We start from the raw sequence: 277,201 nt of genomic DNA on the forward strand, positions 1-277,201 counted from the left end.
CTCTACGCCTCAGTTTCTCCGCTTGTAAAATGCAAACAATAGTACACCAGACAGGGGTCAGACGAGGATTCAGTGAGGTATTAACGTAAAGCTCTGGAAACACAGTGCACACCCTGTAAATAGCAGTTATGATTTGCTACGCTGTTATGCGGCCCCGCGTCAGGGCCTAGAGACGCCTGCGGTCTGCGCTCCTCACCTTCCCGCGCACCTGCACGCCGGGGTCGACCCCTCTCACTATTCCACTTGAGCGTACTGATGACTCCGTGGGGTTGCACAGAGACTGGGGCGGGGAGCAAAGGGTATGCGCAGTCGCAGAAGGGCTTGTAGTGGCGCCAGCCGGCCGCTGGGGGCGCTAGCCGCTGAGTTCGCTCCGCCCCGAGGGGTCAGGGGTCACGGGTCACCGGATGGCAGGAACAGGCCGCAAGTAGCGGAGATACTGGTTGCTGGGCTTATGGCGCCGGCGCAGCGCTGCCCTGTGTGCCGACAGACCTTTTTCTGTGGTCGCGGACACGTCTACAGCCGCAAGCACCAGCGGCAGCTGAAGGTGGCTTTGGAGCGGCTCCTGCCCCAGGTGCGGAGCGAGGCTGGAGGGAGCGGGGGATGCAGGGCAGTGCAGTGAGCGCCCGGGGGTTGTGATTTAGGGGTTCCCCCTCGGGGTCCTGCTTTGCCTCTCCCCCGCAGGTGGAGGCCGCCCGCAAGGCCGTCCGCGCCGCTCAGGTGGAGCGGTACGTGCCCGAGCACGAGCGCTGCTGCTGGTGCTTGTGCTGCAGCTGTGAGGTGCGGAAACACCTGAGCCACGGAAACCTGACGGTGCTGCACGGGGGTCTGCTGGAGCATCTGGCCAGGTGACCGCCGGGCTGGGAGCCGAGGGAGGACACTTTAGTGATTTGATCCGGGTGGATGGATTGAGTCTCTTTACAAGCATTGCCAGCCTTCGGGGGTAGGAGGCTTATAGCTGCCATGGTCTCAGTGATGTTAGTGGTCTAGCAGGGAGAGCCAGTTGGTCACTGCCCATCACCTCCCCTCAGATACTCACAATTTAATTGGAAGAAGGGAGACTGGAAATCTTGGAGACTGGTAACGGTATTCCTCTCTCAGCTTTGCCCAGGGCAGAAACCCAGATGTCAGTTTGCGTTAATTACCTAATGCTTAGATATTTAATATTTTACAATCTATAGCTGTGATTATTTATTCTCTCCATTCTCAGCCCAGAGCACAAGAAAGCGACCAACAAATTCTGGTGGGAGAACAAGGCTGAGGTCCAGATGAAAGAGAAGTTTCTGATCTCCCCCCAGGATTATGCAAGGTAAGTAAGTCCCAATATGAAAAATGAAGTAGCAGAGTGAATTCTCTAGATCTTTGTCAGGTATGGGAGCTTCCTGTATAAACTGGAAAGCTCAGTAGGGACTTTATAAAAGTATCTGCTGTCTTCAATACACTTATTATTTCAGGCACTATATTAGACACAAAACAAGTGTGACAGAGTTGATTTGCTATCCAGTATAGGATCGGATGACAGAGTTCTCGAGGTTTATAATCTAATTGGGGGGTGGGATTTAGCGAATAGAAAACAGTATATAATAAAAGTTGACTGTAGTCAACTACGTAAATGTGAGGCACAGAGAATACTAAAGTCCTTTAGGAATAGAAGAGGCTGTTTATAGTGTGCAGGATGCTGGTGCTCATCCAGTGCCCATGTTTGATAGTTTTGGACGCTATTTTAACTGCACTCTGGAGGGCCCTGAGAAACTGAAGTGCAGGAAGCTGGTCAGTACAGAGGGAGTGTGAGCCCTCAACTGCTTCAGGAAGAGAACACAAGCAGCCTCATTATGCCACTTTTAATTGGAACCATACTGAGATTATGGGGTATGGAACCCAAGAGGATCTCAGAGCCAAGAAGTTACAGAAAAATACATGATACCTGCTATTTCTATCTACTCTGTGGAGAATAATGAAGGGAGAAGAAGAAATGCTTAAATTCTACTACGTTGTCTTCCAATCTGTGGTTCAGAATGGGAGGAAATGGGAAACAAGACAAAAAACACTTACTCCTCACACCCTTACCTAAATCCCTATGATTTTTGGTGGGTAAATAAAGGGTAGTTAAGCAGAAAGTTACAGCTGAAAATTATGAGGATGGACTCTTCAAACTTACATGGAGTGATTTCTAGGATATTCTAAGTGAAAAAAGCAATGTATAAAAGAACATATATTATACTACCTTTTGTGTAAGAAAGAAATCAAGGATATATATACAAATGTGTATATATTGGCTTGTTTTTCGAAAAGGAACACATGGTGTTATAACACCAAGGTCAAGGGTTCAGATCCCTGTAATGACCGTCCACCAAAACAAAAAAGAACACATAGATAATCAAGAAACTAATGAAACTGATTACTTTTTTTTTTTTTTAAAGATGACTGGTAAGGGGATCTTAACCCTTGACTTGGTGTTGTCAGCACCACGCTCACCCAGTGAGCTAACTGGCCATCCCTATATGGGATCCGAACCTGCAGCCTTGGTGTTATCAGCACCACACTCTCCCGAGTGAGCCACGGGCCGGCCCTGAATCTGATTACTTATCAGTTAGTGTGACCCAATTAGTTTGACAGTGGAACAACACAGAGGTGACAAGAATAGAACTAAGATTTCTGCGCATACTTTCATTTATTTATTTATTTTTAGGGGTGGCTGGTAAGGAGATCCAAACCTTTGACTTTGGTGTTATCAGCACCTTGCTCTCCCAAGTGAGCTAACTGGCCAGCCCAGAGTCTACTTTTTAAATATAGTTTTGACTTTTTTTTTTTGGTCTTTTTCGTGACCGGCACTCAGCCAGTGAGTGCACCGGCCATTCCTATATAGGATCCGAACCCGCGGTGGGAGCGTCACCACACTCCCAGCGCAGCACTCTCCTGAGTGCGCCACGGGCTCGGCCCAAGTTTTGACTTTTTAACTTTGTAGATTGTCAAGCTCACACGTAAGGCAAGGCCAGACCAAGGCCAGAATGATTTGACCAGTAAAGATGTAAGGAGCCAGTTTTCTTTTGGATTTTTTTGTGGGCTTTTTTGGTGGCTGGCCAGTACAGGGATCCTAACCCTTGACCTTGGTGTTATTGGCACCACCTCTAACTAGACAGTTTATTACTTATATAGACAGTGAAGAGTAAGTCCAAACTGCCAAATTCCCAGATCCTTGTCCCACACACGAAAAAGGACTATACTGAAACAGAAAGGGATGACTGCAGTGAGATGAGGGATACCTTGTTGTTGGGGAGCCAAACCTAGACAGCAGCTAAGTGGTTTGTTTTGTTTTGCTAATTTATTTATTTTGGGGGGGGGGGGCTGGCTGGTATGGGGATCCAAATCCTTGACCTTGGTGTTATAAGGCTGTGCTCTAACCAACTGAGAAACTGGCCAGCCCAATTTATTTATTTTTAACTGACAATTTTGGGCCGGGGGGGGGGGCACGCAGCATAGTTGGCCACCATGGGGATCCAAACCCTGGACCCTTGGTGTTACAACACTGTACTCTAACTAACTGAGCTAACCAACCAGCCTGACAATTTTGGGGAGGGGTGTGGGTGGCTGGCTGGTATATTGACCTTTTTTTTTTAAGTTAAATTTTATATTCTCAACTGTAATCTGAGAGGAGGGGAGCAGAAACACCCATGCCACATCAGAACCTGGGAGCTGACAAGAAACTATCTCATGACAGCCTCCCAGGGGAGATAAGGCCAGTGGGAGATGGCCTCATAGCAGCTTCTTACGGGCCTTCCATCCTCTCCTGTTCCAGGAGTGTCACACAAGGTGTTCAGCCAAGACTCTAATAAGCTCTGGTTCAAGCCATTGCATGTATCAATATGTGCGAGGTGGCCAGGGCACCGTTGATAGTGGTATTGGAATTATTTGGAAACCTTTTTGTGTATTATATATAAAACAACTGTAAATATATTGATGTTGTTGGGAACCAGAGTTTTCACTATGACAGAGGAAGATAAATGTAAGGAGTGGAGGGATTTGAATATGGAGATACCACTGTGAATTAAGGGGAAAAAAAACTGTCCTCAGGAAAAGCTAGAAGCATAACACCTGTGTAGCAATAAGACCTTTGTTAACACTCAGCTCTTTGCTTCTAAACACAGTTTTCCAGTAAAAGGACCCAAGTCTCATTGGAGAACTGGTTTTCCGGTGTGTAGGAGAGAAAGTACTTGCTGAGCCTGGAATGTCTTGTGCTAGAAAGTGAGAAAGTACACAGATTAATGGAATCAGGTCCAGAGGATATAGGAGCCGGTTTGAAGGGGTTCTCACTAGCCAAATAATGATAGTAATAAATTGCAGTATAGCTTTATAACTACAGTGACCATATGGTTATAATCTAACAGCCAAGTTCTGTGTGACCTTGGGGTGGGGGACAGAGAAGCCATAAAGCACATTTTTGAGACAATGGGGGAAATTTGAGTATAGACTTTATGTCTGTATTCTATATAGACTGTGTCTGTACTCACTAGCCAAATATGGGACAATTTGAACAGCAAAAAGAGTAATTGAGGGGCCGAGCCCGTGGCGCACTCGGGAGAGTGCGGCGCTGGGAGCGCGGCCACGCTCCCCCCGCAGGTTCGGATCCTATATAGGACTGGCCGGTGCACTCAGCCGGTCACGAAAAAGACAAAAAAAAAAAAAAAAGAAGAGTAATTGATTTTCTTAAGTGTGGTAATGGTATCATGGTTGTATAGAATGTTCCTGTTCTTGGGACATACATGCTGAAATATTTAGGGTTAAATCTCATGACATCTAAAACTATTTTTGTTTTGGCAAAAAAAAAAAAAGTGTGTGTATACGTGTGTCTATGTATAAAAGAAAAGTGGAGCCAGCATGGCAGAATTTTAAGTGAATCTGGGTAAGAGGTACACAAGTGTTCAGTGTACTATTTTGTTTCTGTGAGTTTGAAATTTCTCAATTTTTTTCTATTGAAGAGCTTTCCACAGCTGGCAGTGGCTAAGGTTCTGGGCTGACTTTTCCGCTTTTCTTTTTAGATTCAAGAAATCCATGGTGAAAGGTTTGGATTCCTATGAGGAAAAAGAGGATGAGGTGATCAAAGAGGTTAGCTAAAGGAAAGGCCTCTGAAAGACCAGCCCCACGATCCTGAACCCATCTAAGCAGCCTCTCCCCCACAGATGGCAGCTCAGATCCACGAGGTGGAGCAGAACAGGCAGGAGTTGGTTCGATCCGTCTTAGAGGTTGGTTTCCCTCGGAGGATCCAGAACAGTATCCAAATCCACTGATCCCTGGCTTTCCCAGGTCCAGCATTTCACGAACCAGCTCTTCTAAGAGAACTCACGGACTCCATTCCTCACCTGCTTGGCTTGAATTCCCTTACCTCTCTGCCAGAGGGCAGGCCTAGTCAGTGGAGAAGATGTGGGCAGGAGTGGGGGAGAGGGAAGAGTTTGCAAGCTGGGCAGTACCCTCCATGTACTAAGTTGTTTCATTCCTATAATACCGGGGGTCTGGAGGTGGGGACATGGCCTAGGCAGGGTCTTAAGCATTCTAGACACATTTATTTTTCCTGAATCAAACTCAGCCTCAGGCAGTGCCAGACCCAGAAGAGGGCTCTTCAGCACCTGGAAGCTGGAAAGAGACAAACAGGTAAGATTGTAGGGAATCTCTTGTTGGCAGTTTGACATCTTAGAGCAATCTATAACCTTTGGCTGGGAAATGGGAACAAATCTAATCTTTGCCATCCTCATGGCTCAAGGACCTCATCTGCCAGCCTGACTCCTGTTTGCCTTTCAGCCGAGTCACTTCCAGCTCACAGCAGCCCTCATACTTGGACCTGCCACCAGCTCCAGAGCTTGACTGGATGGAGACAGGACAACCTCTGACATTCATTGGCCATCAGGTACAACGGAAAAGCAAGCCAGAAGAGGACCAATGTCCCCTCTGGTCCCAGAACACTTTCTTCTGTTTTTCTACGTATTCTCCTGACTATTCCTGTCTCCTCTGCAGGCTCCCGCTAACTATACTATTCCCTAGTGTTGTGTTCTAAGACATCTCTTCTCACCCTTCCTGTTAGTCTTATCCACGCCTGTTGCCACCACTGCCATTTAGGAGTGCCAACTCCTAAATCTTGCCCTCTTCAGAACTCATAGCTCCAGTTCAGTACAGGACATTAATTATTAACCAATGTCCCACAGGTATCTGAAACCAACCCCCACCACTCCTGTTTCCAGTCACTACAGATGCACCCTTTCATCTCCCATATCCTATTGATAAGTACATCTATCAATTTTACTTCCTGTCTGCCTCTATTCAGCCTTGAGACAATTTCTACTTCACCTATAGTGCTGCCCCAAATACAGAAAATCATCACACCTCCTGCCATCTCGTATTCTGTACTCCAGCCTGTGTTGTTCCCTGCTCTTACACATAATTGTCATTGCCTAAAATATGCTTTTGTTCCCTCATCACCTTGTGAAAGCTTACCTTCTTTCAGTCCTTAGCTCAGATGTCACTCCTTTTATAGAAGGCTTATCTGAACAGGACTCATCCCTAACAACATGTATGCTTTATGAAGGCAGGGTTTTGTTCATTCGCATGTAGTAGGCACTCTACTTTTGGACACCTCTACTATTAAGACCATGACCCTCTTGATGATAGGACTGTCTTTCAGTGACTTATGCTCTTAAGGTTTAACATCAACTGGGGTGCAGGATTAGCAATTGTGGCAGCAGTTTCAGCCACCTTTAAAGCTTGCTTTGTCTCTAGCTATGAGTATCCTATCATTTCTTAGCTTTCTTATCTAGGATTTTTTTTCCCCCCATTTCCAACTACAGGATATACCAGGAGTTGGTAACATCCACTCAGGTAAGGTCCAGGGCAGTGTTTCTAAAACCATTAACAGGCAATTTTTTTTAAGGCATAAAATTGACCAAGATAAAGCATGTATATCTGATAAAGGACTTCTATACAGAATATATCAAAAACTGTCAAAACTCAGTAAGAAAACCCAATAAAAGCTTATGAACAGATGTTCATCATTAGTCATTACAGAAATGCAAATTAAAACCATCAGGAGATACAACTATACACATAATATAAGAAGTATAATTAAAGACTGATTGTACAAAGTGTTTGGCAATTATGTGGAGGAACTGTGGAACCCTCATATACTGCTGGTGGGAATGTAAAATGGTACAACCACTGTGGAACAGTTCAGCATTCAACCACCATATGATCCAGCCATTCCATTCCTAGTATTTACCCACAGAATTTCTAGAAAGCCTGTCTATACAAATCTTCCTAGCAGCTTTATTTGTCGTAGCCCCAAACTGGAAACAATCCAAATGTCTATCAAAAGCTAAGTGGATAAATAATATTCAGCAATGAAGAAGGAGCTACTGATAATATGCACATCAGTCTCAAAGTAATTAGGATAAAGGCCAGACCCTCCCCACCAATTATATACTATTCCATTTATAGGAAATCCTAAAAAATGCAAACTAAAGTGATAGAAAGCATATCAGTGATGGCCTGGGACAAGCGAAGAGTATCAGGAGGGACAGGAAGAGGATTTTAATGGGGCACAAGGCTACCTGGGGGTGATGTTCAGGGTCTTGAATGTGATGGCTTCCCTCAAAAGGCACCAAATTCAAATATGGGCAGTTATATGTCTCAAAGCTATTAAAAAGAGTGCATCACATTTAAGGTATGTTGCTTTATTTGGTGGATATAGGGCTCTAACACTTAACCTTGGTGTTATCAGCACCACACACTAACCTAAACTGAGCTAACTGGCCAGCCCTGTTGCTTTAAATTAGTCTCAGGCTTTCAATTTTCCAAGCTCCAGAATTCCTGGTTTTTGCTTTTCAACAAAAGCAAACATTTCAACATTTCTAGTTCTCTATTAGGTGAAGTGAGCTCACCTAATAGCTAGTTCATGTTTCACATAGTCTGAAAGTTTTTTTTTAAAAAGGTGCCTTCATTTCTGCTTAATGGGTCTTCCTTTTCCAGGTGCCACACCTCCCTGGATGGTCCAAGATGATGAATACAGCCCTGGGAACCAACAAATAGGACCTTCCTATGAAGAATTTCTTAAAGAAAGTGAGTAAATTAATTCAAGAAGGGCAGAGGGTTCCTTAAGTTTTCACACTCAAAACTATTTCCCTGTCATCGCAGAGGAAAAACAGAAATTGAAGAAACTCCCCCCAGACCGAGTTGGGGCCAACTTTGATCACAGCTCCAGCACCAGTGTAGGCTGGCTGCCCTCTTTTGGCCGGGTCTGGAATAATGGGCGCCGCTGGCAGTCCAGGTATGGATCCAGTATCAGGACTCAACCTTCTACCTCTCTGGAATCTCACCCTTCATCTGTTAACCCTTCATTTCTTTTTAGGCATCAATTCAAAACTGAAGCTGCAGCAAGGAACAGAGAGCAGTCACATAAATAAAAAAGCTAATTATTTCCAGATACTCTTCCAACTACTATAAGTGTCAAAGCAAAGTCAACAGACCCATAACTACTATTATTCCTTCCACCAAATCCTTTGTAATGGCCTTTCTTAGGAAACAGACATACCCATTCATTTGACTTAATAAAGTTTTATTTTTCCAAACGTACAGTTGGTTGGACCTGTAAAAAAAAAAAAAAAAAAAAAAGTAAATGAAAAATGAGAACCACAGAGCCTTGTAATATGATATGCACTTCCTATGACATAAGCCCCTGGGTTCTTGGTTCACCTGTTCACGCATCTTCACCAGCAGCTGGGGCATCTCCACCCTTGGTATTCCTGGTGTAAATTACTTGAGCTCTGTGCTTTGAAACCAGTTTGATAAGTCCTAGGGAGAAAGGACAGGTTTTCACATAGTAGTAGTACAAGATGCTTAGCTTAACAAATGCTAGAAACTAGTAAGTTTCCTAACCCTTCCCAAAACAGAATTGCTTAATTTGAGACAGTTTGGTATAGTTCTTGGATGATCTATTTTTACTTTTAAATTAGTGGCCTATCATCTGCTGTTCACATAGTCACACTAGCGTTTTCCTATTACTTATAAGTCACTATTCCCATATTATAGCAGTCACTATAGTTAGCTTAATTTATACTCACTGCTAAAAATAGAATTAAAAGATAACACAAATCTCTCCATAAACTTTTTGAATATCCTGCATATGAAACTATAGTAATTAGACCCACTACTTGATTTTTAAATTTAATCCATCAATAAAAAAATTTTGCCATAAAGGTTTTTAATGTTTAACCATATTTCAAAAATAATCATGTTTCATCTGTAGTTCTATGCATTTACTCAGTTGAAACAAAGGATTCCTGGGCTTCACTTAACTGCCATTGAGATCCATGGCACAAAAATGACTGAGAACCCTGCTTTAGCGTCTATCCCAAGGATAAAGTATCAAAATTACAATACAAGTACTTCAAAAAGTTCGTAAAAGGACTCATATTCATTTCATTCTATTTTCCATGAAATTTTTGAAGTACCCTTGTTTTACTAACAGTCGATGGCTTTATTTTACTATGCCTTTTTTAAAAACTTCCAACTGCTTTCCCAGTTGGGAAGTGCTTTCCCAAAAGCACTTAAGCTAAATGTTTAAGATAAATTTAATCTGCAAAAGCCAGTATAAAATACTAGTACAAAATACCCCTTACCTTTACTAAGGAGCTCCTGAAGGGCTGCCCTGGCCAGGGAACCACGAATCTTCAGTCTCTCAGAGACCACAGCTGGGGTTATAAGTTTATAGTTGGGAACTTCCTTACAGAGTTTGTCATACGTAGCTTTGTCAAACAAGACTAGGTTATTGAGCTTATCCCGAACTTTGCCTTTGGACCACTTCTGCTCACAAAAACAAAAGGGAAAACTAGTCAGTACTCCTGGTAGAAGCACCCTTTCCCTCCCAAGCAACCTGTATCAGAGAAATCTCTTTCAAAGACAAATTATGTTGCAAAAATAAACGACACGTCTTTGGGGGTTTGAAATATGGGCCGAGCCCCACAGGATCCGTTAAGATAACATACGCTAGGCAATAGAGCAAATACTTTATACACACTTGTTTCATCTCCATGACCTTTCGTATGCACCACCTCAATTCTTCAATGGGGAAAAAGCATAAGTGGTGATGGGGAGCATAAAATCTAAAACCTACAAACTAAAGTACTGACTATAAACGGGACTATAAACGCTACAGGAGGGCGCTCCCAATCTCCCTTACTCTCAGAGGAGGAGCTCATTCCTACCTTCTTTTTGGCCTTGCCCCCAGATTTGTTCACTGGATCTTTGTCTTTCTTAGCCGACTTTCCTGCATCTTTCTTCTTCTTGTCGTCCTTGGGCGGCTGTGGGAGGAAAGCAGGAATGCTGCCAGGTCCTAAAGGAGTTCCAGGCACCCCTACTAGCGACCTCCCAAATCCCTCCCGAACTCCACTACCGGAGCACATGGGTGAAGCAATACCGTCGCCCGCCCGAGAGCCAGCCCTGCAGTCCAAGGAGCCCTCCCGTCCGATGCCGCCTCCACTGCGCCCTAACATCATCCCGCTCTTAGAACCCCGCCGGCTTCACACCCTGAAACTCACCATCGCGAAGCTCCGAGAGCACCTGTGACGACTGCAGCCTACCTAAGATGTCGGACAGAAAGGAAGCGCTGTTCACGAACAGGCTTAGAAACCTCCGCTGCGAGTACTTCCGGGGCAAGGGGCGGAGCTAACTCGAAGACGTTATATGGCGAAGCACTCGCTCACTAGCCGGAAGTGGGTTCAGGTGGCTCTTTTTCCTCAGGCTTCTCGCCCTGGACATGACCCTCAGGTTGTTGAACTTTGCTGTAGTCGTGAAGCAATTACATAGTGCTATTTTCTCGCACTGAAACACGGGAAATAACTGACCAGGTCCCGACTACTAACTTTAAGGCATTACTAAGGCCCAAGCGTATAACTCCAAGTGCGCAAGCGCCGCAGGTGATGGCGCGCTGGGGCTGGGAGGAGAGAGCCAGGGAGGGGGCGGCTCCTGTGACTGCGGTTCCGGGGTGAGGCCATTGGGAAGAGACGGAACCGGGTTTCTGAGCGGCGGCCGTGGCGGCGGCGGCAATGGCGATTTTTAGTGTGTATGTGGTGAACAAAGCTGGTGGCCTGATTTACCAGTTGGACAGCTACGCGCCGAGGTCTGAGGCTGAGAAGACTTTCAGTTATCCGTTGGATCTGCTGTTGAAGTTACACGACGAGCGTGTGCTGGTTGCTTTCGGCCAGCGGGACGGCATCCGGGGTGGGCTAGGCTCGGGCCCGGGGAGCGGGGCTCGGTGCTGAGCAGGTGGGCTGGTGGTGTGTAGTAGGTGCAGAAGTGGGGGGCGAGGGGATGGGATCGGGTCCTTGTCCCCTCGCCGGAATCCTGGGGTTGGACCTTCCCTGACTCTTAGCCTCACCTCCGCAGTGGGCCATGCAGTGCTGGCCATCAATGGCGTGGACGTGAACGGGAGATATACGGCGGACGGGAAAGAGGTGCTGGAGTATCTCGGTAATCCTGGTAATTATCCGGTGTCCATTCGATTTGGCCGGCCCCGCCTCACCTCCAATGAGAAGCTCATGCTGGCCTCCATGTTCCACTCGTAAGTCGCCCACCCTTGCTTCGTGCCTGTTGGCCTGCAACTTGGTTCTTAGGCTGTCTGGGTTAGTGTGGTTCTGTGGGCAGTCTTCTGAGCGGCGCTACTTACCTTTCTCTACCTTCTCTTAAACAGTCTATTCTTGTGTTACGAAAAGAACAACTGATCCAGTATGTCTAGGTTTTAGGTGATAGTGGCAGTGGCGTGATCATGCTTAAGGCAACTTCTCTGAGCTTTAGTTTCATTTTTTTTTTTTTTTTTTTTAAAGGTGACTAGTAAAGGGATCTCAACCCTTGGCTTGGTGTTGTCAGCACCACGCTCAGCCAGTGGACGAACCGGCCATCCCTATATAGGATCCGAACCCATGGCTTTGGTGTTATCAGCACCGCACTCCCGAGTAAGCCACGGGCCGGCCCTAGTTTCTTCATTTTTAATATAGGCCAATTGAAATAAATGATCTTGAAATATCTTTTCTTGCTGTCAACTATGGTATGAGATGTGCTGGCATAGGCCTAGTCACGAGCTAAGTAAGCGTGGCACATATGCCTACAGTGTTCACTTTACCCAAAGTTTTCAATGTAAAATGTTTTATAGAAAAGTATGTAATGTAAAATATATGTAGAGTTCAAATGAATTTAAAAGAAATTTTGAGGGCCGGCCCGTGGCTCACTCGGGAGAGTGCGGTGCTGATAGCACCAAGGCCCCGGGTTCGGATCCCATATAGGATTTTAAAAAAAAAAAAAAGAAAGAAATTTTGACGTTGCTGCCAGGCAGTTCACACCACCTCTCCTGACTGTCCCAGGCTGTATTGTGAACTCCTCAGCAGATGGAGTCACTTCAGTGGAAAAATGTAAGAAGCACTCCTCCCTTCCAGCATTGGGATGCATTCCCAACTTTGCCTCCTTTGCATATAGGCTCTTTGCCATCGGCTCCCAGCTGTCTCCTGAACAGGGAAGCTCAGGCATTGAGATGCTAGAGACAGACACATTCAAATTGCACTGCTTCCAGACACTGACAGGTATGCCTCTCCAGATAGGCCAGAGGGATGTGATGGGGCAGGTTGGGGCAAGGGATTGATTCAAGACAGCTTTAGTAAGCAAGGAGGGAGGTGGTGTCAGTTTTTCCTGGGACAATTATACAGACACATTTATTTGCTTATTTTGTGAATCCAAAGGCAATTTACTTTGAAGGTGATTTTTGTCCACATCATCCAGCATGCTGAACGTTGATTATCCTATATTCAAATAAATCTCAACTTAATGCTATCATGTACACATTTGGGAAAAGTGTAAGTGTTCCAAAATGAAATTTGAAAGCCAAATGGAAATGGCCTTTGGATTGCGAGTGACATTGCCTCACTTTCTCAATGTAGATTATTGAAAACTGCCTAAGTCTGTCTCCTGACTGGCGTGTTTCTGTTGAGGGACTCCAAGACTGGTAACAAATGGTAGAGCTGGAACTCAAAGCCTGGTGATATGATAAAGTCACTTCTCTGGTCTCATCATTGATTCAAAGTCTTGCATTTCCTGCATTATGTAGCAATAGGATAAACTAAAAATGGTCTTATGAAAGTTTTGCAAAATTAAAAGTGCTGTACAAATAAAGGGTGACATTTGCTGCATTATCTACCCTCTTGGCTTCTCTCCAGGGATCAAGTTTGTGGTGCTGGCAGATCCTAGGCAAGCTGGAATAGATTCTCTTCTCCGAAAGATTTATGAGATTTACTCAGACTTTGCCCTCAAGAATCCATTCTACTCCCTGGAAATGCCCATTAGGTAGGTGGTCTCACTCCCCAGTTTCTGATCAAAGTCTCCTTGCCCCTCCCTGTGTGGTCTGCCCAAAATCATTTGAAGTGTAATAGAATATTATTTATTTTATTTTATTTTTTTAAAAGATGACCAGTAAGGGGATCTTAACCCTTGACTTGGTGTTGTCAGCACCACGCTCAGCCAGTGAACGAACTGGCCATCCCTATATGGGATCCGAACCTGGGGCCTTGGTTTTATCAGCACCGCACTCTCCCGAGTGAGCCACGGGCTGGCCCAGAATATTACTTTTAAATAAGACAATAGTTTCCTTACCTGCTAGCTGCCAGAAATAAATAAGACAACAGTGACTAGCCCTTCCTTTTTCTTTTTTTGTTTAGCCATTTATTTTGAGAAACCAGAGACTTTCCTTGGGGTTCATGTCCTTCAATAAGTTTTTTTTTTTTTTTTAAAGATGACCGGTAAGGGGATCTGAACCCTTGGCTAGGTGTTGTCAACACCACGCTCAGCCAGTGAGCAAACCGGCCATCCCTATATGGGATCCGAACCCGTGGCCTTGGTGTTATCAGCACCGCACTCTCCCGAGTGAGTCACGGGCTGGTCCCCTTCAATAAGTTTTTCCACTGGCTCTGCCTTCAAAGTGGGAAGAGAGTCTCAGGCCTTACAGTCCTTTCTTATTTGTATCTCCTGGGTCTGGCTTAGGTGTGAGCTATTTGACCAGAATCTGAAACTAGCATTGGAGGTGGCAGAGAAGGCTGGGACTTTTGGACCTGGGTCATAGGCTGAACCTGCAGTGGACCCTCAAATTCTGAGAGATCCTGCAACAGGGGTCCTGCTGTTTCCACTCCGTTGGAGAGCCCAGCAGCCTTGTTAGTGCACTTGAAACTGGGAGAATGCTGAGCCTGATGACATGTACTGATCCTTGAGCCTTAATACCGTGCTCTCTTTCCTTCTGTATATATCATGGTCCTACTTCCCAACTGTATAGATATATTTATGAAGTATGTAGGCCCATACATACTGTAATAAACATTTTTTTGGTCTCAGTGTTTGTTATCCTAAATGATGATTTTTTGAGAAAGGCACAGGAGGGGAGACAAAAATGATAAGGGAGTTCTCGGAAGATGATATTATGTTCTAGTAGAAAACAAATATGTGTTCATTAAATAAATGAACATAAGACTGAATCATGAGCCTTGGATCTTGTCCTAGAATTGCTACTGATTTCCTGGAGTCCTAGGGGGAGGATGAGGATGATGATGGAACATTTATCCAGCACTTAACAGCCACGCTATACTGCTTTATCTCACTTAATCTTCACCCTAACTGCAGGGGGCACATTCTGCTACAGATGAGATTTAGCAAGGTACAAACTATGTGCCTCCAAGCTGGTTACTGTTAGCCTGAGTTTGAACCCAGGCTTTCTTTTTTTTTTTTTTTCTGGCACCAGTTGACGTTAAATTTGTCCTAAAGCCACGGAAGTGAAAACTATGATAAAACATTCTGCTTTCCTTTACAATCCCCGTAACACACACACACAAAAACTTTTTGTAGGACAAAAATTGTTTTGTACATGGGACGAAATAATATAAATTCAAAACTTACAGATAAGGGTTAGCTCTATCACACTCATCTTTTTTAAATGTTTATATGAGTATCCAGTTAAAACCAATAGGAATCACTCTTGAAACGTTATCTATGTGGATTTCCAAGTACACCAACAGACTGCATACTGTCTTGGAATGTCCTCAGAAGGCTCTGTCATTGATCAGGTAACAGAGTAAAAACCCCAAAGTCCTTTGTTTCAAATGGAAGAGGGAAAGACAGAGACAGAAGAACTATTCAAGCTTCGTCTTCTTTCCTTGTGGTTTGTGGTCTCCTCCTCTTCCTCTGCCTTCTCGGAAGCCCCCTTGCCCTCCAAAACCTCCCCGGCCTCTGCCACAGGCTTTCTGACCATACTATTAGTAAACCACTGTTAAACTGTTTCCATCCATCAAGTTATTTAACCTGCCCAAAACCCAATAGCTTCATCTCTAAAATGATCATTGGACTATATGGCGTGCAGTTGAAGGCAGAGGAGGCATGTATGTAAAGGAGTCTATCTCCACTTCAGCTTTTCCTTTCCTGGGAAATGAAGTCTCTCCCTTTTGGGGTGAAAAGAGCAGCTATTGACAGTACTTCCCAAGGAAAGCCGTCTCTGGCTTATATTACCTCTTTTGAAAGAATGAATCACTGGCAGTGTTTAGTATCAAATCGTTTTAATCTTCTATTAACAAGTCATCTCACCCTCCCACTCATACCCCCCTACTATACCCAGGGTACTGGTGAGAGAGATAGCCTCCTCTCTTCCCCTGGATTCTGAGGTATTGGCAATAGCGGTTGACCACTGCTCAGAAGCCTTGGGCAGAAGTCACAGGCCATTAGTGCCCTGGAGCTGCAGGGTAACCTCATCTTAGGTAAGGAATGGGAGAGGATGGGGACAGGACAAGGCCTAGTAGAGGATGAAGGGTACAGGAGATTCCCTGACTGCAGGAGTTTCTGTTTGTCTGAAGGCAGGAAATAGGAGCTAATGTAGTCCAAGAACAAAGGTTATCTTTTAAATAGAGCATAGGATGGGGAGCTGGGACTTCATTAGCCACTGACAACTTCCAGCACCACCTGAGCGAGGGAGAGGGTGCAGAAATGGAAAGTCAAAGGTTCAGTGCTAGCCAGAGCAGTCCCCTCCCTTTCTTTCCCCCACAGTGTGCAGGGGGAAGGCCACAGGTGGGAGGGTACTTCAGAGTCTGCACTCTCTTCACTCAGCCTTTTTGGGCACTTGGCCCATCTTGGTGCGGATGTTTCGTAGGAGGAAGAAGGCAGCTGTGCTGGCTGCACAAATCACTTCAGCCACCCAGAAGGCTGTGCTCCAACTGTAGTGCTTGGCAATGGTGCTGAAGGGCAGCCCAGCTAGAAAGCCGCCCACTGTCAGGAAGGAGGGGAAGATCCTGAGCCATTTGTGAGGCTACAGCAAGTGGGCTTGCTCCAGCCTCTAGCTGGCCTATGTACAAGGCACAAGAGGGGATAAGGTAGAGATTCCAGAAGATATCACTTACCATTGGCCATGAGTCCCACAATGGCATGGGAGGTGCCACACAAGTTGGGAGGGGCACTCTCGTTGGCTATGACTCCAAACAAGACAATGGGACCGTAAGAAGAGAAACCAAACACAGCTCCCAACACCAGGATCCAGAGCTGCAAGGACAGTGTGGAGTGGCATTCAGAATCAGAAAGCCTACCTACCTACCCCTGCCAGAGGTGCTTAGACCCCAGGAACAAACAGTTGTACAGTAGGATGGTAAGCGACCCTCCTCACCCCACTCCCCAATACAATTGACAGTACAAAGCTTCAGTAGTAGATGCCACACTGAGCTAACCCAATGATCTAGGTGGGCAGGGGAAAGAGGTACAGAAATAATTCCTGAGTTAGATGCTGTCTGTTCTCCGAATTTATGCAAACTGGACTGGTTAGGGGCAAGGCAGAAGGGGTAGGACAAAGGTGAGACAGACCAGGAGAGAAACCAGAGATATCTTTAAGGCACCTCATGCTCTGTAAAGCCTGTGAGTTCAGCAAGAGGGTGAAGAGCCGGAGTCCAGAAAGCAACACCCTAGAGGAGCATAGGGAAGAAAAGAAAACCAGGCCCAGAGTGAAGGAGGAAAATCAAAGTACAGAGGAGAGGAACTGAGGTACAAATAGAACTGAGAAGGGAGATCTGAGAAGCAGAGAAAGGGCTGGCCCAGGCTAGAGCCAGGGCAAGGGAAGCTGAGAGTCATTGGCCCTTGCTTTCTCTCCCTGTGCCCTGCTGTGACCAGGCCCTCCTTCTTTACCTTGGGGGAGTCACTGGTCACTGTCACCCGGAAGAGGTACATGGACAATGTCATGCCAGCCATCATGAACAGCAACAGGCCATGGCGTGGGTTCCCATAGATGGACAGCACTGCCTGTGGATACAGTCCCAGCAACATCAGGCCCTTGGAGCAGGGCAGAGAACCCCCACCCCTGGACTCTGTCACAGCAGGGACTCTGCTGGCAGGTTTGGCAATCCCATCACAATTCTTGGCTTGGGCAGCTCTGGGAGGCCCAGGGAACTGCTCATTATAAGGCCAAACTCCACAACATCCCTTCCTCCACCTTAGGGCAGGCTTGGGACACGTGGTGGGGAGCTGCACCCAGTCCACTGCCAACCCATTTTCCTGGGGCTGTGGAGAAGCCTACAGCTAGGCTAAAAGAAGCTCTCCTTGACATCAGTTAAAACCCTTTCCCTAAGAGCCTTTTCTCCACATCCCCAGGAGTAGCTTGGAATCATTCCCACTTCACCCAACCTAAACCAGTATATGCCAACCTGCCTGTGCCCTAGGACTCATCTCCCCAGTGCAGGTCCCAGCTATGCTGAAAAGTTTCAAAGGGACCCTCCTCTTACCTGTCCTTTCTGCCCACTCACCTTTGCCATGGCCCGGTCTGACAGGTAGCCAGCTGCAATGCTGCCTACAAGGCCCCCAACCTCCAGGGCACTCATGTAGGAACTACCTGCAGTGGGGAGTTGTCGTGGGAAGAGGGAAGGGAACGGTGGAAGGGTGTTACATTGTGGGGTTGTCCCACAATGGCTTAAACCCAGAGAAGTACAGGGTCCCCAAGGGTGATGCCATAGCTGCCTCAATAGTGCCCGGCCTCAGAGGAAGAAGAAAAATAAAAGGAAGCAGAGCCTGAACTTCCATCCCCTGCATTGGATCCTGCCCTGTCCCAACACTCCTCTTACCCACGAGGGCTGACTGTCCTTTCTCCTGGATAAGGAAAAACTGGCCCCAGTCAGTACAGCAGGTCTTTATTCCAAACACCACAAGGTAGCCAGTGGAGAGCACCCAGAGGTAGGGGGACAGCAGCAGCTCCGGTAGGGTACTCTCTTCCTTCAAGGAGGCTGGAGGTGGGAAGAGGCTAGGCCTCAGGCTCTGCTCTTGCTGCCCTGCCCCCACCCAAGACCCCACCATTCATTAACCAGCCGCAGGGGCAGAGTCCATCAGCACAGCCAGGATCAGCATGAAGGGTATCTCCTCACCCCACTGCTGCCTTTCCCCCACTTTGCTGCAAGCACTAATGAATGAGAGAGAATAGGATGACCAGGGTGGAGCGAGGAAGGCACCCAAGCCACTTAATACGCTTAGGATGCTATCCAGGATAGGCAAGTCTGGGCTGTTCTGTGGAAGGACCAGGGTATAACCATCATTGCACTTGTTAGCTCTGTCACTTATCTGGTACTTAACTATCCTTGGGATGGAGTTTTATTTACTCCCCACCCAACCTCCATCACCACCCCTTCCCCTACATCCACTGGCTAGGACAAGACAAGGCATACAGCTAGTCCTCAACAAAAATCTGCCAAATGAATGATGAATGAAGGTGCCCCACTTATCAGCTTGGATGGGGGCTCACCCTTCTTGCCCTTGGAGGGGGTGGGGTCCAGATTGTGGAGTCCAACATCAGCAGGTTCATTATGGATAAGCAGGAGACAGAGAAAGGAGACAAACACACACAGCACCCCAGACAGGGCCAGCGTGTTGCGCCAGCTGTAGCTCTGGGCGAGGATGGTTGCCAGGATAGGGCCCAGTCCTCCGGCCAAGTTCATGCTGGTTGACAGGATAGCCCACCAAGTGCCAAACTGAGATGGCTCAAACCACTGTGGGGCAAGAGGGACAGAGTAGGTGCCCAGTCTACAGCTACGTTGAGGGTGGCAGTCAGGTGGGGCATTCCCAGAAGCTCACATTACAGGGATGAGGGAGAGGGTGCTTCTATTTGGCAGTGCCAATTCCCTCATCTGCCACCTGATCCCACCACTCTCAGGCTCCTAAAATATCTTGACAAGCAATAGAAGCTGGCCAGGAACTCCTGAGGAACCTGCTGCAGGTTGGGATTAGAGGTGGTGGGTAAGAAGGGGTGCTCCTACATGTTCTTTAGGTATTGTCTATGCCAGTCCAAACAGGCTCTTTAGAAGCACTCACCTTCCGCAGTATCTTCCCACATGGGGGCCAGCCTAGCCCCTGTGCCAGGCCATTAAGGAACCAGAGAGCAGCGAAGACAGGTACTGTGGAGCTCCAGGAAAAGACTATGTTGACCAGGCCAACCAGGAGAAGCCCCGAAGAGAAGAGCCAGCAAGCACTTATCTGGTCAGAGAGCATCCCACTCACAAACTTGCTGATGGCATAGGCTGCTGACTGGCTGCTGGTGATGAGACCTGCAGGGGAGGGGAGCAGGGAGCACGACACCTGGGGGGTTAGGGGACAGGGCAGAGGCACAGGAGGGGTGGAGGAGGGCATGGGGTCAGGCGTATAGAGGTGCTGGGCAGGGTGAGACAGGTTCCTTCCTGGAGAAACAGGAGGAGCCTGCACTGCAATCCTGATACTCATTCATGGGGCCCTGCTACTCTGCTACCTCTCCTGCCTCACCATCAGCACTAGCCCCAGGCTGACCCATGACTTCTCAGCCTCTTGCAGAGTTCCAGCTATAGCTGTCAGGGGACAAGAAAGGAACAGGACATGGCAGTTCCCCTCCCTGGAGTTTGTATATGCCTGATTTCCCACCTCACCCTGGATGCCAACCCAATGCCGCTAGCAGTTCTGTTGCCCCACCTCAACACGGGGTGAAGGGCTGAGGATTGGAGTCAGGGACCTTGTTCTTGCCAAAGGGTAGCCTCCCAGGCTACATGAAGTCACTGTACCAACCTCCCAGTTCCCAGTGCTCACAATGGCAGTAGCCAGCAGTCACCCTGCACCCTTAGCATGTACCCACAGAGGCGTGGAAACCATGCTCAGAAGCCCCACAAACACACATAATAAACAGTGCCTCTGAGGGCACACATGGGTCACAGGCATATACGCACACACACACACACATACACCCACATAAGCAGCCCTCCTTAGCCCTTCACCCACACACACATACGTGAATCTCAGCAGCTCTTCATCCAGCACAGGCAGACCAGCCCCCAACCCCAGCTGTGCAGATACTCCGCACACACTACCCGCCTGTACACACCACATTGCTACAGACATGTAACACATACTGCTAGTTCTGTCCCCGGACCCACCACCTTGCCCTTCCAGTGCTCACCCAAGTCATCTTTGTCCAGAGGGATCTCTTCCACGAGGGACGGCATGACAAAGGAGAAGGTCTTCCGGTTGAAGTAGTACAGGCTGTAGCCCCCAAACATAGCTGAGAAGATCACGGTGCGATAATAGCCATAGCCTTGGGACGCCATGGTAGAAAAGAGCAGGCCCTACCGGCCAGGTGCCTCTGACCACAGCTCCTGCTTGCAGTGCTCTAAGCGTCCAGATCTGCTGAGTTGTTTTTTCTGCTCCCTCCTCCACCCGCCTCCCAGGCTCCCTTTATAGCCACCTTCTGGACAATCATTAAGCCTGGGGCAGCTCCTAGGGAACCCAGTGTCCTGAGGGAGACAAGAAAACAGGAGATAACTGAGAGCCAAACTGTGGGGGGTGGAGGGGCTCCCAGAGGGAGGCATGCCAGTAAGCCAGGCCAGCACCTTGTGTTCCCAGGATTTCTGTCTTTCCCTCTTCCAAGTCAGCCTGCCTGTGAAACCAGCTGTGAATAAAGGCTCACTCAACCTAATTACTTTCATCTGCACGAGCCCAGGGGAGGCAGGGGTGAGATGAGCAGAGCTGCCCTCTCTACTTACCCCTGCTCCCTCATCACCAAACTTTCTCATTCATTCATGAAAGGTTTATTGAGGGCTTACTGGTTGCCAGGCCCTGCACTAGGCACTAGGTTAGTTTCTACACACACTCTCTCAGTCACATACCCTACAAACCCACTTCCAAGCATTCTTTCTAGAGCTGATCTCACACCTGTGACTACCAATGCTTAGCACACAGTGGCGCCTGTTTCCTGGTAGTTGCAGAACTGTAATTAAGGGGGAATCCCCCCAGTTCTGACCCTACGGTGTCACACAGAAAGCCCCACTAAGGGCTGAGGTCCTGAGCTGCCTCTGGTTCCCCATAACCCTGCGACGTCAGTGTGGGCTTCCGTTTGGTTGGCTGGGGGCTGCAGGGTCCAACCTGAGGGACGCTGGCAGGGACCACAAGCAGAGGGACTGGACGGCCAGTGGGCAGGAAAGTGCACCGGCGGCCTTCGGGCGGCAGTGCCGAACCGCCCTGCTTCCCAGGGCCCCAGCAGCATGCCCCCGGCTTTTCCGCTCGGTTGGGAAAGCAATTGGAGCAGAAGGCGTAGGTGCAAGCAGAGCAGGCGACCGCACGTATTCTCCCGGAGGCCCCTCGCTCCTGGCCGTTGCTCAGCCTGGCAGGGCAGGGCCGGGCGGCGGGGAGGGGAATGAGGGGGGAGAGGCGACGGGCTCTCGGCACCTGCCCAGCCCCCGTGTCCTCAAGCCACCCAGGACACCCGTCTCTGGGGCTGGGAACTGCGGGCCGAGGGTGAGGAGCTGGAGAGGTGCGGAGACCGCAAGACTGGGGTGATATAAAGGAGGGTGCTGTGCTGGTGCCGGGCAGCGCCTCGGCGGCCCCCCAGCCCCAGGAACTGCTCCTCACCCCAGAAGGGGTAGCCACGCGAACAGCTCCGGGTTGTATCGGAAGTTCGCCAACAATGGGGCTCCAAGACCTGAGATTCCCCGTCCACCCCCGCCCTCAGGAGACGCCCCGACCCCGCACACCGCCCCTACCTGAATAGAAGCGGGAGCCCGAACAGCACTGGGCGGGCCGCAGGCACTGCGCATGCGCCGCGGGCGGGGGCGGGGCCTCCGCCTGCATCTTTGAGTGCCCGCGAACCGGGTCCAACCCCCGGGTTATAGACTTGATACGGCCGTTTACACTGCTCTTGGACGAGGACAGCGCCCCTTAGGGGCTAGGCGCAGTATATCTACTTCTTAACTGTGCATGCAACAAACCAATTTGTAGTGAGTGCCTCCCACTACCAAACACACACGAATACTAAGGTAATAATCATTTTTCCTGAGTTGCTCACAGGCTGGGAAAGGTCTTGTAAGAGAATAGTAGGTTCTGTAAGAATTTAATGCAGTCCTCAGTAAGTACAAGTGGAAAATTCAACTTGTGGTCAGACTGTTGGGGACAGAGACAAAGCAATATAGCCAGAGTGTTTAAAGGAGGGGTCTTGGGGTGAACCTCAAATTCTAATTCCAGACCCACAACATTCTAGCAGTGTGGCCTTGGGTAATCACTCTGAGCCCCAGTTTCTTGCTAACCTCATAGTTCGTTGTGAAGACTCAGATGATTTAGATAAGAGCTCAGAAATTTTAGATAAGTGTTTTCGACAGCAGTGGCTTTCTCTGATCCCACACGGGAGAATGGCTGAAAGAATTGTTAAGTGTTCCAAGATAGAGAGCAAAGATCTTTTAGACTAGGGAAGGTGGTCAGGGAAGGGAGGAGGTGGTGGAGGTTAGATAAGATGGGATAACAATGTGGCTGAACTTCATTAATTCAGCAGGTATAGACTGCGCTGGAGCCTAGTGTGTACGGGCAATTGCTTTCAGCAGGTAGATCAGAGGACCAGGAAACTGTTTCTTCAAAAGCAAACCAGAACAAAAAGTCTCTATTTTACCTGAGAGACGTGGGGAGCCATTGTGTTTTTTTCCCTCTTGCTTTTGCTTTTAAGGTTTAATATACACACAATAAAGTATAAAAAGTGCATAAATATTTTTTGTTTGTTTTTGTTGTGTTTTTGGTGTTGGTTTTTTGCAACTGGCAGGTATGGGGATCCAACCCTGAACTTTAGTGTCATCAGCACCACTCTCTAACCAACGGAGCTAACTGGCCAAACTTTGTAAACCTATGTGTACAGCTGGATGATTTTTTTTACATATGTTAATGACCCTGTAACCACTACCCAGATAAAGGTAACAGCGCCATTATTTTATTTTGGAAATTTTCAAACCTACAGAAAAGTTGTAAGAATAGTCTTCACCTCTCAACAAATGTTAACATGTTATCATGTTTACCTAATCTCTGTGTATAAATATACATAAATGTATTTATTGTCTAATCATGCAAAAATTTGTTGCAAACATCATGAAACTTTGCCTTTCTGTTTCAGCCTGTATTTTCCTAAGAACAAGGATATTCTCCTACACAATAACCACAATACAATGATCACACTCAAGAAATGTATTTGCTAGCATCCATATTTAAATGTCTTTAATTTTTCTAAAGATGTCCTTTAGAGCTTTTTTCTAAATTCAGAATCTCAAGATTATACAGTCTATGTAGTTACCATAACTCTTTACCCTCTTATAAAATGGTTTTAAAATCTTTCATAGGGCCGGCCCGTGGTTCACTTGGGAGAGTGCGGTGCTGATAACACCAAGGCCATGGGTTCGGATCCCTATATAGGGATGGCCGGTTGGCCCACTTGGGAGAGCGTGGTGCTGACAACACCAAGTCAAGGGTCAAGATCCCCTTACTGGTCATCTTTTGAAAAAAATAATAATAATAAAAATAAATAAATAAATAAAATCTTTCATGACTTTAATATTTTTCAAGAATTCAGGTCAGTTGTTTTGCAGAATGTCCCTCAATAGAGATCTGTCTGATTGTTTTTGCAGTGATAAGGATCGGATTAAGCAATTTTGGCAGAAATACTGTATAGGTGATAATGTGTCCTACTCAGTGCATCCATCAATAGGCGTGTGGTAAGTTTGATCATTTGGTTGAATGGTGTTCACTCAATTTCTACACTGTAAAGATACTTTTTCCCCTTCGGAACCAGTAACCTATGGGATAAAATACTTTGATACTGCATAAATATCCTGTTCCAACAATTTTTTACCCCAGGGTTTTAGCATCCATTGATGAGTCTTCCCTAAATCATTTATTAATATGGTATTTGCAAAATGGGGACTTTTCTCATTTTATCATTCCTTCTATATTTATTAATTGGCATCCTTCTGTAAAGAGCTTGTTTCCTTTACCCTTTCTCTTGAAAAAAGGTATCAGTGCAGATTCATGGATTTTTGTATTCAATGTATTTTAATCCATGCCTATCACTCAGCCACACATGTAAGGACAGAGACACTTGCCAAACGCCCTGAAAACATCCCAGAAATATAGTTTAATAGTTCTTCATCACGTGCAGTAACAATTTAGGTACAGTCCTCAACCTCCTTTCAGCCACAAGTCATGCTAGATTATTTCCCTGTCTTCTCCCATTTCCGTTTCCTCAAATAAGATATGGACTGTACAACCTATCTCAGGCTGGTCAGTTGGCTCAGTTGGTTAGAGCACAGCCTTATAACACCAAGGTCATGGCTTCAGATCCCCTTACTAGTCAGCTGGCAAAAAAAAGAAAAAAAGCATGACCTATTTCAACATGGCTATGGGGATTAAATGGCAAAACACTGTAAAGTACAACTGACCTGAATTCTTGAAAAATATTAAAGTCATGAAAGATTTTATTTATTTATTTATTTATTTATTTTATTTATTTATTTTTTCAAAAGATGACCAGTAAGGGGATCTTAACCCTTGACTTGGTGTTGTCAGCACCATGTTCTCCCAAGTGAGCCAACCGGCCATCCCTATATAGGGATCCAAACCCGTGGCCTTGGTGTTATGAGGACATAGCAGGGACTCAAACATTCATTTGTTTACTCCTTATTTCCCAAGAAAGTTAAGGAAAAGAAATGAGAAGATGACATTCTGAAAAAGCAAGGCAGGCTTTACTAAGGGATAATAAAAGCTAATGTAAATACATGTAGATCATGCTCCATGCCCAAAAATGAAGTTATGATTTTGATACTGTCAAGATGCCAATCTTTTCCAAATTCATTTGAAGTTTTAAAACAGTTACAATCAAAATCCCAATAGGGAAAAAAAAAAAAAAAAGCCCAATAGAATTTCTTGGAAACTGACAAAGTTATTTTAGAGATCGTCTAGAGGAATAAATAAGTATCATAGTAAGAAACTTGACCAAAAAGAAAAAAAAAAGAATAAAGAGAATTTCCACTGCCAAATATTAACAATTCCTTCTTTTTTTTTGGCAGCTGACCGGTATGGGGATCCAAACCTGTAACCCTGGTGTTATAAAGCTGTGTTCTAACCAACTGAGTTAACCCACTAGCTCTACAATGAGAATTTTTTTTGTTTTTCTAATTTTGTTTGGTTTTGGTGGCTGGCAGATATTGGGATTGAACCCTGGACATTGGCGTTCTCAGGACCACATTCTAAACAACTGAGCTACCCCACTAGCCCTTTTAACAATTCTAAGGTTATGGTAATTACAACTGTGTAGTTTGGAACTTAGCTAGGCTTTTAAAAGGAACAAGATGTACTAGAAACATACCATTGCACGTATGATTTTAACTGTGATAAAGAAGTCATACCAAACCAATGGGCGGGAATGAACTAATAAATGGTGTAAGAAAATTGTCTAGCTATTTAGAAAACAATCAATTTAGATCTATATTGCATACACACACAGAGAATAAATCCCAGATAGATTAAAGAATGCCATTTAAGAAAATAAAACCACTAAATTAGTCTGCGGATGAAGTACTTTCCAATCTTAAAAACAACTGAAGAAATTACCAAAGAAAAGCACAATAAATTTGACCACATTAAAAGATGATAATAATAATAAAGATAAGCTGTCTTCCAACCCCAACGCAAGCCTGGACTCAGAAATAGGAGGCAGAGTGGTGAACCTGTCAAATTATCATGAAAATATGGAGCATTCCTGGAAAACAGGATAGGGTCCTGGTGTTGGAATAGGGGTAGAGAGCAATGGAAGAATAATAGGGAACCATGCACTATGGATAGGACATAGGGCAGGAAAGAGTTAGGTCTGCTGCTCACTCTCTCTCAGCATTATCTTGGGCAGTCCACTGCTTGTTCAGTTACTACTTGACGGCAGAAAAAAGCAGCCAACTGAGTGTCAACAGGTTGGGGTTTAAGCTTTCAACATAGACAGGCAGACTGGCTAGGTCCTAGCATTTACTTTACTGCCTCAAAACCCAAAAAGCAAAGCAATTCTAAGTATGCTTTCCAAAACAGGAGCCATGCTAGGTTGGAGGATTTTTTTTTTTTTTGGCGGCTGGCTGGTACAGGGATCAGAACCCGTGACCTTGGTGTTATAACACTATGCAATAACCGACTGAGCTAATTGGCCAGTCCTACCTTGGAGGATTTTTTTCTTTTTGGAGGCTGTTAGAAGATTTTAACATCAGAAAAATATCTGCTTTATAGCTCATACCCTTCCTCCAACCACAAACCTAGTTCATCAGGAAGGGCACATGCTAGGACCTGAGCTTTAGCCCTTCTTCATAAGTCTATCAGGCAAGGTCAGAAATAGCCCCAGAGGAATATGAGCTCAAGAGGGGAAGGTCTAGACATCTCAGGAAAGAAATCATTATAAAATAAAGACAAAGTGAATGGCCTATAATGGACAAGGCAGCTTGGTGGGTGTAATGGATTAAATTATGTCCTCTGCAAACACACTGAAGCTTGAGTTGTGTTCCCCAAGTTTTATGTATTAGAAACTTGGCCCCCACTGTGACAGTTAAGAGGGTGGGAATTCCTATTATGGTAATAGAAAGGTGGATCCTCGAAGAGGTGATTAGATTGTAGGACCATGCCATAGCAAATGGATTAAAAATGGTGGTCAGGGAGGCTGGCCTGTGGCTCACTCAGGAGAGTGTGGTGCTGATAACACTAAGGCCACGGGTTCAGATCCCATATAGGGATGGCTGGTTAGCTCACTGGGTGAGCATGGTGCTGACAACACCAAGTCTAGGGTTAAGATCCCCCTTACTGGTCTTTAAAAAAAAAAGTGGTGGTCAGGGATGTGGTTCTGAGGGCTTTAGAAGAAGAGAGAGTCTGTCTCTCTCTCTTGCCTCTCTCTCTCTGCTCCGCCATTTCACAATGTGATACCCTGCCAGCACTGAAGTCACCACCAAAGAAAGCCTTCACGGGCCGGCCCATGGCTCACTCGGGAGAGTGCGGTGCTGATAACACCAAGGCCCCGGGTTCGGATCCCATATATGGATGGCTGGTTCGCTCACTGGCTGAGCGTGGTGCTGACAACACCAAGTCAAGGGTTAAGATCCCCTTACCGGTCATCTTTAAAAAAAAAAAACAAAAAAACAAAAAAACAAAGAAAGCCTTCACCAGATCTGTTCCCCGGACTTTGGACTTCCTGACTCTGAAACTGTAAGCATTGAATTTTGTTTTCTTATAAATCACCCTAGAGCCAGCCCATGGCTCACTTGGGAGAGTGCGGTGCTGATCACACCAATGCCACGGGTTCAGGTCCCTATATAGTGATGGCCGGTTGGCTCAATTGGGAGAGAATGGTGCTGACAACACCAAGTCAAGGGTTAAGATCCCCTTTCCGGTCATCTTTTAAATCAACACTTTTAAAATCAACACTTTTCAATAACAACTCAATGTAAAAGGATTAAATTCCCCACTCAAAAGGCACAGACTGACTGACTGGATTAAAAAGGTGGACCTAACTAAATGCTGCCTTCAAGAGACTCACCTCACCAATAAAGACACATATAGGCTAAGAGTGAAAGGATGGAAAAAGATATACCATGCAAATAGAAATGAAAAACAAGCCAGAGTAGCTATTCTTATATCTGATAAAATAGACTTTAAACTAAAAACCATAAAAAGAGATAAAGAGGGCCACTACGTAATGACAAAAGGATTCATCCATCAAGAAGACATAACAATCATAAATATATAAAACCCAATGTCAGAGCAGCCAGATTTATAAAGCAAACTCTATTAGACCTAAAGAAGGAGACAGACACTAATACCATAACAGCAGGAGACCTGAACACCCCACTATCAGTATTGGACAGATCATCTAGGCAAAGAATCAGCAGAGAAACACAAGATCTAAACAATACCCCAGACCAACTGGACTTGACAGATATCTACAGAACGTTCCATCCAAAAACCTCAGAATATTCATTCTTCTCATCAGCACATGGATCATTCTCCAGGATAGATCACATGTTAGGTCACTAATCAAGTCTCAACAAATTCAAAAAAATTTGGAATTATCCTATGTATTTTTTCAGATCACAATGGATTAAAATTAGAAATCAATAACAAACAAAATTCTGGAAACTATACAAACACATGGAAATTAAACAGCATTCTACTTAATGACATATGGGCCCAAGAAGAAATCAAACAGGAAATCAAAAAATTTATTGAAACTAGTGAAAATAATGATACATCATACCAAAACCTGTGGGATACTGCAAAAGCAGTACTAAGGGGGAAATTTATCGCATTAAATGCTTACTTCAAAAGAATGGAAAGATGGCAAGTGAACAACCTAATACTTCACCTTAAAGAACTAGAAAAACAAGAATAATACAAACCCAAATTTAGCAGACGGAAAGAAATCATTAAGATCAGAGCAGAACTTAATGAAATCGAAACCCAAAAAATGATACAAAAGATTGATGAATCAAAAAGTTGTTTTTTTGAAAAGATAAATAAAAGTAACAAACCATTAGCATGGCTAACTAAAAAAAGAAGAGAGAAGATCCAAATACCAAAAATTAGAAATGAAAAAGGTGATATTACGTTCTGATACCTCAGAAACACAAGAAATCATAAGTGACTACTATAAACAACTACATGCCAGTAAATTTGAAAATCTGGATTAAATGGATAAATTTCTGGACACACACAGACCACCAAAACTGAGCCAAGATGATGCAGAAAATCTGAACAGACCAATAACAATAAAAGAGATTGAAGCTGTCATCAGAAGGCTCCCAACAAAGGAAAGCCCAGGACTAGATGGGTTCACAGTAGAATTCTACCAAACATTCAAAGAGGAATTGACACCAATTCTCTACAAACTATTCCAAAAGATTGAAACAGAGGCAATTCTCCCAAGCTCATTCTGATCACCCTGATACCAATACCAGATAAACATACAACAACAAAAAAAGAAAACTACAGGACAATATCCTTGATGAATATAGATGCAAAAATCCTCAATAAAATACTAGCTAACAGAATACAGCAACACATATGCAAAATTATACACCATGATCAAGTGGGATTCATCCCAGGGATGCAAGGTTGGTTCAACATAATCAAATCAATAAATGTGATACACTATATCAATAAAATCAAACACAAGGACCATATGATCATCTCTATAGATGCTGAAAAAGCATTTGACAAAATTCAACACTTGTTCATGATAAAGACTCTCTACAAGTTAGGTATAGACAGAAAGTATCTCAACATAATTAAAGCCATATATGACAAACCCACTGCCAATATCATCCTGAATGGGGAAAAGCTGGAACTAGACAAGAATGCCCACTCTCACCACTCCTATTCAACATAGTGTTGGAAATACTAGCCAGAGCAATCAGAGGAGAGAAGGTAATAAAGGGCATTCAGATTTGAAAAGATGAAGTCAAACTGTCCCTGTTTGCAGATGACATGATCCTATATATCGAACAGCCTAAAGCCTCTACCAAAAAACTCTTGGAGTTGATAAATGATTTCAGCAAAGATTCAGGATACAAAATCAACACACAAAAATCAGTAGCATTTCTATTCTTCAATAGTGAACATGCAGAAAGAGAAATCAAGAAAGCTAGCCCATTTACAATAGCCACCAAAAAAATTAAATACTTATAAATAAAGTTAACAAAGGATGTGAATGGCCGGCCCATGGCTCACTTGGGAGAGTGTGGTGCTGATAACACCAAGGCTCCGGGTTCAGATCCCATATAGAGATGGCCAGTTAGCTCACTGGGTGAGCATGGTGCTGACAACACCAAGTCAAGGGTTAAGATCTCCTTACCAGTCATCTTTTAAAAAAAAAATTAAAAAAAAAAAAAGGATGTGAAAAATCTCTATAATGAGAACTACAAACCACTGCTGAGAGAAATTAAAGAGGACACAAGAAAATGGAAAGATACCCCATGCTCTTGAATTGGAAGAATCAACATTGTGAAAATGTCCATATTACCCAAAGTAATATACAAATTCAATGCAATCCCCATCAAAATTCCAATGACATTTTTCTCAGAAATTGGAAAAAACTATCCAGACATTTATATGGAATAACAAAGACCATGCATAGCCAAAGCAATTCTGAGCAAAAAAAATAATACTGGAGGCATAACACTACCTGATTTTAAACTATACTACAAAGCTATAATAACCAAAACAGCATGGAACTGGCATAAAAACAGACACACTGACCAATGTAATAGAATAGAGAATCCAGAAATCAACCCACACACCTTCAGCCATCTGATCCTTGACAAAGGAACCAAGCCTATACACTGGGGAAGAGACTGCCTCTTCAGCAAATGGTGCTGGGAGAACTGGATATCATTATGCAGGAGAATGAAACCAGACCTATATCTCTCACCATATACCAAAATCAACTCAAAACGGATTAAAGAATTAAATATACACCCTGAAACAATAAAACTTCTTAAAGAAAACATAGGAGAAACACTCCAGGAATTGGAACTGGGCACAGACTTCATGAATACGACCTCAAAAGCATGGGCAACCAAAGGAAAAATAAACAAATAGGATTATATCAAACTAAAAAGCTTCTGCACAGCAAAAGAAACAATCAACAGAGTAAAAAGACAACCAACAGAGAGGGAGAAAATATTTGCAAAATATACATCTGACAAAGGCCTAATATCCAGAATATACAAGGAACTCAAACAACTTTACAGCAAAAAAACAAATAACCCAATTAAAAAATGGGCAAATGAACTGAATAGGCACCTCTCAAGGGAAGATATACAAATGGCCAACAGACACATGAAAAAATGCTCAACATCACTCAGCACTCAGAAAATGCAAATCAAAACCACACTGAGTTACCATCTCATCCCAGTTAGGATGCCTAATATCCAAAAGACTGTGAATGATAAATGCTGGCGAGGTTGCGGAGAAAAAGGAACTCTCATACATTGTTGGTGGGACTGCAAAATGGTGCAGTCTCTATGGAAAATGGTATGGAGGTTCCTCAAACAATTGCAGATAGATCTACCATATGACCCAGGTATCCCACTGCTGGGAATATACCCAGAGGAATGGAAATCGTCAAGTTGAAGGTATACGTGTTCTCCAATGTTCGTTGCAGCACTATTTACAATAGCTAAGAGCTGGAACCAGCCCAAATGTCCATCATCAGATGAGTGGATAAGGAAACTGTGGTACATCTACACAATGGAATACTACTCTGCTATAAAAAAGAATGAAATACTGCCATTTGCAACAACATGGATGGACCTAGAGAAAATTATATTAAGTGAAACGAGTCAGGCACAGAAAGAGAAATACCACATGTTCTCACTTATTGGTGAGAGCTAAAAATAAATAAATACACAAATAAACTGGGGGGAAGGGAAGAAGACACAACAATCACAATTCCTTGAAGTTGATACGACAAGCGAACAGACATGAGGTTGTTGGGAGGGAGGGGGGAGGGGGGAGACGTTTCGGTAATGGGCCACAATAATCAACCACATTGTATATTGATAAAATAAAATTAAATTTTAAAAAAAGTTATGGAAAATAAATAAATAAATAAATAAATAAATAAATAAATAAATAAATAAATCACCCAGTTTCAAGTATTTTGTTATAAGCAACAGAAACAGACTAATACAGTGGGCCAAGGAATTAAAATCAACGTGTTAAAATCCTCAGAAAGATAAAAGGAGGATTCATGAAAATATGAAGAAAGTCATCAATGATGTTCTGCTTCTTTTTTTTTTTTTTTAAATGGGATTTTTTATTTGTCACTATTAAAAGTCTGAATTTTAAACAGATTCTTGGACTGGTGGTTCATATCCAACAGCTCGTTCAACTTTAGCACCTGTTTCATCTCCAGTAGCTTTTCCAGAACTTCTACCTTCACCATGAAGCTCCATGAGTTTTCCCAATTCAAACTTGGGCTTCTTCAGCATTTTTACTTTTCTAACAAAGACATCATGAAGAGGATAAATAGACTGGCGAGCCTTTTCTATGTCTTTTCCAATGCTGTCTGGAATCAATTTATTGACCACTTCTTTCAAGTCATTGTCTGCACCTCTCGGGTCATGATTTCCATCATCTTTTTCTGGATTTGGCGGACCTGTTGGTGCTGAGCATAAGAAGTCTTCCATATCTGATTGTTGCGCTTTTTAGTAAAACCAACACAGAAAAGACGAAGCAAATAACCATCTGTAGTCTTGACATCAACATGAGCTTCAATCATGGTCTGCCATTTTTTGACCATGGAACACATTTTGTCACGAGTAAGATCCATGCCATGGAAGTTAGTCAGGCAGTTTTTGCCTTGAACATCCTCAGTAATTAGCTTGAATTTTCTAAAAGCAACTTCATCATTCTGCAGATCAGCAAGGCTCACTTCAAACACACGACCTTTGAGGCCATCAGATGCGATTTTGGTTCCTTGAGTCCTGGTGACTAGTGTTTTTCCAATATTTCTTATATTGAACATAGCAGGCGCCTTCACATCATACCAATCTTTCTTAGAAAATGGATCAACCACTTTCTTCTTGGCTCCCTTTTTGCCGCCTTTAGTAAGGCGCTTGTTCTTGCCAACCGCCATGGTGCTGCTCAGAGAGCCAAAAGCGATGTTCTGCTTCTAATAATGTCAAATGACTAGCTTGTTTCAGACCAACCCTCCTGTCAATATAAATAGAAAAGCAGGTCAAAATACGAGTACTTCAGAAAGTTTGTGAAAAAATGGAATTGAAGAGGGCTGGCCCGTGGCTCACTCGGCAGAGTGCGGTGCTAATAACACCAAGGCCACGGGTTCGGATCCTATATAGGGATGGCCGGTGCACTCACTAGCTGAGTGCCGGTCACGAAAAAGACAAAAAAAAAAAAAAAAACAGCTCTGATCCAGGCCAGCCTCAGCTGGTGTGTCTGAGTCAGTTTGCCTGGTTGCTCATCTGAGTTGTCAGGTTGGCTGATCAAAGATAGATCCAAATGACAGAACCCCTCTGCTCCATGTGATCTTACATATTCTTGCAGAGTATCCTTGGTTCATTCTCATGACAAAGGTCTCAGAAAAAACTGAAGCATGCAAGCCTCCTGAGGCCTAGTTTTAGAAATGGTACAGCATTGCTTTTCTTGTCTTCTACCAGCCACAGCAAGCTACAAGACCAACCAAGATTCAAGGGATAGGGAAATAGACTCCGCCTCTTTTTTTTCTGGTGGCTGGCCAGTATGGGGATCTGAACACTTGACCTTGGTGTTATAACACCACACTCTAACTACCTGAGCTCACTGGCCAGCCAACTCCACTTCTTAATGGGAGGAATTGCAAAATCACATTGCAAAAGTTGTGGATAAAAAATTGCATCCATTTTTGCAATCAATCTTCCACAAGGGTCAAGATCTCAAAGTGAAGAGAAACTCGGGTGAGCCCAACATTTCGTGTTGTAGGGCATCACTAAGGCAAGTGCCACTTCAAAAGAAGTTGCTAAGAGGCAGAGAAACTCAGCAGAACTTTCAGAAGTCTCCCTGGACTAGGGGAACAAAAACTAGAGTTTAATGCCCACCCAGGAGGAGGTATCCTGAGAAACAGCCCAAGCATTAAGTCATGACCCCTGAGAGACTGTACCCTAGGAATTCGTATAAACATGAAATATACCAACCTTCACAAAGACTACAGTTCAATCAAATCAACTCAAACCCTGGAGGGAGGCAGTGGTTCTCAAAATGTGATCTTTGTACCCCAGGGGGTCTCTTTAGTGGGCCAGGGAGGTTAAAACTACCTTCTTAATAGTACTGAGACATAATTTTCCTGTGCAGCATGTTAACTTCTGCACTGATGGTGTAAAAGCAATGGAGGATTTAGCTGCTGGTCCCTTAGTATGAATCAAGGCAGTAGCATCAAAGCATATATGTGATCACTGCATTCTTCACCACCACATGCTCAAAGTTAAAAAAAAAAAAATCCAGTTTCATTTAAGACCGTCCTTGATGAAGCAAGAAAAATTATTAATTTTATTAATTCTCAACTCTTAAGTACATGACTTTTTAGTATTTTGTGGGATGAAATGTGAGGTATGCCTAAAGCACTTTTGCTGGTTGCCCCAAGAAAATGCACTTATGCGATTGAGCTGTGAAATGAACTAGCCTCTTCAATCACGGAACACCATTTTACTTGAAAGAACCCACTGAAAGACAAGCTATGGTTATCCAGACGTGTGTGTTTGTCAGGCATTTTCTCTAAAATGAGCAAAGTAATCCTGTTACTTCAAACAAAACAAAACAAAAACTGACAGCATTTGTTGCCAAAAATAAAATTTGACAGCTTTTCACTATTAACACTTTTCCAGTGAGAAAATAATGGTGATATTACCAAATATAACTTTTTTTGGTATTGTGTACTGAAATGCATTAACATTCGGAAGATCCGCAGAATTCAGTGAACCAACATTTTCCAAACGATCAATACATGATGTTAAAAAATCATGCATGGGAAAAATATCTGTTGGGGTTCAGAAAACGATACTCCCAAAACAAAGGACTCAGACGCACCCCAGAAGTAAAGTTTCTCTCTGACCTTCTTCTGCCCTCCTGTCTCACCCTTATTCTCTCCCGAGGCAAGCCATAGAAACTAGAATTCCTCTTCTCCAAAGCAGGTCATAGAAACCAGAACCCCTTTCCCCCAAAGCCAGCCATAAAGCCTAAAAATATTACTCTAACCTTCTTCCTGCCTTTCTGTGTAACAGCTGGCCATAAAGAAATAAGGTCCTTGGGCCGGCCCGTGGCTCACTCGGGAGAGTGCGGTGCTGATAACACCAAGGCCCCGGGTTCGGATCCCATATACAGATGGCCGGTTCGCTCACTGGCTGAGTGTGGTGCTGACAACACCAAGTCAAGGGTTAAGATCCCCTTACCGGTCATCTTTAAAAAAAAAAAAAAGAAAAGAAATTAAGATCCTCATTCCAGAGGGGGTCCTACTCCATGCTTGGGAGGAAGAAATGCTGCAACAAAGAAGCCAAGAAGGGCCAGCCCGTGGCTCACTTGGGAGAGTGTGGTGCTGATAACACCAAGGCCATGGGTTCAGATCCCTATATGGGGATGGCTGGTTAGCTCACTTGGGAGGGTGTGGTGCTGACAACAAACACTAAGTCAAGGGTTAAGATCCCCTTACCCGTCATCTTTTAAAAAAAAAAAAACAATGAGGCCAAGAAGAATCTGGACAGGCCTTGCTAGTTTTCCCCACTTAATCTATTTCCATTCGCTCATACCCGGCACAGCTGTCCCTGCTTCATTGAACCAAAGCATGTAACAAATGGACAGTTCTCCCTCTATCTTTGGGCCTTCATTCTGAAGGCTCCATTGTCACTTAAAACTATGATTAAATAAATGTGTATTAGTCTGTTTTATGTTGTTATAACAATTCCTGAGACTGGGTCATTTATAAAGATCAGAGGTTTATTTGGCTTACGGTTCTGGGACAGCTGCATCTGGCATGGGCCTCAGGCTGCTTATACTCATAGCGGAAAGCAGCAGGCAGCCAGTGGGTAAAAGCGGATCACATGGTGACAGGAAGCAAGAGAGAGAGAGGGGGGAGGTGCTAGGGTCTTTTAAACAACTGGCTCTTGTGGAAACAGAGGGAGAACTCACTCACTACTCCCACCCCCCAGGGAGAGCATTAATCCATTCATGAGGGATCCAACACCATGACTCAAACAGCTCCCAACACTGCCACATTGGGGATCAGATTTTCACATGAGTTCTGGGAGGACAATACATCCAAACACCATTGTTATGCTTTTCTTGTTTACCTGTCTTCTCTTGTTAACTCACATCATCCCTTTCCTCCCCACATATCCATTCAAAGTGCAAGACAGACTAATAGATTTTAACTTAATAGAATATTAAAAGTTAATTGAGTTGGTTTCAGATGTCACATTGCAACTAATATATATATATATATATATATATTTTTTTTAAAGATGACCGGTAAGGGGATCTCAACCCTTGGCTTGGTGTTGTCAGCACCACACTCAACCAGTGAGCCAACCGGCCATCCCTATATAGGATCCGAACCCGGGGCCTTGGTGTTCTCAGCACCACACTCTCCCGAGTGAGCCACGGGCCGGCCCTACAACTAATATTTAATAAGAAATACCACTTGTGTAGTTCAGTATAATATCAAAAAAGAATATTCACAAATATCTGAAAAGACTCTTAATCTTCTCTTTCCCAACCAATCTGTGTGAGGCTGAAGTTCTTCATATAATTCAGCCACAGCAACATATGCAACAGCATGAATGCAGAAGCAGATATCAGAATACAGGTGTCTTCTTTTAAGCCAGACATTAAAGAGATTTGCAAAAATGTAAAACAATGCCACTGTTCTCACAAATTTTTAAAATATAATTATTTTTCATAAAAATGTGTTTACACTGACATGTAGTAGTAGATTTATTAGTGTTACTTAATTTTATTTATTTATTTATTTATTTATTTATTTAAAAAGATGACCAGTAAGGGGATCTTAACCCTTGACTTGGTGTTGTCAGCACCACTCCCTCCCAAGTGAGCAAACCGGCCATCCCTATAAAGGGATCCGAACCTGTTGCCTTGGTTTTATCAACACCACACTCTCCCAAGTGAGCCATGGGCCGGCCCTTAGTGTTACTTTAAAAATGTAGTCATAAGTAAATTTTTAAAAATATTACTCAGTTTTAATCTTACAATATGAAAAATATCGATAGATATAAACCACATAGACAATGGCTCTTTGGAGTCCTAAATAACTTTTTTTAAAAAATAATTTTTAAGGGCCAGCCCGTGGCTCACTTGGGAGAGTGTGGTGCTGACCAACACCAAGGCCCCGGGTTCGGATCCTATATAGGGATGGCTGGTTAGCTCACTTGGGAGGGCGTGGTGCTGACAACACAAAGTGAAGGGTTAAGACCCCCTTACCAGTCATCTTTTTAAAAAATAATAATAATAAAAATAAAAAAATAAAAAATAAAAATTATTTTGGGGGCCGGCCCGTGGCTCACTCGGGAGAGTGTGGTGCTGATAACACCAAGGCCATGGGTTCAGATCCCATATAGGGATGGCCGGTTAGCTCACTGGGTGAGCGTGGTGCTGACAACACCAAGTCAAGGGTTAAGATCCACTTACCGGTCATCTTTTGAAAAAAAAATAATAATAAATAAATAAATAAATAAAAATTATTTTTAAGAAGGTAAAATGGTCCTAAAGTCACTGGATTGAGATGGTCTTCCCCTACCCTAACTGCTTGCCATGAGCAAAAGTAAGCTGTCTGAAGATGTTATCTAAAACCTGAAATTATCTCACAATTTTTTTTTTTTTTTTTGGTGGCTGGCTGGTGGCATAATTCTTAATACACCATGCTTGACACTCAGAAATAAACAAACAAATCAACAGACATTGAAAAAGACCATCAAGAAAAAAGTACCATCGGTCCAAATTAGGAGATGATAAAAACAAAAAGAAAAAAGTAGCAAATGGAAACATACCCAAAGGGGGCCCAGATGATGGAGTAATCAAACACAGATTTTAAAATAACTGTGATTAATATGTGTAAGAAATCAAATGACTAGTAGAAAACTGTAAACTATAAAAGACACCCTCTGTATATTCTAGAAAAAGTACAATAACTAAAAATAAGTTATAAAAATATTTTTTAAAAGTTGTAAAAGTATAAAGTACAATAACTAAAAATAAGAACTTAATGGATCAAACACAGATGAAGAAAGAATCAGAAAATAATTAAGTTCATTTTTGTCTAAAAAAGCAAGAGCCAAAAAATACTATATTTATAATTATGATGGTTAATTTATGTGTCAACTTGGAGGGCATTTTGGGTGAGATTAACATTTAAATTGGTGGATTAATATCCAGAATATATAAGGAACTCAAACAACTTTACAAGAAGAAAACAAGCAACCCAATTAAAAAATGGGCAAAAGAGCTAAGTAGGCATTTCTCTAAGGAAGATATACAAATGGCCAACAGACATATGAAAAAATGCTCAACATCACTCAGCATCCGGGAAATGCAAATCAAAACCACATTGAGATACCATGTAACCCCAGTTAGGATGGCTAAAATCCAAAAGACTATGAACGATAAATGCTGGCGAGGCTGCGGAGAAAAAGGAACTCTCATACATTGTTGGTGGGACTGCAAAATGGTGCAGCCTCTATGGAAAATGGTATGGAGGTTCCTTAAACAATTGCAAATAGATCTACCATACGACCCAGCCATCCCACTGTTGGGAATATACCCAGAGGAATGGAAATCATCAAGTCGAAGGTATACCTGTTCCCCAATGTTCATCGCAGCACTCTTTACAATAGCCAAGAGTTGGAATCAGCCCAAATGCCCATCATCAGATGAGTGGATACGGAAAATGTGGTACATCTACACAATGGAATACTACTCAGCTATAAAAACGAATGAAATACTGCCATTTGCAACAACATGGATGGACCTTGAGAGAATTATACTAAGTGAAACAAGTCAGGCACAGAAAGAGAAATACCACATGTTCTCACTTATTGGAGGGAGCTAAAAATTAATAAATAAATTCACACACACATACACACACACACACACACAAACCGGGGGGGGGGGGGGAGAAGATATAACAACCACAATTATTTGAAGTAGATACGACAAGCAAACAGAAAGGACATTGTTGGGGGGGAGGGGGGAGGGAAAAGGGAGGGAGGTTTTGGTGATGGGGAGCAATAATCAGCTACAATGTATATCGACAAAATAAAATTTAAAAAATAAATAAATAAATAATAAATAAAAAAAATAAATAAAAAATAAAAAAAAAACATTTAAATTGGTGAACTTTAGGTAAAGTACATTGTCCTTCATAATGTGATGGGTCTCGTCTAATCAGTCGAAGGCCTAAATAGAACAAAAAGACTGATCTATCCAAGCAAGTGGGAGTTCTCCAGCAGACTACCTTCAGACTTCATCAGCACCATTGGCTCTCCTGGGTCACCAGCCTAGCATCCCACACTACAGATTTTGGACTCGTCAGCCTCCGTAATTATGTGAGCCAATTCCTTATAATAAATTAATAAATCTCTCTCTCTCTGTGTATATATATGGAGATATGTATATACACACACATATATATACATCTCTCTCTCTCTCTCTCTAATGGAAACTAGGATATGGTTAAAAGACAATGAGTGGAACAAGTCTAACAGTCTATCACTGTAATGATAAAGGTAAATGGGTTAAATTCACTTATCAAAAACAAAACAAAGATTCTCAGAATGGTTAACAAAAATAAAACAGGGGCTGGCAGGTTAGCTCAGTTGGTTAGAGCTTGATATTATAACACCAGGGTCAAGGGTTTAGATCCCCATAACAGCCAGCCACCAAAAAAAAAATAAAACACAATCTCTTGATGCTCAAGCAAAAAACTGCTAACACTGATACTCCAGAGAAAGGAAGTGGATGGCTGGGAGATGGGAGAGGGAGGGTAGGAGAGAGATTTTCCCTTCACTTAAGTACCTTTCAAATTTTGAATGCATTATCTGTTCAATAGAAATAAAATAAAATCATACTCTGAAATAATGTATGGATCAAAGAAGAAATTATAAATAGGGGGGCTGGCCGGTGGGTCACTTGGGAGAGCATGGTGCCGATAACACCAAGGTGAAGGCTTCAGACCCCCATACCTGCCAGCTGCCAAAAAAAAAAGAAGAAGAAATCATAAATAACGTATTAAAAAACTTGTGAGCTACAGTAACAAGATACTTGGAGGAAAAAGTATCAACTTATATGCTATTGATATTAGAAAAGTAGCTGAAAACTAATACGCTAAGTGTTCAACTTAAGAATTTTTTAAAAAGAAGATCAATCCAAAGAAAGTAGAAAGAATCAAGGAACAGAAGTCAATGAAATAGTAAACAAACTGCAATGCAGTGTATCAGTGTCAGATGCTGAAAACTTAAAAATTGAAGGTTTTCTGAAAGTACGGATCAAGAAAAAAATAGAAAAATCACTGCTCTTCCCTGCAAAATTATATAGAATATATTGGTGTCCCCATTTATAATATGAAAATAACTAAATGTACAGCAAATTTTTAAAATAAGAATACTACATACACATTTTTAATATCTGAGATAATTCATATACCACAAAATTCACCATTTTAAAGTGTATAATTAAGTAGTTTTTAGTACATTCACAAGGCTGTGTGACCATCACGACTATCTAACTTGAGAACATTTTCATAGCCCCCCAAAGAAACCTTGTATCTGTTAGCGGTCATCCCCTATTCCCTCCTTTCTCCAGCCCTCAGCAATCACCAATCTATTTTGTCTCCATGGATCTGCCTATTTTGGACATTTTATATAAATGGATTCATAAAATAGGTGGCTTTTAGTGCTTGGCTTCTTTCACTTAGTATAATGGTTTCAAGGTTCATCCATGTTGTAGCACGTATAAGAACTTAGTTTTCTTTTATGGCTGAATATGATTCCATTGTATGGATATACCACATTTTGTTTATCCATTCGTCTGTTGATGGACACCAGTTGTTTCCACCTTTTGGCTGTTGTGAATAATGCTGCTATGAACTTTGTATACAAGTATGTGTTTGAGCTCCTGTTTTCAGTTCTTCTGGGTATATACCTAGGAGTGGAATTTCTGGGTCACATGGTAATTCTAAGTTTAACTTTTTGAGGAACAGTCAAACTCTGCCACAGCAGCTGTCCAGTTTACATTTCTATCACCAATATGCAAGAGTTCTGATTTCTCCACCATCTCTCCAACACTAGTTTTCCTTTTATTTATTTAAATTATAGCCATTCCAGTAAGTGTAATTACTATCTCATTGTGATTTTGGTTTGCCTTTCTAATTTTGATTTGCCTTTCTCTGATGGCTAATGAAGTTGAACATGCTTTCATGTGCTTATTGACCATTTGTATATCTTCTTTAGAGAAATGTCTATTCAAGTTCTTTGCTCTTTTTTTTTTTTTTTTTTTTTTTTGGTGGCTGGCTAGTATGGGGATATGAACCCTAGACCCTGGTGTTCATTTTTTAAAAATTAGGTTGTTTGTCTTTTTGCTGTTGAGCTGCATGTGTTCTTTACATATGCTGGATATTAAACCTTTATCAGTTATATGGTTTGCAAATATTTTCTTCCATTCTGTGGGTTGTCTTTTCACTCTTTTGATAGTGTCTTTTGAGGCACAGAAGTTTTTAATTTTGACCAAGTCCAATTTATCTATTTTTCTTTTCTCACTGTGCTTTTGGTATCATACCCGAATTCATGAAACCATTGCCAAATCCAGACCCCCCCTGTGTTTTCTTTCTTTCTTTTTTTTTTCTGTGACCGGTAAGAGGATCGCAACCCTTGGCTTGGTGTCATCCGCACCACACTCAGCCAGTGAGCACACCTGCCATCCCTATATAGGATCCAAACCCGTGGCCTCAGCGCTCCCAGCGCCACACTCTCCTGAGTGAGCCACAGGGTCGGCCCCACCCCTGTGTTTTCTATTAAGAGTTTTATAGTTTTGGCTCTTAAATTTAGATCTTTGATCAGTTTTGAATTAATTTTTGTGTGTGGTGTCAGGTAAGGGCCCAGCTTCATTCTTTTGCATGCGGATATCCAGTTTTTCCAGTACTATTTGTTGAAGAAACTGTTCTTTCCCTATAGAATGGTCTTGCACCCTTGTGAAACATCAGTTGACCATGTGTGTGAAGGTTTATTTCTGGGCTCTTAATTCCTTTCCATTGGTCTATATGGATATTGTATGCCAGTACCATACTGTTTTGATTACTGTAGCTTTGTAGTAAGCTTGTATTTTAGGGGCCGGCCTGTGGCTCACTCAGGAGAGTGTGGTGCTGATAACACCAAGGCCATGGGTTTGGATCCCATGTAGTGATGGCCAGTTTGCTCACTGGCTGAGCATGGTGCTGACAACACCAAGTCAAGGGTTAAGATCCCCTTACCGGTCATCTTTAAAAAAAAAGCTTGTATTTTAGGTTTTTTGTTTTGTTTTGTTTTGTAGTAAGTTTTTTTTTTTTTTTTTTTTTTTTTGTCTTTTTCGTGACCGGCACCCAGCCAGTGAGTGCACCAGCCATTCCTATATAGGATCTGAACCCGCAGCAGGAGCGTCGCCACGCTCCCAGCGCCGCACCCTCCCGAGTTCGCCACGGGCTCGGCCCTGTAGTAAGTTTTGAAATGGAAAAATATGAGTCCTTCTCCAACTTTGTTTTTTATTTTTATTTTTTTCTTCCTTTTTAAGGCTGCTGTGACTATTTGGGGTCCCTTAAATTTCAATATGAATTTTAGGATCAGATTATTAATTCTGCAAAGAAGCCTGCTGGGATTTTGATAGGTATTTCATTGAATCTCTAGATCAATTTGAGGAGTATTGTCATTTTAGTAATATTAAGTCTTCCAATCCATGTACATGGGATGTCTTTTCATTTATTTAGGTCTTCTTTAATGTCTTTCAGCAATGTTTTGTAGTTTTCAGTGCACAAATCTTGTGCTTCCATGGTTAAATTTTTTCCTAAGTATTTTAATCTTTTTGATGCTAAATAGAATTGTTTTCTTGATTTCATTTTTGGTCTGTATAGAAAAACAACTGATTTTTGTATATTGATTTTGTATTCTGCAACTTTGCTGAATTCGTTTATTAGTTCTGAAAGTTTTTTTGTAAATTCCTTAGGATTTCTACGTATAAGAACCAATCATATGTGAACAGAGATAGTTTTACTTTTTCCTTTCCAATTTGGATGACTTTATTTCTTTTTCTTGCCCAATTACTCTGGCTAGAACTTCTAGGACTATGTTGAATAGAAGAGATGAAAGCAAATATCATTGTCTTATTTCTTAACGTAGAGAAAAAGCTTTCAATCTTTATTATTATTTTTATTACTGAGTATGTTAGCTGTGAGTTTTTCATATATGACATCTACCATGTTGAAAAATTTTCCTTCTATTCTAGTTTAGTGCATGTGTGGGTGTGTGTTTTATCATGAAAGGGTGTTGGATATTGTCAAATGCTTTTTCTGCATTGAGATAATCATGTGTTGTTTTTTTTTCCCTTCATTTTAATAATGTAGTGTATTACATTGATTTTCATATGCTAAACCACCCTTGCATTCCCAGGATAAGTCTCACTTGGTCATGGTATCCTTTTAATATGCTGCTAAATTTGGTATGCTAGTATTTTTTTTTGAGGATTTTTGTCTCTTCATACATAAGCAATATTGGTCTATACTTTTCTATCTTGTAGTGTCTCTGGCTTTGTATCAGGGTAATGTTTGCCTCATAGTTAGGAAGTGTCCCCTTCTGTTCAATTTTTGGGAAGAGTTTGAAAAGGATTAATGTCAATTCTTTTTAAATATTTGGCAGAATTCACCAGTGAAGCCATCTGATCCTGGGTTTCTCTTTGTTGGGAGGTTTTTGATTACCGATTTGACCTTCATACTCCTTATAGGTCTATTGAGATTTTCTATTTTTCCTTGAGTCAGTTTTTGTAGTTTGTGTGTTTGTAGGAAGTTGTCTATTTTATCTAGGTTGTCTAATTTGTTGGCATATTAGGTTATCTAATTGGTATATTTTATTCACAGTATAAAACCCTTTTTGTTTTTATGAAGTTGATAGTAATGTCCCTTTTTTCATCTTTTTTTTTCCCTGCTGCTGGCCTGCATGGGGATCCGCATCCTTTAACTTGGTGTTACAAGCACAACACTCCAACCAAGTAAGCTAACCAGCCAGTCCTCCCTTTTTCTATTCTTTTTTCTTTTTGGTGGTTGGCAGGTCTCTTTCATTTCTGATTTTAGTAATTAGTGTCTTCTCTTTCTGTTTAATCAATCTAGCTAAAGATTTGTCAATTTCATCGGTCTTTTCTTTTTTCTTTTTTCTTTTTTTTTTTGGTTTTCTAACTTTATTTGACAATCAGCAGTTAGTTCTCATCCACATTGACTGCAGATTTTTGAAGGTGGTAACAGGTACATAAGTAACCAAAGTATAGAGCTTGTTTGGTGAATCTTCATCCTCGTTACGTTTTCTGGACAACCGCACACGGATACGGTAAGGGACATTCTTTATTCCTTTAGCCCAGACAGCTTTGTTGAGCCTGGTATCAATGCGCACATCTGGAGTCCCCATCTCCTTCATGGCAAATTTCCGGATCTCTTTGAGTGCCCGAGGAGCACGCTTCTTGAAACCCACTCCATGGATACGCTTGTGAATGTTGATGGTGTATTCTCGGGTCACCACCTCGTTGATGGCAGAACGGCCCTTCTTCTCGCCGCCCTTCTTTGCAGGAGCCATCTCTCTGTCGGGCCCAAGTTAGAAAGGAGGGGCGCGAGGGATTGTGGGAGAGGGTTCATTGGTCTTCTCAAGTAACTTTTTTTTTTCTATTGTCTATTTCATTTATCTCTGCTCTAATCTTAATTTCCTTCCTTCCATTACATTTGGGTTTAGTTTGCTTTTTTTTTTCTAGTTCCTTTAGATGTGGAGTTATATTATTTTTTAAATGTTGGCATTTACTGCTATAAATTTTCCTGTAAGCATTGTATTCACCAGATTCCGTAAGTTTTGCTATGATGTGTGTGTGATTAAGACTTTAGTAGATTTAGGTTTACAGCAAAATTGACCAGAAAGTACAGATTTCCCATATATCCCCTGCCTCCACGCACACAGCTTCCTCCACTCTCAACATCCCACACCAGGGTGGTGCACTTGTTATAATCGATGAACCTACACTGACACATCGTTATTGCCCAAAGTCTACAGTTTACATTAAGGTTCAGTTTTGGTGTTGCATGTTCTATGGGTTTTGACAAATGTGTAATGACATGTATCATACAGAACTTTCCATGTTTATGAAGTATAGGCTTACCAATTATAACAAATGTACCAATCTGAGAGAGACTGAGTACATGGGGGCAGGAGGTATATGAGAACTTAGTACTTCCTGCTCAATTCTGCTGTGAATCTAAAGCTGCTCTAAAAAATCATTGAAAAAAAACTTCCAGCTTCAGAACTTGTGTGACCTGTTCAACCTTCAGAGAAAAAAACTAAACTTCATGGTCATTAAATATTCAACTACCTACACATGTAAATGATTAATGAGAAGATCCTCTTTTGGTAAAATGTGGATGTATCTCAAATGATGAACGTGAATTAACTGTGGTACAAATGGTGAATCGCTAGCAACACATTCTTGTGGAAGAGTAGAAAGAGCAAGGGCTAATGGGTCAGAATTAATTTCAGATCCTAGCTGAAGCACTTAACACTCATTCCTTCGACCAATTACTGAACCTCAATGAACTGCCAACTTCTATTTGTAAAATGGGATTACCTTAAAGATGGATGTTACCTATAAATGCATGGGATGCAGGGGTCCAAATAATGTCAGGGGAAAAATAAAACCAAGATTTTGTTCCCATAAATTACATATACAAATCTCAACTAAGTCCAAAATTCCAAAATGTTAATTTTTTGGTGGTGGCGTTATAGCTAATTTTATTACTCAAACTTCTATTTCCTAAATTTTCTATACTAAACATGCATTATTTATGTTTGGGAAATACATATTTAAAAAAATCACAGCACAAAAAATGTAGAAAAGAATATTTTATTGAAACAGTTTCTCAATTAACAATGGAGCAAAGTACAATTTGACTCAAACCTGTCCATCCAGCCTCAACTGCTAATGAAAGAATTCAAAGAGTGGAAGGGATGGGGGTGGGGGGTAGGACCCTTAGGTCTCATCTCCGCCAATGTGGCAAAAAAAAAAAAAAAGACAAAAAGACAAAATGACTGACAACCAGGTTTGCCCTTGTTCTGGAGCTGGGGCGGCAGCCCTAGCTCCTGCAACAGACGGAATACTGGAGGACAGGCTCCCTAGGCTTTGCATCGTGGGTGAGGGGCCCCCATCCTAGCAGAGCAATGCATGTGAGGAAGGCCAGCCCCTGATGTACTTCCTTCACCCACAAGGCCTGTCTCAAAGTGTGAGGTGGCAGTTTTACATTCACACCTTGGTCTCTTCCTTCCCCCAGGGTCTTGGGATAGGGGCTCACAGTAGAAAGCACATTTTGGTCAGCCCAGGAGCTAATGAGGTGAGAGGAAGGCTCAAGCTGGGAGGACAGCAGGAGAGGGGACAGGTTGTCACAGGACCCTGGGGACCTGGCTACAGGGAAGATGCAGATTTTGACAGTGCTTGCAGGATGCTGGCATCCCATGCCAACCACTTCACACAGCGTTCCTAGGACCAACAGCCCACAGGTGGGAGATCTGGGGCTTTCAAACATCTCACTTCCTGGAGAGGCAGTGGATTCCCCTTTTCACTTTCTCGCTGCCTTCTCCGGCCACTAGGGGCAGTATATGTGGATAGGAATATTTCCAGATTTACTTCAGCCAGTCCAGATGGAAGGGCTTTGGGCAAGGGGCAGAGGACTCCCTGACTTGTGCCAGGAAGCCCAGGAAACCAGTGGGAAGAGGAGCAGATGGAGCGGGGGGTGTCCATGGGGCAGAGGGGCGGGATTTCAAAGGAAACAGATCTTGGAGGGAGAAAAGAGCATAGATAGGCACTCAGAAACCAAACCTGGTAACCAAGGCTCTATAGACACTGGCCCAAAAAGGATATTGATTTCATGGTGGAAGAAAGGAGGGAAAGAAGGATGGCCAGAGAAGTCTGGAAACTCTCCAATATCCCAGGACATCCTTCCCACTACCGGGTCTCAGTCCACCATTCTCTCACCTACCCACAAAAGAATTAAGACACAATAGTGATTTTTCCCAAATTTAGGGCCTGGATGGGTAGGGAACCAGGGGGTGGGACTGGGGAAAAAACAGTTTCAGTTTTTAACCACAGAGCTACTCCAGAAGGAACTGATGAGCTGTCCCTTCCCTCCCCTTCTCCACACCTCCAATCTCAGGTGAGAGAAAAGGAACTTGAGCCCCTGAAGGCAGGACCACCCCCTCCCCCGACCCTCAATGTTTAATAAATAGAGGTGGTAGGAGAAGGGGGTGGAGATGAATAGGGACATGTAAGGTGGGGGTTATAGTTCATCATTCTTCAAAGGTCGCTTCTGTCCTGTCGGTGGCTCCTTCTGTTCAGGTTCTGTGGGGAGTTGGGGAGAGCAGAGGAAGGGCAGCAGGTGAAACAGAGGTAAGTGGCTCTAGCACTCTGGAGATAACTGTCCCTCGGCCCCCATCAGGCTTCCCAGCACACCTCCAGCTCTGCCCTCACCTGCTCCAGGACCGCCTATCTCCAGAGGCTCGGTGTCTACTGGTTCAGATCCTGCTTTTTGGAAGGAATAGGTTAGTCTATGCAGAAAGGAGGAAGAGGCTAATGGAGGGGTTGGCAAACTTTTTCTGTAAGGAGCCAGCCAGTAAATACTTTACAATGTGTGGACCACATTTGATGTTTGCATCTTTTTTTTAAACAACGCTTTAAAAACATAAAGGCCACTCTCAGCTCCTGGGCCACCCAGAAACAGGCCTTATCTGCCAGTTTGCCTACCCCTGGACTAACGCAATGTCCATTTCTCAACCACAGTTTCCCCAACTCACCAGGCACTACTTTCTCAGGTTCTAAAATGGGCTTTGTATCTTCAGTCTGGCCTGGAGGGAAACCAGGAGTGAGATGTAGTCCCAGGAGGAAAAGGAGGCCTTCTCCCTGCCCACTAGAACCTGGAGACAGGCACCCTTTCCTCACCTGCTGGAAGGATGACCTTCTCCCCCTGGTCACTGGTACTGGCATTGAGGGGAGGCTCTGCCCGGGTCCCATTCTTGTCCTTGGGCCGGGGCCGGGGCTTAGCAAACTTGGCCTTATTGAGCAGATACTGCACCTCACGGTCCAAGGCCATCATCTTGGCCTCGATGTCTTTTGATAGCAACACAGGCTTCTCAGTGGCAGGAAGCTTGGCCTGCTCAGCCAGAGTTGCATTCTTCCAGGCCTGTGGGTGAGGCCAGGATAGGCTCAGAGTTAGCCGTGGATAGAGCAGAGGTCCCTATCTTAGATGGAATCATACCTCAACCAGCCTCAGGCTCTTCTCTGACTGCAAATCACTGCCACCCCTGATGTCAGCCCCACAGGGTGAGCAGACTCCTCCAAAGGACATTCAAGGCTCTCCACAAAGGAGTCCTAAACTATACGTTTTGGGCTTATGTCCTGTTCCTCTGGAGTGACTACAACTGAATGAACCCTGATTATTCCTTTCTTGCCTTTCCACTTCCTAGCTTGGGCTCAAAAAGAGTCCCCACCCTCCAAACAGCTCCTGCTTCAAATGACATGCCACTCTACCCATCCAAACCCTGGCCCATTTTCTGAGCCCAGCTTCTCACAGCACCTTTCTCTAACTTCACAAGGATGGGCTCTGTTGCTCTTCCAGTCCAATGACTCTTATGGCTATGACCCTTGCCTTGGACCAATCAAACGTGGGCTCCCATACTAACATCTTTTGCCTTCCCAATGAGATGCTAAGCCAGGAGGCAGAGGCTGCTGTGTCCATCTCCCCGCCTCTCAGGATGGTGCACGGTGGCAGCTATGTATCCAGTTAAGTATTTACACAGTGATTACCCAGGTCTCATTGATGACTTTCTCTAACGTGGTCATCTCCACCTCAGTGAAGATCTGGTCCATTTCGGGGATGAGCCGGGCTCCCCTGGAAGCCAGAGAGGAGACAATCAGCCCAGGAGGAAGAGGGGCCTTGGGTGGGCGTAACAGGAAGCTGACAGGAATGAGAGTCAGTGGCCTTGGCAGGATAGAATAAAGAGCACAGGGACCGCTCACTTGAGGAACATGCTGGAATGGTTGAGGAGGTTATCGAGGGCAGACAGCCGTTCCGGCCACTTCTTGCGCTCTTCCACCCGGAAAAACAGCCCTTGGCACAGCTTCCGCAGCTCAGCCAGCTTCTCCTTCAACATCTGATGGAGGCAGGATCGGGCAGAGGGGTTGAAGGGATGAGAGCAGAGTGTGAGCATCAGCCCAATGTCCTTCTTTACAGCCCTGCAGCCCAGCTCTCCTCATTGTCTCTGATCCCAGAGGAGGAAGAAGAGAGCTCCCGTGCCACCCGCCATGTCCTGGGAGGCCCCTCACCACTGTGGTGGCCCCAAAGCCCTCGTCCTCCAGCCAGATGGATGTGGTGCTGAGTTTCCGAGAGATCTCCTCCCGCTGTTCCTCAGTGGACACTTCCTGGTACTCAGCCTGGTACAGCTTGTCCTGGGAAGACACACAAACACATGTACGCAGTGAGCCTGAGGGCAAGGCTCACAGAGCCACCCCCCAATACAAGTTCCAGGGCAGGGACGCTGCCTCCTAGCCTACTGACCTGGGTCTCAAAGATGAAAGCTTCCAAGCTGTTGGCGGCTTTCTCCCGTTCCTGCTTCTCTAGGTCTCGGAGTGTCAGGTCTTGAAGTCTGTGCGACAAAGAGGCAGGGAAGAGGGAGAGGGCGGGTAGAACCTGGCCCTGGTCAAAGGGCTCTCTCCCTCCCACGGGTGCTATTCCACACCCTGCCCATCACACACACACACACACAGTCTTACTTCTGCACCGAACGAGCCATCTCATCCTCTAGCAAGTCAGGCAGGTCCAGAACCACCAGCTCTACCCCGATCTCCTCTACCATTCTCTGCTTCCGGGCAGGCTTCTGCTTCTTCTCTTCCTCTGTGGCTGGAGGGATGCCCTCGGGCCCGGCCTCCCCCTTCTCACTTGGCCTCTGGGTAGGAAGAGTAGGGTATGTCAGGAAAAGCCTACGCCATTCTACGTTCTTTTATTTTTTTTTTATAAAGATGACCAGTAAGGGGATCTTAACCCTTGACTTGGTGTTGTCAGCACCACACATTCCCAAGTGAGCTAACCGGCTATTCCTATAAGGGATCCGAACTCATGGCCTTCGTGTTGTCAGCACCACACTCTCCCGAGTGAGCCACGGGCCAGCCCCAAAGGCCATTCTACATTCTCCATGGGGCAAGGAACAAAGTAGGCATCCACTCCCTTCACCTCTGGGTCCACACCGGCCTTACTCTGCCCACAGCTCACCTGGGCCTCAGACTTGTCCCCGTTTTCTTTTTCTGCAACCTTTTCTCCCTCAGGGACTGCATCCCCCTTAGACTCAGAAGGTGGGGACTGAGAAGGATCCTCCATGGGAGCCTCAGCTTCCTCCTTGACCTCTGCTTGCTCCCCAGGCTCGTCCTTGCTCCCTTCAGCAGGGCTCTCCTCCTCCTCCTGGGAAATAATCACAGGCAACCCGCAGGTAACAATAACCAGCAGAACCCAAGGATAAGGCCTGGTCTCAGTCGTGCCAGATCCCTTTGGCTCTGCTTTGAAGGCATTTACCACTCAGGACACAGCTTGGGGGCAGACAGATGACAACTGTATGGCAATGGACACAGTGGGCAGTCTGGTGGGACAAAGGAGAGCGTGTGGAGATGGAAGAAACGGGCCTTGGGAGCTCTGGTACAGGGAACAGCTCAGAGTTGAGATGAATCTGGGGAGGGCATGGCTATCTCCCATGGGCTGACAGGGAAGGGGTGGCCCACTGAACCCCAGTTGGCTAGCATGGCACCCCACAGGCTGTGCTCCACACTCCCTTGGCTCCATCCTGAGCTTACCTGGACAGTATCAGTACCATTCTCTTTGGCATCTGGTGTGGTACCACCTCCAAACAGGCTGGAAATGGTGTTGCCAAGTTCTAGGGGAAAGAAAGCCCAAAGACTCAAAAGGGACCACAGCAGTGACTCCACCTCCTGTCCCAAAAGCAATGCCCTGTCCACCACCCCAGAATGCACACAAGTACATCCTCTCTCTCATTCACATGTGCATATGCTCATCTTACTGGTGAGAGTAGACTCCTCTTCTGGGCTGTCCTCCACCAATGTCTCAAATACAGACTCCACCTTAAAACACATTCAAAATGAAGAAGCACACACTAACCCACATCTTCTCTACAAACGTCCTGCCACAGTGGATGTCAGCACGTGCACTGCTACCCAACTTGTAGCTGTGCTGGCCTATTCTCTTGCCTGCCTGTTCTAAGGACTCCCGGATGGTCACCCCCCCACCCCCCCACCCTTTGATTATGAGTCCTTTGAGAACAGAATCATAGCACCTCTTTTCAACTCAGAGCCCCCCACTTTCCACTCAATAATTATATGGCCCATTATTTCCTAAAATATGTTCTAAAACATATTAACCTCCAGAACTGGTGTTCAAAAATGTGTTCAACCATTTTACGTTCCTTCTAAGAAACTTACAAGGCCAATAAGCATTTACAAGCTAAGAGGAGGCCTGCACCAGGTCTCTGGTTGACTGTTTGGAGCCAAGATTTACCTGACTCTAAAATCTTTTTGTTTTCATATTCTAACACCATATGGAACCTGCTCTGGAAAAGGCTTGGGGCTCTTGCCCTGCACATGGGGTCTCCTTTTGCTCTCACCCTGTCTAGAGTGAGCACACCACTCTCATCCAGGTTGAAGTGAGCCTTGATGCCCTTGGACTCATGGTCGGGATACTTCTTGAAGCTCTCACCCACACCTTTCAGCTTCACTGTGGTCAGATTCTGGGAGCCAAATACCCTGGGTGGGAAGGAAGAGGAGTTCAAGGAGACCCACTCAGCCTACCTCCAACTCAGCTTCCTGGCACGAGATGTCAGAGCCCTCCCCAAGGTCAGGAGAATGGAAGGAGAGTGATGGAAGCACTTGCTGAGCATTGCTTATAACCTAACCTAACTCCACTGTGCATTTCAGCCCTGCATGCCGCACATCCTCCCTCCCCTTCAATCCTCAGGTCATCTGGCAGCCACATCTCCCCCTCCCCAGAGCTCCCATCCTACCCCCCCCCCCCGCCCTCACCGAAGATCCTCAGGCCCCAGGAAGCCCAGGTCACCGTAGTTGATGTGAAAATTGAAATCATGGCTGTAGCGGTTAAAAGTGATGACTTTGCGTTGAGGGTAGGGCCCCATCCGGGAGAAGAGTACACGTTTATTGTGCTTCAGGCTACGAACCCCAGGCTCCTCCTCTACCTCCCTTGTGAACTCCACCTACACAGAAGGCAGAGAGAAGCCCCATTGGAGAACCAGAGCAGGTTCTGGGGTAAGGATGGGGATGAGAGAATATCCCTTGGCAGAAAGATAAAGGGACAGGTTAGAGCAGAAGGGGAGATCCCATGGTAAAAGGAGCTTGGCACCTTATGAGATAGGCTTACTCACCAGGATGGGGTAGACCACTGCATCTCGCACTACAAATGGCTTCACCTTGAAGGCTTTGCTGAGTGCAGCTGCCTGGTACACAGCCCCCATGGCGGCCGCTTCGTCTGCGTTGATGTTCTTCCCTAGCTCCTCCCTAGGACAGTCCCAAACTTCAGTACTGTTCATCCTGGAGCACCCAGCCAGGGTTCTGTCCCCTCAGCCCTGCCCCAGGCAGAACCAGGCCCCAGGCCCCAGCCCCCATACTCACTTGCCCACGGCCTTCAGCAGCACCTCCTGAACTTTGGGGACCCGAGTGGCCCCACCCACAAGGATGACCTGCTCAATCTCATCCTGTGGAGGGGGAAAGAATGTGAGGTGGGACAGCACGCAATTAACTCTACTCCTCAGTGCTGACTCTTCCCTTGATGTCCCATGTGTCTCCTACCCCCATGCCCCATCGGGCACACCCACCTCCCCCTACCCTCTCACCAAACTCATTTCAGCACTCTGGAGCGCCTGCTGTACAGGCCCAGGCACCCGCTCAAACAGGTCTGCACACAACTCCTCAAACTCCACTCGAGTCACTTTTGCCTTGAAGTCGACATCGTCCATCAGGCCCTCGATCTGGGGGAGGATGAGGAGTGTCAGGGAGTTCTTGCTCAAGTCCTGCTCTCTGGGTGGTCAGGACAGAAGCCAACGGAACAGGACTTTGGGAGGACGCCAGGGGGCATGGGCCATGCCAGGCACACGCAGCCCAGCTCCAAATGGCAGTCTCCTCCACCCTCAAGATGGGGCAAGTTTGCCCTCAACCAGCCACATGTGGGCACCTGTGCCATGTGGTCCGCATTGGCACTCAGGACGGTTTTGAGCCGATTAGCCTCGCGTAACAGCTTGGCCATGGCACGTGGGTTCTCCCGCACATCCTTTGCTCTCTGGCCTTTGTGCTGCTCATTGAACAGCTTAGCCAGGTGCTCACGCAGTCGGAGCTCCATCTCCAGGCCCCCCAGGGTACGGTCAAACCTGTTTGGGAACAGGAGCAAGGAAAAGTGTGAGGAACACAAAGTGTCCTTCCATCTGCACAGGAGCCTAACACTCATCTCCATCTGGCACAGGGTGGACTCACTCTGCCCTCAACTCCCCACAGCACAGCTGACACCCCACAGAGATAGTTCACCTATGCATTCATTCAACAGTACTTACTGAGCATCAACTATGTACCTGTCTCTGGGAATACAAATGTGGGGCGAGGGGGGGGATAGACAGGGTTCCTGCTGCCAAAGAGTTCATAATCTAGCAAATAACCACATACATGTGAAATTGTAAGCACCCTGTTTGTTATAAAGGGAGAAGTAGACAATACTAACAGAATACACGTGGGAAGTTTGAACTATTTAGGGATGTTCAGTTCAGAAAAGTTTCTTTGAAGAAGTGATGCTTGAACTGAAATCTGAAGAATGAATTGGAGTTAATTAGGTGAAAAGGAGAAGAATGAACATTCTAGACAGAAAGAACAGTAAAGACAGAATTGGGAGAGAGCACAGCAAGTTCCAAAGGAGGGCAAGTACTGCAAAGCTCCAAGAGCAAGAGGTTGGGGCCAGAGACAAGCCGTGGGAGGCAGAGCTGGGACAGGCACAGGTACAGTTCTGGAGCCACTGAAGGGTTTTAAAGGAAACAGGTTGCAATCAGCTTGATATTTTAAAAAGAAATTTCCGGCTGTAATACAAAGTAAGAACTGAAAGGAAACAACACTGGAAGTAGGGAGATCTGTTTTAACTCTGCAAGTAAAGGCCAACAGTAGCTTAGACTAGAGTGGTTATAGTAAGGACAGACAGAAAAAGAAACGAGACAATGAGAGTGTTGAGTTATTCAAGTGGAAATAACAAGACTGCAAAAAAATGATTGAATCTGGCCCCCCATAACACTGCCTGTAATTTTTTTTTTTTTAGCTGCTGGCCAGTTTGGGGATCTGAACCCTTGACCCTGGTATTGTAACAACGCACTCTAACCAAATGAGCTAACCAGCCAGCCCTGAATCTGACACCCTATAAATGGCTGCAGCCTCATGGATCTGCTTAGAATAAGTTCAGGAAGTTCTCTGCCTTTCAGTCTTCCCAAACTGTCTTCCCTTTCTTTCCAGCTTCCTCCAACTCTTTGTGAGTGGTCCCCCATGGTGACGGATGCATTAACCAGGACAGTATTCCTGAAGGGAGCGGGAAAGTGAAGCAGTTGCCCCTCCAAGAACAAACCCCTACCCAAGGTTCTTAACAAGAAGCCCTCCTCCCAGCACCCACTTACCCTACGCCCCGGATCTGCAGCTGTGGCTGCATGCCGGCTTCTTTAGTCTTCACAGTCTGGTAAGTCACGATGGTACAAACAGTGCTGCCTGAGCCCATGTCATAGAACATAATATTCTGCAGAGATATCAAGGCAACTGTCACAGGAACCTTACCAAACTCCACGGTGCCACCTTTTTGCCTCCAAGGGGCTGCTCGACTCTCAACATAAAGCTGAACAGCTCCAACAAGGGCTGAGAGAAGGCTATTGCTGCATTTTGCCAAGGGCTGGCCATGTAAACAAGATGCAAAATAGGCCAAATGGCCTTAATGCTCAGACTCAGCCACCCTGCAGGGAGGAGGCCTCCCTGGCTCACCTGGGCAGTGGTGTTGATATCTTTCCTGCGGAAGACACCATAGCTGAGGGCGGTGGCGGTGTTGTCATTGATGAGCTGCAGCACTTTGAGGCCAGCCATGCGAGCAGCCTGCAGCACTGCTCGGCGCTCAGCCTGGTTGAAGAAGGCTGGCACGGTGATTACTGCATCCTTGATGGGCTGCTCTACAGAGGACAACAGAACAGGATCCCACCAGCTCCATACCTTAGATGAGGGTTTCCAACCTTGGTACTACTGATATTTTGGGCCAGATAATTCTTTGTCGTGGGGGCTGTCCTGTGCACTGTGGGATATTATGTAGCATCCCTCACCTCTACCCACCAGATGCCAGTGGCATTTCCACAGTTGTGACAACCAAATATGTCTTCAGATATTACCAGATGTTTCCAATTGCCAAAATTGCTCCCGTTTGAGAATCACTGCTTTAAATCCTGGGGATTCTGGCCACCACTGGCCCCGCCTTGGCCACTCACCTGCAAAATCTTCAGCCAGGGATCGGGAGTAATTAAGAACCATGCCCAGTATTTCCTCAGGTGAGAACTGCAGCTGCCTGGGTGTGGGGAGGAGGGAGTAGTTGGAGGCAAAGGAAGCTAGGCATTAAGGCAGGACAATCATAAACACATGCCCATGAGAAGCCCAGCAAGGCTGGTGAGCCTGCCTTCCCCAACAGAACACTCACGGGCTGATCTGGAAGTACACAGTCTGCCTCTGTGGGTCAAAGCTTAGCTCGTGCTCTGGGAAACGGGCCCGGTAAAGGGTCACATGGGGGTTATCTGCTTGCTTCCCCAGGAGGTGCTGGAAGTAACGCAGGGTAGCCTTTGGATTCTTGATGGCCTGAGAGGAGGTAAAGAAACAGAGTGTTAGGCTCCCAACCCCACCATCACCTACCTCTTATACCAGAGATTGACAAGGAAATAGATTCTGGGGACTACATCTTATCTTCTCTTCTCTGCCCACCACTCTGGGAAGGGGGCCTGCTAGCTCACCATGCCTGCTGCACTGTCTCCAAAGAATCTTTCATTTTCTTTCAGGGTTACAGTCACTGGAGTTTTCCTCCGGGATTCCCTAAGGAAAAGAGATGTTGGGCCCAGGTGCCCGCAGCAGGGTGTGGACTCAGGAGCCTTGACACTCCACATACAATTAATCACTCAGACACCAAAGTCTGTTGTGGACACTCTGAAACACACACCCTCTTGGAGCCTAGACTCATTCCCCACCCTTGACACTGGGGCCACCCTTACTTGTTCAAGACAATTTCCATAGGCACTCCAGGTTTGACGATGGCCACCTTCATGGATTCGCTGCCCAGGTCCACAGACATCACTGCCAGCGTGTCTGAAGGAAAAACAGGTTTATCAAATAGCCTCCCTTCCCCTTCCTTCCTGAGGCCCCTCTAACCAACGCATACTACTTTCCACGGAGAAAGGAAGATAGCAAAAGACAAAGTACAAAGCTTGGGTCCTGCAACTCAAGAGGAGTCTAACCAGGAGCCTTACGCTCCCTCCACACCACGTCTCATTCATTCTTCTTTTGATCTCTCTGCTGGGGTACGTACCACTCAGCGCCAACAGATCGGCCAAGAGCACAGTCATCAAGGCCCAACAGGCTGGCCTCCTTGGCCTCTGCCTCCTGACTGTGGCTGCCATTGTGCTCCTGGAGGACGAGGAAAAAAAACACTTGTAACTGGATGCCCTGAGTGAAGGAGACAGAACCTCATCCCAAAGCAGAGAAGCTGTAAGATTAATACCTCCTCCATTTTCACCTAGGGCAGACCAGCCTACATCCCATTTCCTCTTCTCCCTCCTGATGAGTACCAACCACTCTCTAATCATCCCCAGAAGTGCCCATACAAAGGTCCAAGCGAAATAGCATGGGTCCTCGGCTCCACCACATCCCTAAACAGACGGTAGCAGGACCGGAGGAAGGACACCAGAGCCTTCCATCCACTGCACAGGCAGTAAATGCGCACCGTCTCACTGTGCCTGCTGTCAGACACCTAGGGTGCGGCCAGGGTTCCCCGCCCAGGCCTCAACTACCTCCTACACCTGAAGATCCCCCGCTGGCTGGGCCTGCACGGGAACTGGGAGGTGATGACGTCGGAGGTGGCTCGGATGGAAGAAGGGTCTGTCTCTTCCTCGGCATCCCTGCGGGTTGTCCCGCCCACTCCCCTTCCCCATTCCCGCTGCCCACACAGACGCTGTGCCGGAGCGGTAAGGTTTCTCCCCGGGCAGGTATCGAGTGCCCAGTGTTCACCTAATCCTCACCTGACGAAGGCGGCGGCTCCCGTTCCCGGAAACAGGTCCCGGCCCACCCTAGCGCGTAGGGGCGGCCCGGGGACCGAGCTGTGGGGCCCACGGAGGGGGTCCCAGTGCACCGGAGTCCGAGCGGCCCTCACTCCCGCTACCGACCCGCCCCCGGAGCTAGCACGCTGCCTCCCCTAGGAGGGGTGGCCGGCCCTCATCTCCATCCCCACCCTGCTACCTCTTGTCTCCGCTCCTGTGGCCCAGCGCTGGGACAAACGCGGCGCGGACGTACCCACGAGGCCGGCAGCGCCCCCCGACCCGCGCCCTTCACAACTCCCCACGGTTTGCAAACTGTTACCTTAAGCCAACAACCTCTCGGCGGCGTCTCGCGCACCAGCCGGCCCCGGACGCGGCGCGAGTTCATTGGCGCCTCCGCCGCCCGGCCCTCCGCCGCGCGCCCGGCCCCGCCCCCACCGCCCCGGCGCGCGCTCCCATTGGGCCACGTCCGAGGCCCGCCCCTCCTCCGTCTCCGGCCCCGCCCCGGAGGCGGCGGAGGGGCCAGTGCACCAGTTGGGGTGAAGCCACAGCTCATGCTCATGGCGGGATTGGACCGCGTCACCCGCCCGGCGCGTTTCACTCCCTTCTCCCCAGCGCTGCGGGACCTTTTCCGGCCTGGGTGCTGGGTGTTTCACTGCCGGGGCTCGGGAATGACCCCTTCTGGAGCAAGTCAGGCGCACGTTCAGTCCCGCACTCGGACCTCTTCTTCCGGTGACCTGGGTAGCTCCGTCGAGGAAAGGGAATGACGGGCATCCCTAACGCAGCCACGCGGAAGAGGCGCTAGCTTGCTGGTTGGCACGGAGCTGCACTAGGCTTTGGATAGACATCAGACAACGGCTGCGCTTCGAGCTTAGCCCACCTCCCCACCCCCGTTTCATTGAGGAAACTTAAAGTCATAAAAAAAGATGTTCGCTGCTGGGTGGAGATAACAGTGTATTAATGGCAGAACTTGGCCTGGACTCCTTAGCCTAAGCCCTATTTGTATGAGAAAGAATATTCCAAACTGTAAAGCGCCACACACAGTACACGTTTATCTCTAAGGTTATAATTGGTTGAGCATATGTGCACCACCTATTTCTGTTCCATTGAATCTTGTTCGCCTTCCCTTCAACTGCTCCTAAGAATTAAAGCACTTCACTACTTTCTGTGTTACTTTATAGCCCCGTAGAAATATGCGCAGTGCTTGGAAAGCGCACTTTTCTTAAATGTGAATGGAAATCCGTCTCCTATTTTCTCTCCCTCTAAATCGATGCCTGGTTTCCCTTCACAGAAGGCTCTCTTGAAGGCCCTAGCTGTCAAGGCCAGGGTTTTGTGAAGCCTGAGCTCATTTAAGGAACTCCGTCTCTTTCTCCACGTTTTTCATGATGCTTAGGTGAAGAGAGTAGTCAGCTGTAAAAGATAAACCTACTAGCAGTACCAGGAAGAGGTCCATCGTTCTTCGTTTTAAGAATAGTTTATTGTTCAAGTAACACAGAAATTGGTAGAAATAAAGAGAAATTCGCTTAAAATTTTAATAATTACACAAATAATACACAAATATAATCTTGGAAAAATTTATTCTAGATAAAGCTAAATTCCCTTGACCCCAACTGCAACCTCCCACTCTCTCCTCTGGAGCTAACTGCTATTAGTGGGTTGTGTAACCTTCCAGGCCTTCTCCTCTGCATTTACACAAATATACGTCTGTCTAGAAACATATAGCCTTTATCTTTTTTGAAACCATAGAATGTTATACAATTATATTATTTTCAATTTTTTTAAAACTAATAATAAATCATGGAGCATTTTTCATGTCAGTCAATGATTCACCTCATTATTATTTTACTGCTGTAGAACATTCTATAGCATGGGGTTTGCATAGCATGATGATGGACGTATAAGTTGTCAGTTCAATTCCACAGAAAAAGATTTTGTTTCTCAACAATTGACTCTACTTCTGGCCAACTATCTAGTTGATTCTTTCCATCTGTTTCAAACAGAGCATACATTTCAACATTTATTGGTCCTCTGTGATATGTGAGCGCTGTGCTACGGAGAAGTCACAATCTGTTGGGAAACAAATATGTTTGTGGTTTCATGCACTTATTAAATCCTATTGGATGACCATATATTGGAAGACATGAGAGTCGGTCCCCTGCTCCTAAGAGAGCTCTCACTTCCCGAAAATCCTTGGAGGGAACATGGCTTTTACTTTTCTATATTTTATTCTTTTTTTTTTTGTGGCTGACCGATAAAGGGATCCAAACCCTTGACCTTCGTGTTACAAGGCTGAGCTCTAACCAACTGAGTTAATTGGCCAGCCCTTTATTTTTATTTTTATTGGAGCATGGTTTTACTGCAGCTACAGTTCTCAACCTGGGTATCTGTCCCCCCCAGGAGGTGCAGCAGGTGCAAGGGCTCTGGGGAGTCACCTGTTTTGTTCTCTGACCAGACAGGAGAACAGTGTTTTACAAGAACAAGTGAAACGATAGTGTTTCACAAGTTATGCATCAATGGGAAAATTTTAATGTAAAAACCTGATTTAGATTGACCTAGTCAGGTGAATTCATTAGTTCTTATCCACAATAACATGTTAATGACATCCGAAGACTACATCCCTTCCCCAGCACTGAGCAGAAACCCAAGAGAAGAAAGGTGCTGTCTTGCAGTACATGTGCCAAACGGATGGAAGATTAAAATGAGCACATTGGAGGCCGGCCCCATGGCGCACTCGGGAGAGTGCAGCGCTTGGGAGCACAGCGATGCTCCCGCCGCGGGTTCGGATCCTATATAGGAATGGCCGGTGCACTCACTGGCTGAGTGCCGGTCACGAAAAAGACAAAAAAATAAAAAATAAAAAAATAAAAAATAAAATGAGCACATTGGTGTGAGGGCATGTGCACACATTATAAACCATGCAAATTACAAGATGGGCTGAGGGAAATATTGATCAGGGAGAACATCCTGGGCCAGGAGAATTTTTAAAAATTAGTTGTCACTCGGCTACCCCATTCTTAAGTTTATATATAAGAAATGCATACATATATTCACCAAGAAACTGTGGGAAACAGCTTTATTCATAACAGCCCCAAGTTAAAAACTACCCAAATTCCCCTAAACAGTTGATACATAAATTGTGGTAGAGTCACCCAATGGAATTCTATACAGCAATAAGAATGGATGGTCTACTCTTGCATGGGACAACTTAAATGAATTCCATAAACATAACATTCAGTGAGAGAAGCCAAGAGTACATACTGTATGATTTTGCTTACATAAAGATTAAAAGCAAGAAAAACTAATAGAAGTCAGGATGGTGCTTACCCTTGTGGTGAGGTAGTGTTTAGAAGAGGACCTAAGGCAGGCTTCTGGGGTGCTGGCAATGTCCTCATTGCTGGTTGCAATGGGGTGTCCACTTTGTGGAATTTCAACGGGCCATAGCATGTAGTGTTTCTGTATGTGTGTTATACTTCAATAAAAATTTTTAAAATTATTATTATTTTTGTGTGTGTGGCTGGCCAGTATGCGGATCCAAACTCCTAAACTTGATGTCACCAGCATCACACTCTCCCAAGTGAGTCACTGGCTAGCCCAAAATTATTTTTTCTTTGTTTTTTGTTTTTGGTGGCTGGCTGGTACAGGGGTTTGAACCCTTGACCTTGTTGTTATAACACTGTGCTGTAATCAAGTGAGTAACTGGTCAACCCAACAACGTTTTTAGAATTACAAAAGAAATATGTGGTTATTGAAGAAAACTGGAGGAACAACAACAAAAAGAAGAAAAAGTGCCCACAATTCCATGTTCAAGATTAAATCACATTTAGCATTACGATGTGTATCAATCTATGCATATTCTTTTTTTTTTTTTAGTGAAGTGGATGGTGTTGTTTTTCTTTTCTATTGAAGCATAATTGATTATACATATTTTGGGGGTACAGTGTTGACTATCATTATTTGTGTACAATATGTGATGATCAAATTATTATTAGCATATTTATTATTACAAATCATAATTATTATTATTTTTTTTTTGTCTTTTTCGTGACCGGTACTCGGCCAGTGAGTGCACTGGCCAGTCCTATATAGGATCCGAACCCGCGGCGGGAGCGTCACTGCGCTCCCAGCGCCACACTATCCCGAGTGCGCCACAGGCTCAGCCCTTTTTTTTTTTTTTTAAAAAAGATGACCGGTAAGGGGATCTTAACCCTTGACTTGGTGTTGTCAGCACCACGCTCACCCAGTGAGCAACCGGCCATCCCTATATGGGATCCAAACCCATGGCCTTGATGTTATCAGCACCACACTCTCCCGAGTGAGCCACGGGCCGGCCCCATAATTATTCTTCATGCCTCTTACCCAATTTCTCCCAACTCCCCTATATGCACACTTTAAATTTTAATGGAGATAAGATTTTATGACCACTACTCTTTTAACTTATTGAGAACATTTTCATATGCCAAATTATATTTTTCCTCTATTATATAGAGAAGTACAATAATTTATTTACCAAAATGACTATTTTTGATACTCAGGTTGTTTTCTTTCTTTTCCTTTTTGATATTATAAAACTGCGATAGACTCCTTTACTGATAAATCTTTATGCAAATCTATCCCATATAATATACTCAGGATAAATTCCTAGAATTGGAAATGCAGGCTTGAATTCCTGTTTTTAGGCATTTGATACATATTGCCAAATTGCCTTCCAGAAAGGTTTATCATTATATACTCTCCAACAGCAGTGAATGACATCTCTTGTATCGTTAATGACACTAGAATATTAATACATTTATAAAGTCTTGGTATTATGAATTCGAATAGGATACAGCAGGAGATGAAGAGAGTGGATTGGGAACATTTCCCAGCTTGCATTGAGACGGAAATTATTATGTCAAGAAGAGAAACAAGTACCGGCCAGGCACAAAAACCAACCAAACAAAAACAAAAAAACAGAAGAGAAACAAGACTTTTAAGATTCTTGAATTCTGTGACTTCATGGTCACATAGAACGATCAGTGAGACTTATGAACAAGTTTATATTTGTTCCAAAAAAGTAATTAAATTGAGCACTCAGAATACAGGGCTTTGGAGTTTGACAGTCCTGGGTTTGCCTGTGAACTTCACCATTTCTTACCTTGTGACTCTAGGAAAGTTATTTTTAGCTTTTCTGAGACTCAGTTTCTTCATCATTAAAAGTGGCATGCTGGTACGTGCCTCGCAGGGTTGGTGTAAAAAATAAAGGAGGTAGAGTACTCAGCACAGTGCTTGGGCCGTACTAAGCACCAGATATATACTAGTTAACGTCTTATTGGTTTTGTTATTAGTTTAGAGAAATAAGACTAAAAGATGGAGGCTATTGCAGTATTAATAGCATGGCTAAATGCTTTGCCATCTTAATGGAGAATTTACTTTCCCTTTTGTAGGCCAGATTTTCAGAGTCAATAATCAACCGATTGCTTCTTTCTCCCATTTCATGGTAGCTTTGGAGCCTTGGGATGTCTTGCAATGCAAGACCTCTGAGTTTAGGTTGACCTTACTCCTAAAGTGGAAACTGCTGCTAGACCTTTGGGTGGCTAAAAGAAAAAAAAAACAAAAAACCCAGACTTTTCAGTAGTCTAGAAAATAGTTTCTACCCAGACAGCTAGATAAGAGGGAAAAAATAAAATCAAATAAAACCTCATAGAAAATAAAAGCTTGCATCTAGAACAAGAAGTGTTCCTGTTTTGCTTCAGTAGATATGACATTGGCAGCAGTTTGCTGAAGGTGAAAAGAGAAGGCTTTGCAAGACAACTCTCCTGCATTCTTGCTTCTGAGTTGTGAACTCTCTAATTTCAAACTGAAGACTTGTACTGCTTCTTTATCTTTAGTCCCTTCAGAACTCAAGTTCTCAGTATGCAGAACCACAAGTATATTTGTACAAAGTCATTTTCTGTGTAGTTCATGTGCTTATCTTCCTTACTATACTGAAGTCCTTGGATTCAGACAAATGTAAGAAAAGACAAACCCTGGTGTATGTTCCAACAAGTGTAACCTAGCTTCACACCCAAGAAAACTGTCTAATTAGAGGTTAGGGGACTAAAGAACTCTTGTTTTATTTCCTGAGAACTTTGAAGTTTTTGCCCAGGGAGAGTCACTTTAACCTCTGTGTGACTCCATTTCTCATCAGGGATGAAGATTTCTTTTCAGCAGATGGTTGCTATGAAGACTCCATGAAAAGTGAAAGCTGTTAGATATAATTTGCTACATGAAATTAAGAGCTGGATACTGTCAGTCCTTTTTATGCCTGTCCCCTAGCGTGGTGGTTGAGGACCATGTTTTGTTCACTTATATTCTGGGCCTCTGATATAATTCCAGGAATAGGGAATGTTCAATATCTATTTGTCAAAAGGAGGAAAGGAAGAAAAGTAGTCCAAAGAGGTGCTGTGGGTCACTGTGGCATGCCTATCTCTGTCTTTGTATCCTCATCAATAAAAAGACCCAACAGGCACAGGTAGAGCCAATTCAGGCATCAGAGGAAGACTGGGAGCATATGATATTGGACAGTAGGGGGAGCACTCAAGTCAATAACAAAGATGCCACTTTATCTGTCATTCACATCTCTAGTTTCACATTGCTTCTTTTAACATATATTCTAAATAGTATTAGCAACTGACATGTTAACGTACAACCTAGAAATTCTGATGAGTAGTGTGGAATATGCTTAGTAGGTGAAAGAGGCCCATTTGTGCTTCTGCCCTTGAGCTGGGTTCCTGAAACAGCTCCAATACCTGTGTGACAAAGAGGAAAGGAAACTGAGCTGGAAGACAGGAAATCTGTGTACCTAGTGGTGGTTAGATAGTATCTTCCCGTCATTTATCTCTTCGGACAAATGGATGCTACCTGCCCTGTCAACCAAACTGAGGACGAGAGGGGACAAGAGGAGTGTCATCCACATTCATTCCTTCAACCAAACATGAAACATCTACCAGGCTCTGTTAGGCCTAGCTCATGGTAAACAAGACACAGCCCCTGTTCTCTGAGAACTCAGGCTGGTGGGAATAAAGAGTAAAATATTCTGAAAATAAAAAGTTGTGGAGGGGAGAGGTGTAAAAATAAACTTCACAAATACTAACCACACGACCATTTTGTGTACACGCATGCTATCTCAAAATGACTCTGTTACTCCCATACATAGTTCATTGTGGCACTCAGTAAATCTGTAGTTGTCCACGAAGACAGCTCCTGCTTGCACACAAAATTGAGTTAGCCAGAGTTGGGAGCAGAATGGAATATTTTAGACACTTGCTGTATTGCTAGGGCTAGGGCTCACAGACCCCTCAAGCCCATTGAACAGACTGGGTCACCAGACCCCTCACACGCAGGTCCACGCTAGGAAATTGGGAAAGATCCTGGGAGCCGTTGGCAGACAACACGAGCTCAGTCCTCAGCAGCAGCTTACAGCAGCCTCCAGCAACAGTGGCCGTGGCCTCCCAGAGGGCCCAGGGGGCCCTGGAAGCAACAGCTTCCAGCAGCAGTGGCGGCCTCCCCGTGGCACCCCCAGGGAACACCCTGGGGGCGGAGGGGAGCACCTGGGGATCAGAGCCACTGGTCTTTTATACTTAAGTCCATAACACAAGACACCTGGGCGCACATGCGCAATTACATTAGACAATAACCAAGAAACTCCTGGGCGCACGTGCATATTTACATCAAATGCTCAGCAAGATTCTTTTTTTTTTTTTTTTGTCTTTTTCGTGACCGGCACTCAGCCAGTGAGTGCACAGGCCATTCCTATATAGGATCCGAACCCACGGCGGTAGTGTCACCGAGCTCCCAGCGCTGCACTCTCCCGAGTGCGCCACGGGCTTGGCCCTCAGCAAGATTCTGAACATCTGAGGGGCTCTGACCATTTTCCTGTATCTTCCCTACACTTGCCATTTGTTAAATTGCTCGGTTCTCAAAGTGGTCATTTCCAAGGCTTTTGCTCTGTTCTGCTTCTGTCCCACACCCTACCACTATGGAAAGGGGGAGAAGGCCCAGGGTCTTGGGAGTTCCTGACCCATCATTATTTCCAAGTTTCCTTAAGAAACGTGTTTTAGGGCCGAGCCCGTGGCGCACTCGGGAGAGTGCGGCGCTGGGAGCGCGGCGACGCTCCCGCCGCGGGTTCGGATCCTATATAGGAATGGCCGGTGCACTCACTGGCTGGGTACCAGTCATGAAAAAGACAAAAAAAAAAAAAGAAACGTGTTTTATGGGTCTATTAGGTGCCACACCCTCTGACAGGGGAAGGTGAAAACGAACAGACACTGACTGTGGTTCACAGTCTGTGTCTGGTTACACACACAAACTTCTAATTTTATTTCCCCTCTCCTACAGCTGAAAAACCAGTTTCATGTATATTGTTTCATTTATGCCCCCAAACAGTCCTGTGAGATCAAAGCATAATTCATTTAGGCACAGCAGGTTACAATTCACAAAGCGTGTAACATTCCTTATCTTGATCCCTCAGTGCTCGCGCATTTTATAGAGGAGGAAACTGATGCTCAAAGAGGTGAGGCAGTTTAGCCAGCACAGTCACTGCGAGATCTGACAAATCCGCAAACCGAGGAGGAGGAGCAGTCCTCCGCGAAACCGACCGCGCACTGCCCCGCCCACTTCCCCAGCCGCCGGAAGCCATCACCACGACTCAACAGCGCCTGTGCGTCCAGGCTCCCGGAAGCTCCCGTCACGTGACCTGCCGGCTCAGCTCACGTGACTTCTCTCCGGGAGGCGGGGGCCCGTGGCCAAGATGGCGGCCTACCTGCAGTGGCGGCGCTTCGTTTTCTTCGACAAGGAACTGGTTAAGGAGCCGCTGGGCAATGATGGGGCCGCTCCTGGGGCCGCGCCAACCTCTGGATCCGCTGCTTCCAAGTTCCTTTGCCTCCCTCCTGGCATTACTGTCTGCGACTCAGGTCGAGGGAGCCTGGTCTTTGGAGATATCCTTCCTCTAGAGCTGTATCTTCCCTCCCCGGATCCCTGAAGAGATCCAGCTAGGATGGAATCTGTCCGTCAGAGGGGTTCGTGCTACGCTCCACTTTCCTTTAGTTGGGCGCCCAGAGCTTTTCTGTGGTCTGAGGGAAGAAAGAAGGAAGTCCATTCTCTAATTTGTCAACTAAGCAATCCTGGGCAAGTCTCTGTGCGCTTCAATTTGCTTATCTGAAAGAGGGATGTAAATGCCAATTTGACAAGGTTATTTTCAAATCAGTACAAAAAATGGATGCAAGTTGGCTTTAAAAGATAAGTATGGAAGATGTCATTATCTTCCCCTGCCCAATATTGCGGGCACGAAGATAAATAAGACTAAGGGTTTGTTGCTGTGCTCTTCATAGTGCTGCCACAGAACTCTGGTCCCTTTCACTCGTTTTAATAAAGGGAGTTCCATGAGATGATACATTGAAAAATCCTTGAAATTTTAGAAAAGCTATATGCATGTTAGCTATCTGGGTTCCGGTCTAAATATAAGTGTCTCTCCTTAAAAAGGAGACTCCTTGACTACCCTGCACATATGGAAGGCCAGATCTGGTTCTTGCCACGGTCCCTACAGCTTACATGCTTCCAGGCCTACAAACTGCGGGTGACACACCTGTACCAACTGAAGCAGCACAATATTCTGGCATCTGTTGGTGAGGATGAGGAGGGCATCAACCCCCTGGTGAGTCCCAGAAAGGAAACAGGAAAGATCCAGAAGCCTAGGAATTATTTTGTCGGAGAGTGACTAGCATTCACACTTCTGAGGTCTGTCCACAGGTAAAGATCTGGAACCTGGAGAAGAGAGATGGTGGCAATCCACTCTGCACTCGAATCTTCCCTGCCATCCCAGGAACAGAGCCCACTGTTGTGTCTTGTTTGACTGTCCATGAAAATCTCAACTTTATGGCCATTGGTAAGCAGGAAGAATACAAAGCTAATACTCCCAGATTCTTCATTGATTTTCTTCACAGTTGCTTCTGCAGCTCTTCTTTGTTTTCAAGAGACCAGTTTGTACTGAACTGAGGCCTTTGAGATACTAAGCTGTGAATGGAAAGGCATTTAATTTTATTCTTTGAAAGTGAGTTAGTGATCATCAATATTCAGGTTAACCATTAGAGAAGTTGGATATGAGGAGAAAGCTTGTCACTTCTAGGGTTTGATTGTTTTTTTTTTTTTTTTTTTTGGCAGCTGGCCGGTATGGGGAGCTTGTCAATTCTAATTAGTGTCTCAAATGGACTTCTTTCCCCTCTCCACTTCCTGATCTTTTGAACCTCACTGAAGTGCTATTTCCTGTTGTCCTCCAGGTTTCACAGATGGCAGCGTTACATTGAACAAAGGAGACATCACCCGGGACCGGCATAGCAAGACCCAGATTTTGCACAAAGGCAACTATCCTGTTACTGGACTGGCTTTTCGCCAAGCAGGAAAGACCACTCACTTGTTTGTTGTGACAACAGAGAATGTCCAGGTATGACCAAGGTCTCCACTCATAGAGGCAGGCAGGAAGAACTTGGGGTCAGGAACTGACAGGACAGGTAGAATTCTTCAAATTTTCATCATATAGCTTTGAATCATTTTCCTAGCTTAATATTTTATTTCTTCACTTAAAAGACTGGGAAGAGTTATAGTTGGGAAAAGAACTCTGAGGTTGTAGTAAAAAAATGTGAATTTTTTTTCCTAACATTTTTTTCGTGTGTGTGGTGGCAGGCCAGTATGGGGATCTGAACCTTCGACCTTGATGTTATAACACCACACTCTAACCAACTGCACTAACTGGCCAGCCCTCTAACTTGTTAAGTTACATTGGACAAGTTGCTTTTCTTCTCTGATTCCTGGTGCTCCTAATTTATAACAGCCTACTCTCTCAGGAGTAGTCTTTTGATAAAAAAGTGAAAGATTATTGCATTTCTCTTACTTGCAGAATTTCTGTACTAGGTATCAATAACATATACAGAAAAAGAAACTGTGGTCCCTCCTTATGTATTTAATAGATGGGTGAGGATTAATGGAGAAGGCAAGCAACCAAAAGAAAGTCTTATAATGCTAAGAGGGAAAAAAGATAGAGAGCCAGTATGGAGATGGGAATACTTTTGTGAAGGCTTAGGTACTACCTCCTCAAAGGGAGCCTATTAACCCATTTCTTACTTCTGGCAGTCCTATATAGTTTCTGGAAAGGACTACCCCCGTGTGGAGTTGGACACCCATGGTTGTGGCCTACGCTGCTCAGCCCTAAGTGACCCTTCTCAGGACCTGCAGTTCATTGTGGCCGGGGATGAGTGTGTCTACTTGTACCAACCTGATGAACGTGGGCCCTGCTTCGCCTTTGAGGGCCATAAGCTCATTGCCCACTGGTTTAGAGGCTACCTTGTCATTGTTTCCCGTGACCGGAAGGTTTCTCCCAAGTAAGGACTCCAGGGGAAGGGAAAGGGAGAGGGCTGGATTTGTTCCTCAGAATTAATCTGATTTGGGCCGAGCCCGTGGCGCACTCGGGAGAGTGCAGCGCTCCCGCTGCGTGTTCGGATCCTATATAGGAATGGCCAGTGCACTCACTGGCTGAGTGCCGTTCACGAAAAAGACAAAAAAAAAAAAAAAAAAGAATTAATCTGATTTTAAAATCCTAATTCCTGGATCCAGCCAATCTCCTACTTTGGTTTTTTTGGCAGCTGGACAGTATGGGGATCCAAATCCTTGACCTTGGTGTTATAATCTCCTGCTTTGGTTTTATGTAGATTGCACGTATGCCTAGACTTAGTTATAATGTTTTTATTGGAAAACATTTGTTTTTTGCTGCAAACGTTTGCTCAGTGGCCCTAGTATACTAGAATGCTCCAGGAAATTTGGACGTAGTATTGGTTTTTTCACTCTTTAGTCAAAATAAGTTGGGCAGAAGAACAAGGGGTTGAGTAGTGGAGAAACTGTGGTACTGGGAAATGCAGGATGTAGTTTTTTGTTTTTTTTGTTTGTTTTTTTTCCCAGTGTCACCTGAAAGGGGGAGGTGGGGTCTTTTTTTTTTTTTTTTTTTAAAGATGACTGGTAAGGGGATCTTAACCCTTGACTTGGTGTTGTTAGCACCACACTCTCCCAAGTGAGCGAATGGCCATCCCTATATAGGGATCCAAACCCGTGGCCTTGGTGTTACCAACACCACACTCTCCCAAGTGAGCCACAGGCTGGCCCTGAGATGGGGTCTTTTGCATGATGAAAGTACTCCCTGCTAGATGTTGGTTTGTTTTCATTCAGTACAAAGCACAGTGTCTTACATATATGAGGCATTGGATGATTATGTGTTAAATGAATGGATATCTGAACATATTTAATTTTCTAAATTGTTGCCTGGATTAATTATAGGTTCCTAAAGGATAATATCAGGTCTAAATGTTCTTTCTGAAAAAAAAAAAAGAAAAGAAAGAAAAAATGCATGGCAACCATCATAGGGAATAAAAAAAAATAAACGTTCTATTTCTGCAACTGCCAGCATGATGCTGCGTGTTATGGGATGAGCTGTTAGAGGAGAGAAAGAGGAGATTTGTTTGTAGTGGAATGGGCAGCACCAGAGTTGTTATGGGAAAGGTAATAAAGGGGAACTGAGACAGAGGTGGTCCAAATATCTGGTGCTTTTTCTTTTCTTTGCAGGTCAGAGTTCACCAGCAGGGACTCACAGACCTCTGACAAGCAGATTCTCAACATCTATGACCTGTGCAACAAGTTCATAGCATATAGTGCCGTCTTTGAGGATGTAGTGGATGTGCTTGCTGAGTGGGGCTCCCTGTACGTGCTGACACGGGATGGGCGGGTCCACGCACTGCAGGAGAAGGACACACAGACCAAACTGGAGGCAAGGCCACCAGGTTCCCAGACTTGGCCACAGGCACCTAGAAGCAGCTGCAGGAGTAGGCTCCCCAAGTCACCTCGACCAGGGTGTTTCCTTCCCTTTGGGTCACAACCTTACTCAGCTTCCTTAGGGTAAGATTACATGGTAAATGGCCTGAGATGAGGCTTTAGAGGGAAGTAATGGTCAGGAACCTGAGCCCACTCTCAGGGTTCACTTTGTTTTCAGAGACCCTTATGAGGTGAGGTGATGTCGGTATTGGTGGTGCCTGGGAGGTCTTGCTCCATTTAGGATCTAGGCAGATGGGAACTCCAGGACTGTCTGGCTTGTGTGTCGTGGCATATCTTGGGAAGGTTTTTTCTGAAGACTTTTTTACCAATTCTCTAATCTCTTTTGCCTTCTAGATGCTATTTAAGAAGAACCTATTTGAGATGGCTATTAATCTGGCCAAAAGCCAGCATCTGGACAGTGATGGGCTGGCTCAGATCTTCATGCAGTATGGAGACCATCTCTACAGCAAGGGCAACCATGATGGGGCTGTTCAGCAATATATCCGGTCAGTCTGAAGACATTTTGGGATACAGCTCTGAGTGCAAAGACAGGCAGCCAGACAGCTAAAACCCATGGCCGGGGTAGGGCTTGAACTACACCAGGAACTGTTTTTTTTCTTACAGGAAGTGTCAGGCCTCAAATAAGTACTTATTAGGAAGGGAATGTTTAGGGTCAAATATTACATGACCAGTATGCAATTGAGCCGGTGATTATCTCTTATTTTAAACTTTAGCTTGGCCTTTGTTAACATTCATTTTGACCTAGTTCTTTAAAGGAAAAAGGTATTCATCTCTTGCTTCCATATGTCCTTCCCTTGATACTAATCCTTGGAATTTTCTACCCTGAGAAGGGGTTTTAGAAATCTGTCTAGCCTCTTTTCCAACTTCTCTGAAATTCGTAATTTCAGCCAAAAGCCAGTACGCTGGAGCCTTGCTACTCAGTGTAGTCAACAGTCTAGAAGCACTGGTATTAACTGGGAGTATGTTAGAATCTCAGGCCCCACCCCAGAACTACTGAAACAGAATTTGCGTTTTAACAAGATCTGTAAGTGATTCTTATGCACGAGTTTGAGAAGTATGCTGATCCAGATGATATTTGATGCACTTGTCTCCCTAGAACCATTGGAAAGTTGGAGCCATCCTATGTGATCCGCAAGTTTCTTGATGCCCAGCGCATTCACAACCTGACTGCCTACCTGCAGACCCTGCACCGACAGTCCCTGGCCAATGCTGACCATACCACCCTGCTCCTCAATTGCTATACTAAGCTCAAGGACAGCTCGAAGCTGGAGGAGTTCATCAAGGTTCAGGGTGGTGTTGGCGGGGGATTCCTGGAAGGCCTCACTGAGCATGAGGTGGCTCCACCGTGGCTTGTCCTTCTTCAGCAGGACACGGAGAGGAAAGGGCTGACCGTATTTGTGGACCAACACCCTCTACTCTATAAATAAGGAAGAGGAGTAGCTGTTCCTGCTAGTTCTCTCCCCTCTTGTTTTATGATGCCAGAACTTCCTGTGGTATCTAAGCCCAGGGAACACTGCGGGGAAGCTCTTTATCCTCAGAGGAGACTCTCTAACAGTAGGGGTGGAGAAAGACCTCTGACTTTTGGTCAGAAACTCTGAGAGGCAGGCTAGCATAGTGTTTTCAAAGCATGGACTTTATGATCACCTTAGGAATGTCTTAATGTCAAATGTCCATTTCCTCTCCTTTCTTCAGCCACCTCTGTGTGAATGATTTTGTTTAATGTCTCCTTGGCAGACAAAGAGCGAAAGTGAAGTCCACTTTGATGTGGAGACAGCCATCAAGGTCCTCCGGCAGGCTGGCTACTACTCCCACGCCCTCTATCTGGCTGAGAACCATGCACATCACGAGTGGTACTTGAAGATCCAGCTAGAGGACATTAAGGTAGGGGAGACTCTCGACTCGGGCAGAGCCCTGTTCTTTTTTTTTTATAGTTTATTTTACTTCTCAATATACATTGTAGTTGATTTTCATGCCCCTTTACCCGTTCCTCTCCACCCCCTCCCCACCTACATCATATCTGTTCACTTGACTTAAAAAGTTCAAGGAATTTTTGTGGTTATTCTGTCTTCTTCCCCCACCCCCACTTTGTTTGCGTATTTATTTTTAGCTCCCACAAATAAGTGAGAACATGTAGTGTTTCTCTTTCTGTGCCTGACTTATTTCACTTAATATAATTTTCTCAAAGTCCATCCATGTTGTTGCGAATGGCAGTATTTCATTCTTTTTTATAGCAGAGTAGTATTCCATTGTGTAGATATACCACAGTTTCCTTATCCATTCATCTGATGATGGACATTTGGGCTGGTCCAGCCTTGGCTATTGTAAATAGAGCTGTAATAAACATTGGAGTACAGGTATCCCTTTGGCATGATGATTTCCATTCCTCTGGGTATATTCCCAACAGTGGAATAGCTGGGTCATATGGTAAATCTATCTGTGATTGTTTGAGGAACCTCCATACCATTTTCCTTAAAAGCTACACCATTTCGCAGCCCCACCAACAGTATGAGAGTTCCTTTTTCATGGCAACCTCTCCAGCACTTATCATTCTCAGTCTTTTGGATGTTAGCCATCCTAACTGGAGTGAGATGGTATCTCAAAGTGTTCTTGATTTGCATTTCCCAGATGCTGAGTGAGGTTGAGCATTTTTTCATGTGTCTGTTGGCCATTCGTATATCTTCCTTTGAGAAATGCCTATTCAGCTCCTTTGCCCATTTTTTAATTGGGTTATTTGGTTTTTTGCTGTAAAGTTGAGTTCCTTATATATTCTGGAAATTAATCCTTTGTCAAATGTATATTTTGCAAATATTTTCTCCCACTCTGTTGGTTGTCTTTTTACTCTGTTGATTGTTTCTTTTGCTGTGCAGAAGCTTTTTAGTTTGATATAATCCCATTTGTTTATTTTTCCTATAGTTGCCTGTGCTTTTTGGGTCCTATTCATGAAGTCTGTACCCACTCCTACTTCCTGGAGTGTTTCCCGTATGTTTTCTTTAAGGAGTTTTATTGTTTCAGATGTGTATTTAATTCTTTAATCCATTTTTAGTTGATTTTGGTATATGGTGAAAGGTATGGGTCTAGTTTCATTCTCCTACATATGAGTATCCAATTTTCCCAGCACCACTTGTTGAAAAGGCAATCTCTTCCCTAGTATGTAGATTTGCTGCCTTTGTCAAAGATCAGATGAGCCCTGTTCTTTTTTTTTTAAAGATGACTGGTAAGGGGATCTTAACCCTTGACTTGGTGTTATCAGCACCATGCTCAGCCAGTGAGCTAACTGGTCATCCCTATATAGGGATCCGAACCCGTGGCCTTGGTGTTATCAGCACCACACTCTCCCAAATGAGCCACAGGCTGGCCCTGAGCCCTGTTCTTTTTGAGGCCATCCCAGGAATGATGCTTCCTTGAGGGGTGACACAGGAATATGCAATACTGTAGAGAAAGATTGACCGTAGGGATAGTTGACTGGCCTTGTGATTTTTCCCCTATGTTTGCCCTTTACCTCTCCACAGAATTATCAGGAAGCCCTTCGGTACATTGGCAAGCTGCCTTTTGAACAGGCAGAGAGCAACATGAAGCGCTATGGCAAGATCCTCATGCACCACATACCAGAGCAGACAACACAGTTGCTGAAGGGACTTTGTACTGATTATCGGCCCAGCCTCGAAGGCCGAGGTGATAGGGAGGCTCCAGGCTGCAGGGTGAGGCCTCAGGAAGAACAGCTTTGGACAGGAGGGATCACCTTAGGAGCCCCCTGAGTAACAAGCGCACTCACTTGGCCTCCTCTCTCCTCCCTTGCCATCCCAGGCCAACTCGGAGGAGTTCATCCCCATCTTTGCCAACAACCCGCGAGAGCTGAAAGCCTTCCTAGAGCACATGAGTGAAGTGCAGCCAGATTCGCCCCAGGGCATCTATGACACACTCCTTGAGCTGCGACTGCAGAACTGGGCCCATGAAAAGGCTCCACACGTGAGTGAGGCCTGCCAGAGCTGCAGGAGGTGCTGGAGGAAAGATGGTTCTTGCTGTCTCCATTTTTCCGTCTTTTCAGCTGTCTTTTCATGTGTACCTTAGACCAGTAACACCTCACCCCTGGGGCTAAATGGTTCACAGTGAAGAGGAAATTGGACTGAGGTAGAGGGATAGTTCACCGGCCTTGTCCCAAGGGACCTTGTGATTTTTGCCTTATGTCCAGCAGCTCTATCCTCATTCCGTAGGTCAAAGAGAAGCTTCATGCAGAAGCCATCTCCCTGCTGAAGAGTGGCCGCTTCTGTGACGTCTTTGACAAGGCCCTGGTCTTGTGCCAGATGCACGACTTCCAGGATGGGGTCCTCTACCTCTATGAGCAGGGGAAGCTGTAAGAGTTTGAGGAATTTCAGGGAGAGGGGAGGGATCCAGGTAATCTTCCAGGGACAGCCACTGAGGCGTGCCCCTGCCCCGGCCCCAGATTTCAGCAGATCATGCACTACCACATGCAGCACGAGCAGTACCGGCAGGTGATTGCCGTGTGTGAACGCCATGGGGAGCAGGACCCCTCCCTGTGGGAGCAGGCCCTCAGCTACTTTGCCCGCAAGGAGGAGGACTGCAAGGAGTATGTGGCAGCTGTGCTCAAGCATATTGAGAACAAAAACCTCATGCCACCCCTGCTAGGTACTTGGGGGGACAGGGCGGGTGGGTGACAGGTTGCTGACAGTTGGGCTATATGGCAAGAGCCCTTCAGCTCTACCCAGAGGGTGCTGCTTTGTTCATTGTCTTGTTTCCTCTTGGATCCCAATCTCAGTGGTGCAGACCCTGGCCCACAACTCCACAGCTACCTTGTCTGTCATCAAGGACTACTTGGTCCAAAAACTGCAGAAACAGAGCCAACAGATTGCACAGGATGAGTTGCGGGTGCGGCGGTATCGAGAGGAGACGACCCGCATCCGCCAGGAGATCCAGGAGCTCAAGGCGAGGTACCTGGCGTCTGGATATGTGGAGGGCTCCAGGGGATAACTTCATTCTTCACAGGGTGCTGTTCAGTACTTTCCATAGAGGGTTGTATGAAGTGTTTTCATTCTTGAAGATGTGTTTTAATGGAGGAATTCCACAGAATGGTTTATTACATAGGTCATTACTGGGCTGTGGAGGATATTATCTTGTAGCAGATACTTTTCTTTTTGGATACATCTATATTTTACCCTTTCCAAACACACATCTAAGTTGTGGTTGGAAGCCATTCTGAAGGGAAAACTAGAAAATGCAGAAAGTCTATAATTTAGAATAATTTATAGTAGACATTAGTCCTACCTCTTAAGTCTCATCTGCCCTTAACATTGTAAAATATTTATTAGAGAACAACAGTTTCTTCATACCACAGATATTTACTAGTCCCTATTATGTCCCAAGTACTGTTCTGAACAACACAGACAAAAAGCCCTGTCTTCATGGAGTTTACCTTGTAGAGGGAGAGGCAAACAATAAACACATTAAATAGGCAAACTATTACAGTGTGTTAGATAGTGATAAGTTCTGAGAAAATCAATTAAGGAAGGGCAGTGGGGTTGGGAGTATGTGTTACAATTTTAGATAAGATGGTGAAGAAAACCTCACCAAAAGTGGCACCTCTGATTTCACACCTGAAAGAATTTAGTAGCAATTGTGAAAATGGAAAGAGAGAGACGACTACTCCCTTGGTTACTTGTACTTGCTGAGAGAATGCTGAAACTCTCTCCAGGGCTGTTGTCCTCATTTGACTCCCTCTAGGTGATAAGATGAGCAGGGCAGGGACCTGCTCTTCACTCCAGCTGCCTTTTCTCTTCACTTGGCTCTTGGCCCTGCTCTTACTCTTTGCCACTCATTTTCTGGTTTTCCTTGCGTGTAGTCCAAAGATTTTCCAGAAGACTAAGTGCAGCATCTGTAACAGTGCCTTGGAGTTGCCCTCAGTCCACTTCCTATGTGGCCACTCCTTCCACCAGCACTGCTTTGAGAGTTATTCGGAAAGTGATGCTGACTGCCCTACTTGCCTCCCTGAAAACCGGAAGGTCATGGATATGATCCGGGCCCAGGAACAGAAAAGAGATCTGCATGATCAGTTCCAGCACCAGGTGGGGATGAGTGGGCTAGATGGGGCAGGGGACTCCCACCGGTGTCACAGAATCACCAAAGCACTGGAGGGTTTATTTCCTTTGCTCCTCATTTAGGAAGCAAGTACTTCAGTTCTGATTCTTACTTCCCTCCTCTTCCCCTGCAGCTCAAGTGCTCCAATGACAGCTTCTCTGTGATTGCTGACTACTTTGGCCGAGGTGTTTTCAACAAATTGACTCTGCTAACCGACCCTCCCACAGGCAGACTGACACCCAGCCTGGAGGCTGGGCTGCAGCGGGACCTGCTTATGCACTCCAGGAGGGGCACCTAAACAGTTTGTGGGAAGGCATGTGATAGTGGAGGCACAGGACAGACATGGGGGACTGAGATGCGAGCTGTTGCACAGGAGGGAGGCAGGCAGATATGCCAAGGCACCACTCTGATCTTATGTCATAGCCCTCAGGACTAAATGAGGACTTTCTTTTCTTGCCTCCTCCTTTAGCCAGCCCACTGTCCCTCCTATTGACTAGCAGTGTAGATCATTCCAGACCAGTGGGGGAAGGTACCTCAGCAACCTCTGAGTGTGGACAATAGCTGCTTTATTCTCTATCCAAGAGCACCAGCCTGTGCTTGGGTCCTTGCTCTCAGAGTCTATAAATAAAATGATTTGGTTGAAGGATTTTTTCAGGGGACTTCCTGGTGATTCTTAACTGTGCATAGTGTACTTTCTTCCCTCTGCTCTCCTAAAGTTTCACTTCCCTTCCTACAGAGTTCCTTGTTGACTTAACTTCATCCCAGCAATGGGCATCTAATAGAGTTTAATTTACTGAAGAAGCTCTGCGAAATACCTAGTGACTGAACTCCGAGAGCAGCCTGGACTGAAGCACGCAAAACAGCTCTTGCTCTTTAGTCTTGCTTATCTCTGGCTCTTGTTTGGGTGAAATATTCCAGCAGGAGGTAGATTCTGGTAGTGAGCCTTGGGCTTAGCCTACCTTCATAAAGGGTAGGTTGTCTAGCTGTACCCAGTACCAGATGATAAACAGGATAAAAAGGCTTTTATTGAAACACTTTTTCCTCTTTGAAGTTGTCAGCTAACATTTATATTGCTGGGTGTTCCTGAGTAATTTGGGTTACACTACCTGTTAGAAAATTGCTGCTATGGTGTTTAATTGAAGGAAGTAACCTGGACATTGTATTTTAGGTAGTATTTAGAAAAGGCAGTATTGTAGCTGCCATGAGTAGACTTTGGATCAGGTGACCTGAGTGTGAATACTAGCTGTGCAGTTCAACCTAGGGTAACTCTTACCTTCTCTGAACCTCATCTGTTCATTAGAGATTATACCATCTACCTTGTACTGCTATTATGAAGGCCTCAGGAACAAATGGGTGTCTCATGCTTTGTACAGTGGTTAGCATATGGGTGCTCAATTCATGATTATTAGTAATGTTACCGGGAAAAGCACTTTTCTACTAACAATAATGTATTGGTGCTCCCACTTCACAGTTATGCGGGTACTTCAAAAAGTTCATGGAAAAATGGAATTAAAATACTATGAATCCTTCCATGAACTTTTTGAAGACCCTTCATATTTGTCTTTAGGCATGACCTTTAATTTCTCTGAACCAGTTTCCTCATTTTAAAAATAGAAATGCTGCCTATTAATACCAAAGTCAAGGGTTTGGATACCCGGATCTGCCAGCCACCAAAACAAACAAACAAAACTGCCTACTTCAAGGTTGTAGCAAAGTGAATTTGAACAGAACAAAGGAAGAGCTGCTTAAGCTGCACTAATTGCTTGTGCCACAACTAGGAAGATGAAGCTGTAGAATTCTGGATGAAGGCTTTCTGGAGTAGCCCTCTTATTTACAGATGATGAATCCAGCCCAGGAGTCACGGTAACTTGCTGAAGTACCCTTTACTTCTAACCCGGCATTTCAGAGTTAATACAGCCTCCTTTTCCTCTTGGGCATGGCTAACTCGGGCTTAATTGACTATTTCTTTGGGTGGCTGTAGGATACTGCAAAGACAGTTGACTGTAGGTAAATCTGGGAAGCACATCTTTGCCACTGACCTGGCTCAGAAAGAGGTGGTAGGCCTGGGTCTCAAACAAAAGACTCCTCTGGGGCAAACCGGGACCCACCCTCGGGAACCTACCATCCGGAAGATCCTGGTGGAGCCCAGGTCGCAGCAGCAGGGTATGATCTGTTCTGTTGCAATCTAATTCCCGCCCAGAAGTATGTGCCTCCTCGCCGAGGGAGGCGCCGGAAGTGACGCAGGGCCCTTCGCAGATCCGAGAGTCGGAGGCTGTAGGACGAGCTCAGACCCCACGTGCTCTTGGTACCTGCCGGCCGGAGGCTCAGGCCTCGGGGCCTCGAGGGAGCCCAGCGGCACCCCCGGCCTACTTCCCGAGTGGAGCCATGTCTGGCAACGGCAACGCGGCTGCTACGGCGGTGAGTCCTGAGCCGGTGACCCGCACGTTTCGGTCTGTAGATGAGCCGTGTAACGATTGGCCGCAGGTTGCCATCCTCCGTTGTCTATTGGTCGGAATGGCTATCCTTTTTTTTTTTTTTTTTTGTGGTCTGAGTAGTTTTTAAAGGGCCAGTAGCTAGATTGAGCTTCGGAAAGAGAGGGGATATCAATGAGCGGTGGGGGCCGGGTTAAGAGTGAAAGGGCAGGCTTCAACGGAAACCCCATCCCTAGGGGGGATTCCCGCCAGGCCTGGGATGCACGGCTCTAGGTTTAGTGACCCAGCCAGGGAAAGTTCGTCTACACAGACGGGATCCTTTCACACGAGACGGGGCCGAGGCGGATACGGATGCTGCCACCTTGGGAAGAAATTCCACTTCTGACTGAGATAGGAGAGCAGACTCCAACTCTCCGGACTGCACACAAATATCTTGGAAATGCGCCTTCTCTCTTTTTCTGTTACAACGGTCACCCAGCCCCAGCCTGCTCTCAAAGTCCCCAGCGGAGGCACATCACAGAGTTACTACCGTGGGCGGGGTGCACCCTGGGGCCTTCCTATTCCTAGCCTGCCCAGCTCTGGGCTTGTGCGCACGCAAACCAGAGGCAGTGGAGGCTGCTCCCAGCCTCAGATAAGAAAGAGATGGGGCAGCTGCTTATCTGCCCCTGTCCAGCCTGCTGGTGAAGAGTGGAATTGTTTGTTCTTGCACTGGTAGGAACATTTGGATTCTCACTCCAGCTCTGTGCCCATCATTAGCTGTGTGAACCTGGGCAAATTACTTCACCCCTCAGAGCCAGCCTTTGCTTCTGTAATGATCACAGAGGGTCCCGCCCTGTCTTCCTGATAGGATTGTTGTGAAGACAGAAGTATGTAAAATAATACCTCTAGCATATACGTGCTCAATAAATACTTTTTTTGGTTTTTTAAAAATACTTTTTTTGGAAGCTTGGCTGGTAGGGGGATCTCAACCCCTGACCTTGTTTGTTTGTTTGTTTGTTTGCTTGTAAATGGCCAGTATTGGACCGGAACCGTGACCTTGGTGTTACATGGCTGTGCTCTAACCAAGTGAGCTGATTGGCCAGCCTGAACCTGTGACCTTGCTGTTACCAGCACCACACTCTCCCAACTGAGCTAAACGAAATACTTATTTTTTAATGGAAATTTTTGACTTGAATAAGCTGTGCAGATGCAGTGAACTTAAGGGATTGTTTGAATCTAGCAGTTCTGGGCCCTTAGATTTCTTTCTGTGGGCTCCCTGTGGCCCAGAATTTTAGTAGCCAAGTTTAGTATTTAAGCCTAGCCTAATTTGCGAAGGATCCCCCAGGGTTGATTCATTGAAGGAACAATCATGTGGAGTAGACTCAAGTCCAAGAACAGCAAGCTGTCACCTTTAGCAACAGAGGCCCCAAATGTCTGGCTGCAAAAGAACTCCATAGGGCTAGCCAGTTAGTCAGTTGGTTGGAGCATAGTGTTTTAACACCAAGGTCAAGGTCAAGGGTTCTGTTCCTCACACCAGTCAGCCACCAAAAAAAAAAAAAAAAGAACTCCATAGGATGAAGACCCCAGAGTAGGAAAAGTTGACAGTATCTACAGTGGCTACTGTCTGATGTAGAAAGAAACAGGACCTCTGTCTTAGACTGAAGAACCCAGTTCTACCTACTTAGGATGGAACACCTTTGTCCAAGGTACCCCAGCAGGAGGAAGAGGCATGTCCCTTTGAGTTGTTGGCTTGGGCTCTGACATCTCCATATTTACTTGTTGCTGAAACCAGAGGCAGCACTCTAGGTGAATGAACATTAGGCAGCCCGGCCTTGTAGTGAGAGGCAGAAGAAACTTGAATCCAAACCTCTTTATTTTATAGGTGAACAAACAGGTCCTGATGAGGTGATGTGCTGAAGATCATCCAGCCAAGAGCTGAGCAGGATTGTACATCAGATGTGTTTGCCCCAGTCCTTTATAAATTCATTCTAGCTAGAGTAAGGGACCCTTAGTATGCCAGCTGTGGGACACCTCTTGGCATCTGGGTGGCACTGAAGTTTTCTCAAGTGCCTTAATCTGTTGTAGATAGTGAAACCTGCCCTCCAACGACTCAGCAAAAGTTCCCCTCTGTGGCCGCAACTGCCCTGCCCCTGCTGGCTACGGGCCCCACCCTCCCTGTGGCCAGGCTGATGGGCCTTATCTCTTTAACCCACCTGACTGTGTGCAGCATTTTCACTGAGAACTGCCTTGGCCAGGGTGGGCTTTGGGGCTCAGTGTCCTGGTTACTATAGCAGCAGCAACACCAGGTCCTACTATTGCTTCCTTCTTGTCTCTGCTTCTCTAAATCCCTGAGGAGAGCAGAAGGTATTGAGGAAGGTAAAGGGACCAGTTTTGGAGTATTTCTCCACTTGGAGGCTCAGCTTGCTGCAAGCCAGGGGCTGAGGTTCCTTTCTTCCAAGCCAGTGATTCTGGTTCTTGGATAAGGTGTTAAAGAATACAAGGAACAGAGGGAACTGTGACCTGGGGACTTTTTCTGCAGGAAGAAAACAGCCCAGAGATGAGAGTGATTCGTGTGGGTACCCGCAAGAGCCAGGTGAGTGTAGATACGGGGGTAGATGAGGTTTGTCTGGAGAATTTTGGTACTCACAGTATCACAAGTTGAGGGGCCCAGAGGGTTGGTTCCCAGCATGAAGGAAATAGACTAGCTGGGCGTTAAATTCCATGGGGAATGACAGATTGCATTCTGTGAGGAGAGAGTCCCTGAGCTGGGGAAGTTGTTGGGGTACAGAGGACTCCCAGGCCAGGCCCCTCTCATTCCCAGGTGAGAATTCCAATCTCTTCAGGATCTCCCTGACCCTATGAAGATCCGAGCCTGGGGCAGTGGTCAGGGAAGGGCAGGACTAATCCGAATCTCTGCCCTCAGCTGGCTCGCATACAGACTGACAGTGTGGTGGCAGCGCTGAAAACCTTATACCCTGGCCTGCAGTTTGAAATCAGTGAGTTTTTTGGAAAGGAATGGAAACTAATGGGAAGCCAGTACTTCTGGAGGGGAGAACACAGTGTTTCTGGCTTTGCCTATGACTGAAGCCTGGTCTCACTGCCTCTAAGAATGCCTCTTGGCTGCTCACAGTGCAGGGGGCTCTTTCGTTCTCTGGATACCTCCAGCTTTGACCATGTGGGCTAGCCTGGCATTTAACATCTTATGCTTTGTCTTTTTATCAGTGTGTCTGATCTTCCTGTTAGATCTTATATTTCCAGAGGGCAGGGACTGGGGCTTATGTGCCCCTCTCCCCACCATGAATCCTAACACATCGCTGGGCTTAGTAAATGCTGGACTGTATAAGTAATGATTAATGAGCACCTGATTGATTGACTTTCTCCTCAGTTGCTATGTCCACCACAGGGGACAAGATTCTTGATACTGCACTCTCTAAGGTAATTATATTTCCCCCTAATCCTTGTCCCCTCTCATCTTTCCTTCCCTCAAGAGATTTACTCTGACGCTCTTTCTTGCCCGGCAGATTGGAGAGAAGAGTCTGTTCACCAAGGAGCTGGAACATGCACTGGAGAAGAATGAGTAAGTGAAGACAGGACAGCATGGCACCCTCCTGGTCTCTTGATGGGATCCCAGTGTGCTCCAGACCTGCATATCAGCTAGGCTGCTAGGCTTAACCCCTTAAATAGGCTGGAGGGGGCTCATAGGTGGGTTTTTTCAGGCTTCAGAGAAGGAGAATGTTCTTTCTGAGCTATCTGGCTGCGTGGAGTGCAAAATTGGCTGGGGGAGTGGAGTAGAGGGAGGGTGGGAGGAGAGCAGGTCTCAGGATCCCGAGGTCTTGGAAAATCCTGCCTCCTGAACCATCCTCGGCTCCACCACTGAAGTAGAGGCAGAGTGGGTAGAGAAGGCGTGGGGTGGGGGCAAGGCTGGCTGCTGGGACCCCTTCTCCTTGCCCCCCTCTCCCATCTCTCTAGAGTAGACCTGGTTGTTCACTCCCTGAAGGACCTGCCCACCATGCTTCCTCCTGGCTTCACCATTGGAGCCATCTGCAAGTAAGAGTCCTGCAAGGAAGGGGGTCTGGAGAGGGGGTAGGTATCATGTGAACCTTGGCTTTTCCCTTTGGGACTTGGCCCTCTGCCTCGAGGGCTGTTTTCCCTGGCCTGAGGAGTGTGGCAGAAAGCTCAGAAAATGCCAGCCAGTTGGCTATTGAGAGAGAATGGAGGTGACCTGAACTGAAATCTCCCTCATTTTGTTACCCCTCCACCCCCAGGCGGGAGAACCCCTATGATGCTGTTGTCTTTCACCCAAAATTTGTTGGGAAGACCTTAGAAACCTTGCCAGAGAAGAGGTGAGTGGGGCCTGCATAGGTACCTTAGTGGGATGTGCACAGAGGAGGGAGATGAGAGGAGGAGGAAAGGAACAGTGGCTGCCTCATGCTCCTTCTCACTTTAAACCCTCTCTCTGAGCAGTGTGGTGGGAACCAGCTCCCTGCGGAGAGCAGCCCAGCTGCAGAGAAAGTTCCCACATCTGGAGTTCAAGAGTATTGTATCCTTTTAGAAGAGGGAGGGGGCAGCATCTAAGGAGGAAGACAAGCTCTAGAGGACCATGAGTGCTGAGAGTGGAGAGGTTCCCAGAGCCAGTGGCCCATGGGGTCAGTGGGCTGCCTGTCCTTCTATCCATCCGTTCACAATCCTTTAATATTTTCTTAGCCGCAGGCAAGTGCCTGGCACTGGCATTGATAATACAGGGTAATACTGAATGGTGATTGCTTCTTAGGGGGGATAAGGGGTGCTTCCATTTTATTTTATATGCTACTGTATTGTGCTGTGTTTTGTTTGTTTGTTTGTTTGTGGTGGCCAGTATGGGGATCTGAACTTTTGACCTTGGTGTTTTAATACTGTGTTCTAGGCCAACTGAGCTAAGCGGCCAGCTGGCTACTATATTATTTTTATTTTCAAAATGAATATTAGTACGTTTTATAAAACTAATTTAAAAAATATCATATGCAAAGCGCTCCAATGGGTGAAGTAGGGAATTCTCTGGAAGTTTCTATTCAGAATACCTAAATACCAACTTGGGGGTCAGGGAAAGCTTCTCAGAGGTCTTGTAGCCTTGGACGAATTATTAACCTGTATCATTTTCTTCACCTGTAAAGTGGGGATAATAATACCTACTTCATAGAGTTGTGAAATTGGAATGAGTTGACATATGGAAAGCACTTTTGAATGGTGTCTGGCATGTAGTAAGTATGATGTAAGTGTTAGCTGTTATCATTAAGCTGAGAACCGGAAGATGGGAAGTTAGCCAGAGAGGGAAAGACAGACTCAGGCAGAGGCAACAGCATGAAGCTCCAGATTGCCCAACACTCGTAGTCCTTAGCATCGCTCCACAGCGGGGAAACCTCAACACCCGGCTTCGGAAGCTGGACGAGCAGCAGGAGTTCAGTGCCATCATCCTGGCTGCAGCAGGCCTACAGCGCATGGGCTGGCAGAACCGGGTGGGGCAGGTAGGGGCTGCCCTTGTCCTCTTCTCTGTTAATCTGCCATCTCTTGCTTGCCTGCCATCTCTTGCGTACCTGCATTCTCTTCTTGACCACCCCACCTCTAATACTACAAGCTGGAAATGAGTCCCAGAGTCCCAGGCGGGGAAGATTGGGAATCAGAGGCCAGACTGCTACTTGTGCCTACCCAGGCTTTCTAGATACTACAGAAGCTGCATCTCCACTCTTCTGACTGCCTGTTCTGCCTCCACAGATTTTGCACCCTGAAGAATGCATGTATGCTGTGGGCCAGGTATGCTTGACCAGGGAAGCCGCATGGTGATGTACCCCCTCCCTTTGTTCTCAGCTAAGAAACTGGTCTCACAATCTTCTGCCTGTGCTTCTCCCAGAAAGAAATTCTCAGGGAGGGGCAGGCCTGGGGATGCTACTGGCTCAAAAGGTCCTGGGGAGCAGGTGGAGTAGGGTGGGGAGATCAGGCCTGATACCCTAGACTTTTTCCATCAGGGAGCCCTAGGAGTGGAAGTCCGAGCCAAGGACCAGGACATCTTGGATCTGGTGGGTGTGTTGCATGATCCTGAGACTCTGCTTCGCTGCATCGCTGAAAGAGCCTTCCTGAGGCACCTGGTAGGGCCTGTGCTCCACTTGTGGGGGGGTGGAGACTTGCGGAGCTGGGAAGGGAGTGGGGAGATTTCTCAAATGAATGAATGTAGTGATAATTCATTCTTGTTGAATGTTGTGTATGGATAGGACCCATGTCTGGGCCCCCAGCTGCCTTTTCAGTTATGTCCTCCGAACTACATCTAAAGGCTTGTTCGTGGGGTGGCGTTAAGGGCCCTTGGAACTCACAGGAACTTTTTTCTTATTGCAGGAAGGAGGCTGCAGTGTGCCAGTAGCTGTGCATACAGCTATGAAGGATGGGCAAGTAAGCGGGAAAAAATGGGTGGGAGGGCAGGACTGTGGCATTTCTCTCTGTACCTCCCAGTTTCTAAGCAGTCCCTTCTCAGAATATGCTGAAGCAAGTTTTCTTTCCCAGCTGTACCTTACTGGAGGAGTCTGGAGTCTAGATGGCTCAGATAGCATACAAGAGACCATGCAAGCGACCATCCATGTCCCTGCCCAGGTACCAAGACTGGAGGGTGAAGGAGGGAGTAATTAGAGTGCATGTAATCTTCCCTTTTGTTCTCACAAAGTCCCACCTCCTTCCCTCACACAGCATGATGATGGCCCTGAGGATGATCCACAACTGGTAGGCATCACTGCCCGGAACATTCCACGAGGAGCCCAATTGGCTGCGGAGAACCTGGGCATCAGCCTAGCCACCTTGTTGTTGAGCAAAGGAGCCAAGCACATCCTGGATGTTGCACGGCAGCTTAATGATGCCCACTAACTGGTCTGTGGGGCACAGGTGCCTGGGTTGCCGCTGTCCAGTGCCCACATCCCAGACCACAGTGCCCCACTTTCACTGCTAACTGGGGAGTGATAACCTCAGGAGACTGAACTGCAGGGTCCAAGACTTACAGGGATTTGTCTCACCTTGGGGCCTTGGGGGCTGCCTTGCCTCTTCAGTGGGTGTGGGCTTCGTCTCTTTAAAGTCCAAGCCATGGCCTTTGAATGTAACCAACTATAGTAATAAACCAGCTCTGAAGGTGGTCTTTTGCTTTTTTGGTGGGGTTGGGGAAAAATAAAAACAGAAACCCCTTTAATCCTTACTTCTGAGGCTAGGACCTCTGTCCAAAGTTCTCCTGAAACATCCTTAGAATTTCTGCCTCGACAGTCGTTTTAAACATAAATTGTCTCCCAGGCAGCACCAAGAAAGCAAGAGAGAGCCATAATCTTTAAAATCTGGCTGTCCCTTTTCCAGTTAACAGTAGCCTCTATTTATATTACAGTCCCCCCCACCCTCTTACCTCAGGAAAGTATATAAAATCAATCCCACAGTTCTTGCAAAATGAAAACAAAGACTTCATCTTAAAAAACAATCCTTTAATAAACAAAATTAGTCCATTTGAAACTCCCCAGTACCTAAGGTTCTAATCTTGGATGGGTTAGCTGCAAAATTCCAGTTCAGAAGCTCAGTCCAGACAGAGATTAACCGACTTGTGCTGGCATCTAGGTGCTTGGATTGCTGAATTGAGTCGCTGAAAGGGAAATGGGGCGGAGTGAGTAGGCCTCGCTGCCAGTCTGTTTCAGCAAACACAACTCCTGTCCACACAGTCAGCTGCGAAGGCAAACTGGAGGCCGTTGCCCTCCCCCAAATTTCTTCCTAGGGGGCAGTCATCTCTGGAGGAAAGATGTTCAGATTACAAACCGTTTTGTCCGGGCCACCTCACACAGGCCTGTGAATGAAGGTGGAGGGAGAGCTGATGAGAAAGGCCTGGGATGTGGCAGCAAAGGGGGCACCAGACCAGAACTGATCAATTGCTCTCCCGCCAAAGCCTGGAAATCAACAGTCACGTCTGCAAAGTCCTGGGCTAAGCACCAAGCCGGAGAAGTGACATGCGACCGGCCTACAGCTGCTGAGGGACTCACCTCCAGGGCTGGCCGCCTCAGCACTACGTCAGAGCCGAAAACCAAGTCTCCGGAAGATGCTGCGGCCTCCCTGCAGCCCACCAGCAATCCTGAGGATGGGGCGGCTGAGTCACGAGACGCCAGGCAGGCAGGTGCGCTCCAGCTTCCCCCGAGCCGCGCCTCACGGCCCCTGGGTCGCGAACGAACACCCCCGAGGACGGTGGGTCACCCGCCCCTCCTCCCGGCGAAGACGGGGCCAAACCCAGGTTCGCCACGGCCCCGACCCGAGACCGACGCGGCAGGCCGTGCGGGGGCGGGGGTGGGGAGCGCGGGGGCGGGAGGCCTCCGGATAGCGGTGGGGCGCGAGGGGAGGGGGGCCGCGGCGGTCCCCGGTCCCGCGGCCCGACGCGGCTCAGCTCTTTCCGTGAGAGCGGTGGTGGCCCTTAAAAGGGCCTTTGTGATGGCACGGGGAGGGCTGGGCGGCCGGGAGCGGCCTGCGGAGGCGCGGGCACCCCTCAGTACTCCTGAGAGGCCTGCGTGGCCTTCTTGCCGCCGGCCGGCGCCTTCGGCCCCACGGTGGCGCTGGTCTTCTTGGGCAGCAGGACGGCCTGGATGTTGGGCAGGACGCCCCCCTGGGCGATCGTCACGCCGCCCAGTAGCTTGTTGAGCTCCTCGTCGTTGCGGATGGCCAGCTGCAGATGGCGCGGGATGATCCGCGTCTTCTTGTTGTCGCGGGCCGCGTTGCCCGCCAGCTCCAGGATCTCGGCGGTGAGGTACTCGAGCACCGCCGCCAGGTACACCGGCGCGCCGGCGCCGACCCGCTCCGCGTAGTGGCCCTTCCGTAGCAGCCGGTGCACGCGGCCTACGGGAAACTGGAGGCCGGCGCGCGACGAGCGCGACTTAGCCTTGGCGCGGGCCTTGCCGCCGGTCTTGCCGCGGCCCGACATGTTGCGCGAGGTAGAAAGGCGAAGAGCAACGCCTCCAACAGACACCAAACAGACGCCCGCCGCAGTCCAACTGCTGCCGCGCTCGCAACTGGGCAGCCCTTATAAGCCCCTCAGGGCACACCTCCATGTCCTCCTGATTGGCCCTTTTCTCTAATACCCGCCCCCGGTTGGTTGCAGTTAACCCTTCGGGGTCGCGCCTCCGCTAAGGGAGCGCGCCCGCCGATTGGTCAAATTTGAAAACCTTTTGCCCGGGGAAAGAGCGGAGGAGGAGTGGTGGCACGCAGAGTGCCAACTACCCCCCGGTTGTAGCCAATCTGTGGAAAGCGCGCGAAATTTAAACGCTACAGCCGGAGACCAGAACCGGAAGCCAAAAGAGGTGGAGTCTGAAGCCGCTTAGGCATCCTCTGTGAAATCGGTGCCGGCCCAGGATTTTTATTTATTTAAAAAAAATTTTTTTTTCTTTAAAGATGACGGGTAAGGGGATCTTAACCCTTGGCTTGGTGTTATCAGCACCACGCTCAGCCAGTGAGCTAACAGGCCATCCCTATATAGGATCCGAACCCGTTATCAGCACCACACTCTCCCGAATGAAGCACGGGCCGGGCCGGCCCTCCGGCCCAGGATTTTTAAAGGAAAGGGGTCAAAACTACAACTACCTCTGCCTCCCCTTCCAGGTCTGGTCGCTCCCCACTCCCTCCTCCTATGTGGCAGAGAGAGAGTGAAAAAGGGAGGAAATGGGACCCCCTGAGAGTTCAATCCCATGCCAGAAAACAACTTGAATCGTATGGCCCTCCATACCACCTGAAGTATAAGGATTTCAAAATTTATTCAATATGTTCTGTCTGGTCTTAGTTCTGTTCACTTCTTGCTAGAAGGGGTCAGATGGGACAGAGAGATAGGCATCCTCTTGGAGGAGGTACCCTCCCCAACCCTCCCAATCTACCCCAAAATGTCCGTATAGGACATATACCTACAGGAACAACAAGAAAAAGACAACACTTTATTGTCACCATTGGGAGCACCTGGCCCCCAGTCTGCTCTTACTAATCAGAAAACTTAATTTATAGTTAAATATCAAGTTATCTTCAAGCCTGTGTCCCTATCCCTAGCCCAGGTTCTATCCCAAGGCCCAACATATTCCTTGAGAGTGAGAACTCTGAAAGTTGAGTTGTGAACTGCATAAAAGCTAATGTATCCCACCACAGGAGGCTGCATAGATGGAATGGAGAGGGACAGAATGGCAAGGTGAAGAAAGCCGTAGGCAAAGTCCAATCAATACTCATTAGAGGGCAAGAAAGGCTCCAAATGCCAATAATCTCAGGAGAAGAGAAATGCTGAGAATATTTGGAGGAGAATGAAGGGAGGCAGAGGCCTGGACCAGGAGGCAGTCATGGTCCAGACAGAGGTCGGCCTGAGTCAGAAACCCTCAAAACTGTGAGGTAAAGGGCAGTGATCAGGTGACTCAGACATCATAGAAGAGTCGAACAAGCTGGTACCGAATGGAGAAGGTGACAGCACTGCTCAGGATCTGCAAGGAGAAATGGACTGGATTAAGAACCATGGTGAAAGGGAGACAAGGAGGTGTAAACCCCATCCCCAACCTCACCTGCAGCAGCAGCAGGAGCAATGTGAGGTTTCTCTCATGTATGGGCCCAAAGACTTTAAGTAGCATGTTGATGAGTGTCATGTTGTTACACTCTGTGAAGGCACCATCCTCATTCTCACTCTGGCGCACTGTCACTAGCCGGAGGCTCTCTGCTACCTGGAGGGGCGAGAGGTGGAGAGAACTTCAGCTAATACCTATGTTTCAAGAATGGGGATCTGTTTAATGCTTCCAAGCTCCCCTTGGATCTGATGCAGACCTAAGTTCCCCATTCCCTGTGTTCAGGATGGTGGCCTGGGGCCTTACTTACTTGTTACCCTGTTACCTTTAGAATAAAGGTGCCCAAGAAAGAGAGGCTCTTGGTCTTGAACTTGGAATAGCTCATCTCCAGTTTGCCTGTCTTGGTATTGAGTCTGTAGGGGTAAGACAGCTTCATGTGACTGGGCCACTACTCAGAGAACTCTGTGGTTCATTAATAGGAAGAGCACTGAACACGGAGTCAAACAACCTGAGGTGTATTTCTGGCTCTGCTGATTACCACCATGTGATCACAACTGCTGTGAGCATTAAATAGATTATGTAAGTAAATGTGCTTTGTAAGTTATAAAGGGCTTCCCCATATGGGAAGAGTTAGCCCTTTTTTGGGCCCACTCCCTTCGCACAGCAATGTAGAGGCTGGCTTTAAATATTACAAGTGAAGGGCTGGCCCCGCGGCTCACTCAGGAGAGTGAGGTGCTGATAGCACCGAGGCCGTGGGTTCGGATCCCATATGGGGATGGCTGGTGCACTCACTGGCTGAGCATGGTGCAGACAACACTGAGCCAGAGGTTATGATCCCCTTACTGGTCAAAATAAATAAATAAATAAATAAATATTACAAGTGAAAAGACTACGATGTCCCTTTCAAGCCCCAAAGTGGCTACCTGGGCATGCGGTGGCGAGGGCAAGGGATGATATGCAGGAGCTGAGGCAGTGAGTAAAGGAAGTTGAACACCTGCGGCATGAAGAAGAGTAGCATGGTCTTGCTGAAGTGTCCCAAGATGCCCACCACGGCAAAGGTCATGCCAGCAAAGTAACAGAAGGTATCTCCCACAAACGCCCGTGCTGGGTACCTGTGTAGGGGAGAGTATCTGAGCCAGTGGCAAGAGGCATTACCAATCCTTTCTCTCACATCACACTAGGCACTGGGCTAGCCTTGACCCTAGTTCTGACTCAGAGGAGACTCCAGCTGTCCCAGCAACTCTGCAGGACCCTATTCCTGGGGCCTCTACAGCATTTGTCCCCAACTACTGCTAGGTAGAGAGCAATTTCAGAATACTACCAACTGAAGACCCATAAAACACTCAACACAGGTACACATGGCTTTAGCCTCTCCACCAGGAGGTGGGTTTTGATAAGGACCATCTTTGCTACATGCTCAGATAGTTGTCCCCCTTATCCACAGGCCTACTTACCAGTTATGGTAGAGCAATCCCAAGGTGGTGAAAAAAAAGGGTATCATAAAGTAGAGGGAAAAGACATGATCATCCCGATAATCACCTTTGGAAGCAGGGGAAAAAGAAAGAGGGAAAAGTTAATACCTACTTCCACTGCATACCTTGGTCCAATTTTTATCTTTCTCTAAGTTCTGTCCTCAGCAGTATGGTCCATCTCACCCAAGCCAATTTCAAGAACTCACTACCCCTTTTATGTCACCCAGGGAATTACCAATATTCCACCTTTCATGAAGTCTTCCTAAACTAGTTACTGTCTTAAATTTGGTTTAGACTATTCTGACCTAGGTTTGAATACCAGCTTTACTTCCTAGCTCTGTGACCTTGATCATGATACATTTAACTTCTCTAAGCCTCAGTTTCCTAATCTGTAAAACAGGGCTGATGATAACACCTGCCACATCGAGCCATTACAAGATTTTTATTTTTTGGCGGCTGACTGGTACAGGGATCCAAACCCATGACCTTGGCATTACCAGTACCATGCTCTCCCAAGTGAGCTAACTGGCCAGCCCCATTACAATATTTAAATGAGATAAGGTTTAAAAAGTGCTTAGCTTTTCTAAGTACTTGTGGATGGCCGTCAGTCAAAGACCACCAGAAACACCTATAGCCAAGGCTGGGTTTACTGACTTCTTGTAATAATGGAGACTTCAGAAACCAGACACCATGGGGAACCATAGAATGCCTCAGTAAGAGAGTGTTAAGGGAAGCTGTTATAGGATTTTGGGGGAGTAATTTTGGGGAGGGTGCAAGGAAGTAGAGTTTTGCTCTGGACTGGATACTGTCAGAAAGCAGGAGTAATTCTATGATTGAGCACTTTAATAGTTTTTATCTAAGAAGTGGGAGGAACTGAGTTCGTATTAGAAAGAAGCAGCAGTCTCTCATGTTAGCCAGGAGAGAGATCTTGGTCATTTTGTGGGTTGCTCAGTGTTCTTATGGTTTTGTCTGTGCTCAGACATGATTAATGGAGGGAGGGGTCTGGTTTTTGTCTTGCTCCATCATGGCCACAGAGTGATCCTGTCTGATGTTGGGGTTCTGTAGGAGAAGATCATGGCCTACCTATTAGCACCAACCCAATGACAGGGCTATTTTTAGTTCTCACATTTAATAAATTTTCACTGTTATTTGCAAAGTAAATAGCTTCCCTCATTTTCTATAATTATCCACATATATATTTTTTCCTGAATTCCCCAAAGCTATATATCAGGAAACTACCTTAACACTCAGACTTCTCTTCTTTCCCTACTCCCAATCCCACCTACCTTCCAGCTCCACCAGGTTGAAGACAATGATGGAAGCAGAAATGACTAGCGACTGGCCAGCCTCTAGGCCATTAATTCCTGCTAGGATATTGATGGCATTGGTACAGAACACTGCCAGCAGCCCCATGTAGACATAGTACAGGATCCCTGGGGGAAGACACAGTATGAAAAGCAGTAGTGCTACCTAGGAAAGGAGGATTTAACAACATTCTTCTTATGAAGGGCCACCAGAAAGGATCTGGAAGACATGGGAACAGAACAGGGACATTTGGAGGAGAATGTGGAGAACCAGGAAGGGTGCTCTGCTGAACCTCTCAGGGGAGAAGGGTGCTCTGAAGTAGGTGCCATAGGGGCAGTAGTGACAGGGCTACTCACCCAAGTCCAGATGCAGGCCAAGAATCGGGCGGAAGGGCTTGGGTACCACAATGGTGGTGTTGCCGAAGTTGGTGAAATAGACCATGAGCAGAGGTAGTGAGGCAGCTGTGGGCAGCAGCAGCTTATGGCGCCAGCGCAGATTCAGTACATCATCCGCGAAGCCCAGAAAAATCATGCAGCAGATGGCAAGGAGGGCACCTATTAGGGCCACAAACTGGGGGAGGCTCGGGCAGGTCATAACTCAAGCCTACTTCCTCCCATTCCACCTTTCAAGAATTCCTGTCTTTTCAATTCGTTCCTCAGCCCCTCCTCCCAAGCTGAAATACCCGCAACTCTCTCAGGTACCCCCCAAGCCCCAGCCACAGGCAACTGCCCCCATTAACCCACTTACTTCATGGTGGGGGAATGCCTTACACTGCTCCTCCACAAAGCAGCTCAGGAAAGGGAAAGGGATGAAGCAGAAGAGGATGATAAGGAAAACAGCACCGCTGATTACTCCCTGGGACTCTGGGCTGTGGTCCATTAGCAAAGGGGTGGAGGGGGAAGAAGAGAAGGGGCGTGGTCATTCACTAGTACAAGCGTCACAGTAACCCGAAATGGTCTCCTTCCCAGACTGGGTGGGGGCGGGAGGCGTAAGGAGGAAGGCACCTCTGCTGGAGTCCCTGATATACCCAAGGGTCGCCCCATCCCTTCCCTAACGCTAACTAGTTCTGCCCATCACCTCCCAGAGTCCCCTGGGTTAGCGCTCAGTCCCCGCCCCTGCCCACCCCACCCCTTCCTCAGCCTTTGCCCCCTGTCCCGGCACATGTTGTGCCGCTGCTCACATCTGTTGCCGGCTGGTTTTGTTGAGGTCCAGGCCACACAGGCGCGCGGCGATGAAGTGGCCACGAAAGGCCGGGATGAGGGTGAATGTGGCCACAAATCCCAGCAGCGAGCCGATCAAATTCACCAGCAGCGGCATCGGCAACGCTGGGAAGGCCCACATGGTGACTTGCCAGGGGCCCCGCTCCGCCGCCTCCTCAGCTAACGGGCAGCTGGGCAGCAGCCCTGAGGCCTCAGCAGTAAAGAGTGGCCACCCCCCACAGGCAGAGGCTTCGCACACCAGCCTGAGCAAAACCGAACAACTCTGACTTGAGCCGCCCTCGGGATCCCTGACAGCCTCTAGGAAGCAACCTCTGCTGTGCCCTGAGGCAGCTGCCTACCTACTGTTTCCGCCCGGATCTTGTTTGCGGAGCACCTGTCGCTGCGGAAGGCGGCGGTCACCATTTTTAATACGGGCACTAGAGTGGGGACAGAAGTGTAATTTTAAATCACAAACTTTGTTCGAGAGTAGAGTCATCACGAGAGTATTGGAAAAGCAATTAAAGGACGACAAGCAAGAGCGGATGCTTTCCTAACATTGTTAGAGATGTACAGGCCAGGGCGGAAATACCTCTTGCCCAGTTCCAAGATGAACTCCTCATTGTACCACGTGTCTGACACCTCTCACTCGGTGGTTTCACGTCAGTTTAGCCTACGCAGTTCACGTTTAAAGGGCTAGTACCCCGCGCTTAATGGGGGATGCTTCTGGAGCCGGGAAGATGGCTAGTGGAAGCGAGGGGGTGGACAGAAGGGACGAAGGTGTGGAGCGGCGCCTCTTCCTTGTAGGAAACCTGTTAACAACGTAGTCGGAAGCCAAGGTAAACATAACTCAATTCCCGGAAGCAGCTACGATTTGGAAGGACGAAAATTCTAAAAGCGTAGATACTTGAAAAGCCCCTCCCACTCGGTTTTTCTCGTCCTTGATCCTGGTACTTTTTCCTCAACATCCCACCCACTTTCTGTCTCCACTGGAACAGTTAGTTGCCGGGCAACCCGCTGTGGCACTTCACCACTGAAGGGACTGGGAGTGCCCTCAGGTCGTGGACTTAACCCGGACTTAAATTTGAACCTGGATCACTGCATTGTGCCAAGCTGCCAAAACGAGGCTAGGCGTTGCAAAGAGTTAAGGAGGCGAGAGAACCAGACCCACACCTGGCTTCCTGTGAGCGTGAGGAACTCCCAGTAAGGTTTCTTCCTCCAGGTCGCTGTGCCTTTTGCTTGGCACCTGTTACTCTGCTAGTAACACTTCACTAGCATCTACATTCTCTTTCATTCTCCCACAGGCTCTTAAGCTGCAGATTATTTCCATTCCTCAGAAAGGAAATCACCACCGGGCATGTTCCAGAAGTCAGGGTCTGGTACACTTTAGGCCAGAGATAGTCTCTCCATTTACTTAAAACAAGGTGAAATGTCCCTTCTACTTGAAGATGGCTCTAATTAACAACTGCAACAACAAAATCCCAGAAATGTATAAAATACATAGATATGTATACATACATATGTAATCTCTGTAATTTACTTGGTAGTATTCCACCAAATTTTTTGGTACCTATCCCACTGATACTGTGTGTGTGTGTGTGTGTGTGTGCGCGCGCGCGCCTCTTTAGACTGGAAACTCCCAAGAGGTAAGTGTTTTCTGTTCCACAGGGTGTCCCAATGGGGCTAAGGACACAGAAATCTGTGTACAAGGCATCATCACACATAATGAATCTGAGTCTAAAAGAGGTATTCTGAGAGCAATAGGTGCACATGGAGGGAGCAATTAGTTGTAACCAGGGGAAGTGAGAGGGCCTTGAGGGAGAGTAGTGTCTTGAAAGATTTCAGTAGGTGTAAGAGTGGAAGGCCCTTCCAAACAGGGAGAATGAGACACCAGGAGCAGGTGGAAAGGAGGAGCTTGTGGGATCCCCGGAGGAGACAGCCTTTGTTGATCAAGAGCATGTTGAGACTCCCTGGAGTTCTGAGAGACAGTCTGTATCTATTTTCTTTTTTATTAGGAGGCCAGTCCTAATAAATCTTCCTTCCCAGCCTGGCATGGAGAAAGAAGCTTTGTCTCTTTCTTTTCTAGAGATCATTAGTCCTCCCCACCCCCATCTCTAAGAGGGTGGGAGGACTTGTTCAAAGACAAGACACTAGGGATTCATCATCCACGTATGTTAACATAAGAACCATCAAAAATGGTTACTAGGATACAGTGATATAGTCTGAATATTTTCGTTCCCGTTATGGTAAATGTCCAGTTGATTTTCAGACTAACCAGAGGGAGAAACAAACAAACTCATGATTGTTGGCCTCACTTGAAATTTTTGCCATTCCTGGTAAAAGTTCAAATATTTGCCTGAATGCTGAAGCAGACCCTAGGACTCATAGACCAACTGAGTTGTCAATGGCCCCAAGCTGAACAGACAATGTCTGAGATGGACATCTTCTCTAAGTCACCTTGAGTACCTCCCAGTGAGGAAGGCCAAACCACTATTAAGTCTGACTGCCAGAAAAAACCTGTCCCAAAAATGTTTCACAGTGCCTACAAAGACCATGAGAGCGCAGATTTACACCACCAAGGTCACGGGTTCAGATCCCCATACCAGCCAGTCTCCAAAAAAAAAAAGGAAAAAAAGGCCATGAGACAGCTCTGGATAGTCTGGGGCTGTGACACTTACAGGACCCTATCTGTGGCTCTGTCTGGGCAGCTAAGTTACTCTTCTCTTTTCTTCTTACTTCTCCCCTATCAGATAGCAAAAGTTGTTAGCAGAAAGCAAGCCCCAGAATCTCCCATTCCACTGAGATAACATGAATGATTTTCAAAAAAATGGGAACAATATAGAAATTTTTAGTATGTATGTATATATATATTTGGGTTTTTTTGGTGGCTGAACCATGCAGGGATTGAACCCCAGACCTTGGTGGTATCAGCACCACACTCTATCCAAGTGGGCTAACATGCCAGCCCCAGAAAATATAACACACTTTAAATATATATGTAGGGCTGGCTAGTTAGCTCAATTGGTTAGAACATGGTGCAGATCTCCTTAACAGCCAACAGCGAAAAAAAAAAGAGAATATTTTCTTTTCTTTTCTTTTTTTTTTTTTAATTTGACCAGTAAGGGGATCTTAACCCTTGACTTGGTGCTGTCAGCACCATGCTCTCCCAAGTGAGCCAACTGGCCATCCCTATATAGCGATCCGAACCTGTGGCCTTGGTGTTATCAGCACCACACTGTCCCAACTGAGCCATGCCCCCCCCCAAAAGAATATTTTCTGTTAGACTTCTTAAAATTGCAAAGAATTTTTTAATTCCTACTATGCGCATAAGAAACTCTTCAGTACTGCGGAGGACACAAAGTGATATAAATGCAATTGCTCCCTGCCCCCGCAAACAGTCTACTTCAGTATATTTAAAGCACCTTCATTGAACATGAGGGAAGAGAGACAGTAAGACATGGTCCCCACTCTTAAGCAGCTTCCTGGTGAGTGGAAAAAGCAGACATATAAACAGCCAGCTAGACCGCACACTGGCCAGCTGCCAAAACAAAAAACAATAAAAACACAACAACCAGCTAGACTATAAGGTAGAATGCAGTAAGTGCTAGAGGTCTAAGTAACAAGTGGAAGATTGGGAAGACTAACTAGGGAAACTCATGTAAGACTGAATTGTGAAGCAGTATCTGGCAGCATAGGACCAAGTGTTTAGTGGAGGAGTTGAGGGAATAAATCCAAGAACTCAGAGAACTGAAATCCTTGGGAGGTCTGAGGATTCCTGAAGAAGAATTCTTGGAGGAAGGAGCTCTTCATATGAAACCTTGCGCCTGGACAACTTCCAGATAACTGCTCCCCTAGCTCTAGCTGCTCTGCCCACTGACGGCTTCCTCCTGCCTCTCTGGGTTCTGGTCCTGAGTTCTCTCCACCCTCAACTTCATGTCTCCTCCTCTCCTTGAGATTAGAAACCCAGACTCTAGGAATCTCCATTGTTTTGGGAGTCCAGTGACAATGCATGGGCAGGGCCACAGCAAGGTTACCTTATCACTCCCATCTCTCCCCATCATTCCTTTCCTTACAGAGAAATCCAGGGATGCCCAGGCTATCGCACCACCTCCTCTGGCTCAGACAACCCTGTTGCTGACCTGCCAGCTTTTGCCTAACTGCCACCCCACACTTTAGAAGGCATTGTTTACTCTCCTGTGCTTATTCCTCAGACAACTAACTGGATTTGGGAAAAAGATAATTTAACACCCTTCCTTTCTACTTATCTAAGAAAGGCACTTCGTTTGCCAAAGACCTTCCCATGTGTATGAAGAAGGGGCTCTTCCTTGGGTGGCTAGTTAGCTCAGTTGGTTAGAGTGCACCCTTGTAATACCAAGGTTATGGGTTCGGTTCCCTGTACCAACCAGCTGCCAAAAAAACAAAAAGATAATTTTCGAATGTGATAATATATGTAAAATAACAAATCATGGTTAAAAAAGGTGGTGGGGGGGCCTCTTCCTTTGAATTTTTTTGTAGGTTTTTCCTTCCCCTGTCCCCAGAAAGCAATGATGACCTTCAGTCCTATGGGGACTGAATCCATACCCTAAATCTAGGAAAAAGGATGGATCCTGAGGCCACAGTTTGGGCAGCGTACCACCAACACCATTTCTTGGAAGCTTGTTGGGATAGTACACATTTGGATGGCAGGGTCTTCTGGTCCACTCCATTGATGGTCCAGTGCTAGGTTGCCAGCTCCCCTCTCATTAACACCCCCTGTACACGTGCTCCATAGGCAGGAGCTGTTACTATGGAAATACATTATTTTTAAAAACAGATGCAGCCCTGGGCTTGGGAAATATCTCCAGAACAAACCCACGCGAACAAGGAGGTTAATGGGGGTGTTCCTGGGCCCTAGCTCCCAGGGGAAGAGGGGTGATGATGTCGGAGGGAATTCAATATTCCATATTCTATTCTCAACCTCTACCAGGTTTAGGTTCTGCTTTCTCTCTGCAGATATAAGCTGGACCTCTGCTAGGGACTTCTGTCTGGGAGGGATGCTCTCCACCTCCTGACCCAGGGCCTAGCTTCGGCCAGGGGATGAGAACCTAGAAGCTGCTGAGCCTGGGGGTGTTAGGCGAAGGGGCGGTGATTTCCTCAGGGTCACCTCCTTCTTAACCCCACAGGCATCCAACCTGTAGCAATCTGAGAAGCGTAGGGGAAAGCAGAGGCGGCATCTCGGGTAAACGAAGTCACTGTTGCTGTGAGCTCAGGTGAACGGGAGCACCCTGATTCCCGAGGACTGGGCGAGGTGGTAAAAGATCCCGCCTATTTTCAACCCCGGAGCCGCCTCCGCTCGCGCCTCGTCCTCCAGCCCTCTACCGCAGGAGCGCCAGGCCGGCCCGGCCGCGCCCGGAGCAGGTGCGGCTCCTTTAAGGGCGGGTGGGGGCGGGGCGCCGGCGATGTTGTCAGTGTCAGCTCTGCGCACGCAGCCCTCCCGGAGCCGGTGCCGGCCCGCGAGCCCCCGCGTCTCTGCAGACCAGTCCCCGCCCGGGTCCAGCGGGGCCCGCGCCGTGGGAGGAATCGGGCGCTGGCCGGCGACTGACCAGGACGGACTGCCAGACCAAGCGACCACGGAGAGAGAGACCCCGGCGTAGCGACCCCGGAGGACCTCCTCTCCTCGATCTTTTGCACCCGCTAGTCCCCGGCGCTCAGCCCCGGAGAGCCCTAGAGCCCGCGCGCCCAGCCCCGGGGGAGCCCGCCCCCGCCCCGCGGCCCGCCCGGGCCATGCTCCCCCGGGGCAGCGGCTGAGCCCGAGCCGGGGCCGGCACCGGAGCCCGCGCAGAGCATGGATCCGGGCTGGGGGCAGCAAGACGTGGGCTGGGTGGCCCTGCTGATTCTCTTTGCCGCCTCGCTGCTCACTGTGTTCGGCTGGCTGCTGCAGTATGCCCGGGGCTTGTGGCTGGCGCGGGCCCGCGGGGGCTGGGACCCGGGACCCGCCTTCGCCGCGGAGCCCGCGAGCTCCCTGCGGGAGCTGGGCGTGTGGCGCTCGCTGCTGCGGCTGAGGGCGACTCGGGCAGGCGCCCCTGAGGAGCCAGGCGTCCGGGGCCTCCTGGCGTCGCTCTTCGCCTTCAGGTCTTTCCGGGAGAACTGGCAGCGGGCTTGGGTGCGAGCGCTGAACGAGCAGGCCTGCAGGGACGGGGTGAGTTGGGCAGAGTACCTAGGAGATCCTTTCAGCCCTTCCTTGCATGGGAGGAACTGCTTATGCTAGGAGGGCCAGATGGGGGTGGGGATCAACTGGGGAACCCCAAGGCTTCTCCGTCCCTGCAGGATCAGAGAAAAGAGTGTAGGTGAGGCTGGGGGTTGTAGAAATCCAGTTATGTCCCAAATCCTCTATTTTTTGTGGGCAATGTACTCTGGCTCCAAACCCTTGCACAAGTTGCTGTTCTCATAGCAACACTAATCTCTGTGCCTTAGGGCACTTCCGCCTAACCTGGCTGCTGGTTGTGTTGGGGTGGGAGGTTGTGGGGAGAGGAAGACAGGTGCACCTGCAGAAGGAATTTGCTTGGTCCTCATGCACCACACCCAGTTAACATTTCATTCCCCAAATCGCTGGTGTGCCAGGCAGATCACCAGGGAGCCTGAATTACCACCCTACCCATCAGTAATTTCACTGCTACAGTCAAATACATTCTTCTCCTTGCTGGCCTGCGGTGTACTGTATTTGCTGGGGGCGGCAAATGTTCAGGTGGAGAGCACATTGACAATCCATGCCTTTCCCAGCAGATGAACTTAGAGCTGCCCCTTGAGGGGCAGTCACAAACCAGCCCAGCCTACTTCCTCCCATTGCACCATGGGCATCTGGCCTCCCAGGAAGTGGGGCAGGAAGCGTGGTCATGAGGCCAAGGTGGGGTGGGAGGTCTCCTTCTTCTGGGGCCTCCTCCCATCTTGGCCCAGCACTGTCTCCTTGCCTTCGCAGTCCACCAGCTCCTTGCTCAGAGGGTTCTCCATTTCCAGCCACCATGATTTTAGAGACTCTACCATACTAGCTTCCCAAATGTCTGGAAAGAAAAGTGGCCACAAGAAGTTGCTCTGTTTCGTCTGTGCAGCTGGCCAGCTGAAAGTTAGATGGCATCTCTCAGTTTACACCTTGAACCTACCCCTGCACTCCTCTCTGCACCTTGTCCCTGGGTCAGAAACAACTCCCCAGGACAGCTGACTCAGCTGGACATTGGTCTCCCTTGCAGGGGACAGGGAGATTGACCTTCTAAGCATCCATTTCCCCATCTCCCTCAGCCTGGCCTTTGAAAAGACAGCTACCAGAGCAGAAGTTGGCATCCCCTGGTTTGCCTGTGGGTTTGTTTCCTCCATCTCAAGACCCAAGGAAGAGTTGCTAGCTCAGACTGTGGTGTGCCCCCTTCTCAATTCTTCTTCCCATGCTGCTTTCCAGATAGGGCAGTAGGTTGCTTCCACTGGGTGGAATAATTAGGGAGCTGCTCTTTTGAGACCTAAGCTAAGCAGCTTTCTGCTTTCTAATACCATCCTGCTGTCTGTCTTGAGGAATTAGGCAGGACCCTGGACTCTTGAGCCCTCTGAGCTTGCTTCTCTTCCCAGTCCCTGTGGTAAAGTTTCCCAAGACCATGCTGAGCTACTCTTCATCTCAAAGAATATGGATAGAGTCATACTCTTGAACCTCTACTTCTTATTTATCTGGAAGAAGGCTTAGCAGAATTTCTTCAGCTCTTATCTTGCAATAAGTGGCCCTACTGCCTTCACCTTTAGCTCAGCCCTTCCCTCTCTGCCCAGCTATTATATATAGGTGCCAACCAATACTTTATTTTTTTCTATGTACACTTTTCTTTGGGATTAGGGTAGGGGATGAAGGAGAAGGTGGGGAGAAGAGGGAGGCTCCTGGTATTCCAGAAGGAATCCAGGGTTGTCAACTCAAGGTGATCTAGTCTCTGAAGTGGTCTAGCTCCTCTGTGGCCCCTAGCAGCTGCTAGCCCCTGGAGAGGTGGGGTTTGAGGGGCACATCTCCTGTCCTAAAGCTTGAGGCAAGGAGAAGCCAGAAGCCAACCTGCAGCTGAAGCCTCTGCAGTGCCAGGGCCCAGCCAACAACTGAGCAGGCTAGCCCTGTGGGGGCCACTCCAGAGACCTGATCCTGTGCCTGCATTACTGTTCCCTTAGAGCTCCATCCAAATTGCCTTTGAGGAGGTGGCCCAACTCCCACCCAGAGCCAGCATTAGTCACGTGACCTGCACCGACCAATCAGAGCACACCATGGTAAGGGTCTAATGGGCACTGCCTTCTTTGGGGTTTGAGGGGGCCTGACCCCAAAAGTTCCCTTTATTCTGGGGGTTCTTAACCTGGAGTTTGTGAATGCATTAGGAGGGGTCTAAGGATTGGCATTAGGAGGTCTGAGAATCCCACTGACATTACGTGTAAAATGCTGTACATGTATATCTGTATTTTTCAGGGAGAGTCTTTGGCTTTTATCTGATTCTTTTAGGGGTTTTTGACTCTCAGTAGGTGAAGTCCCAAGGAAAACAGAGTGGGAAGGGGTCTGCTGAACCATGATAGGGCGGGGCCCAGCAGGGCAAGTACTTGTGTCTATGCCTCACTCTGCCTCGCTCATCTCAGGTGCTGCGTTGCCAGCTCTCTGCTGAGGAGGTGCGGTTCCCGGTCTCTGTGACCCAGCAGTCCCCTGCTGCCGTCTCTATGGAGACCTACCACGTCACTCTGACACTGCCACCAACACAGGTTGGGGGGAGATGTGCGAAACTGAGTTGGGCAGGGGGTGGCTCATTTGACACAGCTTTTTCCATTTGGTTTCTCTCTGAGATGGAATTCAGGAAGGGAGGGTCCTCAGGAGTTGGGAGTCATTGGAGGACTGGGGCAAGTCAACCCAATCCCTTTGTCCCTGTCCCCAGTTGGAAGTCAACCTGGAGGAAATCCCTGGTGAGGGGCTGCTAGTATCCTGGGCCTTCACCAGTCGCCCAGATCTCAGCCTGATGGTGCTTCCTAAACTGCAGGCCAGGGAGGTAAGGAGGCAGGGCTGGCAGAAAAGAGGCAGAACATGAGGGGAAGCAGAGCTGGGGGCTCCATCTCTTTATTCTCCTCTTCTTCTCCCTGCAGAGAGGTGAGGAACAAGTAGAACTCTTCACAATTGAGGAACTGATCAAGGATGCCATTGTCAGCACCCAGCCAGCCATGATGGTCAACCTCAGGGCTTGCTCTGCCCCAGGAGGCCTGGTGAGTAGGCACCCAAAGCAAAAGGTTTGCATGCACCCTGTCCCCAGGGTACTATGTGAGGATTCTTGCTCTTTTTACCTCCTTCTGCTCTTAGGTACACAGTGAGAAGCCACCCATGATGCCCCAAGCCCAACCAGCCATCCCCAGACCTACCCGGTTATTCCTACGGCAGCTTCAAGCTTCTCGCCTGGGAAGTGAGCTGGGAGGTGAGAGCTGGAAGCAGCGAGGGGACTTCCAAGACTATGGTTGCAGGCACTCCTTGTCCCTCTGCCAAGGGTACAGCCTCAGTATTCCTCAGTGGCATCTTTGATCTGAGCATCTCCTAATTTCTGGTTCCTCACAGGCATTGAGGAACTATGCTGTGTAGCTGAGCTCGACAACCCCATGCAACAGAAGTGGACCAAGCCTGCGAGGGCTGGTCCTGAGGTGGAGTGGACAGAGGACCTGGCACTGTAAGGAGTGACCTTTCCCCCACCCCCTGCTCCCATGGGCAGACTGAGGATCAAACCCTTCTAGCATAGTCCTGGCATGAATCAACTCTGTTTTCAGTAGCTCTTGGTATGGGCCCCTATTGTATGCCAGGCCCTGGCCTAGTTCCTGGCGTACAGACATGACCAAGATACAAACCCCCACCCCTGGGTTGATCACAGACTCAAGACAGAAACAGATGTATGTAAAGAAGATGGTACAAGTGCTCCAGTTGAGGTTCACATGATGTACCATGGTGGATAAGATTAATTCCCATAATGGAATAAGGATCAGAGTAGGCTTCATGGAGGAGGTGGCATTTAAACCACACCTTAGAACAAGAATAGGATTTCACCAGAGTGTGAAAGTACTCTTGGCAGACAGAAAGTACAAGTACAACTTGAGCAAGTGAGAGAGGGTGATTTGAGACAGAGAGAGACTGACAAGACAGGGAGCAGAGGGCCAGGGACGATTTGAATGTCCAGTTGAGGAGTGCAGTCTCCACTTGGGCCCTGTCCCATTCTCTTGGGAAGAAAGAGTAGTTGGAGTGCAGGATAATCTGATTGGAGGATTTGTACTATCTTATTTGTTTCATCTCTATGTCTGGTCTGCAGTCCATTCAAGGTGGGTTCAGTTTACTAATCTTCCCCCTCCCTGCCCCATCTCCTCTTGGCCCACAGGGATCTGGGCCCCCAGAGCCGGGAGCTGACCCTCAAAGTGCTGAGGAGCAGCAGCTGTGGAGACAGTGAGTGTGGGGCAGGAGGGGGCACGTCTGGGTGAGTGCTGAGTGGAGCCTGGCCTGGGCCCAGCTCATGGTGCCACCCCTTTCCTCAGCTGAGCTCCTGGGCCAGGCCACACTGCTTGTGGGCTCCCCCTCCAGACCACTGTCTCGAAGACAGGTGTGCCCACTCACCCCAGGACCAGGGAAAGCCCTGGGACCAGCAGCCACTATGGCAGCAGAGGTGAGAAGCCGACCACTGGGGGAGATGGGAGGACACAGGGGACAGGTGGTCTCTGAGGCTTTGCCTCTTTGCTCTCCCACCCCTTGGCAGCTGCAGTATGAGGAGGGCTCCCCACGGAACCTGGGCACTCCCACCCCCTCCACCCCACGCCCCAGCATCACACCTACCAAGAAGATTGAGCTGGACCGGACTATTATGCCTGATGGCACCATTGTTACCACAGTCACCACTGTCCAGTCCCGGCCCCGTGTAGATGGCAAATTAGGTAATGAGGAGGAGCTTGCGAACCCATCTCTAGCAGGGGATTGTACCATTTCTGCACACTCTCCGTATTTTCATGGCATCTCCCCACACCCTCAGTAGGCTACGTGGCACTTACCCACATTCCTATTAGTTTCTGTGGTGTCTTTTTGTCCCCATGACATCTTCTTGATCACCCTTGTGACTAATCACCCCTTAATCATCCTTGCCCTCTGAACCAACCAAAGTCTTTATCTTAACAAAGCTAGTAGGGGGTGGGGGTCCACTGTAAATCACCTCCCAGCTCACTGACCCTCCCCCACCCACCAGACTCCCCCTCCCGCTCCCCGTCCAAGGTGGAGGTGACGGAGAAGACGACAACTGTGCTGAGTGAGAGCAGTGGCCCCAGCAGTACCTCCCACAGCAGCAGCCGTGAGTGGGGAATGGGGATGTGTGAGTGCCGGTTGGCACTGGTGCCCCAGAGTCAGAAACAACTTTGGGTGAGGCAGGAGAAGTTCAAGTCCAAGGAGGAGCCAGGGAGAAGTCAGCTTTTCCATCTCTACCCCCAGCAGGGGAGAGCCACCTTTCCAATGGCTTGGACCCTGTAGCAGAGACAGCAATTCGCCAGCTCACTGAGCCCAGTGGGCGGGCAGCCAAGAAGACACCCACCAAGCGCAGCACTCTCATCATCTCTGGTGTTTCCAAGGTAACAGGGCTTTGGGGAGAGGAGCTGGGATAGGGAGAAGACCCTAATGGGTCACTCCTGCCCATTACGACTTGTCCCTCCTGCCAGGTGCCCATTGCTCAGGACGAGCTGGCACTATCCCTGGGCTATGCGGCATCCCTAGAAGGCTCAACACAGGATGATGCAGGGGCCAGTGGAGGTCCCTCTTCACCTCCCTCAGACCCACCAGCCATGTCCCCAGGACCCCTAGATGCCCTCTCCAGTCCCACGAGTGTTCAGGAAGCAGATGAAACAACACGTTCGGACATTTCTGAGAGGCCGTCTGTGGATGATGTTGAGTCGGAAACAGGGTCTACTGGTGCCCTGGAGACCAGAAGCCTCAAGGATCACAAAGGTGGGGAGATATTGGCAGGATGCGCCCCCCCCTGCCTCTTTTATACCCAGTGTCATGATTTGGGTCCTACTGGTCACTTAGGGACATGGAAACCTCAAGCCATCTTGCCTTCTCCTTCCTGCACTAGGAGATCACCGGAGTTCCCAGCCTGGTTCAGCCAAGCTAGAGTAGAGAGGGGAACTTGGTGCGTTGGTTTCTGGCCTGGATCTGATGGGCTTGGATGACAGGAAGGGATGCCAAATTATTTCCCTTTGTCTCCATTTTTCCCTCTTCCTGAGTCTAAGTGTCTGTCTTCCTTCTTTTTTAAAAAAAATTTTTTCCCTTTCAGTCTGTACCCTCTTCCCTATAAGAAATCCTACCCTGGCCCAACCCTGGTCCTTCTGGCAGTGGCACAGGCTGTGGACAGCTGTGGGAGTTCTAACTTCAAAGCATGAGGGACTTGCCCTAAAACATATTCCTCCCTCTACCAATGAGTTTGTCAATCACAAATCTAACTATTTATGATTTAAGCATGCATCACTTCTTGGGATAATGAGATTCCAAAGTCCAAAGCCTGCATCTTCCTCATTATATTGGTTCTGAATTTACCTCTTTGAAGTTTTCAGAAGCACCACTTGCTGTTCATTCCTGGAATTTGGTAAAGAAGTGTCAACCCACTTTTCCCTTCATGATTTTTTTTTTCGGGGTTGGGGGGTGGTGGCTGGCTGGCTGGTATGGAGATCCAAATCCTTGACCCAGGGGTTATAACACTGAGCTCTTACCAACTGAGCTAACCGGCCAGCCTACCTTCATGATTTATAGGCTTTGGGGAACATCTTCTGTTCAGCCTTTGTCTTTCCATAGGAAAGAGGCCCAATCCCGGTCTGTCCTCACAGAGCAGCCAACCCCTGGACATTCCTCCTTGAGCAGTCAGGAATGCCCCCAGAATCCTATAAGTACCAACATTATTTCCTCAGGAAGGATAGAGCACATTTTTGTTTCTACTTTCTTTCCTGAGGAAGTCTGGTTTCTAGGCCAAGGGACTGGTTCTGCTCCACATCTCTCTCTCTCCATCCTCAGTCCTTTCTCTGCCCCCTACCTCACCCCACCACCCCCAAGCCCCTCTCTCTGCTTCAGCTTCCCCTCTTCCCCTGCAGTGAGTTTCCTGCGCAGTGGCACTAAGCTCATCTTCCGCCGGAGGCCTCGACAGAAGGAAGCTGGTCTGAGCCAATCACACGATGACCTCTCCAACACGACGGCCACACCCAGTGTCCGAAAGAAGGCTGGCAGCTTTTCTCGCCGCCTTATTAAGCGCTTTTCCTTTAAATCCAAACCCAAGGCCAATGGCAACCCCAGCCCCCAGCTCTGAGGGCCCTCCTTATCTCCTGAGTTAGGAGAGGGCAAGAGTTCTCTCAGCCCATTTTCCACATACCCTTCCATCCCCCTTCCTGGATTCCCCATGCCTGGGCTAGAAAGCCCTCTGGGTTCCAGAAAACCTTGTTCACCCTGTGCCCGGGGGCCTTTTGGAAGGGTACTTGCAATGGGAAGCCTGTGACAGGTGGGCACCCGTTGCGGAGGACACAGGAGGGAGTTGGTGGCTAGGAGTAAGGGGAGGGCTCTGTCCTGGCATGTGCGTGTGCGTTCCTCAGAAGCCTTTGCCTCCTGCTGACACTGGCCCCTGAGAGGAGTCCAGGGTACTCAGCTCCTCAGCTGATCCCTTCTCCCTTATTTATTCTCTTATCTATTTATATATGTGGTCTAGGACCTCAGTAAACAGATGATAGAGGGCATCTCTCCCAGGTGACCCTTCTTTTCTCTCCCAGGAGGGTAGGCAATTCCCTTTGGGATGGGGCTCCCACACTTCCCTCAGGTCTCCACTCAGACCAGCACTGATGTCTGCCTCTGAGGACATCGGCGGCTCACAGAAAGTGGGGCTGGTGTCCTGGATGGGGGGCAGGTACTCCCCACCTCCCTGCCTCCCTTTCTGTTCTTCATCCCTCCCTCCCCCTTTATTACTGTTTTTGTACTTGATGCCTTCTCCATGAGCAGTGGCTCCGTTAGAAGGAGGGAGCCTGGAGCCTGGTGGGAAGCCTTCCCCAGAGAGATGGCTTTAGGCGCTTTATTTAAAGACTGTGTGATGACGGAACAAGAGCAAGGCTGCACCTCTGTATGCTGGGAGATGATGATGTCCATTGCTGTGTGATGGCTTAACATTTAATTTATTAAATTAAAGTCAAATTGGAGTTTATAAACTGAACAACTGGTTATCCTTTGGAAGGCAATGAGGCTGTGGTGTTGATGAAGTGGTAGGATGAGAGATGGGGACCCAGATAGTGACATGGAATAGATGGCACACATAGTGGGCCTGCTAAGAAATGCCTGTAGGAAGAAGGGACATGCAGAGAGAGGATGCAAGAGATGAGAGTCTTTGAAGGGTGAAGTTGTAAGCAAAAAAGTCAATTGGCTAGTACAGGCATCTTCATTCCCCTTTCTTGAACAGGTTTCTCCTTCCAAGATATAATAGAGTTCAGACAATGGGCTCGGGAACTAGCCTAGATGTCTGGGTTTGAGTCCCAGCTCCACTTATTAGCTATGTGGCCTTGGGCAAGTTATGCAACCTCTGAGTGCCTCCATTTTCTTATCTGTAAAATGGGGACTGTGGTAATCATAGCTATCATTTGGTGTGGGTGAGAAGAAAATGAGTTATACACTTAGAACTTGGCTGGCATATAGTCAGTGCTGAAAAAGTTAACTATTGCCTTGGAGAGACAGATTAGAAGGGGGAAGTCTTATAAGTGTTTCATCATCATAAAAAGTTTTTCATTCCAAAATATGGGCATGTTTCAGGGAGTTATAGGTACTACCAAACTCTATGTCCGTGGTTCCTGTCCTCTAGGACCTTACATAGTACTTGAACCAGGTAAGCTGCTGCAGGATGTGGGACAGCACAGGACCAGGAGGCAGGAAAACTAAATGCAACAAACAACACTGAATGACCTTGAGCAGGCCACTTCTTTCTGGACCTCAGCTTCCTCATCTCTAAAATAAGGGTTGAGTGTGGTGCTGATAACACCAAGGTCAAGTGTTTGGATCTGCTTACTGGATAAAAATAAATAAAAATATAAATGAATAAATAAAATAACACAAGGATGGCCTGGATAATCACTCAGGTCACTTCCAGCCTCAACATTCCATGTCTTACATATATCGCAGGGGGTTGAGTGGATGTGCGTTCAGGTAGATAGCACATAGAAATTGTTAATATTTCCCATGCCGCTGTCCATACTAGTCACATAATGTGGGATATTTGGAAAGAGTGGCAGAATATAGATATTTGTTTTTTTCTTTTTCTGTTTGGCAGCTAGCCAGTAACGGGATCTTAACCCTTAATGTTGGTGTTACCAACACCATGCTCTAACCAAGTGAGCTAACTGACCAGCTTGGATATTTGATTAATTTTTATGTAGTGAAATACTCAACTCTAGGTCATGAAATCTTAAAGAGATTTTTCAAGCTGTTTCCCTTAATCTAAGAAATGCAACTCATAGTGGTTCACAGAGGAGGAGTTCGTTTACTAATATGACAAAACAGACAAACACACTGAACTTGTATTCTCAGGGGAAACTTTTGGTGATGGGAGGGCAAGTATTCAGATTCCCACTGGGCCTGGGGTTTGAGTAAATGGTAACTGGAAATTGTAATCAGGTTCCAGTGCTGAGCTCCCCAGAGTTCAATGGAGTCACATATTTTATAGTGAACAGAGCCTGGTCATATTTCAAAAATATGGATTTTAAAAATGAATGAAAAAGAACAATGAGGGCCGGCCCGTGGCTCACTCGGTAGAGTGCGGTGCTGATAACACCAAGGCCCCGGGTTCGGATCCCATATACGGATGGCCGGTTCGCTCACTGGCTGAGCGTGGTGCTGACAACACCAAGTCAAGGGTTAAGATCCCCTTACCGGTCATCTTTGAAAAAAAAAAAAAAAAAAAAAAAAAAAGAACAATGAAACTTAATTTCATCAACATTATCCATTTCACACTTTCAGAAGAGATCCACAGCTTCTAATGAGTATGAATTATGCTTTAAGTTTTTGTGGCAGCTTTTAAAAAACAAATCTCAAGATATGTCTGAATTATCCAGCCAAAATTGTGGCTTGTTTTCAAGTGAAGCAGATTGAGATGGAAGTAAACTATGCTAGACAGTAAGACACTGCCTTAAATCTTGGAAACATATACTGTATATAGATCCCAGAGCAATCCTGAAATTTTTGCTCGTTACCCATGTTTCAGTTTACACAGCTCTGTGAACTTTTTCTTCATGAAATTGCTAAAATAAAACTAAGAGCCATTTTCAGTGGTGTAAATCTGAATTAAAATGAGGTTAGCATTTCATGTACTAGTATAATTATGTACTTTTGAATGAATAAAGTTGATAAAATATCTTTTGTTACTTTTGAATTATATTTTTAAAACTCTATTTTAAAATAGGGACCAAGCTTTAATTCACTGTTGTTAAAAACAAAATTCGGGGTTGCCAGGTTAGCTCACTCACATGGTGCTAAGGTCAAGGGTTTGGCTCCCCATGTACCTGCCAGTGCCCCCCCCCAAAAAAAACCCAACAAAAAACCAAATAAACAAATGCATGCACAAATATGACCTTACTATTTTTAATGGCATCTTTAAATTCATTTTACTTATATTGAACATTTAATGTGTTTTCTGATTACATAAATTATACAGGTTTATTTTTAGGTTAGAAGATACACAAAACTATAATGTAATAAAATATTAATCCTAATACTCTTCACAGGGCTGGCCGGTTAGCTCAGTTGGTTAGACCGTAATGTTATAACACCAAAATCAACGGTTTGGATCCCCATACCCTCCAGCGGCCAAAAAACAAAACAACAAAAAACCCCTAATGAACTTTACTAAGGTACACAGTTTATTTAACAAACATGTCTTGAACTCTTACTGAGTTTGAGTCACTGGACTGTGATGCGATTATAAAGGCGTAGAACGCACATATAGATACAAACCTGTGCTCCCTCACTGAGCTAGTGTACTGCAAAATGCAGACGAGTCAACAGTCAAATACACTGTGATAGAGCTCTACTGGGAAATACGGAAAGGGCTATCAAGGAACACTTCGCGGGAAACAAAGCGTCTATACTGAGATCAAAATGAGTAAGAATCAGTCAAATAAACATGGGAGGGGGAGAAGGGGAAGATTACTTCCGCCAGAGAAAACAGCAAGCACAAGTCATGAGAAGCAAAAGGCGGCTGTGTGCGGTGGAGAAGCTGGAAGAAATTTAGGACTGCAAAGCAGGAAATGAGGTCAAGAGGACTCAAGATAGTTGGAGAAGCAGACAGGGCCCAGATGCTGAAGGGTCTAGAAAGCCTCAATATGGTTTTGGGGTTTTACCCTGAGGGCAATAGAATGCCTCTGAGTTATATAAGCGGGGTGGTGAGTTAAACAGATTCGCTTTGCGTAAAGATCACTCCGAGTGCTCCATGGATAACACTTCGGAGGGAAACAAGAGTGCACACAGTGGGACCGTTAGACTAGTGTGGAAATCCGGGCTGGACGATTAATGGACTAGGGTGGGGGTGGTGAGGATAAAGAAAGACGGCTGAATTTGAGATGTGTTTAAGAAGGTAGAATCCACAGGACTTGGCAATGGATTGGGTGTGACAGGTGAAGGAGGAATCAGGGATGACCACCAGGTTTCTGACCTGAACGAGCGCATGGATGACAAGGTCTTCGCCGAGCCTGGGAAGAAGCGAGGCAGAGGTTTCGGGGAAGGAGAAGCCAGCACAGGAATGCCAGTATTTAAAAGAACGCTGTGTATGGGAGGGCGGGGGAGGAAGGATCATGACAGGTGTCTGCACTTTCTGCTCAATTTCTGTTTTGGTTTTTTTTTTTTGGCGGCTGGCCGGTGTAAGGATAGAACCCTGGACCTTGGTGTTATCTGCACCACGCTCTAACCAACCGAGCTAACCGGCCAGCTCTAAACTAGTCTATTACTTAGAAAAACAAAGACAAAAACAAAACAAAATAAATTAAAATTTAAAAAGATTTTTTTAATTAAAGAAAGAAGACTAAGCGGGTGAAGGATGGAGGTAGGACCCCCAGTTTTGGCCGAGCGGGTTTGGGCAACGAGCCTCTCACGCCTCCTCCGTACGCCCACGCGGACAGCTAACACAGGAAGCCAAAAGAAAGAGGAGACTCCACTGTGCGCCCAGCCCAGCCCTGCGCATGCCCATTTGGTCCCGCGCGCAGAGTCTGCGCAGTTGGGGGAATTCAGGCCCTTGGGCGCCCTGTCTGAGCGTCCCCTGGAGCCCTGTGGCGCCGGCCGGCTCTTCCTTTTCCTGCATTCCATCGCCCTCACACCCGCCCCGGACGCCGAGACGCACTCACAGTTCCCGCCCCTTCCGTGTTTTGGTGCGCACGGTTCCGTCAGGCGCGGCTTCCATTGGCTGTCAGTCGGATCCCAGAGTGGTGATTGGCTGTCGCTGGCTGTCGCTCAAGCGCCTTCCCCAGAGATGGTCCGAGGTCGGGGGAGGAGAGCTGCAGAGACCGGGAGCTAACCGCAGGTGAGCTTGTTCTCGGTGCTGCGACGTATCCGCGTCGGGGGTGCGTTTTGCAGGGCTGGAGAAAGCCAGTTCTTCCTGAGCCGCCTCGGCGAGGCTTCCTCTTGCAGCTCGGCCACGCTGGTCTGCCCTGGCGCAGTCCCCTCACCCCAACTCGAATCTCCCTACTGTCTCGTCTGGGGGCTTCGCTGCCGCTGAGACTCGGTCACCGCCACGCCTCAGGGAGAAGGATTCCGGGAAGCCTGCGGGGCTGCAAGTGAAAGTTTTTGCCCGCTGGGATGGTCTCTTTCCTTCTCTCCGAGTTCTACCCGTCCTTCCAGGCTTGGCCCGGGCCCCGCCGCTTAGGGGAGCCTTCCCTGTTTCGCCTGCTCTCTGTCCAGATCTCCCTCATCGGGCGCTTTGTTTTGGTCGTTATCTTCACATGTCAAAGCCTTGTCTCTTCAGCCACATCGTGAGTCCTCAGGAGCGTAGGACCTAGGCCCGTCCGTTTCTTGAACACCACTCGTGGTTCATTCGGTGTCTTGCGTTACAGTTTATACGCTCTTAAGTACAAGTATCTGCTGATTGCGTCTGATTACGACCCCTGATGAAAAGAAGTGTTAGGAATCAACTGGATTGTTATTTTGTTCCTCTTTTTGCAGAATGTATAATTAGATCATCTTACCTTCTGAAGCAAGGGTACTAATAGCTAACACTTGCTGAGTTCTAGTGGTGTGTTATGCTAAGCATTTTAATATCCATTGTAACGTTGAAGCTTTGTAATCAGATCCCATTTTACATTTAAGAGAAGCTAGGTGATTTGTCCAAGTAAAGTCGTAAGTTAAAGATTTACTTAAACGTTGCAACAGCTCCTAGTAGATGTGTGCTGCCCCTGCAGATAGAACTGAACAGGTCACAGGCTAGGATTTCTAGGAGCTTACAGGTTAATGAGAGGAAACTTGACAAAATAACTACTTGATAAAACATGTTCTGGGTATTGTTTGTACAGATACGATGTCTTTGTGGAGGAGGGAATCAAATAGGAGTAACATAGACAAATGTAGGAGGAAAATGGAGCCAAATTTCATAGCTTTTTGTCTCCATCACTTCTTAGCTTTTGTGACCTTGGGTAAATTACTTAACCTATCTGGGCCCATTTCCTCATCTGTGAAGTGGGGTAATAATAGTATCTGCCTCAATAGGGTTGTTGTATTAGTGAATATTTGTACATGTAAAACACTGAGAACAGTGCTTGGCATATATTAGATATTTAATGGGTAAAGCAAATTCATTAAGACAAGAAACTTGAACCCTGGTCTTCTGGCAGCTGAAGAAAGAGTGTGATCTTTGGAATGAAATCAGGGTGTTTTTTATACTAAATGAAGTTAAGTGTGGGGAAGGCTTACCACAGGGCTGACACACCACTCAATACATGTCAGTTTCCTTACTCAGACCCTGGAGAAGTTGAGGCCAGTTTGAGAAGAGCCTTGCATTTCATACTGTAGATGGTAGAGAGTCAGAGGAGGTTTGGGATTTTATGTCTGGCTTAGGAAAGCTTGCCCTTCTTTTTTTGGTGGGGGGTGGTGCAGCTAGTCAGTATGGGGATCCAAACCCTTGACCTTGGTGTTATCAACACCACACACACCCTAACCATCTGAACTAACCATCCAGCCCTCCTTACCCCAACATCATAGAAGCTGTCAATATTTTTTCCTAATAAAGCTTCACTGTTAAGGGCTGGTGGGTTGCTCAGTTGGTTAGAGCAAGGTGTTATAACACCAAGGTCAAAGATTTGGATCCCCATACCAGCCAGCCACCAAAAAAAAAAAAAAGAAGAACACTTCACTGTTAATTCATGAGCAGCCCAGCATCCCCATATGTACCCCAGAGTATCAAGAGTGACTGGATTCTTCTCTGAGAAGAAGAGGCTATGTAGGTTTAGTCAGTTCAGAAGCTTGTATTGGGAGCATGACGGATTTTATATTTCTGGTATTTTCTCTGGTTTTTTTCCTCTTAGTATTCATTGAAGGCCTTTTTCAGAATTCCCACCTGTCTAAGGTAGGCCAGAGTGAGCAATGCTCTATTTCCTTCCAGAGTCCACCATGGTGGGGGCAGCAAGAATCAGTGAGAATCCCCAAGGAGAAGGTGACACTCAGGGGACAGAGTCAAGGCCTCTTTGTGTTCTCTCTCCTCCCAGAACTTTTGCTTGCGGTGTCATCCTCTGTCTTTCTATGTTTAGTTTTTTTGTTTTTTTGTCTTTCATTGTTCCTCAAAGAGTTCTCCTGGAATTACCTTTATCAGAACTGGGGTGCTGAGTTAAAAGGGCACATTTCTAGGCTTAAGCCCCACCATCCTTAATCTGAACTTCTAGGGGAGGGGCTGTAAAACTCATTTGTATGCATTTTAAAAATTGAGAATCCAGGGCTGGTCCATGGCTCACTTGGGGGAGTGTGGTGCTGATAACACCAAGGCCATGGGTTCGGATCCCATATAAGGATGGCCGGTTAGCTCAATGGGTGAGCATGGTGCTGACAACACCAAGTCAAGGGTTAAGATCCCCTTACTGATCATCTTTAAAAAAAAAAAAAAAAATTGAGAATCTGTACAATCAACTATGTTCCGATAATAAATAAATATAAAAATAAAAATTGAGAGCTGGCTGGTTAGCTCAGTTGGTTAGAGCGCAGTGTTGATAACGCCAAGGTCAAAGGTTCGGATCCACGTACCAGCCAGCCGCAAAAAATAAAAATAAAACAAACATTTTTTAAAAATTTAAAATTGAGAACATTTATTTTTTATTTTATTTTATTTTTGCAGCTGGCCTGTGTGGAGGTCTGAATGCTGTACGTTGGTGTTATCAACACTATACTCTAACCATAACTAACTGAGCTAACCAGCCAGCCCCCCCAAAATTCAGAAGCTTTAATTTTATATTCATCTTTCTTCAACAAATATTCATTACATGCCTAAGCGTGCTTAGTATTGTATAGACACCCAACATGCAGTATAAACTAGACAGATATGGCTTCTTATATTCAAATGGAATCTACATTTTAACAGAGGGTGTTAGGGGAGTGATGGAGTAAATCAATGGATAGGTTAGGCAAAGGTAGATCGTATGGCACTTTGGAAGTATGGCAGGGTACTTATGACATGATTTAGTGAGAAGTAAGGAGCTTCTGGGCTCACCACAAGCTGTATCAAGTAAAACGAATATGGACTTTGGAGTCAGCCCATCTGACCGTACCATACCACTAGTGAGCAAATCAGTTAATCAGTTTATTTTAATCCCCATTTTGCAGATGGGAATGTTTAGAAGTTTAGGGTTGAATTCTTGGCCAAGGTTACACAGCTAGTAGGTGGTAGACAGTTGAGCCTGAATTTTAGCTCTGATCCCTCTACAAAGCCATCCCTTTGAACCTGATCATTGTTCTGCCTCCCATAGGAATAATTTCTTCTTGGTGGGTTGCTCTGAAGCTTTATGAGAAAATGTCTTAAAGTGTTTAGCTCAGTGCCTGGCACATACTCAGTAGTGTTAGTTTTTGTTCACCCTTCCTACGAATACCAGAAAGCACAGGGTTTCTCACAGAAAAACACCTGCTGATTCTAGGCAGGCTGCCTGCCCAGCTGTTTGCCCCCAGCAGCACTTGGATGGAATTCTTGTAGCTGTGGATTTTTTCCTCTTCCTTTAGGGTGAAGGCCATGCCACCTCCTGGGAAAGTTCCCCGGAAGGAGGACCTGTGGTTGCAGTGTGAGTGGGGGTCCTGCTCCTTTGTGTGCTCAGCCATGGAGGAGTTCTGTGAGCACGTCACTCAGCACCTGCAGCAGCAACTGCATGGCTCTGGGGAGGAGGAGGAGGAGGAGGAGGAGGAGGAGGACCCTCTTGGTAAGGGAGCAGGACACAGGAAGGGGAAAGAGCTCAAGGGAAGGTGGAAAATTTGACTTTTCTCAGAGGAAGCAGGCAGCCTGGGAGAATGGTGGTTTATTTTCCTAATTATGCTTTTTTGTTTATAAAACATGTAAACTCATTTATAGAAAACTCAACAAGGATATAAGGAATGAACCTGCCATCAAGAGGCAATTGCTGACAGTACTTCAGTGAACGTTCTTTTTGACCTCTCTCTGCATGTGTACAGATATACTAAACATAGATATATAAACTTTTATTTGTTTTTTGTTTTGGGTTTTTTTTTTGCAGTTGGCCAGTATGGGGATTTGAACCCTTGACCTTGGTGTTATCACCACAGTACTTTCATTTTTTTTTAAATTTTTTTTTTTTATTTTTTATTTATTTATTTATTTATTTATTTCCGTGACCGGCGCTCAGCCAGGGAGTGCACCGGTCATTCTTATATAGGATCCGAACCCGCGGCGGGAGCGTCGCCGCGCTGCTAGCGCAGCACGCTACCGAGTGCGCCACGGGCTCAGCCCCATCATTTTTTTTTTTTAAAAGATCATATTATACAAGATATTGGCACCCTTTTTTAAAAAAAAACTCTGGCAGTATTCCCCAATTTTTTTTTTTTTTTTTTTTACTGCAACCACCAGTTAGGAATATATCTTATATCACTACTTTGTACATAAAAGTTAAAGAAAAAAATACTTGAGACAATACTTATCTTTATTAAATGCTCTCTGAAATGTTCTATCTTATTCTCTTGTATTTTAAAGAAATGTGGTTGTGACCACAGATAGCAAGAAATTTTTTAGAAATGTTGTTTGCAGTCCACCAAATTGATTTCACCACTCACTAGTGGGTTACAAAACAGTTTTTTTGTTTGTTTGTTTTAATTTTTGGCGGCTGGCTGGCATGGGGATCCGAACCCTTGAGGTTGGTGTTATAACACCACTCTGTAACCAACGGAGCTAACTGGCCAGCCCCACAGTTTGGACAATTCTATTCTATAGAAAATATGGAGGTGGCTGTCCTTCCTTCCGTCACTCCAAATTCTGTTTTAAGTCTGGTGACTATGAACTATAACCAATAGTTTCAAAAGTCAAATAATATTTTTAAAAGATGACTGGTAAGGGGATCTTAACCCTTGGCTTGGTGTTGTCAGCACCGCACTCTCCTGAGTGAGCCACGGGCTGGCCCTAAATAATATTTATATGAAAGAGAAATTAGGGGATGATTATATTTTCTAAAGTATCTACTTTTCAAAACAAGTAAATTCCTATAAAGCATTGAAAATACAGTACTCAGAGATGCTAGATAGATAGGAAGTGGATTGGAATCGTCGATGGGGCCTTCCTGGAGAAGGCAGATCTTGAGCAGAACATAAGGGAAAGGAGGACCAGTGGTTTCACAAGAGAAGAAGTGAGAGGAGTCTAAGGTTGAGAGGCAGCCTCTTTCTCAGGGACCAGCAGAAACTCTGAGCCAGAGGTCATGCATGCCAGCCACACCTGCTGTCTGAGTTTCTGACATGGGCCTTGTACACACCATTGCCTCTGCCTACCTGTGCTTCTTTACCTATTTACAGATGTTCATTCTTCAGATCTCAGTCATGGGGCTACTTCCTAAGACACCCCTGTCTAATACCTCTGTTTAATACTTTCATAGCACCATGTACCTCCCTCCCCCGTAGCACTTATCACTAGTTGCAGTTTTATATTTACAGATGTGATTATTTGATTAACATTCCTTCTCCCTGACTGAAAGCTATGTGAGGGCAAGGGCTGGAACTCTTTTTACTCATTGTTATGTCCCCAGTGCCTGGCACACAATCAGTGGTCATTAAATACTGGTATTTGCTGAATGAACTCCTGATATTTTTTTTTTTTTTTTTTTTTTTTTGTCTTTTTTGTGACCGACACTCAGCCAGTGAGTGCACCGGCCATTCCCATATAGGATCTGAACCTGCGGCGGGAGCGTTGCTGTGTTCCCAGCACCGCACTCTCCCGAGTGCGCCATGGGCTCGGCCCTGATCTCCTGATAATTTGATCAGAGTCTAGACTCCTCACTCCCTGCTAAGTGCTGCAGGTGGAAGGAGAGCTGAGCCTTGCAAAGTATCAGACTCTTCCTTCTAAACCTTCCCCTTTTTTTCCTAACCCCCCTTTTTTCCTTTTCTTTTCTTTGTGTCTTTCTTTGTTCATTTAAAAAATTTTTTCTTAAACCCCTTTGAACAGAGGAAGAATTCTCCTGCTTGTGGCAGGAATGTGGCTTTTGTTCTCTGGACAATTCTGCTGACCTTGTCCGCCATGTCTACTTCCACTGCTACCACACCAAACTGAAACAGTGGGGGCTGCAGGCCTTGCAAAGCCGGGCAGACCTCAGCCCCTGCATCCTGGACCTCCAGAGCCGGAACATCATCCCTGACATCCCTGATGACTTCCTGTGTCTGTGGGAGCACTGTGAGGTCAGCAGGCAGTGCCAGTAATTGGGGTAGAAGGAAGTTGGGGTTCTTAACTCAGGATGCCTTGATCCTTTCAGGGATATTTTGTATTTCAAAGATTTTGGCTAGCATCTGTCCTCCATTTCTGTGTAGCTCCTTTCCTCAAACTTTCCCATCCCCACCAAGTTAATTTGGGAGAGAGCCGAGAAGTCTCCTTTTGACACGTAGCGGTAGGAATCCTTCCACCCATCCTCAACCCTCACCCCAAGTTGCCCCTGGCACAGAGCTCCTTCGATAATCCCGAGTGGTTCTATCGGCACGTGGAAGCGCACAGCTTGTGCTGTGAATACCAAGCAATCGGCAAGGACAACCATGTGGTGCTGTGTGGCTGGAAAGGTAGGTCTCCTCCTTAACTTCTGGCCTCTGGGAGAAACTCTGGAGTTGCTCATGGGCTAAGGCAGTCAGGGATGGGACCAGTCTTGCAGGACAAGGTTGGCGCTGGCTGCAGAGACTCAGGGGTGTTAGAGCCTACTTTGGGGGTTTATGGCTGGAGTTTGATGAGGCCTCCCTTCCCAGGCTGTACTTGCACCTTCAAGGACCGCTGTAAGCTTCGAGAGCACCTCCGCAGCCATACCCAGGAGAAGGTGGTGGCCTGTCCCACCTGCGGGGGCATGTTTGCCAACAACACCAAGTTCTTTGATCACATTCGTCGCCAGACCTCATTGGAGCGTAAGCAGTCAGAGGAGAGGTGGGTGGGTGATGCTGTCCTGCTTGGAGTGGGGTTGGGAGCATGTTCCCAGGGGAGGTGGCTACTGAAGGAATCTGTAACTTGGCTTCTTCCGTTTGGGCTCAGGCATCTCCCACAGTCTCTTTGCTGACTCAAATTCAAAGACATTTGTCATTCAGTTATCTCTTATCTCAGAGAATCCTCACAACAGCCCCATGAGGTAGGCTTCTTATCCCCCTTCTTGCAGATGAGGAAACTGAGGCTAAGAGAGGTTAAATCACTTACCTGAGATCACACAGCTAGTAAGTGGTAAAGCTGGGATTCTAACTCAGGTTCTTGACCCCAAGTCCCATGATCATTCCATGATACTATGTCCATCCATAGGTCCCTAAGCTCCCTTTTCTGCCTGGGTGGTTCCCTTCTGCCTGGGATGGTTCCCCTCTCCTCTCTGTGCCTCTCCACCATCCTCCACAGCCTTCCTTTCTTCTGCCCTCCCACCCCCCACCCCAGAGCAGCGCTTCCAGTGTTCTCACTGTTCCAAGAGATTTGCCACAGAGAGACTGTTGCGGGACCACATGCGTAACCATGGTGAGTGGCTTGCCGTCCTCAGTCTCTCTGCCCTCCCTCCAAGGTTTCACATGTCCTCAAATCACAGCCTCCTCTTTGCTCCTCTCAGTGAATCACTATAAGTGTCCTCTGTGTGACATGACCTGCCCACTGCCTTCCTCCCTCCGCAACCACATGCGCTTTCGCCACAGTGAGGACCGGCCCTTTAAATGTGACTATTGTGACTACAGGTAAGGGGAACCAGGGGCCAGGAAACAGTGGGCTTGTGTTCCAGGGTTCCCTGTGCCCTCCAATCCCTCCTGACTTCTCCTGGCAGCTGCAAGAATTTGATTGACCTCCGGAAACACCTGGATACTCACAGCAAGGAGCCAGCCTACCGGTGTGACTTTGAGAACTGCAGCTTCACTGCCCGATCCCTCTGCTCTATCAAGTCCCATTACCGCAAAGTACATGAAGTGAGTGGGGCTGCTGGTAGGAGGGGCTAGCAGAAGTCGGGGGGAGCCCAGGGTAAAGAGCTGGCCTCACGCTTTTCTCCCCTGTCCAACAGGGAGACTCAGAGCCAAGGTACAAATGTCATGTGTGTGACAAATGCTTCACACGGGGCAACAACCTCACCGTGCACCTTCGCAAGAAGCACCAGTTCAAGTGGCCCTCAGGGCACCCCCGTTTTCGGTATGTCTTCACCCCTCCCCTGAGGATTCACATACGTTTTTTTCATACCTTTTCACCATGTTAGAAACTTTGAATTTGATGGTGCTTTGATGTCCACCATCTTCATTTAAAGAACCCTGAGAATAGCAGTGAGGTAAAGATTATTTTTTTCTGATTTTTGAATGCAGGGCACAGTGCCAAACCCAGTAAGTGGTGCCAAAGTCCTGTAGCCAGAACTATAACGTGAGCCTAAGGATCCTGATCCTTAGCTCCATGGCCATTCCTTTGACACTGCTGCCTTCCAAAACAGTCAGTCAATATTGCTCTATCTCTGGGTTGAGTTTCTACATAAAATTTTCCATTTTGTATAATGATCCTTCCCTCTTTTTCTTCTACATATTCCAATAAAGACCTTCTTTGTCTTCAACTCCCATGACTTAGAATCCCAGGACTTCTGTCCCTCTATTTGTCCCTTCCCTTGCCAAGCTCTATGTCATTTCTGTACCCCCTGCCCATGGTTGCTGCCCTTTGTGCTCCTACTTCACCAGGTACAAGGAACATGAAGATGGCTACATGCGGCTGCAGCTGGTACGCTATGAGAGTGTAGAGCTAACACAGCAACTGCTGCGACAGCCACAAGAGGCATCGGATCTGGGACCATCACTGAATGAGAGCAGCCTGCAGGGCATCCTTCTAGAAACAGTGCCAGAGGATCCAGGACATAAGGAAGAGGTGGAAGAGGAGGGTAGGGGCGGCGAGGAGACAGTCCCATCAGCCTCCCAGGAAAACACCAGCCCTGTCATCCATGTGGCGAATCAGACCAATGCTCAAGGCCAGCGAGAGATCGTCTACTATGTGCTGTATGAAGTCCCAGGAGAGCTTCCCCCAGGCCCTGAGCCACCCTCAGGAGGCATCATGGAAAAGCTTCAAGGAATAGTTGAGGAGCCGGAGGTCCGGATGTTGTGAAGGCTGCAGAGCCTGACCATTCCTACCCCAGGCCCTGGGGTTTGAGCCAGGCAGGTGGCAGTGCCCCTACTGGGCAGCCCTTGCCACCAGATTCCTTTGGGAATGGTGCTGAGAGCAGTGTGGTCCACTCTGGCCTGGGCTTGCATCATTCTGAAGGCTCTAAGGACCTCCCTTTTTTGCCATACTGCATTTTGAGGGAATCCTGAGGAGTTTGGATTTTTTGAGGGGATCCTGGATGTGTGTGTTCTTTTTAAGGGTGCTATTCTCAGGCTTAACCATAACCTCCTAAATATGCTGTGTGGCGATTTAATCCTTAGTCAGCTCACATCCATTCCCATACTTTGGGGTCCTTGGACCCAGGGATGATGTGTGACTAGTCACCGTAAGGGCCCTGCCCTTACCACCAGCCAAGGCATTGAGAACCAGGTCACCATTTCCTCTTAAGGGTTCCTCCTACAACCCCAAGGACTTTCATGGTTATCCTCAGGGACAGGATTGGAGACACTGAGTGCGTGTGTAATAATTTTTTTTGATAATAAAAGAAACTTGGGCTGTTACTCATTTCTTCTTCCTTATGTTTGGTGGCAGTTAACCAGGTAATGAGATACAGCTGCCCAGCGGAGGAGCTGAATAATTAGGCTTGTTCTCCTTTTAGTGACTGGAGTGGCTTTTTTGTTTTTAACTGTAGTCTTGTGCCCCTCCTCCTGCCTTCGGTGAAATTTCTCCATTTTTTGTCAGAGCATCTGCCATGTCCATGGGGGCCCCAGGTGTTTGGCCGTGAGTGGGCAGTAGCAGTGTGATGGAATGGATGAGAATGGGGCTCACCAGGAAGACAGAGCAGCCGACCGTTGCTGCACTCTTAGTCCTGATTAGAACCCAGTGCCTCTTGGGTGGAGGTTCTTTACCTGTGGGGTTGTGGGACTGGGAAGGAAACTGGGGGTGGAGAGTGGATTGAGAGGCCTCCTAGGGAATGGCAGGTACTCAAGGGGCCCAGGAGCCAAGTTAGAAAATTGTGTCTGAATGTGTATTTCCCTGGGAAAAGGATCTATTTTTCATTAAATTCCAAAGAGATTGACACACCCCCAAAATAACACCATTATTTAGGCTTGTTCAGCCACTTCTCAGCACCCTGTGTCCTTTCTTCTGGTCTCTGCCACTCTGGAGAGGTCGAGGAAATACTCCCAGGGGTTTTGAATGAACAGGAAGCTGCCTAAAAAGGATTTCTGGGTCTTTTTAAAGGACCCTAATTTAATTCTTACTACAAAATTGTGTGTACCTATTGCAAGCAGAATTGTGAGGTGGGGGGAATCTCTTCATTAATTCCATCAGCCAGCCATTTACTGAGTTCCTACTGTAGTCCAGACACAGAGGCTAAGGATACGAAGGTGAATAAAACCCAGGACCTGCCCCAGGGGTACTTGCAGTATAGAGGCAAGGAAAGACTAGGTAAGTTGAGTGATGGAAGCTTATGGGGGTACATTTAGAAGGCTTAAAATAGGAGTAGACAGTATTACCTGTGCAAGGAATCAGAAAAGGCTTTATCTAGGAAGAGACCTTCCTTTTAACCAAGATCAAATGAAGACTAAAGTCTCTAAACTCTGAAAAGATTGTGGTGCCCCATTTTTCATATGTAATTCATAATGAAAATATTAAACCATGAAGGATATATAAGGAAGTCCAACATAATTACTTTGCTGCTTAAAAAATTCTTATGTATTAACTACCAAATTCTGTTCCTAACTTCACAGCACAGAAGAGCTCAGTGGATATAAAAGAAATGATCCTCTGGGCTGGCCCATGGCTTACTTGGGAGAGTGTGGTGCTGATGACACCAAGGCCAAGTGTTCGGATGGCCGGTTAGCTCACTTGAGGGGAGCGTGGTGCTGACAACACCAAGTCAAGGGTTAAGTTCCCCTAACCGATCATCTTTTAAAAAAAAAAGAAATGATTCTCCAAGATGAGAAGAGGGAGGAACAGCCATGTGGAATAAAGTCTTTAATTTCTATAAATTATGAGCTAGTGAATATGGGCACTCAGTGAACAAAGTATTTTGTTCAAGATCAGAGACTGAATGAGGAACATACCCATTTCATGTACAGTAGCAAAGAGTTAAGGAAGGAAGGGTAGTTAAGAAGGAAGGGTAGGGGAGATGGTGAAAGCTTTTTCATACCATGCTAAATAGCTTAGATTTTCTTTCTTTCTTTCTGGTGGCTGGCTGGTACAGGGATTGAACTCTGGACCTTGGTGTTAGCAGCAGCATGCTCTAACCAACTCAGCTAACTGGCCAGTTGGTTAGTTTGGATTTCTTGGCTGAGGAAGGAATATGGAGAACAGTAGTAGATGAAACTTGGTCAGGAGTGGGGGACACCCCTGCCCTCATGGAGCTTCAGGTTGATTTCCTAAGGGGAAAGAGACTGGAGTATATTTGTAGGCCAAGCAAAGAAGCCAACGAGAGAGATGATTTCAAAACTATAGGATAGGGGATATTTGACAGAGTAAGGCCTTGAGATTTGGGGTGGGAAAGACTATAGAGGACAAGGAGATAAAAAAAGAAAAAAAAAAAACTGGGAAAGGAATGGACACACCCCTTTTGAGTAGAAGGAAGGAGGGAGGAATGGGAGTGGATGTGGATTTAGTTTGTAGGAGGTGTGAGGGGGATTTTCATGCTTGATGGTCTCTGTTTCCTGGATAAAGTAGGAATTAGTTATTGAGGGGTAATCTGTTGTTAGATTATGGAGATTTATAAGAATTGTCAAGTTTTAGCAATACCATTAATAGGGTGAGGTCACCTAACAACCCAGTTGAGGTCAAAGACCCAAGATCAGGCAGGGGCAGCTTCAACACAACTATACAATTTTTTGGTAGCAGATATGAGCACTCCTGGAGCAAACACTGAAAACAGACCACTGGGTGGGTCCACAGCAATGGCCTGACAACCAGGACATGGATTGCACAGGGTCAAAGAACATGGCAATTTGAGCAGCTGGAGAGGGGATCATGAGGTCCAGACTGGAAAAGGAGGGCCTGGGAGACTGGAAGTAGTAAGGATCAAAGCACTGGAGGTTTCAATGAGGCTTCTGAAGATTAGTGGGCAGAAAGGAAAGGTTGTGGTCAGAAGGGGGACATTTTAAATGGAGCTATTCAGGTAGAATATGCCCACAGGGAAGTAGGCTGCTGAGTGGAAACAGAGGTCATTGGAGTAGAAGAGACCAAGGGAAATAAGGAGTTCTGAACATCTACTAGCAGTGGCCTCCCTGCCCCACCAACTAGTAGGGTGGGACCTACATTAGGAAGAGGGGAACAGGCCCCAGAGAAAAGCTGGGCAGACACCTGATCTGAAGCTGTTTCCACATAAAAGATACATAGCAGAAGTTCAGGTTCTAGGGGAGAAGGAAAGAGACTTGGGCGGAAGACCTTAGCATTCTGCAGCTTTGGAGAACCCCTCACTTTCTTATCAAAGGAAATGTCACACCTAGCAGGAAAGAAATGGAGGGATAAATACTGCACTTTTAAAATACACTTTGAGGGCTTGCCCATGGCTCACTTGGGAGAATGTGATGCTGATAACACCAAGGCCATGGGTTTGGATCCTATATAGGGATGGCCAGTTAGCTCACTTCAGAGAGCGTGGTGCTGACAACACCAAATCAAGGGTTAGGATTCCCTTACCAGTCATCTTTTTAAAGAAAAAAAAAAAAAAAAAACCAAAATACTTTGATATTGCTTGACTTTTATGTTATATTTGTATAATTTAAAAATTATAATAAATTTTTTTTTTTGTGGGCTGGCCAGTTAGTTCATTTGGTTAGAACATGGTGTTGATAACAGCAGGGTCAAGGGTTCAGATCCCCGGACCATCCAGCCACCAAAAGAAGAGAGAAAGACAGAGAGAGAGAGAGAGAGAGAGAGAGAGAGAGAGAGAGAGAGAGAGAGAGAGAGAGAGAGAGAGAGAGAGAGAGAGAGAGAGAGAGAGAGAGAGAGAGAGAGAGAGAGAGAGAGAGAGAGAGAGAGAGAGAGAGAGAGAGAGAGAGAGAGAGAGAGAGAGAGAGAGAGAGAGAGAGAGAGAAAGAAAGAAAAAAAGAAAGAAAGAAAAGAAGGAAACAAATGGGTGGGTGCCCCCAGAATGGAAAATATTTTTTATTTTTATTATTTTCTTATTTATTTATTATTATTATTATTTTTTAAAGATGACCGGTAAGGGGATCTTAACCCTTGACTTGGTGTTGTCAGCACCACGCCCACCCAGTGAGCTAACCGGCCATCCCTATATGGGATCCAAACCTGCGGCCTTGGTCTTATCAGCATCACACTCTCCCAAGTGAGCCACAGGCTGTCCCAAAAGATTTTTTTTTTGTTTTTTGTTTTGTTTTTTTTTGTCTTTTCCGTGACCGGCACTCAGCCAGTGAGTGCACCGGCCAGTCCTATATAGGATCCGAACCCGCGGTGGGAGCGTCGCTGCGCTCCCTGCGCCACACTCTCCCGAGTGCGCCACGGGCTTGGCCCCCAAAAGATTTTTTAAAAAAACAAAAAAGATCAGGGACTCTGCCTAGTTTCTGAGAGATCAGGAAGGGCAATCAGTAGGTATCCCTCCACGCCCAATCTGGTGCCTCTGCCCATCTTCACTGCCTCCTGCCTTAGGGGAATTACAGGACGGATGGTGGGCTTTGTTGCTATATACTGTGGGGATCATGAAGCCACCAGGCTCATCTCCCCTTCTTTATCCACCTCTCCTTCCCGGTCCTAGGCTGCATCTCCCCAAGTGGCCAGCAGAGGGTCCTTCCATTGACAAATATACTTTAAAATCATTCTATCCAGAGATGAGAGACTGTCATGGTGGACAAGAGAGGCACGGCAGATGAGGGGCCTGGGGTGATGGAAGCAGAACTGGGTCAGTTCCAAAGTCTCCAGTTGAATTCCTTTCCAGCTCCCATAGGACCCTGCTACTCTCCTTTTTCTAGAGACCCATAAAGCTCCTTACCAACTGCTTCTCCCACAAATCCCTGCCCAGAGCAGCCTGTGTCTGTTAGATTAGCTCCTGGCACTAAGCTGAGGTGCGAATTTTCTGCTTCTGCCTTGCTCCTCTTAAGCCAATTATCATCAACCCTTACAGGTCTGGGTCTAGCGAATCTGCCCTGGATAGAGATTCTGTCCTGGTGGTGGGGTGAGGGGGTCTTGAGTGGGAGTTAGGAGTATCCTAGGGAAAGGGGAGGATCCATATCAGGGAATGGGAGGAGATCTATTTGGGGAAATGGAGAGTTCATTTGGGCATTGAGGAAAAGTCTGTGGTGGGAAATGGGGGGGGGGGTTGTTCTGGGGCTGGTGAGGTCTAGAATAAGGAAGAAGGTTCTTTTGAGCAATGGTTCTCTAACTGTCATCCCTGGACTAGCTGCATCAGCATCACCTGGGAACTTATTAGAGATAAGAAATCTCCGGGCCGGCCCGTGGCTCACTCGGGAGAGTGCGGTGCTGATAACACCAAGGCCCCGGGTTCGGATCCCATATAGGGATGGCCGGTTCGCTCACTGGCTGAGTGTGGTGCTGACAACACCAAGTCAAGGGTTAAGATCCCCTTACCGGTCATCTTTAAAAAAAAAAAAAAAAAAAAAAAGATAAGAAATCTCTGACTCCATCCGAGATAACTGAATCAAAAACTCTGGGAGTAATCCCAACAATCTGTGTTTTAACAAGCTCTCCAGATGATTCAGATATGTGCTAAAGTTTGAGAACCATTGCTCTTGAGTTGCAAGGTCTATTCTAGGAGTTAGAAGTGTGTTCTTTGAGAGTCAAAGGTCCATCCTGGGTGATATGTGATGGGAGTGTGGAGTATCTCCAGAATGGAGAGGGTCTGTCCTAGTGACCTCTGGAAGGTTGGAAAGGTTTCATATCCCAGAATGAGAAAGTTCTGATGAGGAGAGTAGAGATGGATCTACTTTATAAAATGGGGAGGTGGCTGGCTGGTTGGCTTGGTTGGTAGAGCATGGTGTTGTAACATCAAGGTCAAAGGGTTCAAGTCCCCATACCAGCCAGCCACCAAAATAAAAAAAAAAGAATGTGACAATATTAAGGAATAAGAAAGTATTTTTATTTTTTTTTAAAGATGACCGGTACGGGGACCTTAACCCTTGACTTGGTGTTGTCAGCACCACGCTCACCCAGTGAGCTAACCGGCCATCCCTATATGGGATCCGAACCCGGGGCCTTGGTGTTCTCAGCACCACACTCTCCCGAGTGAGCCACAGGTCAGCCCTGGAATGAGAAAGTTTGACACAGAAGATAAAACCCATGGTTTAGAATCTCTAATACCTGGATTTGAATACCTGGACCCATCACACTGTGTGACCTCATACTTCTATTTAACATTTCTGAGCCTCAGTTTCCCTGTCTGAAACACAGAAAGATAGTACTGACCTCATAAAATTGTTGTGAGGACTGGTTAGATTGTTCAGTCAAGGGGTATTTATTGAGTGCATTTTCCTTTTTTTTTTTTTTTTGGCTGGCCAGTAGAGGGATTGAACCCTGGACTTTGGTGTTATCAGCACCACACTCTAAGCAAATGAGCCAACTGTCCAACCCAAGCGTATTTTCTATGTACAAGTTCTAGGAATACAAGGGAGAAAGAGACAGACCTATCCTTTTCTCAGAGCTCATATGTCTATGCTGGGTGCCTAGCACATAGTAGGTATTCAATAAGTGTATTTTCCCCTCCTTTGCCAAGGAAATGGGAAATTCTTCCGGGGAAAGGAAATGAGCCTGAACTGTGGTTAAGTGTGACCTGGAGAATAAGAATGTATGGTCTATTCCTGAGAATAAAAAAATCATCATCTGTTACTAAGCACTTGGACACTTGAACCTCATAAGAACCTTTGGAGGCATATATGCAGTATTTTTATCATCTCCATTACACAGATGAGGCTCAAAGAGGTGGAGAAATTTTCTTAACAATGCAGAACTAGTAAAAGATAGTGCCAAGGTTAGAATGCAAATCTTCTGACTCCAAGTTCAGGACATGGAAGAAGATCTGCTCACGACATAGGGAGAGGGTGTCCTAGAAAATGAGGAAGCCTGTTCCAGGGAAGAAAGGGGCTTTAATGGGGCATGGGTGCATGGCAGTAGTTCTAACCCAGGTGGAAAGTTCATCTGGACAGTGGTTCTCAACTTTGCCTGCTTTGTGGGATCACCTGGGGAGCTTCTAAAACTATTAATGCCTAGGTCCCACCCATAGAGATTCAGAATGAATTGGTCTGGAGTAGTATCTGGGCATATTTTGAAAGCCCCCCAGGAGATGCTCTCAGCCAAGGCTAAGGACTACTGCTCTGGGGCATGGGTATGAATCCACAGTGTGGAAAGCTGATAGAAGACTTGCAAATGTTAGTCACAGAAGATAGGGAATGGAGGACAGTGTGTTCCTAAGAAAGGGGAAGAAACTTTACTGGGAATTGAAAAGTTGTGTGCCAGGAATGGAGCTGGGTGGTGTTAAGAGATGGGGGCTATCACAGGAGGATGAAGAGCCTGTCTAGAAAATGAAGAGATAGTCCACTTAGGAGTAAGGTTCTGAGAGGTCCAGTTAGCATAGTGAGTAAAAGCAAAGACTTTGGGGTTCAAGCCCTGTTCTGCTAGCAATGAGATATGTCCCTTTGGTTACATTGCTTAACCTCCCTATGCCTCATTTTCTTCATCTGTAAAGGGGAGTTGTAAAACCTGCCTCAGGGGTATTGTGAGCATTAAATGAGATAATGCCTGGTGCCTAGTAGCTGCTCAATAAATGCAATAGTTGGGGGTGGGGGAGGCTATAGTAGAGCATCAAAGGTTAACTTGGAGAAAGGAGGGTCCATCTGGAGAAAGGGAAGGTTGGTTCTGAGGAATGGTGATAATGTGGAGCATGGGGTGCGGGAAAGATAGGAAAGGCTGGATCCACAACCCACATAAACATCACAGTTACAGGGTGGGGCCTGGTGATGTCCTGCAGAGGCTGCCAGCCTACGGGGCTATGGAGAGGCTTGGGGGAGAGTGACGGGGGGTGGGGGGGGGAGGATAACTGGGGGAGAGGCTTGACTGCTAGTAACCTCTCAACTTCTGCAGTAAGGAGAAGCCTCAGGAGTGGCAGCAGCACCAGCAGCCTCAGAGCCTCCTTTCCCATCCGTCTCTGCTATGTGACAGGTGGGAACTTAAAAGCTCAGGTCACATGTCTTGGCTTGCTAACCTACTTACCCCTTGAAGAAATAGTGGCTGGGGCAGGCAGGGGCCAAGAGGAATTGCCTGAGAAAGGGAGAGGGCAGGGGCAAGTTCGCTCTGGGGACCTGCGTTTGAAGGCTTTTGTGGCGAGGGAGACAATGCACATGTTTGAGAATATGCCAAAGGCAGTGTCTGTGAGCCCTGGGCATGCCCTGGCACACAGGTGCCGCCAGGATCAAGCATGTGCCTGTCTTGAAGGTCCAAATTTGGTTGGGTGAATAAAGATTTCTACTGTAGAGTAGGCTGAACTCAGGTACCAGTTTAACCTTGGAGCTGTTTGCAAGCTCTACCAAAGCTGCGACCCTCTGCCCTTTCTTAACTAGTACTCTTTGTCCCTTCTTAACTAGTGTCCTCACCCGCAGAGAGGGAAAGTGTAAAAGTTGGGGGAGGATGTCCCAATCTCCCAAGACTCCCACTTTTTTTGAAAGCCTTTGTAGCTAGTTTGCGGATTCGTGGAGGGAGGCCTGAACTCAAGGGCTAGAACTGAGAGAAATTGATGGGGAGAGGGGGGTTGTGTATGCAGACAGAATGACAGTCTCATGATCTCTTGAGAGTGATGGACTCTGTACTCCACTCTCCCCCCCGCCCACCGCCACCATTGTCCAGTCTGTCTTCCAGGGACCTGTCCCCACTGAGTGACTCCAGCTCTCCTTTCCTCACTGCCCCCAAGTCGGCCCTTTGCTGCCAACCCCCAGTCCTGGGTCACAACTGCGCCCCCTCCGGCCCCTGCGCCTCAGGCGCTGCTCTTGCCCTCGCCATCCTGGCCCCACGAGGGCTGAGGGGTTGCGCGGCGGCGCTGGCCCTTTAAGAGCAGCGGGACCGGCGTAGCTCGGAGGAGAGAGCGGTAGCCCCGGCGGGCTCGGGAGGACACCGCGCCGGGGACCGGGCTCAGGGAACGGGGTGTGCGCAGCCGACGGAGCAGGGGCGCGACCCCAACCGCCCCTCCCCAGCCTTGTCATCTCCTCCGACCCGAGGCTCGGCCCTCTGCCGCCCGCCCCGCCCCGGCCCCGCCCCGGCCCGGCCGCCGGGACCGGGAGCCGGGACTCGGGTGCCGCAGCCCGAGGTGGGTAAGGAGAGCCCGGAGTCTCCATCCCGGCCGGTGGCAGCGCTAAGCATCTCCGCCCCGCACCGGCCCGGGGGCGCGTCAAGGTGACTAGGCATGCGGAGGGGGGAGCGGGGCGGGGAGTGCTGAGCCCGCCTTGGGGGAGCTCAGCTGGCCGTGGGGGACTGAGTCCAGGGGGTGAGCCTATCTTTGGGGAGGGCCCCGGACGCGCCAGCCCTGGGGCGCCGGCGGGAGAGACCCGCCAGGAATGGGGCAGGGGAAGCAGCGGGAGGCCCAGAGCAGCCTCCTTGATTCCTCCTTCCCCTGGTGCACCCTGCGCTCACTCTGCTACCCTGACCTCCTAGCGGGCAGCCTCCGCCGGCTGCCCCTTCCCCCCGCCCCCCATCCATCCAGTCCCCAGGGGCTGCTGGCCTGCGGGGTAAGGAGATTAGAGGCGCCGCGGCGGGGAGGAAGAAGCGGGTGAGGGCGTCGAGGGGCCGGGCTGGGTTTAGGCTGGGACAGGTGCTGAGGCTGCCCGGGACCGAGGAGAGGTTGGGAGTGAGGGTCGGCGCGCCGGGGATAGAGGGGATGGGGGGGCAGATGCCTGGGCTGCGGGGAGTGGGGTGCTAACAGTGACAGATCCGCGCTGAGGAGGAGGGGAGTGGGGGCGGGGGCAGCGTTAGAAAGCAAGGGAGATTTGAGCGGGGGCTCGGGGGTCTGCCGCGAACTGAGCAGGCCCTCCCCCTGCAGGCCGGCGGCGTGATGGCGGAGAAGGCGCTGGAGGCCGTGGGCTGTGGACTAGGGCCGGGGGCAGTTGCCATGGCTGTGGCGTTGGAGGATGGGGCGGAGCCCCCCGTGCTGACCACGCACCTGAAGAAGGTGGAGAACCACATCACGGAAGCCCAGCGCTTCTCCCACCTACCCAAGCGTTCAGCTGTGGACATCGAGTTCGTGGAGCTGTCCTATTCTGTGCGGGAGGGGCCCTGCTGGCGCAAAAGGGGTAGGGAACAGCCTGGTGGGGAGCCGTGGGTCCCTGCTGAGTTGCCTCTCGCGAAGCATGAGGCCTGAGTGTCCCCTGTTCTGTAGTTCCTGTACCAGCGGGCCAGTGGGAACAATAAAGTCTGGGCCCCGGCCCCTGGCTCACAGTATGCACAGTGGAGGTGCCAGGATCTGTGCTGCCCCACACGTGTGAGCACTCTGGGACTCGGTTATTGGAGCTTTCTCTTCTAAATAGACCCTATGATCTCTGGTCCTTGAGTGGTCCTTGATGCATTCTCCTTCTTTATTTTTACAGAGGACTCCTGCCTGTGAGGGCTGATATTGGAAAGTGGGGGGCTCTGTCTGCAGGAGTTCTCCTCAGTGTTGAACAATACCCTTGGACCTATTTTTAAAGATGTTCTCATTCCTGTCATCTTACTCCATTCTTGTCACAGCCTTCTGAAGCAGGGAGGATGGAGGTTTGGCAGGATAGATGTCATCCCCATGTTACTAACAAGGAAACTGAGGCCCGGGAAAGTTGAGTAACTTGACCAATGTCACACAACTAATAAGTGACAGAGCCAGGATGAGAAGTCAGGTTTCCCAGCGCTCCTTGCATTGTTCTTTTCTCTCTCTTAACTTCCCTGATACAACAGTCCCATCTCCCCTGTTTCCCTCCCATCAGGGCAGGTTCCCCTAAACCCTGACTATCCCCTGCATCCCCTACTCTGAGCAGCTTGAGCTGGGAATAGAGAGGCTGGGTTTGTTTCCCAGAGCCTGGGTGTGGGCCAGGGGTGGAGCAGGGACATTGTTCTCTGAGGCTTAAGAAATAGGTTTGGGGTGCTTCAGAGAAGGGCTGAGTGTGAGCTGTCTCTTCACTCTCCACCCTCACACCCATGAGTGACCAAAAGGTCACAGTGCCTGAGCCAATGGAAACTGAGGCATCTGGGCTCCCTGCCCAGCACCCCATCCCTAAGCAGCCTTTCTGTGTCCTGAGACCAGGCTCTGGGTAAAATGATGAGGTAGTAGTTATTTCCTTAGCCTTCTCATTTCCTCATAATTTTGAAGAGAAATGAAGATAAAAAAGAAATGTGAGTGGATGAACCAGGTCTCTGGTTGTTTCAACTCATCAGCTACAAATTGGCTCCCCTGACCAGGTCCTCCCCTTCTTCTGACCTGGCCAGCCCCATTCTGCTCTCCTGTCCATTTTGCCATCTCTTCTATCCCTTGCCCTTTCTCTGCACCTGCCCTCCTCTCTCTGCCTTCTAATTTCCCTTGAATCCCTCACGCCTTCCCTAGAGGACAGAAAGCGATGAAGGGTAGGCAGAGAGGAAAAAGAGCAAAGGGTATTGGAAGAGGAAGATTTCTACCTTTCCCAGGTAAGGATTTGTCATTGGTCTCCCCTAATTATACATGGCACTTCTTATTTTTCAAAACACTTTCCTGTTAATTATTATTAATGATCTCACTTAATATTCACAAATAACCCTACTAAGTCCTTGGAAGGAGATATGACTCCTTTTATAGATGAGTTATGACTCCTTTTATAGATGAGGAATCAGAGGTCCTAAAGATCAAGTGACTTGTCAAAATTGTAAAGGGAGTTACTGACCAAGGCAGTACCAGAACACTGGTGTGTCTCCAGCACCAAGGCCTGGCAGGCCGTCTTTATTCTGAGCAGTTGTGGTATGGCGGGAGTTCAGACACGTGGGATCCTAGTCACTTGTAAGCTGTGTGACCTTGGCCAGGCTGTTTACCCTCTCTTGCCCTCACTTTCCTCATCTGTAAACAGGGGTGATAAGAATACCCACCACGAAGGCTTGTTGTGAAGCTCAGCTGAGACGGTGTTTGTGAAAGTGCTTTGCGAAAGGCAAGTGTAAGGTCATATTTGTGTTAGGCATCGGTGTTCACCAGTGCTTGGCTGTGAGCAAATGAGGGGAAGGTTCATCACTGACAATTTCTTCCCCTGCAAAAGAAATCTCTTCCTGTGAGGGGCTCTGAAAGGCATATACTGGAGGCCACCACCAAATGTCCTTCCGATGGATGGCGAGGATGACTGAGGCAGAGGGCTGGAACCCATGACTTTTCCCTCCTAGTAAAGAACTTGCTGTGTGACCTTGGGTGAGTCACTGGATGTCCCTGGGCCCCAGTTGCCTCATCTATGTTGTTAGAGGAGGAGCTGAGCTAATGACCTTTGTAAATCATAAAGCAGGCAGTTGGTGTGATCAGGATCTGACAGTAGGCAGGAGCTGCTCTCCTATCTGTTGGGATGTGTCCAGAGGTCCAGCTGGGCCCAGAGCACAGTCCTAGGTAGCGTGGAGGGAGGAGGGTGAAGTAAAGCATCCCTCTACTGTCTCTGCTAAGGAGGAAGGATGGGGAGGGAATTGGGCTCTGTGGGGGTCGCAGAGGGTGGTAGTGAGTAAAGTGCTAGATGAAGGATTGGGGTATCCGCCTTGCTGAGGCAGGTCTGCAGGTGTAGCCCTCCTTGTTGGCTTCATCCTTCCTCTCCTTGCCCATGTCTCACCTGGTAACTCCAGGTAGGCTCTGCCCTCTGTTCCCTGGATTGTATTATATACATATATATTCTTTTAGAGATATATAAAAGAGCTTTTCTTTTCAAAGCTTGGAGGGCCTCTGCCTTCTCTCTGCCTTTTGAAATCCTGCCTATCCTCAAGGTTTAGCTCAAGTGGCACCTCCTCCATGAAGCCACTCTTGATTTTTCCCTTGCCCCTCCACCCTTGTCAATTCCATTTTCAGCATTCTCATAGCATGTTATTTGAACTTCTGTTATAACCCTTCTTTTTTTCTTCAGATCATAGAGTTTTCTTATCTGGTGATAATCTTATGTAGACTATGACCTTCTTAAGTGCAGAAATTGTGTCTTTATTTTTTTTTATTTATGGTTTTGGTCCAGTGCCTGGTACAGAGCTTGGTACATACTAGATATCAATAAGCATTTGTCAAATTAATAATAAAATATCACTTTTGAAAATGCACTCTATGTGCCAAGCACTGTGTCATATGCTTTACACATATTATCTCATTGAATCTTTTCAACAACCCTATGAGATAGGTACTATCATCCTCATTTTACAGATGAGGGACCTGGAGCTCAGAGAGGTTAAGCAACTTGCCCGAGGTCACACAGCTGGTAAGTGTGGAGCCATTATTTGAACCCAGATCCACCTGACTCCAAACTGATGCTCTTAATGCATATGCTGCCTCCCAATGAATAAATGAAAGGTGAGAGTTTACTGGGCCATTTTAGGGGCTGGAGGGACAAGCCTGGTAGGCAGAGAGAGTACAAAGTAGAAGTCTTTTTCAGAATGAGGCACACTCCCTGAGTGTGCTCTGAGAACACACATTCATAGAACAAACACTTACTGAGCATCTGCTACATGCCAGTCTGCTGAAATTACACAGATGAATAAGACACAGACCCTGCCCCCAAGGAGCTCACTAATAGGCTGGGGGAGGAGGGCAAGTGACAGGCACATCAAGTAATGAACGTGTTAGCATATGAGAAGTGCTATGGGGACACAGAGGACAGTCAGTCAGCTCTGGCTGGATCAGTAGGAACGTCTTCCTGAGGGGTTGAGACAGTGACCACTGTGATTACAGAAGAAGAGCAGGGTCTTCTATAACCTCGATGCCCTCTCCATGCCCATCCATGAGATTCATGGGCTTTTCCCATGGCCTTCAGAAGAGGATTGTCGCCTCTGATACTTTGACATTAGTGGTGGTCATTTTTAGGACAGGATGACAGGGTACAAGTTATTGTTGGGGCTCTGAGGGTTGCTTCTCCATCCTAACCCAAATCACACTGAGCAGGGAGTGCCTGTTTCACCGATAACCGTGGCTGCACCTAAGAGTTCTGGGGGTGCCTCTGTTCACTGTAGCCCTGACCAAGAGTTCTTCTCTCCCTCACTGCAGGTTATAAGACCCTCCTCAAGTGCCTATCAGGTAAATTCTGCCGCCGGGAGCTGATTGGCATCATGGGCCCCTCGGGGGCTGGCAAGTCTACGTTCATGAACATCTTGGCAGGATATAGGTGAGGACAAGACTGGAATGGGATGGGGGTAGGACCCAGGAAGAAGGATTCCTTGGGAAACATGGAAGGTGTTCTGAAGTGGCTTTGACCCCCCACCCCTATACCCACCACCAATTTCCAACCAATGTCCCTGTAGGGAGTCTGGAATGAAGGGGCAGATCCTGGTCAATGGGAGGCCACGGGAGCTGAGGACCTTCCGCAAGATGTCCTGCTACATCATGCAGGATGACATGCTGCTGCCACACCTCACGGTGTTAGAAGCCATGATGGTGAGGACTGTATGGCCATCCCCTCCTGCCAGCCACCCCCTTCTGCCTGCTGTCCCCATCCTCCTCATTGGCTGAGGGGTCAAGGCAGTGCCCCCTCCCACACAAACCTTTCTCACACACTGTCTGGGCTCCAGGTCTCTGCTAATCTGAAGCTGAGTGAGAAGCAAGAGGTGAAGAAGGAGCTGGTGAGTGGGGAAAGGGAGGCAATGGGACAACTGCCCTTTGTGCTGCTACTGAGTTCTGGGGCCCCAAGCTGGGAGTGGGGGAGAGTGGTGGCCAAGGCTGGGAAAATGGACTTAAGAGAGATGCTTTTTGAAATCGGGGTGGTGCCTGGGGCAAGCAGAGACTCTGAAGCTGACCTGGGGTGGGTGGGGGTGGGGCCAGGTGACAGAGATCCTGACAGCACTGGGCCTGATGTCCTGCTCCCACACGAGGACAGCCCTGCTCTCCGGGGGACAGAGAAAGCGCCTGGCCATTGCTCTGGAGCTGGTCAACAACCCACCTGTCATGTTCTTTGATGAGCCCACCAGGTAGTTCTCCCCTTCTCCCCTCACCAGGACGCCCCCTCCTCTCAGCCCTGAGCCAGGGCTGGAGGCTGCGTCTTCTCCATGGCTGGGGACCAAAGCCTCTGTTTGCAGCCCTCTGGGGCCAAGATAAGGGCTTACTCCTCATCTTCATCCTTGCCAATCCTGCTGCTGTAAGCAGCCCCATTCTTCATGCAGGCAGGGATCTGGATGTCCTCCTTGACTGATGCCTCCCTCTCCCTATCTCCCCCATGGTCATCAGTCACCAAGTTCTGTTGATTCCACCTCCTTTTGGTATCTCTCAGATTTGCCCTGCCCCATCCCTAGTACCAGTGATTAAGTTCAGGACATCTCCAACAGACTGTCATCTCCTCATCTCCAGGATCTCCCAGCCAATCCTTCCTCCCAACTGCAGCCAGAGTGAACTTTTAAAAGCCAATCTGGCGATACATACTCCACTGCTTAAAAACGTGCCATGACTCCCATTTGTCCTGAATAAAGTCAGATGACTTAAGGTCCTGGTCTGAACCTACTTCTGCAGCCTCCTGTCTTATATTTTATGCTCTAATAATACTGAGTTGCTTGTAATTCCCTGGTCAAGCCATGTGTTCCACGCCTCTAAGCTTTGCCCATGCTGTGTCTTCTGCCTGGAATGCCCTTCACCACCGCACCTCCATCTTCACTAGCCTTAGCTCTTACTTCTTCCAGGCTCACTCAGGAAACTTCTCTGACTACCCTTCAACACCTTGCTACAGCAAAGCAGAATCCTCTCCCTCACTTTCACCCCCTGTTGCTACAGCACTTTCCACATTACCTAAAATAATCTGTGTGCTTGTCTTTCTCTCCCTCCAGTCCAGAGTCTATGTCTTATTATATGTCATTGTAATCCCAATGCCTGACATATAACAGGTGCTCAATATATGTTTGTTAAACTGAACAGTGCTCTGTGCTTCTGGCTACCTCCAAATACCTGAACCATACAGGGTATGGGGGTGGCTAGAGTGACCCCTTCTTGCCAGCTCCATTCCCTTTACAGCAGCTGCCCCACCCCAAACACTACCTTCTCTTGGTCCTGCCCACCTCACTGGGCCCCTTGGTGGCCTCTCTCTGGACAGTGGTCTGGATAGCGCCTCTTGTTTCCAAGTGGTGTCCCTCATGAAGTCCCTGGCCCAGGGGGGCCGTACCATCATCTGCACCATCCACCAGCCCAGTGCCAAGCTCTTTGAGATGTTTGACAAGGTGAGTGTCTCTGAGCCTCAGAGACGATTGTCCTGAGCTGGAGGGATGGAAGGGGGTCAGTAGAGGTACTGGCAGGGTTCCTGCCTGGCCCGTTGGTCATCTCTTCTTTACCTTTCTCTTTCTGCCTCAGCTCTACATCCTGAGCCAGGGTCAGTGCATCTTCAAGGGCATGGTCACCAACCTGATCCCCTATCTGAAGGGGCTGGGCCTGCACTGCCCTACCTACCACAACCCGGCCGATTTCAGTGAGTGGGGGTCTGTTGGTAGGGGCTGGAATGTAGTGCTGGGCCAAACCCCGGGGGCTTGGGTCATGTGCTCAGGCCTCCTGGGATCAAAGATCTCATTGTCACCTGCCTTCCCCACATACCCAAGGAGGGGCTGTTTTGCCTTTGAGAAACAAGAGTGAATCTTAGCTGAGCACTCCCTTCTGTGTCCCCCAGTCATCGAGGTGGCCTCTGGCGAGTATGGAGACCTGAACCCCATGCTATTCAGGGCTGTGCAGAACGGGCTGTGTGCCATGGCTGAGAAGAAGAGCAGCCCTGAGAAGAATGAAGTCCCTGCTCCCTGCCCCCCTTGCCTTCCGGTGAGTAGGGGTGGAGAGGGCTGGGAGGGCAGAGTGGAGGAGGGCATACCAGACCATGGACAGTGGCCCTGCCAAAGGGGCTGTCCCTGAGAGGCACTGCAAACACTGGGTACTAGAAAGAGCCCAGAACTTGGAATAGACCTACTAATAACAGCTGTGTGACCTTAGGCATGTTTCTTTACCTCTGAGCTTCAGTTTTCTTATTCACTTATTCATTCAGCAAATTCTTATTGAGCATCTGTAGTATGTTGTACTCAGTGCAGGCATAATGCCCATCTGGTAAGCAAGACTGACACTGTCCCTGGCCTCATGGCTTGTTTGGCTTACTATCATCTCTAACCTGGAGGTGATTATACCTCACAGGGTTTTTAGGAGTACTAATTAGATAATGATGTAAAGCTCTTAGCACTGTAGCTGGTATAGCCGGTGCTTGTCCAGTGCCATGTTCTCTTCCTTAAATGAGTTACTATAACCCTTGAAAACTAGTAGAGTTAGTTATTGCTGTTATTATTGTCATTATTATCATTATTAAACAATATTATTGCAAAACAGGTGGCATAAAGGAATTATACCCTTAGGTTTCTGATGGATTAAGGAAGTGACTGATCTACTATTAGCCATCATGGTGTGCTTGACTCCCTTCCCATCTCCTCCCTCCCAAGTTTTTACCTCCTCCTTGTATCTCTCTCTGAATCTCTCTCTGACTCACACCCCTAAGCCCAGCTTCCAGGTACACAACCCAATGGTGGAGGAGTTTCCTGTAGACCTGGAGGAGCCCTGCCTTGGGGAAGGGGTCAGGGGTTTTCCCATTCACAGAACTGAGTGGGCAGTGGGTGGGTGGGCTAGGCTCACCTGATCCAATTTCCTCTTTCCAGGAAGTGGATCCCATTGAAAGCCACACCTTTGCCACCAGCACCCTCACACAGTTTTGCATCCTCTTCAAAAGGACCTTCTTGTCCATCCTCAGGGACACGGTGAGGCGCCAGAGTGGGGGAGAGGAAGCTGGCACAGGCCTGGCCTTTTGGACTGTAGGATCCTAGCAGCTGGGATGGGAGTGGGTAGTCTCCCTCAGCAGCCCCCAATGCCCCTGTGGGTCTATGTGCCTGGGAGGGAAGCTCCGAATTCCTACCCAGTGTGGCCTGCCCATCCCTGGCCTGTGACACACACCCTCTACTGGTGATGATGCCTCCCACAGGTCCTGACCCACCTGCGGTTTGTGTCCCACGTGGTGATCGGTGTGCTCATTGGTCTCCTCTACTTGCACATTGGTGATGATGCCAGCAAAGTCTTCAACAACACTGGCTGCCTCTTCTTCTCCATGCTGTTCCTCATGTTTGCTGCCCTGATGCCAACTGTGCTCACCTGTGAGCTGAGCTGCAAGGCGCATATGTGCTGGGGTACTGGGAAGGGGCCAGGGTGTCGGCCAGCTGTGCCTAATCTGCCTATATCCTCAGTCCCCTTAGAGATGGCAGTCTTTATGAGGGAGCATCTCAACTACTGGTACAGCCTCAAAGCATATTACCTGGCCAAGACCATGGCTGATGTGCCCTTTCAGGTGAGTCTCTTCTACCACCTCACCCACTGCCTCCATCCTGTCCTGTTTCTTTCATTCTTGCTTGCTTACCCCCCTCAGCCTGTTGCCTTCCATCCTTTCCTTTCCTTTCCTTTCCTTCTGCTCACTCAGTAAATAGGTGGTGAGTCTGTACCCTCCACTAGGCTCTAGACCAGGCACTAGGGATACAGCAGTGAACTAGACTGATATAGTCTTGACCTTGTGGAACTTATGTTCTAGTGACAACAACTGACAACCAACAGAAAACAATGAAAACAATAACCCTACAAATGACTCTGTAAATCTTATTAGAGGCGGTAAAAAATAGTGTAGGCTGTGGTGCCTTATAGCCTCTTGCTAGCTGCGAGACATCGGGCAAGTCACCAATCTCTCTTTGCTTCAGTGTTCCCATCTATAAAATGGAATGATGATAGTGTCTACCTCTGGTTGTTTGTGAGAATTAAATGAGTCAATACATTTAAAGTACTTAGGAAAGTGCTTGGCACATACTAAGCACCCAATGAATGTTAGCTGTTTTTTGTTGTTATTGCTACTACTACCCAGTTCCAAGCATCAGGGCCACCAATAATCCACAGGGCACCTCTGTGCAAATTAGAAAAAGGAACCCCATCCTCAGGTGGCCGCTGCACTGTGCCAGGGTGCATGGCTTAGTGAGAAGAGCACAGGCTGGATCTTGGCCTCTGGTTGCTTCTCAGTTGGGCACCCTTGTCCAGGAAACAACCTGCACAACTGTACATGGTGGGCTCAGTCTCTGCTCTCCAGGAATTGATAGTCTCAGAGAGAGAACAAAACATTCTCCTATGGAGAGTTAATTAATTAACAATATAAGGAATAAGCTGGTCACATGGAAAGGACTTTAGGAGCTCAGAGGAGAGAGAAGTCACTGTCTGAAATGGTCAGAGTGGGCCTAATGGAAGAGGTGGGACTAGAAGGTGAGTGAGGTTCATATAGTCAGGGAGTAAGGGGATGTGTTAATCTGGGGGGACAGTCATGAACAACAGTGTGGAGGTGAGACTAGGCATGGGGCCCTCTGGGAATAGGTGTTCTAGAGGCCCATGTTCTGGTAGAGTGGAGGGTCTTGGCCACTGTGCCCCTGGCTTGCAGTCTGCTGCCCAGTCTCATGCCTGCTCCCCAGGTGGTGTGCCCAGTGGTGTACTGCAGCATCGTCTACTGGATGACAGGCCAGCCAGCTGAGACCAGCCGCTTCCTACTCTTCTCAGCTCTGGCCACTGCCACTGCCTTGGTGGCCCAGTCTTTGGGGCTGCTGATTGGAGCTGCTTCCAACTCCCTGCAGGTGGGAAAGCTGGCAGGTGGAGATCCCCAAGGAGGGACAGAGTCTTGTGGGAGGAAGCAGGGCCTGGCATAAGGGATGGGATGGACCTATGGGAAACCCTGGGGCCGCCCCAGGCCTGGGTCTGTCTTGGCCACCCCTATGACTGCCTGGCCCCTTCCCCCTCCCCTCCAGGTGGCCACCTTTGTGGGCCCAGTTACCGCCATCCCTGTCCTCTTGTTCTCTGGCTTCTTTGTCAGCTTCAAGACCATCCCCACTTATCTGCAATGGAGCTCCTACCTCTCCTATGTGAGGTCAGTGCCCTTTCCCTTCCCATCTGTCCCTACTTCTCCCTGCAGGAGGCATGTCCAGGTCTTCCTGGGCTGTGCCGAGTCTGGTGCTTGCCCTCCTATCCTTGTGGCAGGAGCACCCTGGATGGCCCCCAGGGATGAGAGCATTGCAGCTGGGCTCCTGTGATTCACCCAGGGAGCAGGGACCCTGTGCTCTGTATCCTGCTCTGATGCCCCTGCTTGCCTAGGTATGGCTTTGAGGGTGTGATCCTGACGATCTATGGCATGGAGCGAGGAGACCTGACATGCTTAGAGGAACACTGCCCATTCCGGGAGCCACAGAGCATCCTCCGAGCACTGGATGTGGAGGATGCCAAGCTCTACATGGACTTCCTGGTCTTGGGTATCTTCTTCCTGGCCCTGCGACTGCTGGCATACCTTGTGCTCCGTTACCGGGTCAAGTCGGAGAGATAGAGCCTTGCCCCTGGCCTGTGCCCCAGCCCCCGCAGCAGGAAACCCCCAGCCCCAGCCCTTTGGGACTGTGTTAACCTCATAGACTTGGGCGCTGGTTGCTGGTGTAGCTGTCCTCCCTCCCTCGGCTCCTCCACAGGCTGGCTGTCGGACTGCGCTCCCAGCCTTGGCCCTGGGTGTGGGGACTCCAGCCTTCCCCACCATGCCCAGGAGTCTTCCCAAGTTGATGCGGTTTGTAGCTTCCTCCCTACTCTCTCCAACACCTGCATGCAAAGACCATTGGGAGGTTGCCACCCTCCTTCCTGCCCGCGGCACCCGCCTCTGTTGTCTGCCTGGGAGCCCCACACTCTCCAGGCCCACACTTACAACTGACCAAAGTGGCCCCCTCTGGGGGTCCCCACCACACAAGTGTTTGTAAACTGGGCTGTTATAAGGTTGGAACCCCAGGGCTGGGCCCTGGTGGGGTCCCCTGGAAGTCCCATTATGGACATTGGAATGGAGCAGGGAAGGGCTCTGGAAGTCTCTTCCTCCTCCTCCACCTTCTTTCCACCTCCAGACCCTGGCTGATTTGGACAATCTGCTGGACAGAAGCTGGGTTTTCTGTCTGGGTCACCACTCCCAATCCTGGGGATTGGAAAGGCCTGGGGACATGGGATGCCCCATTCCCCCTCCTGATCACGTTTGGTGGGGGGTATGGCCTGTTGGCACCTCTGCAATAATGTCTGTGTTTCTCTCCCACCTGCCACTGGAACTGGAGAATGCACTTTATTTGGGGGGTGAGTAGGGGAAGACCCAACACTCCTTTCTCGCTGCTCCTGACACCCAGTCCTACAAGGCTCCCTTCCCTCTCCAGAGTTATGGGCACACTCACTCGAACAGGCAGTCTCACCCTACACACTCACCATTCCCTACAGCTCAGAGGAAGAGTGAAGGTGGAGTGGTGGTGGCAGCAGTGGGGAGGGCAGTGCCAACCTCCTCCTAAGGATCCCACTTTGGAGACTACCTAAGGATGAGGCTGTTGCTGCCCAGGGTGTCTCCAGGATCTGCAGGTGTCTAGCCCCCAGTCTTCCCTCCCTCCCAAGCCAGGGGTGGTACAGGGCACTAGCTCCCTGGAGTTCAAGACCCAACACAAGCACAAGCATGGGCATAAGTTGACCTTGGCCACCGCCACCTCATGGCCCTCATTTTGTGTTCCAAGCTGTCATTCTCACTTCCTCACCCCTTTCCCAGCTGCCTGCTGCTCATTCAAGTTCCTGCCCGTGTCTTTCTACCTGTTTTCCATCAGCAGGTGGCCTCTAGGCATTGGAACAGCTTGTCCTGGGCACCAGGGCCACAGACACACCTAGAGCATACTGGCTTTCCTGGTGGGTCAAGGCTCATTATACTTCTGATTCCTCTTCCCCCAGGGCTCTTTCCCCCCTTATTTCTGTACACTTACCTCTCTACCTTCCCTCACCCTCTCTCAGATTCTTCCTGTCACACAGAGATGCCAGTTGTATTTGTGGGATTTCACCCATTATTAATAAAACCTATATTTATACAGTACACAGTGTGTAATGTGTGTGGGTCTGCCACCTGGTACCATGGACTGTGAAGGGGTCTTCAAAGCACTTGTCAAGATATCTGTCAGCTTTAGGGAGCCTGTAGGAAACGGTAAGTCCTCCTAAGCATATGTCAAGCTAGTGAATGTGTATCATGAAATATTTGTCATGCTTTACACCTTACAAATGTTTTATGTTCATTATCTCAAGGAGGTCCCATGTCAACCCTGCACTATCCCTCATGACAACTCTTTTGCAAATGAGAGAACTGAGATGGAGCCAAAAGCCCTCAGCTAGCAGATGTGGAACCAGGCCTGGAGGCTGGGTCTTCTACCTCCAGACTCCTCGTTCTTCTTTTTTTTTTTTTTTTGGGTGGCTGGCCAGTACAGGGATTCAAACCCATGGCCTTGGTATTATAAGGCTGTGCTCTAACCAGCTGAGTTCAACAGCCTGCCTAGACTCCTCATTCTTGAAGTTGGTCAATGTAACTCGTTCCTGGTGGATCTGCATGCTGCGTGTGGGTGCCTTGTGTCTGTTGCATGGGTGTGTTCTTGCCTGAGTGATACATGACTCTTCAGGACTCACTGAGCCCTGGTTGTGCCTGTGGGGGAGGGGGTGTGTTAGTGGGCATGAAGGGCAATGAGTAGCAGGAAAGACCCTAGGGCCTCATCACTAGGATGGAAGTGGCAGGGACCTCACTGGGCTTATGTGACTTTCCCTTTTTCTTTCCTTCTTTTCCTTCTTTCCTACTAGGCCACACTTACCAGGGCTGAGCCATCAACCACCAGGACTTCAGATGGGTTTGGTGGCCTGATGTTTGCAGTAGACAAGTGTCCAGAGGGTCCCGAGGGCTGGTGGCAGGATGACCCAAGAAGTAGCACATTGTCTCAACCTCTTCTCTCATGGGCCTGAAGCTTAGGGACTCAGGGAGGGAACTGGCCTCAACCCTGCCAGCTGCCCGGAACATCCTAGCTGTGCCACATGTAGATCGAAGAGCTCTGGGTTAGACTAGGGTCCAATCTACAACTGGTTGGGTGCCCACCTGGAGATGAACTAACTTTGTTTCTTATGGGTGTTCAGGGTGGGCATGGGAAGTGGGAAGACTGAGTACCAGCTCCTGGAATTCTAGTTAGCTTTAGAGGGCATTCTATTTTTTTTTTTTTTTTTAAAGATGACCGGTAAGGGGATCTTAACCCTTGACTTGGTGTTGTGAGCACCACGCTCAGCCAGTGAGCGAACCGGCCATCCGTATATGGGATCCGAACCCGGGGCCTTGGTGTTATCAGCACCGTACTCTCCCGAGTGAGCCACGGGCCGGCCCTTTAGAGGGCATTCTAGGTGCCACCTTCTCCCTGGAGTGATGCCAGTAGATGATTCCTTGCGAGTCAAAGGGCTTGAAACCTCACCATTAGATAGTCTTTCTTAAGATTCTTAATCTTTACTCTTTCTCTTTTAAAATGCAAACACTATCCAAAAGGTTAAACACTTGTTAATTCACACATTTACGAATTCCCTCAGGAGCTAAAGAAGGCGAACAGCCATTTTTGGAGCCTGCAAGGGCCATTCAGGCAGAGACCATGTGTAGAGTGGCTCACATATTTTGCAAAGAGAGCTCTTTTGATTCCCACAGCACCCCGCCCCCAAAGCTGCTAGGATGAGTACTATCATTTCCTCCTTTTACAGAAAAGGAAACTGAGGCTTGGAGAAATGACTTGAGCAAGCCCTCAAGAAATGGTCCTCTTGTCGCTGACCCACCAATCCCAGTAACCTGCTGAGTTGGGGCGTAAATGCACTTTGCCAATCTAAGTGTGTTTTGAAATGGGCCCTCTCGCCTGAGTGCCAACCGGCTCGGACTCAGAGATCATCTTCTGGGCTGGCCAGTTAGCTCAGTCGGTTAGAGTATCGTGCTGATAACACCAAGGTCCAGGGTTCAATCCTTGTACTGGCCAGCCAAAGAAAAAAGGAAGAGAGATCATCTTTAGGGCCAACACCTTCTCTGTGTCAGGGCCTGTGTAAAGTGCTGGAGGGCAGGGTTGACCAAGACAGTTCTCCATGCTGTGGCTCTAAAGGACCTGGCACCCATCCTGAAGTCAGACAACAGAGGACACACCCACAGCACTTGCTTCACAGTACTTCCGCCTTTAAGAGGCCAGTCAAATTACATGTTATTAATAAAACCTACTTGGCTGCATACCCGTGGGAGAGGGGAGGGCAAAGATAGATCGCTCTGAACTGTGTCCAGTAACTGCAACCAGGTGACTGTCTGCCTCACACAAGTAGGTAAGTGAAGCTAGAAGAGGCCCCCGGACCCAAAATGTCACCCCTGAAACTACATTCACAGGGTTGTTCTACTTCCCCTCCCCCTCTACTCCCCTTGAAGAATTTCTCTTAAAATGCAAATGTGCTGTTTTCCCTGCTGCCCAGAATGCCCTTGTCTTCCTTTTCCTGACTTATTTTTTAAGATCCAGTTCAAATGTCACCTCCTCTGCCAGAGGCAGTAAGTTCTTCCAGGCTCTCCTAACGCTTTGCTTCTGCCTCTGAAGTATAGCATTTGCAAACACCAGTGGCTGGCCCCACTGAAGGGAGCTGTTATGGTCTGGTCCCTGCCTGCCTCAAGGGCCTTCTGTTGGGCTTGGTCCATGGGAGTGGGGTGCTTAGTTCTAGCCCAAGACCACATGTGAAATGAATGAACAGATGTCTAAATGAAATGACAACAATACCTTTAGTCCGGTTGGAGGGTAGAGATGACAGAGCCCTCTTCCCAGCCCTGCCCTGGGGAGCCTCTGTGTGAGTTTCTATTGCACACCTCTCTTCCCTATGTACCTATGCTCGCCGTGGAAGCCAGTCCTGGCTGTGGGTTGTGGGTGGCTCCTGCATCTGGACTATGTCAGCCCTGGGCGTGCCCTGTGTGAAGCACAGAAATAAGGGTGGGGGCTTTGAGGATCCAGAAGCCCCAGGGCTAGCCATGATTGGGTGCCAGACAGGAAGAGCAGGTTGAGTTGGGAGCTCTCTGTCAGCACCCATTCTTCCTCCTGTGACCAGAGGCCACACACACAGAGGTCTGGGGTCTGAAGACGGCCAGGTCTAGATGGGAGGACCCAAGAAGGCCTCGGTTGAGGTGGCTGCCTGGAGGTAGGCTGAGGAGGTGAAGAAGGACAGAGGGAAGGATACCCTGAGGTCCGGTGCCTCAGGAAGACCCAGGCCCCCAATTCTTGTTCTGGCTCCTCTACTTCCTAATTGGGTCAGCCTGCACAAGTCATTTCAACCTTCTTTAAAAAAAAAAAAAAAAAAAAAAGATGACCGGTAAGGGGATCTTAACCCTTGACTTGGTGTTGTCAGCACCACACACTCCCAGTGAGCTAAACCGGCTATCCCTATACAGGGATCCAAAGCCTCGGCCTTGGTGTTATCAGCACCGCACTCTCCCAAGTGAGCCACGGGCCGGCCCTCATTTCAACCTTCTGAGCTTCAGTTTCTTCATCTGTAAAATGGGCAGAACAACAAGGCCAGCCTGGGAAGTGGTTAGTGAGGCCATTGGATGGGACTGGCGCTTGGGAACCTGCAGAGGGCAGTACCAGCGGCGGGCCCGCGGGGTCTGAGGCTGCGCCCACGGAGGTGGAGGGGGCGGGGGCGGAGGCGGGTGGGGCAGGCGTCCCGCCCCGCGCCTGCTCCAGGGCGCCCGGCCCCCTCTCGCTGACCCGCTCCTCCCAGGACCGCGCGGGCCCTGGCGCCTCGGCTCGTCCTCCCGCGCGCCCGCTGCCGGGCCGGCCGGGCTCCGTGCAGGCGGGCGGAGGCGGGCGGGAAGCGCCGCGCCGAGCGAGCAGGGGACTCTGGGAGCCAGCAGGAGACGCCGGCGTCCGCCCCGGCCGCGGCCGACGCGCTCCCGGGCCGGGGCAGCCCCGGGTAAAGGCCTAGCTGGCTCGGTCGCCCCTCCGTCCCTGCTGGGCCGCTGCGCTTGGCAGGGGGCAAGGGCGGAGCCAGGGAGGAGGCTGGGCAAGTGACGCCGGGAGGTCGCGGCGGGCGCCGAGTAGGACGTAGCTGGGCGCTGAACGGTGGGCATTCCGGCAGGCTCTCCCCCTCGGTCCCGGAAGCCAGCTGAAACTGGGAGAGCTGTTTGGGACCCGGTTTGGTGGGGGAGCTCTGGAACTGTGGGAACACCGCCCCTGTACTTTTCCAGCTGTGTCCCCTCCTGCCGACTTGGGTGACCACCGAATTGCCCTCACACCTGCAAGTCCCATCTTGACTCAGTGGTCCTCGATCTGATGTTAACTCTGAGCCAGTTTCCCCCAGCGTTCTCGGATTTCCGGGGCTCTTTCAACACTTCCCCGGCCTCTGGCACTCCTACTCTGAGCCCGGCCAGCACCCCAGCCAGCTCCTGCAGTGGCTGGCTCTGCTTAGGCAGGTCGCCCAGTGCAGCCAGTTCTCCTTGTGTCCTACTGTTAAGAAGCCTCGATCTCAGTGGAGGAGACCAGGTGCCAAATAAGAGCACACGCCGTTTAACGTAGCTCAGGGGGCTCAGGAGAGACTTCCCAGGAGAGAGAACCTTTGAGGAGGATCTTAAAAGATTGGGTGGGAATCTGACAGAGGAGAAAGGTTATTCCAAACTGAGGAAAGTGTATGAACGAGGTTAAGAAAGAGCAAGAATCCAGTGAGCCTGGGGAATGAGGTACGGGCTGGGGGCAAACTCAGGAAAAAAGTTGGTGTGGGCACGATGTTTGGGCTTTTAAGTAACCTACGACTTTACGGAGGTCGTTGGTGCCTGGGATGAGGGATTGGAATGGGGTGAGACTGAAGGCGGGGGCCAGTGAGAAGATGCGGGTCCGGTAAGTCCTGGGAGGATCTGAGTTAGCACTGGGGCAGTAGGGATGATGTAATAGGGACGACAGGTAAAGCAGTGGGGAGGAAGGGGACCATTTCAGCTGCCTGAAGGAGTAGGGGAAGAAGGCTTTGAAGACAAAGAGGTCAGGTTTCTAGTGTAAACCCTGTGGTTGGGAAGATTTGTGCAAGGTAACTGAAAGGGGACCCCTCTTTCATCCCTCATCATGAATGATGAGTTCAGTTTTGCACGGGTGAAGTTTGAAGCACTGGCAGGATATCCATATGGAGATGTCGAGTAGGAAGTTCATTCATTCATTCATTCATTTATTATTTATGCCAGTCTCAAAGGGAGCTTACATAATAGAGAAGATGAAATGATGAAACCATTAAAACTCATCTAAAAGGACCTGATAGCCAGGGAACAAAGGCAGAGGGCAGTGCATAATTACTAGTGGAAAATCTAAGCTCAGAAAATGAAAATGAACACAGGACTCCTATCTGAGCTTGCTGGCAGCCAAGCAAACGGACACCTAAATAAAGCAGTTTATACTAGGCTGGAGCTCAGGAGAAAGGCGTTTTGTGAAGCCTCGGGGGAGAGGTAAGGATGGTAAGAGATAAAATGGGATCACTCAGGTTGGGTTTATAGGAGAGGGAGGACAGCTGAAAGGAAGGCCAGGGCTCCAGCAATGCTGGCATTTGAGGAAGGGCTGATCCTCTCCTGGCAGGAAGGCCCTCCTTGGTGGCATGGGGTAAGGATGTGGAGGACGCGTGGGAGAGAGGAGGTGGTGGTGGTGATCCCAATCCGTTTACACTGTTCTTCTTGCAGGGGAGCAGAATAGAAGGTGACGCTAAGTTCCCTAGGCTCTGAGTTTCTCTCCCAGGATGAAGTGGGGCTACCATTTGCCCAGGGCCTCCTGGGTCTCTGTTCTGGGAAGAACACCCCAGCCACCAGGTGAGCAGGAAGCAGGAGTTTCTGTTTCCATATCTCCTTTCCTCTTCAGAGTCCTGATGGTGCCTCTAAGAGAGCAGGGATCCAGATAGCAGGTGCACTAGTCCCAGCTCTGTAGTTCTTTAGCTGTTCACCTTGGGCATGCCACCTCACCTCTCTGAGCTTTCATTTTCCCATCCTGAAATAAGGGAGTTGGACTAGATAACCTTTGAGGGCCCGTTGTAGCTACATAAGTCCAGGAACACTTGTATGATTTCATTTTGCTTTCAGTAGGTATTTACTGAGTGCCTGCCAGATTCCGTGTTAAGTTCTGGATATGTAATTGTGAACAAAACCAGATGTGACCTCTGCTCTCATGGAGGGGGAAGGAATAAATGTTAATCATATAACCACACAATGAAATATAAAATTGCATAATAACTGCTACAAAGGGGCAGTACATGGGAAAATAATGGGGATTTGATGTAGACATAGGGTCTGTATATTGGTGGGAAAATGTGGATGGGATCTGTATATTCTCTTTCTTTTTTTCCTCTGTAGATGAGCGTATCCCCTTCCTGATCCACTGGAATTGGCCCCTTAAAGGGGAGCGTCCCCTTGGACCCCCTAGGTGAGGCCTGGGTGTCATACCTTAGAAAGCATCTGGGTACAGCAGATAGACTGAGAAAGGTCAGGAGCTAGCTTGACCCCCGGGGGAGGGGCTTGGTCTTCTGGGGATAGGGAGGGTACAGAGGCAGCTCCCTGGCCTGAGAGGAAGTTGGCTTAGATCATCCATGTAGAAGTCATGGTGGTCGGTGGAGGGAGGATCTGTGGGAAGGGGTGGAGTCTGGCAATGACCAGTCTGAGTTCCAGGCAGGCTGTTAGCAGTGGGGGCTGGAGGGCTAGGTGCAAGGCCTCAGTCCCTGGGAAGGGTGTGAGTCAGGCCTGGATCTCAGGAAGCTAGAAGTCCAGCAGAGCAGATAGGCTGACGAAGTATCCAAGCCCCAGCTCATGTCCCTTCCTTGCTCCCAGGGCCTTTAGACGCCACCACGGGAGCTCAGCCGGCAGTGCTCCCCCGTCGGGGAGGCATGGACAGCTGTTCCGGAGCATCTCTGCCTCTGGTAAAGGGACTGGCTGGGATCCTGGTGGGAGGAGGTTTGGGGTGGGCAAAGGGGCCTGAAAGGAGAAGCAGGATGAGGGAGGCATAGAGGATCCACTGCCATCATCTATCAGTGGTCCCTTCCTCTCTGCCTCCCTCCTTTCCATCAGTCTGTGTATCTCTTCCTGCAACACCCAGGCACTGCACACTTACTATGTATGAAGCATTAGGAGAGACATAGCATTCTTTCCTTTAACAAACTTTGAGCCAGCAGTCAAATTGAGATTGCATACAGATATGAAACCAGTCAGCCCAGGCCCGGCATTAACTTGTCCAGTGGCTCCCCACTTTTTGACATAGGGGAACCAAACTTTCAGGACAGTCTGTACTTTCTGAGGAGTCCTGTGTGCCCAGCACTGTTCTAGGCCTTAGCATCTCTGGGTGCTGAGTCTTGACTCCCCAGCCTCACCCAACCACCACCCTGACTGGCCCTAAGCTCCTGCATCTCCAGGCCCTTTTCTTGACCCATTGCTTTGTCTTCCCATCCAGAAGCTATCCAGCAGCACCGCAGGAACCTGGCTGAGTGGTTCAGCCGGCTGCCCAGGGAGGAGCGCCAGTTTGGCCCGACATTTGCACTGGACACAGTCCACGTTGACCCTGTGATCCGCGAGAGCACCCCTGATGAGCTACTCCACCCACCCGTGGAGCTGGCCCTGGAGCATCAGCCACCCTCAGCTGGGCTCCCCCCACTGGCCCTGTCTCAGCTCTTTGATCCGGATGCCTGTGGGCGCCGGGTACAGACGGTGGTGCTCTATGGGACGGTGGGTACAGGCAAGAGCACATTGGTGCGCAAGATGGTCCTGGATTGGTGTTATGGGCGGCTGCCAGCCTTCGAGCTGCTTATCCCCTTCTCCTGCGAGGACCTGTCGTCCCTGGGCCCCACCCCAGCCTCCTTGTGCCAACTTGTGGCCCAGCGCTACACGCCTCTGAAGGATGTTCTGCCCCTGATGGCTGCTGCTGGGTCCCGCCTGCTCTTTGTGCTCCATGGCTTGGAACGTCTCAACCTTGACTTCCGGCTGGCAGGCACAGGGCTTTGTAGTGACCCCGAGGAGCCTGAGGCACCAGCTGCCGTCATTGTCAACCTGCTGCGTAAATACATGCTGCCTGAGGTGGGTGGCCCTTTGTCCCACCCTGCCACTGCTGCCCCTTGATTAGTCCCCTGAGATTTTTTTTGTTCATTTTTATTGAGTAGGAGCATAGACCCTGAGTTAGTTCCAATCCTGGCCCCTGCACTTCCCAGCTTTGTGACCCTGAGTAAGTCACTAACTTCCCCAATCTTCTGTTTCCTTCTCTTCTTGAGTTGTACTAATCACATGAGATACTGTATATAATGTATATATACATAGTCCCCTGGGTCATAGTGGGTGCTGAGTAACTTGTTTATAATTGTTATAGTCATCAGCAGATTCCTCCTTGCATACTCAATCTTCAGGGGTCCTCTGGGGATTGAGGCAATCAGGACACTAAGATCTTTCTTAACTCAACCATGCTCTTCCCAGGCCAGCATTCTGGTGACCACCCGGCCCTCTGCCATTGGCCGTATCCCCAGCAAGTACGTGGGCCGCTATGGTGAGATCTGCGGTTTCTCCGATACCAATCTGCAGAAGCTCTACTTCCAGCTCCGCCTCAACCAGCCTGACTGTGGGCATGGTGCTGGGCCTGCGGGTGTCTCGGCTACACTAGCTCAGCGTGACAACCTGGTGCAGATGCTTTCCCGAAACCTGGAGGGGCACCACCAGATCGCCACCGCCTGCTTCCTGCCCTCCTATTGCTGGCTGGTCTGTGCCACCTTGCACTTCCTGCACGCCCCCACACCTGCTGGCCAGACCCTCACGAGCATTTATACCAGCTTCCTGCGCCTCAACTTCAGTGGGGAAACCCTGGATAGCACTGATCCCTCTAATTTGTCCCTGATGGCCTATGCAGCCCGAACAATGGGCAAGTTGGCTTATGAGGGGGTGTCCTCCCGCAAGACTTACTTCTCTGAAGAGGATGTCTGTGGCTGCCTGGAGGCTGGCATCAAGACGGAAGAGGAGTTTCAGCTGCTGCATGTCTTTCGTCGGGATGCCCTAAGGTTTTTCCTGGCCCCATGTGTGGAGCCGGGGCACTCAGGCACCTTCGTGTTCACCGTGCCCGCCATGCAGGAATACCTGGCTGCCCTCTATATCGTGCTGGGTTTACGCAAGACGACCCTGCAGCGGGTGGGCAAGGAAGTGGCCGAGCTCGTGGGCCGTGTTGGGGAGGATGTCAGCCTGGTACTGGGCATCATGGCCAAGCTGCTGCCTCTGCGAGCTCTGCCTCTACTCTTCAACCTGCTCAAGGTAACAGCTCTAAAATCCCCACCCTTGCTACTCCCCTCCCCAGGACCCCAGGTAGTCACCTCTTGTGGCTCCCTGTTCGCCCCATGCTCCTCTCCCTGAAGGTACATAGGTGTGCATTTGCTCCTTGGCTCTGGTTTCAGCTCTGGGCAGTTTGGCTTTTAGTGGGATTGGGGCATAAGGAATGGAGAAAGAGAAGCCATAATGCTGGGGAAGGCTTGGAGGCTGGGAGGGGAATTTGAGGATGCAGGGGCTTTGTCAGCAATCCTGCGTGTATTTTTAGCGACTATTTCTTTTTTGCATCTCTCCTAGTCTTTATTGCTAGGGGGCAGGGGTCACTACATTCAAGGGCCTGTCCTCTGCTTTGCAGGTCCAGAAACTTGGTTGTATCTGTTCCCCCAGAGGTGACTAGGCTGTGGGAGTGATGACTCATCCCAGCTAAATCACCAGAGACAGATTTATAAAGCAGATGCTATTTTATTCATCTATACTGGGAGGATGAATGGCATTGGTAATTGGCTTAGGACAGTTCATCCCGGGTGCAGGTGTGTTCCAGAAATCAAATTACAGGCCTGAGGACTATGTTGTGAGCAGAGCACATGGACTAAAGCCTTGAGGGACGAAGGGAGCCGCTCTCTGCTGATGTCTGCCAGGCACTTATCACTGTTCTTTGTTTTTTCACATCAACCCTAGAAATGAAATACTCTCACGACCCCTTTTATAGATGAGGAAACTGAGGCTCAGAGAGGTGAAGTAACTTGTCCAAGATCACTCAGATAGTAAGCAGAATAGCTGGGATATGAGCCCAGGGTTTTGTGATTCTGAATTTTTTTTTTTTTTTTTTTTTTGCGTCTGGCCAGTACAGGGATCAAACCCTGGACCTTGGCGTTATTGGCACTGTGCTCTAACCACCTGAGCTAGCCAGCCAGCACTGTTTCTACATCCTGTGCTCTTTCTGCCAAACTATACTGATATGTTATGAATATTTGTGTCAAGCTGTGGTGCCCTTCCAAGTAATCCTTGTCTTCCCTAGGAATGTTTCACTAACTGGTCTTGAGGAGGTAGAGCCCTGGTTAGTGCTGGCAGAATTTCAACAAGTTTTCCTTTTTATTTTATTTTATTTATTATTATTATTTTTTAAAGATGACCGGTAAGGGGATCTTAACCCTTGGCTTGGCGTTGTCAGCACCACACTCTCCCCAGTGAGCTAACCGGCCATCCCTATATAGGATCCGGACCCATGGCCTTGGTTTTAGCAGCACTGCACTCTCCCGAGTGAGCCACGGGCCAGCCCAACAAGTTTTCCTTTTTATAGGCACCAAAGCAAAAGGGTTAAGAAAAGATATTCAGTAATCCAGTACCTGGGTTCAAATCCAGGCTCTGCTACTAATTAGCTGTGTGATCTTGAACAAGTTACTTAACCTCTCTGTGCCTCACATTCCTTATCTGTTAAATGGGGATGATAATAGAACTTATATCATTGACCTAATATAAGGATTAAATGAATTAATCCTCAGGGTCTGGCACATAATAAGTGCTATTTGTTTGTCAAACACAAAAACAGGCTTTGGCAGCCCGCCCCTTCTCACACCATTGCCTCCGATGGGGAGGTCATAGCCACTGCTGAGGCCACCCCACACTTTGAAGATGTGCTTGCTGTATTAGGATTGTAGTGAGAGGCTATGGTCTCCTGCCAGGATTTGGGAAACACTCCAGTTATCTTGAAAGCCCACCAGAATTGTTAGCATCACACCCCCAAGCTTTGGAGGGAAGAGGACTGACCCCATCTGATTCTTCATGATCCTATTAATTCAGCTTCACAGGATAACATTTTCTGGTCTTGTCATCAGATTAGTGATGGGGGAGGGGCACTATCACTTCCATGGGAGGAACCTCACATATAAAAAGTGAAAAAACTCAGACATTAGAGGAGGTGCCACAGAACAATCTCATGGTTCACTTATAGTGGAATGGTTCTTTCCTTCTTTCCTTTCTTTCTCCCATCCCTTGCAAAGATCAGAGATGATATCACAAACCTTCCCAAACCTTCATTTCTTTGTCAAATATTTGAGTACCTGCTGTGTGCCAGGCAATGTGGTGTTAGATCCTGAGGAAAAAATCAGTTAACAAAACCGTAGATTTCTGCCCTTCCTGATTTTACAGTCTGAATACAAAAATGTCAACATAACTATATAATGAGGGCTGGCCAGTTAGCTTAGTTGATTAGAACACAGTGTTGGTAACACCGAGGTCAAGGGTTCAGATCCCCGTACTGGCCAGCTGTCAAAAATACTCCCCCCCAAAAAATTATGTAATGAAAAATTATGGTAAATGCCTGGAAAGAAAAGTTCTAGGGGCTATGAAATTGTATACTGGGGGAAGCTGGTTTGGGAGGGTCAGGAAGGCCTTTCTGGGAGGGCGTTTAATCTGATCCCTGTAGTATTAGCCAACAATTCAGGGGGGCAACCCAGGAAGAGGCAGCATTGTGGAGGCTTTGAAGGAGGAGAAACCTTGGCACTGTCAAGAAGATAAGAACAGCCGAAAGGACAGGAGCATAGTGAGTGGGGACAAGAGACGTGTTTTTTGTTTTTTGGCTGCTGGCTGGTATGGGGATCTGAACCCTTGACCTTGGTGTTACCAACATCATGCTCTAACCAAGAGAGCTAGAGAGGCTTGTGATGAAGGCACAAATCATGCAGGGCCTTGAAGGAGTAGGAGCAAGCTCAATTGTAGTCATCGTAATGACTGATGATGTCAAAGATAGTGATGTGTTCGTAGCCTGGCCTCAAACTAAGTGTGTAATATATGCTTATTCCATCCCATCATGTCCTGGGCTTGAAAATGTATGGGATATTTGGGAAAAAGTTTCTAATGTCTGGAATGCATGAGACAAGTGTTGAGAGATGACCGTGGAAAGGTCAAATTGGGGCCAGATTATAAAAAATGTCATATTTCAGGCTAAATGTTTGGAGTTTGCCAGATGGGCTGTGGGGAGCCATGGAAGGTGTTGCAGCAGGGGAGCTGTGTGATCAGACAAATTGTGCTCCAAGTTCAAAGGGAGATCACGAGCTGGAGCAGTCAGGGGGTGTACCTTAAGCTCAGCTTTGAAGGCCGAACAGGCACACGGGAGGCTGCAGCAACCCTCTCTGCTGCTTTCTCAGGTGGTTCCACGAGTATTTGGGCGTGTGGTCGGTAAGAGCCGGGAGGCAGTAGCCCAGGCCATGGTGCTGGAGATGTTCCGAGAGGAGGACTACTACAATGACGATGTTCTGGACCAGATGGGCGCCAGCATCCTGGGCGTGGAGGGCCCCCGGCGCCACCCAGACGATCCCCCAGAGGATGAAGTCTTTGAGCTCTTTCCCATGTTCATGGGGGGGCTCCTATCTGCCCACAACCGGGCTGTGCTGGCTCAGCTTGGCTGCCCCATCAAGAACCTAGATGCCCTGGAGAATGCCCAGGCCATCAAGAAGAAGTTGGGCAAGCTTGGCCGGCAGGTGCTTCCCCCCTCGGAGCTCCTTGACCATCTCTTCTTCCACTATGAGTTCCAGAACCAGCGCTTCTCTGCTGAGGTGCTCAGCTCCCTGCGCCAGCTCAACCTGGCAGGTGTGCGCATGACACCCCTCAAGTGCACAGTAGTGACAGCTGTACTGGGCAGCGGAAGGCATGCCCTAGATGAGGTGAACTTGGCCTCCTGCCAGCTGGACCCTGCTGGACTGCGCACACTCATGCCCGTCCTCCTGCGTGCCCGGAAGCTGGGGTGAGGAACTGTCCTCATGCACAGGCGTGAAGAGAGGAGAGGGTTGGAGGTGAAGAGGTGGGGAAAGAAGGTGCTAGAGAAGCCCGAGGTACTGAGGAAGGACCCAGGGTGGGATGATGAAGTATGGTGTGGGTGGAGGTAACAGAAGCAACAGAGGAAGGGAGGGCAGGTACGGATTGCAGGAGCAGGCTGCTGAGAAAAGGGCATGGTAGATGGGCAGACTCCATGCTGACTCCTTCCTTCGTCTCTCACCTCCCCTCCGGCCCCCTTCTGCTCCAGCCTGCAACTCAACAGCCTGGGTCCTGAGGCCTGCAGGGACCTGCGAGACCTGCTGCTACATGACCAGTGCCAAATTACCACCCTGCGGTGAGCACCTTGGGAAGGGGCTGGAGGGAGGCCATGGCCATCCTGGTGGCCAGCTAAGGTCAAGGGCGAGCTCCCCTGCCTCATAATATACCCGTCCTACGCCAACCCATGGTAGTAAAAAGGGTGGGAGTCTAGGCCAACCCTCCCAGATACATTACGAGCAGCAGGACAGGGGGAAAGATGCCAAGATGCCACCAGCAATAGGTGCTAAGAAAGCCTCATGTGGCTAAAATCAGCCTGGGACAGGTGGGAGGAGAGGGTGGAATAATACCTAGGCTGGTTGCCTGGTAACAGTGCCACTGATCCCCTCCCAGGATTTTCCTGCAGCCTCACAAAGATGACCTTAATTTTTTTTTTTTTTTTTTTTTTTAAAGATGACCGGTAAGGGGATCTCAACCCTTGGCTTGGTGTTGTCAGCACCATGCTCAGCCAGTGAGCAAACCGGCCATCCCTATATAGGATCCGAACCCGGGGCCTTGGTGTTATCAGCACCGCACTCTACCGAGTGAGCCACGGGCCGGCCCTAAGGATGACCTTAATGCTGAGCACTCAGTAGATGCTCCCAAAGTGCTGGCTGATTTACTAGGAATCCAGATGCCTGGGTGCTCAGTTTCTGGTTGGAGTAAGGGAAGGTGAATGAGGAGGGAGAAAGGAAGAAGGGGGAGAAGGATTGGGGACCCAGAGGGAAGAAGAAGCAGAGGATGGGGAGGAGGTGAAAAAAAGGGAAGAGGAAGGGGAGAGGGTAGAAGGGAGTCAGGGTGAAAAGGAGAATGAAAAGAGGGCGAAGGGGACAGAAGCCAGCTTCCTCCGGACCCTTCCTCCACTGCAGGGTGCCACACCCCATTTCTCTGTCCTCTTCTCCTGGGCCTGCTTTTCTGTGTCCAGGCTCCGCTGTGCCCCAGGCTGTGGCCCCTTTGACCCAAGTCCTAATCCCCAGTACAGAGCATCTGCAACCAGCCCTCATAACCTCAGTGTGTTTGTGGCCGTAGGCTGTCCAACAACCCGCTGACGGCAGCAGGTGTCGCCCTGCTGATGGAGGGGCTGGCAGGAAACACCTCGCTGACACACCTGTCCCTGCTGCACACGGGCCTTGGGGGTGAGGGCCTGGAGCTGCTGGCTGCCCAGCTGAACTGCAACCAGCAGCTGCAGGAGCTGAACGTGGCCTACAACGGTGCTGGTGACCAAGCAGCCCTGGCCCTAGCCAAGGCTGCCCGGGAACACCCTTCCTTGGAGCTGCTACAGTGAGTCCTGTCCCTGGTCCTATGGTCCCCAGCCCTTCCATCCTCCTTCCCTCTCTCTACTGTGCTCTTCCCACCCTAGGGAGCGCTTCTGGGGCTGGGCCTGGTGCCTGTCCTCTATTCTTGGCTTCTGACTGATCCTTGTCAACTCAGTTCTGAGCTAACCCAACCCCTCTGTGACTGGCCTTTACCCTGCCCTGATTCCCTACCACCACTTCTCCTGGGGACCTGGTGGCCCTGTTCCTACTGTCCCTGGTCCCATTGCATTCTAGTGTCAGTCCCTGCCTCCCACTGGCTACCACCCTCCCTCACTGGCTTATTGCAGACACCTGCCCCTTCACATTCTGCAGCTGAGAGATTAAGTGTCAGGCCTCCTGACTTTCTGTCCATCCACCCTCAGGCCTCCTTCTCAGAGCCCTGCTGAATGGCATCTGCTCTTCTCTCTCTCGCTAGCCTCTACTTCAATGAGCTGAGTTCAGAGGGCCGCCAGGTCCTGCGGGACTTGGGAAGCACTACTGAAGGTGGTGCCAGGGTCGTGGCATCGCTGACAGAGGGGGCAGCAGTGTCTGAGTACTGGTCGGTGATCCTCAGTGAAGTCCAGCGGAACCTCAACAGCTGGGATCAGGCCCGGGTCCGGCGCCACCTTGAACTACTGCTGCGAGATCTGGAAGATAACCGGGGTGCCACCCTTAATCCTTGGCGCAAAGCTCAGCTGTTGCGAGTGGAGGGTGAGGTCAGGGCTCTACTACAGCAGTTGGGAGGCCCTGGAAGCTGAGACAGTGACAGCAGGCACCTAGCTGTGTGACCACTGGCCCCAAACCCCTTCCCTCTGTGGTCTGCTGGCCTGCACTACTCCTTTTAGAAAGATCTCTTCAGGACTGGAGACAAAGGAATAGGCATAGCTGTGCCAGTTTCCCTCCTGGGGCATGTTCAACCAGTGCCCCCAAGTCTGGAATTTCCAGGATCAAAGATGGTGAATTCATGCTCTGGGCTTGGAGATGGAACATGCCTCCTATAGCACCACCATAACCTTGCTCTCAAGGAGCCTCTGTCACAGGTTTGGATCCCCTTACTGGCCAGCCACCAAAAAACCCCCAAAAAACAATCAAGCATATCCCTCTGATTGTACTACCAAGGGTCACACTTCTTATGTCTGCTATGCCGAGGTGTTGCCATCAGAAGATGCATTGGAGGGCCTCCTCCTTCTGCCTTCTGCTCATCTATGGACACTGGAGATGCCCTCACATTGGTGCTTTCTCCTTGCCCTCATGCCCTTTTACCACAATGGTACCAATGGCTTCCTAGCCCCTAGTGTCAGGTGCATCTGACTTGTTGCTATTAAAAAGCTATGTGTCTTCCACCCACCTACTGTGGTCTCCTCTTCCTTGCCTGTTGCTCCCAAGAAAGGGCACTATTCTTGGCCATTCTGATTAAGCTCCTGACCACTTTCTGTTGCAAGTGGTTCTTGGGTGCTAGGTTCAGAGGCAGTGGTTTCTGGAGGGACCATGAACAAAATATTGGGATGGGGGTTGGTCATGCTGGGACAAAGAACTCTTATTGGCCTTTTCACGCTTACTCCCAGGCTTGGGATTACAGTGACCAGCAATCTGTCTTTCTCTGCGCAGGGGGGCAACTGAGTCAGCTGCAGGGTCTCCAGAGAAAGTTGGCGGCTGGGAATGGGGATAGGAGGAGCACGCACACTTCCCCAGAGGATAAGAGTCTCCTCCCTGTTAACCATTACCCCACTCCTTCCACGCAGCGTCTTCAAGGAGGCGGGACTTGGGAGAGGGTAGGTGGGAGGGTCAGCTGGTTACGATGGACCTTGGCCCTACTCAGAGGACTGGGTTGCTGATCCAACTATGGAGGCAGCTGCAGGTAAGAAGCTGGAAGGAATCCTCTGGACGGGGACTTTGGGGCAATCAGGGGGAAAATTTGGAGGCTGAGGCTTTGGGACCAGGGCACACTTAGGACTTGGAGTCCTAAGGCAAAGGCAAATTAGAAGTTAGGAAGAAAGAGCTGAGTCGATAAGTCTTCCTGGTCCACACCCTGTACTGATATGCTCAGATTTATGTGCCAAGGATTTGGGGGGAGGGGAACACACGATATCCTTGTGTGTATGATGTCAGTGAGAAGGGGAGACCCTTTCAGAGCAGAACGGAGGGGGCAAGTCCTGAGTTTGGGGGTTCCCCTAAGTCCTTTCAGTTTATGACAATGGGAGAGGCGTGGTGGGGTGGTGGGGGAAGTAGGGGGAGAATGTGCCTCTCCTCCTCTCACCCACTTCTTTGCTCAGTAGATCTTCAGGATGCAGCCTTGGTAACTCTGTAAGTACTGTGAGTGTTGGGGTAAGAGGAGGAAGGAACTGAAGGTGGGGAAGCTCTCCATCTGCCATTAGCACCCAAAGTAGAGCCTGGGACCTAAGTCCAGCTGCCAGCTTCTATCTGCTTCCCCTGCCTCCTTGCAGGAAGTTTCAGTTTAACCCGAAGCTGGGCATTGATAATCCTGTCCTTTCCCTGGCTGAAGACCACGACCTCTCTGGTAACCCCCTCGTCCCCTGGCCACGATTCCCTCTCCCTAGAGACACCACAGCTCTGCACAGCCTCCCACCTCCTTGGTAACCACTCACTGTGTCTCCCTCTGATAACGGTGTAACCGTGTGGAGGTTGGAGAAGGCCAGGTGTTTCCTTTTGTCCTGGCCACTTGGCCCACGCAGTATTCGGACCCAGTCCAACAATAACTGAGTGGAAGCCCACCCAGGGCCAGGCACACAGTGGACCTGTACTTGGGCTGTGCCCCCTCTCCTCCCCTTTTCTGCTGCTTACCTCCCCCCTCCAGATCCCTGGAGCCTGCAGCGGCCTCGCTTCTGTCTGCTGAGCAAAGAGGAAGGCAGGAGTTTTGGCTTCCACCTACAGCAGGAGCCAGGCAGGGCCGGGCATGTGGTGTGCAGGGTGGATCCAGGCACTTCTGCCCAGCGCCAGGGCCTCCAGGAAGGAGACCGGATCCTGGCGGTGAACAATGATGTTGTGGAACATGAAGACTATATGACGGTGAGGTTGGGTTGGTACTCCCTGTAGTACAGAGGAGCATTCCACAGCACCTCCGGGAGAGGAACCAGTCAGTCACCTCCCTGGGCACTATGGCAGCAGGGCCCAAACCTCACTCCCCCACACCCCGTGATTTAGAAATGCTCAGATCGGAAAAGTTGCATGAAGGCATCTAGAGGGCTGGTTCCCATGCTGAAAAATGCATGTTCCAGGGAGATCCTGGGAGTTGGCAAGAGGGACCAGCCGGAACTTACCCCGACGTGCCCTCTGTTTAGGTGGTACGCCGCATCCGGGCCAGCAGTCCTCGGGTGTTGCTGACAGTCTTGGCATGGCATGTGCATGATGTGGCCCGAGCTCTGCAGGGGAACCATGCCCATCTCTGTCCTACCCTCAGCCCTGGGGTCCGGCCCCGGCTATGCCACATAGTGAAAGATGATGGTGGCTTTGGCTTCACTGTCACCCCTGGTGAGCTTAAAGGGTGGGAGGAGGTGGACAGGAGGGGAGATCTCCATCCCTGATCTGGGCAGGCAGCAGACTGGAAATGTTTTTTTTGTTTTTTGTTTCTCCCAGGAGATCAGGGTCCTTTCTGGTTGGTGCTAAGTACTGGGGGAGCAGCTGAGCGGGCAGGGGTGCCTCCTGGGGCCCGGCTGCTTGAAGTGAATGGGGTCAGTGTGGAGAAGTTCACTCATAACCAACTCAGCAGGAAGGTACGGCTGCCTGTTGCCCCACTCATCCTCCACCCATCTGGGCTGGGCCTGGGGCTCCAACTCGGGAGGCAGACTCCTCCCCATGCACCTGATCTCCCGATCTGATCTCTGTCTTGCACGATCCTTCCCTCTGCAGTTTGTGCCAGGCCCTCCCCTTAGTGCCTCATCCCTGTGCCTGGGAGAAGGGGCTGTGAGGAGGTGCTTGCCTCTTCCCTCCCTACCCAGGTGATTGATGCTGGTGCCCTGCTGGGTCCCCACAGCTTTGGCAGAGTGGAAAGCAGGTGACCCTGCTGGTGGCAGGGCCAGAGGTGGAGGAACAGTGTCGCCAGCTGGGAATGCCCCTGGCTGCACCCCTGGCAGAGGGCTGGGCACTGCCTGCCAAGCCCCGCTGTTTGCACCTAGAGAAAGGGCCCCAGGGATTTGGGTTCCTGCTCCGGGAGGAGAAGGGCCTTGACGGTCACTCTGGTGAGTGGAAACCCTCGGGGGTGGGTAGGGAAGGTGGGCCTTGCGGTGGGCACACAAGTGTATAAATATACCTCACAGTGCACATAAGAAGTGTCCCTGTCCAAGTCCCAGCCCTGGGCCTTCTTCTCTTGTATACCCCCTGGGTCAGTCCCTCTTGTAGCTAGGAAGGAGCAGTGAGGATGTCTATGTCCCAGGGCAGTTTCTGCGGGAGGTGGACCCAGGAACACCAGCCGAGAAGGCTGGGATGCAGGTTGGGGACCGGCTGGTGGCTGTGGCTGGGGAGAGCGTGGAGGGGCTGGGCCACGAGGAGACAGTGTCCAGGATCCGGGCGCAGGGCTCTAGTGTCTCCCTCATTGTCATCGACCCTGAGGCTGACCGCTTCTTCAGCATGGTGCGTGCTGAGGGCCGGGGGCTAGGGTGGGGGCAGGAGGAGAAGTGGAGCAGGGCTCTGGTACAACAGGCTTGCCCTATCTGCCTCCTCCAGCTTCGCCTGTCCCCACTCCTCTTCATGGAGACCACAGAGGCTGCTGCTTCTCCCCAGGACACCAGCTCACCCTCTCTGGTTGAGACCAAGGACCCACCACCTGACAACACAGCTGTACCTCTGGTCCCTCCTGGCTCCCGCCAGTGTTTCCTGTACCCTGGGCCTGGTGGTGCCTATGGCTTCCGACTCAGCTGTGTGGCCTGTGTGCCTCGTCTCTTCATCTCCCAGGTGACTGATGTCCTATGGACCTTGGATCCTTTTGATCATTTGCCTCCTGATCAATCTTCCTCTGCTCCTTCCCCCAACCCCTGCCCACCCCAGCCCAGCCTTAGAGTGCCTAGCAAACTTTTCCATGGTTTTCCATGTTCTATCCCCCCTACACTGCCAGGTGACTCCAGGAAGCTCAGCTGCCCGGGCAGGGCTGCAAATGGGAGATGTGATTCTGGAGGTGAATGGGTATCCTGTGGATGGACAGAATGACCTGGAAAGGCTTCAGCAGCTGGCTGAGTCTGAGCCACCCATCTGCCTTAAGCTGGCATCCAGGTCTCAGCAGGGTTTGGAAGCCTGGATTCCCCCAGGGTCTGCAGAGGTGAGGAAGAAGAGACCGAAGGGACTGTGAGCAGCCAGAGAAAGGCAGAGGGGAGCCAGAAAGGAGGGCAGAGTGGGAGGATTGCAGGGTGAAGCAGTAGGGGTGTGCAGGTTGGGACTTTTAAGTTATGGTAGGTGGGGACAGAAGGACCCATGGAACAAGTCCCATTCCTGTGCATTCCAGTGCAGGTGGGGGCAGGGAAAAGGAACTCTTCTGGTCCTGGAATGACCTTCTCCCTCCTCTCTGCATAGGATTGGCCTCTGGCCTCAGATCTGCTGTAGAGTGCCCCTGATGGCACAAATCTACCCAGAGGCTTTCCTGTCTTCACTGTCCAGCCTATGGTGGTGGGAGCAGGCATGCCCTCTCTAAGCCAAAAGCCAGAGCTCTAAGTCACCACCAATCACAGGATTGCCCAGGAGCTCCCTCCCTTCCCATGGGCCCACCTCCCAGAAAAGGGTGTAGTCAGAGGCCTCAGGTAGGACCTTGAGGATGGAGCCTGAGGCTCCAGATGATGTCACATGGAAGCTTTGGAGAGCTGTGCCCAAGGATGAAGTTCTGATTGAGAAGGGTGGGCTGTGGGCTGGCTAGGATTGAAGCCATCTGGAATTTGCCCTAGGTATGACTCCAGGACCCTTGGTGTAATACAAGAATTTGGAGACCAACTACACCCTCCCTTTCTGGGCACCTTAGGATTATAGGGGCTCCTGCCTGGTCACTGTTGCGTCTGTTGTAGAAATGGCCTTTTCCTATAGGGCTTGCTGGTTAGCTCAGTTGGTTAGAGTACAGTGTTATAACACCAAGGTCAAGGGTTTGGATCCCCATACCAGCCAGCCCCCCAAATAAATAAAGAAATTTAGAAATGGCCTTTTCCCATATCTGGCTACCTGTGTGTGTGTTGATAGGGGGGTGGTAGTTTGGAGGGACCAAAAGGGCCCCAGGCTTAAGAGGTGGGACCAGTTTCTGTAGGAGAGGGGTTGAGACCTTGTCAGATTTCTCTTCTATCACTCAGCTTTGGAGTAATGGGTCAACACAGAACCAAGACATCCCCATGAAAGCCACTCCTCTCTGACAGCTGCTCTGTTGAGTTCTACATCAAGATGCTTTATTGCTGGGGCCTCAGAGAGCCCCAGAGACTAGAGGCTGGCAGCCTTCAAAGATCCAGGGGGTTGAGTCTCAACTGGTGCAGCTGCTCCTTGTGCCTGGCGTGGAGTCTCAGCACAGCCCCTTCCCACTGAGGCTTGATAGCTCTCAGCTTGGCCAAGAGCTGGTCCAGGCTGTCCTGCAGACACCAGGACAAGCGTTCAGTCCCCAGGAAGAGAGAGGGCAGGAGTAAGGGATGCCCCAGGTTGGCTTATAAGCTTTCCTTGCCAGTGTTTTCTTAAAATTCTTATTCTGAGTGGGTAGGCATGATTGTATCCTCTCTGTCTGCCCTTAGGATAGAGCAGGGATCCCTCAGAGATGCTGCTTCTCCTTATCCCTGGGTTGTCAGTCATCACGCTGGCTCGGGTGTGTGGGGAAGGAGGAATGCTGGCTGCTGGGGCGGCTGGGCTCCACAGGGTGGTGCTTACATGCAAGATTTCCTCGTACTTGGCCTCCATGTCTGCCACGTGGACCTGAAGCTGGGCCAGGGTCCAGTCCTGCTCTCCGAGGTCGTGCTCAGCCTCTTCCCATGTAGCCTCGGCCTCCTTTTAGCACATCTCTGGGGGCAGGACGGAAGGATCAAATAGTACAGGATGGTGACACTCTACCCTTGATCAGAGTCTCCAAAGGTACCTAAAAAGGGGACCTTGAGTGGGATCATTCCAGACTCCTCTAGGGTCATCAACTTTCCCGTAGTCCTTGTACAAAGCTGAAGGTCCATGGTATAGTAGAGAGTAGTGGGCTTGGGACAGGAGACGGGTTCAAAGTCTGGTTGTCACTTACTACCTGTGTAAATTTGGGCATGTCTCTCTCTGAGCCTTCATCTTTAAAGAGAGAATGATACATACCTCACAGGCTTTCTGTGACAGCTAAACATGATAATGGATGGCACAGCACTTAGTGTACAGGAGGTGCTCAATAAATGCTAATTGATGTTGAATTTGAGATGAAGCAAAGATTAGGAAAGGATTAAGGTCTACATGCAGATAAGCAGCTCTTGGATATCTGTAGCTAAACTGAAGATATTTTAGAATAAGAAAATTTTGAGGGGCTGGTCAGTTAGCTCAGTTGGTTAGAGCACCACCTCATAACACCAAGGTCAAGGGTTTGGATCCCCTTACCAGCCAGCCACCAAAAGCAAAAAACAAAAGAAAAACAAACAAAAACAGGGTGGGGGGGACTTGCCAGGTAGCCCAGTTGGTTAGAGGGTGGTATCATAACAGCAAGGTCAATGGTTCAGATCCCTGTACAGGCCAGCTGTGAAAAAAATAAAAAAATTTTTAAAAAGAAAAAAGTTTTGAGGCCAAAATTGTGAAAAATCTGGGCTGGCCCGTGGCTCACTTTGGAGAGTGTGGTGCTGATAACACCAAGGCCACGGGTTTGGATCCTATATAAGGATGGTCGGTTAGCTCACTGGGTGAGCTTGGTGCTGACAACACCAAGTCAAGGGTTAAGATCCCTTCACCGGTCATCTTTAAAAAAAAAAAATTGTGAAAAATCTCACATACCATGCTAAGATATTTCAAGTTTATCCTGTAAACAAGAGGGAAGAGAAGCAAAAGCTTCCTATTTTTGCATATATGGAAGGTCTATTCACTTATTTAGCAAATAGTTGTTGGACCTACCAGTGATAGGCCTTGAAGATATGCAAGTAGAAGTCAATAAATCTCACATTTTCCCTTTGTTTCTTTGTAAACATCAGCTAAACTAAGAGGGAATATGTTCTGCTCATGAGAGACATGGGGTGACGGGGAGTAAGGACTGGATTTAGAGACCAAGTGGGGAATGGGGTGAGAGACCTACCTCTTCTTTACTTATGACTAAGAGATTCTTACCATCCTGAATCCTGTGCTCCAGTCCTCAGTGGTGGAGGATCACTGGCGAAAGTGACCCGAGAGCCCAGATTGCAGCCTTTTAGAGGACCTAAGCCCACTTCTTCATGCTAGACCTTATCAATGACCCTTGGGGAGAAAGCACTTGGAGGACTGTTACACTTTCCTCTGTGTAACTGAGATGGAAAAAAGAGAAAGAAAGAATTCACTCAAAGTACCATCAATAAGGCCTGGAGGGACTGCCACCCATCCGGGGAGCAGCAGCACCTGGAGGGACTGCCGCCCATCAGGGGAGCAGCCCCAATCCAAAATCAGCCCTTCTTTTTATTGACAAGACAATGAAGTTTCACAAGAAAAATCAGTTGATTCAATCATCAAAGAAGGACATGAAAATAGGCAGTGTAAAACTTGTAACAGCAGTAAATTAACAATGTGACATTCCAGAATGTAATTTGTAAAAAGCTTGGTTAATTTACCAACAAACAGCTTGTCCTTAGTAAACTTTTTTTTTCACATACTTCCTATAGCAATTTCTTTAGCATATTTGTTTATTTAAAAAAAGATGACTGGTAAGGGGATCTCAACCCTTGGCTTGGTGTTGTCAGCACCACGCTCAGCCAGTGAGCCAACCAGCCATCCCTATATAGGATCTGAACCTGTGGCCTTGGTGTTATCAGCACCGCACTCTCCCAGGTGAGCCATGGGCTGGCTGCTTTAGCATATTTAAACAGCATTCAAGCAGTTTCCTTAACATATCTCAAGAACAATCAGTAAGTTAAATAGTCAATAGTCATTCAAGCTGGAATCAAACCAGCAACCTAAAACAGTCAAAGGACACAATCCCATCCCTAAACAGTGATTAGAATTGATTAGATGGCTTTTGCCAACCTTATCTGTGGACTTTTTTCCCCTACTCAAGAACCTTTTGGCTCATTCATTCATTGCCTAAAAATCCTATTCTAAGATCAAAGGAGAATCAAGATTTCTAACTCACTACAGAAGGCGGGAAGCCTACCTAACTGCTCCCGAAGGCCCCTCACTTCTTCCTCCAGATGCTTGCTGCAGGTCTCCATCTCCTTCCTCTGGGTCTGGCACTGGCGGCTCATCTCTGAGGTGAGGGCAGTAGGCAGTGAGGGACCCAGGTGTGGATGGAGGGGATGGAGAAGGGAAATTGAGTTGTGGGTGGGGAAGACTCGGCTTGGTCCAGTGGGAAAAGAGCATAAAGGCCTTCTTGGTTCTTCTTGCAGTGATTCTGAGAAGCTGAGAGACTCCAAAAACCCCAGGAAGGGATAGGAAACCAGACTCCCTTGCCCCATTGCAGCTTAGGATGGGAATTCTAGCCCTTCTCCCCGCCCACTCCCATGGGATGAACGAGCCAATTGCTATGACTGCATTGTGTACACCACAAACCATCAAATACCTGACATCAGGTATCCTGGAAGGTCCCTGCCTAGGATCCCAGAGATCTTCCTCCGGATCCTGCCTGATTTGTGCTGTGCAGGGAATGCTGAGACGAGACCTGGCTGTTGGAAGCCCTCCTTGTTTCCCTTTCTTGCATTCTCTGGCCCTCTTGGTTGTCCTCTTCCTGGTGCCTGTCTCCTGCCCACCTGCTCAATCGGCCATACACCTGCATATATGGCTTTCCCTTCACTTTGGGCCCCTTCTCAGTCGCCAATTGTTGAAACCTCTGTTTCAGTTGGTTGGGTCAATGGCTTCAGAAGGCTTCAGAAGCCTTGGGTTGATGGACCTCATCCCCTCGTAGAGCTGTGAACAGTCCCAGAGCTGCCCTCAGGACTGCTTGGAGGCCCCACTGAATCAGCCCCTCTGGGCCTGATGGACTTTGCCCACCTCTAGAAACCTGGTGTCAGGGCATCCAGTCTCTTATTCTCTCTCTGGGTGTTTTTGTTTTCCCTAGAATCTCACAGGTTCTTCACAACTAAGAAGTAAAAACTCCTTCCATGTCTGGGTATATAAAATAGCTTCCTTCATCAACCCTCACTGCCCACCCCTCCCGTACAGTCTTTTTCCACTAGGGGATGGTTAGAGATTGGCTTAGCCCCCCACCATAGCTGCAACCCTCCAGTCCTCCAAGGATACAGAGATGCCCCATGGCACCGCCTCCACTGTCTCCCAGAGCTTCTGCTCTTCTTACCCAAAAGGTCTTGGAGCAGCAACTTCTCCAGCACCACCAGTCTGTCCTTGGATTCGACCTCCACATCTGTCCAGGCAAGTTGGCAGAGGCTTAGCTTATTGTGATCTTAGCCTCATCACTTCCCTGCTGTCCTCGCCCCACACCCTGGACTTCCTTCCTGCATGAGATCTAAGGACCACTAAATGAGGGATTCCTGATGGTAGAGCCTACTGAGTTTACCACCGTGTCCTCACTGCCCAGCACATAGCAGGTGGTCAAAATACATGTGACAAATATCTTAGGAAGGCACAGAGCTAGATAGGGTTGAAGGAAGAATGCACGTGACCATTACCCCAATTCCTCAGCTCCATGGAATGTGGATTCAAGGATATGAATCCAAGAGGAGGGTTGGCAAAGCTCCATCGCTCCATCCTGTCATGCAGAGGGCTGGATTCCCTCTGGCTCTGCCTGGACTCTGTGCCATGCATGGAGAAGCAGGGGTCACTCACCTCCACCCACCATGACTCTCCACCACCCAAATACTTTTTCTTCTTCTGTGCTCCAGCTTTCCTCCCTATTTCTTGGGTCTTAAGTGGCATCTGCTTGCTTTCCTGGGAGAGGGAGGGAGGGGACCTTGTGCTTAGGTCTGGAGACGGGGATGTTTTCCTGACTCCTAGACTGAACCAGGAGTCTTAGGAGAATTGGAATTCTAGTTTCCAAGTCTGTCTCTTATACTTTCCAGAAGCTTCAATTCTTGGTTTCCTTGGAAACTTAGGTGGAGCTGGAGTTAGTGGGAAGGATGGAGCTGTTTCTCTCCACCAGTCAGGCTCCATGTACAGAAGTCATTCCTCTCAACCCTCTTTTAGAGAAAATAAGTGTCTGTACTTGGTCCTCTCCTTCTCCCCACCATTCTAATCCTGCTTCTTCCTACCTGGAGGATCCTGTCTTGCCTGTGTTGGTTTCCCTGTGGAGTGACCCACTCATGGGGAGGGGCAGACAGTAGGCCCAACCAGCTAGGAGCGTGAGGAGGAGCCTGGGTCCTGGCAGCCAATCCAGGGTGGTAAATTCCCCTCAGGGGCAGGACTGTGAATTGGAAGGTTGGCTTTCTGGAAGCTGCATGTTGTCCAGGCAACTGGGAAACATGGAGTTCATAGAAAGGGGAAATGGGCTAACTCAGCTCACAAAGCTTAAAATACCAAGTTCCTGGAAGGTCAATTCTCCCCTTATCCTAAAATCCAAAGTGTAGTTCGAAGAGAAAGGGCTTTGGAGACAATTAGCTATGATCTGCTTTCTTGTAGGCACTGCTTGCAATTTGGAGACTTACGAAATACAGATTTACACATCTGAAGCAATACTGTTGTGCTGATACAGAGGAAAAGGACTGATAGTAGCCACCCTGGACAATTTACAGCATGAGGTCCCATCAGCAAAATGATATTATTAATGGGTCGGCCTGTGGCTCACTTGGGAGAGTGTGGTGCTGATAACACCAAGGCCATGGATTCGGATCCCTATATAGGGATGGACGGTTTGCTCACTGGGTGAGCGTGGTGCTGACAACACCAAGTCAAGGGTTTAGATCCCCTTACCGGTCATCTTTAAAAAAAAAAAAATGACATTATTAAGGCTTAAAACTGAAGATCCCCTTCAATAAGGCATTTTAAAGCATATGAGGGAAATAAATGCAGGAGCAGGTAATTGAATTTCCCACTTCAGAGAAATGAGACGCAGAGGAGAGGTGGACCCATGGACTCAGGGTACTGACCTGAAGGGAGGCGAATGTCTAGGAAAGGGCACGGGTCAGATAAAGGAGACGTGAGTTCTAGTCCCCCTCTGGATACGTAAACTTGGGCAAGCCATTTAACTTCTCTCAGCCTCAGTTTCCTGGTCTTTAAATCTTTGATTTTGTAAATCCTGAAAGGCCTGAGTTTTAAATTACATGGCTATCTTCCCTCATAGTAACTTATATTGCTTTACTTCCCCTATTCCCTCGCGGGGTTGATTTTCAGACAGGTGTTGAGAAACTACTTTGTGAGGCTCCCTGCAGCATAGAGTTGGTTGGGGCTCCCTCTAGTGGATTTCCTTGATCCTTCTCCTGAGTCTCCTGAATTTTTGCTTTTAAATTACTTATTGGGCAACTCCCTTCCGGGGATATTTCCCAGCATTTTGCTGGAGTCACGAGTGGTTGGAGAAATAAATTTGGGGAAGAGAGTATGACGGGTGTCTTGCCTTTGTCAGGCAGCCCCCACTCTCCCTCCAGCCCTGTGCTGTCCTGGAGCCTTGCCATCTGTCTGCCACCAGGAACCCTGGGCACCACACCGGCTATAATGAAAACAGCAGAAACTTCAGGGCTTTTCTCCTTGTGGATTAAGGGAATTGAAGACTCTTTCTTTAGATAGTTCTCTTCTCCTCAACATTTTTGGTCAATTGCCTATTGTCAGGAGCAAGTCTGTAGACATTGCGACAAGATCTGGGAATAAAGAGTCCTTCCCGTGGGGAGCAGGCAGATTCAGGCAGAGGCTGCTTCATGTTTATTTGTCACCTTGGTTGCTGCCGGGCACTTCACTGACCCGTTGGACATTTTATCGAGCAAAGAGAAGAGCCATGCTTGTCCTTCCACATGCTTACAGCTCCTGAAATTCAGGGCTGGCTAACCTTGTGCACATCTTCCAAATCTGGAGAATACTTTTCTTCTAATCTTGAAGCATGTTTTCATTTATTCTCCCTCCAGAACACCATTCCCCTGCCCTGACATGCAGTGGGGGTTCCTGTCCTTATCTTTCTCATCTAGAAGCCTGTTTGAGGACTTTTTCCATGGAGTGATTAGTGTCTTCTTTAAGCTGATGCATGGGATGGCATGTTAAAGACAGAAATTACAAAATACAAACAATATATGATGCCTCAGAAGAGCATTTACAAATATGTTCAGTTAACTGACTTTCAGGTGCAGAATGAGGATGTGGTTTGGGGTGAAGGTGAAGCAGAATAAGAAAAGTGCCACATGTCACATGATGTGATACAAGATGAATCAATTCTAGTGTAACCCCGAATGGGAATGACACTGTGACCAACAATCCAATTCCATCTCTAGCACATTTTCAAAAACAAGCCAAATAAAAATTGTGAAAAAAAGGTCAATCTTTCTTTATTCATTAACCTCAGTTTCTTTTTTTCCCCCTCTTTTTAAGTTTCTTTTTGTTCATTAACTTCAGTTTAGAAATGGCAATAGAAAGATAATTTCAGCAGATCTCTGTCTTGCTTTGAATAAGATCCCACCCATCTGGGAGTTTTGAAGAGATATAGAAGGGCCACTCTTTCTCCTTTATTCAAATGTGAGAGATGGGTCATTTGTGTGTATGTATGTATATATATACACACACACACACACACACACACACACACACATAAAATATATATATATATATATATTTTAAAGATGACCGGTAAGGGGATCTTAACCCTTGACTTGGTGTTGTCAGCACCACGCTCACCCAGTGAGCTAACTGGCCATCCCTATATGGGATCCCAACCCATGGCCTTGGTGTTATCAGCACCACACTCTCCCGAATGAGCCACGGGCTGGCCCCTCATTTGTATATTTTTAAAAACTGGCTCACTGCAGCAGAAACAGAGTGCACAACATACAATTCCATGCTATGCAGACCTTACTGCAGATAATACAGATTGAAACCTTGAACCAAACCACAGATGTGTGCTGTATACCTAGACAAGCACATACACAGATCCACAGGTTAATTTCTTACCTTTAATTGCATATATCTAGAATTTGAGTATGAAAAATACCCTTGTGCTCCTACGTTGTGCTAGGTACTGTGGAAGATCTAAAGTCGACAAGGTAGTATAGCATAAATTAATGTGCAGTAGGTGTAAGAAATAAATGGTTATGGAAATTTAGAAGACGGAAGGATTCTAGCTGGAGTGTTTGACAAGGAGGACAATGTTTGAGCTGAGTTTTGAAGAATAGATTGGATTTTAGGAGCACACTTCAAGCAGAGGGAATGCTCTGAGTAATGGTGATGAAAAAAGAAAGAATTGTGGTATTTTATGACTTGGTGAGTCACTCAGAATAGAATATAGGCATCAGGGAGTAGTATAAAAAACTGCAAGGTACTTTAGTTTGAAGTTAGATCATGACTGTTAATTTTATTTTGGAAGCAATGGGGAGTGTTTAAATTTTTTTTTTCTGTAATGCTGTCAGAGCTATACTTTAGGAAGTATATGGTAGCAGAATGGATTGAAAGCAGCAGGGAAACCAGTGAGGAAAAGTTTTCAATAGTATTATCTATACTATATAGGGAAAAGAAAAGGAGGGCCTGGAACTAGGGTGGTGGCACTAGAGACAGAAAGTTTTGACATTATCTAAGAGCTTTGCCTAGATTTTTCCTCAGCAGTTTCTTCTAACTCTTTCTAGGTGAGACTGATAAAAAGAAATTCTGATATGAAATGTCGATTCCAAAATCAATCTTAGATAAAGACGATTGAATTGCAAACGCAGGATGTCTGGGTGAACGGTCCTTGAGTTCAAAGGTATTTTCTCCTTTCACCAGATAGGCTTAACTCTCTAATCAGTCAAGAGCTTTGTGGAAAAGCCAGGAGGGGGATCTTAGGCGAAACTGAGTACTTATTGACACACCCGGTCATGCAAACTCCCCAAACTGAGGTTCAGGATTAGCAAATTAGGACAGGGCACTTCCTTCTTTGGAAGAGAAGTTCCTATTTTCAAAGTTCGTCCAACGGAACGTGTAGATTAGAGAAGTGGAAGTGACTGGGAGCAGCATTTTTGTTCCCTAGGCGGAACGAGAACCCGTAGGCCAGCGTCCGTAGCGGTCTCAGTCTGTGTGGGCGGGGCCTCGTGCTGTCGGTGCGGACCTGCGGTGCAATGCTCTGACAAGGGGAATGTGTTGTTTTCAGGAGGTCCAAGGTGCTGGAAGAAGACCCCGTAGCCTGAGTGCCTCAAGGCTTTCTGGGGACCCGAACAATCCGCAGCATCCACATTCCTGTCCCTGGTCGCATCTTAATGAAGAGTGTATAAATAACCTTCCCATTTCTCCCATCAGTCTTCTACAATGTGGAGCAGCAAATAACTGTAAGCTCCATTTCCTCACTTGTCAGGCATGGGGGAAAGTCTTGACGTTAAGATTCTTTCCACTGCTACCTGTCTTTAAACATACCAATGACCCACTCCAGCACAGCCAACCTTCAGCCCACGAGGAACATGGAGGTCTCGACTCTGCCTACTGCGCAGACTCCACATTGGACCCCACCCCTTCCCTTCCCCGTTTCTCCGGCAGAGGGCGCAAGCGCGATGGTTCTGCTGGCCCCGCCCCAGCCCGCCCCCTGGGGTAGAGGCGGGGGAGACAGGCGCGGAAACTTGGCCGCGGCTTTCCGGGAGCTGTGGGCACGCGGGCTGCTCGCGACGGGGTGGTGCAGGAGGGGGTCGCTGCTCAGTCCGGACGCAGCCGCCGGTTTTCCCGAGTTCGCCAGTCAGCCTGTCATCGCCCGCCCTCGGGCTCCTGCTCTCTGAAGGGGCGCGCCCCGCACTCTCCAGGCACCGCCCACTCCCCTCCCCACGACCGCTCCTCCCTCAGCCCCGATAGCCGGCGGCGGCGGCGGCGGCGGCGGCGGCGGCGGCGGCGGCTGCCGGGAGAGGCTCCTCCTTCACGCCCTCCTTTCCCTCGCTCGCAGCCGAGCAGAGCCGGTCGACCCGGAGGGGCCCCCACCCCTCCCCGGGCCATGGCCGGCAACGTGAAAAAGAGCTCTGGGGCCGGGGGCGGCAGCGGCTCCGGAGGCTCGGGCTCGGGCGGCCTGATCGGGCTCATGAAGGACGCCTTCCAGCCGCACCACCACCACCACCTAAGCCCCCACCCGCCGGGGACTGTAGACAAGAAGATGGTGGAGAAGTGCTGGAAGCTCATGGACAAGGTGAAAGGCCTGCGGGGGACCAGCGGGAGCAGGGTGGGCGTGGGCGGAGGGGCGCGGGGAGGAGAGGGGAAGGAAGGGACAGAGGAAGCTGGGGGAGGGGACGGGTCTTGCGAGGCAGGGGAGGCGAGGAACTGGGGTGACCGGCCGAGAGGGGGCTGAGGGCTGGGGAAGAGACCGGGGGGGGGGTGGGTGTCGGCGGTGGGGGAAGGGCTGCGGTTGGGAGTAGGGGAACGTTGAGGTGTGGTGTTTGGGGTAGGGAGACAAAGATGGGGTGGGGGCTGGGGTGGAGGTTAGCTGGGAAGCCACCGGGGCGGAAGTATGATGGGGGTGCGGAGTTTGGGGCTCTGTGCAGGGTGTAGGGATGTGGGTCACGGAATTGGCCCTGGGAGATAGGAGGGAGGGAGGTGAGAAAGAGTGTTTGATTGGCCTGCTAGGGCTCTCTGCTGGATGAGGAGTCGAGATCTGACTCTGATGGAGGGACCTGGGGTCAGGACAACTCCGCAGGCAAGCTGTGCTCCGGGTGAGCGTATCGTTTTTTCTCATTAAGGTGTTATACCAAGGTACAAGAAATAGGATGTTTAAATGGGGCAAGGAGGGAACTTTCCTCTACATCTAGAGCTGGCTTAAGTTTTTTATCCTTTGAAACATTGGATGTGGTCCATTGCTGGTTTTGAGATATGCACTGATTAAACCGCAAGATCTGGTTAGAACCATTATCTTCATTAAAAAAAAATTTTTTTTTTTTTTTTTTGGTGGCTGGCCGGTATAGGGGTCGAACCCTGGACATTGCTTGGTGTTATCGGCACCATGCTCTAACCAGTTGAGCTAACAGGCCAGCTCCTAGAACCATTATCTTCTGAAAGATGGATTGACTAAGCAGCATATTCTGACTTCTTCATAACTTCCTCGTTATATACACCGCTTTTAGCTGTGTTTTACTTTTTTTGTAATGGGCCTGATTCCTTATTGCAGGACTGACTTTAAGCTTGTTCGATTAGCTTCTTTGATTACCTTTCTATTTTTGGCAAGTGCGAAAAAATAACTCCTTTATGTTTTAACCATTTAGTTTGTCATTTGGGAGAATTTTACTTCCTTATTGTTGTGTCTATATAATGAAATATAGTAGTCCCAAGTACTTAAAAATGTTTAAGCAGTTAACGCTTTGTTAGAGAGAATTCAATCCAATGTTTCCTTGATATTTTTCATATTCATTGATAACTTATTTTGGCAAAATTCTTACTGCAGGTGAAAAGTGATTAGAGAGATCTGTCTGGCATGGTTTTTCTTTTCTTTTCTTTTTTTTTTTTCCAAAAAGATGACTGGTAAGGGGATCTTAACTCTTGACTTGGTGGTGTCAGCACCACGCTCTCCCAAGTGAGCCATGGGCCGGCCCTTATCTGGCATGTTTTAAGAGAATGGTGTTATTTCCTCCAGGGTAAAATTGGTTTTCTTTGGTTCCTCTCTGGGCCTAGGTTCCTCTTCTCTAAAGTTCTTCATGGGTTGTTTTGAACTAGAAACAAGTAATAAAATGATTATGAAGCACTTGGCAAATATAAATTTGCTACATAAATGCTTAATAAGTCCTGTGTGTGAATTAACACTCTAGTAGTGCATACCAGTGGTTTCAGTGCTGGTTTTTCTCATGTTAAATAATTGGTATTGTAATTAGTGACACACGTATTTGTGTGTTAATTATATTGGTGGTGTAGTTCTAATTTTATTATTGGAAACTTTAATAAAACCATTACAGAAAGTTAGGTGTGTAAAGGAAACTTTAAATGTGTTGACATCTTTAAAAAAATATTGAGTGCATTCAAAATCTGAAGTTTATAGGTTTGCGTTTTGAGAATTTACTGTTAAGGACTAGAAGGGTTCCTCTGCATAGAAAAAATATTTGCATTTCTAATTAGCTTCTCATACAAGACATGTGGGTGCAATGATCAGAATTGTATTGGTTGGTGACCTCTGCTTAACAATAACAAACTCAGGCTGGCTGGTTGCTCAGTTGGTTAAAGCGCAGTGTTATAACATCAAGGTCAAGGGTTTGGATCCCTGTGCCCACCAGTTGCCAAGAAAAAATAATAAACTTTTTATTAAACTTTTGCATTTTTGTAAATAAAGGATAGATTGTAGATAGTCCTATTCTACCAGGTGGTCCAAATAAAACCCTCCCTTTAAGTCTTACTCCTTTATCTCTTTAAAGTATGTGTATTGAATTTCGATTTCTTCTGCAGAATGTTTAATTATTTGGGAAGAATAAAGAGGACTCAGTTTTGAGTCAAAATGCTTTTCAGGTTTTGACAGTTCCAAGGGAAGAGCAGCAGGCTTCTAGGTTTTCTTCTCTAATGTAGGGAGAGGGATGTTTTATTCTTGTGTTACTTTTTATTTCTTTATTCTTGTGACGATTTTAGTACTGTCTGTGCCTTATATCACATAATACTAGTTGTGCTGAAACGAAAACTTAGTATTTCTGATGTGTTAGTCCGGTACGTTCATACTGCTTTCCTGCTTTCTGGATTTTTTTTTTTTTTTGCTGGCAGATAGAGGGATCAAACCCCGGAAACTGGTGTTATCAGCACCGCACTCTAAACCACCTGAGCTAACCGGCTAGCCCAAGTTCTCAGATGTTCTGAATACTTCTGTAATGTTACATTGCACTATCTCTTATCCTTGATATTTTGAGCATAGGGTGTTCTCTTTATTCACTTTTTTTTGTTGTTGTTAAAGTCTTAAATGTGTCACTATACCTTCCTGACTTCATGCAATTTAAGTGGTGAAGAATATGCTGTCAAATCCACAGATGTCGCACACATTTATTAAATTTAGTTTCCTTTTTTTTTTGGTGGCTGGCCAGTGCTGGCCAGTAAGGAGATCCGAACCTGTGGCCTTGGCTGTACTCTAACCAGCTGAGCTAACCTGCTATCCCTAAATTTAGTTCTAAGTCATCATTTCCTTTTTTTTTTTTAAAGATGACCGGTAAGGGGATCTTAACCCTTGACTTGGTGTTGTTAGCACCACACTCACCCAGTGAGCTCACTGGCCATCCCTGTATGGGATCCAACCCCATGGCCTTTGTGTTATCAGCACCACACTCTCCCGAGTGAGCCACAGGCTGGCCCCCTAAGTCATCATTTCAAACCTCCTTTATCTTTGTTGTTGAAGCTCGGTGAGTATTATTCTGGCCTACTATTAGTCAATTTATTCGTTTAGCACTGGGAACTGTTAGTCTCCTTCCTTCCCCCAGTACTGGATATATGCCAGTGAAGAAGTTGGTGTAAGTCATGGATTCTGGTCAACACAGGCCCAGTTTACTAATTTACTAATCCCTTATGGAACTTAAACTCATTGTTGGAAAAATGCTTGTGCTAGAATGCTTGTTATTAAGTTAGACATAGTCAGCCTCTAGGTTTTTTTTTTTTTAATGTTTTTTGCCACCCCAGGATATTATACTAAACATTTGTGTAAATACTTGTAGGTGAAGAAAGTGGCTAGTAAGTAAAGAGACAACTGGACAGGGAAGAGAGGAATGGGGAATGGAGAGAAAAATCATATAAATTGCCTTCACTGTAAATTTAAAAGTATTAAGGTGTTTCGTGAGAGACTTAAAATTCTTTTGTGAAATACAGCAGGGGTAGGCAAACTTTTTTTGTAAAGGGAAGGATAATAAATATTTTAGGCTTTGCTGGCAACACGCTCAGTCCCATATTTGTTGTTGTTATTGTTGTTACAACTTTTTAAAAATATAAAAGCCATTCTTAGATTGAGGATGTACAGAAAAAAGGCTGCAGGCCATAATTTGCCTACTCCTGAGCTAGAGTATCATGCTGGTAATATTTAGGTCTGTACTATGTTTTTATTTTTGATTATCTTACATCATTCTTTAAAACATTAAGGTGTTGATGATTATTTTTAATGGGAGATGATTTATTAGAAAAATGCTTCCCTTTAAAGCATGAGTTTAAAAGTGCTTTCATTTTTTGAGTTTAAAAAAAGTATTTTCAAGAGATTATTATTTCCTTCCTTTTACCTATCTTCTCCTGCTTGCTCTACCTGCCCTCCTCCTCATTCCCCCCAAAAAGCACCTTGAGTAATTTCCTGTATTATAGAAGTAACTGCACATAGTAGAATTTATAAATCGATGTGTTTCATTAGACTTCTCACCCTCTTTTCTTCTTCCCCTTGCTTCCTTCCTACCTTTCTGTGTTTGCATGCTCACTAAGTCCCAAGCATAGTGCTAAGGTGTAAGTTCTTACACTTCAGAGATTATATTCTAAGTGATATGTAAGTGATAAGTGACTACAGAAGAAGTATGTCCAAAGTGATACAGGATCTCTTAGTACATAATTATTCTGTGTTTATTTTTTTTTTTTTTCTGTGTTTATCTTAATTTTTCAAGATTATAAACTTCTGGAAGGCAGCAACTGTAATCCACTTAACTTCCTGCAGCATTCAGTCATGGTGCCTTACACAGAGTAGGTACTTTGAAAGTATTTGTTAAATTAAATTGCTTTGTGTGATCCAAAGGAGTAGCTGTGAAAGGAAAAGGCATGGTGGTGGGAATCTATTTTAATTATATTAAACTTACTATTTCTTGCAGTAGCCCTTTATTGGCTTCATCTGTTTTATAGATGAAGCCCCTTAGGCTTAGAGAGGTTAAGTAACTTAGTTAATAGTGGAGCCTAACTTGGAATCCAGGATTATCCCCCTCCTAAGACTTAGTTAGTTCTTCCATATACTGTCTTCTCAGGTCTACAGCAAAGTCTCAGTCACAAAAGCCATTTATTTAGAAAGTGACCTATGCAGGTACACAACAGCACCCCCCCTCACCTTCTTCACCCCCTAATTCATTCAAACAAAGTAGGCATTTTCTTTTTTTCTTTTTTTTTTTAAAAGATGTTCGGTAAGGGGATCTCAACCCTTGGCTTGGTGTTGTCAGCACCACGCTCAGCCAGTGAGCAAACCGGCCATCCCTATATAGGATCCGAACCTGTGGCCTTGGTGTTATCAGCACCGCACTCTACCGGGTGAGCCACAGGCCGGCCCTAGTAGGCATTTTCTTGAATGATATTAAGATAGTGTTTAACAAGTACCATTCAGTTTATCTACTTTTAAGTTAAGGGTGTTTCTTCATATTGTGTGTTGGTTACTTTGCTTGGTGATCATAGAGGCTTATACACATTATTTTCCAGTTATACTTAATTCATGTTGTCTCTGGTGGCATTTGCCACTTTTTATTTTATTTTATTTTCTTAAAAGATGACCGGTTAGGGGGATTTTAACCCTTGACTTGGTGTTGTCAGCACCACGCTCTCCGAAGTGAGTTAACTGGCCATCCCTATGTAGGATCCGAACCTGTGGCCTTGGTGTTATCAGCACCACACTCACCCAAGTGAGCCATGGGCCGGCCCTGGGAATTTTTTTTTTTTTTTTTTGAGTGCTATAATTAAAGTAACATTTACTAAAAATGTTTTTTTACCTTATAAAGGTAGGTAGTATATAGTCATTGTAAAACATGATTTTATTTTTTATGCCTAGTAAGAGCTACCCCTAATAATTCCTTATAGTGAAACATGAGTCAATTGAGTATTTCATGTGATTAGGGATAGCAATTTTGAAAGGTATGTAGACTAAAAGTAGGGTTAGGCCAGGGAAGAAGATAATCTGCTGTCTTCATTTTGTGATTTTGGTTGAAGATTTTGGTGACTCTTGTGATAGGAAAACCTGCTTTTAATATGTTCTTAACCAGGAGTATACATACAGTGAACCTGATAAATCATGATCAAATTGGTCCGTGAGAATTCCCCTTAAGCAGAGTTAATATTATATTCAAACACTCAATAACATTTATATTGTGAAAAATCACTTCCTTAATGATTAACCTAGATTATTAAAGGAAAAATGGACAAATATTAGTTTGAAAACTGAACCTAAATTTCAATCACATTTTCCAATGAAGTTGTTAATGCTGATCTCCACTAAGTTTGTTAGAAAAGGGGGATTATAACAAGCAAGGCTTTGTGAAATGTTTTCATGATTAGCACATTTTGTGCTGGAAGGAAATAGGTGGGAGTAGTCAACCAGGAGCATTGGAAGCCAGCCTCAGCTCTGTCCCCACAGTGTTCCTTCCTGCAGCAGCTTCCAAAAGGAGGGGAAAGGGGTGCTAATGATGGCGTTGGCAGTGCATATCCACGGGGGATATCAATGCCCTGAGAAGATGCAGTGCCACTCCCATAGATGCTCCTGTGGTTCTCTCAGAAGAAATCAGCAGTGACTGTGGGTCTTTTCTCTCTCTGCAGCTTTTGGAAAGGGGGGTGAGTTGTGCTTATTAGCAGACTGTGCTGCCTGGGCACCTTCTCACAACCGCCACTGATTGCTTACTGTCTTTCCTCTGGCTTGGATCTGCCACAGAGGAAAGTTTAAAATGAGTCCAGTTCCTTGGTGCTTCATTGAATGGGATGGGATGCTAATTTCTGCTTCCTCCTTTCTTAGACCTGTTTTGAACAGCAGTATATAGATAGCTGTAGCACTCTTTGAGAAAAACAAAAACAGTTTATGAATCATAAAATATACACAACAAAATATAAAAGTCTTTGGTGTGGTTTGAATGTAGCCCTCCAAAAGCAAGTGTTGGAAACTTAATCCCCAAAGCAACAGTGTTGGGAGATGGGGCCTAATGGGAGTTGTTTCGGTGATGAGAGTTATACCTCAGGAGTGGATTAAAGCTGATATAAAAAGACTTGAGGCTGTGAGTTTATTCTCTTGCTCACTCTCACCTGTGTGGTGCCTTCCACCATGTTTTGATGCAGCAAGAAGGCCCTAACCAGATGCAGCCCCTCAATATTGGACTTCCTAGCCTCCAAAACTGGGAGCCAAATACATTTCTGTTCATTATAAATTACCCAGTCTGTGGTATTCTGTTACACCAGCATAAAATGGACTAAGACAGTCCCCTTTTAAGCCCCCAGATGACTGCCCTCCCCAGAGGTATCCACTGTCTATAGTTTGAGGTCCATCCCTTCACCCTTTATCCATTTGCCTGAGTGGCACTGAGGAGGTTGAATGGACAGCATTCCCTTGAATGATTTATTGACATCAGAAAGTTGTTGACTTTTTAGCATTCACTCGTTAAGACCGACAACTAAGTACTAATAAATTCTTATATTGTGGAGCAGTTTACAATTTCACATCTGTTGATATATCAAAAATCTCAAAGTAATGTGTTTTATGATAATGAAACAGATTCAGAGAGATTAAGTAACCTTTCCAAGTCACTCAGCCCATACTTTTGTTTTTTATGTGGATCTGAACTAGTGTGTTCAGACTGTGTCAGGTGATCCCTTGGTCCTCAATGGACCATTGCTTCTCAGACTTTAACATGAGTTCAGATCATCTGGGGATCTTGTTAAAATATAGAGTCTGAGTAGGTCGGGGGTGGGGCCTGAGATTCTACATTCCTGATCAGCTCCCAGGAGACAGCAATGCAGCTGGCCCAGGGACCACTCTTGGTGTAGCAAGGGTCCATAACACAGCTGCTTTTATTTTAGATATGTATGCTTCGCAGGGTTTTTTTTAATTAAAGGGCATAGGGTATCTAATTTATGTTTAAGATTTTAATTATGGGCCGGCCTGTTGCTCACTTGGGAGAATGCGGTGCTGGGATGGCTGGTTCGCTCACTGGCTGAGCGTGGTGCTGACAACACCAAATCAAGGGTTAAGATCTTCTTATTGGTCATCTTTAAAAAGAAAAAAAAAAGATTTTAATCATTATGTTCTTAAATTATGAAAATAATACCTCCTTTAAAAATATACATTTTTGGGCCGAGCCTGTGGCGCACTCGGGAGAGTGCGGCGCTGGGAGCGCAGCGACGCTCCCGCCGCGGGTTCGGATCCTATATAGGAATGGCCGGTGCACTCACTGGCTGAGTTCCGGTCATGAAAAAGACAAAAAAAAAAAAAAAATACATTTTTAAGAAGTGGGATTTTTAAATAAAAATGGTTCTGGAATATTTTTCTCATTAAAAATTTGCTACATTGTGGAGATTTTCTATGTTAAAATGCTGTATATAGGTCTACCTGACATTTTTTAAAAGGACTATATAAATTTTTTTTTTTTTTAAAGATGACCAGTAAGGGGATCTTAACTCTTGACTTGGTGTTGTCAGCACCACGCTCTCCCAAGTGAGCCATGGGCCAGCCCCAAAAGCACTGTATAAAATTTTTTGATATGGGTACATATATGTGTTTATTTAATAAAATGTTATTGATATTCGTCTAGGTTATTTCTGAGTTTTAATATCAGAAACAATGCTACAGGACTATCCATCATGCAGTTTCTAAATTTTTTTTTTAAGAATAAACTCCTAGAAATGAAATGGCTGGGTTGAAGGAGTCATACGTTAAAGTTTTAAAAGATATATGTTGCTATATTGCTCTCCAAAAAGTCCTTGTCTAGTTTGTTGATTTAAATATGGTAGCTGATTTCTTTCTTAGTTATTTTATGAGAATTATGATGGTACCCTTCCATAATCTCACTTTCATTGAACGCAGACTACATGCCAGGTGCTGGGGAGTTAAGGGTGACCAGCACTCACACTTAAAATCTGTGTGTATACAAAGGGCTCTGTGGGGACCATGAAGGTAAACCATTACTTAATCCCTGAGGAGACAAGAAAGGGGATGAGGAATGGGGAGGGATGTTAGACCAAGCAGGTGCCTCTGCAGAACCCTAATCCACGGTTGTGTCTTATTTAGTGTATGGCATCCAAGGGTGATTCTAAGATCCATTTAATCAGTTGCACTGATAACTCTGGATAAAGAATTATTTTTTCCTTGTAAAAGCAGAATCCTCACTTGAGGGAGAGCATGGTGCTGAGAACACCAAAGTCAAGGATTTGAATCCCCTTAACAGCCAGCCCCCTCCCATTCCCCAAATAGAAACTGTGTGTAAAAACTGCATTATTAAACTTTTAGGACATGTCAGTTACTTTATTGCATACAATGTACTGAATGTATTTTTTCTGCAATTGATGTGATAAGTGAAATTAATGAGGTTGGTAATGAGTAATAAGTGGCATGATGTTTTTAATAAATGCTGTTGGGTGGTACTTGGGAAGTGTTCTGTAGTAATTACAGTTCAAGAGCCTGAATGGAGTTTTGTTAAATCAATAATGAAGAATAGTAATTAGAAGTAAAAGGCTTTTTTTCTTGTGGCCATTATCTAGTAATAATGTATTTCTTTAAAATGTATGGGTTTCTAATTCATTTTTGAAAAACAATCATGAGTGGTTTTCGTTCAAAAGATTTACTGTATACTTATACTTGTCAAACTGTTAAACCTCTTCAAAGTTCTGAGATGATGGAGTTTCTAAAACTTGAAGCTTTAAGAGACTTTAGAAATAAATTGATCTCTTTCATTTGCAGAGGCAGAAATTGAGACCCGGGGATGCAAGTAACTTGCCCAAGGTCATATAGCCAGTTAATGTCAATCACCAGACTAGACCCCAGGTCTCTGGACTTCTACTCTGATATCCTTTCTACTATTCCTCCTGTTCTCTTGAGCAAAATTGATTCTTTCAAAACTGTAATAAAATTTTACATGTTGTTTTATGTATAGCTCCAAATATGGAATACTTGTATAGTAGCATAGCATTTTATTCATTTTTAAACATGTGGAAAACTTTGAAATGAAAAATGCTTCCACAGATAGGTTAGGGTCGACAGAGGTAAAAATACTTAGTCATTCATTGTCCTATATGCATATAGTTTTCTGCCTAATTAGAAATGCAAATTCCTTAGTGTTAGAAAAGATTCTGCATTCAGAACAGAGGCTTAGGCACTGTTCTCTATAACTTTTTCCTTTTATTTTTATTTATTATTATTATTATTTTTAGAGATGACTGGTAAGGGGATCTTAACCCCTGACTCGGTGTTGACAGCACCACGCTTTCCAAAGTGAGCTAATCGGCCATCCCTATATAGGGATCTGAACCCTTGGCCTTGGTGTTATCAGCACTACACTCTCCCAAGTGAGCCACTTTCCCTTTTAAAAAATTTATCAAGGGGTTCAGATCCCTGTACCAGCCAGCCGCCAAAAAATAAATAAATAAATAAATAAAATATAAAAAAATAACCCCCAGCAATTTTCAAGCATAGTTTTATTTATTAACACTTTCCAAATTTTTTCTGTTGACCATTGAGCCTTGGCAGAAGCAAAGGGAGGAGTTAGGCCAGTGAGAAGACTATTATGAATGGAGTATATGGCAGCTGTACAAGGACACTATTGGTTTCCCAGAGCTAAGCACGTTTCTTTTTGACATTGTTCTGAGTGATGCTGTAAGTGTACAGGCAGAAGTAAACAAAAGGCAGCCATTTTTTGCTACTGCAGAGCTTGGAAAGCAAAATAAAGTTGGCCAAATGGAGGACAGACTAAGCAGGAAAATATTTTATCTTTCAGAAATTTTTTGGTGAATGTTTTTTAAGGTCTGGGTGCACATTTGTGCTTTGGAGGTTAACTATGACTGCCAATTTGAAATTTACCAAGTAATGAAGGCAGGTTGTTTTGGCTTTTGAGGTTTGTTAACTATTGACTTGAATTATTCACACAGAGCCTTTTTGGAACTTTTTTTTCCAGAAGTTATAAATATTTCGGGCATTTTTTAATCTTCCCCAAAGATATTAATATCAAAAGACTAGGCCTACCTCTATATTTTCTTTATGATCTGTGTTAGTGTTCCATAGTTAAAGACTTACAGTTGTTAGTGGAGTGTTGATTTCCATGGTCATGTGATGATTCCTCTTAAAAAGATCTTGAGAAAAGCAGGTATTTCATCTACTAATGATCTTTACAAGGTCACATTATAAGGAAGGACAAATAACATTTGTGGAGGCACATGGTACCAGTTTGAAAATGCAAAGTAATCAGTTGTTTTGGAGACATTTTTGGTATGTAATGAATGCTGATATATTTTTTAGTTTATTGTTATGAACAACATTTATTGATTATTATAGGTTGAATACTGTATGCAAGACCAGAGCAATTTTAGTTTAGTTTTTTTTTATTGTTGTAGTCGGAGGGAAGTACAGCATACCTTTTTCCCAGAGATATTAGGCAAGTACTGCATTTTAACCTCAACTCTGTGATGTTTATTCATTTGCCTTTAAGTAGGGAGAATATGTGGGCTGGTATGTGTATCCCTGCATAGCAATGCATGTATCTTTATTGGGAGTTGTACTGGTGTGGACCTTTGAAGGGATGGGTACTATAGCTGTTATATATTGTTGGTCACCTTGTTCTTGTGTTGCTTGCTGCCTTTTCTCTATTCCTTGGTTACCAGAGACCATGCAGGACTGGGGAAGGTTGCTGTGACTGGGCCAGGGTGATGGGAATAATGTTACCAGCTTCTGGGAAGTCATTAAAGGGTGATGTGAGGTGTATCATTCTGTCTTCAATGGGTGATTCCTGCCTGGCCTGCAGATAAGTCTAGTCAAGTTGTATGGAAAGGGGCAGGGGAACTAACATTTATTGGATGCCTACTTTATTGGAAACTGCACAGGTCTTTCATAAACATTTCATTATGAGGCAGGTGTTATCTCTGTTTTTACAGATGAAAGAACTGAGGCTCAGAGGTTAAGAAATTTACTCAAGGTAATGAATGAAACAGGACATCTTGATATGGCCGTTTGATGCATTCTTGTCAAAATATTAAAACATTATTTAGTCCTTTTTAATTTTAATTGAAAACTTAAAAACTTATATTTTAGGCTTCATCATGTCTCTTTGGTAATTCCCTGCCTGTTTCACAAATCTCACTTACCCAGTCTCTCCACCTTGCTCTGTACACTTTAGTCTCACTGATCTTTCTATTTATTCCTCAAGCAGATCCAAACCTCTTCCTTCTTTATGACCATTGGAGTAGTTGTTTCCTCTATTTGGGCTACCTCTTCTGTTGATTCTAAGTAGCTGGCTCTTTTCTATAATTTCAACCCTTAGCCTAGATGTTACCTCAGAGAAGCTTTCCCAATCTACTCTTTTAAAGTAGTCACTCAGCACTTTCTTAATATATTACCCTATTTTAATTCTCTGCAGAGAACCTGATATTATTGTTGGTTTCCTCTTTATTGTTGTTTATTGCCTGATTCCTCTCAGATTCAGGGACCCTGTCTTTTTGCTTCTGTGTCCCAGTGCCTGACATATATTTGTTGAATAGATACATTGAGAAAAGTCAAAACTATGAGGTGCAACCTTTAACTTACTGCCTCCATATCTACAGATTTGTTTCTGTCTGAACCTATCCTCACTCCCTTTCTTCCTGTTTTAGGAGGTGTCCCTTTTCTTTTAATGGTGTTTGGTGTAGTCCTGTGTTCTAGATCCCATTTCCCACTGTCTTGCCTCAGTTTATTTATCTCTTTTTCTTCTGATTGTTTCTCAATATAAAACATGTTCAATTTTCTCTGAAAATAAAAACTTTCAATCATGTGTCTGTTGTAGTCTTTTCTGGGTCTTAATTTCTTAGTCTCAATATTAGTTTCCCCTCCCTCCCTCCCTCTAAGGACTAACCTAGGAATGTGTCGTTTTAATATTTTTGTTGTAAAATATATTCTGAATTATAAACACCTGACTTACAAATGAGGTTTTGGAATTAACACTTATAAATTATGAATTGTTTGTTTTATGAGTATGAGTTCTTAACTCTGTTGTACTTAGAATATAGTTGTCTTCTGAGGTGTTTTTTTCCCTTGGCTATGTTGTTACATTTTGGCCTGAACATTTGATAGGATGAGCAGCTTCCTAAAATATTGTTAAAATATTAATGCATCAAATATTTTTGTTGATTCATCTTGTCTTTATTTGCTGGGCATATAGGGCTATTTTTCAAGAGTTCAAGAAATGGTATACAGAGCATGATATATCTAGTTTTTAAATTTTCATATTGCTTTACTTATTTAAACAGTCCTTTTTAAAAAAAAAAAAAAGATGACCGGTAAGGGGATCTTAACACTTGACCTGGTGTTGTCAGCACCACGCTCTCCCATCCCTATATAGGGATCTGAACGCGTGGCCTTGGTGTTATCAGCACCACACTCTCCCAAGTGAGCCACGGGCTGGCTCTAAAGAGTCCTTGATGATTAGTCTTTAAATGTGAGTTTTTCAGTTGTTTAAGATGGACCTAATGATTAGACTTCTGGAGGAATCTATCCCAAGGAAATAATCTGATGTATAGAAGAATGAAATGCCCAAGCATGTTCATCAAAGTCATACTTGCAATAGTAAAGACTTGAAAATAACGTAAATGTTAAAACAAAATGGAGGGATGGTTAAAATATGTTATAGTATATCCATAGTATGGAATCATTTAGAAATCTCAGAAGTTTATAATGAGTTTTTGGTGACACAAGAAAATAGCAATTTTAAAATATGAAATAAAGAGGAGAATGTCAGACTTCTGCTTCTACTAGTGTTATACTAGGTTGTTTTGAAACAAATGTACTGCTGACAACTAGAAAAGCTAGATGTAGATAGAAGAGTTATCAGGGCAGTGAGAAATTATGAGGCCTAGTTTTAGAAGAAGAGGAAAACTGAGAGGAGAGTCAGATGTTTGAGGCTGTCTTCTGCCTTGAAGACATTGCTGATTCAGCTGAGAGACTGAATAGAATTTTCAAAATACTCATGTAAAGGAGGACCAAACATTGGAATTAGGGCCTGCCAAGGTGGAGGGCCCTGGGAAACACTCTAGGATTTTGGATTAAGAACCCGAAGGCCAAAATTCTAGGAGTAAGGAATAAACAGAAGCAGACCAGTCTATATAGTGGAGGAAGCATAGCCTTTTAAATCTTTTCAATTCTGGTTAAATTAAGATGATCTGTAATTCCTAATGTCATTAGTGTGGCTGCCTGCCAGAAGCAAATGTAGATTCTTTCTGAATAACAGCATCCATAGTCTCAGATTGTTTATAATTTTTAATGTACAATGTCCAACATTCAATAAAAAATAACTAGGCATACGAGAAGACAAGATGCGACTGAACACCAGGAGGTAAAATTGATAATAGAAACCTACACACAGGAGATACAGATGTTTATCAGTCATGGCTTAAAATATATTTATGATTAATGTGTTAGAAGAATTAAAGACTAAGTGGGTAATTTGACAGACTTGACATGATAAAATAAGAATGAAATAGAAATTCTAGAACTGAAAAACACAACTGATTAAGATGGGTTTAGCAAATAGCTACAGCTGGAGAGAGGATTAGTGAAGTGGAGGATAAGTCAGAAAGGAAAATCCAGAGTGAAGCATTGAGAGACAAAAGGATGGAAAATACAGAAAAACATGTAGGAGACATATGGAATATAGTGAAAAGGTCTTACGTATATGTAATTGAAGTTCCAGAAGAAGAGGAAAAAGAGAATGGGGCAGAGTAATACTTGATGAGAAATTGGCTGAGAATTTTTCAAAACTGATGAAAATTATCAAACCACAAATTTAAGAAGCTCTGTAAACACCAAACAGGAAAAATACAAAGAAAATCACACCTAGGTACGTCATAGTAACGCTGCTGAAAACCTGGGTCAAAGAGAAATCTTAAAAGCAGCAAGAGAATAAAAGACATTTTTCCTTTAAAGGAACAACAATAAAACCGACAGCCTGACTTTTCAACAGTAACAACGACATCCAGAAAACATGAAATGGTAGTGTTAAAGTAGTGACAGAAAGTAACTACTGATCTTTTTGAGTAAAAATGTCGCTTAAAGGTGGATACAAAAAGTCTAGCCAGTAAGCTCAGCTGTTTTGAGTCGTGTTATAACACCAAGGGCAAGGGTTTAGATCGGTATGGGCAGCTGCAGAAAAATGAAACAAAGTGGATACAAAATAAAGATGCTTTCAGACACAAAGAAACTGAGAGAATTTGTACCAGCAGACCTTTAGGGTAGCTAAAGGAAGTATCAAAGGATGTTCTTTAGGCTGAAGAAAAATGATTATAGATGGATGAAAGCACTGAAAAGGGCAGTTATGTGGGTAAATATAAACGAATATTGGCTGTATAAAATAATAATAGTAATAATAATGACTTGTGGACTTAAAATATATATGGAATTAGTTGTAACACCAAGGTCAAGGGTTCAGAATCCCCTACAGGCCATTTGCCGGAAAAACAAAAACAAAAACAAAAACAAAAACAAAAACAAGAAGTAAAAACTATGGAATTAAAGTATATGGTAGTAATAGTAAGTTAAAAGGAAAGTAAATGGAGTTACTGTTCCAAGATCCTTGCGTTGTCTGGGAAGTAGTAAAAGTACTAATTTATACAAGATTTCATAAGTCAGAGATACATGTTATATAGCAACTAAGGTAACCACTAAAAGAATGGTAAAAGAATGTATATTTGATAAGTGCTAATAGAGGAGAAAATGGGAAATGCTTATAACAAAAGAGGGCATGAAAGGGAAGATAAAGGAACATGGAACAGGTGAGACACAGAAAACAAAGTTGTTATTTATTATGAGTTGGTACTTATTAGCAATTTTATATGGTTTATATAATATTTGACCTACAAAAAATTAGTAATGTCATAATGCATCAAATGTAAACAGATCAGATTAGTTGAAACCAAAGATTGTCAGAATGGGTTAAAAGGAAACCAATCTATATTCTGTGTACAGAGACTCATACATTAAACATAAGAATACAGGAAGATTGAAAGAATGGAAGAAGATACACCATGCAAACACCAACCCGAAGGCTAGAAGTATTACTAGAGGTGAAGAGGGATATTTCATTGATGAAGGGTTCAGTTTATCAAGAAGGAGGGAAAAAGGATGCTTAGGTATATACATTATAATTGCATTGATATGTTTTAAAATGAATGGAAAAAAGAAATAAAATAATAATCCTTATGAGTTAGGATAACTTTAAAATATTAGTTCTGGGGCTGGCCAGTTAGTTGACTTGGTAGAGCATGGTGCTTTTAATACCAAAGTCAAATCTTTGTACCGGCCAGCCACCAAAAAATTTTTATAAATATATTTTAAAATGTTAGTTTTGTCAGACTGATTAGTTTTTGCATTTATGATTTGTGCTTTTTTTGTCTTAAGAAATCTTTTCTTTCTGAGCTCTATCCAACAAATAAGTTGTGTTCCTATTTTTTTTAAAGCTCTCTAGATTTTTTCCCTCATATTGAGATCTTTAATTAACCTGAAATTTATTTTCATGTAATGTGCAAGGGATGTAATTTTAGTTTTTTTCATATGGATAACCAGTTTCTCAGTAGTTTTTCTCTTGAATTCTTCATTTATAATGTCATTTCTGATACTGAGTTTCCATATGTGCATGGGTCTATATCTGGGCTGTCTTCTGTTCCATTTGGCCACTTGTCTTTGGCCAGCATCACACTTTTAATTATAAGATGCAAGTCTTGATAGCTCGTTGCGTAAATACGTGGCTATTTTTGGTCCCTTTTTCTTCCATGTGGGTTTTAGGATCATCAGCTCCATGAAGAAGCTTGTTGAAATTTTGATAAGAATTGCACTGACTTTATACACTAACTTGGGGGAGAATTGACATTTTTGTTTTCTTTAAAAAAAAAAAATTATTGTATTTATTGAATCAAAATCGATTATACATATTTTGGGGGTTGAACGTTGAGATATGTTGATTAAATAATATTACTAACATATATATTGTTACAGATCGTAATTATTCTTTATGCCCCTTATCCAATCTCTCCCCTTCTCCCATTCACTCCCCTTCCCCCTCTAATTACCCTAGATTTCTTCTCTCCTTCTGAAAGAAGGTTACTCTGTTAATTTGTTGCCTAGACGATCTGTCCAAACTGAGAGATGTGATCAGGTCCCCCAATATTATCGTAAAGCAGATGCTTCTTCTGTCACTCTGAAATGGGTTTTGTGGAAAGAGACACCCTCTTCTTTTCTTTGTCTCTGTTAGTGACTCTTCCTTGTGTGAATGCACTCCAGTGGTTGGTGGACCATCTGCTTTATAAAAATTTTTTAAAGGTGACCAGTAAGGGGTTAACCCTTGATTTGGTGTTGTCAGCACCACACTCCCAAGTGAGCAACAGGCTGACCCCAGAATTGACATTTTTTTTATCTTGAGTCTTTCTATCTGTGAACATGGTAGATTGATTTCTATCTTCTTTTATGTTCTTCAGTAAAGTTTTATAATTTTCTTCATAAAAGTCTTTCACATCTTTTGTTGTGAAATGTATACCTATTTGGGGCCTGCTGTTGTCTGGGCCACAGCTTCAGATCTCTCCTCTGTTAGCTGTGACCTTGAGTCTGCCAGGAGCCACTTTACCCTCTGTTGCAGATTCTGAAATGGGTCCAAGGATTTTCTGTCTTGCTTGATTCTCGGGATTAAACCTGATGATGGCTACAAACTACTCAAATAAACAGAACTTTGAGGAAAAAAAAGATATATATCTTGGAACCTTAAATTTTTATTTGTGCCATTAATTGTAAATGGCAATTGAAGTTATATTTTTAAATTATTTATATAATATTTAGGAATGCTGTTGGTTTTCATATATTGAATTTGAATCCAATCCAGCAACCAGATTTTTTTTTTTTTTTTTTTTAAGGTGACAAGTAAGGGGATCTTAACCCTTGACTTTGGTGTTGTCAGCACCATGCTCTCCCAAGTGAGCTAACCGGCCATCCCTATATAGGGATCCGAACCTGCAGCCGTGGTGTTATCAGCACCACACTCTCCCAAGTGAGCCACAGGCCGGCCCTAACCAGATTGTTTTATTGTTTCTAATGTTTTGTCAATTCTCTGGTTTTCTTCATGGACAAGTATATCATCCACAAATAAAATTTATTTTTCCTATTACTTATACTTTTACTATCTGCATGCATACGTAAACAATGTGGTTTAAGTGGACATTTAACATTAATGTAATTATATACATGGAGTTATATTGTATGGTTTTTGGGGTTTTTTTGGCGGCTGGCCTGTATGGGGATCCAAACCCTTGACCTTGGTGTTATCAATACCACGCTCTAACTAAGTGAGCTAATTGGCCAGCCCCATTTGTATTTCGTTTCTGTTTTTTTTTAATACTAACTTTGTTTGAGAGGAATGTCTGTGTTGTAGTTAGTGTAGTGTATTGTCATTGCTACATATTATTTTGCTGTAATGAATATCCTACAATTTATGTATCTACTGTACTATTTATGAACATTTGGGTTGTTGCCACTTTTCAGTTATTACTAATAATGTTGTTCCACATATTTTTGTTTGTGTATCCTAGTATACCTTTGCAGGCATAGATCTGCAGGTTCATAGAGTATACAAATCTAACCTGACATAGCCCTGGACAGTTTCCCAAGTTGGTTGTGTCAGTTTAGATTTCCACTGGCAGTACTGAGGATTCCTTTTGCTCCACATCTTTGCCAGTGGTTGGCATCACCAGTTTGGTTTGTGTCTAATTGTGATCTTGTAGTTTTCATTTTTCTGCATGATTAATGAGGTTGAGCACCATTTCTTTTAAAATTTTATTTATTTATTTATTTATTTTTAAAAGATGACCGGTAAGGGGATCTTAACCCTTGGCATGGTGTTGTCAGCACCACGCTCAGCCAGTGAGCAAACCCGCCATCCCTATATAGGATCGGAACCCATGGCCTTGGTGTTATCAGCACTGCACTCTCCTGAGTGAGCCATGGGCTGGCCCAAGGTTGAACACTTTTTCATATGTTTATTGCTTATTTGTTTTTTTTTTTGTTTGTTTGTTTTAAAGATGACCGGTAAGGGGATCTCAACCCTTGGCTTGGTGTTGTCAGCACCACGCTCAGCCAGTGAGCCAACTGGCCATCCCTACATAGGATCCAAACCTGTGGCCTTGGTGTTATCAGCATCGCACTCTCCCGAGTGAGCCACAGGCCAGCCCTTGTTTATTGCTTGTTTGGATATTATCTTTTGTCGTGGTCCTGTTCAAGTCTTTTGTCCATTTTTGCAATTGTCTGTCTTTATCTTACTGATTTGTAGTTCTTTATATATCCTGGGTATATAGTCTGGATATATATTGCCAATATCTTCTTTGATTCTGTGACTTGTGTTTTTACTCTTTTTGTAGTGTCTTTTAATAAAGTTCTTACTTTTAAAGTAGTATAAATTAATATTTTCCTCTATGGTTAGTGCTTTTTATGGTCCTGTTTAATAAAAACTTTTCTCTACCATCGAGTCATGTGGATTATTTTCCTGTATTGCCTTCTAAAGTTTTCTAGATTTGTTTCACATTTAGGTCTATAACCCACCTGGAATTAATTTATTTTGGTATAGTATAGGGTGAGGATTTAGTTTGATTTTCTTTTTTTCCCATATGGATACCCGGTTGTTCCACTACCATTTTTGGGAAATATTGCTACTTTGCCATATATCAAGGGTCTATGTTTGTATGAGTCTATTTCTGGACTTTTCTGTTCCACTAGTGTGTCTTTTCCAGACACATAAAAATGAATGTAAATAGAAAGCCGAAACAAGATGGAAGGAATAAATACAAATTTTCAGTCATTGTAACATAAAACGGACTAAACACATCAGTTAGAAAGCAAAGATTATTACATTTGATTTTAAAAATCTAGCTATAGTTCTTAACAGAGACCCACTTAAAAAAAAAAAAAGAATTCAGAAAAGTTGAAAGTAAAAGATGGAAAAAAGAATTGCCAGGCAAATTCTGAGAATCCTGCATTTATATGGGAAGGAATGGGTATCTCAGTTTAACTCCATGCTTTGTTGGGTCCAAGGCCTGTCTCTTCCTGTCCTCTAGTGGTTGTTAAAACTCAAACCTCTAGATTATAGAGATGTACCTCCCAGGGCAGGCATGTTCTTTTTTTTTTTTTTTTTTGCCCTTGGGAATTTTCTCTATTGTAGGGTCAGCCATGTATTTAAAAGTAATTTGCCATATTTCATCTAGCATGTTTTAGGCATTTGTGCGATGTTTTCCTCCCAGTTGTTTAGTGTGTGTTGTCTACACCATTAGTCTTTCATAGGGTTTTAAGAACCCACCCTTTTAGTGGGACCACTAAAAATGTAAAGTGATTTCCAGCTGGCATTGGGATTATAGATCATTTCTTATATTCATGTATGTTTCATATTTTTGCAGAAGAGTGCATATTGTATAACCTTCTTTGATTTAGAAAAGGAAATTGTCCTTAAGATCCTCCAAGTAATAGCCCTTCTTTTCCATTTGTTGCAGGTGGTGCGGTTGTGTCAGAACCCAAAGCTGGCGCTAAAGAATAGCCCACCTTATATCTTAGACCTGCTGCCAGATACCTACCAGCATCTCCGTATTATCTTGTCAAGATATGAGGGGAAGATGGAGACACTTGGAGAAAATGAATATTTTAGGGTGTTCATGGAGAATTTGATGAAGAAAACTAAGCAGACCATAAGCCTCTTCAAGGAGGGGAAAGAAAGAATGTATGAGGAGAATTCTCAGCCTAGGTAATGGAGAAATACTACACAAGTATTAATTCAGGTCTGTGACTGCCTGAATGGTAACACATAGAAGTAGTTGAGTTGATTTTAATTTTGTTTATGACATTTGATCTAAAGGTGTGTTTATATAAAAGGTGGCCTTTTATATAAAAGAGGACATTGGACCATCCCTAGTTTGATAGATTTGTTTATGTCTGAAAAATTAGTGACTTATAGTCATGAAAATGGGTTAGAGGCAGTAGGTCCTTTGAAGACTCTGAAGATCATGAAAATAGGTGGATAGGTGAGTTTGAAAGGAAGAAAGTTGGGGTGAAGCTGAGGTTGGGAATAAATAATAAGAGGTCAAATCTTGGCATAAGCTGTAGCATATTAGGTAAATAAGTATAGGATGATAGGGGGAAAATAAACCAGTAGTTTAGGTAACTTTTTTTAAAAAAAATAAAGCAAAGTGAAATGACATTTCTCTTATAGGTAAAAGTAACCTTTCATATAAAGTAGGTAAGGTAAGGTAGGCAAATGCAGTTAATTCAATAAGTATTTGAGAGACCACTATGTATACTTTTGTACTAATTAAATGTTAGAGACTGTAGGCCATCCTACACGTTGTTAGCTTGGTTGTTGTAAATTACATACTGGAAGAGAAATAAGTTAACTGTGTGTGTGGATATAGTTGTGTTTGGTTTTGTCCTACTGGAAATATTAACTTATCTGGAACAAATGATATAAATTTCACTGGAACTTTTTAATGAGTAAATTACTCTTGAGGAGTGACTTGAATTAGGAGCAACAGTAATTTCTGCAGGCATTTGGTTACCATGCATGACTCTAACAGTAATCTACTAAATGGTATCCTTGTTGTCTACCACTCCTTTTGCTCTGTTGGCTTAGATTCTGGTAACCCTAGTCTCTCACATAAAATTTTACACACATCATTATTCATATTACCTTTACTGCAACAAATTATTCAGATTTCGTTTAGAATATTAGTCTTTTTTTCTTAAAAAGATTTCTAGTGACTGATTCAATCTGTAGGAACCTTTGTTACTTCTAATTTAAATGAAAATGAACTTTATTCCTTTTAAATATTTAAATTTCATGACTTCTGTTAAAGTAATTGCTTTTTTTTTTTTGGTGGCTGGCCAGTACAGGGATCCGAACCCATGACCTTGGTGTTATAAGGCTGTGCTCTAACCAGTCAGACTTTCATTAAAATAAAACCTTGACTATGTGGACCTCTTAGCTAAGTAGTCATTTTTTATTGCTGAGTTAATAAAAATTTTTTTAAAAAATTCATTAGGTACCAAGACTTTAAAAATTTATTTTGTGTCTACTGTGAACTAGGTTCTGTATAATTCTAGGAGATGAAAAGGAGAGTTAAGCATTCAAATATGATATGACAAATGTTTTAGTTGAGATATGTATAAAATGCTGCATGAACACAGTTTTGCCTGGTGGCATTCAGAGAAGATGACATAGTAGGGGTGTTATTTGAACTAGATTTTGAAGAATGAGTAGGAATTTTCTAGGCAGAGAAGTCAGAAAAAGGTCTTTAACACAGTGACATGAAAATGCAGCCTCTGTGTGTTAAAGGAACATGAGACGTCTGGTTTGGCTAGCATTGCAGGAGACAGGTAATCTGGAAGTACAGATTGGAGTCAGATTGTAAAGGGCTGTTCTTTGACTTCTAGACTTTCTCCTATAGATCATAGGATGTCATAGAATAGTTTTTTTTTTAAAGTGTATTTTTATAGTGAAATAAAAATTACAGATTTTCTCGTTTTCTTAGAACATACTGAACATGGTTTAGTATTTTTTTTGTGACTGATGGTTTATCACTGAGAAGCAATATAGTATACTGGTTAAGTGGATGGACTCTAAAGCCAACTGCCAAGTTTCAGTCCTAACTTTCCACTTACTATGTGGTCTGTTTCCTTATCTGTAAAATGAAGTAATAGTTATACTTTCTTTGTAGGGTTGTTGGGAGTTATTAAAAGGGTAAGTAAATGTTTAGTACTTAGAACAGTGATTGGCACATCAAAAGTGATAAGTGGGTTAGGTCTTAGTATCTTAATCATTATCATTGTTTTTGTCATTTTTAACACAGATAATTGTATCCCGTTGTATATCAGCGATACTTCCAGGAGCTAATGAATATATTGTTTGCCCTTTTAAGTATATATTTTTATATATATTTGCCTTTACTAAATATAAGTATATAATATATACTATATAAAATATTAAAAGTAAGTATATAATTTGCCCTTACCGAATGATTTCAGACTACATTTACAAGTCCTTTTGCCTCTTTTTAAACCTCACTGTCAGTATGCCTGTCTGTATCAATTTCATTCCCCCTGATATGAGGCTTTTAATCCTCTATGGGCTTTGAATCCATACAACCAGGTTTGTACAAATTATATGTAAGTTGATAGATTTCAAGTGAGAATCAGGGTTTTTTTTGCGGGGGGCGGAATATGGCTTTAGTGTGTGATCTTTTTGTGATTTGAATTTTGGTTGCTTAGAGGCTTTTTTTTTTTGCTATTCAATTTTTTTTTACTGAAATATAATTTATATACCATAAAATTCACCCTTTTAAAGTATACAATTTAGTGTTTTTTAGTGTACTCACAAAGTCATGCAATCATGACCATCTAATTCCAGAACATTTTCATCACTCCAGAAAGAAACCCCCATAAAGCCACTCTTTATTCCTCTCTCCAGCTCCCTGCCCCATACTCCCCAAAATCCTTGGCAATCAGTAATATCTACTTTCTGTCTCCGTGGATTTGCCTGTTCTGGACATTTCATATAAGTGGAGTCAAATAACATGTGACATTTTGTGTCTGGCTTCTTTCACTTAGCATGTTTTCACAATTCATATGTATTATAGCATGTATCAGTACTTCATTCCTTTTATAGCTAAATAATATTTCCGTATATAGATATACCACATTTTGTTTATGGACATTTGGGTTGTTTCCACTTTTTGGCTATTATGAATAATGGTGCTGTGAACATTTGTGTACAAGTTTTTTGTGACTATGTGCTTTTACTTCTCTTGAGTATATACTGGAGTAGAATTGCTGAGTCATATGGTAATTATAAGTTTAACTCTTTGGGGAACATCCAAACTGTTTCCACAGTGGCTGCACCATTTTATATTCCCCCAGCAATGTATGAGGGTTCTCATTTCTCACTAACCCTTGTTATTGTCTTTTTGGTTATAGGTATCCTATTGGGTTTGAAGCAGTATCTCAAGGTTTTGAAATGCATTTCCCTAGTGAGCAGTGATGTGAACATCTTTTCATGTGCCTATTGAATGTTTGTATACCTTCTTTGGAAAAATGTCTATTCAGATCCTTTGCCCATTTTTTAATTGAGTTATTTGTCCTTTTATTGTTGAGTTGTAACAGTTCTTTGCATATAGTGAATACTAGACTCTTACCAGATATATGATTTGTAAAACTTTGTTTATACCCATTCTGTGGGTCATCTTTTTATTTTGTTTATGGTGTCCTTTGAAGCACCAACATTTATAATTTTGATGAAGATTAATATTTTTTCTTTTGTTGTTTGTACTTTTAGGAAGCCATTGCTGATTCAAGGTCAAGAAGATTATGCCTGTTTTTTCCTATGAGTTTTATAGTTTTAGCTCTTGCATTTAGGTCTTTGATCTATTTTGAGTTAGTTTTTGTATATGGTGTGAGGTAGAGGTCTAATTTCATTCTTTTGCATGTGGCTATTCCTTTGTTCCAGCACCAATTGTTGGAAACATTGTCCTTTCTACATCAAATGGACTTGTTGCCCTGGTTGAAAGTAAATTGACCATAAATATAAGAGTTTGTATCTGAATTCTCAATTCTATTTCATTAATCTGCATATCTATTCTGATACAAGTACCACTTGAAGCTTTGTAGTAAAGCTTTGAAATCAAGAAGGGTAAGACCCCTAACATTGTTCTTTTTCACAATTGTTTTGGCTATTCTGGATCCCGTGCGTTTCTATATAAATTTAGTATCAGCTTGTCAATTTCTACAAAAAGTGCAGGTGGAATTTTGATAGGTATTGCATTGAATCTGTAGATCAGTTTGGGGGAGTATTGCCATTTTAACAATATTACTTCTTTCAATCAATGAACACTGGATATCTTTCCATTTATTTATAACTTGTTTAATTTCTTTCAGTAATGTTTAGTAGTTTTAAGTGTTCAAGTCTTTGGCTTCCTTTGTTAAATCAATTCCTAAGTTTGTTTTTTTTTGATGCTATTGTAGATTTGTTTTCTTAATTTCATTTCTGGACTGTTTGCTCATGTATAGAAATACAAATACAGTTGATTTTTGTGTATTGATTTTATATCCTGCAACTCATTTATTTGCTCTAGTAGTTTTTTTTAGTGGATTTCTTAGGCTTTCCTAAACATAAGATCATATCATGTGCAAATAGAGATAGTTCTACTTCTGCCTTTTCTTTCTGGATGCCTTTTATATCTTTTTCTCGCCTTGGGTAGACCTCCCATGTTGAATAGAATCTATGTTGAATAGAAGTGGCAAGAGTGGACATCTTGTCTTTTTGCTGGTATAAGGAGGAAAGCTTTCAGTTTTTCACCTCTGAGTATGATATTAGCTGTGTAATTTTCATAGATGCCCTATATCAGGTTGAGGAAGTTTTCTTCCATATCTTGTTTCTTCAGTGTTTTTTATCATGAAAAGAGTGTTAGAGATCTTTTATGCTCTGTTCTTGTTTTTTCTCTTTGGGAGAGATGAAGTTGTAGAATAGCTGAATGCTGATTGAGTAAAGTATATGAAAAGAATCTTGATTATAAACAGAAAACTAGCTTAAATAGCTTAATCCAAAGTAGAAATTGGTTAACTTGTAGAATTCTAGAAAAAGTGAGTATCTTAAATTGCACTAAGGGCAAGAATGCAGGTAAGCCTCAAACAACTGAAACCGGGATTGAAATGGTGCCAGTACTCCATCTCTTATCTTTGATTTTTCTGGTATTACTTCTGTTCTCTTGGTATAGGTTAATATTTAAATTGCAGGAAAATTTGGCCTCTGCAATACCCAACTTTTATATTTTATGAGTTTCTGTTATAGCAGATGGTCTGACTCTTAGGTCAGGTTTTGACTTTGGCTTGACATAGAGCAATTGATTATCCCTGGTCCAGTCAATGCTGGAAAGAGAAGTTAGGTACTATGATTAGTCCAACATAGGCCAGGTACACAACTCTAGACTAACCAGCTGTGGCTTGGGGAGCATATCTGTTCTCTCAAAGCCATGTGCATGAGGGAATTTGTCCCTAGGCTGGCTGTCCCGGAGCCAATCCCTTAAGTATTCTCTAGAAGAGTGTACTTAAGTGTATCTATCAGTACATAATATATAGTTGCTTCATAACTTTATTTTAGAGAGAGTATTAGGTGAATCAAGTTCTCGAGGATAAATTTGCCCTCATTTTTCTTAAACCTTAAAAAAATGAGTTAAGAAAAAACCATAAGCCTCTTTCTTGTTTTTGATCTTTCTGGTTTTTGTACCTGTTTTCTTTTGTGCACAGGAAGTTATGGTAGAGGCTGAATGGGATTATATACAATGCAGTTAATTTTTAAAACTGGTTTATATTCACTGTGGAAATAAGATTAAGCTTTTCTATTGTAGTTATTCTGCCTTTTTAGAGGTAAACTGAAATTATCAAGATTTGGTTTGTTGTATTCAGCTTGGAATAGTTCAGAAGTAACTAAGAGCTCATGTGTGAACCATTCATTAAAGAAAAAGTTAGTCCTGAGTGCTTTCTCTGTGGTAGGCACTGCTGTAGGAGCAGTGATAGAGCAGTGAAGAGTACAGACATAGTTCCTTCTCTCATGAAGCGTATAACCAACCTTATGTTCATTCTTTTTCCATTAGTTTCCAAAGCATTACCTTTATTCTAGTTCTCAAATTATCTTCCAGTGGAATAGTGATATTTCACAAACTAGACAGAAGTGTTTGTGCTGCTATAGTCTTCTCCTTGCACCCTGAAAATAGATTTCAGTAAGTGTGCCAAATCCTATTGGTAGATAATAGCAACTTAGATCTTTGTGTTGAGGAGTTTGGGCTTGTTGGGAAGAAGTTCTCACATAGGTTAGGAATTCCTTTCTTGCTTCTTTTTTTTTTTAGATGGCCAGTATGAGGATATGAACCTGTGACTTTAGGATTGTAAGGCTGCACTCTAACCAACTGAGCCAACCAGCCAGCCCCCTTTCTTGCATTTTGGAAAGGGGCAGCAACATGTTCTTATATATCTTCTCAGTCCAGGAGAAGGATGATGATGGCTTGGATCAAGGTAGTGGTAGTAGAGATGAAAAGAGTGGGTAGAACTTGGTGTCTTTTAAAGCTAGCATACCAGGACTTGCTAATGGATTGGATAAGGTTTCTGGTTTGAGCAACTGGATAGATAGCTCAATGGGAAGCCACTGGAAGGTTTTAAACAGGGGAAGAACATGATCTGATTTGAATTTTACATTGATAATATTGGCTTCTATCTGAAAAATGGATGAGGGTTTATGGCAGTAGCAATGATGGGAGTAGAAGGATAGGTTATTGCTCTAGGTCAGATGACATAGCTTAGACCAAAGAAGAGGAAGTTGAAAGCAAAAACAATGGACAGAAAGAAAATAGATTGGAGTTAGAATCAGTAAGAATTAATTGCTGGTGGATTGGACAGGAGGAAGGTGGGAAAAGATGATAGGGAAGAATCAAGGATGACTTGTTTCTGGTTTCATTAATAACTCTTCCAATGGTGGTAGCATTTACTAAAATGGAGAATTCAGAGTAAATGTGGGGGAGAACAAAATTGAGAGTGAGGGGAATCAAGAGGAGTCCCATTTTGGACATGTTTTTAAGTTTGAGATATTTTTATGAGCCATTTAAGGAGATGGTGTCAAGTAAGCAATTGGCTGTATTAGAGTTTGAGTTTAGAGGGAGAGATCTGGAATAGAGATAGAAATTTAGATCAAAAAGGTATTTAAAGCCATGAGGGTGGATAGGATTATCTAGGGGGTAGGAAGAGGAGTCAGCAGTGGAGACTCAGGAGGCACTACTGAGGGAGAAAAAACCAGGAGAGAGTAAACTGCAAAAGCCAACAAAGGGCCAGCCCATGGCTCACTTGGAAGAGTGTGGTGCTGGTAACACCAAGGCCATGGGTTTGGATCCCTACATAGGGATGGTTGGTTAGCTCACTTGGGAGAGTGTGGTGCTGACAACACCAAGTCAAGGGTTAAGATCCCCTTACTGGTTATCTTAAAAAAAAAAAAAAAAAAAAAAAAAAAAAGCCAACAAAGAACATTTTAAAAAAGAAAAAAAAAAAACCTCTCTCTAAATAGAAAATTGGCAAAGGAGGTTGATTAATCCGCAAAGAAGAAATACAAAAGGCCAATATGAATATTAAAAGGACAGTCCAGTTTGCTAGGCGTAAAATGATTTTCTTTTGGCTTGCAAAAGTGGAAAATCTATTTATAATCGGTGTTTGAAAAAAGAGTGCAAAGGAAATGAGTACTTCCCTACCTGGTTGTAATAGGAGTGAAATTGGTTTAGCCTTTCTGGAGTGTAGTTTGTATCAAAAAATTTAGAATTTTGCTAACAGTTTCAGTTTTAGGAATTGTTGAAAAGAATTTATCAGGGAGTTAAGTTAAAATATAGCTATACAGCCATTTGTCAAATGCTGTCTATTGTAGGGAAAAACTAGAAACAACCTAAATGTTCAGCATCAGAAGACCTATTATATAAATAGCATACATACCATAGCTTCTGTTATGTAGACATTAAAAATTTTTATTGATGAAGAATAATGATATTGCAAACACAATATTGTTATTATTTTTAAATTTTTTGGTGACCGATTGGTATGGGGATCCGAATCCCTGACCTTGATGTTATCAATACTGTGCTGTAACCAACTGAGCTAACCGGCCAGCCCCACAAACAATATATTAATTAAAGAAATAGTTTACAGAATTGTATATATAACTAATAAGAGCCCATTTTTGTAAAAGTATTTCAAAATACAGAAAAAACCTAGATGGAATTGCACCAAAATACTAACAGTAGGTATCTCTAGGTATTAGAATTAGAGGTAGTTTTAATTTTATTTTTGTTTATGTTTACTGAAAGGAGGAGTCAACACCAGTTGACGATCCACTGGAGAGAGCCCGTTTATTAGGCAGCACACACACACATATATAGTGCTTTAAGGGGAAAGCTGATTGGCTTAAAATACAATCCCTACTTAGCATACCGCGTGGGGTTTGGGGGGAGCTGATAGGTGTATAATTCGCGCCAGAAGGAAGGAGAATACGGAAGAGAAGGGCAACCAGCGCCATGATGGGGTGTGGCCGAGAAGGGCTTATGTGATCGGGGTGTGATCCCTTGGGGCATTTGGGTCCTTACATTCCTCCCTTTTTCTTGTTTTAGGAAAGGGGACGTTGAAGTCATTGAGCTACTTCCTGCTGAACTGGGGCGTTGTGGGGGGGTGGCAAAAGGAGGAAGGTACATAAATACCCATTATGAAACCCCAAAGGAGGGTGGAGAAACAAGTAATTTCAAAAGGGGAAAAGTCCATAAACGTTCCTTGAAGCCACAAGTCGAATATGCGCCGGTTCCATTGTTCGTAGTTGGAGACTGGAGGGAGCAGCCAGGCGTCGGTGGCAAGGGCGTGTAGGAATGTGTTTCCTCTGTAAGGTGGTGTCTCTTCAGCATCGGCTGAGGCGCTCACGAGATGAGGCGGGGCGTTCATCGGTATCTAGGAGCTGGTAGTTTCTAAGCAAAAGCTAGTTAAAAGCCTGATTAGAAATTTTTCCCACTTGGGCTTGAAGAAACCTAATGATACAGGGCAAGAAAAGGCAGGTTAGGAGGAGGTTAGAGGTCCCAAAATGGGCCAAATCCAAGTTAGGACAGGGCTTAAGATAAAGGAGGAATAGGGGTTAGAACTGGATGTGGTTCGTAGGCTGGAAGCCAAGTCGGTGAGTTTGATGATGTTTGTTTCTACTAGACCAGATTCATTGATATAATAACAGCATTCTTCCCTAAGGAAGATGCAAGTACCTCCTTTTTCTGCAGTGAGGAGGTCTAGTGCTCTGCGGTTTTGGAGGGTGACCTGAGCTAAAGAGGTGATCTGTCTCTGAGTACAGAGTGAGTTGAGGGACAATGGTGACAACAAGGCACGGGACAGTAAGATTAGGCAGGATGGAGGTAGAGAGGGTTCCATTGCACCAGAAGAAAGTGCCTGGTGGGGTGTAGGTGTGGTTATGAATGGTTGTGTTAAGATTACAATAAGATGGAGAAGTTAGGGAGGAAGAGCTTCCGATGAGACAGTGACTGGGCAACAGAGTATTGTTGTCTTTGTCGTAGGGCTCTCAGAGAGGGACGCCTGGAAGGTTAAGGTGTTCTGGTGGTGGGGAGGAGGTAGCATTGAGAGGAAGGGAAGCATTTAAGGGGACAGCCGCCAGGAGCGGTCGTATGAGAGAGGCGCAACGAACGGGAGAGAGAGCTGGCGAGGTGTGGTTGAGAAAGATGAGTGTTTCAGAAATGATTTGTTGCCAGGTGTAAATGGGTGACCCTGGGGAACTAGCAGAAAAGGAAGAGGATTGTTCTAGGGCAGAGGAAAGTTGTTCTTCCTGATGTGAGATGTCCGTGGAGACATGAGATATTGGGTTGTGGACAGGAACGTATTTGCGGGAAATTTCTAGATTTCCGCATGGATGAGAGGCATAGCCATTGCAATAGAAGAAGGCAGTGATCCTGGTAGCCCATCTGGAGTCCCAGGGATCGGAAATTGTTAGGGAGTATTGCCCGCTGTTGAATGTAAACAACCTGCCGCCCGCCCCAATGAGTGGGTCATGGATCTTGCAGGACCAATACGGACAGCCTCCGTAAGTGTCCAGCCACCATTTACAGTGGGCGGCGGTTTGGTCATAGAGAAAACATAGGGAGGGACGGGTGGCTTGTTTGATTAACTTGGACGTAGCGAGAGGGATGTTTACAGGTTGAGAGCAACCGGAGGTGGGGCAATCTGCTGTCCCAGCTAGAGAGCCGCTGATCCGGGTTTGTTTTTCAGTGTAGGTCTCAAATGCCTCAAATTTCCATATATGGGAAGAGGCCTGAAAGCTCCCTGGGTGAAGTGAAAAGAACAGAAGAAGGCCGAGGAGAAGGTTCATGTCTCCAGAATTAGGGGTAGGGCTGAGGTCCGGGATAGGCGGAGTTTGAAAGGGTCGGTAGGATGAGGGATACACTTAAAAGAATGGTGTGTTAAGTTTTTCTGCAGTTTGTTACTGGAGTTCTCGGTGGCCGATGGCGGATCCTGAGTGTAAGGCTTCAGCCTAGAAATATGAATCCATGGAGTAACATGATTACCTGGCAGGGTAAGTTTAGCAGCGGTCGGAGTGCAAAGGATGACAGGACATGGGCCTTCCCACTTAGGGGTTAGGGGGGTTTTGGGTTCTGGGGAAGTGTAGAATACTAATTGGCCTGGGCTGAGTGAAAGGTTATTTTTGGAAAGTGATGGATCTGGAAGTAGCCAGTCCTGGTACTTCCATAATTCGGTGCGAAGGTGGGAGAGCAAAGGTAAAGCCATGGCGGGTGGTATGGGTCCTTCAGTTGCTGTGATCCCCTGGGGTAGGAGGGGCCTACCATACATGACTTCAAAAGGGGAAAGATTCTCGGAGGGCCTCTTTGGGAGAGCTCTGGCCTTGAGTAGAGCGAGAAGTAGAAGACAGACCCAATCAAGGTGTAATTCCAGAGATAATTTAGTTAGTATGTCTTTTAAGGTTCTGTTGGTTCTTTCTACCTTTCCAGATGCCTGAGGTCGGTAAGGGCAATGTAGGTGCCAGGGGAGAGAGAGTGACTGGGAGAGTTTTTGTACTATCTGGGCTGTAAATTCAGGTCCATTGTCAGATTGAATGGAAGTAGACATCCCAAATCGTGGGATGATTTGGGAAAGGAGAGTCTGGGCTACGGTGGAGGCCTTTTTATTGGATGTTGGGAATGCCTCCACCCATCCTGAAACGGTATCAACAAACACCAAGAGGTATTTGAGGCGCCGGACAGAAGGCATGTGTGTAAAATCGACTTGCCAGTCGGCTGCGGGTGTGAGACCTCTGGCCTGGTGGGAGGGGTATGGCCCAGGTTTGAGAGGGGTGTTAGGATTGGTACGCTGGCAGATTGTGCATGAGGAGGAGATTTTTCGTAAGAGGGCTTTGTCAGATGGGGTGATTGAGAAGAAGGCCTGTAAAAACTGGGATAAAGCTTGGGGGCTAGAGTGAAACAGGTCATGGAGCAAGCAAAAGAGAGAGGACTTATCATTAGGCGGTTGGGGCTGAGAGGGTGTCTGTGAACCCTAGGGGCCGTAAGGAAGAACGGGAAGTTGGTTTTGTGTCTGTGGGCGCCGTGCCGCAGTGCGTGCGGCGAGGTCAGCCTTACAATTCCCGCGAGTGATTGGGGAATCGTCCCTCTGGTGGGATCTGCAATGAATGACTCCTAATTTACAAGGTAAATGGGATGCCTCGATTAATGTGGAGATTAAAGCTGAGTTGGTGATTGTGTTACCCTTGGTGTTAAGCAGACCGCGTTCTTTCCATATGGCGGCATGAGAGAGAAGTATATGAAAGACATATTTGGAGTCTGTGTTTAAGTTAAGAGTTTTTCCTTCAGCTAGAATGCAGGCTCGCGTGGCAGCGATAAGTTCAGCCTGCTGGTTGGTAGTACCCCTGGGTAAAGGTTGGGCTTCTATAACCGAATCAAGGGAGACTATGGCATATAACCTGCGTAATGAGTGTTTCCTTCCTTGAATGAGGATCCATCCGTGAACCATGCGAGATCAGCGTGAGACAGGGGCCCCTCAGTGATGGAAGAGCGGTAAGGTATGAAATTCTGAAGGCTTTCTACGCAGCTATGCAAAGGCGTGTTGGGGGAATCTGGTATAGGCAGTAGAGTAGCCGGGTTTAGGGGTGGGCAAGTTTTGAAGGATAGGGCAGGATTTTCCAGAAACGAGGATAGGAGGGTTAGAATTCTGGAAGGTGGGAGGGAGTGGAGAGCCTTATAGGTAAGGAGGTCTTTAAGGTGATGTGGTGAGAGAATGGTAAGAGGTGCCCCAAATGTTAATTTGGATGCCTCCTTATGCAGCAACTGCCCTGCTGCTAGGGCTCTTAGACAGGGTGCCCAGCCTTGTACAGTGGGGTCTAACTGTTTTGATAGGTATGCTACAGGGGCAAAGGAGGGGCCATAATTCTGTCCTAGGACGCCCAGAGCTTGTCCCACATTTTCATGAACATAGAGGAAAAAGGGTTTAGTTAGATCAGGGAGATGAAGTGCAGGGGCCGTTAGAAGGGCCTGCTGAAGCTTGAGAAAAGGGCGCTGAGGTGAGGAGAGTAAAGGTTCTTCAGGAGGACCCTTACTCATATTATAGAGAGGTCGGGCTAGCAAAGAGAAATTGGGGATCCATGCTCTGAAATATCCGGCTAGACCCAGGAAAGATAGGATTTCTGTTTTGGTTTTGGGGATGGGCAGGTCAGTAAGAAGCTGTTTCCTGTCCAGGGTAATTTCCTTCTTTCCCGGGGAGAGGAGAAAACCAAGGTAGGTTACAGACGGCAAGGAGATTTGGGCTTTGGCAGGGGACACTCGATATCCCTTACCCGCTAGGAAGTTAAGCAAATGGGCAGTGTCAGCTTGGGATTGTTCCCATGAAGGACTGCATAGAAGGAGATCGTCCACATATTGTAATAAGGTGGACTCTGGATGGTTTAAGTGAAAAGATTTGAGGTCCTGTGCTAGGGTCTGCCCAAAAATATAAGGGCTATCCCGAAATCCCTGTGGCAGGACCATCCAAGTGAGTTGTTCGGAGTGGCGGGAATGGGGGTCAGTCCATGTGAAGGCAAAAATGTCCTGAGTGCCAGTTTCCAGGGGTATGGAAAAGAAGGCATCCTTTAAGTCCAAAACCGAGAAATGAGTAGAGGTCTCTGGGACCTTGGAAAGAAGAGTGTATGGATTTGATGCAAGGGGATGAATGGGAATGACAGCAGCATTAACAAGACGGAGATCATGGATGAGACAAAAGGCGCCATTAGGTTTTTTTACAGCGAGTATGGGAGTATTGAAAGGGGAGCGAGTGGGACGGAGATACCCCTTTTTTAATAGGTCCTGAATGATGGGACTTAACCCGAGGAGGGCTGCTGTGGTTAATGGATACTGAACCTGGCAAATATATTTGGAGGGGTCTTTTAGTTTTATGTGTACGGGGGAACACTGGGCCAGAGCGGGCTGGCAGTGTCCCAAACTGTGGGGTTAACAGGGTACGTCAGGATGGGTAAGGACCTTTTTGGAGGGGTGGAATTAGTAGGATCTTGGGCTTGAACTAGCGCTAGGAGGAAGGAAACAGGGGAAGAGGAAGAGGACAGGGGCAAGGTAATGGAGACTTGAAGCCGTGATAAAATGTCCCGTCCCAACAAGGGGACGGGGCATTGTGGCATGACTAGAAAGGAATGGGAGAAAACAGATTGAGTGCCTTGAAGGCAGCAGGTTAAAAGAGGGTTTTTTGGGGAAAGATTTGTTTACCTCCTACCCCGACTATAGGAGAGCTGCTGGAGGTGGTGGGGCCTTTATATTCCCTTAAGACCGAAAAGGTGGCTCCAGTGTCCAGGAGGAAAGATACTGGGTGGCCTTCCACAACCATGGATACCCTGGGCTCCTGCTTTGTTATAGAGATGGTCGGGAAGGGCCCCAAGGCTCCTTCAGTCCTCCTCAGCAAGGCCCACCATAGGTGGAGTCCACGGTTCGGGGGACTGTGGGGCAGTTGGTCCCTCACCCCTTCGGGCGAGGGGGCAATCAGATCCCCAGTGTCCCTTCTTTTTGCATTTTGGACAAGGAGTGGTGGGTGGCCTGGGGGTGGGGCAAGCCTTTGCCCAATGCCCTTCCCTCCCACATTTAAAGCAGGCTCCAGGTGGAGGCTTAGAGGTGGAGGCTGTGGGAGGGCGCCCAGGGGGTTTGATAAGCTGGGCCAACATCTGGAAGTTGGCGTGGTCGGCCTTTTGTTTTCGACATTCCTTTTCCTCATCTCGATTATGAAAGACTTTGAAGGCCACTGACAGGATTTCGGTCTGAGGGGTTGCAGGACCCTGCTCTAATTTTTTAAGTTTAGTTTTAATGTCGGGGTAGGATTGGGCCAGAAAATAAGTCATAAGGACATTGTTGAAAGGCCTGAGTTAATCAGTTGAGGAACTTGGAGGGAGTTTCCTCCTTTTTTTGGACAATTTCTTGAATTTTTTGGAAATTGACGACCTTGCGAGCCGATTTTTTGAGGCCAATTATTAAGCAAGAGGCAAAACGGTCTCGAGCCTGGATTCCCTGGGCTGTGTTATAATCCCAATTAGGTTCCTGTTCTGGGACTGCTTGGGGGCCTGGCAGGTGATCTGGATTGGTACGATGGGTGTCAATGGCATGGGTTTGGGCTATATCCCAGACCCTGCGGTGTTCCTCAGGGAGGAGGGTATTGGCTAGGAGCATGAAGATGTCATGATGTGTGAGGCTGTAGGCCTGCAGGATCCATTGGAATTCTTTAATGTAGGTGGTAGGGTCGGTAGAGAAAGAGCCTAGTCTTTTTTCTAATTCTGTAAGGTCAGCTAGGGAAAAGGGAACATGGACCCTAACTACTCCTTCAGCCCCAGCTACCTCACGTAGTGGGGCGATTGTTGAAGGGGCGGGGGGAGGACCTCGGGAATGGGTGAAAGGGGGGCTTAGTGGGTCAGGGGTAGGTGAGGGTAAAGACGGGGGAGTGGATGGCGCTGGAGGTTCAGAAGGTGACGCGGATGACAGGGGAAGAGGAGCAGACGCTGGAGGCACTGGGGGAGGAGGAGGTCGGTAGGGTGGGGGTTCATCAGCAGGGTCGAAGGTGGAAGGATCGAGGGGTGACTGTGAAGAGGGTTTACAGGCTAAAAGGACTTGAGAAGGGAGCACAGGAGGAGCAGAGGGTGGGGTTCTGAGCCAAGAGGTGAAAAGCCTCAATGTAGGGGATTTCCTTCCATTTTTTTAGGCACTGGCAGTAGTTAAAGAGGTCACGTAGAATGTTAGGATCTAATGTGCCCTCAGGGGGCCATGAGTTTTGATTATCTAAAGGATAATAAGGCCAATCTTGTGTGCAGAATTTGGTAAGGAGTTTGGGCTTAATATCTGGCCTCAGGGAAAGATTGGTGAGGTTTTTCAGAAGGCATTGAAGTGGAGAGTCCTCTAGGGAGGGGGAGGAAGCGCCCATTCTGGTCTCTTAATGGGAATTTTAGACAGAAATTGGACAGAGATTAGTGATAAGACAGATCCTTTGGCTGGTTGGGAAAAGCGGGATCCTAGAGGGCGTCCCCAGTAGGTCACGTTAGTCCCGGCAGGTTCAAGTACGAACCAGGAGGAGAGAAGGGAGGTGTGGGTCGTCACCCAGACCTTCACTTCTCTAGGGCAAAAGCCCGGTGCCTGAAGGAAACCTAGCACTAGGAATTTCTGGTTGGGTTCCGGACCCGGGAAGTGGAGAGAGACGGAAATCGGACAGAGATTAGAAGAGAGTGGTGGACAAGAGGGTGAAAGAGAGAAGGAGAGAACAGAATGGGGCTTTTAACTTCCAAAAATGAAAGTAAAAGTTTACCGGGGCTTTGGAACCTGTTATAGTTTGGGAATTTATGGTGGTCGTGAAGACCGTGGTGGGGTGGTATGGGTGTTAGGGGCTACCAGACGATCTAGACTCCCTGTGGTAGCCTGAAAAGGGCCGGTGCCCTTTAGAAAAGGGGGCTTCCCTAATGATGAGCCGGTGGTGAGTGGAAGAAGCCAGCGCCGAAAACAATGGACGAGGGTGGACCGTCAATGGTGAGCGGTGGAAGGGAGGCCTGTTCTGGCAGGACGGAGTTCCCGAGGGGCGACTCGAGAGGTGCTCGCGCTGTGATCTGAAAAGTGTTACAGCTCGAGGGAGCCCTGAGGGGCGACTCGGAAGGTGCTGTCGCTGCGATCCGAAAAGTGTCGTCGCTGTCACCAAATGAAAGGACGAGTCGACACCAGTTGACGATCCACCGGAGAGAGCCCGTTTATTAGGCAGCACACACACATATATAGGGCTTTAAGGGGAAAGCTGATTGGCTTAAAATACAATCCCTACTTAGCATACCGCCTGGGGTTTGGGGGGAGCTGATAGGTGTGTAATTCGCGCCGGAAGGAAGGAGAATACGGAAGAGAAGGGCAACCAGCGCCATGATGGGGTGTGGCCGAGAAGGGCTTATGTGATGGGGTGTGATCCCTTGGGGCATTTGGGTCCCTACATTTACTAAATTTTTTATAATAACTATGTAATTGAGCAAATTCTTTTTTTTTTCGACTGGCTGAAATTCTTTTTTTTTTTTTTTTCTAAAAGATGACCGGTAAGGGGATCTTAACCCTTGACTTGGTGTTGTCAGCACCATGCTCACCCAATGAGCTAACCGGCCATCCCTATATGGGATCCCAACCCGGGGCCTTGGTGTTATCAGCACCGCACTCTCCCGAGTGAGCCACAGGTCGGCCCTGAAATTCTTTTTAAAAGAAGAAAAAAATGTGATACTTTGCTGGTAACAGCATGGATTCACAAGAAAAATCCCCAAAAACCTTTCCATTTATTGCAGTAACATTGTTATTAGATTCAGGTGAGCTTAGTGAACCTAGCCAGAGGCAGTGCTAAGTCCTTGAGAGGCTAGAAAACTGTGTCAGAATGAACAAGGTGAAGTTTACGAAGGTTTAGTTCTCAGCATTATCCTGTGCAAGATGATAGTGTTTACAGAGCAGTAGATCATAAATTACTATGTTTTAATTGTTAAAACATGGTAATAAGTTCTTCTGTTTTCTTAGAAAATCTAATGTAGGGATAGGTTATAGATTAGTGCCTCAAGTACTGTTTGTTTGTTTTTTAAAATCAAATATCTACCAGCTTTTCTGAAGCTTTTATTATTGCAGTTTTTCCTCAAACTTTTTGGTTTCAGGACCCCCTTTATGTTCTAGAAATCATTAAGGACCTCATAAAGCTTTTGTGGATATATGTGTTTATCTATCATATTTACCATATTTGATATTAAAACTGAGAGATTTAAAAATATTTAAATATTTAAAATGACATTTAAATAACAATAAGCCTATTACATGTTAACATGAAAACTTTTATGAAAAATGACTATTTTCCAAAACAAACAAACAAAAAAAAGTAGTGAGAAGAGAAGCTGCTTAGACTGAATGTTTGTATTCCCCCCCAAAATTCATATGCTGAACCCTAATTCCCAATGTGATAGTATTTGGAGGTGGGGCCTTTAGGAAGTGATTAGGTCATGAGAGCAGAGCCCTCATGAATGGGATTAGTGCCCTTATAAAAAAGACCCCAGAGAACTCCTTGCACTTTCCTCCATGTGAGGATGCAGAGAGAAGTCAGGAGTGTGCAACTCAGAAGAGGGCCTTCACCAGAACTTGGCCATGCTGGTTCTTAGACTTCCCAGCCTCCAGAACTGTGAGAAATAAATTTCTCTTGTCTATTAGCCACTGAGTCTATGGCATCTCGTTATAGCAGCCTGAACAGACTAAGGTAGAGGCATTCATTTACATTTTTTGCAAATCTCTTTAACATACAGGTCAAGAGAATGCAGCTGGGTTTTCATATCTGCTGCATTCAGTCTGTTACAATATGATGTTTTGGTTGAAGTGTATGAAGAAAATCCAGCCTCCCACAGATCGGTAGTTGGAAAAGGGAAGTGTAGTCATATTACATCAAAACTGAACAAGTGTTAATTTCTTAAAAATGTTAGTTGCCAAATCTTAAACCACTTCAGTGAGTGTTTTATGCTTTGTTATTTTAAGATTCATTGGTCTATCTTGTACTTGGAATGAATCTTTTACCCATGCATGATTTTGTAACATGCACCAATCACTTGGAAAATACTGTTTCACTAGGTTATGTAGATTTTCCAAATGTGACACATCATTATACAGGATCAAAACATAACATCCTTTAATTAAATCTCATTAGAAAAGTTTAGGATTGGGAAGCCGTTCAGCTCATGGTAGTGGGTAGAAGTTTCAAAAATTCGAATTTTTGCTTAAAAGCTTGAATTTTTTCATTGGCAACAAAAACTATCAGTTGTTTTTCTTGAAGTGACACGTTGCTTCCTTCGTTTTGGAGAAACTGTCTGCCAATTATCCAGGTCTGAGTAACCATAGTTTGTCTTTTAGTCATTCTTTCAAGTAAAAATGGTGTTTCGTAGCATATATAAAAACCCACAGCTAACATAATACTTGATGGTGAAAGACTGAAAGCGTTTCCTCTAAGATCAGGAACTAGACAAGGAATCCCACTTTTGCCACTTCTATTCAGCATAGCACTGGAAGTTCTAGTCAGAGCAATTAGGCGAGGAAAAGAAATAAAAGGTGTCCAGATGGGGGGAAAAATCTCCATTTGTATTTGATATAATCTTGTATGTAGGAAAACCTAAAAAGTCCACTAAAGAATGACTAGAGCCAATAAATGAGTTCTACAAAGTTGCAGGACACAAAATCAATATACAAAAATCAGTTGTATTTCTATACGTGAGCAATGAATAATCCAAAAGTGAAATTACAAAAACAATTCTATTTATTATAGCGTCAAAAAGAATAAAACACTTAGGAATAAAATTAAACAAGGATGAAAAAGACGTATACACTGGAAACTACAAAACATTGCTGAAAGAAATTAAAGATCTAAGTAAATGGAAAGACATTCTGTGTTCATAGATTGGAAGACTTAGAATTGTTAAAATGGCAATACCTCCCAAATTGTTCTACAAATTTAGTGCAATACCTATCAAAATTCCAGCTGCCTTTTTGCAGAAATTGACAAGCTGATTCTAAAATTCATAAAGAATCTGAAGGGACCTCAAATAGCCAAAACAGTTTTGAGCAAGAATAATGTTAGAAGACTCAGGCTTCTGGTTACAAAGCTTTACTACAAAGCTACAATAATCAGAACAATGTGGTATCGGTATAAGGATAGACATATAGGGGCCGGCCCGTGGCTCACTCGGGAGAGTGTGGTGCTGATAACACCAAGGCCACGGGTTCGGATCCCATATAGGGATGGCCGGTTAGCTCACTGGCTGAGCGTGGTGCTGACAACACCAAGTCAAGGGTTAAGATCCCCTTACCGGTCATCTTTTAAAAAAAAAAAAAAAAAGGATAGACATATAGACCAATGGAATAGAACTGAGAGCCCACACATATGTTCAGTTGATTTTTGACAAGGGTGTCAAGTCCATTTAATAGAAAAAGGATAGTCTTTTCAACAAGTGATGCTGAGAAAACTAGATTACCATACACAAAAAATGACATTGGAGCCTTACCTTATGCCATATATAAAAATTAACTCAAAATGGATCAAAGACCAAATTTAAGAGCTAAAATATAAAACTCTTGGAAGAAAACATAAGTGAAAGTCTTCATGACCTTGGGTTAGGCAGTGATTTCTTAAGTATGACCCTAAAAGCATAGACTATGAAAGACACAGACAAATTGGACTTTACCAAAATTAAAAACTTTGTATGTCAAAGGACACTATTAAGAGAGTGAAAATACAGCCTACAGAAGGGGAGAAAATATTTGCAAATTATATATCTCATAAGGGATTTACATCCAAAATATATAAAGAACAACAACTAAGTTAATTCAAAGATGGTCAGAAGATTTAAGTAGAAATTTCTTCAAAGAAGATACACAGTTGGCCAATAAGCTCATGAAAAGATGCTCAATATCATTTCGTTTATTTTTGGTGGCTGGGCTGGGCATTACAGGGATCTGAGCCTTTGACCTGCAACATTATTAATCATTAGGGAAATGTAAATCAAAACCATAGTGAGATATCATTTCACATTCATTAGGATGGTTATTTTAAAAAATAGGAAAATAAGTATTGGTGAGGATGTATGCCAGAAACCTTGTGCATTGCTGGTGGGAATGTAAAATGTTGCAATCACTGGGAAACAGTTTAGTAGTTCCTCAAAAAGTTGAACATAGAATTACCATATGATCTAGTAATTTTTCCTCTAAGTATATACATCCAAAAGATTGAAAGCAGGGACTTGGACAGATATTAACACCTGTGTTCATAGCAGCAGTATTCTTGACAGCCAGAAGGTAGAAACTACCCAAGTGTCCATCAGTAGATGAATGGATAAACTAAATGTGGCATATCCATACAGTGGGATATTATTCACCATAAAAGGAATGAAATTCTGATATATGCTTACATTACAGGTAAATCTTGAAAACATTATGCGAAGTGAAATAAGCCGGACACAAAAGGGTACATATTATTCCACTTATATCAGATACATTATATAGAGTAGGCAAATTCATAGAGGCAGAAGGTGTAATAGAGGTTACCGGGGGCTGGGAGAAGGGAGAGTAGATAGTTATGGTATAGAGTTTCTCTTTGGGCCTCTGAAAAATTCTGGAAATGGAGAGTGGTGATGGTCATACAACTTTGTGAATGTACTTTATGCTAGATTCAATTGTACACTTAGAAATGGTTAAAATGGTTTTTAAAAAATGTCCGATGAAAAACTTCAACAATTTACTCAAGTGGTTTTCCTGAGGACCACCATCATTGCAACAGAAGCACTGTTTTTGTACTTCTCATTTTGTCACGCAAAATGTTAAAATAAAAACATGTCCTCAACAGTCAAGACTTAATAACATTAGTAATTTTCCTTGCTTCAGTAAGGACTTTTTTTGGGGGGGTGTTACCAGCCATCCCTCAGTAAGGATATTCTTAAGTGCAACTAGGATTTCGTTTTTGCTGCAAGTCATGGTGAAGAATACAGTGACTGCATGTATTGTTTGGTGCTACTGTCTTGATTCAAACTAGGGCATCAGCATTCTTACCCACCATTGTCTATGTACCATCAATGTAAATACCAACACAGTGGAAAAGGCAAGTCATGTGGTGTCTTAGTATTATTACAGAAATAATTTTAACTTTTTTGATCCCTGAAAGGGTTTGGGGACCCCCAGGGACTGTGTACTACACTTTGAGAACTGCTGTATTAATGTATGTATCTTTAAAATGTGATAGCCACATTATCAGGAATTGAAAACATAACAAAGGGAAAAAAAGGTGACTAATACTGCTGTCATTTTGGTGCAGTTCCTCTTAATCGCTTAAAGAGTATGCTTTTTATGATGTTATACTCTCCCTGAACTGTTTCATAATTCTGAAGAAAGGCAGGCTAAGCTTGTCTTTTTTGTGGTTGAACCATTGTGCATTTAGAAGGAACAGAGTGTCAAGGCTGGTAAGTAGATTTTAATAAGTGTGCCAGGTCCTGTGGTAGCTGCTTAGATTGCTGTGTTAAAGGGTTCAGTATCAAAAGGTTCCAGGGAAGATTAGAAATGTTTTCTGTAGATTTGGGAAAGAAATATAAGAGGATCGTAATTTGCCAACTGTACTTTCTCAGCCTAAAATTTATAGTTTACATCAGATTTGGAAAATTATTATCTTATTATTCAAAAATTTTTTGTCTCTTTACTTCAGGGAATTCCATTTATATGTATACATTTGTCCCTCAGTATCCTTGGGGGATTGGCTCCAGGACCTCCCACAGATACCAGATAAATAGATGCTCATGTTCCAGATATAAAATGGAGAGTAGTATTTGTGTTTTTTTGGAGTAGTATTTGCATATAACCTACACACATCCTCATGTATACTTTAAATCATCTCTAGACTACTTATAATACCTAATATAGTGTAAATGCTATATGAATAATTGTTATACTGTATTTTTGAGGGACTGATGACAAGAGAAAGTCTGTACATGTTCAGTACAGATACCATTTTTCTTTTTCCTAATGTTTTCAGTCTGTGATTGGTGAATCCACAGATGTGGAACCCATGGACATGGTGGGCCAACTGTATTTGGCTGACTATATTTGGCTACTTGACATTGTCCCACAAGCCACTGATGCTCTGTTCATTTTTTTCCCAGTGTTTTATTTTGGGTAGTTTCTGTTGCTCTGTCTTCAGTTTATTGTATTTTTTTTTCCTCCTGTAGTATAGTGTTTAATCTGCTGTTAATCCCTTTCATTGAAGTTTTCATCTCTACAAGTTGGATTTGGGTCTTTTTTTTTTTTTTTTTAATATCTTTTACGTACTTAACATGTGCAAGTGTTTTTCTTCCCTTTTGTACTTAATGGAATGTAGTTAGAATATTTTGATATCTTTGTCTGGTAATCCTGTCGTCTGTGTCGGCCATGGATTTAATTCTATTGATTTATTTTTAAACCTCAGTTAACAGTCACATTTTCCTGCTTCATTGCATGCTTTGTAATTTTTGATAAGATGCCAGACATTGTTAACTTTACCTTGTTGGATGCTGGATACTTATGCATTCTTATAAATATTCTTGAGCTGTGTTCTGGGACACAGATACTTTACTTGGAATAGTTTGATGCTTTTAAACCTTGTCAGGTAGGTCCAGCACAGCCTTTAATCAAGGGTAACTTTCCCTCAATGCCCACTAAATTAAAAGATTTTTTCCTCTCCCATCCTTGTATGAGAACTGAAGATTACTCTCTCTACTCCTTTCAGGTGGTTCTTTCTCCAGCCTCAGGTATTTTCCTGTGCCAGTCAGTGCTCAGCTGAAAACTTAGAAGGGCCCCTTCGTAGCTCTCTAGAGCTGGCTCTCTGTGCAGCTCTCTAATCTCTGATATCCTGCACTGTGAACTCCAACTGCCTTGGCTTCCCCAGATTCACAATTCTGTCTCCTCAACCCAGAGACCATCAGGTCTGTCTGGATTCCCCTCCCAGTGCTGAAACCTGAAATCTATCTAGGCAGTAAGTTAGGTCGATCTAGGGCTTACCTCATTTGTCTTCCCTCTTCAGGGGTCACTATCCTCTGCTGCCTGATGTCCAGTGTCTGAAAACCATTGTTTCATATATTTTGTCCTATTTTTCAGTTCTTTCGGGTGGGAGGGTAAATCTATTCCCTGCAATTTCATCTTGAATGAAAGCAGAAGCTCCAGTCTGAAATTCAATTTGGGGGTATTTCCACATTGAGATGCAATATTTATCATGTGCTTGCTGTGTTCCTCATATGTTCAAAACTCAATCTAGTCTTCACTCAGTCCCTACCTCATTACACATATTAGTTGAGCACTTTCTGCATGTTGGGCGCTGAATATTGATTGTTGAGGAAAATACATATGATCCTTACCTTTATGGTAAGGACAGTATTTTTTACTTTACAGATGTGAAAACTAAGGCTTAAAGAGTTAGAATAAGTTATCCAAGTTCATGTAGTTAGTAAGTGCCAGAGCCTTAAAAATTTTGAAGAAATAATAAGATAAAACACTTCCAAATTTGGTGTAAACTATAAATATTAGACTGAGGAAGTACAGATAACAAATTATGATCCTTGCTTATCTGTTTCCCAAGTCCACAGAAAACATTTCTAATCCATCCTGGAACTTTTTGCTATTGTATTCCTCAACACAGCAATCGAAGCAGCTACAACCTATCCATAGTTCCTGGCACACTTATTAAAATCTATATACCAGCCTTGATACTCTTGTTCCTTTGAAACGCACAATGGTTCAACCACAAAAAAGACAATAGTCTGCCTTTATCCAAAGTCTCCAAAATGTTGATTACTAATTCTGTTTTCTTTGTTTGAATGTAAAGGAATGGTTACTGTATATTTCATTCCATATTACAGAAGCGATCCTTTGGAGGCCACATGTATCACATAAAATAGTAAACTACATAACTTGGAGGAGTTAAATAATGTTTTAATAGGCTTGTCTTTTGAATACACAAATATTCAGTAGTGTGATTTACCACGGGGTTGTGTATTCTCATAACAAGAGAATTTCACTCAAAATACTGCTAATAGGACATAGGCTTGATTAATTTAGATAGAGGAAATGTGAAGACACCCTCTTGTGCCTATCCCTGAAGAATCAGTGATAACTTTTATAAAACCAGAGCATTATAGAGAAGTAGGCAGTGAATGTAAAGTAGAATGTGCAAATCTTTTTCTAATCACTTTGTTCTAATAGTGCCAAAGACTTGCTCTAAAACCATAATACTTGAGAAGCCTACAACTGCATTTAAATTAGAACATTTTAAAGAACAAGCTTAAAAGCTGGCTACAAGAATGTCTTTCTTGCCAGGCTGTAGTACACAAAGCCAGCAAATGCCTGCTTAGAGATACCTAGTAGTATGAAAATGTTAGCAGTATTGCAAACTTTGATTCTGGCAACTTACATTTTTACGTTTTTATTTGCTGTGTATTGAACTTGAAAGAATATATTTTCTTCAGAAAGCTTGTATTAAATTTGTTAAATAAATGGAATAAAAAACTTTCGGCAGCATTTTTCTTTTCTCTTTTTCTTTAAACCCTCCCTCTACTCCTTTGACATGCAAAACACTTATCAGCTTAGTATCTAATAAAATATATTTAGATGGTTGAAATTCAAGTTTAAGTATTTAGAGTTAATGTTTCTTAACTTGTTTCATTCTTATTTTTATGGTGTTTTTCTCACATTATTTACATCTAAAATAATTAGTTGAATATTTTATTTTCTCTATAAAGTTGAACCAGATAATAGTAATCCTTTTTATCCTATTCTAACTTCAATGAGCATGATTAAAAGACGACTTAGGAAAGAAAATCTTTCATTGTTTCTTTTAACAGTAAGCTAAGTTCTCTTGACATAAACCTTTGTGCAGGGCTCTTTAGGCCTATATGTGACTGAATATTACCTATTTTATTTCTTAAGTCACTAGATCAAGGTTTTATAGATTAGTTCTTTCTTGCAGATCCTAAACGATTAAGGTACTGCTTTATAGCACAGTTTCTCAGTCATTTTTACTCAGTGACATACTTATATATCAGTAAATATGTAATACTGAGCAGTGAGGCAAAGGCAATGTAGAATATGGTCAAGTCCACAGAGTATGCAGCTGGATTGCCCAGATTTGACTCTTCTACCATTTACTCTATCTGACCTTAAACAAGTTACTTCTTTTTAACTCAGATTTCTTATTTTAAAGTGCTTTCACAGTTTAATTATTCTGCCAGGTTATATTAAGACATCACGTACTCTATAAATATATACATTTGTTATTTTTCAATTAAAAATCTTTTAAGTTCTCAGGACTGGCCCGTGGCTCACTTGGGAGAGTGTGGTGCTGTTAACACCAAGGCCACAGGTTCGGATCCCTATATAGGGATGGCTGGTTGCTCACTGGGAGAGCGTGGTGCTGACAACACCAAGTCAAGGGTTAAGATCCCCTTACCAGTAATCTTAAAAAAAAAAAAAAATTTAAAATTCTCATAGGATTGTTGTACTACAATAAATAAGCAAATATTTAGGAAGTATTTAAAATAATGCCTGGTTCACAGAAAGCAGGACATAGTATTTGATTAAAATAAAATTAGAGATATATACTCATTGATGAAAAATTATGGAACATTTTTCTCCTTTCAGTGGATTTTACTTAAAATTTTTTTTGATGGGCAGCTGGCCAGTTTGGGGACTTGAACCCTTGACCCTGGTGTTAATCAGCACCACGTTGTAACCAAGTGCTAACCAGCCAGCCCCTACCACAGTTTTTTGTTTTTTTATAAAGACGACCGGTAAGAGGATCTTAACCCTTGACTTGGTGCTGTCAGCACCACGCTCTGTGAAGTGAACTAACTGGCTATTCCTATGTAGGGATCCGAACCCGTGGCCTTGGTGTTATCAGCACCGCACTCTCCCAAGTGAGCCATAGGCCGCCCCTTCTACCACAGTTTTATTTTTATTTATTTATTTATTTATTTTTTTGTGACCGGTAAGGGGATCACAACCCTTGGTTTGGTGTCGCCCGCACCGCGCTCAGCCATTGAGCGCACCGGCCATCCTTATATAGGATCCAAACCCGCAGGCAGGAGTGCCGCTGCACTCCCAGCGCCGCAGCACTCCCAGCGCCGCACTCTCCCGAGTGAGCCACGGGGTCTGCCCTCTACCACAGTTTTAAAAGAGAAATGTCATAATTTAAAGGCTGTTGAAATTTTCTTTATGTAAGCATTCAGCAAGTATTTTTGAGAACTTGTTCTCAGTAGACTCCAGGTGAATGTCAGTGGCATCATTAGACTGGAATTCATGGGTAAAAAGATGAACAGGTATACAGGTCCCCTGTTCTCTTGGTGTCCTGTGGGGAGAAGTTCTTGGATTGGGGCACAACTAGATGTACCATTAGTCCCAGGAATGGGACTCGGCCTCACCTGCTCCACCCCTGCACTTTCTTTTTATGGGTTGAGTATGATAAGTGAAATAAAAAGTGTGTGTTTGGGTTCTAGCTGTGTCCAGGAGTTGCCAAGAACCAGCTGCCTGGTACCTAGTGACTTTGGGGGCCCTTGGGAAGATCTTTAGGAGAAACTCCTCCTGCCAGAGGGAGGGAGGAGTTCTGAGTCTTAGTTAGCTCATTGTCAGGCAACCCAGAAAGAACAAGACCAGATAGTCAAATTTGGTAATTCAGGTGAGATGATGGTGGCTTGGACTAAGGTGATAACTGGACTGAGATGGAGATAAAAAGTTATTGGCACCATGAGATGATCATAAGCTTTTTTCTCTGTATTCTGTTATTACAGTGAATTATGTTAATAGATTTGTAAAGTTAAACCATCCTCAGATAAACCCTAGTTTGTAATTTTATATAATATAATAGATATATTTTTTGCTGCTCTATTGGATTTACTGATAATCATTTAGGAATTCTTTTCATCTGTATTGGTAAGTGAAGCTAGCAAATAATTTTTTTTTCATGTTCTTTGTCTAATTATGGAAGTAATCAAAATGAGTTACTTGTCTGTTTTGTGAACTGTTTGTAAAAGATAAGAATTAGCTTTTACAGAGAATACTAAGCAAAAATTCTTTTGTAATACTGTTACAGTCTAATGGTGCTTGTGCATGCATGCATGCATAAGGGTACTTTTAAAAATGCATGGAAAGGTTCATACTTTTTAATTCTGTTTTCTACAAACTTTTTGAAGTCCCTTCATTATGAGTATGTCTCTATATATGAAGTATGGAGAGTGGATTTTAGTATGTTTCAGACAGCTTATACTCAACATGTCTGGCAGAATGTATCTTCTTCTTTAGCAAACCAGCTTCCTCTTCCATGTTACCTATTTGAGTTAATATAATATAGTGGTGATGAGCATGAATTTACTGGGATTGATTCGTGGGTTAACTTCTTTATGTCTAGATTTTCTCATCTATAAAACAGATAATAGTGGAATCTGTCTTATAGGATTATAAATGAGAATTAATTAAATAATAAAATTTGTAAAGTGCCTGGTACCTAGTAAGCCCTTAAAAAGTATTAGCTTTTGGGCCGGCCCGTGGCTCACTCGGGAGAGTGTGGTGCTGATAGCACCAGGGCCACGGGTTCGGATCCCATATAGGGATGGCCGGTTAGCTCACTGGGTGAGCATGGTGCTGACAACACCAAGCCAAGGGTTGAGATCCCCTTACTGGTCATCTTTAAAAAAAAAAAAAAAAAAAGTATTACTTTTGGGCCAGCCCATGGCTGACTCGGGAGGCTGCCGGTTTGGATCCTATATAGGGATGGCCGGTGCGCTCACTGGCTGAGCGTGGTGCAGGCAACACCAAGCCAAGGGTTGCGATCCCCTTACCGATCAAAAAAAAAAAAAGTATTAGTTTTTATTAATATGTTACTGGTAATACCTTACTTCAGTTGCTCAGGCCCAGAGTTTCAGGTTCATCTCCTCTCTCCTATTCAGTCATATTCTTGATCTTACTTCTGCAGTATCTCTCAAATCTATCTTATTTTACTGCCCCTGTTACTTTTCTAATTCAGGCTCCCATTACCTTTCTATTGCAGTACTATTCTAATTGATATGCCTGCTTTTGCTATTTCCTCTCTAATTCATCTTGCACACTGCTGTCTTTTATGGCCTTAAAACAGATCAGATGTCATTCCCCAGCTCCAAACCCTTAATGACTCCCACTGCATTTGTAATATCTCTCATCCTCATAGTTAAATTTTGACATTTTGAGACCTGCCTTTATTTTCAGTTTTATCATATGCTACCATGATTCTGTATTCTAGCCATACCAGTCTGTTAGCCAATCCCTGAATTCTGCTGTTGAGCTTTTGCTTTGGTCATTCCCTTGGCCTGGAACTCCATTCCCTACCATATTGTCTGTTGAAATCCCATCCATTCTTTCAAGTCTAAGAAGCCTCTTAAATTATACTAGTTTTAATTCGTGGTTCTCACACCTGTGCTCTTGTGGCACTTGGTTTTTCCTTTACTCTAGTACTCAACAAAGTCTGCCTAAGTGTCCAAGTCTGCTTTGATAACTAGATTGTGAGATCTAGGAAGACAGTTTCCTTCCTGTAATATCTGGCATTCTCTTTGTTTATGGTTTCTTAATAAAAGTATGTTAAATTTGATAAAGTACTACTAAATACTAATTAAGAAAATACTACTAAAATATTAACACCAGAATTGTACAGAGACACACAATCTGGAACTTGAGTAGGATTATTCTTCATGGAAGATGTATCAAAGAAATAGCAGTGATGAAGATTTCTCTAGTTTGGGTCTCTTCAAAAAGTCTTAGATTCATATAAACAACTATATGACAACAAATTTGAAAATCTGGAGGAAATGGATAAATTTCTGGACACACACAAGCTCCCAAAACTGAACCATGAAGACGTAGAAAATTTGAACAGACCAATAACAATAAAGGAGATTGAAGCTGTTATCAGAAGGCTCCCAACAAAGAAAAGCCCAGGACCAGATGGATTCACAGCAGAATTTTACCAAACATTCAAAGAGGAATTGACACCGATTCTTTACAAACTATTCCAAAAGATTGAAACGGACGCAAATCTCCCAAACTCATTCTATGAAGCAAACATCATCCTGATACCAAAACCAGGTAAAGATATAACCAAAAAAGAAAACTACAGGCCGATATCCTTGATGAATATAGATGCAAAAATCCTCACTAAAATACTAGCAAACAGAATACAGCAACACATATGTAAAATTATTCACCACGATCAAGTGGGATTCATCCCAGGGATGCAAGGTTGGTTCAACATACGCAAATCAACAAATGTGATACACCATATTAATAAACTCAAACACAAGGACCATATGAGCATCTCTATAGATGCTGAAAAAGCATTTGATAAAGTTCAGCACTCATTCATGACAAAGACCCTCTATAAGTTAGGTATAGAGGGAAAGTATCTCAACATAATTAAAGCCATATATGCCAAACCCACTGCCAATATCATCCTGAATGGGGAAAAGCTGAAAGCTTTTCCTTTAAGAACAGGCACTAGACAAGGATGCCCACTCTCACCACTCCTATTCAACATAGTGTTGGAAGTACTAGCCAGAGCAATCAGAGAAGAGAAGGAAATAAAGGGCATCCAGATTGGAAAAGATGAAGTCAAACTGTCCCTGTTTGCAGATGACATGATCCTATATATCGAACAGCCTAAAACCTCTACAAAAAAACTGTTGGAATTGATAAATGATTTCAGCACAGTAGCAGGATACAAAATCAACACACAAAAATCAGTAGCATTTCTTTTCTCCAATAGTGAACATGCAGAAGGAGAAATCAAGAAAGCCTGCCCATTTACAATAGCCACCAAAAAAATAAAATACTTAGGAATTGAGTTAACCAAGGAGGTGAAAAATCTCTATAATGAGAACTACAAACCACTGCTGAGAGAAATTAGAGAGGATACAAGAAGATGGAAAGATATTCCATGCTCTTGGATTGGAAGAATCAACATAGTGAAAATGTCCATACTACCCAAAGTGATATACAAATTCAATGCAATCCCCATCAAAATTCCAAAGACATTTTTCTCAGAAATGGAAAAAACTATCCAGACATTTATATGGAACAATAAAAGACCACGCATAGCCAAAGCAATGCTCAGCAAAAAAAATAAAGCTGGAGGCATAACACTACCTGACTTTAAGCTATACTACAAAGCTATAATAACCAAAACAGTATGGTACTGGCATAAAAACAGACACACTGACCAATGGAATAGAATAGAGAATCCAGAAATCAACCCACACACTTACTTCCATCTGATCTTTGACAAAGGCACCAAGCCTATTCACTGGGGAAGGGACTGCCTCTTCAGCAAATGGTGCTGGGATAACTGGATATCCATATGCAGGAGAATGAAACTAGATCCATACCTCTCACCGTATACTAAAATCAACTCAAAATGGAGTAAGGATTTAAATATACACCCTGAAACAATAAAACTTCTTAAAGAAAACATAGGAGAAACACTTCAGGAAATAGGACTGGACACAGACTTCATGAATACGACCCCAAAAGCACGGGCAACCAAAGGAAAAATAAACAAATGGGATTATATCAAACTAAAGAGCTTCTGCACAGCAAAAGAAGCAATTAAAAGAGTTAAAAGACAACCAACAGAGTGGGAGAAAATATTTGCAAAATATACATCCGACAAAGGATTAATATCCAGAATATACAAGGAACTCAAACAACCTTACAAGAAAAAGCAAGCAACCCAATCAAAAAATGGGCAAAAGAGCTAAGTAGGCATTTCTCTAAGGAAGATATACAAATGGCCAACAGACATATGAAAAAATGCTCAACATCACTCAGCATCCGGGAAATGCAAATCAAAACCACACTGAGATACCATCTAAGCCCAGTTAGGATGGCTAAAATCCAAAAGACCCTGAACGATAAATGCTGGAGAGGTTGCGGAGAAAAAGGAACTCTCATACATTGTTGGTGGGACTGCAAAATGGTGCAGCCTCTATGGAAAATGGTATGGAGGTTCCTCAAACAATTGCAGATAGATCTACCATACGACCCAGCTATCCCACTGTTGGGAATATACCCAGAGGAAGGGAAATCATCAAGTCGAAGGTATACCTGTTCCCCAGTGTTCATTGCAGCACTCTTTGCAATAGCCAAGAGTTGGAAGCAGCCCAAATGTCCATCATCAGATGAGTGGATACGGAAAGTGTGGTACATCTACACAATGGAATACTACTCAGCTATAAAAACGAATGAAATACTGCCATTTGCAACAACATGGATGGACCTTGAGAGAATTATATTAAGTGAAACAAGTCAGGCACAGAAAGAGAAATACCACGTTCTCAATTATTGGTGGGAGCTAAAAATTAATATATAAATTCACACACACACACACACACACACACACACACACACACACACACACACACACACACAAAACCGGGGGCGGGGGAAGAAGATATAACAACCACAATTACTTGAAGTTGATATGACAAGCAAACAGAAAGGACATTGTTGGGGGGGAGGGAGGAGGGAGGGAGGTTTTGGTGATGGGGAGCAATAATCAGCCACAATGTATATCGACAAAATAAAATTAAAAAAAAAAAAAAAGAAAAAAAGTCTTAGATTCAGACAGAGAAAATTCCATGTTGTTTCCCAAGTTTTGAGAATAGCAAAGTTTAGTAGTAGCTACTCTATATTTTTTAAGGAAACCATGTGTGTAAATGGAAATTGATGTCTGATAAGTTATAAACTCAGGAGTTAAATAATTAATGATAACTAGATAGACTTTCTACATATTTGATTAGATTCTATTAGGGCTGTCTCCTGCTCAGTATAATTTGTCTATGTATCCTATATTTTTTATTTTGTTTTTTAAGTCATGGCATGAGCCTTCTGAAAGATGCTTAGTGGTGTTTATCATTTGTTGGGTGGAGGATATGAAAAGTTTTAGAGATTTCTGCATTATATTACTGATATGTTTGTACATTTCTTTAAGGAACTGGTATAGAAAAGTAGTAACCAGTACTCAAGGTTAATATGCTTTTAACTGTGGACAAATGCTCCAGTGTATGTAACTTTACTTATTATGGTTGTCTTCCAGAACTTAGGTTAAGTAATTTCAAAACTTATGTTGAAATGTAGAGAAGTCTGATTATATTCTTGAACTGTTTAGAAAACAATGATAGTACCATAAATTAATGTAGCTAGTGAACAGTTGCTAAATGTTCACAATGATTTTTGAGTTATTTTTGTTTTTTTCTAACCATACTAAAAACCAGATACTAACTTAAAATATTATGCCTCAGTAGTGTGTGCTTTAATGCGAATGTATCACATTAATCATTTAAAATATTGACTCTAGTATAAGTGATCTGTTTTAAATAAATTAGGAAAGAAAGAATATATCTGTGAAAAAGTAAATCTTTTCTCTTAATAACTTCACAGTGGAGAAGCATGGCAAACCCTAACCCAGGTGATCTAGGTTAACATCTTCAGTGATGCTGTGTAGATATGATAGGGTGTAATGAGAAGGGCACTTCACCTTTGTGGTATTCTTTCCATAAACTTGTAAACCCAGTCAAAATATGGGAAAAGCATCAGACAAGCACAATGAGGAACATTCTATAAAATACCTAACCAGGAGTCCTCAGAACTATTAATTTCATGAAAAACAAGGAAGAAATAAGAAACTCACAGACCTGAGGAAGACTAAGATATGATGGGTGAATGTTAGTAGTATCCTGGATTGGATCCTGGAAGAGATAAGGACTTAATGGAAAAAACTGGTGAAACCTGAATATAGTCTGAGGTTTAGTTAATAATACTGTACTGATGTTGGTTCCTTAGTTTTGACAAATATAATTATTATTTTCTAATTCAGTTCTACAAATTTATTATTATTATTTATTTTTTTTTTAAAAAAAGATGACCGGTAAGGGGATCTCAACCCTTACCTTGGTGTTGTCAGCACCATGCTCTCCCAAGTGAGCCAACCGGCCATCCGTATATAGGATCCGAACCCGTGGCCTTGGTGTTATCAGCAGTGCACTCTTCCGAGTGAGCTACGAGCTGGCCCATCTACAAATTTACTAAATGCCTGTTATGTGCAAGGCAGTGTGCTCATGGCTGCAGGGGATAAAGTGTAAGACACCTTTCCTGTCTCTACCCTTAAGGAGTTATCATCCATATTGGGGAGTAAGACAACTAATATAAAGCAGGATGTGACAGAGCCTGTGAAAAGTATGAACAAGATGCTGTGGGGGTTCAGAAGCTGAGAGTAGACATTTAATGTAGGCTGGTGAGTAGTCCCTCCTCCAATAGAATTTGAGAATGGGTGGAGTTTTAGTAACTACAGTCATTGAAAAGGAAGTATGTTTCATACCAAAGAGCCCCCTGGCTCTTGAGTCAGCCAGACCTGCTCTGCCACTCAGTATCTCTGTGACCTTGGGCAAGTTATTTAATGTCACAAAGTCTTTGTTTTTCATTCGTAAGATTGGATTAGTGATTCCTATTTCAAAACATTATTATGAGAATTAAATGAGGTATAGTTAGCTTAGGGTAAAATATTTGATACATAGTAAACTCTTAACATTGACTATTATTAGAGATGGAGAGAAGCATGTATTGATGCAGTACTATCACCAGGGGCTCAGGGCTTGGAGAGTATAGAATGTTTGGGGGAACATTGGGTAGTAAGTATTGTTTAGAATGGTGAGTTAGGACCATATTGTGAGTGCTTTGACATATAAGCTGAGCAGTTTGAACTTTTTTGGTTGTTATCAGGAAGTCATTGGAGATTTTCATGTAGGGGGAGTAAGGCGATTGAGTCTGTTCTGAGATTAAATTGATAGAAGTATGAAGGGAATGTTAGAGACTCACGTGGGTTGCTGTCTTCCCATTTACTTGGTGAGTTAGATTAGTGTCCCCTTTAGCTTTAGAATTCTGTGAAACAATTAGCTGTGAATGCTCTGGATGATTAATGGTAATGTCACTTGGTGGTCTGAAAAGCAGGACCATATGTACAGTATCAAATACACTTAATATCTGTTTAGTTTAAAATGGTCATTGATGTTTTTAGATACATTGGCTGAGAACTTTTGTAGGTTATGGTTTGGGTTTTTTTTTTTTTTTTTTTAAACAGCTTAAGTAGATAAGTGTTAAACAGTACTTTGACTTCCTGTGAAGCTCTGTGGAAAGAAGTTCCGTTGTATCTATTTTTAAAGCTGATTACTATGAGCAGAGGATGCTGCTATTGAGTTATAAATGTCATTCCAGTATGTTCTCACTCTTCATTTTGGATGATACTAGTGTTTGTATGTAAGGTTTTGGGAGTTTAATGAGTCAGAAAAGCATTAGTTATAACTAAAATGGTACCAGTAAATGAAATAATGAAAAGTGTCGATCACTTCACTTCTCAGCAGTATTAATTTCTCATCCATATTGGTCTTCAGCCTATATACATCTTGGCTGAATGGCAAAGAATGGGTTATGTTGTGATCTCATTTGGGAAATATTTTATAACCCCAAAGTGGTATTGTATAAGTTTTTCAGCTTGCTTGTTAATCACTGCATTAAAACTGTTATATCATTTTGAAATTCTCCCACTGGGAAAGATAGGATTATTAGGTCCACAGATATTATTAAAATAGATTTAAATCTAAGTAAATTATTGGGGATTTTCCCCAATAGGTTATGAAAATTTTTAGTTATACCGAGAAGTTGAATTTTACAACCACCATATACTGATCTACAATTAATTAATTTACTGTTTTTAAAAGGAAAGTTCTGCTTTCTTCTCTTTAAAAATCAAAGAAACTTCTGGAGGACTGGCCGGTGGCTCACTTGGGAGAGCGTGGTGCTGACAACACCAAGTCAAGGGTTAAGATCCCCTTACCAGTCATCTTTAAAAAGAAAAAAAAAAAAAAAAAATCAAAGAAACTTCTTTGAGTCTCTGAACCATTTTCACATGAGACTATTTTGAGATGGCTGAGGTGATTTTTGATGTTCCTGTATTATTTCTTCAGAAATTGTAAAATTATTTGAATAAGATAATTCACACATTCTGACATTTAGCAAATCCCTAATGTATAGTAGACAATGATATTTTTGTTAAGCAGATTAGATTATTTTTCAGGCCCCATATAAGGTTCATACAATTAACTGTTTAAATTCCATAGGACACTAGTTCATTTAAATTCTGTATAGACAAAAAAGAAAATATACTTTAAAGTGATTATTTCTGGACCTAATTTTGTTTTAGTTATATGCGGATAAACACTAGATCTCTTTCTTCTATCCTCTTATGAAATTAAACTGCTGAAGTTAAGGTTTCTTTCCCAGTTTCAAATCAGTGATATGGCTGGCTGGTTAGCTCGTTTGGCTAGAGCATGGTGTTGATAACACCAAGGTCAAGGGTTCAGATCCTTCCTATACCAGCTAGCTGCCTCCTCCCCATCAAAAAAACCGCACAAAAAACAAATCAGTGGTATAGAATAATTCATACAGTTTTATATGTGGGAAGACAACTGTAAGAGTAATTGGTTCCAGCTTCTTTGTATCACATGTGATATAGTAGAGGACCACAGAGGTTGCATAACTGCCCAAGGACACAATATATTAATGGTAAATCAGGAAATATGTTTTTGATCTCTAGTCTTCTGGACTATTATCATAAATATTTTCAGGCACTACTTTATAGAAAGAATAAACAGATCATGTTGTCAATTGAAAATTTATCTCTATCAAAATGGAGTTTCAAAAAATATGTAGCCCTAAGTGAGAGTATGTGTATGAATACATTGGGCTCATTGTTTTGTAAGTTGTCATATTATTTTTTTTCTGGAGGACCTCAATCTCTTAATATTCATTTCTCAACAATCTTTTTCTTCTCGAAACTGTTAGAGTACTTCTAAGGGATGGAGCATTATCATCAAAACAAAAAAGAGCAATACTACTCTCAGTACTTGTCTTAAATGTTAATAAATGCATTTTTAATAGAAAGGGTTAATTTATCTCTTCATACTATGTTCTTTTTTTTCCATTTCCTCTTTCTCTGCAAAGTACTTTATGACCAAGAGTTACAAGACAGCCATTTCATTATCTATATAGTAGTAAGTGCACTGGTTGAAATCATTTGAGGGGTTTTCTAGTTATCTCATTATTCATATAAAGGCTGCTTTTCAACTTCTGTCTTGCTTGAGATGGTGATTGTGGTTCCTATCAAGTTATATTGATATTTCAAATTTTGAAGCTAAAACAGGAGGTATAATTGTTCATTTAATTTTTAATATACAGTCATGCACTGCATAATGATGTTTGGTCAACAATGGATTGCATATACAGTGGTGGTCCCATAAGATTAAAATACCATGTTTTTATTGTACTTTTTTTGTGTTTGGCAGTGTTTAGATACACAAATATTTACCATTGTAATGTATTTACAGTTGTCTACAGTATTCAGTACAGTACTATACAGGTTTGTAGCCTAGGAGCCATAGGCTGTGCCATATAGGCTATGTGTGTAGTAGGCTACACCATCTAGGTTTGTGTAAGTACACTCTTGTGATGTTTGCACAATGATGAAATCACCGAATGACACATTTCTTAGAACATGTCCCTGTTGTAAAGTGACACATGACTGCATCTGTGTATTAGTGACCTATACATCTTAGTTCCTTATAAGCTAAAATTATACACAGAAAAATAACATTATTGTAGGCCTGAGGTACAAAGGTACATTGGCTTGTAGAGTAGGACCTGAGGTAGGGAGAAAGGAACTGATGCCAGTTTTGAACTTTTTTAAAAAACTGATGCTACATACAGAATCAGCATTTGATTATGGGGAAGTTAGTTGTAAGAGGAGACGAGAAGATGGAAGCTTTAGAGTAGAATTTTCAGTTACTTAGATGTAGATGGTTAGAGTTAAAGGTAGTAAAAGATGACCTCCTTCCTCAAGTACTGTATTAAAGAAAAACCTATACTACTTGCTACTACTGGAACTTAAGAAAAAGTTCTGTCTTTAGGGTATTTACAAAAAATTGAACAGTTGTGTTCCTTTGTGGATCTTCGGAGAATATTAGAACCCATTGTGTGAATTGAAGTAACTGCTGAAAGAGTTTTGAAAAGTATTACTTATTTTGTAATAAGCTCAAATATCCATCTTGCCTCATAGTTGTGTTTACATGTTAAGACAGATTCCGCTGATTAAATTCTGCCCTGTACACTTTAGACACTGAACCATAACCTAAGGCCTTAAAATGTTATTGAACAGAATTTCAACTCAGATCAGTTACAAAGTGCTCCGGCCCATGGGTTATTATAGATTCATTATTTCCTTTTAAGAGGTGTGAATCTTACAGTGGACATCTCTGGTGGTTTTAAGAAATGTAGCTGGCATTTTGAGGGGGATGCATCCTTGAGTAGGAAAATGTCTTAAATTGATTTTCAGTACTATTTCAGTCAGCACTTTGAACTGCTCTTAGGTATCTGATACCATTACATTCTTGTGGTCGATAACTTTCCCCTTTTTGTGCCTTACTTCACAAATTAAAAATGCTTTCTTTCCATTATTATTTTGGTATGTATATTTTATCTCTGATCCAGCGTACTGCTTCATACCTGGTAGATTTTCAGTGGAAAATGATTTGAAAAGCCAAAGATACCCACATGGCCCAGTCATTCCAAGACTCATTCCCCATCTTCACTTCAGAGTCAGCTTAAAATCAACACTCAGAGGCCTCTAAAACCACCTTCCCTGTATTAGTATGTTTTTGTTGCTTATACCAAAGTACACTGAACTAGGTGATTTATAAAGAAAATGAAATTTATTGCTTACAGTTTCTGAGGCTGGGAAGTCCAAAGTCCATCTGGTGGTGGCAACAGCTACCCAGGGGTCTCACATTGCAAGATGATGGCAACAGAGAGGGTAGAGAGAGAAAGACAGACTCTCCTCTTATTTTAAAGCCCTCAGAACCATGCCCCTGACCACCATTTAAAATCCATTCACTACCGCATGGTCCTACAATCCAATCACCTCTTTAAGGCTCTACCTTTCTTTGTCTTTTTTTTTTTTTTTTTTTTTTTTAAGGCTCTACCTTTCAATTACCGTAATAGGATTGGATTTCCCATCCTCGTAACAATCACAATGGGGGCTAAGTTTCTAATACATAAAACTTGGGAGACAATTCAAGCTTCTGTAGTTTTGGGGGGACATAATTCAATCCACTAATGCTCCCTAAAAAGCAACCCTGCATGGCTCTATCTATCATCTCTCTCTCTCTCTCTCTGCTTTATTCTTTTTCAAAGCTTTTTTCTCCCACCACCTGATATTCTCTTGTGGGAATGTAAATACCATAAAACCAGGAATTTTGTTTTGTTCATTGCTGTACACATCCCCAGAACCTAGCACGTGGTAGTCACTCACATGTTTTCTGAAGGTATAGAGTAAGTTAGAAATTTGTGCCAGGTGCCTGGAGGGATATAAATACATATCAGAAATGGATTCAGCCCTTGCGTACACAGATAACTGTAGCACAAGATGGGTTCAGGTGACAAGAGAACAGAGAAAATGCTGGGGCAGTTTAGAGTTTTGTTATATCTAGCCAGCTTCTTAAGAAATTACATTGCAGCTGTGTCTTATTTCAGACTAGGGAAAGCGATAAGCAGAGGCTGAAAGGTGGGAAAGTGAAGTATTCAGTTGTGTTGGAACATACTAGTGAAGAACTAAGAAATTAGAAAGGTTAGGTTAGATCCGGGTTAGTGGAAAGTCTTAAAATCCAAGCTAAGTTTGGATTTTATCGCATTGGCACTGTGGAAATTGATTATTTTTTTCCTCCACCTTAAAAGGCAAGTAAATGTGGTAAGATTGGACCTGCATAGGAAGAGACTGAAGGACTGGCATTTAAATTACCTAGTAGGCAGGTGATTCAAAGGTAGTATTGGCAACAAATTGTTAGTAAATTGACATCAGATATGGAATACAAGGGAAATGAAAGAAACCAAGATAACTCTTAAGGTTTTGAACTTGTGGGAAGTAAGATAGTGTTATTTTATTTTAATTTTTTTGGCAGCAGGCCGGTATTGTTATTAAATACAGAAATAGGGAACATGAAGAAAGAGCAGATTTAAGAAGGAAGATTAATTTAATTCTGAGCATGTTGTTTGGAGGGGCTAGCATTTGAGTGGAGAAATGTGGTAGGCAATTGGAAAGCTACCAAGGCCTAGGATTTGGGAATTATTTGCAAAGTAGTTTTTGAAGCTCTATGATTTCAAAGGAAGAGAAGAGAGTATGTGGAGAAACAATGGAAAATAGCAAATTCTTGGGAAATACCTCGTAAGAGGATGGGAAGAAAAGCCAAAGAATGAACAGAAGCAAATAGGAAAACCAAGAGAGAACAACATTGGAAAACCCAAGAAAATATCTTTTTCAGGAAGAAGTAAGATTCAAACCTGTTTTCTTCGGAAGGGACTCTTGTTGTAACGTTGGGAGTGTGATGTGTATTTTTTTTATCATCTCATATGTTATTCTGCTATACTGTTTAGCATAGTTCTTTACACATAGTAGGATCTTAGTAATTTAGCATATCTTAAGGGAATCATGGGCTCTTCCTCCCTATCTTTAAGGATTACTATTTGGCTGAATGTTATATAGCTGAGGTTCAAGCCACTCACTGATTGTGCAGTTTAGTGTCCTGCTGAAGATTTGAAAGTAAATTCACCGGGAATAATTTGTACTTTGCAATTTTTTTTATCAAGTTATCTGTTTCATATTCTATTTGTGATTATATTCTTTTTCTTTTTGGTGCTGGCCAGTCCAACCTTGGTGTTATAAGACCTGTTTGTGGTATATTCTTGATCTTGTCTGTATTTGAATCTTCTTTGGCAAATGGTGGAGGTCCTAACGAGCAATAATCAAAGGATCTCAAAGTGCAAGGAGGAAAACAGTTAATAGGGGTTAGGGATAGGCTAAGTGCATGTATTTTTATCTTATGCTTGAGCTATTTGGCATATGAATTATTTTAGACTGTCTTCAGAGAATATTAATTTGATCACATTTGATAAAATCAAAGAGGAAACTAGAAAGGGAATAGCTCAGTATAAGAAAGAAGACAAACACCAAAAAACTGAAGCTGATTTGTGGAAAAGCTGATTAGAAAGATTTCAGCAGCATTTTGCAAAAGAAAGCTAAAGAGACTTGGTTAATCTGGTGCTGCATTTTATCCAGGAAAGACGAAGATAGTACTGATGTTGACCCTCAAGTATAGTGTAAACAAAGAGAAATCTATCTCTGATAAAGATGATTTTTGAGCAATCAATAATATATAAATTTATAATTCATTTATAGGAAATAGACTTTTGAATATGTAAATACAAATTATTGAGGCAAGGGAAAATAAGCGAGTATAATTTGTAACTGGTTTGATATATAACAGTATCTGAAGCATCTATATCCTGTTTTGTATGACAATATCAATAAAAATAACAAAGATAAAATGATCAAAGTGCATACCTAAAAGTACAGACGTCATCTGATGTGTTAAATTTGGTACTGTATAGCATCTCTATAATCACATTCATTCAGCAGAGGTTATTAGAACAAAGTTAACTAGTTGTTAAAAACAATACTAGTGGGGCTGGCCCATGGCTCACTCGGGAGAGTGCGGTACTGATAACACCAAGGCCACGAGTTCGGATCCCACATAGGGATGGCCGGTTAGCTCACTGGTTGAGCGTGGTGCTGACAACACCAAGTCAAGGGTTAAGATCCCCTTACTGGTCATCTTAAAAAAAAAAAAAAAAAAAGAATACTAGCATATGCACTTATATGTAGAAATTTTTATGTGGTTTGGATGTTAGCATTTCATTTTTGGTAAAGGAAGAGGGGTTGTTTTGTAAAATTTACTTCTTTAAGGTCTGATTTAGTAAAAACATTTGTTAAATCTGGATATTTAAATAGTTCTTTTTATTGAGAATTTTTATTTGTCTTTAATTTGGATGAGTTGAATGATAATAAATATATGTATTTTTAAAAATGTAGAACAGTTTATGCAAATCAGGAAATAAGTATTTTGCTTTTCTAACATTTCCTTTCTCTTGTGGTTGAATGGTTATAGCAGTGTACAAGCTCTAACATTTATTTGTTGATTTCTCTTAGCTGTTATCTTAAAAAAGTAAGTTGGTTCATGTTCAGAGTTATTAAGTCTTATTAATTTAAGATTAAAAGGTCTAAAATATATGACTATTAAAATTTTTCTCTTATTTACTATGTTTTACATCTGATTGAGCGGAGAGGATAGGAATGGACCCAGTGAATGCAACAGTCTTTCTCCCATTATATTCACATGTGTCATATGATGTTATAGCAAAACGGTTTCTGAAGCCCTTTGAACAAAGATAACAATATCACAGAGCATTTAATATTGTCAGCAGCACATTCCTTCCTCTCTTCTTCCCTAGTTCTCTATATCTTTGAGTAATATTGGCCAGAAAGTATATTTGAAGAGGTTCTTTCTAAATGTATTTTAATGTTCATGTTAATTAGACATCTTGTATGGTAAATTCAGTACATAAAAAATAATTTTATGTCTTTATTTAATTATTGCACTTCTGATCACTTGTAGGCGAAACCTAACCAAACTGTCCCTGATCTTCAGCCACATGCTGGCAGAACTAAAAGGAATCTTTCCAAGTGGACTCTTTCAAGGAGACACATTTCGGATTACTAAAGCAGATGCTGCAGAATTTTGGAGAAAAGCTTTTGGGGAAAAGTAAGTCTCAAGATAATGAATTTGAGCTATGAAAAACTAAAGCTTATGTTGTGAGTTTTTATTTAGTGTTTTATTAAGGAAATATTTAAACATGGGAAAGCTTTTGAGAACAATAATGAATATATGTGTATCTACTTCTTCCCAAAGAATACAGAATGTTTTTACAAGCTTTAGAAATGTTAGTTTAGGGGCCTGCCCGTGGCTCACTCGGGAGAGTGCGGTGCTGATAACACCAAGGCCACAGGTTCGGATCCTATATAGGGATGTATAGGGATGGCCAGTTCGCTCACTGGCTGAGTGTGGTGCTGACAACACCAAGCCAAGGGTTAAGATCCCCTTACCGGTCATCTTTTAAAAAAAAAAAGAAAAGAAAAGTTAGTTTAAAATACAAGCTTTTAGTTAGTAGTAATGGTCTGGCTACAGATTTCATTTATTTTATTAAAAGGATAATCTCATCTCTCTTTTTATGCTTCTCTAGTAGAACAAATGTCTAAAGAAAGATGAGATTCTAACACAAAGGTCAAGGGTCTGGATTCCTGTACCAGCCAGCAGCCAAAAAAAAAAAAAAGAAAGAAAAAGAAAGACAAAGATAGATGAGAAAAGGGATTAATTTGTTTTGTGACATTTTGCCAAGGAATATCATGAAAAGATTTCTCTGTTACTAATTTACTGATTAGAAAGTTAAGAAATATATCCTTTACTCCTCCCTTCTTTCTGTTCTCAATCCAAAATATGCTCAGCCTCTTTAAAAGAATTGAAATTGATATTAAGAGCTTAATGTGTAGCTTTTTCTTTTTCTTGGTTATAGCAGTGCCTGAAATTATATGTTATCTCACTTTGTATCCTTTCTCCCACCCTGACTCCAGGACAATAGTCCCTTGGAAGAGCTTTCGACAGGCACTACATGAAGTACATCCCATCAGTTCTGGACTTGAGGCCATGGCTCTGAAATCCACTATTGATCTGACCTGCAATGATTATATTTCAGTTTTTGAATTTGATATCTTTACGAGATTATTTCAGGTAGTATACTTAAAGTTGAACTGGTTACTGCTGCTTTTCTGAAAAGAAAGCTTTTTAAAAAAATAACATTTGGGGTTTTGTCTATTATCAAAGTATTTTAATTCACTTTAGAAACAGTAAAGATTAAAGATTAAAATTACCCTGTATTATGTAGATAAATATATATTAAAAATAATAACCGTACAATCTGCTTTTTCTCCTCACATCTTTCTTTGTACTTGAATATTCTTTTGCATCATTTTAATGGTTGTAGAATGGCCAGAAAATGGGTGTAATATAACATTTTATTTATTTATTTATTTATTATTTTATTTTGTTGATATACAATGTGGTTGATTATTGTGGCCCATTACCGAAACCTCCCTCCCTCCTCCCTCTCCTCCCTCCCACCCAACAATGTCCTTTCTGTTTGCTTGTCGTATCAACTTCAAGGAACTGTAGTTGTTATGTCTTCTTCCCCGCCTCCGTTTTTGTGTGTGTGTGTGTGTGTGTGTGTGTGTGTGTGTGTGTGTGTGTGTGTGTGTGAATTTATTTATTTATTTTTAGCTCCCACCAATAAGTGAGAACATGTGGTATTTCTCTTTCTGTGCCTGACTTGTTTCACTTAATATAATTCTCTCAAGGTCCATCCATGTTGTTGCAAATGGCAGTATTTCATTTGTTTTTATAGCTGAGTAGTATTCCATTGTGTAGATATACCGCATTTTCCGTATCCACTCATCCGATGATGGACATTTGGGCTGGTTCCAACTCTTGGCTATTGTAAAGAGTGCTGCGATGAACATTGGGGAACAGGTATACCTTCGACTTGATGATTTCCATTCCTCTGGGTATATTCCCAGCAGTGAGATAGCTGGGTCATATGGTAGATCTATCTGCAATTGTTTGAGGAACCTCCATACCATTTTCCATAGAGGCTGCACCATTTTGCAGTTTCACCAACAATGTATGAGAGTTCCTTTTTCTCCACAACCTCGCCAGCATTTATCGTTCAGAGTCTTTTGGATTTTAGCTATCCTAACTGGGGTGAGATGGTATCCCAGTGTAGTTTTGATTTGCATTTCCCGGATGCTGAGTGATGTTGAGCATTTTTTCATATGTCTGTTGGCCATTTGTATATCTTCCTTAGAGAAATGCCTACTTAGCTCTTTTGCCCATTTTTTGATTGGGTTGCTTGCTTTTTCTTGTAAAGTTGTTTGAGTTCCTTGTATATTCTGGATATTAATCCTTTGTCGGATGTATATTTTGCAAATATTTTCTCCCACTCTGTTGGTTGTCTTTTAACTCTTTTAATTGCTTCTTTTGCTGTGCAGAAGCTCTTTAGTTTGATATAATCCCATTTGTTTATTTTTCCTTTGGTTGCCCGTGCTTTTGGGGTCATATTCATGAAGTCCGTGTCCAGTCCTATTTCCTGAAGTGTTTCTCCTATGTTTTCTTTAAGAAGTTTTATTGTTTCAGGGTGTATATTTAATTCTTTAATCCATTTTGAGTTGACTTTAGTGTATGGTGAAAGGTATGGGTCTAGTTTCATTCTCCTGCATATTGATATCCATTTCTCCCAGCACCATTTACTAAAGAGGCAGTCTGTTCCCCAGTGTATAGGCTTGGTGCCTTTGTCAAAGATCAGATGGCTGTAGGTGTGTGGGTTGATTTCTGGATTCTCTGTTCTATTCCATTGGTCAGTGTGTCTGTTTTTATGCCAGTACCATACTGTTTTGGTTATCATACCTTTGAAGTATAGTTTAAAGTCAGGTAGTGTTATGCCTCCTGCTTTATTTTTATTGCTTAGCGTTGCTTTGGCTATGCGTGGTCTTTTGTTATTCCATATAAATGTCTGGATAGTTCTCTCCATTTCTGAGAAAAATGTCTTTGGAATTTTGATGGGGATTGCATTGAATTTGTATATCACTTTGGGTAGTATGGGCATTTTCACTATGTTGATTCTTCCAATCCAAGAGCATGGGATATCTTTCCATCTTCTTGTATCCTCTCTAATTTCTCTCAGCAGTGGTTTGTAGTTCTTATTATAGAGATTTTTCACCTCCTTGGTTAACTCAATTCCTAAGTATTTTATTTTTTAGATGGCTACTGTAAATGGGCAGGCTTTCTCAATTTCTCGTTCTGCATGTTCACTATTGGAGAAAAGAAATGCTACTGATTTTTGTGTTTTGATTTTGTATCCTGCTACTGTGCTGAAATCATTTATCAATTCCAAGAGTTTTTTTGTAGAGGTTTTAGGCTGTTCGATATATAGGATCATGTCATCTGCAAACAGGGACAGTTTGACTTCATCTTTTCCAATCTGTATGCCCTTTATTTCCTTCTCTTCTCTGATTGCTCTGGCTAGTACTTCCAACACTATGTTGAATAGGAGTGGTGAGAGTGGGTATCCTTGTCTAGTTCCTGTCCTTAAAGGAATAGCTTTCAGCTTTTCCCCATTCAGGATGATATTGGCAGTGGGTTTGTCATATATGGCTTTAATTATGTTGAGATACTTTCCCTCTATACCTAACTTATAGAGGGTCTTTGTCATGAATGAGGGTTGAATTTTATCAAATGTTTTTTCAGCATCTATAAAGATGATCATATGGTCCTTGTGTTTGAGTTTATTAATATGGTGTATCACATTTGTTGATTTGCGTATGTTGAACCAACCTTGCATCCCTGGGATGAATCCCACTTGATCGTGGTGAATAATTTTACATATGTGTTGCTGTATTCTGTTTGCTAGTATTTTAGTGAGGATTTTTGCATCTATATTCATCAAGGATATCGGCCTGTAGTTTTCTTTTTTGGTTATATCTTTACCTGGTTTTGGTATCAGGATGATGTTTGCTTCATAGAATGAGTTTGGGAGATTTGCGTCCGTTTCAATCTTTTGGAATAGTTTGTAAAGAATCAGTGTCAATTCCTCTTTGAATGTTTGGTAAAATTCTGCTGTGAATCCATCTGGTCCTGGGCTTTTCTTTGTTGGGAGCCTTCTGATAACAGCTTCAATCTCCTTTATTGTTATTGGTCTGTTCAAATTTTCTACGTCTTCATGGTTCAGTTTTGGGAGCTTGTGTGTGTCCAGAAATTTATCCATTTCCTCCAGATTTTCAAATTTGTTGGCGTATAGTTGTTTATAGTAGTATTGAATGATTCCTTGTATTTCAGATGAATCAGTTGTAATATCACCTTTTCATTTCTAATTTTTGTTATTTGAGTCTTCTCTCTTCTTTTTTTTGTCAGCCATGCTATAATGGTTTGTCAATTTTATTTATCTTTCCAAAAAACCAACTTTTGATTCATTGATCTTTTGTATTGTTTTTTGGGTTTCAATTTCATTAAGTTCTGCTCTGATCTTAATGATTTCTTTCCGTCTGCTAACTTTAGGTTTGGATTGTTCTTGTTTTTCTAGTTCTGTAAGGTGATGTGTTAGGTTGTTCACTTGCCATCTTTCCATTCTTCTGAGGTGAGCATTTAATGCAATAAATTTCCCCCTTAATACTGCTTTTGCAGTATCCCACAGGTTTTGGTATGATGTATCCTTATTTTCATTAGTTTCAATAAATTTTTTGATTTCCTGCTTGATTTCTTCTTGGACCCATATGTCATTAAGTAGAATGCTATTTAATTTCCATGTGTTTGTATAGTTTCAAGAATTTCGTTTGTTATTGATTTCTAGTTTTAATCCATTGTGGTCTGAGAAAATACATGGGATAATTCCAGTTTTTTTGAATTTGTTGTGACTTGATTTGTGACCTAATATGTGATCTATCCTGGAGAATGATCCATGTGCTGATGAGAGGAATGAATATTCTGAGGTTGTTGGATGGAATGTTTTGTAGATATCTGCCAAGTCCAATTGGTCTAGTGTATTGTTTAGATCTTGTGTTTCTCTATTGATTCTTTGTCTAGATGATCTGTCCAATATTGACAGTGGGGTGTTCATGTCCCTTGCTATTAGTGTCTATTTCCTTCTTTAGGTCTAATAGAGTTTGTTTTATAAATCAGGCTGCTCCAATATTGGGTGCGTACATATTTGTGATTGTTATGTCTTCTTGATGGATCAGTCCTTTTATCATTACGTAGTGTCCCTCATTGTCTCTTTTTATGGTTTTTAGTTTAAAGTCTATTTTGTCAGATATAAGAATATCTACTCCAGCTCGTTTTTCTTTTCTGTTTGCATGGTAAATCTTTTTCCATCCTTTCACTCTTAGTCTATGTGAGTCTTTATGGGTGAGATGGGTCTCTTGAAGGCAGCATATAGTTGGGTCCTCCTTTTTAATCCAGTCAGCCAGTCTGTGTCTTTTGATGGGGGAATTTAAGCCTTTCACATTAAGAGTTGTTATTGAAAAGTGTTGATTTATTCCTAGCATTTTATTGATTATTGTTTGGTTGTCTTAGGTGTCTTTTGTTCCTTGCTTTCTGATTTACTGTTTGTTTTCTGTGTTTGTTGGTTCCTTAGGTTGTAGAGAGCCTTTTTGTTTGTTTGTTTTCTCTTCATGAATGCCATTTTTATTATACTAGTGGGTTTTGATTTTTCTTGGGTTTTTATGGTAGTGGTAGTTATTTTTCAGGAACCAAATCCAGTACTCCCTTGAGAATTTCTTGTAAGGGTGGTCGTGTGGTGGTGAACTCCCGCAGTTTTTATTTGTCTGAGAAATATACTATTTGCCCTTCATTTTGGAAGGATAGCCTATCAGGGTAGAGTATTCTTGGCTGACAATCTCTGTCTTTTAGTATTTTGAATGTATCATCCTATTCCTTTCTGGCTTTCAGGGTTTGTGATGAAAAGTCTGATGTTAGCCTGATTGGGGCTCCCTTATAGGTGATTTGACGCTTCTCCCTTGCAGCTTTTAAGATTCTCTCTTTGTCTTTGAGTTTTGCCAATTTGACTATAACATGTCTTGGAGAAGACCTTTTTGGGTTGAATACGTTTGGAGATCGTTGAGCTTCCTGGATCTGAAGATCTGTGATTTTTCCTATACCTGGGAAGTTTTCTGCCACTATTTTGTTGAATATGTTTTCAGTGCAATCTCCTTTTTCCTCTCCTTCTGGAATACCCAGGACTTGGATATTTGAGTGCTTAAGGTTGTCTGATACCTTTCTCAGATTTTCACCAATGCCTTTGATTCTTTTTTTTTTCTTTTTTTTTGTCTGCTTGTGTTATTTCAAACAGCCCATCTTCAAGTTCAGAGGTTCTCTCTTCAACTTCCGTAAGCCTGCTGGTTACACTCTCTGTTGTGTTTTTTATTTCACTGAATAACTTCTTCAGTTCGGCAAGTTCTGCTACATTTTTTTTCAGGACATTGATTTCCTTGTACATTTCCTCTTTCAGGTCCTGTATACTTTTCCTCATTTCATCATGATGTCTAGCTGAGTTTTCTTGTATCTCATTCAGTTTCCTTAGAATTATCACTCGAGATTCCTTGTCTGTCATTTCAAGGGCTTCTTGTTCTATAGGATCTAGAGCTTGAGAGTTCTTATCCTTTGGTGGTGTACTTTCTTGATTTTTCGTATTTCTGGTGTCTTTTCTTTGATGTTTATTCATTGTGGCAGGGGGTTTCGCAGTCCACAGGTTTGACACTATTGACTGACTAAGATGGTGTTGTGGTTGCCAATTTGGTATGGCTACCTCAGTGATGCTCAGTTGGCTACTAGTGCCCTGCGTGTGTGGTTGCCTTGGGTCTTGGGCTTCTCCCGGGAGCCACCTCTCTGGTCAGCTTGGACTCTGCTGGGCTGCTGGATCATGGGGCAGTACCACAGGGTGTGTGGTCTCTGCAGAGCTTCCCCTTCCCCTGTAGGATGTCTCCCTGCTCTGTGTGTGCTAGGCTGGGCTTGGGATGGAGCCGGGTGGTGGCAGTGAAGCCTACCTGCTGCTGGATCGCGCGGCGGCAGCCCCCCCACAGGTGTGTGGACTCTACGGAGCTTCTATCTCCCTTGGTGGACGTCTCTGTGCTCTGTACACATTGGGCCTGGCTGCTGGATCATGCGGCAGCAGTGTGGTCCGTATGGAGTTCCCGCCTCCCCTGCCAGACGTCTCCCTGCTCCGAGCGCACTAGGCCAGGCTGGGAATGGAGCCGGGTGCCTGCGGTGAAGCCTACCTGCTGGATCATGCAGTGGCGGCCCCACAGGGTGTGTGGTTTCTGCGGAGCCTCCGCCTCCCCTGCCGATGTCTCCCCACTCTGTGCGCACTGGGCTGGGTTGGGAATGGAGCTGGGTGGCGGCAGTGAAGCCTATCTGCCGGATCATGTGACAGCGGCCCCTCAGGGCATGTGGTCTCTGTGGAGCGTCTGCCTCCCCCACTGGATGTCTCCCTGTTCCATATGCATTTGATGTTACGTTTTTATAGTTTAAATCAGTTGATTTGTGGGAGAGAGTGACGCTAGGGACCGTCTATTCTGCCATCTTGACCGGAAGTAATATAACATATTTTATCAGTTTTTTTTTTTTTTCCAAGAAAGATGACTGGTAAGAGGATCTTAACCCTTGACTTGGTGTTATCAGCACCACACTCTCTTGAGTGAGCCATGGGCTGGCCCCTTTATCAGTTTTTTATTTTAGGACATTTGCATATGTTTCCAACTTTTTCTTCTATTGTATTGAAATTCTTGACTGTTGATGTTGAGATGTGTGGATGCTTCAAAAAGAACTTAGTTCTTTCTTTCTCTAAAAATAATGCTTTCTCCAGTGTGTATAGGCCAACTTGCATCAACATTTCTTTGGAACTCATTAGTTACACATGTAGGCCCTATCCTGTTTTTCTGTTTTTTTGTTTGTTGTTAACCACTACTGTTGGTTAGAGCTGCTTTAGTTTCTTGAATTTCGTTTTGTATGGTTAAGTTTCTCCCTATAGGCATATATTCTTTTCTTTTTAGTTTTTCTAAGTTTTTATCTCCCAAACATGTTTGTCTTCCCTCAAAGTGACAGTATAATTGAGAATTTGTGACAATAAATTGAGAATTTACAGTTCAGCATTGGAGTTGTTTTTTCTTTTGTTTTTCATTCCTCTGAGGCTGATTGTATGTCTTGAGCCAAATGAACAGTCTGTGATTGATCTCTTGTTTCTTTAGCCATGGTCCTCTTTGCTCAGGAATTGGAATAGCCTTGCTGTAACTCATCCTGGTTACATGGCTTTCCTGACGTATGATGAAGTGAAAGCTCGGCTCCAGAAATTCATTCACAAACCTGGCAGGTCAGTGAAATGAAGCAAAGAAATTTATTCTCCTGAATATTATTCTCTTGTGACTTCTGCTAGAACAGAAGAAACATGATCTTTTATTAGTTCCCCCGTGACCAAGATTCTGCAATAAAATTGATGTCTGTTTATCAGCAAATTGACTTATTCAGATCTGATGAATTAATAAATGCTTTGAAGCCATTTAAGAATTTGGTTTATGTGTTTTTTGCTTCTGGTTTGGAGTAATTGAAGAAGTTATTCTTGATGGTCCTTTTAATTTTTGTCTCTGTCTTGCCTTCTACCCTAGTACCAGCATATGTATTAAAGATTGTATTTATCTCTGTTCTCAGTTACATCTTCCGGCTGAGCTGCACTCGTCTGGGTCAGTGGGCTATTGGGTATGTTACTGCTGATGGGAACATTCTCCAGACAATCCCCCACAATAAACCTCTCTTCCAAGCACTGATTGATGGCTTCAGGGAAGGCTTGTGAGTACCTACTGCTTATCGTCTGCTAGAGTCTAGGAACTTAGGGGCTGTAAAACTTCACCATTAACGACTTTGTTCCAAGTTCTTCTACAAATTAAGATTCAGGAAACCTATTAACAGGTTTTATTGATTTGACCTTCAGGTTCTATAGGACTTTTGCTTTTTTTTTGATAGTGATTCCTTGAGTGAAATTATTTTTCTCTGTTGCTTCAGTTATTACCAAGAGTAGACTTTATCTTTCTCTGTTTCTAAATATTAACTTATTTTCAGGTCTATATTAGATTCAAAAATATATCTATTAGCAGGAAATTTTACCAGTTATTTAACTAGCCAATGTTAGAGCGATTTGATATTCCTAATGACAGCAGGCCTCAGTTGCCTTCATCTGCCTTCATCCTAACTTCATTTTGGTTCAGTAGCATCTCTTCAGGCTTTCGTAACCTATGCTAATATTTATGACTAAGTTCTTATTTATTCCAGAATTGCTATTTTTGGGGGAAACTCAAATTGATTTTCAGTTGATAAGTTAAAAATTTATATCTGGTGGCAATCCACTGATTAAAATAGAAGTTGGCAGACTACAGCCCATGGACTAGCTGTTTTGGTACAGTTTGCAAGTCAAGATAATTTTTCCTTTTTAAAATGTTATTTAAAAAAAAAAAAGGAATATGTGACACAGACTTATGTGGCCTATAAAGCATAACCTGTCTACTATCTGGCCCTTTACAGAAAAAGTTTGCCAACTCCTCAATTAAAAGATAGAGCTCATGGCATTGTGCTTTGGAGAAGGAATATCAGTGTTTGGAGAATATCTTCTTGAAACTGTTTTATGTTATTTATTTTTTGAAGTATTAGGAAGATTTACCTTCACACTTACACAAAGTTGCCCTTTTAGAATTCCTAGATATCATTTGTCTATATTAGCAAGTACTGATAAATTGGCTTCCATAAAATCCCAAGGTGTTGATTACTCTTTTGACAGCTATTTGTTTCCTGATGGACGTAACCAGAATCCTGACCTGACAGGCTTATGTGAACCAACTCCCCAAGACCACATCAAAGTGACCCAGGTGAGTTTTTTTTCATGTATAACCATATGACTGTATATATAGCATATATTTTATAGAACTGACAGTATAATTGAATTAAGTATTTAGAACACTTTGATTTCAAACCATTGATTAGATTAGTGTGTGTGTGTGTGTGTGTGTGTGTGTGTGTGTGTGTGTGTGGTTTAAACCATGCGGCTTAGAATAGGACCAAGACTAGATGCTTTCTGGTTTAATGGGAGAATATTGACCACTGTTGTGACATTTTTATATGAGCAAAATTTGTATAGAAATTAATAGTCTTCAATATGCCTGTTAGTGTTCACGGATGTAGTAATTCATTCATTCATTCATTCATTCATTCATGCAACAAATCTCTTAATTTTTTTTAATCAAAGGAACAATATGAATTATACTGTGAGATGGGCTCCACATTCCAACTGTGTAAAATATGTGCTGAAAATGATAAGGATGTAAAGATTGAGCCCTGTGGACACCTCATGTGCACATCCTGTCTTACATCCTGGCAGGTATGGATTCAAACCATGCATTTTCTTAGCTGTGTAATCACTCAGAAGAATTGGATATTAAATATCCTTTATGGATATAAAGGGTAACCTGGCTTATGAGGTAGGTTTCAACTTTTAATTTCTTTTTTTATCTCTAGGAAATGTATTTCCTAGTAGATAAATATTTTATGCACCTTCTCATGTGTCTGTTACCATCTTCTGTTTCCTCTGCAGGAATCAGAAGGTCAAGGTTGTCCTTTCTGCCGATGTGAAATTAAAGGTACTGAGCCCATTGTGGTGGATCCGTTTGATCCTAGAGGAAGTGGCAGCCTGTTGAGGCAAGGAGCAGAGGGAGCCCCTTCCCCAAATTATGATGATGATGACGATGAAAGAGCTGATGATTCTCTCTTCATGATGAAGGAATTGGCTGGTGCCAAGGTAAGACTGCAATTTAGGAGACTGCCAATATGAGTTGTATTCTAAAGCCATAGAGCAGTTAATGACACCCAAACTACAAGGGATAATAATAACTGATATTTATTGAGCATTTACTATGTGACAGATATTGTGCTAAACACTTATTTTAAGTCATATAATCTTTATAATACCCCTATGGATAAGTAGTAGTATTATCCTCATTTAACAAATGAGAAAAATGAGGAACAAAGAGGTTAAGGAATTTGCTAAAGATCACATAGCTGGTAAGTTGAACCAGGATCTGTGAGCAGGCATTCCAGCACTTTTTTCTTTCTTTTTTTTTTTTTGGGTGACTGTCTGGTATGGGGATCTAAACTCTTGACCTTGGTGTTATCAGCACATGCAGGAAACACTGATGAGATGAGCCTGGTTAGAGCAGCAATGATACCTGTCAGGGAGATGTGGGAAATACTGTTGGCGGGGGAGACCAGATTAGACAGATGTGCTAAAGCCAGGCAGGAGACTGAGATTTTATGACATGGGAAGTGACAAGTTACTAATGGTTTTTGTGTTCGTGAGGATGGCCAAACCGGTAGGGGTAAGTAGGATTTGGTGAAATAAGAAATTATAAGTCGAGAGAATCATTAGAAATTTTTTTAGTAAATTAGGTCTGAGGCTAGTAAGTAGAATAAAAAGGAAGGTAAGAATATGAGATTCTTTTAGGGAAAAATCAGCAGGGTGTAGGGACTGACAAGATATTGGTAAAGTAAGTTAGCTTGACTAATAACTTTTATTGTTTTCTCTTTTTTGTTGACTAATAATTTTCGACTTTCTTAATCCTTGAGATGTCTAGCTGCTCCTGCAGCATTGTCAGCTGACATGGAGCCCATTTTCTTAAGCATGCATAAAAGCAATAGCTAATGATGAGGGCTTTCTTTTCCTTCATTCACCATGCAGCACTAATGACAGGACTAAGTATGGGGATAGTTGTTTTTCTGTCATCTTGCATAAGTGATTATAATATATATTTGCCTGTAGTCCATCAGTGTTGCTTCCTGTTGAGGAATGCAAATGCAGAGTAGCGTTTTGTATGAATTACTGTAAGTTTCTTGGCAGCTTACTTTGACAAGCTTATCTGTTATCTCACCCTGCTGTAGGCAGGGAAATGGAAAAGGTTATTTATACACTCATTGTTTCTTCTAATTTGGCACTTCATTTTTTATTTCCTCGAAGCCATCAGACTGTGTTCTTGCCCTCTAACTCTTCTAAAGGAAGAGAAGAACGATCATCAGTGGCAAATGATAGTTGCAGCAAAGCAACACCAAGTGCCTGCTTCACTCTCAGGAGAGAACACTATGCCTCCTCCTCATGGTTTTCGGTGCCCTGCACATTCAAAGAAACTTCTGTAGTAACAAACTATAGAAATGATCCCTGAAAGTGTAGTCTTCATTTTTTTAGAATGCAAATTTATAGAAATATTAATCTCTTGATTATCGAATTGAAATAATTTATTTGCAAGGAGTCAAGATGCTTTTTAGTGATATTGTTAATAAAGTTCCTCTTAAAAATCCCCTTTTTTTCCTTTTTATCATAATAACCCACAGAGAATTTATCATCTTTGATCTCTTTCCTTATTCTGCCTCTTAAACATTATTTTCCCAGGTGATTTGTTGAGAGGTTAATGTCTGCCCCTTTCTTTGTATATGGATTCCTATTTTTAATCTTGAAAAGACTTTTTTTTCCTCCAAAGATGAGTAGATAGAAAATTGTAATAATTTTTTAAAATTGCAAGCTAGGAAGGTTCCTGTAGTGCTGCCATTTGCAGATACATTTGCGTGTAGCTTGCCATCTGCATGGTATTTCTGTGATTGAGAGTGCCCTCTTATGGTGACACAAAAATAATTCAGCAAGTGTTAGAATCTCTGTAAGTTTCTGAGTTTAAGAGGAGTTTGTGTGACCCAAGCCTGAGTCTGACCCATTGGTAGTTGTATTTAGTGTTCACATAGTATTTGCCATCTAAAGCTTTGGAGGAGTTGAAAGATACCAGTTCTCCAAACAAGAGTAACCTGTTAAGTTTTATTTGTTGTAGGTGGAAAGGCCTCCTTCTCCATTCTCCATGGCTCCACAAGCTTCTCTTCCCCCAGTGCCACCACGACTTGACCTGCTGCAGCAGCGAGTATCTGTTACTTCAAGTGCTTCTGGTCTTGGAACTGCTCCTAAGGTAAAGCATTATCCAGTTCTGTAGTTTTCTGATTCTTTGTTGTGCAGTAGGTTTTGACTGATTTACTTCTATCGTGCTTTCACAGGCTGCTTCTGTCTCCCTTCATAAGGACAAACCATTGCCAGTGCCTCCCACACTTCGAGATCTTCCACCGCCACCCCCTCCAGACCGGCCATATTCTGTTGGAGCAGAAACCCGGCCTCAGAGACGCCCCCTACCTTGTACACCAGGCGATTGTCCAGCCAGAGACAAACTGCCCCCTGTCCCCTCTAGCCGCCTTGGGGACTCATGGCTGCCCCGACCAATCCCCAAAGTACCAGTAGCTGCCCCAAGCCCCAGTGATCCCTGGACAGGAAGAGAATTAACCAACCGGCACTCACTTCCATTTTCATTGCCCTCACAAATGGAACCCAGAGCAGATGTGCCTAGGCTTGGGAGCACATTCAATCTGGATACCTCCATGGTGAGTCCTAATGTTGAAATTATTTAGCCTGTTAAATATTTGTGAATGGTATTTTATGGGTCAAAATATTGTGATAGGTTTTGTACAGAATTCAGAGAAAATATAACATAATCCCTACCCTCAAAAAGTATATATGTTAGTAGAGCAGATAAGGCAGTCTGTAAATATTGCAGTAAATGCCCTTTTATAAATTCCAGAAGTGGTATAATTAGAAAATGCTTAATTTTTAGAGAAAGGAGAGATTATTTCCGGATAGAGCAGTCATGAGGGCTTTATGGAAAGAGTGACATCTGAATCTGAAGTATTCTTTGGAAAGTGGATATAGTTTTAAGATATATCAGAGCCACAATGACAGAAATACTTAAGGTGTACTATGAAATGATGAGTAGATTATTTGAGTAGAATGGAAATTTTATGTATCAGAATAGGAAAAAGGGCTGGAAAGAATTGTTAGCAATAGATTAGAGGGCTATGAATACCCCCTCCCAAAAGAATTTGAATTTATTTGGTAGGAAGTGAGCATTTGAAGGTTTTAAGTTAGTGGAATGACATGACCAAAATGATGAATTAAATTAATCTAATATTAAGTAGTATACAGGATAGACTGAAAAGAGAATAGATTGAAAAAAGGCAGCTTAGCAGTTCTTTGTCTAAGAATGACCGTAAGGGGTTCAGAACTGGGGGTGGGAAGGAATTTGTTCTTTTGTTGGCTCATTTATGCATTCAACAGAACGTCTTGCCCTCCGTTTGTATTGTAGTGGGAGGGAGATGGAAAATAAGCAAGTTGAGTAAAATATATAGTATGTTCACAATGATGAGTGCTTTGGAGAAAAGTAACGCAAAGAAGGGAGGAGTATAGGGAGATCTGGAGTTGGGCTGGGAGGTACAGGAAGGGATGGGGTACAGTTTTGAGCAAAGACCCAAAGCAGTAGGGGAGAGGGAACTATGCTGCTCCTGGGGGAAGATCTTCCAAGATGAAGGACAAAGGGTTTTAGTGTAGCTGGTGCTAAGTGAGCAGGAGGGAGAATCGTCTGTGAGCAGAAGTAAGCAGCCAGATTAGGTAGATCCTTAAGAGAGCATGAAACGAAAACTCATTAAGGCTTGAAAGTGGGTAGGAAAAAAGACGAGAAATCATCCATTCACACACACACTGGCTAACTAGCGACATGTTGGATTTGAGATGAGCCACTAAAGGAAGAATTACCAAGTATGTACTTGGAAATCTAAGGAGATAGAATGGGAAGGGTGAAGTTGAGGGATGTCATGGCACTCAGATGAATGGCATATTTTTTGATTGCAAGGAAAGGGGAGGGTAACATTTAGGTGGCACCTATGTGATAGGCAGTCTAATTAATAAGAATGGATTAGGTTTGATTTTCTATTGCCATCAGTATAGAATGACCATTCTGAGTTTGGATATATTTAAGCCAGAAACGGTATTTTTGTAGACAGCCGATTCACTCAAATCTTTCTAGAATTAAAACAAATGAAAACACCCGTTTCTACCAGCCAGCCACAAAAACAAAACAAACAAAAAAACCCCCCAAAACACAAAACCATTCCCTTGCTCTTTCTAGGTCTCTGTCTCCCTAACCCTTACATTTGAACATTCTTAGAGCCTAGAAGCAATTATGCTTTTGTCAGGTGTGATAGCCCCTAGGCATGGCATTGAGAGTGAGATCCGTGTCTATACCTTACTGTTGTTATTTTGAATAGGTTCAGTAAGTAAGAGGAGATACTTAGCTGTTGTAAGGAAGTTCTTTTTCAGTGCTTTTCTTTACTTTCCAGAATATGAATAGCAGCCCATTAGCAGGTCCAGAGTGTGAGCACCCCAAAATCAAACCTTCCTCATCTGCTAATGCCATTTATTCTCTGGCTGCCAGGTAAGTACGTTTAGTAAAACAGTATTTCATACAGAAGAATTGGTACTTTTAAACAGCTTATTTATAGAAAATTTAGGAAACCCAGAGAAGTATAAAGAAGAAAATAAAAATTGATCTGTATTTGAACCATATAGAAATGTTCATATTTTATTTTGGAATATTTCCTTCCATTCTTTTTTTTGAATACATGTATATAGATCGTTTTGCTGGGGCTTGTTAATTTTATTAATATTTTCAAATAAGCAATTTTGGTGTTGTTTTTTTAAAAATTTCTTATCGAGTATCTGCTTTCTGTTTCATTTCTTTTTGCTCTTTATTTACTTTTCTTTAGGTTTAATTTGCTATTTTTCTAGCTTCTTGAGATGAATGCTTTATTAGTCTGCTTGGGTTGCTGTAACAAAATGCTACAGACTGGGTGGTTTAAACAGTGGAAATTTATTTTCTTACAGTTTGGGAGCCTAGAAGTCTGAGATCAGGTTGCCAGCATAGTCGGTTTCTGGCAAGGGCTGTCATTTTGGCTTGTAGATGGCTGCCTTCTCATCTCTGTGTCCTCACATAGCCTTCTTTGGTGTGTGTGAACGGACAGAGAGAGAGAATAAACTTTCCAGTGCCTTTTCTTGTAAGGACACTAATTCTGTCAGATCAAGGACCCACCTTCATAACTTCATCCGACTTTACCTCCTTAGAGGCCCCATCTCCAAATATAGCTCCACTGGGAGTTATGGCTTCAACACATGGATTTTTGAGGGACGCAGACATTCAGTTCATACCAGATGCTTTATTGGCGTTCCACAAATTTTGATATATCATATTTTCATTACAATTGAGATCAGATGTGTTTTTCCAATTGTGATTTCTTGATTCACAAGTTACTTATATGTTGCCTTATTTTCAAACATTTGAAGATTTTCTAGTTATCCTGTTACTGCTTTCGAGCTTCTTTCCATTGCGGTCACAAACCAAATTTTTTAGTGACTGGTTTATGGTAAAATCCAGTAACATGTACCACCTTCATTTAATGAGAATGTACCATTGGCCCTCTGTTATCTGTGGGTTCTGCGTCCATGAGTTCAGCCAATCTCGGATTGAACATACTCAGGGAAAAACAATTCCACAGAGTTCCAAAAAGCAAAACTTGAATGTGCTGTGCACCAAGTACTGTATTGAATCTACACAAATGAAGTGATGTGTAGGCATTGTATTAGGTGTTAAGAATAATCTAGAGCTGATTTAAACTATACAGGAGGAAGTGTTATATGCACCTACTATGCCATTTTATATAAGGGACTTGAGCATTTGGGGATTTTTATATGTATGTGGAGGGAGGGTATCCTGGAACCAATCACCCACAGAAACCAGGGAACGACTGACTGTGTTATGTGATTGTTGGGTGTAGCATTCTGTATATGTCAGTATTGTCAACAATATGTCAGGTTTGTTAATTCTGTTCAAATTGTCTCTCTCATTTTTATTTTATTTTATTTTTTATTTTTTTAAAAGATGACTGGTAAGGGGATCTTAACCCTTGACTTGGTGTTGTCAGCACCACGCTCTCCCAAGTGAGCCACGGGCCAGCCCTCTGATTTTTTTTTTTTTAATTTACCTGTTCTGTCAGATAAATGAGAGGAATGTGTTAAATTCTCCCTCTATAATTGTGGGTTTCTCATTTCCTTTTAGTTTTGTCTATTTGTGTTGTATATGTATTTAGTCTATGTAATTAGGGTACATAAAAATTTAGAATTACTGATGCTAAATGGTAAGAGTTTTCATTACCTTTAATGAGGAGATTTCCTTTGTTACTTTGTAGTTCTTCTTGCCTGCCTTAAGTCTGCATTATCTTATAGTATAATGACTACATCAGCTGTCTTTTAGTTAGTATTTGCACGATCTTTTTCCATCCTTTTACCTTCAACTTTTCTGTGTCCTTATACTTAAGTATGTCTCTGCTGAGCAGTATATACTTGTTGGGTTGTTTGTTTTTTTTCTCTTAAATTCAGTCTGGCATTCCTTGTCTTAAAATACTTGGAATATGAGTATTTGGTCCTACTGTTTTTTCCCTTTTTCTAATCTTTTGTTGTTGGGTTTTTTTTTTTTTTTTTCTTATTTCTTGCTTTCTTTTGGATTAAAGTATTTTTTATTATACCATTTCGTTCCTTCTATTATTTTTGTAATAGTTATTCTAGATATTCCAGTATGAGCTCTGGGCTTGTTAAAGTCTACTTTATATCAGCTCCTCTTAACCTTTCCTGGACGTTTAAATTTCCTACAGATTTGTCCTCCAGTGTTCCTCATTTCTTCCTGTTTTGTCATGTGGAATCTTTTTCCGTTTGCTTAAAGAACTTGTGTGTGTGTGTGTGTGTGTGTGTGTGTGTGTGTGTTTAGTGTATCATCTATCAATAGATTAAAAAATTTTATTAGTGTATCTTCTATCATAGGATTCAAATTTTGTTTGACTGAAAACATCTTTATTTCATTTTTATCTTTTTAAAAAAGATATTTTCACTGGGTACAGTATTTTGAACTGGAGTTATTTTGTTTTAGTATCTTAAAAATATCATTCCACTATCTTCTGGCTTTCATTATTTCTGTTGACAAATTAGCTCTCAGTCTTAATGTTGCTTCTTTAAAGTTAATGCTTCTTTTTCTGGCTATTTATAAGACCTTTTTTTCTGTGGTTCCCAGCAATTTTACTATGATGTTCCTATGTGGTTTTCTTTATATTTATCATTTCTAAGGTGGGTAGAGCTTATTGAATTTGTGCCTTGATGTTTTTAATTAGTTTTAGAACGTTCTTAGCCAGTATTACTTAAAATAGACTGAATAGTGCATTCTCTCTTTCTCCTCGTCTTCTGGGACTCCAGTTTCCTGAATGTTAGACCTTTTCACCATGTCAGCTGTTGCTCTTACGCTATCTGATAACTCCAACTCTGTACTGCAGATTGGCAAGACGACCAAAATATCTGTTCAGCTCCTCAATTGCTACTTTCTGCTTGGTTTCTGAGAGTCTAACCCCATGCATAAACGGTTTAGGGATTAGCAGTAGCTCTGAGGAAAATTGTGGGCAGAATTTCAGGCCTACTTTCTCCTCTAGGATTTTTGGCCCCTTTTGTGTTGGCTGTCATGGTAGGCCAAAATTCTACTCTCTCTCCTTAGCCCATTGAGACTACCTCAGACCCCAAGTTCAGAATCCCTAATATGATGCTTACTTCAGTGTTTTCTCCTTCTTGATTCTTGGCCTTTCACATTCTGGCTGGTTGGTTGTTTTCCATACCTTCTTTCTTTTAAAGTATATATTGCCGGGCCAGCCCTGTGGCTCACTCAGGAGAGTGCCGCGCTGGTAGCGCCGAGGCCGCAGGTTCGGATCCTATATAGGGATGGCAGGTGCGCTCACTGGCTGAGCGCGGTGTGGGCAACAACAAGCCAAGGGTTGCGATCCCCTTACTGGTCAAAAAAAAAAGTATATATTGCCAAAGTATTCTGTGAGAACGAGGTACAGTTTTATATTTTTATTGACTTCATCAACAAAGAGAATTGTAATTAAAATTTTTCGATTGGCCTTATAATCACCCTTTTCTCTTTATGAAAGTCATACGTGTTAATTAAAGAAAATTTAGAAAATACAGATAAGCAACATTGAAGAAAGGAAAGTTATAATCTTACTACCTAGAGTCAGAAAGTAGTTGTTAGCAATTTGATGTAAGTTTGTTGCCATTTTTATATATATGGACTCATATTGTTGATGCTGTTTTTCACTAGGAGTGTCTTGAATATCTTTGTCTGTCATTGCATATTCTTCCACTACAATGATTTTCAAATTATTTCAAATGATTGTAAAGCAGCAGGACTGACTTAAGTGGATCCCCAGTTTGTAAAATAGATAAGGATCTACTGTGGTAGAAGCAGAAATAGGCCTCTGGGGCTCCTGCTTGGAAACTCTAAAGTACTGACAGACACAACTGACTTCAGGTATATTGCCATACATGTGGTTCAAAATTTATTTATTCACTATACTATTATTTACTATTTAGGTTGTTGCCTGTTTTTTCAGTATTAGAAATAATGCCATAGTGAATATTCCTGATTGTTTCCTTAGGGAAAATTCTTAGAAATGGAATTTCTGAGACTGAGGGTATGTATGCATGTTTGGTTAAATACTTTTGTTGAGTTACACTCCAGAAAAGTTGTATCAATTTCTTATTTCTACAGCTGTGTAAGAAAGTACCCATTTATTTCCCTATACCTTCATGGATACTTGGTATTTTTTCTTAATATGGGTCATTTTTTCCTCAACATTTTATTGTAACATATTACAAACATGGAGTAAAGGCGAAAGAATTTTACAGTGAACACCTATATGCTCACCACCTGGATTCTACTATTTACATTTTAGTATATTTGTTTTATCACACATTTATCTATCTGTACTTCTGTTCATCCATCAATCCGTCTTACTTTTGTGGCATATTTCAAAAGCAAGTTATAAATACTAGTATTCTTCTGTCTCAGAACTTTAGCATGTATTACATAAATCTTAAGTGGATATTTGCTGAATTTTAACAAAGCATACATATGAGTAATTTTTCAATGATAAAACTAATATGTACACCTAAGCAAAAAATCTCAGGTAAGATCATAGAGGACTGTCATATCATATTCTGTGTCAAGTTTCTGTAGCACTTAAGTGTTTCCTAATAAGTATGTATGCTTTTATAATTAGGAAACATTAAGTAAACACAGAGAGACAAATGCAAGTGGTGTTCCTTGTAGAGTATTTAGAATATTAAAAAAAAAAAAAAAGTGACGAGGAAGAGAAGAGACACTCATACATTCACACTCTAAGAAGCAATTTTGTGTGTGTGTGTGTGTGTGTTTTTCTTATACAGTTAGTTGGGTTTTTTTTTTTTTTTTTTTTTTTTTAATCTTTGTCTCATTTCATGAGGCGGGGTGGCAGGAGAAGTTTTGTTTCAAAGGCTTCTGGGTGAAAGTTATGTATGGGTGTAACAACAAGAATCCCAGAAGTAAGAGTCAGAAGATCTGGGATCTAGTCCCAGAATTAATGCTAACTAAGTCACTTTATCTCTATTTTAGATTTCTCTTGCATAGAATGAGGAGAAAAGTGTTTATACTGTAAGGTAACTGATGAGAAAGGTTTTGACAAGCTATATATTTTTTGAATTCATGGGTAGGTTTTTTTTTGTTTGTTTGTTTGTTTGTTTGCTGGCCGATATAGGGATCAAACCCTGGACCTTGGTGTTATCAGCATCACCCTCTAACCAACTGAGCCAACCAGCCCATAGGTAGATTTAGAACTGGGATTTGATATACATTCCTAGCATATTGTCAGAAAGCTACCTGTTGTTTCTTATTTTATACCTACTGAAAGAGAAACTGGGGTACTTGTGGAAGGACTGGGACGCTTATGAAACTTCTCTGGGGATTGGGACTAACTTGTATCAGGTGCCTAACCTTGCGTAACATATCTCAAGCATAATAGCACACTTTTGGTTGGCTGAAAGTGAAATTTTTAGTTGGTGTACTTTTTACTAATTATTGTCTTGGTCAGTAGAAATAATAGTTCTCTAGATGGTATGTATTTTGCTCTGTCAAATTTGAGTTGTGTCTGTTTTGAAGCCACTTATTTCATACTTGAAAGTTTTCCAGCTTGTTAATTCCTTTTCTGTTTTTTATTCTTCATCTTCCAGACCTCTTCCTGTGCCAAAACTGCCACCTGGGGAGCAGTGTGAAAGTGAGGAAGACACAGAGTATATGACTCCCTCCTCCAGGCCTGTAGGGCTTCAAAAGCCAGAGCTGAAACGGCCACTGGAGACAACCCAGAGTTCACAGTAGGTTCATAACAACCCTGATATCTTTATGTGGATAATTCAGTTGATATCTCTCACCTGCTTGGCTCTCTACCTGCACATAATGTTATTTAGCCAGAATTGAAACAGAAAGATAAGTGTAGCTCCTAATATTTAAGTCTCTTATAGCTGTAAGCAGTCTCACTTATGTTTTCTTAGCATCACAGTAACCTCAAAAATGCACACATCTATAACTCATCACAGGAGTCAATCTTATGACATTTATTAGTGATACTGGCAAAAGGAGAATGTGTTGTCTTGATAGAATCAGGGTCTAGGGTGCTTGTGAATAGATAAGTCTTAATAAATTTGTAGATAACGGTTCTATTTCCAAAGATCATTATGCCACTTTCCTTCTGGTTCAGAGCATGTGATTGTGACCAGCAGATTGATAGCTGTACTTATGAAGCAATGTATAATATTCAGTCCCAGGCACCATCTGTCACCGAGAACAGCACCTTTGGTGAGTAGCCACTCTGCAACTTTAAAAATCATTGATGTGCCATAGGAATGAGCCTGTAATATTTGACTAATGAAATAGCTTGATCTAAGTGGAAAATTCTTTTTAATAATCTTTTTTGTAAAATACCTTTGATCCATGGGCAGTAAAGCCCCCTCTCCTCTTTGTTTCCTGTTCACACAGCTAGTTCCTTTGGTGCTGTTTCATCCTTCCAGGGCCTGGAGACGTTTGTGTTATATGGCCTGGACCTGCAATGCTGGCAGTTCCCTTTTATTTCCATTGCATTGATGGAATTCTTTTGTGTGTGGGTTGTGAATATTCAACTCTCATGTTAACTAGCGTACCATGTTGAAAGTTCAAGAAGCCTGCACACACAGGGCCCTTTGGCTGATCTTCGAAGTGAAGTGCAGACAGAAATGTTGAATGTGTGCTGTAAAATGGCACTTGAGTCTTTGACATCAGTGACTATTAACTTTGGCAAGGGTAGCCTTTGACATGTTCAAAAAAGAGAGCTGCAGGATTGCTGCAGATTTTATTTTCTGTTTCTTCAATCACAGGGCCTGACGTGGTATTTGGCCCAAAGTAGACATTCAGTAACTATTGAATTAAGTAAATGATTGTATACATGCATGAATGAATGGATGTCCCTATATTGAAATGTGTTAGAAAATGAAGTTTATCAGAAGAAGAAGACAGCTTCACAAACTTTTCTCCAGGTAAAGGGAATTTGGCTGCAGCCCCTGCTAACACTGGCCCTGAGGAATCAGAAAATGAAGATGATGGGTATGATGTCCCTAAGCCACCTGTGCCAGCAGTGCTGGCCCGCCGAACTCTCTCAGATATCTCCAATGCCAGCTCCTCCTTTGGCTGGTTGTCTCTGGATGGTGATCCCACAACAAGTGAGTCTCCAGACTACCTTTGGTTTGTCCTGAATTGCTATATGGCTCCTAATTTATACTGAAACAGAGATGACCTCCCCTGGTGGCAGTAAGTCAGTATGTGGAAGTAGTAGACTAAACATTATGTCTCAGTGGGAGGAAAGCTGGGCCTGGGTTGCAAATTAGAAAGTTAAACTACAGTCAAACTCTTCAGAATTTTGCCAGACTTAGAAACAGCGTTGTTCCTTAAACCATACCTCCTCCTGTACTACAGGTAGGTAGGATTTCCAGCTCTTCTGAATATGCTTTGTGACCATGCTAATTAAGCCTGATGGTTCAGAACATGCATTCCTTTTTCCTGGGCCCCATTGCATTGAAAGGAGGCGTACTGGCTCTGGAACACATTCTGAATGGGCCTGAAGTCAGCCCACACTGGCCCTTGACTATTAAGGGCTACTCTTGCACCTGTGGCCGCCTGGTAGGGTAGCAGCTAGAGTTGCTGTCACTTTGGAAATTGAAGACAGATTTCAGGACAGCAGGTGAAAAACATATACAGCATCCAATTGCCCAAACAAGCAGTGATCCCTGCCATGGTTAATGCTTCTTCCCTGCACCTTAGGCTTATTTCTGTCTGTTTCTTTATTTGTAGAAGTTTAGTATCTTCTCTGGTCCTCTCAGAATTAAAAAAAATAATAATTCAGATGATAATGTGTGGGAAAACTTGTTGCTAAGTGTGAAGCATGAGCAGATGTGTCATGTTTATGATAGTGGTGGTGGGTAGTAGAACAGATGCATGGTGTATTTAGAAAGTTGCTCCTAATGCGGTAAGGAGGAGGCTTGTTCTAAAATCCTTGAACCTGTAAAACCCAGCGTTGTAACTGAACTGCACATGTACCTAGTTGACAGGAGGTCATTAGTAGCTTGATATTAGCACATTGTTATTATTGTTACTGCTATTAAATGAGGTTTCCCCCCAGATTTGGAAACATTTTTCTTTTCCTATTTCTTCTAGACTTTACTGAGGGTTCTCAAGTTCCTGAGAGGCCCCCCAAACCATTCCCTCGGAGAATCAACTCTGAACGAAAAGCAGGTAGCTGTCAGCAAGGAGGTAGTGCTGTTGCTTCTACTGCCACTGCTGCCACCGCTGCCACCATTGCCTCGCCTCAGCTCTCCAGTGAGATTGAGAACCTCATGAATCAGGGGTACTCCTATCAGGACATTCAGAAGGCTTTGGTCATTGCCCACAACAACATCGAGATGGCCAAAAATATCCTCCGGGAATTCGTCTCCATTTCTTCTCCTGCCCATGTAGCTACCTAGCACATCACCACCCTGCTTCAACTTTAGAGGACCAGTGAGCCAGGAGCTCTTACTTGAGTAGCACCTAAAAGGGCAGAGGTTCCTTTGGAGACTTCACAGTGAAGTCATGCCCTTTCTGTGGGATATCACCTCTGTGGTTCTGAGATTTCAAAGCAGTGGAATGCAAAAGGAGCAGCTAGTATGTTTTATTATTTTATTGGTCTTGAGAGTGCATTTGAAGGTGTCCTTCAGTCCCCACTTAGAGTGTGGATTTTTATTACATGGTAGCCTACTTGGGGAACAATTCAGAAAATAATAGAATAAGTATTGTGCTGTAAATCCTAATTGAGGACTTAAGACTTTCCTGGGTTAAGGATGTGGCCATGTGTGTGTCTATCTGTCTATCCGTCTGTGGTTGTATATGTCCTGTGATTCTACGATTAACCTGCTGTGTGTGTTAATCCCAGGCAGGGAATTAGCACAAGAGGTTTAGGAAGGAATCTTTAAGACTTCCATCTACTGTGGTATTATATCCAAACGTAGTGTGTGTTACAACTTCAACACTCCCCTTTGGCTTACATTATCATGTGCTTAGCTAAAGTCTTATATTTTTAGAACACCCTTTCTCCGTCCTTTCCCCTGTCAGCTCCTTCCTCCTCCTTCCCCTTGGTGTTCTGTCATTGGCATCGAGCTTGCTATAACCAGCCTTACTGAGGCCAAGCAGCTTATGGGATGTTCTTTATTATGTGTGGTGGTGTTGGTTTGTTTGGAGATAGGTGGGAGAAAAAGTATTGTTGCTATATCATTATAGTCATGTTTGATACTAGCAGCTAACACTGGTCACTCCAAAGCACTGTTTCCATAGGAACATTGAATTTGTTAAAATAAGGTGTTTTAATTATCCTAGTTACATAATGACTGATTTGAGATAGAGGCCTTCAAATACATTCCATGCCCTCCCCAGAAAATAGTCTGTGGGAGTCAGTTGCCTTTGTGCCAGATATGTGTTCTAATGTAGGTTATGAAGTCTTTCTATGTAATGGGAAGGGAGTAACATTTGTTTCCAGAATGACTTTCTGGCCTGAATACCACGAAGCTTTTAGGAAGCTTCATTCACATGCTACTTAAGTGCACAAAATAGACAATGAGGATTTATCTGTTTAGTTTTTTTTCCCCAATAAATTAATTTCAGCTTATATGGGTGCCTCCCTTTGAACATAATAAGCCAGGGTAGATTTTCAGAAATGATTTTTTTTCTTTGCCCTTTAAGGAATGGGGGTACCACCCATGGTAGCACAGCATTTTGGTGATGATTAGCACCTTTCCTACATTGGGGCCACCCGATGACTTCGTTTTCTCTTGTGCCTATGGCTTTTGAAATGTAACGTCTCTTTCTTCCTTTCCTTCCCCTTTCCAATTCACCTTAGGTCCTATATACTCTCTTTAATTACTGTGTTCTCCACAGCAATTAGACATCATTTGATGAAATAAATTCCTTCACTGTAGTCAAAGACAGTATGGGAAAAGGCTGGCCATTTGTGTAATTGCAAGTTCATAAGGAAGATTCATATTCTAGTTAGTCATTTCCTTTAGAGACTGCTGAATGGTCGCTTGAGTTCAGGTAGCTCTCTGTCCAGTGCTGACTTCCCCAGCAGCCTGTAACCCTCCTTGTCAGAAGCAAGCCTGCTCTGATAAATCTGCCGTCCTCAGAATCTAAATCACACTTTTGTCTTTAGGTCCAGACAGAAATGACCCTCCTTTGACCAATTTTCTTTCCAGTCTTGTTATCTTTGGAACTAAAACTTTTTCTAGTTCTTCTCTTGGCATTCAGCTGCTCCTAGATCTTTTGGTTTTACCCTTTTGCCTCAGAGCCATTTAAATTCCCAGAGTAGACAGTACAGGACCGTGTGTTGATTTGCCATGGTTACCCAGTGTCTTTTCTGCATGGGAGAAAACAACATAGCCCACCAGCAGGTGCAGGACATCCTGAATGGGGGTGGAAGGGCAGGGGAGAATGACAGTGACTAGGAAACAAGCTACTGTCTACTTCTGAAATGCAGTATAGCGTTTCATTTGAGGTAAAATTCAGTTTTGCATTTTGTTTGAATGTTGAAGGCCTAGATAAAGAACTAGAAAAGATGGCAGCAGTTCCAGGCCTATCCATGTAGTTTTTCTTTTTACCGCAGATAGTGCCCATAGTTGAAGGCTCTATCAGGAAAACAAAGCACTGGCTATGTATCTTTTGCCTTTTCAGAGCATTCACATCATCTTTCGTGGAGATGTTGTCCACACCATATAGGCTGTGAGCAGTTTCTTCCTTTCCTTTCCTGAGTACCTGTGTGGCTCTTCAAGTCAGTCCGGAAACTGAAGTTCCAGATCCCTGTGTTGAGCAGGTGCACTGATGATTGGCTTGGGTATTAGTTTGTCACGTGTCTCTGCAGGCATTCAAGGTTTTGGAACATTTTGTGAGGGTCTTTTCTTTGACTGGGTGCTCTGAGAACCCACCTGAGTCCATTCCTGAGATTGCCAGGCCAGCCTCAGGAAGGTTTTCACGTGGCTCTTGTTTTGAGGATATTCTCAAAACTTTAATTTCTTATATTTTCCTTTGACTAAGGCACCAATAACCCATTTTTCACCCTCCATTTGTATGGCAACTTTAAATTCTTTGGCTCTGCTCTGAATTTAACTAAAATTGCTCTTTCATGAACAGGCTTTATTTTGAGTTTTGCCATCTTTGGCAAACCCATCTCCTTTCCCCCTCCTAATTACAAGTGTTTGATAAGTCAAAATGATGACTGGTGTTTTCCTTTTTATCAAATTCATCAGGCTATTTTATCCAACCCAGTCCTGCTTTCCCTGTGTCTGCCTGAGTTGCTTTCCATAGCCTCCCTCATTGCTAGCTGGGTTGCTGCTTTGTAGCTGCCAGGACTGGACTTTTCCAGCAGCCCCTCCCATACCCTTTCCCATACTCTTTCCATACTTTTTCTGCAGGTGGTAAAAACCTGTGGGCTCTATGGTATACCTCCTTTAGTTAAATAATAGACTGGGCAGTTTATCGTCTCAACATTTATCTGTTAATATTTATGTAAATAGTGATCTCTACATGTGGATAGCTCTTTCTCTTTTCCTCCTCAGCCCCACTCTACTTATTCTGCCATTCTTCCACAGACTCACATCACCAGGGCCCAAGATGTGCGATAGTACCGTTAGTATCATTTAGCAGTTTTGTGGATTAAAAAAAAAATGGGGGGGGTTGCTATTATTCATACTTAAGATATTTATTTCCTCTGTAGAAAAGTTTTGTGGTCCAAACAGCAAGCTTACAAATAAATTTTTGTAACACAACTTACTTGAAAACTAGGGACCAGCTTTATATTCCCTTTAAGGCACCATTAACAAGGTCTAGTCCTTTTCGTAGGTGATCAGCAATGGTGTTAATGCAAAATACTCTCCTACCTCACACTATGAAAGTCAGAAGGTCATAGACCTTCTTGCCTAACTGTAAAGCCCCTTCTCACCGTTGACCTTTCTGATCCTGGAATGGCCACTGTCCACTGAATAAGAGTATTCTGACCATGGGCCTGGCTGTGACTATTTGTTTGTTCATTCAGCACATGTTTGATTACCATGTGCCAGAAATGTCAGCTATTTGTCCTTCCCTGCCACCACATGGTGGGTTACTAATGTTTGGGAGATTTTACTTGGCTCTGCATTTGCATTTTATCCTAAAATAGCTCTTCCCAATAGGATTGTGTAGTTTTCATTCACAGTTCTTTTATGTAGACTTTACCTTTCCTTATAGAGCTGCCTTGGTTAAAATCATTAACCCCTATTGTCTTCCTATAGCTTTGAAAATGTCTGGAAGATTCCTTAGTGTAAGTCTCATGGCTATTTACCATTTTTATGTATTTCAGTGGAATCTATTTGGTTGATTGTGGGGTGTGTTGTCTCAGAATTACACAGTAGGGCATTAAATGTTTAAGCAAAGCATCTGCCCACAATCTGCTTTCCAATCTAGTGCCTTCCTTGATCTTTTTACTGAGCTACTGTTGGGAGTCCAACAGTAATCCCCCTTGTTGGGAAGGTTTACTTATCACCCTTCTGGGACCTGTCACCATCTTCCATACTGTTTGGAATTTGTTTTCCAATCCTTCAACAACCTTTGCAGCAATTCTGTGTTTTAGAAGGGCTGGAGGTGTGGGGGAGGTGTGGGTACCTGTCTTTGGGTTCTGATCTTCAGCCAGTTGTTTGGTCTTCCAAGAGCCAGACAGTTCTCTAAATGTCAGCCTTTACCTCCCAGAGTAGGGATCTTAGAGATCCTAGAGCTTAGTATCAACACATAATTCTACTAGACCTTAAAGCTTTAGGAATTCAATCTAAAGTATTCTAACTCAGCATAAAACATTACTATCACTTCTTTGATCCCAATCTACATTAGCAGTCTTTCCTAAGAGTGTATATAGCCACTTCATGCATGGAGGAGGGTGGATAGTAGAAGAAAAGTTGAGGTTGTGTTTTTGACTCTCCTGGTTAGGGGCCCTTTGGATGCAAGAAACAAATATTCAAGCTAAAGAAAGGAGGGAGTCATTATAAGGATGCAGAGTGTCTTGTGGGACCTAGGATAGGAAGTATAGTTGGTTCTTTCATGGACCTGGAACTGTAAACTTTGCACTTAGTTCTTTCTCTTCCTTTACAACCTGTTTATCGGCATGCATGGACCTAAAATAGGCACCCTCATCCTCAAATTCACACCACCTTCTACTCTTGGGATCACCATGAACAGATTCCCAATTCCTCTTAGTTCACATTCTTAACAAAGAATACGCTCAGCCCAGCACATTGATCAGTATCTACTCCTGTCTGGTTGGCCTTGCCAGGGATGGCAAAGACAGAGCAGCAGTGGCACACTCCTTCAGCTGGGAGATGGGGAAGTTCTCAGAGAAGAGGGCACAGACTGAGAAGACACCCTAAAAAGATTTCTACTCTAAGGCAGCCATGGGAATGTGTCTGGGACATCAAGGAAATTTTTAGGTTTAACTTAAGTCTGGTCACTATCTTTGTTGTTTATTTCCTGTTTTTCTTCCCATTATCAGTCTTGGTATCCAAGATTTCTTACCTCCCTCTTTAGGACCAGTCTCTCCTGTTCCAGAGCTAATCAGTTCCTGGGTGGCATTCCTTAGCCTCCATTCAACCTCAGGTCTTTTGCCTTCTTTCATGTTACTTATAGAGAGCAGATCACGGATTCCATTATAGCCACTGCCTGTGGACTTCTGGGCTCTCTTCAGGTTTTAGTGCTGAAAATGTATTCATTCTGTGGGCCCATGGCCTGTCTTCTCCAAACCTTCCTCTTAGCCTCTCATTTGCACCTTCCTGTGTGAGGGGAGCTCTGCAGTAATGTTCTTAGGCAAGGCTTCCTAGGTACCTCAGAAATGACTTTGCTAGAGCCAGAAAGAGTATATAATAGCTGGGACAGTTGCCAGGATATAGATTACATACAGATTCCAGTTTAGAATAGGTTTTTACTGAGAGCTCTTTAGATAGGTTACCTGTGTCTTTCCTGTCCAGTTGCTTTCTTTTTAGTCCTATATTAAAGCTTTTATTTTTTAGTTTCTTAAAACTATGCTTCTGCTTACCTGAATGTTTTGATCTTATTTATCTCATCCTGGAGCCTGTATTGAGTTGTAAGGCATTTCATACTGCCTTACTCATAACTTTTTTAAACTACTAGAGTCATTTGATATACACAGAAGTAACTTAATAATCCAAAGATACACATCGAGGCACATGAGAAAGGGTGGGTCGTCAGACTTTGCATTTCATGTTCTAGTCTAGGCCCCCAAATTAAGGAGCAGAGGACAGCAGTGCACGTGCCTTCACAGTGTCCCAGGAAATCTGGGTGGGTTCCAAGGGGAAGGTACCATGTTTCTTGGTTCTAGAAAGTAGCACAAGAGTAAAAAATGGAGAGAATAGGGATAGGGGGAGCAAGCCCTGCACATTCATTCCTAGTTTAATGGAAAGCACCATGTCGAAGGGCCAGCTGTTGACTAACAGACTAACAGCTGTTTGGAGATCTTGCTGCCCCTTCCCTAGTACAATGCTTGAGAAAAATGTGGCTGACCACTCCCTGTGTTTGTACAGAGCAAAGGCTTAAAGCCAACCTCAGATCTCCTACTGATCTGGCAGCCGAATAGATCACCAGTGTTCTGATTGCCTGGCCCCATATTCCTGAGTCAATCCCAAAAATGAATGTGAGGGACCCTCCACATTGCCTCTCACAAGCTCTCCTGCCCCTGAACCAGGTGGGAGACTCAGTGCATGCTGTGTGCAATTCCTTGGGCCTTGTGCCACCTCCATGCTCAGGCCCTGAAGTAGGTGCACAGGGTTCCTGTGTGTCAGCTTCCACCTCCCTACCTACCTCTGACCCAGTTCTGGGTGAGGGTAGGGCATGCTTAGAGCTATCTTGAAACTGAAGAGGCACAGAACTACATAGGAGTCTGTACACCACATGCCCTCTTCCGTGGCCTCTTCTGCTGTCTGGGTGAGTAACCCTGCAGCACAATGCCCATGAGAGTAGGTGCCTTCTGACCTACTTTGCCCAGTACTGTGTTAGTGTCTTGGCCTTGAAAGAAAAGCCTGACTTCCCGCTGAAACACATGGTAGGGGCATGGCAGCTATGAGGTACCTCCTACATCTGCTTTCTGGCTGTGGTGACTTGGGATTTTTACCCTTATATATCTTTTTCCTTTATTCAAAACAAAACAATTTTTAGCACACTGGAAAAAAAAAAAAAAAAGCCAAACGTTTTGTGCCTTTCTAAGGCAGCACTGTATCCCAGGCTGCATTTTAGGACTTAATATGGAAATACCAGAGTCTGAGCTCTTCTACCTTGAGTATCATTAGTCCCTAGAGTCGGGACAGGAAGGAGTGCTCTCTGTGGCTGCAGAGGCGGCACACAGGTGCAGTGTGTCAGCGGTCCTTTTCCCTGCCGTGATGTGTCATTGGAAGAAAGAAGCATTGTACCCTGGAATCATTTGGTTGATTCCAGTCAGAAGCTTAGTTATCTGGTCGAATGCTTTATCTCTTCCAAGGAGAGACAGAATGTTCCACAATTTCCAGGTATTCTCTGGACCATTCCAAGTGTCGCAGCCTCCTGACCATATTAATGACCCAGCTGTGTGGAGAAGCGTAGGATGGACTCTCTTGAAAAGGGAAGGTTGTTTGTTTTTTGTCTTTTCAGTTTGCTGGATCCTGAACCAGCCTAGACCCCCTGCCTCTCCCTTCAGACTCGGCTTGCCTTTCATGTGAAGGCTTCAGACTAAAGCATTAAGTAGCTAGTGCCCTTTGCAGGGTCTAGTTTTTCCCAGGGAAGGGCAGCAAGGAACACATAACCAGAAGCCTGTCCTCAGTATTGTGCCCCCATAGCAGGTTTCAGCTAAGAAAAGAAAAGAAAAATGTTTTCATTCTAATGACATTTTACTCGTCTCTTACCCTTTCCTCAGTTCTTCCCTGCCTTTAATGAATAAAGAATCGGGAGATAGAAATTACTCTTTTAAAGTCCTCCTTATTCAAGATTTTGAAATTTTTGGCCTGGGTGGGGCTGGAGAAAACTTTCTCCTGATTGAAGAGTCCCAGTTTGTATATCAGTGTTAAGAAGAAAACAAAACAAACAGATGAGATTTTCATGGACTATTTTAAAAATGTGTCATTAATATAAAAAATTTATATAGCAGTATTTAATCATTCTCACCTGTAAAGAGTAAGAAAAACAGAAGGTAAATATTCTTACAGAGAATAGCAGAGCTTTAAGATTCATTTTCATTTTAAGTCCATTTTGTTTTGCCAGTTTATTAATGTTTAGAGGTCTGTTATACTAATGTTATTTATTAATTTTTTTCATTTCCATACACATTTAACTAAAGAGCTTTTTCAAGCACCCATGTCTGTAAAAAAGTATTTTTAAATAAAGTTTCCTTTGTTGTAGCAGACTTGAGTTCTTGCTCATTCAGGGTCTGGGGGGCTGATACACGGGATAGCTATAGGACCAAATGCCCAGGCCCACTTCTTCATCACAGTGAGTCTGCCGCCTCGGGGGCACTTCTGAGTGACAGGAAATCATAGGGGGCACAGCTTCTGTCCAACAGCCTGCCAGGCCCTGCAAACTGCCTCAAGCAGGGCAGCATTGTTTCTGAGAAGTAGGGTAACTGTCCTCTGTGGTAGAGCCTGAACCATTTGCTCAGAAGAAACCCCTAGTCCCTGCTACTGACTACAAAGGATTTTGTGTCTCTTTTGGTGCAGTTGTGATTCCAGAGGCCCCTAGGTTCCTGTGGTACCCGTGACGAATAAAAAGCAATAAGATTTTGGGAACAATTAGGCTTTATTTTTCTCATATATATATAAAAAGGAAACAATCTGCAAATTTACATACAACCTAACAAACCATATATATATATATATAATATACTCACACGTGCACACGCGCGCGCACACACACACACACACAGACATACATCCACCCCAAAGCTCTGGCCAGGCCCATTTTTTATCCCTAATTCTTCCATTTGAGCCCTTATCCTAGGGTCTGGGCCCATTAGCCCAGTCTGTATTAGTTTGTTGCTAATATAACTATAGCCTTAGTCCCCATAAAGACTGTCTGGACATCATCTTTGTCCCCTATCCTCCCTACCACCACCTTTCAGTCTCACATGATCCCTGTGGGATCAAATGAATAGTGGGAGCCAAATGAATGCAGGGGGATCAGGCTCAATCACTGAAACTCCAAATGGTGCCCAGCTTCCTCACTGCAGGGATGTATCTTTTAAGGAATGACACTAGTCCCTGGCTTCTGCCCAAGAAAAAAATGTCACAAAAGAGACTGAAGAGGCAGGCAGGAAGGTGGCAGCAGCAACACTGCAGCTGCTTCTAGATGCTGCTGGGGCACTCTCCAGAGCACTGTAAGCAACATACTTGGACAGCGAACAGGTGCCTGGGCCCTAGTGCATCTTCGCTCCAGTGCTGCAGCTGAATCACTGAAGCCAGCTTTTGGGGCGGGAAACCAGCTCACAAGGAGGATACCCAACTCAGCTGCAGGCAGCAGACAGGTATTTACAGCCATAATATGAGTATGTGTACAGAGAAAACATGTTCTGCAAGAAACTCTCCTATCCACCACTCCTGGGAGACTGAGGCCCCTTTCCTTGGGATGAGCTTCACTCAACAGAGACAATGGTGGACTAGTCCCTGAAAAGGGGGCCTCCAGGGCCAAGGGATGTCCTTCTTTGGACAGCTCTGTCCTAGCCCATTAGCCCTCTGAAGAGGTCTGCAGGTGAGCTGGAGAAGGAGTTTTCTCTGTAATCCCTTTGGAGGCGTTGACGGCAGAAGAGTGAGCAGCGAGCCGCAGACATTCCAGGCAGGGAAGGGACCCGAGTGGGCTTCAGCGGCTAGTGCCTCAGATCGATGTATTTCTCTCCCTGAAGACAGGTAGATAGAAGGGGAAACATGGAGATAGTGATCAGCGTTGCAGGTGTGAGCACTATGTGGAAGGAGGGACCGAAGCAGAAGCTGGTGGACTTGGTGCAGCGGCCTTGGGAAAAAGCAAGGGATGGGTGTGATGGCCAGGGAAGGAGACACGGCCCCAGATCTGACTTTGCACTGGGAAACAGAGGCCACACTTCACGCCTATTGACCGGAGCCATAGGCACTGTTCAGGAAAAGGTCTTTACTCTCAGTCTTTGTCTAGGTTCCCTTAGCCACTTGCCTCGCCCTGCCATCTGTGGGAACTGTTAAGAAGGCAAGATGGGGCCTGCTCCCTGTCTCCAGCAAAGGATGACGGATGAAAGGGTTAGTGTTCGGGGAACGAGAACCGTTAGCCCGTGTTGCCCCCAATCCCTGAAGCTGTGACTGGCCACAGGAACCGCCTCCTACCTGGTCTCCTGGAGCCCTCTTGTCACCGTTGCCGCCCTGTAGGAGGCCCATCTCTTCTGGGAGCTTATCTGACTTAACTTCAACTACAAATTCACTCTTACGAGACGGGGGCAGCGTGCTGGGAGGAGGGAGGGAGGCGAGAGGTTGGCAACTGGGGCAAGGGAAGGGGAGGGCCTGCTGGGAAGGACTTGGGATGGATGATGGGCTCTTTGGTGCTAGCTCAGGAAGGGAAACAGTAATGGCAGTAGATGTATGGTTGATGGAAACTGAGTGCTAGGCGCTAAGCGGGGAGCACTCTGATCCAGGGGTGGGTGGGCATTAGGGCAGGCCAGGGAATGTTCCTAAGGAGGCAGCAAGCTGGGCCAGCAGGAGATGGGGAGGGGGTGACGGGGGCCGGCGCCCTGCTTACATCTCTTGCTTGCCTGAGCGCCCACACCGCAGCTTGCCCTTCTTGTAGAAGAAGTAGAGGACGGCGCCCAGCACAGCCAGAACCAGGATGCACACAATCACAGCCACGATGACCACGCCCTTGCTCTCCACCTCAGGCAGCTTCTTCTCTGTCCCACAAAGACACTCCTAGTCATTCCCTGCCCCAGGTGGCCATGTCACCATCACTGCCCCACCCTGCCCAGGGATGACAGAAGATGGGCCACCACTCACCTTTCTCAACAGGGCTCCCTGGGGAGGGCCAGGGCAGAAAGGATGCCCTGGGGCTGGCCCGTGGCTCACTCAGGAGAGTGTGGTGCTGATAACACCAAGGCCACGGGTTCGGATCCCTATATAGGGATGGCCGGTTGGCTCACTTGGGAGAGTGTGGTGCTGACAACACCAAGTCAAGGGTTAAGATCCCCTTACCGGTCATCTTAAAAAAAAAAAAAAAAGAAAGAAAGGCTGCCCCGGCATGGCCCCGTTCTTTTGCCAGGCCCACTTACCTGTGGAGGTACTGTTGGCTCTGGCATGAGGACTGACAGTGGAGGTGCCGAGGCCAGTGGTTTTGCTGGAGTCTGGTGTGAGGGTTGTGAAACTGACTAGGAGGCAGAGGGAGGTGGATTAGGAGCAGCACAGGTTAATGCCCATGCCTGGGTGTGCCCCTGCTATCCTCTGCAGGGATGCGGCCCTCACCCAGCTCCAGGAAGATGGTGGTGGTGTTTTTGCCCTGGGAGTTGGAGGCCTTGCATTCAGCGCCTTTCTTAAGCAGCTCTGGGGTCACGAGGACACTCAGGGTGCTCAGGACACTCTGCGGATCTTGGTCTTGTTCACTTGCCTACAAGGAAGGAGGCAGCTGAGGGGGTGGGGAGGATCTCTGGTCACGGCCACCACGCCTGGCCAGGGATTAATGGGTGCACGGCAAGCTGAGATAAGCCTGCTCACCGTGCCATTGACATTCCAGGAGATGGTGGGCCGCGGATATCCTGATGCTTCACAAGACAGATTCACCAGTGTGTTCTCCTTCACCCACACCTTCCTCTCCTTTAGTGCCATCCATGGGGGCCCTTGGGGAGGTAAGAAGAGTGGGCAGCACACTCAGCTAGTCTGCCTCCCCCTCCTCACCAGAGCTCCCCAGGGCAGCGGGTGACTTTTTACCCTCAGAGAGCTTGAAACCACCCAAGTTGGGGTGACCTGGTCTCTGCCCAGAGGGCCTCACCAAAAATGGCCACATTGACCAGCTGGGTGCGGTTCAGGCTGGGTATGCTGGACACAGATGCCACACAGCGGTAGCCTCCACCTGCCTCCCGTTTCAAGTTGTGTAACTGGAACACAGGCCCATTTCCCAGCACCTGGCCTGTCTGGGGTGAGAGATGGGTCAGAGGGTCTGGGAAGGAGCAAGCTGTTGTTTCCCCCCAGCCCCACCCACCTGGTAGCCCCCTGCCCCACAGCCCCAGACCCGCCTGGGCACCTTCTCTCTCAGCCACTGGAACTGGAGGGCCTGGTTACTCTCCGCCTCACAGGTCAGGGTGAGGCTGCTGCCTTCCTGGCTTTCGGGGGCTGCGGGACTCACTCGGACATCAGACACATCTGGAGGCACAGCAGTAGTGTCAGCCTGGGCAGGGCAGGGCTAGTTCCCCCATTCCCTGGCCAGGTCCCCTGTCCTGAGCCCCAGCCCCTCACAGTTCACCAGCAGCTCCTGTGGTTCACTTTGCAGTGATAACAAGGTGGTCAAGTCCAGGCCCTGACATTCATAGAGCCCACTATGCTCCTTCTGGGCTGGGTCCAAGACCAGGATCCCATCGTCGTTGCTTATCTCTTCCTCCATCTCTCTGGTGCTGGGGTTCTGGGGGAGGATAAGGGGTGAGCAGAGCGCCCCTCTGGCTGCTCTGCCGGCATCCCTGCCCGCGTCCCTGCCCGTTATCCCCATCTGCACCGAGCACAAGCTCTCCGCACCTTCTTGGTGATGCTGAAGTGGGGTGGTGGGTTGCCGTCAGCCAAGCATCTGATCTCCACGTGGTCTCCTTCCTTTAGCATTCCCACAGGCTCCACTTCCAGCCACACTTTTTCTGCTGGATCTGCACAGGCAAAGGGGGGAGCTCTCAGCTCAAGAATTGACTCTGGCCTGGATGGGGAGGGGCTCACTGGAGTTTCCACCAGGCCCAGTCCAATGAGCAGAGGGACAGGTCAGCACTCACAGAAAATGGGAACGGTGATTTCCCTAGATTCCTTCATGTGGTTCCCACTGGGCAGCCGGTAGTTGAGCTCACAGTAAAACTGGGCATCTTTGTCTTCCTTTACCAGCTGTGCCTTCAGAACACTCTGCAAGGTGTACAGACCACTCGACTCCACGATCTGGGATGACTGAATGTGGACCCCTGGACAGGGAGGAAGAAAGGCTCAGCCTCAGCCCCACCTCCAACCCCACCCATGGTCTCCACCGGGGTTGGTGGGGGAGCATCTACAGAGACCCCCTGCTCCCTGTAGAGGGCCAGGTACAAATGCAAGCTGGTGACCTTTCAAGCCAGCACTTTTACTGCTAGGAATCTACACTAGAAAAACATCTACACATCAGCACATATACGAGAATGTGTGCAAAAAATGTTGCAGTGATAAGGAAAACGAGAAGCCTTTGCTAACAAGGGAGTGGTTAACTACACTACATTATGTACACAGTACGAAAAACTCAGCAGTAGGCAAAACAGGTAAATAGGCTGATCTGGAAAGATTATACAAAAGAAATTGTATCACAATGTACACCATACAATGGCACTTAAATTAAGGTGTTTAAACCACAGCACTATTGACATTTTGGGCCAGATTAATTCTTTATCGTGGGGCTGTCCTGTACCCTGCAGGATGTGAGCAGCATCCCTCGCTAACTCTACCCACTAGATGCCAGTAACACCCCCTCTACTTGTGACAACCAAAAATATCCCCAGACATTGCCAAATATCCTCTGGGGTGGGGGGAGGGTGCAAAATCACCCCTGGTTAAGAACCACTGACTTAGATAATAAAAAACAAAGCCCACATATTTACAGATATATTTATATGTGTGAGTAAATACACAGACACAAGCTTGAAAGGACACACCAGCTGATAGCAGAGCTTATTACTTCATGGAGGGGATCTGGGGCAGACAGGAACTTTTCTTCCTTTATTTTCTATACAGTTTAAATTCTTGTGAAAATATTTTCAAGCATCGCTTGTGTAGTTTTTTTAAAAAAGTAAAAAGCTGGAGGGACATGTGAAGCCACCCGTGTACGGTCCCACTGGTGTGGCTTCCAAGAGCAGAGAGGGCTACTCACGATTCTTCTCCTCCTTCAGTGGCCGACCGTTCTTGTACCAGATGACTTGAGGAACGGGGTACCCATTCCTCCCCACACAGGTGGCAACCTGGGGAGGAGAGGTGTGGGTCTCCCTGCCTCTGAAACCCCACCAAGCCCCACCTCAGCTCCTGCTCACCCCAGCGGCCATCCGGCATCTCACCTCCTCAGGCTCCTCACTGTTCACAGGGATACCCAAGACACTGCCCTGGATGGTTGGCTCCTCTGGAGCTTCTGCAAGGGAAGAGAAATGAGGAGGGGCCCAAGATCACCACTTTGCATGACATACACTGCCCAGAAGGCGGGAACCAGGGGCACTCACTGTAGACACGGAGCTGGATGCGGTGCTCCTGGGAACGAGGGCGCTTGCTCTGGCACAGGAAGATGCGCTCATCATGGGGGGTCACTTGAGTCAGGGCCAAAGTAGCCCCTCTGCCCTGGAGGCTGAGCCGGTGCTGGTACTCCCCGGGTTCGCTGTGGCCCTGGCCCTGGCGCACGCGGAAGATGAGTGTGGGCTTCTCCTTGTGGACCTAAGGGGAGGGGACAGACAGGAGGTGAGGGTTCAGGGCCTACATGAGGGGCAGAGCTTCCCACCCCTGGCCGCTCTCTCAGGATCCTGAGCACTCACAGAAAACCAGTCCACATGGCTGAGGTTGCCTTGGGAACGGGGGGGTCCACACTGCAGAAGGGCCGTGCTGCCCACTTCCACCTCGACCAGCTCGGGCACGGGCTGCTCCGCCTCTCCAGGCACACCTGGGGGACGGAGGAGAAGCACCCCAGCAGCTGTGTCAGCTGCAGCGGCTCTCCCTTCCTCCCCCACGCTGCTCACTGCAGCTGCTCTTCCTGCCACCTGGAGGGTCTGAAGAGGGCCCTGTCCTCTCCTCACCCTCAACCACTGCCTACCCACTGACCTACCCCAGGCCAGCTCTCTCTCAGTTAGGGGGATCCCTGGTCCCTGGAGCAGAGACAGCACCGGTCACCTCCCAGATGAGGCTGGCAGAGGGGCAGAGAGGGGCAACCCAGGCTCTGGGCCAAGTGGAAGGCCCCTTTCCTTCTAGGCCCCCTCCTCTCCGAGTGAACTCAGAATATGGGAATGTGAGGCATGTGCCAGGCTGGGGCACACAGGCCCCTTTGTGTCCCCACCCCCGAGGGAGACATCACTACTTTACTCTCTGCCCCCCACAATCCCCTCCCTAAATCTTTCATAAGACCCAGTGGGCCGACTCCAGCCAGAAGCTCCATTTCATACTCCCTAAGTAGCACCTCAATGAACATTTCACACACACACTCAGGGGACCCCATCCTGGGAGCCTGGTGAGTATGGAGGGGTCAGAGTCTCCTCCAGGGGTCAAGGCAAAGGCCGGGCAATGGGCGGGAGTGACGTCAGCAGTGCCAGCGTGCTGCCAGCCCTGTGAGGAGGTGATGTCACTCAGCACCATCTGGCTGGATTCTGGGATGCCTGGGTTGCAGCCTTGGGCTGGCTCCACGACAAGGAGGGCAAGTGGAGTGATCTTTAGATCCCTGACTCCGTTTCCACGGAGCTAGAATGGCAGGGCAGGGCGGGGCTGGACCTGCTGCAGCTGTGAAGCCTATTTAGCCCTTTCCCCAGAAATAAAATCAGCCTGGGAGGAGGAGCCTGGAGTACCCCAGGGACGCAGTTGGCACTGGGCATGAGGCCAGCGAACTGGGTATTGCCTAGCCCTCCCCTTCCCCAGCCGGACGGTGTCTGGGCTCAAGGAAAGGGGGCCGAGAGAAACTCGCGACACTGCTGCGGGCCATACAAGGGCAGCGTGGACCCTGGGAGCCGAGCTACTAGGAGGTTCCAGAGAAAAGCTCCGAGATTCCCCGGGCGCTCTTCCCACCTGAATGCGGTCCCCCAAATAAGTCTGTGCGCGCTTGCACTCGGAGAATCCTCCATTCCTCGTCTCCCACCTGTGGTCCCCTGTGATCCCATCCTCCCGGGTGGTGCGAGGTAACCCACACTGCCCCCCAGCCTCTGCCAACGCCCAGCTCAGGCGGGAGCCGCCGTCCCTCCCCCGCTCTTACCTCCAGCCTGGCTCGATGCCCAGGCGGGAGGGGGAGGGGTCGGCGCATCCCCTCCAGCTTAGGAGGCTGCCTTTTCCAGCAACAGGCGGGCGCGGAGTTCAGGATTTGGGGATGCGCTCTAGCTGCGCCACCCCAGAGTAGGCACCTGAGGGAAAAGCCCCAGCGCCCCGACAGGCTCGGCTCCACCCCTTCCCGCTCCCGGCAGCAGCCTCCTCCCCGCCTCCCCTGTCCTGCTCCCGGGGTTCTCTAGACTCCAGGCTGCAAACTGGCTGCAAAGAAGAGTTGCACGCGCGCAAGGCGCCCGGGGCCCGAGGATCCGGGGAGAAGGAGAATCCGCTGGGGCGCAAAGCCCCGACGCCGCCGCGCGGCCAGCTCCGCGCCCCAGCACGCTCCGCCAAAGACCTCTGGCCCCCGCCCCCCAGGGCACTCACTCACCCGCGGCGCGGCGACAGCAGCAGCAGGCGGCGAGCAAGAAGGCGCAGAGGAGCCCGGGCAGTTCCATGCTTCCCGGCCGGAGGGCGAGAGCCAAGTGAGGAGCTCGCGGCTGCAGGGGGCTGACGTCAGGGGGGCGGGGGAGGGGGCCCGGAGCGCCGGGCAGCCCCGCCCCGCCCCGCGCAGCCCCCCGCCCCCGCCCCGCGCGCAGCAGCCCTAGGGGGCGGGCCCCTGCGGCGCGAGCCGGGGAGAGGCGCCCAAGAGCGTGGCCGGAGGTAGGCCGGAGCCGGCCTCCCAGCGCCCGCCTTAGGAAGGCTGAGGGAGCAGTGACAGGTGTCTCGGGGCCGGACTGACTGGCTAAGGCTGCAGCGAGGGGAAGCTGGCCCGGATGCCCAGAGTCTCCCCGGGTCACCAACAGCTGCGCTCACCCGCGCTCAGCCCCTACCAGCCAACGTAGCCCTGGAGGACCTCCTGGCGGAGGAGCAGCGGACCAGTTCCTCGGTGTCCCCGATGGGGGCCTCCCATTCATTCAGGCTTCTCTCCTCTGCCACGGAGAAATCGGGCCCGCCTCGGTCGCTTCCCAGAACGATCGCACCACTGCGGCTGCCGCCGGCCTGCCTGGCATTGCCCCCGAGCCTCGCAGTGCTGGCAGCTCTGGGAGAGGAACCCTGCGCCAGGCCCCATAAACCCAGAGGTACCTGTATCGGGGAGTGGAGATGGTGCCTTCTGGGCCGTCCCTTCAAATCCAAGCGACTGCAAATCCGTCTTTGACTAGAGAAAGGAGGGAGGGGGCTGAATTCACAGGCCCAAGGTGTTCTCACTTGTCCAAGCCCAGTCCTCCGGGATTCTGTTTCTGCCCTCTTCACTCACTGAGGCTAGCCCGGGACTCAGTTTCCCCTCGCCCGAATGAAGAAAAGCGGGGGAAGAAAGAGTTAATGGGTGCACGGTCTCCTGGAAACCTGTTGTTATTCCTGATGGTTGAAAGGAGCCCTGCAGCGCTTGCTCTACCC

The 277,201-nt window shown here is 45.1% G+C and overlaps 19 protein-coding genes and 1 non-coding gene across 33 annotated transcripts; 10 read left to right on the plus strand and 10 right to left on the minus strand.

Annotated features, from left to right (window-relative positions):
- Nucleotides 1-406: 406 nt before the first annotated feature.
- On the plus strand, nucleotides 407-8,665 carry CENATAC (centrosomal AT-AC splicing factor). Of its 2 annotated transcripts, none has more exons than XM_063093979.1 (11): nucleotides 407-571; nucleotides 682-845; nucleotides 1,208-1,306; nucleotides 5,034-5,100; nucleotides 5,175-5,237; nucleotides 5,579-5,643; nucleotides 5,791-5,896; nucleotides 6,831-6,861; nucleotides 8,008-8,097; nucleotides 8,173-8,305; nucleotides 8,387-8,665. In XM_063093979.1, exons 1-11 carry the CDS (start codon nucleotides 452-454, stop codon nucleotides 8,439-8,441), a joined length of 993 nt encoding a protein of 330 aa, XP_062950049.1. In that variant the 5' UTR covers nucleotides 407-451; the 3' UTR covers nucleotides 8,442-8,665. The 2 variants fall into 2 exon arrangements, with proteins under 2 accessions (XP_062950049.1, XP_062950051.1); XM_063093981.1 differs by having other exon boundaries at nucleotides 5,034-5,088.
- RPS25 (ribosomal protein S25) lies at nucleotides 8,573-10,684 on the minus strand. Its single transcript, XM_063093982.1, has 5 exons — nucleotides 10,575-10,684; nucleotides 10,242-10,337; nucleotides 9,657-9,840; nucleotides 8,731-8,829; nucleotides 8,573-8,623 (listed from the first exon to the last, which is right to left on the minus strand). The coding sequence occupies exons 1-4, from the start codon at nucleotides 10,575-10,577 to the stop codon at nucleotides 8,735-8,737; spliced, it is 378 nt and encodes a 125-aa protein (XP_062950052.1). The 5' UTR covers nucleotides 10,578-10,684; the 3' UTR covers nucleotides 8,573-8,623; nucleotides 8,731-8,734.
- Nucleotides 10,685-11,006: 322 nt separating this feature from the next.
- TRAPPC4 (trafficking protein particle complex subunit 4) lies at nucleotides 11,007-14,403 on the plus strand. The gene is made up of 5 exons (XM_063094297.1): nucleotides 11,007-11,256; nucleotides 11,422-11,596; nucleotides 12,505-12,608; nucleotides 13,239-13,365; nucleotides 14,059-14,403. The coding sequence occupies exons 1-5, from the start codon at nucleotides 11,082-11,084 to the stop codon at nucleotides 14,135-14,137; spliced, it is 660 nt and encodes a 219-aa protein (XP_062950367.1). The 5' UTR covers nucleotides 11,007-11,081; the 3' UTR covers nucleotides 14,138-14,403.
- A 1,194-nt stretch (nucleotides 14,404-15,597) lies between these two features.
- SLC37A4 (solute carrier family 37 member 4) lies at nucleotides 15,598-22,118 on the minus strand. Of its 2 annotated transcripts, XM_063093814.1 has the most exons (10): nucleotides 22,074-22,118; nucleotides 20,495-20,828; nucleotides 19,387-19,619; nucleotides 18,821-19,064; nucleotides 18,150-18,308; nucleotides 17,835-17,920; nucleotides 17,221-17,334; nucleotides 16,935-17,000; nucleotides 16,449-16,587; nucleotides 15,598-16,317 (listed from the first exon to the last, which is right to left on the minus strand). In XM_063093814.1, exons 2-10 carry the CDS (start codon nucleotides 20,640-20,642, stop codon nucleotides 16,151-16,153), a joined length of 1,356 nt encoding a protein of 451 aa, XP_062949884.1. In that variant the 5' UTR covers nucleotides 20,643-20,828; nucleotides 22,074-22,118; the 3' UTR covers nucleotides 15,598-16,150. The 2 variants fall into 2 exon arrangements, with proteins under 2 accessions (XP_062949884.1, XP_062949885.1); XM_063093815.1 differs by lacking the exon at nucleotides 22,074-22,118 and having other exon boundaries at nucleotides 19,387-19,650; nucleotides 20,495-20,568.
- A 10,325-nt stretch (nucleotides 22,119-32,443) lies between these two features.
- LOC134375537 (small ribosomal subunit protein eS1-like) lies at nucleotides 32,444-33,013 on the minus strand. Its single transcript, XM_063094066.1, has one exon. It carries the CDS (start codon nucleotides 32,999-33,001, stop codon nucleotides 32,459-32,461), a length of 543 nt encoding a protein of 180 aa, XP_062950136.1. The 5' UTR covers nucleotides 33,002-33,013; the 3' UTR covers nucleotides 32,444-32,458.
- An 11,332-nt stretch (nucleotides 33,014-44,345) lies between these two features.
- On the minus strand, nucleotides 44,346-44,738 carry LOC134375865 (large ribosomal subunit protein eL31-like). Its single transcript, XM_063094620.1, has one exon. The coding sequence runs from the start codon at nucleotides 44,721-44,723 to the stop codon at nucleotides 44,346-44,348; it is 378 nt and encodes a 125-aa protein (XP_062950690.1). The 5' UTR covers nucleotides 44,724-44,738.
- A 1,278-nt stretch (nucleotides 44,739-46,016) lies between these two features.
- Nucleotides 46,017-57,945, minus strand: HYOU1 (hypoxia up-regulated 1). 3 transcript variants are annotated; one of them, XM_063093114.1, is made up of 26 exons: nucleotides 57,859-57,945; nucleotides 56,813-56,910; nucleotides 56,499-56,592; nucleotides 56,244-56,322; nucleotides 55,937-56,091; nucleotides 55,731-55,807; nucleotides 55,240-55,421; nucleotides 54,885-55,000; nucleotides 53,417-53,609; nucleotides 53,079-53,213; nucleotides 52,858-52,940; nucleotides 52,611-52,743; nucleotides 52,255-52,442; nucleotides 51,840-51,978; nucleotides 51,240-51,300; nucleotides 51,016-51,095; nucleotides 50,444-50,629; nucleotides 49,948-50,120; nucleotides 49,733-49,820; nucleotides 49,501-49,623; nucleotides 49,195-49,328; nucleotides 48,982-49,066; nucleotides 48,118-48,358; nucleotides 47,973-48,023; nucleotides 47,650-47,700; nucleotides 46,017-47,520 (listed from the first exon to the last, which is right to left on the minus strand). In XM_063093114.1, the coding sequence occupies exons 2-26, from the start codon at nucleotides 56,901-56,903 to the stop codon at nucleotides 47,459-47,461; spliced, it is 3,000 nt and encodes a 999-aa protein (XP_062949184.1). In that variant the 5' UTR covers nucleotides 56,904-56,910; nucleotides 57,859-57,945; the 3' UTR covers nucleotides 46,017-47,458. The 3 variants fall into 3 exon arrangements, with proteins under 3 accessions (XP_062949184.1, XP_062949183.1, XP_062949182.1); XM_063093113.1 differs by lacking the exon at nucleotides 57,859-57,945 and adding an exon at nucleotides 57,739-57,831; XM_063093112.1 differs by lacking the exon at nucleotides 57,859-57,945 and adding an exon at nucleotides 57,522-57,723.
- An 8,346-nt stretch (nucleotides 57,946-66,291) lies between these two features.
- VPS11 (VPS11 core subunit of CORVET and HOPS complexes) lies at nucleotides 66,292-77,168 on the plus strand. The gene is made up of 16 exons (XM_063093154.1): nucleotides 66,292-66,490; nucleotides 67,058-67,206; nucleotides 67,302-67,437; nucleotides 67,829-67,992; nucleotides 68,679-68,926; nucleotides 70,158-70,359; nucleotides 70,758-70,909; nucleotides 71,521-71,707; nucleotides 72,159-72,305; nucleotides 73,934-74,122; nucleotides 74,229-74,390; nucleotides 74,636-74,775; nucleotides 74,866-75,068; nucleotides 75,199-75,370; nucleotides 76,279-76,501; nucleotides 76,648-77,168. Exons 1-16 carry the CDS (start codon nucleotides 66,304-66,306, stop codon nucleotides 76,810-76,812), a joined length of 2,826 nt encoding a protein of 941 aa, XP_062949224.1. The 5' UTR covers nucleotides 66,292-66,303; the 3' UTR covers nucleotides 76,813-77,168.
- A 1,604-nt stretch (nucleotides 77,169-78,772) lies between these two features.
- On the plus strand, nucleotides 78,773-86,069 carry HMBS (hydroxymethylbilane synthase). 2 transcript variants are annotated; one of them, XM_063093222.1, is made up of 14 exons: nucleotides 78,773-78,932; nucleotides 81,465-81,518; nucleotides 81,849-81,921; nucleotides 82,311-82,360; nucleotides 82,447-82,502; nucleotides 82,895-82,972; nucleotides 83,191-83,268; nucleotides 83,390-83,465; nucleotides 84,313-84,426; nucleotides 84,674-84,712; nucleotides 84,925-85,044; nucleotides 85,289-85,342; nucleotides 85,454-85,540; nucleotides 85,634-86,069. In XM_063093222.1, the coding sequence occupies exons 1-14, from the start codon at nucleotides 78,900-78,902 to the stop codon at nucleotides 85,805-85,807; spliced, it is 1,086 nt and encodes a 361-aa protein (XP_062949292.1). In that variant the 5' UTR covers nucleotides 78,773-78,899; the 3' UTR covers nucleotides 85,808-86,069. The 2 variants fall into 2 exon arrangements, with proteins under 2 accessions (XP_062949292.1, XP_062949294.1); XM_063093224.1 differs by lacking the exon at nucleotides 78,773-78,932 and adding an exon at nucleotides 80,838-80,922.
- Nucleotides 86,070-86,382: 313 nt separating this feature from the next.
- LOC134374674 (histone H2AX) lies at nucleotides 86,383-87,935 on the minus strand. Its single transcript, XM_063092562.1, has 2 exons — nucleotides 86,950-87,935; nucleotides 86,383-86,558 (listed from the first exon to the last, which is right to left on the minus strand). The coding sequence occupies exon 1, from the start codon at nucleotides 87,873-87,875 to the stop codon at nucleotides 87,444-87,446; it is 432 nt and encodes a 143-aa protein (XP_062948632.1). The 5' UTR covers nucleotides 87,876-87,935; the 3' UTR covers nucleotides 86,383-86,558; nucleotides 86,950-87,443.
- A 951-nt stretch (nucleotides 87,936-88,886) lies between these two features.
- DPAGT1 (dolichyl-phosphate N-acetylglucosaminephosphotransferase 1) lies at nucleotides 88,887-93,802 on the minus strand. 2 transcript variants are annotated; one of them, XM_063094147.1, is made up of 9 exons: nucleotides 93,436-93,802; nucleotides 93,003-93,123; nucleotides 92,612-92,825; nucleotides 92,237-92,383; nucleotides 90,933-91,017; nucleotides 90,402-90,590; nucleotides 89,804-89,891; nucleotides 89,482-89,637; nucleotides 88,887-89,403 (listed from the first exon to the last, which is right to left on the minus strand). In XM_063094147.1, the coding sequence occupies exons 1-9, from the start codon at nucleotides 93,594-93,596 to the stop codon at nucleotides 89,338-89,340; spliced, it is 1,227 nt and encodes a 408-aa protein (XP_062950217.1). In that variant the 5' UTR covers nucleotides 93,597-93,802; the 3' UTR covers nucleotides 88,887-89,337. The 2 variants fall into 2 exon arrangements, with proteins under 2 accessions (XP_062950217.1, XP_062950219.1); XM_063094149.1 differs by lacking the exon at nucleotides 88,887-89,403 and having other exon boundaries at nucleotides 89,550-89,637; nucleotides 89,789-89,891.
- A 5,132-nt stretch (nucleotides 93,803-98,934) lies between these two features.
- C2CD2L (C2CD2 like) lies at nucleotides 98,935-107,667 on the plus strand. Of its 2 annotated transcripts, none has more exons than XM_063093722.1 (14): nucleotides 98,935-99,629; nucleotides 101,615-101,710; nucleotides 102,068-102,187; nucleotides 102,358-102,468; nucleotides 102,563-102,679; nucleotides 102,774-102,885; nucleotides 103,023-103,131; nucleotides 103,828-103,892; nucleotides 103,982-104,109; nucleotides 104,200-104,374; nucleotides 104,680-104,781; nucleotides 104,919-105,055; nucleotides 105,143-105,428; nucleotides 106,565-107,667. In XM_063093722.1, the coding sequence occupies exons 1-14, from the start codon at nucleotides 99,276-99,278 to the stop codon at nucleotides 106,774-106,776; spliced, it is 2,124 nt and encodes a 707-aa protein (XP_062949792.1). In that variant the 5' UTR covers nucleotides 98,935-99,275; the 3' UTR covers nucleotides 106,777-107,667. The 2 variants fall into 2 exon arrangements, with proteins under 2 accessions (XP_062949792.1, XP_062949793.1); XM_063093723.1 differs by having other exon boundaries at nucleotides 104,922-105,055.
- A 4,287-nt stretch (nucleotides 107,668-111,954) lies between these two features.
- On the plus strand, nucleotides 111,955-121,770 carry HINFP (histone H4 transcription factor). Of its 2 annotated transcripts, XM_063093937.1 has the most exons (10): nucleotides 111,955-112,005; nucleotides 115,674-115,867; nucleotides 118,108-118,337; nucleotides 118,598-118,709; nucleotides 118,890-119,042; nucleotides 119,551-119,628; nucleotides 119,717-119,837; nucleotides 119,924-120,062; nucleotides 120,155-120,279; nucleotides 120,807-121,770. In XM_063093937.1, the coding sequence occupies exons 2-10, from the start codon at nucleotides 115,684-115,686 to the stop codon at nucleotides 121,222-121,224; spliced, it is 1,560 nt and encodes a 519-aa protein (XP_062950007.1). In that variant the 5' UTR covers nucleotides 111,955-112,005; nucleotides 115,674-115,683; the 3' UTR covers nucleotides 121,225-121,770. The 2 variants fall into 2 exon arrangements, with proteins under 2 accessions (XP_062950007.1, XP_062950008.1); XM_063093938.1 differs by lacking the exons at nucleotides 111,955-112,005; nucleotides 115,674-115,867; nucleotides 118,108-118,337; nucleotides 118,598-118,709; nucleotides 118,890-119,042 and adding an exon at nucleotides 119,314-119,342.
- Nucleotides 121,771-131,260: 9,490 nt separating this feature from the next.
- On the plus strand, nucleotides 131,261-141,749 carry ABCG4 (ATP binding cassette subfamily G member 4). 2 transcript variants are annotated; one of them, XM_063094989.1, is made up of 14 exons: nucleotides 131,261-131,498; nucleotides 135,410-135,527; nucleotides 135,664-135,796; nucleotides 135,931-135,981; nucleotides 136,181-136,326; nucleotides 137,436-137,559; nucleotides 137,690-137,804; nucleotides 138,000-138,142; nucleotides 139,018-139,116; nucleotides 139,338-139,506; nucleotides 139,597-139,697; nucleotides 140,851-141,009; nucleotides 141,181-141,299; nucleotides 141,524-141,749. In XM_063094989.1, exons 1-14 carry the CDS (start codon nucleotides 131,261-131,263, stop codon nucleotides 141,747-141,749), a joined length of 1,941 nt encoding a protein of 646 aa, XP_062951059.1. The 2 variants fall into 2 exon arrangements, with proteins under 2 accessions (XP_062951059.1, XP_062951060.1); XM_063094990.1 differs by lacking the exon at nucleotides 131,261-131,498 and adding an exon at nucleotides 134,573-134,627.
- A 5,312-nt stretch (nucleotides 141,750-147,061) lies between these two features.
- On the plus strand, nucleotides 147,062-159,239 carry NLRX1 (NLR family member X1). 4 transcript variants are annotated; one of them, XM_063093430.1, is made up of 10 exons: nucleotides 147,062-147,190; nucleotides 148,932-149,057; nucleotides 149,595-149,664; nucleotides 150,066-150,154; nucleotides 150,682-151,301; nucleotides 151,692-152,513; nucleotides 155,672-156,267; nucleotides 156,547-156,633; nucleotides 157,623-157,874; nucleotides 158,325-159,239. In XM_063093430.1, the coding sequence occupies exons 2-10, from the start codon at nucleotides 148,988-148,990 to the stop codon at nucleotides 158,644-158,646; spliced, it is 2,928 nt and encodes a 975-aa protein (XP_062949500.1). In that variant the 5' UTR covers nucleotides 147,062-147,190; nucleotides 148,932-148,987; the 3' UTR covers nucleotides 158,647-159,239. The 4 variants fall into 4 exon arrangements, with proteins under 4 accessions (XP_062949500.1, XP_062949503.1, XP_062949501.1 ...); XM_063093433.1 differs by having other exon boundaries at nucleotides 150,075-150,154; XM_063093431.1 differs by lacking the exon at nucleotides 147,062-147,190 and adding an exon at nucleotides 147,272-147,339.
- Nucleotides 159,240-159,730: 491 nt separating this feature from the next.
- On the plus strand, nucleotides 159,731-163,438 carry NHERF4 (NHERF family PDZ scaffold protein 4). 2 transcript variants are annotated; one of them, XM_063095884.1, is made up of 11 exons: nucleotides 159,731-159,746; nucleotides 160,165-160,192; nucleotides 160,333-160,406; nucleotides 160,704-160,915; nucleotides 161,188-161,377; nucleotides 161,483-161,619; nucleotides 161,880-162,084; nucleotides 162,279-162,475; nucleotides 162,569-162,796; nucleotides 162,957-163,157; nucleotides 163,409-163,438. In XM_063095884.1, the coding sequence occupies exons 1-11, from the start codon at nucleotides 159,731-159,733 to the stop codon at nucleotides 163,436-163,438; spliced, it is 1,518 nt and encodes a 505-aa protein (XP_062951954.1). The 2 variants fall into 2 exon arrangements, with proteins under 2 accessions (XP_062951954.1, XP_062951955.1); XM_063095885.1 differs by having other exon boundaries at nucleotides 161,483-161,577.
- Nucleotides 163,439-164,307: 869 nt separating this feature from the next.
- DRC12 (dynein regulatory complex subunit 12 homolog) lies at nucleotides 164,308-168,859 on the minus strand. Its single transcript, XM_063094621.1, is given in 8 exon segments — nucleotides 164,308-164,436; nucleotides 164,726-164,856; nucleotides 167,145-167,237; nucleotides 167,757-167,795; nucleotides 167,798-167,827; nucleotides 168,282-168,347; nucleotides 168,607-168,620; nucleotides 168,804-168,859. Coding segments are annotated over 8 exon segments (558 nt in total).
- A 5,074-nt stretch (nucleotides 168,860-173,933) lies between these two features.
- Nucleotides 173,934-260,331, plus strand: CBL (Cbl proto-oncogene). Its single transcript, XM_063093763.1, has 16 exons — nucleotides 173,934-174,203; nucleotides 194,417-194,664; nucleotides 236,176-236,322; nucleotides 237,189-237,345; nucleotides 244,404-244,525; nucleotides 244,861-244,998; nucleotides 245,981-246,068; nucleotides 246,446-246,577; nucleotides 246,791-246,994; nucleotides 249,063-249,194; nucleotides 249,280-249,657; nucleotides 251,446-251,540; nucleotides 257,243-257,383; nucleotides 257,767-257,864; nucleotides 258,578-258,760; nucleotides 259,752-260,331. Exons 1-16 carry the CDS (start codon nucleotides 174,015-174,017, stop codon nucleotides 260,057-260,059), a joined length of 2,760 nt encoding a protein of 919 aa, XP_062949833.1. The 5' UTR covers nucleotides 173,934-174,014; the 3' UTR covers nucleotides 260,060-260,331.
- On the minus strand, nucleotides 248,206-248,420 carry LOC134377509 (small nucleolar RNA U3). Its single transcript, XR_010023534.1, has one exon. It is a non-coding gene; the product is annotated as a small nucleolar RNA U3 (small nucleolar RNA).
- Nucleotides 260,332-269,032: 8,701 nt separating the features above from the next.
- MCAM (melanoma cell adhesion molecule) lies at nucleotides 269,033-276,294 on the minus strand. Its single transcript, XM_063094271.1, has 16 exons — nucleotides 276,195-276,294; nucleotides 274,342-274,466; nucleotides 274,036-274,243; nucleotides 273,877-273,947; nucleotides 273,696-273,783; nucleotides 272,584-272,763; nucleotides 272,342-272,463; nucleotides 272,069-272,231; nucleotides 271,857-271,975; nucleotides 271,605-271,746; nucleotides 271,331-271,452; nucleotides 271,082-271,223; nucleotides 270,892-270,987; nucleotides 270,369-270,516; nucleotides 269,960-270,077; nucleotides 269,033-269,505 (listed from the first exon to the last, which is right to left on the minus strand). The coding sequence occupies exons 1-16, from the start codon at nucleotides 276,259-276,261 to the stop codon at nucleotides 269,476-269,478; spliced, it is 1,941 nt and encodes a 646-aa protein (XP_062950341.1). The 5' UTR covers nucleotides 276,262-276,294; the 3' UTR covers nucleotides 269,033-269,475.
- Nucleotides 276,295-277,201: the final 907 nt, after the last annotated feature.

This window comes from Cynocephalus volans, chromosome 4 (assembly GCF_027409185.1).
Source record: "Cynocephalus volans isolate mCynVol1 chromosome 4, mCynVol1.pri, whole genome shotgun sequence".
Taxonomy (NCBI): Eukaryota; Metazoa; Chordata; class Mammalia; order Dermoptera; family Cynocephalidae; genus Cynocephalus; species Cynocephalus volans.

Bases quoted from the DNA above. Each gene is read 5' to 3' on its own strand.
- CENATAC (XM_063093979.1), top strand. From the start codon at position 452: ATGGCGCCGGCGCAGCGCTGCCCTGTGTGCCGACAGACCTTTTTCTGT. The intron at 846-1,207 runs GTGACCGCCGGG...CTCCATTCTCAG, and splicing joins CTGCTGGAGCATCTGGCCAG to CCCAGAGCACAAGAAAGCGA. The intron at 1,307-5,033 runs GTAAGTAAGTCC...TTTTCTTTTTAG, and splicing joins TCCCCCCAGGATTATGCAAG to ATTCAAGAAATCCATGGTGA.
- RPS25 (XM_063093982.1), bottom strand. The intron at 9,841-10,241 runs GTAGGAATGAGC...TTTTGTGAGCAG, and splicing joins GGGGCAAGGCCAAAAAGAAG to AAGTGGTCCAAAGGCAAAGT. The intron at 8,830-9,656 runs GTAAGGGGTATT...CTTTCTCCCTAG, and splicing joins TCAGGAGCTCCTTAGTAAAG to GACTTATCAAACTGGTTTCA.
- TRAPPC4 (XM_063094297.1), top strand. From the start codon at position 11,082: ATGGCGATTTTTAGTGTGTATGTGGTGAACAAAGCTGGTGGCCTGATT. The intron at 11,257-11,421 runs GTGGGCTAGGCT...TCACCTCCGCAG, and splicing joins CCAGCGGGACGGCATCCGGG to TGGGCCATGCAGTGCTGGCC. The intron at 12,609-13,238 runs GTATGCCTCTCC...GCTTCTCTCCAG, and splicing joins CTGCTTCCAGACACTGACAG to GGATCAAGTTTGTGGTGCTG.
- SLC37A4 (XM_063093814.1), bottom strand. From the start codon at position 20,642: ATGGCGTCCCAAGGCTATGGCTATTATCGCACCGTGATCTTCTCAGCT. The intron at 17,001-17,220 runs GTAAAGAAGGAG...ATGCTCCTCTAG, and splicing joins TGACCAGTGACTCCCCCAAG to GGTGTTGCTTTCTGGACTCC. The intron at 16,318-16,448 runs GTAAGTGATATC...CCTTCCTGACAG, and splicing joins TGTGGGACTCATGGCCAATG to TGGGCGGCTTTCTAGCTGGG.
- LOC134375537 (XM_063094066.1), bottom strand. From the start codon at position 33,001: ATGGCGGTTGGCAAGAACAAGCGCCTTACTAAAGGCGGCAAAAAGGGA.
- LOC134375865 (XM_063094620.1), bottom strand. From the start codon at position 44,723: ATGGCTCCTGCAAAGAAGGGCGGCGAGAAGAAGGGCCGTTCTGCCATC.
- HYOU1 (XM_063093114.1), bottom strand. From the start codon at position 56,903: ATGGCAGCCACAGTCAGGAGGCAGAGGCCAAGGAGGCCAGCCTGTTGG. The intron at 55,001-55,239 runs GTGAGCCAGGGA...ATATCTCTGCAG, and splicing joins ATATCAACACCACTGCCCAG to AATATTATGTTCTATGACAT. The intron at 47,521-47,649 runs GTGAGGGCAGAG...AACTCCCCACAG, and splicing joins GATAGGCGGTCCTGGAGCAG to AACCTGAACAGAAGGAGCCA.
- VPS11 (XM_063093154.1), top strand. From the start codon at position 66,304: ATGGCGGCCTACCTGCAGTGGCGGCGCTTCGTTTTCTTCGACAAGGAA. The intron at 71,708-72,158 runs GTTCAGGGTGGT...TCTCCTTGGCAG, and splicing joins AGCTGGAGGAGTTCATCAAG to ACAAAGAGCGAAAGTGAAGT. The intron at 72,306-73,933 runs GTAGGGGAGACT...ACCTCTCCACAG, and splicing joins TCCAGCTAGAGGACATTAAG to AATTATCAGGAAGCCCTTCG.
- HMBS (XM_063093222.1), top strand. From the start codon at position 78,900: ATGTCTGGCAACGGCAACGCGGCTGCTACGGCG. The intron at 82,973-83,190 runs GTAAGAGTCCTG...CTCCACCCCCAG, and splicing joins ACCATTGGAGCCATCTGCAA to GCGGGAGAACCCCTATGATG. The intron at 83,269-83,389 runs GTGAGTGGGGCC...CTCTCTGAGCAG, and splicing joins GAAACCTTGCCAGAGAAGAG to TGTGGTGGGAACCAGCTCCC.
- LOC134374674 (XM_063092562.1), bottom strand. From the start codon at position 87,875: ATGTCGGGCCGCGGCAAGACCGGCGGCAAGGCCCGCGCCAAGGCTAAG.
- DPAGT1 (XM_063094147.1), bottom strand. From the start codon at position 93,596: ATGTGGGCCTTCCCAGCGTTGCCGATGCCGCTGCTGGTGAATTTGATC. The intron at 92,384-92,611 runs GTGAGTAGCCCT...GTCTTCCCCCAG, and splicing joins TGGCCTGCATCTGGACTTGG to GGATCCTGTACTATGTCTAC. The intron at 89,404-89,481 runs GTGAGGTTGGGG...TTCTCCTTGCAG, and splicing joins TGCTCCTGCTGCTGCTGCAG to ATCCTGAGCAGTGCTGTCAC.
- C2CD2L (XM_063093722.1), top strand. From the start codon at position 99,276: ATGGATCCGGGCTGGGGGCAGCAAGACGTGGGCTGGGTGGCCCTGCTG. The intron at 104,110-104,199 runs GTGAGAAGCCGA...ACCCCTTGGCAG, and splicing joins CAGCCACTATGGCAGCAGAG to CTGCAGTATGAGGAGGGCTC. The intron at 105,056-105,142 runs GTAACAGGGCTT...CCCTCCTGCCAG, and splicing joins TCATCTCTGGTGTTTCCAAG to GTGCCCATTGCTCAGGACGA.
- HINFP (XM_063093937.1), top strand. From the start codon at position 115,684: ATGCCACCTCCTGGGAAAGTTCCCCGGAAGGAGGACCTGTGGTTGCAG. The intron at 118,338-118,597 runs GTCAGCAGGCAG...CCCCTGGCACAG, and splicing joins GTCTGTGGGAGCACTGTGAG to AGCTCCTTCGATAATCCCGA. The intron at 119,838-119,923 runs GTAAGGGGAACC...TTCTCCTGGCAG, and splicing joins TGTGACTATTGTGACTACAG to CTGCAAGAATTTGATTGACC.
- ABCG4 (XM_063094989.1), top strand. From the start codon at position 131,261: ATGGCGGAGAAGGCGCTGGAGGCCGTGGGCTGTGGACTAGGGCCGGGG. The intron at 135,528-135,663 runs GTGAGGACAAGA...ATGTCCCTGTAG, and splicing joins AACATCTTGGCAGGATATAG to GGAGTCTGGAATGAAGGGGC. The intron at 135,797-135,930 runs GTGAGGACTGTA...TCTGGGCTCCAG, and splicing joins CGGTGTTAGAAGCCATGATG to GTCTCTGCTAATCTGAAGCT.
- NLRX1 (XM_063093430.1), top strand. From the start codon at position 148,988: ATGAAGTGGGGCTACCATTTGCCCAGGGCCTCCTGGGTCTCTGTTCTG. The intron at 149,665-150,065 runs GTGAGGCCTGGG...CCTTGCTCCCAG, and splicing joins CGTCCCCTTGGACCCCCTAG to GGCCTTTAGACGCCACCACG. The intron at 156,268-156,546 runs GTGAGGAACTGT...CTTCTGCTCCAG, and splicing joins CTGCGTGCCCGGAAGCTGGG to CCTGCAACTCAACAGCCTGG.
- NHERF4 (XM_063095884.1), top strand. The intron at 161,378-161,482 runs GTGAGCTTAAAG...TGTTTCTCCCAG, and splicing joins TGGCTTCACTGTCACCCCTG to GAGATCAGGGTCCTTTCTGG. The intron at 162,085-162,278 runs GTGAGTGGAAAC...TCTATGTCCCAG, and splicing joins GGGCCTTGACGGTCACTCTG to GGCAGTTTCTGCGGGAGGTG.
- CBL (XM_063093763.1), top strand. From the start codon at position 174,015: ATGGCCGGCAACGTGAAAAAGAGCTCTGGGGCCGGGGGCGGCAGCGGC. The intron at 246,995-249,062 runs GTAAGACTGCAA...TATTTGTTGTAG, and splicing joins AGGAATTGGCTGGTGCCAAG to GTGGAAAGGCCTCCTTCTCC. The intron at 249,658-251,445 runs GTGAGTCCTAAT...TTTACTTTCCAG, and splicing joins TCAATCTGGATACCTCCATG to AATATGAATAGCAGCCCATT.
- MCAM (XM_063094271.1), bottom strand. From the start codon at position 276,261: ATGGAACTGCCCGGGCTCCTCTGCGCCTTCTTGCTCGCCGCCTGCTGC. The intron at 274,467-276,194 runs GTGAGTGAGTGC...TCCGTCCCCCAG, and splicing joins CTGCTGTCGCCGCGCCGCGG to GTGTGCCTGGAGAGGCGGAG. The intron at 272,464-272,583 runs GTGAGTGCTGAC...TTGCCTGTGCAG, and splicing joins AATCACCGTTCCCATTTTCT to ATCCAGCAGAAAAAGTGTGG.